The following is a 288,358-nucleotide window of genomic DNA, read 5'->3' as shown; positions in this document are numbered from 1 at the left end:
AAGTGGGAGTAATGGGCGTAAGGTACAGGTAGAAGAGTTGCACCACAACTCGTCCACAATGCCGGGGAATTTAGCTTTAGTGAACACAAGGGATGTTTGAGGGTCTGTGAGGAGGACTTGAGATTCCTCGTCGGAGGCTTGTAGGGTGGCCAGGTTCGATAAGTCAATGATGTGTGAAAGTATTGACCCACGAAAAAAATCTGTGGCGATGTTGTCAGTGCCTTTGATGTAGCGAACATCGGTTGTGAATTGAGAGACTAGACCAAAGTGATGGAAGCGTCAAGTGGGTGGGTCGTCAGAGAGGTTGTAGAAAGTGTCTGCGAGTGGTTTGTGATCCACGAGGATGAAGAACAAGCAATCCTCCATGTCGAGACGGAAGTGTCTGACAGTCTTGTAGACCGCTAGGAGTTCTCTATCGAAAGCAGAGTATTTCTTCTGAGTGGTTGATAGTTTTTTAGAGAAGAAATGAAGAGGGGAAGCCATATCTGTGTTGCGTTCCTGTAGTACCGCTCCCACTGCGATGTCACTGGGGTCCGTAGTGATGAACAACATGGCTGAGGGGTCAGGGTGGGCGAGTGTCAGGTCATGAGCTGAAGTCTTTAATGCATTGAAAGCCTCGAGCATAGGTGCAGTCCAGCGAATGGGTCTGAGTCCTGAAGTCTGTTTACCCAACAGTGAGTCTGTCAGGGGGGCCTGCACGGCAGCAGTAGCAGGTACGTGACAACGGTAGTAATTAATGTGCGCAGGAAACATCGGAGTTCTTTGTAAGTAGCTGGAGGCGACAGTGAAGTGGTGGTGTGTACGCAAGAATTGGGAGGCTATATTCTGTCAGTGGAGATGTTGTAACCCAAGAAAGTGATGGAAGGATGATGCAACTGAAATTTTTTTCTTTGTTGACATCAACGCCATTGGAATTCAAGGTCGGGAGGACCATGGATAAATGATTTTCATGTTCCTCAGCTGACTTTCCGAAAATGAGTATGTCGTCCAGATATGTGAAGCAAAACTCGAATTGTCGTAAGCTGGAGTCAATGAAATGCTGCCACGTCCGTGCAGCGTTTCTTATGCTAAATGTCATGAAGTTGTATTGGAACAAACTAAGCGGCATGATAAAAGCTGTTTTAGGGATGTCATCCGGTGCTACGGGAATCTGGTGGTAGGCACGTTTACAGTCAATAACACTGAAGACTGTAGCGCCCGATAACATATGAGTGAAATCATTTATGTTAGGCATCGGGTAATTGTCCATGACAGTATGAGCATTTAAATGGCTGTAGCCGCTGCACATTCCGAAAGAACCGTCGTGTTTGAGGAAGAGGTGGATCGGTGAAGACAAGTTGCTGTCTGACGCTTGCAGGATACCTGCCTCCAAAGGTTTGTTAATTTGCTGCCGGGCTGTGCACAAATTAATAGGGTTGAGGCGCCTAACCTTGTGCCTTGTAGGAGGGCCAGAAGTGGTAGCTATCTTGTGTGTTGTTCCATCAGTGATTTAAGAAACTGAGAACTGCACACGATACTGATCAATGTCCTGACGTGTAGTTCTTGGATGGGTAGGGCGCAACAAGATGTAGCCGTTAGTTCGAGTGGGAAAAGGTAGCACGAAAGTCACATGTCTAGTATGTGAGTACTGCATGTGCTTGTTAGAAGAGGGCAGCTGTGTACACAGTACCGAGCAGGTCGGTATGTGCGGTGACTGTCTGCTGTCAACATTGCACTTGGTATGCGTCGTGGGCGAGTGCGGCATTGGCATCACGCATGGAACAGCGATGGTTGCCGAGTCACGTGGATGGCATGCAAGAGAGGGGGAATGTTTATTAACACGCGGGGCAGCTGCCCACATGGTGGGCGTGGTAATATCGTGCACATGACTGTTATTAGAAGCACTTTCTGATGCATAGGGCAGTGAACGTGGCGAGCACATCGGGGATGCGGAGTCTACTGGACATGAATCATCACATGCAATTAATGTTTTTGAACTAAAATGATGAGTGTCCGAGCTGGTGTCTGCTGGAGAAATACGATTAGGTGGCGGGACTGTGGACTGCAATTTCAGCAGCAAGGTACGAGCTGTGATGAGTTCTTTGTAAGTGTGTGTTATTCGTAGTTTCAGCTCGTCATTTTCCCGTCGGAGTTGTGCCGCCGAGTCATATTCTGACAGTAGGTTAGTGATGCAGGTCACCCACGAGGGCAGAGCACTCATGTACTAACTCACATGTCATGAGAAAAACAGAACGTGGAACATACGTGCGGGAGCACAGTATCTGAGTGTTAGTGGAATGTTTGTAATGGGACAAAAAATCCGTAACGAGAATTGGTTCATCAATGTCAGCAATGTAGAAGGTCCACAGGAAACACAGAGAAGGAGATATGTGCACCGTAACTTTGACAGAGCCTGAGATTTGTAACACTGATGCATTGACAGCTCGAAGAAGTGACTTCGTCTGTGAAAAGACAGCGGGAGCCATCGATGTAGGTATGATAGACACGTCAGCACCAGTGTCGACTAGGAAAACGAGCTGTGACGAAATGTCAGTCACGTGCAAATAACTGCTTGACCAAGTGGATGAGTGGACGGAGTGCAACGTATGAGGGCGCCCGTGAGGTTCCCCGCACGACTCGTCGTCTTTTATGTCCTGAGGTCAGCATTTGGGTGCTGGCAAGGTAATCGACTTTTCTTGGCATTATCGCCGAAAATCTTGTGGTACCAGCAGTATGGATGAGCCAGATGTGATGGTGGTGGTGGTGACTGTGGCAGCAGAGGAGGCTTGTCCTCGTTGATTTGTTCCGACATGTATAGGCCTACCAGCATGTATGGTGCGTGGGCGATCCTTGAGTGCTCGGACGGTGGAGAGAGCGAGCGGGTAGTGTCAGGCGGTGTAGAAGGTGTAGAGGCAGAGCAAGCCCTGCCTCTCCCAGCAGATAGTCGGTAAGGAGGAGCAGTTGTGCCAACTATCGGTGAGTGGTGAGCTGGTTGGTTTTGTCTTAGCAATGAATACAGTTGGTATGCAATGTGGAGATGAGAGCTGATTGACTTGAAGGAGGGTGGTAGCAAGTGGATCTGTAGATCGGTAAGCAATTTGGCAGACCACACTGCCCACAGAGTGGCGTCTGGCATGGTATGCTCAGTCACAAGTAAGTGAAGGCGGCGCCCGAGTTGTGATGAAGTTCGGTCCCCCAGGTGTTCCTCGTACAAGATCTTGATGATTAATTCCTGTGGTGAGGAGGCGAATCGTTCCATGATAGTTTCCTTCGCGAACTCGTACTTTGGTGGAGGTGTTCCTCGTACAAGATCTTGATGATTAATTCCTGTGGTGAGGAGGCGAATCGTTCCATGATAGTTTCCTTCGCGAACTCGTACTTTGGTGGAGGCAGTGGTGAGAGGAGTAGATCGCAAATTAGACTCAAGTGATGATGGAGGTGCGAGATGAGACACAAGAATTTAGAGTTGTCGTCGGACACATGTTGCGAGCACAGTCTGGCGACATGAAACCCGAGTCCATTGTTTGAGTTAACGGAGTAACACTCAACCGTTGTAGAACAACAAAGTTTTAGGTTAACGTGGTTGGAGATCTAGAATCGCTATGGAGTAACGGAGAGCCGGCCGTTGGCAAAGGATTGAACGGGCCTCGAGGTCATAGTTGGACTTCCAAATCTTCGAACAAAGCGTTGGATGAGTTGGCCACGGTGGCGTGCACACAACCGGTTGATTTACAACAGCCGGCACAGAAGTCGCAGAAGACGTAGAAACTTCAGGGTCGCCAATATGGGAACAAGATACAAATAGCAGTATATGGAATAAACTGTCCTCACTAATATCTGCACATACATGTATTTCAACAGTTATCATACACGTGCACACAGTACAAGGTATAAGAACAGACTAAATTAACATGGCGTCTCTGATGAGTGACCTGAGTCCCAAAGACTAATGTTGTCTGATGTCGATATGACCTATCGATGCCCCACACTCAATGTCATAGTATAGAGTGAATATTTATTTTTATGACAACAGCCAAATAACTCAAGAAATGTATTTGTGTACTGACTTACCATAGAATGGGGTTCCTTTAGTATGTATGGCTGAAACTGATACAACCACACATTCAGAGATAATAGACTTGTTCACTTGTACTAGTTCAATAACTTGAAAAAAGAGTGAAGTGTCACTTGGTAGGATTGGTTTTCCGAGAGCTTGGCCAAGACAATGCTCCTGCCTGTACCATCTCTTCCACAGAGCATCGTTAGAACGAAGTATCAAATTGGAAAAACTGTGCATACTAACTGGGATGTGAATACAGAATAAAGAAAACTAAATTTATTTTCCATTTAACATAGATTTTTCTTTAATATGGTGATCAGCTTCCTCTCTAAGCATATAATTCAATAATGTATTTTACAGAATGTTTTTAGACTGTATGAACAACTTTACAACAAAACAGTCTCCTTTGAAGCTCCATGCGTTACTGCCATCTAGTACACACCTGCTGACTCGCAACAGGTATATTCCAAGTGAATCATGTAATGTAACAGGCCTACCAGAGCCAGTCTGCAGTCCCAAACTTGCACACTTGGTGCACTGCTGCATAGGTGTACCTTGGATGCACCTCGTAATGGGGTTTAACTGTCATAAAGTTGCTAGATGCCCCTAGATAAATACTACTACATTTGTACAGAAACAGAGATAGACAACTAAGTAGCTAAAATTTTAACAGCTTCGACAACTTTTTTTGAGGCCCCCACAGGCACGAGGCTGTCAGCGGTCACCACCACCTAATGCCGCCACTGTGTCCTACGAAATTGTGTATGTTTATTTTGTCAGAAACTGGCAGCAGACATTTGAACATTTAAGATTAGTTAGATACAAAAAATTCATTAGAAAATTATATCCAATCTTATTTAATTAAATTATACCTATAGCATATGCTTGTAGTAATTTTTCAGCAAATATGAACTAAATTTTGTAAATATTCATACCGTAATCGCTGCATCAATACATTATGCTATTGTAGCATTGATCCATGGATCGATAGGCCAGAACATGATATGTGTATTATGACTTTGAGTTGATCTATTTGTATACTTCCGGGACCTCAGTTCCCTCATAGTCTTCGACCTGTACGTTTGTCGTGTAATAAAAGTATTGATGATTAGAAGAGAGAACTGTGGTCATTACCTTACCACCTTGATAACTCCTTCAGTGGTGACCCCGAAGTTCAAATAATCCCTCGAACTGAGTACAAAGTGACTATCGCACTGGCTTCCACGTTCCACGTGCACCTTTGTCCGCTACACAATGGCCTTGAACAACACGCCACCGCGGCCCGGTTTTCACCAGCAGCAGCAACTAAATTAAAGCATGCCAGCTGTAGTCGGTGCCCGACGTGATTCTCCACAGTCCTATAGCCTCAAGAACCCAGGGACCTTCCTCAGGTGCAATTGTTTTGAACATAACGCCAGCGATCTCAGACTCTGGCTTTGTTAGCCCTGTAGTGCTTCAGTTTTCACCGCACAGCGGTACACGAAACCACTACACACTGATACCGAACTTTAATGCAAGTACTGTAAATAGTGGGGAGCATAGTTTTCATAATGTGCCACAACAGGACGCCTTTTTGAATGTGCAAGCTCCATGTGTATATCACTCTGCACCGGTTGCACGCTACGTGAATGACATTTGCCAGCCTGTTACTCCAAGTGTTCATCAGTGCAGTAATTTGAGTGCGTCAGGTTCCACCAACCTCATCAGTGACTCTGTGATGGACAATTTCGCTGCAGATGTGGAGGATCAATTGCATAATAACCTGTCAAGCAACCGCTGTGATCTCTTTGACCTTCTGCCGCAACAACCGATCCCGCTTTGCTCCACACTGGGCTTCCTGCTAACAGATTTCACTTCCTCTCCAGCTATTATGAACACAGCCGGCACGTCTGCCTCCTCTCTACTGCCATCATGACGCAGAGTTAACTTTGACTTGCCTACTCCTGCGTCTGCGAGCGGCTGCCCGCATTCTTTGACTGCCAGTTCGTCAAATCTACCAAAACTGAAAGTATTCAAACCTGCCCACCTGGAATTCTGTTTCTACCTGGTCTGAGAAAACTTTCAGTGTCTGTGCACTTGATGACAACGCCCGTTTCACATGCCTCATGAACCACCTCCGCAACTGTGTCGACGTAATTTATGACCTGGTTAAGTCATCTCCTCTGAACATGAAGTATGCTACAGCTTAACAAGCAATACTCGTACGTGTCTCCAAGACAAGAAGAGTAAACATTCGAAGCTCGTCTATGAAGAACGCCTCGGCGACAGATCTCCATCCCAGATGTGGCGATGCCTTCAACTTCTTGTCGGTGAATGCGACATGCCTGACACCATGCTCATTGAGGTTTGGATGGAAAAGCTGCTTCTGTCTGTCCAAACGGCCATCTCCGCCTACAAAGATAGACTAAATATTGAACGCTTTTGCGTCGCTGACCGAGTTTACTCCGCCCTACTACGTGAACGCCGTGCCCAACAGTCCGGCAGCTACGCCAGTTTCAACCATGAGCAGGACCACAACATGGATGCCCCACTAAACCTAAGTCTGTCAAGTCAAGCTCGCCGCACTAACGGTACCTTCATGTCCACAAAACAACAGGACATCTGACTCCATGGAAGATTCTGGGCCACCGCTGTCTGACCATTGGCAAAAGCAGACGACCGCCCATAAATACTAAATCTTCCATGCAGAATTCAGGGAACAAGCAAGCAATTGTAAACCGCCGTTCTCCTACCCAAACTTCAACCACAGGTAGGCAGCAGCGCCACATCCTGCGACGTAAACAACAGGCGCCGTCCCACGCTCCATTCTGTGTCCAACACTAATGCTTTGAATGGGCGAGTCTACGTCCCTGTCTTGAACTCTGGTACAAACTTTCTCATCGACATGGGCGCAGATGTTTCCCTCTTCCATCTCGTCTTGCTACCGAAAAGATTCGGCTACACAAAACTGTCCTACATGTTGTAAACTCATATAGTTTGTTGTGCTTATGTTCTACTTCATATGCGGAGTCCCTCTCGCCTGAGTGCAACCTGAAGTGGTCCTTCCTGGTGGCTGGCATTGACGATCCCATTTTGGGCATCAACTTTCTATGACACCACAAACTGTGGCCTGACCTCGTCAAGAATACAGTGTTCAACCACCCTACGCAGGAACACATACCGTGTGCTTCGTTGAGTGTCAATAGTACTGCTAAACAGGTCCACCTGGCTAGGAAGTGTAATAACCCCTCCTCTGAGCTCTTGTCACAGACGAATAAGTGGCTCATGGATTGTGTCGAGTCTACACGCTTGCGCTTGGAACAACTTGAGCTATGCTGTCGCCTCAATGACTTAAGTAATGAGTTATCTTCAGCACGGCAGCAGCTTGCAGCACACAACACCTCGGCAACACTCAAGGTTAGTCGGTGCCACTACAGTATTCTCACGCCAGAGTGCATTTGTGACTGTGTGCCACATAAACTGTACAGTGTCCATGCTCCCGCCAGCTCTAACTGTGTTAATTTGAGCGCACATTCATCCCCCTCCTCACTTGGGCAGCTAACTTCACAGGTGCAGGTTAATGTTTTAGATTTACTGCCATCAGCTGTTCATTCGCGCCCGCTACCACCACAAACCTTGACAGCAGCGCCTTCGGTTACAAACAAACAGTGTACCAAACTTGTTTCGCGTAGCTCACTTGTTTGTCACTCCCAGCCACCTAACAGTTGGCACTTATGCAAACTTTCGCCAGCCGTGCCACAACCCAGCCTAGCAGCCGCTGTGCACACTATACCGTAGACAGTTGCCTTGTGTACCGCGTCGCATGTTTCTGTGGCTACAGACTGCACCACCCAAAAACTTTGCTTGCAAGATGGACCACCAATCTCTTGCCAACCATGCCATCTCAAGCCAGAACTCATGAAAGTGGCTTGCGAACAAATAGACAATCTTTTAACAGCCGGCGTCATCGAACCATCTTCCGGTTGTTCGATGGCACCTGGCGTATGGTTGGCGACTATACTAAATTGAACTATTGTATTATCATAGGCAAGTACCCGGTTAAAAGTCACGGATTTTCACTATGCTCTTGCAGGCACCAATATTTCTCGGTAATGGACTGTAGGAGGGCCTGTCATCAAATTCTGATGCCACCAGAGGATATTAAAAAGACAGCTGTCACAACAACTTTCGGCCTTTTCCAGTACCAGTTAATGCCCTTTGGCCTCTGCAACGCTGCATAAACTTGGCAGAGATTCATAAACAAGGTGTTGTTTCATCTGGATTTTTGTTTCATTTACTTGGACGACATTTTTATTTTCAGGCCTACTTTGCAAAAGAACAAGGAACATTTGCAGATTGTTAAAGCCACTCTTACCACTGCCGGAGTTGAACTGAATAATAAGAAGCTCCAGCTGCACCAGACTTCGGTAAGATTCTTAGGCTACATTGTGTCAGCTAATGGGCTCACTCCTCCTGAGGATAAAATCAAACCTGTTTTGGATTTGCCACGCCCTCACTGCGTGGGTCCATTGGAACAGTTAACTATTATAGGAAGCACTTGTCTGCTGCAGCCGAGGTTCAGGCTCCCCTAACAGACGCCCCTGCTGGCAAAAATACCACCGGGATCCGCCTGGTCCCCTGGACTCCTGCTATGGAACAAGCTCTTGACAAACTGAAGCACCTACTAGCAAACACAGTGACTGTTGCCAACCAGCATCCGGATGCTACGTTTTTTATTACCGCAGATGCCAGTGATACCGCAGTAGGTGCTGTCCTCAGCCAAACCGTCGGAGATACTACCTCTCCTTTGCAGTTGTCTTTTAAGAAGCTCAACGGCGCTCAATAAAACTACTCAGCCTTTGATAGGGGGCTCTTGGCTGTTTATGAGGCTGTGAAACACTTTCGCACCGACGTTGAGGGTAGGGACTTCCGCCATTTGGACTTTATATTGCAATTTACCTCTGACATACGATACATCAAGGGTGCAGATAATGTGGTCACAGATTTTTTGTCTCGTGTCGGCACTCTCTCTACTCTGATAGACCTCTCTAACTTGCCTCAGCTGCAGTCTGCCGACACAGACACTATGGACCTTACTTCTGATCACAGCTCGTCACTCAAACCTGTGCGATCAACCTTTCCTGGTGTCATAGGCAAGGTTTGGTGTGACGCATCAACTGGTATGCTGCGTCCCTTCATACCCACACCTCTACAGAGACAAGTGTTCGACAGATTACACAACCTAGCTCATCCAGGTGTGAGAGCCTCTACCAGACTTATTTCGGAGCACTTCGTCTGGCATGACATGCATCGCGAGTGCCAAGCCTGGCTGTGTGCCTGCATTCCATGCCAACAAAATAAAGTTTCGCGGCACACATTGCTTCACCGCTCCTCCCCGTCACTTCCAGCATATTCACATAGACTTGTTGGGCCCCCTCACCTCCTCCGAGGATTACAGATACATGCTATCTATTGCAGACAGAACCTCCTATTGTTTCGAGGCTACCCCGCTACCTGTTGTAACTGCGACAAGGACGGTCGCGGGGTAGCACTGACGGGAGGCGTGGTGAGACCCGTGGAGCGGCCTGTGAACAACAACACAACGGAAAAGGACAGACACGACCAACGTAGGACAGAATGAATACGACAAGACTGAACAACAGAGTCCGAAGGAAACAAACTCGAAGATGAACCAGGAAGAAAGCAGTCTAGCGCAAGCGAGGTGTAAACCAATGTAAGCGAGATTAGACTGACTGCGCTTAAGTACTCTCTCAGGGGCGCCGCTATTGTCCGCTGGGACCATGTGTTCCATTGCGGCGCCCCCACACTAAAAGCAGGCCGGGAGGTGTGATCCGCCACAGCTTACAGTGCAACAACCTCTATGTGTCTTCGACATCCATGATGTCTGGCGCGGATTCAAATTCCGCGGCGCGTGGTAATAGACTACCCAATATTACATCCGAATCAGTGGCACAATCCTTCATAGACCCTTGGATTTCACGCTTTGGCTGCCCTGTTTACTTGACGACCGACCAAGGCCGTCAATTTGAGTCTGCCTTGTTTTCTAAACTATGTAGGCTGTCCGGCATCAAGAAAATTCATTCAACAGCATACCTCCCCCAAAGCAATGGCCTTGTGGAACGTTGGCATAGGACGCTTAAGATGGCCCTATGTTGCCATAGCCTCCTTTTGACGGAAGCCCTGCCATTCGTCTTACTCGGTTTGCGGACCACTTTCAAGGAAGACCTTAAAGGCTCAGTGGCCGAGTTCGTCTACGGCCAGTCCCTTACACTGCCAGGTGAACTTGTTGCTCCTACACTGGCCCCATCAACGGGCCCACACTTATTCCGATGTTTTCCGCCTCCTGGCTCCCATAGCAGAGGCCCCAGCTCCCAGGGCTCTAATATAACAGTTCCATCTTTGTGTGACAGCACACCGTGCCGCTCTTCTAACCGGTGCAGCCCGCAGGTTCCTGCCATACCCACTCAGACCTCGCCATCTGACACTCACCCCTCTACTCGCAGCACACCGCCCTCACTGTGCTACGGTTTCCCCAGCCCACCGGCTCAGCATACTGCTCCGTTAGCAGGCGTGACTTACGAGCTCTCTGCCCACGTTCATCCTAATGACATTTGTGGTTTATCTGTCGTCGTTAGTGGTGATACTGCATTAGTGCTGCTTGTGTGTGACGATTCTTGTGACTCACGTGGTGTGTCACAATGTGTAGTGAAGTGTTTCAAAATCTCTCGGAGTGCTACGTGTGACAACCTACATTGCTTACGTTAGGCCAAGTGGAAAGATGATCATTAGGTTCCCTGCCGTCGACACCCTTTCACACCAGCACTCCCGCACCGGCTTACGATTACGACCGCCGACATCGCTTCAAGACTTCAGTATCAGCATTCCAGGATTTGCTCCACGCTCTCCTCTCACACGGCCCGTGCCGTTAGACGTGGAGGAACTCACTGTAACCCACTTAAACTCTTGACAACCCCCACCCCCTCACCTTTGGGAATGTACTCCTTACTGCAAGGTGGGGGGGGGCTATGTGGCATTGATCCACTGATCGATAAGCCAGAACATCATATGTGTATTATGTCTTCGAGTTGATCTTTGTTTTGTATACTTCCGGGACCTGAGTTCCTGCCTAGTCTTCGACATGTACATTTGTCATGTAATAAAAGTATTGATGATTAGAAGAGAGAACCATAGTCATTACCTTACCAACTTGATATCTCCTTGACTATCATTATTTACTGTGTGGCTTGTAAGGGTTTTTCCGAGATTCTTTGGTGTGTGCTGGTAGGAACAGACATGATTTGCCGTGGCTGAAACTTGCCTCCACATTAGGTAGTGTGTAATTTTTGCCTTGTGAACTTAACTCTGTGAAATATTAGTGAAATATAAATGTTAATTTATGGAATTCAGCAATCTTGAGAAAGAATATAAATATGTCAAACTGAAAGACAGTGTTTATTTCTAAAGTGATGAACTACATTCAGATTGTTATATGATAATAATGAGCAACAGCAGCACACAGTTTCATCAATTAATCCTATTGGTTATTCTATTGTAGTAACTTCCTCCTCTCTTTTAACGGGATAAACATTGCTACATGCACCATCATGCAACATCTCACTAGAATTAGACTTTACACTTGTCTTACTACTATCATTTACATTACCCTTAGCACATTTATATACACATGGCTCTTCATCACTACCTGTGCTAGTGTGAGCCACAACTGAAGCATTATCTAGTTTAAATGGTTGATCCAGAATTAAAATCATCTCCTCCATTTCTGTTACTTGAATTTCTCCTACTATTTCCATGCCCATTCTGGCTATCCTCCACCCAACCATTCCTTGAAGCCGGCCGCTGCTGCCAAGCAGTTCTAGGTGCTTCAGTCCGGAACCGCGGTGCTGCTACGGTCGCAGGTTCAAATCCTGCCTCGGGCATGGACGTGTGTGATGTCCTTAGGTTAAGTTAGGTTTAAGTAGGTCTAAGTGTAGGGGACTGGTGACCTCAGCTGTTAAGTCCCATAGCGCTTAGAGCCGTTTGAACCATTCCTTGAATTTCTACTGTAATTAGTTCTGTTCATCCTATTTACCTGAAATTCTCTCCCTGATTGATTATTGTCATCAAAATTCCTCCTATGATCTTCCACTGAGGGCTTCACCCTCTCCACTTTATCAACATAATTAAAAAAATCACTAATATTACCCCTAGGGGCAGGTACAAGCAATTCACTAACTTTCTGAGGCAACATGGTTTATAAACACATAATTATTGATTCACTACCCAGCTCTTTGTCCAAATATTTCAGTTTTTTATCCAAAATTGTCAGAAATCTGTCACAGTACCCTTCCTAGAGTCAAATCTCTCCCCTCCTCAAAATTCTCTGCTGCTTCTCTTTGGACCAATCTAAAAACACTTTCTCAGAGCCTTGCCATGAGGTACAACTATCAGCTATCTCAGCTGCCCATCCACAAGTAACCCATTTCAAAAAAACCTCTCACAAATGACATTTTCTCTTTGTCATTCCTTGTTTCAGGCAAATCATTAAATTCCCTAATGAAATCCAGCGGATGCACTTCCCCATGTGGTTTAAAATTATTAAATTTCTTACAACTAACAAATGAAGGACTGTTTGCAACACTACATACTCTATGCTTTAGATTTTGTATCTCTGCCAATTTTTTTCTGTTTCAACCAATTTGGTGTCCAAATTTTTATTTACTTTTAGCAGTTTTTCCTCTACCACTACTGCACACTCGGTTTCTACCTACATTTCTAAATCATTTTTAATCTGATCAATTTGGTTCTCAAGTTTAACCTTATTTTCAGCACAATATTTCCTGGCTGCTTTGTTTTAATCTTTACACTTATGGGAACTGGATACAATTATCGGTTGAATACAATAACTATCCCCATTAAATTCCATATAGAGATATATTTCGTAGTCAGTCATAAAAGTGTACACAACTTGAGATACAGAACACAACTAAAAACTAACATGGAGGCTCGGCAGAGCAATAAGAGTTTAAAGATGGTGTTAATTGTGGTTGGTATGACCTATTGACACCACACAGTCATCCCCCCCCCCCCCTCCATGGTATGGAGTACCACCTGTGAGGCTTGAGTGGAGGTCATGTGGGCATCGGAGTCAGTAGTAGTCGAGCGAGGTGGCAGATGCATGACTGAGGTTTCCATCTCAGTCGAGGCAGGGTGCAGAGGTGGAGTAATTGGTGGCAAGTCCACCTTGTAGTCAGTAAACCAGTGGGGGCAGAAAATGCGTCGGCCAGCCCGAGAGCACGCGTGTGGAACGGCCTGCAGCATGGTGCAAGTGTGCCCACCCCGAATGCAAATTGAGCCGTCCAAGGAGGTGAACGGGCCAATTTCTGACAGATCACACTCACGGGAGAGGGGCAGGCTATGCACTACACTGAATAACTGCCTGTTGGAAGGCAAGGCTGTGGTGTCTGTTAGGAGCACAAGCACACGGTCATCGGAGGTGATGATCAACACGTCAACCACACCGTGTGGTGGCACATTGCAGCACAGGTTGAATGTGGGAAAGTGAGTCTCCGCAGTCGGTGAAGTGGTGGCGAAACCTGCACATGGCATGGATGGTGATGTGCCTGGAAAACCTGCAAATGGTGATGACAAATCACGGGTTGGAGAGAACAGTGCCGTGGGATGAGACAAAGTATTTTCAGGCTCCGCAGCGGTTAAAGTAGTCAGGAGGGTCCGACTGAGATGGCAGAGGGGCATCAAAATCCATGAAAGCAGGTTTGAGCCTGTGCAAAGAAACAGTTTGAGGATGATCTTTAACCATAATGTCGAATGTTGTTTCGCTCCACCAGAATACTTAAAGGGGCCGAGGTAGGGTGATTGCAGGGGTTGTCTAGCAGAATCATTCCTGAGCATAACGTGGGAGCAAGTGTTGAGTGCGGTAGCCTATAAGTGTCCGGCAGGAAATGGCTGAAAGGCGGGTGTAGCCATGCATATTTGAAGTGAGTGTGCATGCGACTAATGAAATCTGGACAGGGGGGAAAATCCTTGGGTGCTTGAGGCAGGATAAGTTCTCCTGGTAGGACTGGGTTCTCCCCAAAAACCAATTCAGAGATGGTTCCCTGTAAGTCTGGTTTAAAGGTGAAATGGAGACCGAGTAACAACCATGGAAGTACCTCAGACCAAAGGCAGGCATGGCACCTGAGGTCAGTTTTGAGGTGCAGTGCCACCGTTCAACTAACCTGTCGCTTTGTGGGTGGTAGACTGTTGTATGATTTTTTTTAATGGCCACAGATGTTACATAAAATGGTGAACAGGGCAGACTCAAACTGCTGACCTTTGTCGGTGGTGATAGCGGTCGGGCAACTGAACCTGGCAATCCACGAGGAGACGTAACCCTTGGCCACAGTTTCAGAGGTGATGTTGGGTAAAGGAACAGCTTCCACCCAGCGAGACATGTGGTCAGTTGTAAAGAGAATATATCTGTGGCCCTCTGATGGTGCTAGTGGACTGATAAGGTCAATATGTACATGACGAAATCTTCCTTTCAGAATGTCAAACTTGCCTAGTGAAGGTGAGGTGTGGCGGCCAATTTTGTTGGATTGACAGGACACGCAACTGTGTGCCCAGGTCTGACAGCCCTGTTTAATATTTTTCAAACAAAATGCTTGGATACGAGCCATGTGGTGGCGCAGATGCCAGGGTGCGCGAGGTTATGCAAGGTGTCGAGGGCTTGGTGGTGCTATGTGGGCGGGAGCAACGGCCACAGGGTGCCGGTAGAAGAATCACACCACACCTCGACCAAATTGCCGGGGAGCTTGGCTTTGGTAAACACAAGAGGTGTTTCAGGATCTTCAAGGAGAGCTTGAGATTCCTTGTCAGAGGCCTGGAGAGTGGCCAGGTTGGATAAGTTGATGATCCGTGAGACAGTATTGATCTGCGAGAAAAAATCAGCAGGGATGTTTTCTGTGCCTTTGATGTAGCGAACATCTGTTGTGAATTGAGAGACTAAATCAAAGCGGTGGAAACGCCGAGGGGGTGGGTCCTCGGGAGGGTTGCAGAAAGCGTCCACTACTGGTTTGTGATCAGTAAGGATGAAGAAAGAACGGCCCTTGACATTGGGGCGAAAGTGTTTGACGGCTTCAATGACTGCCAGAAGTTCCCTATCAAAAGTGGAATATTTCTTCTGAGCTGTAGACAGTTTCTTAGAGAAGAAATGAAGGGGAGAAACCATGTTGCCTTTGTGTTGCTGTAGTACTGCTCCCACCGCAATGTCGATAGCGTCCGTAGTGATGAACAACTCAGCCGACGGGTTGGGATGGGCGAGTGTCACAGCGTGAGCTAAGGAAGTTTTTAGAGCCTTGAAGGCCTCCAGCATAGGTTCAGACCAGCGAACTGGTTTAAGGCCTGAAGTCTGTTTGCCCGACAGCGAGTCTGTGAGCAGGGCCTGCACAGCAGCAGCAGAAGGCAGATGCCGACAGTAATAATTTATTGTTCCCCAGAAACATAGTTGTTCTTTGTAAATAGCTGGAGGTGACAGTGACATGATGGCCTGCATGGGAGGTTTGGGAGGCTGTATTCTATCTGTGGAGACGGTGTAATCCAAAAATGTGACAGCAGACTGGTGCAATTGGAATTTGTCCCTGTTGACCTCGACGCCTTGTTAATGTGTTTTTGAATGGAGGGAAATAAATACTTCTTAAAGTATGTGCTGTTCAGTCAAAGCTCAAAGGTGCTCTTCAAGTGGTCAATAATCAGAGGCACTTCTCACCATCTCCCAGTAATGTGGAACATGGGGGAGAAGCTGGAGTCTTAAATCCTACTGGTGGTTCTTCCAAATGTTTATAGTTACTACAGACTTTATATTTGTTTATAAGTCAACAATAGAATTTAAGTTATCAAACAATTACCAAGATCACCCTATAACAAAAGATATTAACTAGGAATAAGCAAAATAAATTGGGAAATTGATGACATACACAAAACTAAGCGCAAAATTAGATATAGTGCTATATTCTTTAAGACTAAGGGCCAGCCTTTCGCTTTTATGGAAATGCAGATTACACTCATGTACGTTAATGGTAATTAGTCAAAAATGAATTTAAGGAGGCCTCCCACTGGGTAGACCCTTTGCCGGGTGCAAGTCTTTCAAGTTGACCCCACTTCAGTGACTTGCGCATCAATGGAGATGAAATGATGATGATTAGGACAAAACAACACTCAGTCCCTGAGCAGAGAAAATCTCCAACCCATCCGGGAATCGAACCCGGGCCCCTAGAATTGACATTCTGTCATGCTGACCACTCAGCTACCGGGGATGGACCCCCTGCAGTTGATGAGGGGACAGTAGCACTAACACACATTAACTTATTGAACGCAGTTTTATTTGCAAATATTGAACACACAAGAATACAGTATATGAACCACCAGCAAGCAGTCATGAACATGAAGTTAAATCAAAGAGTCTGTTCGGTCAAAGCACGAAGGTGTCCTTTGAGTGATCGAGAGTCTGCCACAGAGGCCCCTCCCCCCATCTCCCAGTAGTGTGGAACATGGGGGAGAAGCTAGACAGCAGATGCTGAACATGACAAAGTCCTGTGGCCATGTAGGAGAACAAAGGTGACGTCTTGTGTGAGCATGAGGAGAGTCCCTGACAAAGGCATGACTAATGGATGGCGAGCACAGAGGGACAATAATTCACGATGGGGTGTGAGGCTTCAGTGAAGGAGTATGAATCTGAGAAATATGTGAGCATATTCATTTAGATAGAGTGGGGAGCTCATCTTGAGTCAGGGGTCAGACTGGCCTATGAATGAAGGATAAGTGGAATATCAGCGAGTGATGGTTGTAGGTCCTCCGTGTGTAGTATAGATGCCAAGAAGGCTCCACAGTAGTGCCTCTGACCAGCAATCACTGTGGTACATGGGAGCAACCTTAAGAGTGCACTGACAGAGTTTGACAAGTCCATTGCCTGTGACTGACAAGCAGTTGTGTGGAACTTGCTGACACCATACATCTTGCATGGTATGGCAAAAAGGCAAGACTCAAATTGGTGGCCTTTGTCAGTGTTAATCAAGGAAGGGTAACCAAAGTGGGAGACACAGCAGTTGATGAAAGTGTGAGCAACCATGCCAGCCATAATATCAGATAGTGGGACCACCTCCACCCACCTCATGACACGATCAATGACTGAATGTATCTAACACCTTCAGAAGGAGTGAGAGGGCTACTGACGTAAATGTCTATGTGTTGCAGACAAATCCTTAGGAACGTTGATTTGACTCAAAGGCAGTTGTGCACATCCTTCAACTTTGCTTTTTCTGACAAAAGATACATGCACACATTCAATTGCTGCAAACAGTCTTGATTAAAGTCCAAATTAAGTGTTTAGTAAAAATTCGTGTAGTGGCTTTGATACCTGGTTAGGTGAGGTCACGATGGGATGCAAACACTGCACATCAGAGTGAAGGAGGTACGACTGGATGTCAGTACCTGCTGAAGCATCACATTGCAGTGGTAGGGAGGAACCAGGCAGTAAGTGCTATTCAAAAGTCATTGTACATTTGGGGTCCTTTCATATGTTTGCAAGTTCAATGTCATCTCTTTGTAAGAGAACCAGCTCATTCATATTGATGGGAGAGGTAATCATGTTGTCACACAACAAATAATCAGTGATGACATTATCAGTTCCATGTATGTAGCAGATGTCTGTGGAATATTGACATTAAATGCATGTGCGTGACTCGTGGGTGGGGGACGGAGGGGGCCCATCTTTACCTGGGTTGCAAATGGCAACTGGGATCGGTTGACTACCAGTAAATATGGTAAACTCACACCTTTTGATATCATCAAGGAAGTGCTCGACTGGCACATAGACCATGTGTGCTAAGAAGACAATAGCTTTTTGGAGGCAAATCTGAGGGTTTCAATGGTATCACCGATGTGTTGCTGCGGGATCATGCCTATTGACGTATCACTTGCACTGGCAGTGACTGAAATGGGTGCATCTCATAGCAAGTGTGCTAGTATAACAGTGTGGGCTGCTCTTAAGAGCAACAAAAGAATGAATCTTTTCATCTGTCCAGGGTACTCTTCTGATGTGGGAGGTGTTTTTGCCAGCATCAGTAAGTGGGGCCTGGATGGAGGCAGCATGGGGCAGATGTCGGCAATAAAGTTTATAATGCTGAGAAATATCTGCAGTTCATTACGAATGAACTCGACATTGACAGATGTTTGTCAGATGCCTTCAGAAGAAATATTATAGCCTAGGAAAGTAAAACTGTTACAAGTAAGTTGTGACTTCTTGTGATTGAGTCTGATGCCATTGTCACAGAGTGTGACCTTGACTTGAGCCAGAAGCTATTCGTGTTCCTCAACAGAGGGAAAATGGTTAGGCTATTATCATTGTAGGCATAGAAAAATTGCAGGTTGAGCAATAAAGAATCAACAAATCATTGCCAAGTGCGATCCGCATTGTAAACCGCCATGCTCATACCCAAACTTCAACCACAGGTAGGCAGTGGCGCCACCTCCTGCGATGTAAACAACAGGCGCCGTCCCACGCTCCATTCTGTGTGCAACACTAATGCTTTGAATGGGCGAGTCTACAACCGCAACTTGAACTCTGGCACAAACTTTCTCATCAACACGGGTGCAGCTGTTTCCCTACTTCCATCTTGTCTTACTACCGAAAAGATCAGACTACATAAAACTGTCCTACATGCTGTAAACTCCTCTAGTTTGTCGTGCTTAGGTTCTACTTCATATGCAGTGTCTCTCTCGCCTGAGTGCAACCTGAAGTGGTCCTTCCTGGTGGCTGACATCAACGATCCCATTTTGGGCATCGACTTTCTACGACACCACAAACTGTGGCTTGACCTCGTCAAGAATACAGTGTTCAACCACCCTACGCAGGAACACATACTGTGCTCTTTGTCGAGTGTCAATAGTACTGCTAAACAGGTCCACCTGGCTAGGAATGTAATAACACCTCCTCTGCGCTCTTGTCATGGACCAATAAGTGGCTCACGGAGCATGTTTAGCCAACATGCCTGCGCTTGGAACAACTTGAGCTATGTTGTTGCCTCAATGACTTAGGTAACGAGTTATCTTCAGCACGGCAGCAGCTTGCAGCAGATGACACCTTGGCAACACAAGGTTAGTCGGAGCCACTACAGTGTTATCGCGCCCAAGTGCATTTGTGACCATGTGCCACATAAACTGTACAGTGTCCGCATACCTGCCAGCTCTAACGATGTTAATTCGAGCACACGTTCATCCCCCTCCTCACTTGGGCAGCAAACTTCCCAAGTGCAGGTTAATGTTTTTGATTTATTGCCATCAGCTGTTCATTTGTGCCCACTACCGCCACCAAGCTTGGCAGCGGCGCCTTCGGTTACTAACAAACAGTGTAGCAACCTTGTTTCGCGTAGTTCACTTGTTTGTCACTCCCACCCACAGTTGACACTTATGCAAACTTTCGCCATCCGCACCACAACCCAGCCTAGCAGCTGCTGTGCACACTATACCGCAGGCAGTCGCCTCGTGTACCGCATCACGCGTGTCTGTAGTTACAGACAGCACCGCCCACAAACTTTGCTTGCAAGACAAACCGCCTATATCTTGCTGACCACACCGTCTCAAGACAGAACTCATGAAAGAGGCTCACGAACAATAGATGATCTCTTAGCAGCCAGCATCATCGAACCATCTGCGGATGCTGGGCCTCGCCTATCCACTTTGTCACAAAAAGCGACGGCACCTGGTGTATGGTGGGCGACTATACTAAGTTGAACTCTCGTACTATCATAGATAAGTACCCGGTTAAAGGTCGCGGATTTTCACCATGTTCTTGCAGGCGCCAAATATTTCTTGGTAGTGGACTGTAGGAGGGCCTATCATCAAATTCCAATGGCACCCGAGGATATTGAAAAGACAGCTGTCACAACAACTTTCGGCCTTTTCCAGTACCGGTTCATGCCATTTGGCCTCCGCAATGCTGCACAAACTTGGCAGAGATTCATAAACAAGGTGTTGTTTCTTCTTGATTTTTGTTTCGTTTACTTGGGCGACATTCTTATTTTCAGTCCTACTTTGAAAAAGAACAAGGAACATTTGCAGATTGTTAAAGACACTCTTAGCACTCCCAGAGTTGAACTGAATAATAAGAAGCTCCAGCTGCACCAGACTTTGATAAGATTCTTAGGCTACATCATGTCAGCTAAGGGATTCACTCCTCCTGAGGATAAAATCAAACCTGTTTTGGATTTGCCACAGCCTCACTCGTTTAAGGAGCTGTGCAGGTTCATCGGAACAGTTAACTATTATACGAAGCACTTGCCTGCCACAGCCGAGGTTCAGGCTCCCCTAACAGACGCCCTTGCTGGCAAAAATAATACCGGTATCCGCCTGGTCCCCTGGACCCCTGCCATGGAACAAGCTTTTGACAAACTGAAGCACCTACTAGCAAACACAGTGGCTGTTGCCCACCCACATCTGGACGCTACATTTTTTTATTACCGTGGATGCCAGTGATAACGCAGTAGGTGCTGTCCTCAGCCAAACCGTCGGAGATACTACCTCTCCTTTGCGGTTCTCTTCTAAGAAGCTCTAAGTATTGGTTGTTGGGCCTACTCTTTTCCCTCCTGTTAAAATTAGTGTTCCCCCAACTATGATACCCACTTCTTTGTGTGTGATTGAAATAGTTTTTTGGTTTCCCCACTTTCTCTATAATCCTGTCAAGTTTGTCCACGTAGTTTAGAAATTGCTCAATGTTGTCATCTGGTCCATACACTAGGTCCCATTGCACATCTGTTGGCAAACAGTAGGGCGGGTTCGTGACAACTGGGGGCTCATCCAGGATTAAGACATTTATATGTACTGGATTGACGAAATCTGTTTTACAGAAGTCTAATGACCACGTGGTACGAAGAAGTGCAATACATGGAAGTCAAGGGAGACGAAACGAAGCAGTAAAGTGGACTGACCACACGAGTAAGAACCCAGACTGAAAAGATAAGTACATTTGTGTAGTGCTGTTTATTCCTTTTATTATTTTGTGTGTGAAATTTCACGAAAATGACCATTGTGAAAGAGGAAAGTGGTGCTGAATCCAAGCAGGATTGTGAAAATTTGTTAGTCTTTGGGGACGTAGACATGCTGATAAAAACGGAAGATGAGTCATAACAGAAAAGGAATTTTGGCTGATCCAGACAAAATTAAAGCTATTGCAGAGTTTCCTATACCCCGTAACAGAAAACAACTGAAATCATTTTATGGGCTATGTGGCTTCTACAGAAAATTTGTAAGTAAACAAAGCTTAAACACACCCTGTCTAAGTAACTTGTTAAAGAAGGACACTGTTTGGATATGGAGTAAAGATTATCAAGAGGCTTTCGACATAATAAAAAAGGAACTGAATAACCAGAACCTGTTACACAGACCAGATTTCAATTTACCTTTCTGTTTACATACTGACAGCAGAGATTATGGGCTAGGTGCTGAATTATTTCAAGTAAAAGAAGTCAATGGGGAGACAGTTCATGCTACAATTGCATTTGCAAGCAGACTGTTACTGTAGCATGAAAAGAACTATACAGTAACAGAAAAAGAGCTATTAGCTATACAGTGGTCATTTTCAAAATTCAGGACCTATTTACTTGGACATAAGGTAATAGTGTACTCTGATCATAAAGGAATGCAAGCTCTATCATGACAGGCTTACAATATGGGCATTGTATTTACAACAATTCAACTTTGAAATTAAGTGTATTAAAGGCACTGACAACATAGTTGTGGATGCTCTATCAAGGCTACCAGTAGGAGGGGAAACAGGAATTTTTGATCAGAATGAAGAAAAACAGTTTAAAATGAGGTATATTAAAGGGGTCACAGGTGAAAAAGTTGTTAGATCATTATGTTATAAAATCAGGAGGAGCCAGAACCGTGATGCAGATTGGAAATTAGTAAAGAGCTGTTTAGGGAAAAAGAACTATGAAAAATTAGACAAGTACTATAAAGTGTTTAAAGGTACTCTGTTTAGGGGAACTGACGAAGACTCGGACAATTGGAAACTATGCTGGCCTGAGGAGGAAGCTGACAGGTTAATTAGGTATACTCATGAGAGCTATGGTCAATGTGGCATACAGAAGTGTATGCAGAAATTACAAGAAAACATATACTTCTACAATATGGTCAAGAAAGTTAGAAAAGAATTGTCAACTTGTGATAAGTGCCAACGAGTTAAAGTAAGTAACAGAAAATGTCAAGGTGAAATGCAAAACATTATTCCTGCACAACCTCTAGACTTAGTCGCTGTTGATTTCTATGGGCCGCTTCCAAGGAGTAGGAGTGGCCACTGCTACATTTTTGTCATGGTGGATGTATTTTCTAAACTAATCAAGTTTTATCCTGTCAGAAAAGCCACAGGTAAAGAGATAGTCACAAAAGTTGAAAAAGACTATTTCTTAAATGTTGGGAAACCAAAAGCAATCTTGTCAGATAACGGTTCTCAGTTTTTGTCAAAAGTTTGGAAAGCCTTTGTTGATAAATTAGGAATCAAACATGTTCAAATATCTGTATATAATCCGTCGTCAAACTCAGCTGAGAGGTATATGCGTGAGATTGGTCATTTATGTCGTACATATTGCAGTCATAAATATCCTACATGGTATGACCATGTACGAGACTTTGAAGATTTTATGAATAGCTTGCAGCACACTTCCACAGGATTTTCACCTCATGAAATTATGTTTCATCTAAAACCAGACAACATTATCAATGAATTCATAGAATTTCCACCATGCAAAATGATGACTATGCGAGAACGTGAAGCCATAGTCAAAGAAACCATGATAAAACAGGGGGAAACAAGAAAAAGACGACATGACGGCAAGATCAAAGCAACCAAGTTTAAAGCTGGAGATTATGTTTTAGTAAAATCACATGAGAAATCAAAAATTCTAGCTTCTGAAATAAAGAAATTCTTTGATATATACATGGGTCCATTTGAGATTGTAGAGCATCCACACCCGAATGTATACCGGTTGGTGTATCCTAAATCCAGGAAAGTTCTCAGGCTAAGGAATATTGTCTCGTTGAAATTGTATAAACAAAAGGGATAAGACTAGTCTGAGAAAGTGAAAAGGTGACTCAACAAAAGCTTTTCACTGGAAATTTTGTATATAAAAAATTGTCTGATTTTGTTACAGTTTTGTGCCCTTTAAAATGTTTATTATTTGTTTAATATGTATTCATTGTATGAAGTGTTTTCAATGGATTTTCTGGGTAATACGCTTTCCATGTTCTTGATATTTCAGTATGTTTATGCAATTTGATTGATATTTGATAAATTGTGTAATAACTTTCTCACACCACACTTGTTGAGACATAATTTATAACACAAGCCTTTCATCAGCACTAAATCTGTCTTGCAACAATTAAGTTTAATTTTTTTTAATCTTAAAGGCAGAGTACTAATTACTACACACTTAAGTGCTTGAGATGTCCAACTCTACTAGGAGAAAATCATTTTTAGTAAACCACATGAATTACTGCACATTTCTTTCTCAACCACTGCAAAAGCATAGGCAATAATATTTTTTAATTTTGATAGATACATACCATTCCAAAACTTTCATCCATGATTTTACCTTTGCACTTTTACTGTGAATATGAACCCTTGTAACAAACTGCCTGTAACTTTACTTTTGAAAACAATCTAATTTTGTTATCCTTGAAGTAAGTGTTATAGTCTGTGATAAGATATTTTACACCCAATATGTTGATGCATTTGTATTACATGTTTATTGAATTTATTAGTAGTATTACTCAGACAGATTCTGTAAACTTCTCCCACTAGATAAACATTACCAGAAGGTTAACTATGTATCCTAACCATGTAATTACATACACTCCTGGAAATGGAAAAAAGAACACATTGACACCAGTGTGTCAGACCCACCATACTTGCTCCGGACACTGCGAGAGGGCTGTACAAGCAATGATCACACGCACGGCACAGCGGACACACCAGGAACCGCTGTGTTGCCGTCGAATGGCGCTAGCTGCGCAGCATTTGTGCACCGCCGCCGTCAGTGTCAGCCAGTTTGCCGTGGCATACGGAGCTCCATCGCAGTCTTTAACACTGGTAGCATGCCGCGACAGCCTGGATGTGAACCGTATGTGCAGTTGACGGACTTTGAGTGAGGGCGTATAGTGGGCATGCGGGAGGCCGGGTGGACGTACCGCCGAATTGCTCAACACATGGGGCATGAGGTCTCCACAGTACATCGATGTTGTCGCCAGTGGTCGGCGGAAGGTGCACATGCCCGTCGACCTGGGACCGGACCGCAGCGACGCACGGATGCACGCCAAGACCGTAGGATCCTACGCAGTGCCGTAGGGGACCGCACCGCCACTTCCCAGCAAATTAGGGACACTGTTGCTCCTGGGGTATTGGCGAGGACCATTCGCAACCGTCTCCATGAAGCTGGGCTACGGTCCCGCACACCGTTAGGCCGTCTTCCGGTCACGCCCCAACATCGTGCAGCCCGCCTCCAGTGGTGTCGCGACAGGCGTGAATGGAGGGACGAATGGAGACGTGTCGTCTTCAGCGATGAGAGTCGCTTCTGCCTTGGTGCCAATGATGGTCGTATGCGTGTTTGGCGAAGTGCAGGTGAGAGCCACAATCAGGACTGCATACGACCGAGGCACACAGGGCCAACACCCGGCATCATGGTGTGGGGAGCGATCTCCTACACTGGCCGTACACCTCTGGTGATCGTCGAGGGGACACTGAATAGTGCACGGTACATCCAAACCGTCATCGAACCCATCATTCTACCATTCCTAGACCGGCAAGGGAACTAGCTGTTCCAACAGGACAATGCACGTCCGCATGTATCCCGTGCCACCCAACGTGCTCTAGAAGGTTAAGTCAACTACCCTGGCCAGCAAGATCTCCGGATCTGTCCCCCATTGAGCATGTTTGGGACTGGATGAAGCGTCGTCTCATGCGGTCTGCACGTCCAGCACGAACGCTGGTCCAACTGAGGCGCCAGGTGGAAACGGCATGGCAACCCGTTCCACAGGACTACATCCAGCATCTCTACGATCGTCTCCATGGGAGAATAGCAGCCTGCATTGCTGCGAAAGGTGGATATACACTGTACTAGTGTCGACATTGTGCATGCTCTGTTGCCTGTGTCTATGTGCCTGTGGTTCTGTCAGTGTGATCATGTGATGTATCTGACCCCAGGAATGTGTCAATAAAGTTTCCCCTTCGTGGGACAATGAATTCACGGTGTTCTTATTTCAATTTCTAGGAGTGTATAAACATTATGTAATCAAAAGTTGATCTCTGTATGTGATTTTTTTTTAGATAACATGGCATTATAGTCAATGAAGTGATACAAACAGCTAAGCTTTGGAAAGACTCACTGCAGGACATGCAGAAATCAGATCTTTAACGGAAGTCACCTATGTGTAGATGGAAAATGTGGTACAGACTGTGAGTAGTGTAAAAAGTGGGCAACAAAAGAAAAGAAAACAAGCCTGCAGTTAAAAGTTAGTCTTTCAATGGTTTCATGTGAAGTGCTACAACATTATGGACTCTTCTAATTGAAAATTGTGAATCTTCTTTTGTATTTCATTTACTCTAAGGTTAAAAATTGTATGCTTTCCTTTACTTAGCATAACAATTTCAGTGTTAGCATAATTAAAAGGAAACAATCCCATTAAAATTTTTAATTTATTTAAAATCATATTCTTGGCAGTTCCATTATTCTGATTTCAGAATTTTGTTTGCATTTTCATACTTACCAAATTCTTGGGGGGCTATTGTAATGGAACTGACAAATAGTCTTCATTTTATTTTATTATACACTAAAGTCATGTTAAAAAAGCTTTTGCTTAAGATAATACTAAGTTAGGTGTTGCGATCAATAATCGATATTGGAATTGTATGTTCTTTGTGGCTTATGACCGTGATCTTTGGTCTACAACGGGTTTACGGGCACTTGAGTGTTGGCCACGGTTGAGTGTAGTTGTGTATACATGGTTCAAATGGCTCTGAGCACTATGGGACTCAACTGCTGTGGTCATCAGACCCCTAGAACTTAGAACTACTTAAACCTAACTAACCTAAGTACATCACACACATCCATGCCCGAGGCAGGATTTGAACCTGCGACCGTAGCAGTCGCACAGTTCCGGACTGCGTGCCTAGAACCGCGAGACCACCGCAGCCGGCTAGTTGTGTATATAGTTTTGGCAATAAATGTGTTTTTGATACAAAGAAACCGTGGAGTACTGCGTCATTTTTCGATAGTCCAGTAATAATTAAAAAACGCACACCTCTTCTTGGACCCAGAGCATCAAAGGAATCATCGCCTAGACAACAAGAAGCCACATGGACAATGCAGACTCAGCAGCATCAACAAAGAAGACATCATGGGCAGCTCTACTAAAGTATTATGCAGCCATTAGCCACACCGTAACTGTGTCCTTATGGAGATAACTTTTCCTGAACAGTAGGGCGGGTTCGTGACAGGGGCTCTTGGCAGTTTACGAGGCTGTGAAACACTTTCGCGCCGAGGTTGACGGTAGGGACTTCTACATTTTAACTGACCATAAAACTTTGGTTGCTGCTGTAAAGAACCTCCAGACTGACCCTCCACCTAGATGCTTCTGTCATTTGGACTTTATATTGCAATTTACCTCTGACATACGATACTTCAAGGGTGCAGATAATGTGGTCATAGATTTTTTTGTCTCGTGTTGGCACTCTCACAACTCTCATAGACCTCTCTAACTTGCCTCAGCTGCAGTCTGCCGACATGGACACTATGGACCTTATTTCCGATCACAGTTCGTCACTCAAACCTTTCCTGGTGTCATAGGCGAGGTTTGGGGCGACGAATCAACTGGTACGCTGCGTCCCTTTGTACCCAAACCTCTACAGAGACAAGTGTTCAACAAATTACACAACCTAGCTCATCCAGGTGTGAGAGCCTCTAACAGACTTATTTCAGAGCACTTCGTCTGGTGCCACATGCATCACGACTGCCAAAGCTTGGGCCTGTGCCTGCATTCCGACCATACTAGGTAGCTTCACCGCTCCTGCCAGTAGCTTACAGCACATTCACATCGACTTGGTGGGCCCCCTCACCCCCTCCGAGGGTTATAGATACGTGCTATCTATTATAGACAGAACCTCTCATTGGGAGGAAGCTGCCCCGCTACCCAATATTACATCCGAATCAGTGGCATGATCCTTCATACACACTTGGATTTCACGCTTTGGCTGCCCTGTTTACTGGACGACCGACCAAGGCCGTCAATGTCAATTCAAGTCTGCCTTGTTTTCTGAACTGTGTAGGCTGTGCAGCATCAAGAAAATTCATTCAACAGCATACCTCCCACAAAGCAACGGCCTCGTGGAACGTTGGCATTGGACGCTTAAGATGGCCCTATGTTGCCATGGCCTCCTCTGGACGGAAGCCCTGCCATTCGTCTTACTCGGTTTGCGGACCACTTTCAAGGAAGCCCTTAAAGGCTCAGTGGCCAAGTTCATCTACGGCCAGTCCTTTACAATGCCAGGCGAAATTGTTGCTCCTATTCCAGTTGCCAAACCGTCCGAACTGCCGTCCTTGGTAGAACGGGTGAGGTTAAACTGTAACAAGCTTCAACCCCCGCCCCCTTGAAGCCACACTCCACAGCACACATATGTTCCCAAGGTGCTCGACACTTGCGAATTTGTGATCCTTCATGACAACACTGTAAAAGCCCCATTACAGCCCCCTTACACAAGCCAATACAGAGTTGTCAAATGAACCAGAAACACAATGGACATCATAATTAAGGTCTCATTAACTACTGTCTCCCTCAACAGGGTTAAACGTGCTCATGTCAAGTTTTCTCCTACCTCACCCACCGTTGAAGAAACCACGTTTTCTGGCCACCCTCGGCCTTCTTCCTCTGCTCATGATTAGAGTAAACTCATGCCTGCACTGGCCCCGTCAATGAGCCCACACTCATTCCGGGGTTTTCCGCCTCCTGGCTCCCATAGCAGAGGCTCCACCTCCCATGACAATAATATAACAGTCCCATCTTTGTGCAACAGCACACCGCACTGCTCTTCTAACCGGTGCAGCCCGCAAGTCCTGCCACACCCACTCACACCTCACCGTCTGACACTCAACCCTCTACTCGCAGCACACCACCCTCACTGTGCTACGGCTTCCCCACCCCACCAGCTCAGCATACCACTCCGTTAGCAGGCGTGACTTACGAGCTCTCAACCCACGTTCATCCTAATGACATTTGTGGTTTATCTGTTGTCGTTAGTGGTGATACCGCATTAGTGCTGCTTGCATGTGACGATTCGTGTGACTCATTAGATCGTGTGTCACAACGTGTAGTGAAGTGTTTCAAAATCTCTCGAAGTGCTACGTGTGGCACCTACACGCTTACATTAGGCCAAGTGGAAAGGTGATCATTAGGTTACCTGTCGACGACACCCTTTCACACCAGCACTCCCACACCGGTCGACGACTACGACCGCCGATGTTGCTTCAAGACTTCAGCATCAGCATTCCAAGATTTGCTCCATGCTCTCCTTGCACGTGGCCCGTGCCATTAGATGCCGAGGAACTCACTGTAACCCACTTAAACCCTCGCCAACCCCCCACCCCCCCACCTTCGGGTTGCGCAATTGAGGCAACAGAGCATAATTGATGGTAATGCAGATCTCATTTAGATAATTTTAATAAAATGCAAACAGTGGTAAATGAATACAGTGGAGACATCTTACAATACTGGTATTATGTTGACACTTGTCAGTCAGCAAAGAAAAGTAATGTCATTGCCTAGGGTATGCATAGTAGCCCACACTAGTTTGAAAATGCTGTGCTAAATCAGAATTGAATCCATTGCGTAGATATAAGTAAATTTCTGTGTCATTTGATTCTATGTATGACTGGCACGCTTCTCAGCATAATGTAGTGTTGAAGAAACACTGCATTGCAGATTTATTTATTGCTCTGTTCTGTGTACTATGTAAGAGGGTTACGGCAATTTAATTTCCTGATTATATTTTCTTTTCTTGCTCGTGTGACATGCCGGCCGCTGTGGCCAAGTGGTTCTAGGCACTTCAGTCAGGAACCGCGCTGCTGCTACGGTTGCAGGTTTGAATCCTGCCTCGGGCATGGATGTGTGTGTGATGTCCTTAGGTTAGTTAGGTTCAAGTAATTATAAGTTTAGGGGACTGATGATCTCAGATGTTAAGTCCCAATGTGCTTAGAGCCATTTGAACCATTTTTTAATACGACACATTTTAGTTCAAGATATCAGATTATGATATCAGTGAAGTTGTGATGATCAGGGATGTAGATGTAGACTCAACTGGTGAAAATGATCTGATAAGGATGAAACAAGAAGCAGACAGTAGTGAGATGTTGAAAGATTCCAGTATAGGGGACTGTAGTTGCCGGCAGACATGGGAAGTCCAGGTGCTAAATCGTCAGCTATTCTGTATACACCTGGACAAGAGGAAGGTATGTCTGAATCTGACATGTTCACAACATTGATGAAAGTGCTGAAGATGGGATTTGAGGAAATAGAAGATACTAGTAACCAACTGGAACAGAATCTTACTGCAAAATTGATGAAACCAATGAGAAGAGAAGTTTGTGGCACAACTTGACTAGAAGAAGGGATCGGTTGGTAGGACATGTTCTGAGGCATCAAGGGATCACAAATTTAGCATTGGAGGGCAGTGTGGAGGGTAAAAATTGTAGAGGGAGACCAAGAGATGAATACACTAAGCAGATTCAAAAGGATGTAGGTTGCAGTAGGCACTGGGAGATGAAGAAGCTTGCACAGGATAGAGTAGCATGGAGAGCTGCATCAAACCAGTCTCAGGACTGAAGAAGACAACAACAACAACAACAACAACAACAACAACAACGATGTTATAACAAAATGGGTGGTGGGTGTACTCATGAGATAGATGTGCTCACACCTCATTTAGACCAAAATGTCAAAGATTATTCTAAACATTTCAAGAACGTTGAGTCTGAAGTCAGTGAAGTAAAACAGGAGCTTATCAGAAAGGTTGCAGCTTACAGTGAACATTTTGAGAGCCTGGATGTGGAAGTGCAGAAGTGTAAACACAGGGTGCAACATGTTATACTTCAGCAAGATGCTTTTGTACACCATGTGGAACAGGTTTGCGATGATGCACAATCACAGATTAGATATCAGGTTAAATATGAATTGAAGTCATTATTATGCAGTCGGGGGATAACAGGAAGCAGCATAGATGGTGTACAAAATGACGAGGTCACCTTAGTATATGCAATTTCAGAAATTTTGAACCGAACAGAAAATGGTATCTGAGAGACTATTTAGAATGATTTAAAGGGTTGCTGTCTGAACTATAGCATTAACAGCACAGGATACGCATCATTGCAATGAGAATGGAGGGGAAAGCTAGTACCTGGGGATTGAGGGCTGGACAGAAGTGCGAGACATATGTTGACTTCAAAAAGAAATATTTAAAACAGTACTTCGTTCATATGTACTGCTGGTGACAGTTCATGGAATGTTACTGGTGATTTCCAAAGAAGATGAAGAAGTGATAAGTCAGCCTGGGGACAACTAGGTATCTTGTATGAACAACAAGGAACAGAAGAAGGTAACACAATAGAAGAATATTAGGGAATGGTGAAAGGAACACTGGTACGCAACCGGACAATGGTGGAGTGTATAATGGCCAGTGTTGGAATGGAGAGGATAACAGAGGATTTCAGCACAGTTTTTGAGGTTTTGGAGGCTACTGAGAACAACATGGTGGTTACAACTAATATGACACAGAGCACGTAAGAATTCAGGAAATTGAATTGGATGGTAGGGGCTGGAGTGCAAATAACAATCATGAAATCGTGTGGCATGATGGAGGTGCAAAAAACTAGGTGAGGTTCCTGATGCAGCCCAGTCAGGAAGGATGACATAGAGCCAAAACCTAATGAAATTATACAGCCTGTAGTCAAAGCAGATATTTTTGGAGATTGGATGCTGCTTTAATTAGCTCAGTTAGCTAAGTCAAAGCTGTGTGACAGAAACTATAAACAAAGTGCTTAGTTCAGGGAAGAGAGATACCATATTTTCCATTGCATAGAGCATGCATTGCAGGTGTTGTGGGTGTGAAAAGCAAAATAACTGAGGAGAAAATCTTAGTCACACTAAGGCTTAATGGTGAAGACTATGATGTATTGGCACTTGCAGTGACCACATTAGAGTTCACATAATTTTGTGTGTTAACTGGTTAATGGAGCAGAAAGCTCACTTGAATTTTGAGAGAGGTCATGTACAAGTCCAAAAGAAAGGAAAGAAAGCAACTATTGACTTCAAAGGAAGATAAAATGTTAGGGCTCCAGTAGGAACAATTAAGTTATGTTGTTCAACTGTTTCACAATTCGCACCACAGAGCACTATGAAGGTAGATTTGGCAGCACTATATAAGAAGCAATGGAGATGGGAAAGCAAGTCAGACACAGCATATCTTGAACTTGTTGAGCAGAAACTCCAGTTCTTAGACCAACAGAACTGGGTGGATATGGAAGGTCTGAGAGAGATCCTGAAAGGTCATATACAGGATTTTTTGAGTGAGCTAGAGGTGAAAAGGACAGCACAGAGTAATCTGCAGGTGGGAGAACATGAACCGTTCATGATCCAGCAGTCTACATCTACATCTAGCAACCGAGTGGCATGCGGCTTAGGGCACTATTTGAGCCAAAGTCATATTTTCCCCCCCTCTGTTCCCCTCATGGATAGCACGAGGAAAAAACAACTGCCTGAATGCCTCAGTTCGAGCTCTAATTTCCCTTATCTTTGAATGGTGATCATTGTGCAATTTGAAAGTTGGGGGTAAGAATATATACTCTAAATCCTCAGCAAAGATCGGATTTCGGAATTTAGCGAGTAGCCCCTTCTGTTTAGTGCGTCATCTACCTGCAAGTGTTTCCAGATTTGTAACACTGTCATGATGGCTAAAAGTACCAGTCACGAATCTTGCCACTCTTCTTTGGACCTTCTCAATCTCCTGAATCCGACCCAACTGGTAAGGGTCCCATACAGACGAATGACTGGACGAACTAACGTATTGTAAGCAATTTCCAAGGTTGAAGGACTGCATCGCTTCAGGATTCTGTCAATAAACCACAATCTAGAATTCACCTTACCCTTTACTTATGTAATCTGATTGTTCCATTTGAGATCATTTCGAATAGTCACACCCAGATACTTGACGGATGTTACCACTTCCAAAGACTGGGCTTTTCTTTTGTACTCATACATTAATGGGGATTTTCACTTTGTTATATGCAGTAGGTTACACTTACTAATATTGAGAGATGACTGGCAATCATTACACCACGCATTTATTTTCTGAAAATCGTCATTGACTTGTTCACAACTTTCGTGTGATACTACTTTTCTGTAGACTACAGCATCATCGGCAAACAGTCTAAGGCCACAGATCGGTTATGTAAATTGTAAAAAGCAGTAGACCTATTACGCTGTTCTAGGGCACACCTGAAGTTATGCTTGTTTCTGGTGAAGTCACCACATTGAGGACAACATACTGCTCTCTGTCTGTTAGAAAACTTTCTATCCAGCCGCATACGTCATTGTATAGACCGTAAGCGCGCTCTTCTTGGCTCAAGCGACAGTGCAGAACTGAGTCGAATGCCTTTTGAAAGTCAAGAAATATGGCACCAACCTGGGAGCCAGTATCTAGAGCCTGTTGTATATCATGCATAAAGAGGACCAGCTGTGTCTCGTATGACCAATGTTTCCTAAAACTGTGCTGGTTTCTGCAGATGAGCATCTCACAGTGTAGGAAGGTCATTATGTCTGAAAACAAAATATATTTCATGATTCTACAACAAATTGATGTCAATGAAATTGGCCGATAATTATGTGCATCCGATTTTCTAACATTTTTATAGATTGCTATGACCTGGGCCTTCTTCCTCAGTTTTCTTCTATATTAGCAGGTCATTTGCCTCTCCATTTTCTGCTTCCTTCTTATGGCTGCTGTGTGTTGTATTGTCCATCACGTCATCCAGTATCTGAAATATCTTCCTTCCTTGCTTCCTTTTTCCCTTCTACATAACCTTCTAAAACTGTTTTTATCAGTCCATCATTCTTTCTTAAAATATGCCCAATCCAATTTCTTTTTCTTCTTTTTATTACATCTAGTAACTGTCTTTTCTCTCTCTTTTGTAGCATAGTCAACATAAAATCTTACAGGGATACCGTCTGGGCCACATGTCTTCCTGGCATCTAAGGATCTTAACTGTTTTACAATCCCAGATACACTAAACACTATGCAGCCATCCTTGCATTTGTTTGATAATTGAAAGGGGGAATGGTGCTGCAGTCCTCTACCATAAATGAGTTTTTGAAAGCTGGGTTTAGAATTTTGGCCTTCGGTTTATCATCATCCATTACATTACCCGTACTGACAGCAACAGAAGGTATTGAATTATTTGTAGCGTTCATAGATTTTACGTACAACCAAAATTTTTTGGGGTTATTTTTAGAATCTGCAGATAAAATATTGCTTTCAAATACGCTAAAAGAATCTCTCAGTGACCTTTTGACAGTTGCTTTCATTTTGCATAATTTCTGTTTGTCAGCAGGGCAGTGACTACGTTTAAAATGACTGTGGAAAATTCTCTGCTTTCCCAGCAACTTCATAATATGTTTGTTGAACCAAGGTGGGTCCTTTCCCTCCCCTATATTTTTGATAGGCGCTTACCGGTATTTCTCTGGCACGTGGTGGACAATACCTTTAAATTCTTACCAAAGGTGCTCAAAATCTTTATGTTATGTGGTGAGTGCTTGGAGCCAACTGTGAAGATATTCATTAATGACCCTTTTATTTGCTTTCCCAAACAAGAAAACTCTATTATGTTTCTTTGGTTTTTTTTGCAACTTTCACTGACATAGAAGCCACAATGACATTACTGTCACTTAAACCTTCTTCTAGATTAACTTCCTCAAAAAGATCAGGTCTCTTCATCGCCAAGATATCTAATATGTTCCCATCTTGAGTTGGTCTCCTAGCCAATTATTCAAGGTTGTATGCTGAAAGTGCTCCTAGATTAACTTCACGAGTCTTTGCTTCTGCCCCTGTGATAAATGTGTAATTTTTCCAGCCAATGGATGCCAGATTAAAGTCTCCACCTATAACTAATGGATAATATGGATATTTATTTCCCATGTACTCAAGACTTTCCCCGAAACATTCTTGACATTTGTTGCTGATGCTGGTGGTCTATAAAAACATTCTAACACAATGGTCACTCCTAGTCTGATTAACAGCTTTATTCAGACTATTTCACAGTCTGACCCAGTATCAATCTCAACTGTGTTAAAACATCTTTTAACTGCAATGAACACACCACCTCCCATAGCATCAGTCTTATCCTTCCTAAACATTGTCCAATCCGAGTTCAAAATTTCACTGCTATTTATGTCTGGTTTCAACCAGCTTCCAGTACCTAATACAATGTTGGCATTACTACTGTTTATTTCAGAAGTTACTTGGGGATCTTGCTGCACATACTTCAAGTTACTAACATGAGATTTAGCATATTTCAATTCTTTGGAATGACCTGTTTAGGTGATCTAACAACTTTTACAGTTCGGCACACCCACATCAGTGTCATGAACTCGTAATTTTTCAGGCCAACAGTTTGTTTCCTGTGGGGAGGACCCTAATAATAATAAAAAAAAAAAACATGTGCACACCACAAGTACTGTGGTACCCATGTAGATGCTTCCTGTGTGTAGTGCACCCCTGATCTATCGAGGGGTGTCCTACAACCCTCCACCCCACAGTGTAGGTCGAGGAATCTACAACCATTTTCATCACAGAGTCGACGTGGCCTCTAGTTAGATTCTCCACTTGACCGCAAACCAGAGGACCCTGGTCCACCCTGGGTATGGTGCTGCAAATTGTCAGCTTGGCTTCCACTCCTGGAGAGATGGAGGCCGCCTTCACCAATGTAGCCAGCTGTTGAAAGGACCCAAGGATTTCCTTGGAACCCCGACGAATGGCATCATTGGTGCTGACATGTGCAACAATCTGCAGGTGGCTACACCCCGCACACTTGCTAGCCACCAGAAGAGCCTCTTCCACATCCCAGACAAGGCCTCCGGCAAGCACACCGAGTGAACGTTGGACTTCTTCCCCTCCATACCTGCTATGTTCCATGACACGCCTAACATTCAAGCTCCCACTAACTAACAAACTCCTATTCCCCTCCATACCTGCTATGTTCCATGACACGCCTAACATTCGAGCTCCCACTAACTAACTAACTCCTATTCACATGTGCCTGTCCGGACCTTGCTGAAGGAGTTGCCACTATCCTGGCACAAGGTACATTCTGATCCAACTCAGCCTCTCCCCCCCCCCCCCCCCTCCCCCAGCAACAGACAGCACACTGAATATATTAGCAAAGTGCATGGAATTTGGCAGGAACCTGCATACCCTATGCAGCCTTCACCTTGAGGCTCAAGACTTTGACACATTCTGTCACCCACATTGCGGTGAGATTGGGCCGGCCGGCTCAGTCGCACATAAGGTTGGCTCAGTGACAGAGAGCTTTGGCATCCCCCCTGCACATCTAGTACAGCAGAGGCTGCCCCAGGCACCCTATCCCCACCGCACCTCAAGGTGGCACACTGGGGCCTGTTGACTGTGGCCAACAAAGCTTCCAGCCGTGTTTTGACTGTGGCCAACTCCTCCTGCATCCGCACACATCAGACACAGTCCCTATCCATCTAGCTAATATGTGATTTACTATAAGAAACTTAAGGAAACGTACTGCAACACAAGGTTAACAGCTACACTCTACTTGAGAGATGGAGGCTGCCTTCACCAATTTAGCTAGCTGTTGAAAGGACCCAAGGACTCAGGAAATCAAAATGTATGGTAGATGGAAACCCAGTTCTAAACAAAGAGGGGAAAGCAGAAAGGTGGAAGGAGTGTATAGAAGGTCTATACAAGGGCGATGTAGTTGACGGCAATATTATGGAAATGGAAGAGGATGTAGATGAATATGAAATGGGAGGTATGGTACTGTGTAAAGAGTTTGGCAGAGCACTGAAAGACCTAAGTCGAAACAAGGCCCCAGGAGTAGACAACATTCCATTAGAACTACTGACAGCCTTGCGAGACCCAGTCCTGAGAAAACTCTACCATCTGGAGAACAAGATGTATGAGACAGATGAAATACCCTCAGACTTCAAGAAGAGTATAATAATTCCAATCCCAAAGAATGCAGGCGTTGAGAGATGTGAAAATTACCGAACTATCAGTTTACTAAGTCACAGCTGCAAAATACTAACGCGAATTCTTTACAAATGAATGGAAAAACTGGTAAAAGCCGACCTCGGGGAAGATCAGTTTGGATTCTGTAGAAATATTGGAATACATGAGGCAATACTGACCCTATGAATTATCTTAGAAGAAAGATTATGGAAAGGCAAACCTATGTTTCCAGCATTTGTAGACTTAGAGAAAGCTTTTGACAATGTTGACTGGAATACTCTCTTTCAAATTCTAAAGGTGGCAGGGGTAAAATACAGGGACTGAAAGGCTATTTAAAATTTGTACAGAAACCAGAAGGCAGTTATAAGAGTAGAGGGACATGAAAGGGAAGCAGTGGTTGGGAAGGGAGTGAGACAGGGTTGTAGCCTGTCCCTGATGTTATTCAATCTGTTTATTGAGCAAGCAGTAAAGGAAACAAAAGAAAAATTCAGAGTAGGTATTAAAATCCACGGAAAAGAAATAAAAACTTTGACATTGTAATTCTGTCACCAAAGGACTTGGAAGAGCAGTTGAACGGAATGGATAGTGTCTTGAAAGGAGGATATAAGATGAACATCAACAAAAGCAAAACGAGGATAATGGAATGTAGCCGAATAAAGTCGGGTGATGCTGAGGGAATTAGATTAGAAAATGAGACACTTAAAGTAGTAAAGGAGTTTTGCTATTTGGGGAGCAAAATAACTGATGATGGTCGAAGTAGAGAGGATATAAAATGTAGACTGGCAATGGCAAGGAAAGCGTTTCTGAAGAAGAGAAATTTGTTAACATCGGGTATAGATTTAAGTGTCGGGAAGTTGTTTCTGAAAGGATTTGTATGGAGTGTAGCCATGTATGGAAGTGAAACATGGACGATAAATAGTTTGGACAAGAAGAGAATAGAATCTTTCGAAATGTGGTGCTACAGAAGAATGCTGAAGATTAGATGGGTAGATCACATAACTAATGAGGAGGTATTGAACAGAATTGGGGAGAAGAGGAGTTTGTGGCACAACTTGACTAGAAGAAGGGATCGGTTGGTAGGACATGTTCTGAAGCATCAAGGGATCACCAATTTAGTATTGGAGGGCTGCGTGGAGGGTAAAAATCATAGAGGGAGCCCAATAGATGAATACACTAAGCAGATTCAGAAGGATGTAGGTTGTAGTAAGTACTGGGAGATGCTTGCACAGGATGGAGTCACACGGATAGCTGCATCAAACTAGTCTCAGGACTGAAGACCACAACAACAAAAACATAGCCGAGGGATGGGGTATTCCACATCTCAATTACCTCATCTACTACCAGTGGAACTTCTTTTCTTGTTTTTTGTAATTCTCTTCTGTAATTCAAAAACATTTTTGTGTGAGAATGCAAGCATAATGTTACCTGTCCTTTTTTTCCCCTAAGGGACGAAGCAACTGCCAGTTGCGAAAGCTCGTAATTTTGTGTGTGTGTTTGTGTGTTTTGTTCATGTGCCTGTCTGCCGGCGCTTTCCCGCTTGGTAAGTCTTGGAATCTTTATTTTTAATATATTTTTCCCATGTGGAAGTTTCTTTCTGTTTTATTTATATATATATATACATATATATATATATATATACTTTTTCCCTGAGTGAATTACAACCTGTTGACTGGTGTTGCCCAGTATGTTGCCACAAAACTTGAAAATGCATCATTAAGTGAAGAAGCAGATGTCGACTTCTTTATTTGGGTCTTGAATGTATGCAGAAAGTGCTCCATTGCTGAGTTAAAAGCTGGATGAAACATTTCTGACCTTGCACTTAGGACTAACCAATCACATCTCGAATTAGTGACTCAGCATACAAGGCAGCACATTTGGGACACTCAAACTGACACTTGTGAGGGAGCCCTTGCAAATCAGCAATCCAGGCTGCATACGACTGCCCAGGGTGCTTGTGGTGCTGGTTAAACTGCAACCACACCACTACCACAAGGTTTTGATGATTGAGACACTGTGTCAGCAATCGGCAAAGCTCATCAAAGGGAACATTCTCGGGCTCTGTGGAGGGACTCAAATTCTGGACAACTTCATATAAACCTGCAGGACAAAGCGGTCTTATCAATCAGGCTGTTGATGTGCCATACCTGCCATGCTGATTGAAGTATGGGAGGCAGAGCATCTGAGCTCATGTAAATACGCACATGGCAATATTCTCAGAATGTGGGTGGCACAGGTGGCTAACAACTGAGGTCATGACGACTTTTGGCACAGAGCACCAAGCTTGTCTGTGGCGGTATAGCTCTGTGGAAACACTGGCCTGCTCCACTTCCAAGCAAACACTTTGGTCAGCAGGTCTGGACATATGACACGACATGAGCACCCTCCATGGCAGGTTTCTGAACTATGCCACTGCTCTACCCATGCCATCTCATCTGTAAACATTGCAAAATCCACTAGCTTAGATACTAAACATGCCAAGTTGTTGTTTCCATTTTATGCACAATATTTCTGCTGTACACCTAGACTACTGCCTGCGACACAGGCACCAACCATACAGTTATGCTCTGCAGGTTGCTGAAGCTACGGTGCACTAATGATACTACTCCCGTGATTGAACAAAAATCATCCAACATCAATAGAAGTATGCCAAATTATTTTCAACTGAACCATTAGCAGCCGCCAGGGTACTGCATGGTCGAAAATAGCACTGCCATTGTTGCACTACCTTGCTTCCTTGAGAAGGTATTCTTCGTCTGTACAACTCTCTGCAGTGAGTTCACATTTCAGGCTTACCGGCTGTGACTAGCAGTTCATAAATCAAAGTTCACATCGTCAAGTCAACAAGGAGTATCGTCTCACCGCAGTGTCGATGGACTGACACCGTCTCGCTGAACTACATCTCAACTGTCCTCACTGGACCTTGTCTCAGGCATTTTTGAGCTACCACCTCACTGGACCTCATTTCAATTCAGTCTCAAGCCACTGCCTGGCTGGACTATATTTTCAAACTATCCCCAAGCAGCCTACGGCTCACAGCCAACCATGGCCTAATGGACTTGACTTTGCCTGTGTAAGAACAATCCCATGCAACATCAGTGAACTAGTGAACCAAGTAGTGCAAACTCATGTCCCAAGGAATGGTGTTACTGTATTCCTCCCACTAGACTCAACAATGATTGTTGCTACCTGGGAACTTCAATTGCAGCATGCTGTCACCATCAGTCACGAACACCAGAAGGGTGATGAGGATAATTGGCTTACGGATTAGTTGGTTGGATTAAAAGAGGGGGAAAAGGACCAAACTACAAGGTCATCAGTCCTTTGTTCCGAATAAAACAATGCCAAAAGAGTGAAAATAAAACAAACGAGACTGACAACTCAAAACGCCATGAAAGAAAAATCACAAGAATGATAAAGGACAACAAACATGTAAACAGACAAAAGGGGACAATAAAACCACAGAAATGCAAGAAATGGGATGAAGAGATTGAAACAACAAAGCAGATTACCATGGCTGGCTGACCATGTGAATAAAAAGGATAAACCAGCCATTCTGCAACACATTAAAACCTCCATCCTAGAAGCACTAGGATGGAGGACACAAAGGGACAAAGGAGATGCGCTAAAACTTAGATCAAATGGTAGAACCCACCTTTACAAATTAAATGTAAAACTAAATAAGCCGATGAGGCGTTGTCAGAAAAAATTAGCGGCAACGAGTCTGGTAACCCAAGATTTCGTCGCTGCGCAGTCAAATTAGGACACTGCATCAGAATCCGGGGCACTGTCAACCGGGCGTCGCTCTGACACTCAGGTGGGTCTTCACGACGCAGGATGTAACTGTGGGACACCCAAGCGTGGCCAATGCGGAGCTGGCAGAGAACCACAGAGTCCCTGCGAGAGGCCCGCATGGAAGATTGCCACACATTCGTAGTCTCCTTAATGGCATGCAGTTTCTTGTGCATACTGAGACTATGCCATTCTGCCTCCCAAAGCCGAAAACACATGGTGATGTAAAAAAGAATGAAGGTCAGTTATTGGAATGCCTAACTCCATAAGCTGTTTCTGTGTAGCCTGTTTGGCCAGGCTGTCAGCAAGTTTGTTGCCTGGGATTCCAATGTGTCCTGGGGTCCACATAAACACCACTGAATGACCAGACCTTCCAGGGCATAGATGCACTCCTGGATGGTTGCTACCAAAGGATGATGAGGGTAGCACTGGTTGATAGCTTGTAGGGTGCTCAAGGAGTCAGTACACGACTCCCCAGGGCATGAACGGATGTGCTCAGGAGCATGAGATATAGCCACCAGCTCAGCGGTGAAAACACTGCAGCCATTGGGCAAGGAATGCACTGTTAAATATGTCCTCCACAGACATACATGAAGCCGATGTGACCATCAGCCATTGAGCTGTCGGTGTAAATCACTTCATGGCCTCGGTACAAGTCAACAATCGAGATGAAGTGACAGTGGAGAAACGCAGGGTGAACTGAGTCTTTTGGGCCATGTGAAAGGTCCAGGCGAAGCCACAGCCTAGGTGTACACCATGGAGGTGTATGCGACTGGACCTAGTATAGGTGGTAAAGGCAAGGACTCCAGATCAGATAGAAGGGATCAGACATGAACTGCAATTGTAAGCCCTGTCCTGGGCCACTGATGCGGGAGATGAACCGCCGTCGATGGGAATAGGAGGCTGTAATTTGGATGCGTAGGAGACCTATGAATGTGTGCAACATAACTGGCAAGCAGTTGTGCACACCTGACCTGCAATGGAGGAACTCCAGTCTCTGCAAGGACACTGGTCACTGGACTCGTCCTAAAAGCTCCCGTTGCTGTCAAACACCACAGTGGTGGACTGGGTCGAGTAAATGTAATGCTGAGGGCTCCACCGAACCATAAACCAGACTCCCATAGTCAAAGCGGGATTGAACAAGGGCTCTGTATAGCTGCAGCAGCGTAGAGCGATCTGCACCCCAGTTGGTGTTGCTCAGGCAGCAGAGGGCATTGAGGTGCTACCAGTACTTCTGCTTAAGCTGATGAAGGTGAGGAAGCCAAGTCAATTGGGTGTCGAAAAACAGTCCTAAAAATCAATAAGTCTCTGATACAGTAAGGGGATCGTCAGTAAGGTAAAGTTCTGGTTCTCGATGAACAGTACGATGCCGACAAAGTGCATGACAAACTACTTTGCAGCCAAATACTGAAAGCCGTGGGCTAGAGCCCATGACTGCTCCTTGTGGGTGGCTCCCTGTAGGCGTCGCTCAGCAACACCAGTACTGGTGGAGCAGTATGAAATGCAGAATTCGTATGCACAGAGAGAGGGTGAGATGGACGGCCCTACAGCCGTTGCTAGACCATTAATGGCCACTAAAAATAGAGATAAACTCAATACAGAGCCCTGCGGGACCCCATTCTCCTGGATATGTGTGGAACTATGGGAGATGCCAACATGGACATGGAAAGTACGAAGCATTAGGAGATTCTGGATAAAAATCAGGAGCGGTGCTCATATCATGTGCCAAGGATATGGTGTCGCCAAGTGGTGTCATACACTTTTCGTAAATCAACAAAGATGGCAACAAGATGTTGGCATCTAGGAAAGGCTGTTCGGATGGCAGACTTGAGGGAAACTAGATTATCAGTGGTAGAGTGACCCAGGCGGAAGCTACCCTGGCATGGAGCCAGTAGGCCACGTGACTCCACGACCCAACCAAACTGCCGACACACCACACATTCCAGCAGCTTACAAAGAACATTGGTGAGGCTGATGGGCCAATAGCTATCCACATCAAGCGGGTTTTTGCCGGGTCTGAGCACTGGTATGATGGTGCTCTCCCGCCATTGCAATGGAAAGACTCCATCACACCAAATATAGTTGAAGATCATGAGGAGATGTTGCTTGTAATCAGACGAGAGATGTTTAATCACCTGACTGTGGCTCTGATCGGGCACAGGAGTTGTGTTGGGGCAATGTGCAAGGGCACTAAGGAGCTCCCGCTCTGTAAATGGGGCGTTATAGGGTTCACTGTGGCACGTATTTAACGAGAGGACTTTCTCCTCCATCTGCCATTTGAGAGAGCGAAAGGCTGGGGGGTAATACTCCGACACAGAGGCGCAAGCATAGTGTTCAGCAAAGTGCTCGGCAATCATGTTTGCGTCGGTAGCTAACATGCCATTTATGTTAACACCAGAAACACCTGTCAGGGTCTGGTACCCAAAAACTTGTTTGATCTTAGCCCAGACTTGGGAAGGTGACATATGGCACCCAATGGTTGACACGTACCTCTCCCAGCACTCCTGTTTCCGTCTTTTGATAAGCTGGTGAATGTGGGCACAGAGCCGTTTAAAGGCTAAGAGGTGCTGTAGGGAAGGGTGCTGCTTATGACGCTGTAGAGGTCGCTGATGCTCCTTAATTGCCTCAGCGACTGCCGGCGATCACCGAGGGACTGTATTTCACAGTGGGCACTCACAAAGCGAGGGATTGCATTTTCTGCTGCAGAAACGATTGTGATAGTCCCCTGCTCAACCATCACATCGCTGTTACCATGTGGGGCAGAGTCAACAGTGACATGAAGATGGGGAAGGGGTCACTACCACACAGGTCGTCAGGTGCTTTTCAGTGGAGAGATGGAGGAAGTCCTGGGCTGCAAATTGATAAATCAATGGCCGAGTAACTACCATGAGCCATGCTGAAATGTGTGGCGGCTCCAGTATTTAAGAGGAGGAGGTTGAACTAAGACAGTAGTTTCAACATCTCTGCCTCGGCCAGTAAGCAAGGTGCCTCCCTACAGAGGGTTATGGGTGTTAAAATCTCCCAAAAGTAGGAAAGGTTTAGGGAGTTGATCAATCAGTGCAGCTAATACATTCAGGGGTACTGCATCACCTGGAGGAAGATATACATTGCAGACAGTTATTTCCTGTGTGGTCCTTATTCTGACAGCCACAGCTTTGCGAGAGGTTTGAAGGGGCACAGTTTCACTACAGACTGAGTTTAGGACATAAACGCAAACTCCACCTGACACTCGACTGTAGTATCCCTTATAGCCGTGGAGGGTAGGGGACCACATTACCGGGAACCACATTTCCTGGAGGACAATGCAGAAAGCAGGTGTAAAGCTTAACAGTTGCCATACCTCAGCCAGGTGGTGGAAAAAACCACCGCAATTCCACTGATGGACGATGTTATCGTGAGGCTAGGAAGGCAGGAAGTGCACAAGAAGACAGGTTATGACTCAGGGTCACCTGCTGCCTCCGACTAAGTAATTTTAGCTATTTCTATGGTAGATGAGGTATCAGTGAGATCCAGGGCCTCAGGGGACACTGAGATTTCCACCTCATGCGCAGGTGCTGAATTGGTAGGAAGTGGTGGTGTTTGGGCCACCGGAGGGTCCTTTTTCTTAGCAGACTTCTTTGTTTGCTTGCCCTCTCGCTTCTCTTAGGGGCTTGCTGGGAGGACTCCTCCAAAGGAGCTTCAGGCGCAGAGGAAGACGTGAGCTCTTTGTCCAGCAATGTTTTGCTCCTTGAGCCACTGGCGATGGTGCGCCATGGCACTAGTGGATACCATGTAAGGGAGGGCCCCAAGGGACCCGTTCCGCGCAAGAGGAGCCAGAGAAGGCTGTTGCTTCACAGGCAGGGGGAAGGGGCTGGTATACCCTGCATTTGGGGGGGGGGGGGGGGGGTGCTTGCTCCCGAAGTAGGTGCTTTAGAGCATTGGTGGAAGATTCGCCCCCTACCACCAAGGGTGTTGATGTATTCTGGTGGACCAGAGGGACCACTGTTCGTGGCACAGAGTAAGGAACCACTGGCACTTGGGACGACGATGCTGATGTGGCTGCAGCGTATGTTGACGACAACCGAATGGGGTGTAATCTTTCGAATTTACGTTTAGCCTATGTGTAAGTCAGACAGTCCAGGGTCTTGTACTCCATAATTTTCAACTCCTATTGGAGTACTGGGCAGACTGGTGAGCACGGGGAGTGCTGCTCTCCACAGTTCATGCAAGTGGAAGGTGGTGCACATGGAGTATATGGCTGCAGTGGACGTCCACAGTCTTGACATGTGGCGCTGGAAGTGCAGCGGGAAGACATGTGTCCAAACTTCCAGCACTTAAAGGACCGCATGGGGGGAGGGACATATGGTTTAACATCACAGCGGTAAACCATCACCTTCACCTTTTCAAGCAATGAATCACTCTCAAAGGCCAAGATGAAGGGACCAGTAGCAACCCTGTTGTTTTTGGGCCCCCTGTAATCGAGCAGCAAGACAAAATGAACATCCTGCCATTATAAACTGGTACAGAGCTCGTCATCAGACTGCAAGAGGAAGTCTCAATGGAAAATAATCCCATGGACCACATTGAGGCTTTTATGGGGATTGATGGAAACAGGAATATCAGCCAGCTTGTCACAGGTGAGTAACACTCGGGATTGGGCTGGGAGTGCTGAGTGAATCAAGACTGCGCCGTTTTGCATCTCAAGGTGTTCAATGAAAAATTGAGCTTCATCGGTGGAAAAGAGCCTCCATCGGTTCTGCTACAGACTATAGTCTGAGGCAAATATAGCTCTCTCTGTTCTGTAGCTCTACATTCCTCCCATGGTATAGCAAGGGAGGGAAACAATTTAGGGTCAAACCTGTCGGCATTGTATTCTATCTTTCCCTTCTTAGTGACTGCTGGTGTCGTACGGTCACCAGCGAGAGATGACTTAGTCCACTTCATTGTGCGTCATCCGCCCTGATGCCACCCACTCCCATCAGGGGCTCTTCCCACATGCGCCACCCAGCCACAGCAAGGCCAACTGGCATGATGGCCATTGCTGGGAGTCTGGATGCCCCATGAAGACAGGCATCTACTCCTTGGCATACGCAGGGAGTTTACAGCTCAGGTGTCAGCAATGCGATCCCTGTGTTATCAGGGGGCTACTACCAAATGGGTACATGATGGCCCCACCACAACGGACTGGATACTGTGCTGGATAATGGGTGCAGAGAAATCCAATATTGTCATGGGGGCGAAAGAGGACAGGAGACAACGGAAGAAGAGGACATACCCTGGAAAGCGTCATCACGCAAATAGTAGAATCACAGGTGGGGATGCAAAGCCATGACAAGAGATTCAGGAGATCGTATCCAAGGGCACTCATGCACCACGTAATGCATCCTTCCCCATATGGCCTGCACTTCTATATAATTTTGAAAATTGCAGGTCAAACCATAGAATGGGACCTGAACCCATAGGGCCGAAAAGTGTGACACTCCTTTTATTCGCCTCTTATGAGAGGCAGGGATACCTCGGGCCTATTCTATCCCCGGACCCGGAGGGGGCTGGCTTACGGATTACATCCCACAGGTGACTAGCACTTAGACTGAAACTTCCTGACAGATTAAAACTGTGTGCCAGGCCGAGACTTGAACTCGGGACCTTTGCCTTTCACGAGCAATTGCTCTACCAACTGAGCTACCCAAGCATGACTTATGCCCCATCCTCACAGCTTTACTTCTGCCAGTACCTTGTCTCCTACCTTCCAAACTTTACGGAAGCTCTCCTGTGAACCTTGCAGAACTAGCACTACTGAAGGAAAGGATATTGAGGAGACATGGCTTAGCCACAGCCTGGGGGATGTTTCCAGAATGAGATTTTCACTCTGCAGCGGAGTGTGCGCTAATATGAAACTTCCGGACAGATTAAAACTGTGTGCTAGGCCGAGGTTTGAACTTGGGACCTTTGCCTTTCGTGGGCAAGTGCTCTATCAACTGAGCTACCCAAGCACGACTCACGCCCCGTCCTCACAGCTTTACTTCTGCCAGTACCTCGTCTCCTACCTTCCAAACTTTACAGAAGCTCTCCTGCAGGAGGTCCCGAGTTCGAGTCTCGGCCTGGCACACAGTTTTAATCTGTCAGGAAGTTTCATATCACACTCCGCTGTAGAGTGAAAATCTCATTCTGGAAGCACTTAGACTGTCAAACTTTTTGTTTTTGCCCTTTTGTTTTTAGCCTTCCATACGACTTTGGATGTTTGCTGATTTCTCACTGTGTACATGTGCTCTCAATGCCCACTGACCCAGCCACTGCTGCCTCAGGAATTCATGGCCCACCTTTCTCATATGACTGTAACAGTGCTTCATGGCCTGCACGATTTACCTTGACACTGAACAAACAAAACTTTTTCTCCTCACCTACTCCTCTGCTCCCACCCATAATGCTCATTGGTTCCTCAACACTGATGCAGACCTTGCTACCCTGTTCTACATTCCTTTAAAGGACTAACTCAATGTCTATGATGACATTTTTTGTGCTTATACACGCACAAAACATCCTTTGAGTGGCTCTTCTACTCATCGCTAGTCTTCAGTGAATTAACATACACTACCGGCACCTATGCCACAAGCACCACGGGTGCAGGTCCTGCTACATCCAGCACCATCATCGCCAGCAATCTGCTGCTCCATTCCACACCACAGAGCCCACATACTTCCAGCCTGGCTCTCGCAGGCCTTCTACCTCTGATGTGCCTGCCTACTACCCATCTTTGTCAGGTCTCTTATGCACCACTATACAGGATCTTACAGGCTTCCCCTGTCATCCACCTCTCCTTCCTCCCAGAAAGACCACATGCCTCACACTCTCTGACTGTTTTCAGACAAGCAACATTACAATGCACAGCACGCCTTCTGATGATCCGTGCCCCAAACAGCCCCTACTGGGTTGCCTCCCCAGGAAACCTCACACTAATGGTACCACTTGCAGCCAACAGGACTTTTTGTGGTCAGAGGGCTACAGCCGTTCCTCATCTGCCCTACCTCTTGGCCTCATGTTGTGTATTCCTGGAAATTTCAACACAAACCTGGGCCATGCTGTGTCCTGCCTTCATTGTCACCCATCAACCTTCCACAACGATTGCTATATTCGCGAGAAGTATGTTCAAAAAACAGGAGAGTAACGGCGATGGCACAAGGCGGGAAGACCGTCTGTGGATAGGACTCAGACTCGTGCCACAGTCGAGCAGCAGGCCTTATCAAATGGCCAAATGGTGGACATGACACAACAAGAGCAAGTCAATAACAAACTAAGCAACAACAAAGTGCAATGAACTTTTGACACAACACTGTCAACAGGTTAAGTACAAGCCACAATCCAAATTGAGACCAAACAGGATAACCAGTACCAAAGCAAAGTCGTTGACGAGTAGTCAGTAGTAGGCGGAGTAGTAACAAATACTATCAGACGAAATACACAACTGACTGAGCAGTCAGGTATGGTGGTATTTATGCCAGCCACGAGGGACACTATTGACCGGTGTATCATGTGGCGAGATGGTGACGCACTCACTATGCAAGGCAGTGCTGCAGCAACACTGCCCTCTACAGTCCATCAAGATCCATTTGCTCTGGCGGGCATTCAACTTCCACACAGCCTGACAGCAGAACAACAACATCACATCCTTGTCGCCACCCCCAGTGACTACGTCAACCTTCCCAGATGACGACACTCCACATCTCACTTTTTCAGCGAAGATTGCTTATGGTACCTTGGTTCCAGGCAAGCCGTTTAATATCTCAACTAGAGGAAAGAAGTTGCTTGATTCTGACGAGTGTTTATTTGGGCCAAAGTAGGCAATGGCATTGTAAAATTAAGATTGAGTTGACTGTATGTTGTATTATAGACAGTAAATGTTTACTTTCTTACCTCTTGTTTTGCTCCTGCCACTTTCTGTCTCAGCCAGACCCATCGATCATACCACATCGGAGCTGCTTGTCTTTCGGCTAAGCTCCCTAGGTTCATGCCTCCAGCATTGCAAGCACCCATCCCAGGGACTGCTCCCCGAATCCCAGAATGCTTTTCAGATATCACATCTCCAAGATGGGTCTGCCATCTTTCCTCTGGGGCAGTTACTGTATCCCCAATCCCCAGGCTATGTTCTGCAACATAGCCATCAACCATACAATCATGTACTGTGGGTAACCAAAAGTCCAGCCCACTAATGATGCTACCTGTGGAGATCAAATGAAAATAGCCTGACATCAATAAAAATAAGCCAGGTTATTTTCAACTCAATCTTAAGTAATCGCCACGTACTGTTTGGCACCAGTTTTGCTGCCAGTGGTGTAAGCATTGCCACAAACAATGCTATCATCATCGCACTATCTCGCTTCTGCAATCCATGTGCCCCTGGAGTGCCAAGCCAGATTCTTTTGCTGGGCAGTTATTTACTTCGCCGCCGAACTGGTCTGTAGAGAGTTCGCAGTCTGGGCATATACCTGCAGCATATAGCAGCTCATCAATTAGAGTTCACATCACCTAGCAAACGAGGAGTATCTCATCAAAGCATCCACGGTATGCAACAATCTTCAAGCTACCACCTCTCTTGATCTCATCTCCAACGCCCTCAAGTCTACTACCTTGTTTCAACTTGTCCTCGAGCAACCGCATTGTTGGACTCATTATCTTCACCTATCCTTGAGCAGCTCACACATAACTACAGCCTACAGACTTCCCGTCTTAGCCGTCTTGACATGATCTATGGAACACAATGATGACTGTATTTCCAAATTTTTTGAGCATATTAAATCATATAAGTAATGAAACAGCTTATAGAAATGTTTCACTTTTGACTGATGAGGAGAAAGGAAAAACGAGTAAAAAGTTCAGTCTGAGATTTTTACAGCTGGAAACACACACTTATTTTGCTTTTGAGAATTCCTTAGTTAAGTTAGGAAGGCTACTACTTTTAATGAATGCATTCTGATTTAACCAGCAACTTAACATGTGTGTGTGTGTGTGTGTGTGAGAGAGAGAGAGAGAGAGAGAGAGAGAGAGAGAGAGTTGTCGCTGTTTCTCTAATATTACTTTTAACTTGAAGAACGATTCCAATGCTGGTCTCTTGTAAAGTTACCCAGTTGTCCCTACAGAGGTCAAACAGTTCCCAGAAATGAATTGTTTGATTTCCATGGGGGCAGCTGGGTAACTTTACAGATCAGCATTGAAAGTCTTGATCTAGATGTGAAATTAATGAATGCTGACAAAGCCAAATCTGAAGTACACAAGTGAAAGTTGTGTTGCGAGATGAGGCAACTCACGCTGGAAACCTGTATGCTACTGTGCTTACAAATATTGCACAGTAATAAAAATATTTATTTATGCTTGGATCATTTTGTTTCCTGGTGTGGACAAGCCACATCTACAGATGTGTAAATATAATGGACAAAATATCATGTGAAGAAAAATAGTCTGAAGACAGCATGCCGCTATGAACAAGGCAATATTATTTGTCTCTCTCCTGGACTTACTATTAACACAATAATACAGAAAAAAGTCAATGTTTTAACAATGTATGGATGACCTCAATACCTAGTGATGTTATTCTCTACAGATGCATCACATCAAGCAAGAAAGCCCTGATTTACAGTAGGCGGTACTGAGAAGATATGAGAAAAAACTCATCTCACATTAGTTATCATTTTAGAATCTGTGAACCACAGGTGCTGAGAGTGACATGGAAATAGACAACATGCATAAGTTGTGCTCTCTTGCTGCTTCTTTCCTCCTAGCTATTGGCTTGTACAGGAACACTCGAAAGCTCCCTTCACATTTTTCAATCTTACAAAATTCAGATGCACTATCATTTCTTGAGACAGGAAGAAGAGAAAAGCAAGTTAGCATTTGTAACTAAATGTGTGACACTATGCATGCATGTAGAGAAAGGAGGAGTCCTGGGTAGAATACAAAAAATGGATGTACAAAAGGTAACCATTCATCATACAGCTGAGCTGTTGAACAATTGACAAACACGCAGAAAAGATTGAAAACACTGATGAGCTTTCTAACAGTGTCTTCAGAGCCTTCATAGAAGTCATGTTGTGTACTACCTCTGCTATAACTTTTGCACTGCTTTTAATGTGAGCATGACCACCAACCGTACACCTGGCTGAGTGGTCACCATCAAATTGAGCCAAAACAAGTATGTTTTGACCTTCCAGCACAGGAATAAGCTGAGCAGCACAATAAGATGCACATAAAACGGCTGTTCACAGTATGTGCCATCTGGATCCTTCCCCGCAATTTAAACTTCTCTGAATTAGGTAGACTGGAATTGTCCTTGCAACACATTCTTTGATCCTGTAATCCTCCTGGCACCCAACTCTGCCAGCCCCTGTCCCTCATCCACCTCCACCGTCTCCATGCCCGCCACTTCACTAATTCAATTTTCATACCTTCCTCTTTCTATGACCTATCTCCCCCTTCCAACCCACTCTTCTACTTCATTGTGTACCACCATACACAACTATTCGTGCTTGAAGCAGGGCGATTCCAGCAGTGTCAGTTCTCAATCCACATCCTGTTCCCATGTAACCTAATTCCTGCTCTCCCCCCTTGTCTGTTGGGAAAACTCTTGTGGTAAATGAGTAGTCTTATTGGGTCTTTGATTACCGACCTTGTCTGGATTACTATCAGGACTATGCGATGTTTTATTTTTTAGTTTATCTTATTTTTAGCATTATCACTGTAATGCAATACTCTTTCATAATGTTTAGTCATTTCATTGTATTCCACTTATATCAAATGTATGCCTTTTAATTCTTCTAGGGTCAGCTGACACATGACGCTGAGGTTGGTAGGTAGACTGAAGGTGGGGGTTGCGTCTGGAGGGGTGGTTAGGGGGAGAAAGAAGCAGGAGGTGGGCGGACAGGTAATTAGCATCTTGGAGAGAGAGGTAGTGGGTGTACAGGTTAGGAATGTGGGAGGGAAGGGTGGCAGCTGCATGGACTAAGCATGTGACACAAGTGTACTGGATCCTGTGATGGGAGTGACGATGAAGGTGGTGATGTGTGGATTGAGTGGGAGAAACAGGACAGACGGAGGGGAAACTGTTGGGTAAAGAGAGTGTGGTCAGCAGAGGTTGACACCTTGAAGATTATTTGGAGCAAAGGATGTGTTGCAAACATAATTCCCATTTATGTAGTTCACAAACAATGGTGCTGAAGGGATGGCTCCATATGTGCTGCAATTACTGAGAGGCGTTGCAGCTAGGGCGTGATCACCAATTTGTCTATTAAAGCTTTCTTGTATGAATGTATGTGGGCTCCAGTGTAAGCAGTCAAAATCTTATATGATCTGCAATGGGTGAGCTGCGTCCTGCAGACGTGCGTCATGACCATATGGCGTGACTGCAGCACGTGAAAGTAGCGGAGAGGCACGTACAGAATAGTTACATTTTTCTGGAACTATAAAAATTAATAACTGATCTATAAATAGCCTGAGGAACTTCATATTAGGTACATAACGTTCTGCTGTGTAAAGGAAAAATCTGTCAAAATCTGAAGTCAGTAACTGTCATAATTTGGAAGTTTTTTGTGTTAATAGTTGACCAACTGTGACTATTTGAAAAGATATGATAACACCTTCGGTGTTTAGATACAAATTTGGAAAGTTCTCGTTTTAGAAAAACTTTCGTAATTTTGCTGTAGTAATAAAGAATTTCAAGTAGACAGTAGACATTTATGTGTTGCGTTAGGGTGAGTGTGAAAGAGAGTACTTGTGTGAGTGTACGTGGGACATTTGCCAATATTAAATTTTCAGTTTGTAATTCTTTACAGGAACTTGCAAGTGTTCCAGCTTTGTATCGTGGGAACAAATTCACCAGTGGTTCCCCTACTAGTGGATGATGGATGTCCAAGCATGTTTGAATATGTAAGAGACAGCCAGAACTTTCACGACTATATAGTTAAATTCTAGGCGCAAATGCAGCTTAAAGTTTATTTCAATTTATTTGTTTAACAAGAGAGTTTTGAGTTGCTTATTTTAATGACATCAACGAGCTGGGAGCAGTGGTTGGTTCTTGCTAGATTTTGGCGCAAGTTGTAGAGGCAGAGAGAGAAGAAGGAAGTGGTGGACTAGCTTTCGAAGGAGCCGGTCATGTTGAAAGTGTCCGAACACATTATGTGTAAAATGAAGTGATGTTGCGACTTCCGCTTTTCGGTACAGTGATAAAGGTAGCTGGTGTTTACCATTAACTATTTGTGAAATTTTTAGAGTCGAGAGATATTTTGTTCTGGAGAAAATCATGTGTGTAAACTTTGAACTAAAAGTATGGCAGTACTAAGTAAATGTTTTTTACTCAGTATTTATGGCGAGCAAAAACTTTATTTAAAGACAACCTCTGAATGCCAAGTGCAAAAGTAAATAGCAGTTTATTGACTGTGTTACTCTCGCAAATGATTTCGGAATTGGATAGGAAAAGTTTTGGCTGTTTGAGTGTGATGAGGGCTGTGAACAGGAACTTCAATGATTTGAACACATGAAGGCTGATGATCTTGCTTAATAGCTATTAAAAAAATCCTAATGCAAGTTTAAAAGGACCTTTGAACTTAGGAATTTGAAGAGCAACCCATTTCCGATTTATTCTTTAGAGTTCAAAAGACTATTTTCAGCTTTTTGTACTTATAGTGGCCTCTGATGTGTAGTTATGAAATCTCAGTTTCTTCAACACTGCTATTCTGAGATCTCTTAAGTAGCTGCAGTCAGTAGTTACGTGTGCAGATCTGCAGCAGTATCAGGTAGGTGGACAATTTAAGTCGCAGAACCACCAAACCGATGTGCGAAAGAGCGCGTTACACTGCAATTGCACAGCATTTTATGTGGGTTTGACCATCTCAACAAGCTATTAACGAGAATGAACGGCCATTGGAAAACTGTGGCCAAGAACAAAGTTGACTGTCCATTGGCACGATACGCCGCTGACCTCAGCATGCTCGAGTTCACTAGCTGCTTCACAACCCATGCCATCTGGATCCTTCAGTCAAATACCCAACACAGCTTGTCGTACTAAGCTCTACACAGTTTATGATGGCTTCATTATACTCATTTGACTTTATCTTACCTACTATTTTCTTCATTAGGAATGTCATAGCACAGCAAGAGTTATGAGTTTTTGTTCGTTCTTCTCACTCAAAAGCTTACCCTGGACCTTAGGTAGGTGGTAATCCACATTAGTTTCAAAGAAGGGACGGGGTGCAGGGACTCAATTTCTTGCAAACTAAAACTCTACATTATTGAGAAACCATGTTTAGTAACCACCACACATATTAATGCTATTGTTTTTATTGACACTGGCTACAAAGACAAACAAAACCATCACTAGATGTGTGCAGATACGACACTATTGGAAGCTTCTAAAAATTTTATTATTAGATCTGCATCATTCTACCACATGACTGGGCACACTGCATCGAAATTATATACATAAATATGAGTTGTTTACAATTTTTCATGTAAGATATAAAGAAAATTTTCACAGTAAATACATATGTAACAACATGAAAACATTATTATTTTGTCCATTGACTTTTTTGACTGTTGAAAAAATCTCCAAAGAGAATAACATGTGCTATTTCACATCCTGTTCAATTTTTCTTTTGAATAGTCCTGGTGGCAGACCACTGCACTGCTCAAAACAGTGTGCCAAACATTTTTAGAACAACCATTGGAAAACTATCTTCAGTTCCAGTCAGTCGACTGCTTGGAATTTTGATGTTCCTCTTGTTGTGGGTGTCATAATTATGTATTTCTTGCCTCATGCTGAAAGTCACTTCATTTTCTTTTACACTGCTAAGGCATAAAAAAACACACTAGCTGAAATGGTTGTTATTCCTAACTGGTTGAATGAAGGTTTGCAGTGCTCCATTCTATGGCTTGTTGTGATGATTCTGAAAGCTTTTAATTTGTAGCATTAACACATTTTTATAGCTTGAAGTGTGTCCCCATAACAGCAGGCTACAATTAACGTGGCTATGAAATAGAGCATAATAGACTGTTACAAGGCTCTGGTCAGTTACTACACCCTTTAGTCTTCTTGGAAGCCATAAGAGAGCTTGAAGTGTGCGTATGCAAACGAGCACGAGTGCACACACATGAGCCCCCCCCCCCCCCCCCCCCCCAACACAAACACACTCACTCACTCTCAGTCTCTCTCTCTCTGCATTCATTTATAGTTTGCTGTCAGTCATGAAGCCCGGCAGTTGTATGCATTTATAGTTTTCTGTCAGTCATGAAGCCCGGCAGTTTGACAGGCTCTGTATTAGCCTGGCACCCAACATAACTGAGGCTGCACAGTAGAAGGTGTGTTTTCCCTTTTCCCTTCATTCATTTTATTTTTGATGAACCACTTTTTCATGTTTTAAAAAAGGACATCTGTTGCTAGTACAGCTTGGCAGCAGTTTTCCATTTGGCAAAAGGGGTAGTGTCATCGGCAAACTGTAACATGTGGCTGTCACAATCTACAGTGGTGTCCAAAATTAAAGCAACAAACTGTTATTTCCTCATGTTGTGTCTAGTTCATGGTATAATCATACAAAATATCAACAAATGCTGTACAGTCATGTTCTGTCTAGAAGATAGCATTCCGGTCAATGGACAATCATGTCAATGACGATGTCAGAACACCTATCCAATAGGGTAGTGTTGGCCGGGTAGTCCCACATCCATTTCGGTGACATCTTGGGACCCCATTGAACTCAGTAGTCATTAGACATAGTGAGAGAGAGCAGAGTGGGGCATTTTGCAGAATTCACAAACTTCGAACATGGTCAGGTGATTGGGTGTCACTTGTGTCATACGTATGTACGCAAGATTTCCACACTCCTAAACATCCCTAGGTCCACTACTTCCAATGTGATAGTGAAGTGTAAATGTGAAGGGACACATACAGTACAAAAGCATACAGGCTGACCTCATCTGTTGACTGACACACACTGCCGACAACTGAAGTGGGTTGTAACGTGTAACACGCAGAGCTCTATTCGGCCCATCACACAGGAATTCCAAACTGCACCAGAATCCACTGCAAGCACGATAACAGTTAGGCGGGAGGATTTCATTGTCGAGTGGCTGCTCACAAGTCACACATCACGTCGCTAAATGCCAAATGATGCCTCGCTTGGTGGAAGGAGCATAACATTGGACGACTGAACAGTGGAAAAAACATTGTGTGGAGTGAAGAATCACGATACACAATGTGGCGATCCGATGGCAGGGTGTGGGTATAGCGAATGCCCGGTGAATGTCATCTGCCAGCATGCGTACTGCCAACTGGACTTGGACAGGATTTGTGATTGGTGTTAAGAATGGCTGCTAACTCTAAATATAGATAAATGCAAATTAATGCAGATGAATAGGAAAAAGAATCCGTAATGTTTGAATACTCCATTAGTAGTGTAGTGCTTGACACAGTCATGTTGATTAAATATTTGGGCGTAACATTGCAGAGCGATATGAAGTGGGGCAAGCATGTAATAGCAGTTGGGGGGGAAGGCGGATAGTCTTCTTCGGTTCATTGGTAAAATTTTGGGAAGACGCGGTTCATCTGTAAAGGAGACCGCTTATAAAACACTAATACGACCTATTCTTGAGTACTGCTCGAGCGTTTGGGATCCCTATCAGGTCGGATTGAGGGAGGACATAAAAGCAATTCAGAGGTGGGCTGCTAGATTTGTTACTGGTAGGTTTGATCATCACGTGAGTGTTACGGAAATGCTTCAGGAACTCGGGTGGGAGTCTCTAGAGGAAAGGAGGCATTCTTTTCGTGAATCGCTACTGATAAAATTTATAGAACCAGCTTTTGAGGCTGACTGCAGTACAATTTTACTGCCGCCAACTTACATTTCGCGGAAAGACCACAAAGATAAGAGAGATTAGGGCTCATACAGAGGCATATAGACAGTCATTTTTCCCTCGTTCTGTTTGGGATTGGAACAGGGAGAGAAGATGCTAGTTGTGGTACGAGGTACCCTCCGCCACGTACTGTATGGTGAATTGCGGAGTATGTATGTAGATGTTGTTTTTGTTGTGGTCTTCAGTCCTGAGACTGGTTTGATGCAGCTCTCCATGCTACTCTGTCCTGTGCAAGCTTCTTCATCTCCCAGTACCTACTGCAACCTACATCCTTCTGAATCTGCTTAGTGTATTCATCTCTTGGTCTCCCTCTACGATTTTTACCCTCCACGCTGCCCTCCAATGCTAAATTTGTGTTCCTTTGATGCCTCAAAACATGTCCTACCAACAGATCCCTTCTTCTAGTCAAGTTGTGCCACAAACTTCTTTCTCCCCAATCCTATTCAATACCTCCTCATTAGTTACGAGATCTATCCACCTTATCTTCAGCATTCTTCTGCAACACCACATTTCGAAAGCTTCTATTCTCTTCTTGTCCAAACTATTTATCGTCCATGTTTCACTTCCATACATGGCTACACTCCATACAAATACTTTCAGAAATGACTTCCTGACACCTAAATCTATGCTCGATGTTAACAAATTTCTCTTCTTCAGAAACACTTTCCTTGCCATTGCCAGTCTACATTTTATATCCTCTCTACTTCGACCATCATCAGTTATTTTACTTCCTAAATAGCAAAACTCCTTTACTACTCTAAGTGTCTCATTTCCTAATCTAATCCCTCAGCATCACCCAATTTAATTTGACTAGATTCCATTATCCTCGTTTTGCTTTTGTTGATGTTCATCTTATATCCTCCTCTCAAAACACTGTCCATTCCGTTCAGCTGCTCTTCCAGGTCCTTTGCTTTCTCTGACAGAATTACAATGTCCTCGGCGAACCTCAAAGTTTTTACTTCTTCTCCATGAATTTTAATACCTACTCCGAATTTTTCTTTTGTTTCCTTTACTGCTTGCTCTATATACAGATTGAATAACATCGGGGAGAGGCTACAACCCTGTCTCACTCCTTTCCCAACCACTGCTTCCCTTTCATGCCCCTCGACTTATAACTGCCATCTGGTTTCTGTACAAATTGTAAATAGCCTTTCGCTCCCTGTACTTTACCCTGCCACCTTCAGAATTTGAAAGAGTGTAGATGTAGAACTGTAAAATTCGGAGGTGGTGGTGTTATGGTGTGGTCATGTTTTTCATGGAGGGGGCTTGCACCACTTGTTGTTTTGTTTGGAACTGTCACAGCACAGGCCTACATTGATGTTGTAAGCATCTTCTTGCTTCCCACTGTTGAAGAGCAAGTTGGTGTTGGCGACTGCATCTTTCAACATGATTGAGCACCTGTTCATAATTCACAGCCCGAGGCAGAGTGGTTACACAATGATAACATCCCTGTAATGGACTAGGCTGCACAGAGTCCTGACCTGAATCCTACAGAACACCTTTGGGAGGTTTTGGAATGCCGACTTTGTGCCAGGCCTCACCGATCTACATTGATACTTCTCGTCAGTGCAGCACTCCATGAAAAATGGGCTGCCATTCCCCAAGAAATCTTCAAGCGCCTGATTGAACGTATGCCTGTGAGAGTGGAAGCTGGTATCAAGGTTAAGGGTGGGCCAACATTACCGATGGAGGGTGCCACGAACTTTTAAGTTATTTTCAGCCAGGTGTCTGGATACTGTTGATCACATAGTGTATGTGCAAATCCGTTAAGTTGGGCAAAACGGATAACATTTTTGTCTACCATTATGCATGTTGTAGTTGTTTATGCTCTGTGTTCTTTACATTATTTCTACTTTACTATCACCTGTGTACACTATTTTGCGGCAAAATAAACGTAAATTTCCAAAATCCACTTGTTGCCTTAATTTTGGACACCGGTGATTATCATTTACATAAATAAGGAACAGGAGAGGTCCTTTGGCAAATTCCTGGCGTACACCTTTCTTCAGCTTTTGTAATCGGAGATTGTTCCACAGACTGATACTACCTGATTGAAGATCTGCCAGAACAACAACCCCAGTACCATAACACTTTAGCTTATTAAGCAGTGTCTTGCACGAGATGTGATCAAATGCCTTACTGAGGGCACACTTGATCTGTTTTCAAATCCCTGCCTTCTTTGTAAATGGAATGATCAAGCAGACTCAATCATGGGTACCACAGGTGGTAGATTTTTGGTTTATTGGTAGAATACTGGGGAAATGCAATCAGTCGCAAAGGAGATTGCTTATAAACACACAAGGGCATTTAAACTCTCATTCTTCCCACACTCCATATGAGAATGGAATGGGAAGAAACCTTAGTAACTGGTTCAGTGGGATGTACTCTATGCCATGCGCTTCACAGTGGTTTCCGGAGTAGAGATATAGACAGACAGAAAAGAGTGCACCGGCCTCAAATATTTTACCTCATTGCCATGAGCAGTTTTAGATCATTATACTCATCTCCAGATGGCAACACATGTTTTAGTATTGTCACAGTTGTCAGCAGCATCGTACCTGCTTCTATATTGCACACAAATATTTATGGTAGTCCAACTACATGGGCTGTAAGAATCAGACACATATAACATATAGAAATATGCCATTTAACTGTATAAAGTAACTGCAAGCCTATTATCATATAAGTCATCCAAACAGCATGTAAAACAGCAGTAACTACATAAATATTTTGATGCAGAACAGGAGGAGATGATATGCTGCTAATGATTCTGACATAGTACCAGCACTAAAATAAGTGCAGCCTTCTGAAGATGGGCACAGTGGTCCAAAACCCCTTTGTGGTAAGAAAATTCATGTCTGGTGGTAGTCTTCCTCAACAATCCCTAACTGAAACACTGCCACAGAGTCAACAACATCCGTGCATCTTTTTATACTGACTACACTTTTCTGTATGTAGAGGCATGGTAAATGTAGAATATTTAGTCATTGCTTGGAGGGTGTTAGCCTCAAACTGTTTGTAATTATTCTAACAGCTCGATTTTGTTGTGTAAAGACTGTTTTTAGATTTGTCTTATCATGATCGCAGAAAGTGAGGTCATAGATAATAGCAGTGAGAATGTAAACAATTCCGCTACACTGCTTACTAGCCAAATTAATACTTACACAAAGTGCAAAGCAATCACAACCTAACTTGTTACTGAGATAGTACATGTGGGCTATCCAATCTAAATTTAGTGACTGCAACTCTCTTAACAGCTTTATTTTGTATTCTGATGTCCAGGTCAGTTTCTGACTGTTTTCCTGTAACTGGATAATTAGTTTAAGAAATATTTAAGGTTAACTTGTTCATTTTACATCAGTTTCATAAATATCCAAAACTATAGTTGCACATGTTTGCAATACCTTGTTTATATAAGTTACAACAACATTTGTATTATCAGAAAACATGGTTTTATGAGTACAACTGACTGGAATCTTGATGTCATTTATGTAAATTAGAAATACATGAATTGCTAGAACACTTCCCTGTGTCACTCCAAGTGATACAGTCTGAAACAGAGATCTGTATGCAATATACAGTACTGGTACTTTGGTTTTTAATGTTGCTTGAGGTAATTTCTACCACCTTCTTCTATTACAGAGATTAGACCGGAACCATTTTTTCACATCTCCTTGTACACCAATAGCGTAATTTGTCTAGCAAAATGTTATGTTGACCAATATCAAATACCTTCAGTAAGTTCAAATTTATTCCTGTTGTAGTAGCTGCTTCTGTAATCAGTCCTCTGTGAAAACCACATTGGTTTACAGACACAAGACTGAATTTTCCAAGGGACTTTGTAATTCTATGTTTCGTTACTATGTCTATTACTTTTGAAAACATAGATAACAAAGCTATTGATCTATAATTTCCCACTGCATATATATAGCCCTTTTTATACAAAGGTTTTGACTTTTGAAATTTTTAATCTTTCTGGAAACACTACTTCTGATAATGATATACTTATTATGTGTGAGAGTGGTTCTGATATGACACTAGCACATTTTATTGTGACTGAGAACATCTGATTTATTTATGGGGCTTAGCAATATCGAATTATCACATTGTTGTTTTCGAGCAGAGGTTCCACTATACTTAGAAAAAGCGGGGAGAGACTGCTGCTGGTTACACCCTTCCCCAACGGATGTGGGCTGGCTTCACAGATTTCATAACCTAAAAAAATGAAAACTTAACATCTGGTTTCTTTTGTTCATGCCTGGTGACTGCGAACATTCCTTGGCGGCTATATTATTCGAACCTTGAGGCAGCACTATATCTTATTTCACATGGACAAATATAATAATGAAAGTGGCAAACTGAACTGTTGTCAGTGTTAATCAACGTTTACCTTCATAAGATGCAATGTACCCCTTGTTTCTTCTCGGCGGTTGTGAACTGTGTCTTGACATGACAAATGTTAATGTTGAATGGAAAACAAACAAACCTAGATAATGACTAGACTATTGTGTAGAGAATAACTTTAAGAACCTGGTGTGCTTCTGCTCATACTTATTAGTTTGCGAACTGCTGCACTGGGACGTCATGTACTTTTATGACCTGTGCACACGTTACAACACAAGCTTATAATCATACACTATATTTTTTGGGAAAATATGCGGTTAACACACCTCCCTTTACAGAAAACTGCTTACAAATTACAGTTAGTTACAGCCGAATTAGATTTTGCGGCACATTTCACGTGTTCATATGAAATATACAAATTTATTACGGAAACTGAGAATAAATCACGTCTAGTTTTAACTCGGTCTTGCCACATTTAACCGACCTAAATAACAACATTTGGCTATGTGAAATAGAATTTTCAAAACTCTCTTGACGCTAAACATCTACAGCAGCCGACTCGCCACTCGCTATGCGCCGGATTTGAAAATTTGGCGATTTCTGCTTGTTCCCACTAGTGTATCAATGCGCAGCAGCTTGGCATTAATAACATTGGAGAGTTTGTCTCAAATAATCCATAATATTTTGGTTTATTGGCGAGTAGTTTACAGCTTTCACATTTTTCCATCTTTTTTAAATCGATCTTTGTTATAAGTTCGTACCTACCTTTCGGTTAACAACGCCCGAATTTACGTAGGAGTGGCAGCGATCTTGCATAACGGAGGTGGTCTACACCTGCTAGCGGAAAGCCGGAAATCCTAATGGTAGGAGAGGTGATTGATTCATCTAATCACAGGAGTCGGCATAACGAAAAGTGATGTGGTTGTGCGCTTCTGGACGACGTATTAAAAAATGCTACGGTGAATTGACAAGAAAGAGTTCTCAACAACATGATGCTGTTCAAAAAAATGTTAAGCTCGACTTAGTAGCGACACTACAGGTTTGATATAAAAGTTGGAACATCGGTATTTTTGTTTTAAATTTGTCATATTTTGCTTATGTCGCATCATAAAGCGTACTTATAATTTGCATGAATGTCCTCACATTCATTTACGTAATATTTGCAGTACAGGTTATAAGATAGTTTTAGGATTTGAATGTAAGTTGTGAAAATAGTAAATACTTTATGAAAACCATTAATAATTATTAGAGCAGCACTGTGCATGCTTATCTTGCAGAATATTAGTTTATTACTGACTGATTTTGTTAACATCTCTTTCAAATTTTTGTAACTAACAGTAGTTACCCCTTTGTTTCCTCCCTAGGTCGCCAGAAAGTATGATGTACATAGTGTATTTATTATTCATTAAATGTCAGAAGTAGTAGGAAGACTGTGCTGATCATTAATATCCAGAGTCACAATGGATGAATGGACTTTAAATGATTTGCTGGAATGCTCAGTGTGCTTAGAAAGATTGGATACAACAAGCAAAGTGTTACCATGTCAACACACTTTTTGCAAGAAATGTTTGGAAGAAATTCTAAATCGGCATAAAGAATTACGATGTCCAGAATGTCGTATATTAGTGGATGTTAAGATTGAAGATTTACCACCAAATGTGTTACTCATGAGAATTTTAGAAGGCATGCGAAATGCAGCACCAAAGAAAAGGAACACTGCTGCCATTAGGATGCAGGGAGGAAATTATCCTCAAACTCCAATACACCAGACACCCTCGGTGCAGTACCAGATGACATCACAGGCAACTACTATTACTACTACGGAAAATATTACTGTGTCTCATGCAATACCCAAACAGCAGTTGCTACCAAATTTGTCTTACGCAAAAGCTTTATATGATTATCGCTCACAGGAGAAAGGGTAAGCTGTAATGGATAATTTTGTGTCCCCATTTGTACAGAGTTTAATTATTTGTTGTTATCTTCAACTTTTTATTGCACAGGGATCTGAATTTTAAAAAGGGTGATATAATAATACTACGAAAAAGAATTGATAGCAATTGGTACTTTGGTGAGAATGGTGGGTGTACCGGTGTTTTCCCATTAAGTTATGTACAGGTAAGTGTATGTTGCAATTAAAAAAAAATTGTCATCTTATTAAGAAAATGTTTGAAGCTGAAACTTCATTTGTTTGACGATTTGTAACTGACTGAACTGACTTTTGTACATTTATTAACTAATCATATGTAAGAAAGTAAGCCTCTTCTGTCCTTTGAGTATATGGTGTTAGGGAGATATACAGCCAGTGAGTATAAAAGGTATGCATGCTGTTCTGTTCTGTCTACAGTTCACACATTCCTCATGATTTAGAGAAACAGTGTGGTTCTTGCTTAGGTAAGCTTTTGTGCAGAACTGTTGTCAGCCTTATAGTGAAATTTATTACTCTCATAGCCTTACCTGTATTTTTCATATGCACTATGTGGGCGTATGTGCGCACATGTTCTTGTTCTTAGGGTGTTCTGTGTGCGTTTATCTGCACTTTGTGTTTTAAAAGTTTTGCGGCCTTTGCTCATCTAAAAAAATGTAGTACGGATGCTAAAGATCCTGCTGTCATTGAGCGACACCATCATCATTATTTGTTTGTACTGAATGCACAATATAACGTGGCATTTCTTGTGGTGGATACTCGGAGTGTAAGCTACCAATTGCTGCCTAGTACAGTGGCTGCTGTAGTGGGAGGAAGGGTGTGTCTGTCTCAGTGGAATGTTACACAGAATTTTGAAAATTCATCCTAACTACATATGCAATGTCTTAAATGATATACAGAACGCATCATTGATACAGGGAATTTTTCCAGGTAGATTAAAATATGCAAATTTTAAACCTCTTTATCGAAAAGGTGACAAGAAAGACTTAATTAATGACTTTACTTTTGCATGGAGCCATGGTCATATAAAACTTTTTGGAAGATGTAACTGCCATTTGACTGTACAACTGGTTTTATTCCACAAGCTAGATTTTGGCCTTAGGCCATTATCAACTGTTACAATTATTAAAAATCATTAGACTTGAGTAGAGCACAAGTCACAGTCAAAACCTGACACTTTGTTTATGTAAACAAATTTTGACAAAGGTTAATGCAAGAAAATTTATGTAATAGGCTAATTTGCTGGCAGTTAGGATGGCTTCTGCACTTGATTTGGTTGTGAATAAAACAATGACAAAATCACAGGTTTTAAACTTTGCTACTCTGTGTCTAGGCAGCCACTCCTAGTTAAAACTTAAATAATTATTGTCACAATATTGTGACTGGTAGTGGAAATGTTTCTACACCCTATAAAGGAACAGTTGTGGAATTCAACAGCATCCACTATGGATAAAATTCACATTTTTCCAAAACATTCAAAAAAAGCTTTGTACTCGGGTAGTCTCACTTTTAAGTAGGCCTAGAAACAATTTAGGATATTGCAGTTTGGGTTCAGGAAGGATTGCAGACTGAGAATGCTAGTTATACGTTCTCTCACCAGACATTATGAGCCTTATGTAGTAAAATATTGCCAGTTGTTATTTTTTTGTGATCTTTCTAAAGCATTTGGCTTTTTAGATCGCAATACTCTCTTGGAATTTATGACTTTACATACAACTGGCTTGAGTGATACTGTAAAAAGTCGTGCTGAATAATAAAATAATGTTGGAAGGAGGAAAAAAAAAAAAGAAGAAATCACAAAGGGAGTGTACATGTGAATGACCTTCCACATAACATTCTTCAAGCAGAATTTGTACTTTTTGCAGGTGATACTAGTGTTAGAATAAAGCCATTAGAGAGGCAGCAACTTTGTCAAAGAATTATTAAGCGATTCTCTGAAAATGGACACTCACTAAATTTTGATAAAACACATTGTATTCAGTTCTGTAAAAAAACAGACATAACTACAATTGATGTAGCACATGAACAGGAGCCTGTAAGTATAGTAGATTGCTCCAAATTTTTGGGGTTACATATAGATGAAATTATGAACAGGAAGAACCATATTACCAAACTGCTCTGCAAGTTCAGCTACTTTTGCCTTTCATATAATTGCTAATCTAGGAGGGGGGGGGGGATATCAACCTCCTGACATATTTGGCATAGTAACATCTCTAGGAATTATTTTCATGTGGGTAACTCATCACTTAGACAGAAAGGATTGATTGCACAAAAGTGAGCAGTAAGAATAATATATAGTGTCGATGTGCACCAGTCATGTAGGTTCATTTTGAAGGCATTTTAATTGCACCTTCACAATATATATATATATTTGCTAAAGAGCTTCATCAAAAATAATGCTTCGTGATTTGAGAAGAATAGTGATGTTACCTGTTATGGAAGTTGTCAGTGGCCCAGAAAGGAATTGAATGTACAGCAACAAAAAATGGAGCATTTACACAACATAAAGTGACAGAAACAAAGCAAATTTTAAATGTAACGTAAAATCACTTCATGTGGACACCTGTTCCATTGATGATTTTCTATTTAAAAATTGATAGCCTGTAAAAAATAAAAAAAATAGGTTTGAAATGTAGTCACATGAGTGAATTATTAGGGCTAAAATATTGTTAATTAATGTTAACATTATCTTCATCTATAGATATCCTGCAAACTGAATTTTCCACATTTTGATAAAAGAATCATTCAAAAGATCTCTGTAACATGTAAGTAACAGACCAATTTCCTAGCAGAGCAAGCAGCACATAGGAGTAAATGTTGCATTGTTAATGCTGACTAAAATGGAACATTTCTATGATGTGTGCTGTATTGGTTCCTAGCTAAGGTTGGTAACAAGTGCAGAAATATGTACTACTATGAAGTCGTCAGACATTCATACATTCCTTTGCTTCCAGAAAAGTGCCAAGTTAAATTTTGCATGAGTGCCAAGTTAAATTGTGTGTGTAGTATTAAAGAGTTTACACCAATAGCAAGCTACGGTTTATGCACTACGTGTGATAATTATTTTATAGGTGAAATTTGAGGGTATCTCATGTTTTTCATGAACTGTTGACTCTGTAAGAAGCATTCTAAATTGGCGGTGTTAGTGATTTCTTAGGATATTTAATGCGAGAAGAGTAGTTTGTGGTTTTATAAAGAATAGTAAATGTTGTAATTCTATGTTAATTTTCTCATTTTCATTATGATTGTTTCTATATTACTTACTATTTTTCAGGTGATCACACCCCTGTGTTCAACGCAGCCACAGTGCAAAGCACTTTACGATTTTGATGAAGAGGGCTGTTTGTCTTTCATTAAGGTGTAGTAATTTGAGTTCTTGAAAAGCATTGTTTATATATGTGTGTACACGATGTGGAACATTTTATTTCAGTTACTTATTTCTCAACAGGGTGAAATTATTACTGTTATACGCCGTGTTGACGAGAATTGGGCAGAGGGAAAACTTGGTGAAAGGATTGGAATCTTCCCTTTGGCTTTTGTAGATCTGAATCCAGTTGCACGTTCTCTAATGAAGCTGTCTACAAAGTATGTAAGATTTTTCATAAATTTCAGATTGTCATCTTTGTGGTATGTTTAGCAATACAAGCTGTTTTGCTATAATTTAATTTTGAGATAAGTAGTTCACAAAACAGTGTTCATGGTATTTCAGGTTGGAATACCAACAATATGAGAAAAAGATAGATTGCTATTCACTGTAAAGATGACGTGTTGAGAAGCAGATAGAAAGACTTACACATTTTGCTTACGGCCAAAACCTTCTTCATAAAAGAACACACACACACACACACACACACACACACACACACACACACACACACACACACACACACACACAATAAGAGCAAGCACATCTCACACATGCGTGATCGCTATATCTGGTGCTCTGAGGTGTAGGAGTAGGGTGTCTGAAATGACTGAAGCTTCCTTTGAACTGTTCAGCAGCTGTATCACCTGAGTCATGGGATCGGTTAAATGAACCAGTTATTAATTTACTCTGATTGTAAAGTGTAGCCTCTATATGTACTAACTCACAGGAACTATATAGCCTATGTAGATTTCACTACAGGGTTAACTATTACGGACAGCAATAAACACTCCACCACAATTGTATTTAATCTATTCTTTTTAACACCATTAGGTCCTTCATAAAAATTTTGGCTGAACTTCTCTCTGGCTTTAGCCAGTTTTCAGAAGCTGTAATGATTTGAGCTGCAGTGTTTTCTTTAAATGCTGGGAGCTCTTGTACTTTCCTAACATAGCTACAACAATTTACAATTATAGCACTGATAATTGCTTACGTCTACCCTTGTCCTATTTGTACCTTGCACCGTTTTAGACTGAAACTCTTTCTGTAATTTTCTGAGACCCTGTCACCTACAAAAATTCCCAGTGCCCTCCATCCCCCACACAGCCCCTACTACCTGTGTAGCTGCTTCCTTTGTGTTACGAAGCCCTGACCTATTAAGTGGAACCCAAAAACACACCACCCTATGGCACAAGTTGAGGGATCTACAGTCTACTCAGTCACGAAACTGTGCGAGTCTCTTATTCAGACCCTCCACTCTGGTTTGTATCGAAGGCCTGCACTTGGTACTGTTGGTGATGCTACAGATGCAAACAAGACTGGCAGCACTCTACAAGACTTCAGATAGCTATCTAAAACCATATAGAATCTCTTCTGATCCAATGCTACACACATTGTTAGTACTGACCTGAACCACCACCTGCAGTTGGCTAAACTCCGTGCAGTTCATGGCATCTGGAAGTACCCTTTCCACATTTGGGATGACCCCGTCTGGTATACACATAGTGCATGCTGGACTTTACTTCCCTTCTTGGCAGCCATATCCCCAAGGGGTCTCATGCATCTCACGTTGGAGCTCCCAACTGCCCAATAATCCCTCCCTCTGTGACAGTCCAGATTTTACAGGCACAGAGGCTTCCTCCAAAATAGGGCAAGTGATTGTATTTGGATCAGGATCTTTATCAGACATCATTGATAGTGCCTGAAGTCTGTTTGTCAGATGAACTGGGGAGGCCCTTCGATTGCCCCCCCCCCCCCCCCCCCTTTCCTCTGAGCCCTTAGATTGTCCCCTCCCCTCCTCACCCTCCTTGTGAGAATTGATCTCTTGCCTGCCACATCTTGGAACTAGAGAGGGGCAAAACTGTTCTTTTCAGAGGTCGGATCAGAACTGTTCACTCCCTGAAATGAACTAGCTCTTTTTCATGACTCACCACACATTCACAACAGAAAAAAAATGGAAGGAACATTGCCCTTTAAACTTGGTTTATTCCAGTACTATACCTGTATTTTGATCTTATTTGATCCTATTTTGAAGTAACACAGATAATGAGTAAGAATTTTGTATTGTTTATTGAAATTACCATGTTATGACAAAGTTTTTAATTATTGATTTGTTTAGCACTGTTGTGGTTTTTTTTGGGTGATAGGAAAATGTTGTAAGTTGAGGTTTACATTAACAATATATTTGGTGATAATGTATTACAATTTCATTAACCTTGTACAAATACATCGCAAGTCATATATTTTTAAAGTGAACGTTTCCTTCAGAAGACGCCTAAAATCGCAAAATCCGTACCAGAATAAGGAAAAAAATATATAAATTTGACTGTAAGACTAAAGTGCTGCATGTAGCCTTACGCAGAGTAAAACAAGGAAAATATTGGTGTATCACATTTTGCGATACGTTTATCGGTTCGACGTAATTAAAGCATAAATTCGAGTGTCCATAATAAAAATCCTATAGTAAGAGGAGTCGTCAGGAACCTAGTCTGATCAGTTTAAACAAATAAAAATAAAATAAAAACAAATGATGTATACATAACATAATAATGTAATATACATAGCAGTATTACTACGAAGAACAATATCCAGTAGAGACGAACTCCGATGCAGAGGCACTGAGTCAAGTAGGTCGAGCCGTGAGCTGTATTGCTGCATGAGCTAAGACCGCAGAGACCAGAGTGACACCTGAGTCGAGAACGATGGGATGAGCGTTGAACGGGCGAGTTCCGATGGTGGGGGGAGCGGTGAACGGCCACCAGTCACCCGCTCCGAGACAAATCGTCCGTTCTCTTGCCAGCAGGTTGTTGCAAGTAGTTCTTGTGTTCTCTGCTAGGAGGCTCTCTGTCCTGTTGCTCGCATCAACTGCCCAGAGGGCAGGAAGTGCGACTTAAACAATCGCTGATGGAGTGGGATGCTAAGTTAAGGTGCGCCAGACACTGCATGGGACAGAGGAAGCACAGAGGCGGCACAGCATATGTGAAACACAAAATCCAATGGGGCACTGCACAATGCAGGCAGCCAAGGTGGAAGCAGGGCAGAGGCCGGCGCTGGCTGTGTTGTGTGGGGTGCAGTGTGCTCTGACCAGCAGAGGCCCGGCTGATACGCTTCGTCTCTCTCTCTCTCTCTCTCTCTCTCTCTGTTGTGGGAAACGTTTGGAGCTACCGTTATTTTTGTTCTGAATTACTGGTTGTTCACTCCTTTGAAAGATTCAACTCTATGAATCAGTTCAGGAGCGGATCCCCCATCTCTACTTGGAACAGCCTCCCACTTGACCCAGGGTGAGCGGTCAGTCTCGGTGCAGGCTGTATCTAGGGCGATCACAGTAGTCTACTGATTACAGGACGTCTGGGATGTGTTTGCTGTCCCTCAGATCCCCACTCCTACCACCCCCCCCCCCCCCCCCCCCTCTCTCGCCCCCACAGTGAAGCTGCTGTGAATGAGAGTCACCAACTGAGCCTGAATCTGAATACAGCAAATACAGCCCCTACCTATACTGTTGTTGTTGTTCTTGTTGTTGTTGTTGTTGTTGTTGTCTTCAGTCCTGAGACTGGTTTGATGCAGCTCTCCATGCTACTCTATCCTGTGCAAGCTTCTTCATCTCCCAGTACCTACTGCAACCTACATCCATCTGAATCTGCTTAGTGTATTCATCTCTTGGTCTCCCTCTACGATTTTTACCCTCCACGCTGCCCTCCAATACTAAATTGGCGATCCCTTGATGCCTCAGAACATGTCCTACCAACCGATCCCTTCTTCTGGTCAAGTTGTGCCAAAAACTTCTCTTCTCCCCAATCCTATTCAATACTTCCTCATTAGTTATGTGATCTACCCATCTAATCTTCAGCATTCTTCTGTAGCACCACATTTCGAAAGCTTCTAATCTCTTCGTGTCCAAACTATTTATCGTCCATGTTTCACTTCCATACATGGCTACACTCCATACAAATCCTTTCAGAAACAACTTCCCGACACTTAAATCTATACTCGATGTTAACAAATTTCTCTTCTTCAGAAACGCTTTCCTTGCCATTGCCAGTCTACATTTTATATCCTCTCTACTTCGACCATCATCAGTTATTTTGCTCCCCAAATAGCAAAACTCCTTTACTACTTTAAGTGTCTCATTTCCTAATCTAATACCCTCAGCATCGCTCAACTCGTTTTGACTACATCCCATCATCCCCGTTTTGCTTTTGTTGATGTTCATCTTATATCCTCCTTTCAAGACACTGTCCATTCCATTCAACTGCTCTTCCAAGTCCTTTGCTGTCTCTGACAGAATTACAATGTCATCGGTGAACCTCAGAGTTTTTATTTCTTCTCCATGGATTTTAATACCGACTCCGAATTTGTCTTTTGTTTCCTTTACTGCTTGCTCAATATACAGATTGAATGGCATCGGGGAGAGGCTACAACCCTGTCTCACTCCCTTCCCAACCACTGCTTCCCTTTCATGCCCCTTGACTCTTATAACTGCCATCTGGTTTCTGTACAAATTGTAAATAGCCTTTCGCTACCTATATTTTACCCCTGCCACCTTCAGAATTTGAAAGAGAGTATTCCAGTCAACATTGTCAAAAGCTTTCTCTAAGTCTACAAATGCTAGAAACGTAGGTTTGACTTTCCTTAATGTTTCTTCTAAGATAAGTCGTAAGGTCAGTATTGGCTCACGTGTTCCAGTATTTCTACGGAATCCAAACTGATCTTCGCCGAGGTCGGCTTCTACTAGTTTCTACTAGTTTCCATTCATCTGTAAAGAATTCGTGTTAGTATTTTGCAGCTGTGGCTTATTAAACTGATTGTTCGGTAATTTTCACATCTGTCAAAACCTGCTTTCTTTGGGATTGGAATTATTATATTCTTCTTGAAGTCTGAGGGTATTTCGCCTGTTTCATTCATCTTGCTCACCAGATGGTAGAGTTTTGTCAGGACTGGCTCTCCGAAGGCCATCAGTAGTTCTAATGGAATGTCGTCTACTCCTGGGGCCTTGTTTCGACTCAGGTCTTTCAGTGCTCTGTCAAACTCTTCACGCAATATTGTATCTCCCATTTCATCTTCATCTACATCCTCTTCAATTTCCATAATATTGTCCCCAAGTACATTGCCCTTGTATAGACCCTCTATATACTCCTTCCACCTTTCTGCCTTCCCTTCTTTGCTTAGAACTGGGTTTCCATCTGAGCTCTTAATATTCATACAAGTGGTTCTCTTTTCTCCAAATGTCTCTTTAATTTTCCTGTAGGCAGTATCTATCTCACCCCAAGTGAGATACACCTCTACATCCTTACATTTGTCCTCTATCCATCCCTGCTTAGCCATTTTGCACTTCCTGTCGATCTCATTTTTGAGACGTTTGTATTCCTTTTTGGCTGCCTCATTTACTGCATTTTTATATTTTCTCCTTTCATCAGTTAAATTCAATACTTCTTCTGTTACCCAAGGATTTCTACTAGCCCTCGTATTTTTGCCTATTTGATCCTCTGCTGCCTTCACTACTTCATCTCTCAAAGCTAGCCATTCTTCTTCTACTGTATTTCTTTCCCCCATTCCTGCCATTTGTTCCCTTATGCTTTCCCTGAAACTCTGTACAACCTCTGGTTTAGTCATTTTATACAGGTCCCATCCCCTTGAATTCCCACCTTTTTGCAGTTTCTTCAGTTTTAATCTACAGTTCATAACCAATAGATTGTGGTCAGAGTCCACATCTGCCCCTGGAAATGTCTTACAATTTAAAACCTGGTTCCTAAATCTCTGTCTTACCATTATATAATCTATCTGAAATCTGTCAGTATCTCCAGGCTTCTTCCATGTATACAACCTTCTTTTATGATTCTTAAACCAATTGTTAGCTATGATTAAGTTGTGCTCTGTGCAAAATTCTACCAGGCGGCTTCCTCTTTCATTTCTTAGGCCCAATCCATATTCACCTACTACGTTTCCTTCTCTCCCTTTTCCTACTACCGAATTCCAGTCACCCATGACTATTAAATTTTCGTCACTCTTCACTATCTGAATAATTTCTTTTATTTCATCATACATTTCCTCAATTTTTTCGTCATCTGCAGAGCTAGTTGGCATATAAACTTGTACTACTGTAGTAGGTGTGGGCTTCGTATCTATCTTGGCCTCAATAATGCGTTCACTATGCTGTTTGTAGTAGCTTACCCGCATTCCTATTTTCCTATTCCTTATTAAACCTACTCCTGCATTACCCCTATTTGATTTTATGTTTATAACCCTGTAGTCACCTGACCAGAAGCCAGAAGTCTTGGTCCTCCTGCCACTGAACTTCGCTAATTCCCACTATATCTTACTTTAACCTATCCATTTCCCTTTTTAAATTTTCTAACCTACCTGCCCGATTAAGGGATCTGACATTCCACGCTCCGATCCATAGAACGCCAGTTTTCTTTCTCCTGATAATGACGTCCTCTTGAGTAGTCCCCGCCCAGAGATCCGAATGGAGGACTATTTTAGCTCCGGAACATTTTACCCAAGAGGACGCCATCATCATTTAATCATACAGTATAGCTGCATGCCCTCGAGAAAAATTACGGCCGTAGTTTCCCCTTGCTTTCAGCCATTCGCCATACCAGCACAGCAAGGCCGTTTTGGTTAGTGTTGGAAGGCCAGATCAGTCAATCATCCAGACTGTTGCCCCTGCAGCTACTGAGAAGGCTGCTGCCCCTCTTCAGGAACCACACGTTTGTCTGGCCTCTCAACAGATACCCCTTCGTTGTGGTTGCACCTACGGTACGGCCATCTGTATCGCTGAGCCACGCAAGCCTCCCCACCAACAGCAAGGTCCATGGTTCATGGGGGATGCTACCTATACTAAGAGGGCAGAAATACAAGTATACACTAACATTTATTGAAATGGAAAAACTGTGCCTAGTAAACACACATACATTTAAGAATTTAAACTAAAAAGCAACTAGAAAATCAAAATAAGTCGCTCCTTTTTAGAATTTGTGTCAACTTGCAAACAAAATAGTGTGTTTTGACACACTGCTGCAGTGGTGGTAGCTACTATTCAACTGAGTGGTGTAACAACTGTATCTGGATGGAAAGAATATTTCTTAACTGCCACAAGAAAATAAAATTTGAAGATAAATGAAATAATTACAAGTACTTGAACGCAAGAACACTATACAGTGTATGATGAATGACTTTGACACAACAACAACAACAACAACCACCACCACCACAACCGCTTGCATACACAAAGGAAGTAGTTCAGCCTCAGATTAGTTCTGATGGTTGCTAATTGCCTGTAAATGATTTTGCTGATCAAATATTAAATGCTCTGAATAACCGGACATCACCCATTGGTATTTTTTATGATCTCTCAAAGGCCTTTGACTGTGTAAATCATGGAATTCTTTTAGATAAGCTAAATCATTATGGTTTGAGGGGGGCAGTGCACAAATGGTTAATTCATACTTAACTGCAAGAATGCAGAAAGTTGAAATAAGTGATTCATGTAATGTTAAAACAACAGCTGATTCCTCAAACTGGGGGGGCTATCAAGTACGGGGTCCAACAGGTTTCGGTCTTAGGTCCTTTACTGTTCTTGATATGTGTTAATGGCTTACCATTCCACATTGATGAAGATGCAAAGTTAGTTCTTTTTGCTGACGATACAAGTATAGAAATGACATCCAAAAACCAAGAACTAAGTGATGTAATTGTAAATGATGATTTTCACAAAATTATTAAGTGGTTCTCAGCAAACAGACTCTCTTTAAATTTGGATAAAACACTGTATATACAGTTCCGTACAGTAAATGGCACAACTCCAGTAATAAATATGGACTTTGAACAGAAGTTTGTAGCTAAGGTAGAATTTTCAAAATTTTTAGGTGTGGCCATTGATGAGAGGTTAAACTGGAAGCAACACATTGATGGTCTGCTGAAATGTCTGAGTTCAGCTACGTATGCTATTAGGGTTATTGCAAATCTTTGTGACAAGAATCTCAGTAAATTAGCTTACTATGCCTACTTTCATTCACTGCTTTCGTATGGCATCATATTCTGGGGTAATTCATCGTTGAGTGGAAAAGTATTCATTGCTCAAAAACGTGTAATCAGAATAATTGCTGGAGCCCACCCACGGTCATCCTGCAGACATCTATTTAAGGATCTAGGGATCCTCACGGTAACCTCACAGTATATATATTCACTTATGAAATTTGTTGTTAATAATCCTACCCAGTTCAAAAGTAATAGCAGTGTGCATAGCTATAACACCAGGAGAAAGGATGATCTTCACTATGCAGGGTTAAATCTGACTTTGGCACAGAAAGGGGTAAATTATGCTGCCACAAGAGTCTTTGGTCACCTACCAAACAGCATCAAAAGCCTGACAGATAGTCAACCAACATTTAAAAATAAATTAAAAGAATTTCTAGATGACAACTCCTTCTACTCGCTGGCAGAATTTTTAGATATAAATTAAGGGGAAAAAAACCTAGCTTAAACATTAGTGCCATGCAATATTTTTTGTAATGCAATATCTTGTACAGACATCTTTTATTAACCTGACACGTTCCACATCATTATGAAGTGTCGTATTCATTATCTATGGAACAGGTATTAATATAATCTAATCTAATCCAATCCAATCTAATGTAATCCACATATATGTTATTAGTTAATGGTTTCCCCTCAGTACCACATTAAAATAAATAGCAGTGAGAGAGCGTACAACCTTGGTGATCACTGTTTGGAGTGTTACTTATCCTCCTCCCCGTAGGTCGCTTGGCTGCCTTGAGATGGCTATCTTAAAGTGAGAATGCCCCCTCCCCCACCCGCCTTTCTCCAGCTTTGAGATGTCAGTGCACACCAACCCCTGTGGGGGAGTACCAAGGTGTGCAGTAGGGGCCATCTGATTGGCCAACTTATTTCTGATTATGTTCTGTCCCCCCTCAATGCTGGTCCTTTTGCTCACTTTAGTGGTGCCCATGGACATGTTCTGCTGCTGAATTTGCAATCTCTTTCCTCACTTGACTTCATTACAATAGTCGTTATACGATGATCCTTGTGACAGTGGCCACATTCCAGTGATCAGGTCATTTACTTGTCACCACCCGATGGACCAGTTGTCACATTGGCCTTGAACAGAAGAGCCCATTTGCAGTTGTATACTTCTGCTATTGCCTTTGTCCCATGTTTGTCATATTGCATCGACAGGGTTGTTGGATACATCTCCAGTCTGAACACCCACGCTGCTGAAACTGCTATCTTCCTTAATTATCTCTAATTCATAATTTTTAAAAAAAATTAAGATCCCATAGTAGTTGGTGCCATGGTGGACCAAAGAATTTGCAACAGTTATTAGAGATTGTTGAAGGCTCCTGCGACGTCTCAAGTGACATCCTTCTCAGATTGCCCTCATCACTTTTAAGTTGTTCCATGGAAAGGCTCACTACCTAACGAGACACAGTAAAAAAGAATACTAGGAACATTGTGTCCCCTTTTTGGGAATGTATGCCTCTTCATCCCATGGGTGAAGCTCTGTAGTATGCTGGGCCACCAAAGCTCAACTGTTCTGGCTCCCTCCTTTGTAGTGGTACTTAGGCCAGTGTGTCAGTTTTTGCTGAACAAATCGTGACCCACTTAGTAACAGTGCTGGCGTCCTCTTCTTAACTTGGATACCTTTTGAATAAAGATAACTGCTTTTGACTCTTGACCCATCTCGTGACACCCCTACCCCCCCCCCCCCCCCCCTCACCCTGCAGGTCCAGGAGTTAGAATAGGCCCGAGGTATCCCTGCCTGTTGTAAGAGGCAACTAAAAGGAGTCTCACACTTTTCGGCCCTATGAGATCAGGTCTCATTTTATGGTTTGACCTGCCACTTTCCAAATTCTACAGAAGTGTGGGTCATATGGGGAAGTATACCTTACGTGATGCATGAGTTATCCATAGTGCCCTGCATGAGTTATCCATAGTGCCCTTACACTCGATCTCCTGAACCTCTTATCATGGCTTTCCATCTCAACCTGCAATTCAACTATTTGTGTGAGGACACTTTCTAGGGAATGTCATCTTCTTTTGTTGTCTCCTATCCTCTTTCGCCCCCATGACGGTATATAGGTTTTCTCTGCGCCCAATATTCCAGCACGGTAGCCAGTCTGTTGTGGTGGGGCTGTCATGTACCCATTTGGTGGTAGCCTCCTGGCAACACAGGGATCGCATTGCTGATGCCTGAGCTGTAAACTCCCCGCGTATGCCAAGGAGTAGATGCCTGTCTTCCTGGGGCATCCGGACTCCCAGCAATGGCCATCATGCCAGTCGGCCTTTGCTGTGGCTTGGTGGCGTTCGTGGGGAGAGCCTCTTATGGGAGTGGGTGGCATCAGTGCAGATGATCCGCAGTGAATCGGACTAAGTCATTTCTCGCTGGTGACTGTATGGCACCAGCAGTCTCTAAGAAGGGCAAGATGGTGTACAATGCTGACAGATATGACCCTAAATTGTTTCCCTCGCTTGCTACACCATGGGAGGAATGTAGGGTTACAGAAAGAAGAGAGCCATATTTGCTTTGGTATTTAGTCTGTAGTAGAATGGACAGGGTCTTCTTTCTACCTATGAAGCCTCAATTTTTGTTGAACATCTTGAGGATAAGTTTGAAGAAGTGACAACACTGTCCAAGATGAGAAGCAGTGCAGTCTTGATTCAGACAACATCGCCAGCCCAAAGCAGAGCGTTACTCACTTGTGACCGGCTGGGTGATGTTCCTGTTTCTGTCACCCCCCAAAAAAGCCTAATCATGGTTCAGGTGATTAATTTCCATCGCGACTTCCTCTTACAGTGTGACGACAAGCTCTGTGCCAATCTACAACAGAGGGGGGGGTTCATTTCATCTGGCGTATTTATAGGGGACCCAAAGGCAATAGCTTTTGTATGTCCATCCTTTTAGCAGGACGACAACTGGGTTGCTACCGTCATATTGGCTGTTGAGGGTGATTCATTACCTGAAAAGGTCAAGGTGATGGTTTACCGCTGTGATGTTAAACCATACGTCTCTCCTCCTATGCGGTGATTTAAGTGTTGGAAATTCGAGCGCGTGTCTTCCTGCTGCACTTCCAGCGCCACATGTCGAGACTGTGGTCGTCCACTGCATCCAGATAATCCATTAGCGCCTCCTCCCACTTGTACCAATTCTGAAGAGCAGCTATCCCGTTGCTCGCCAGACTGCACAGTACTCCAAAACGAACGGAAAATTGTGGAGTACAAGACCCTGGATCTGTTGACTTACACAGATGCTAAATGTAAATTAGAATGATTACACCCCATTTGGTTGACATCCACATATGCTGCAGCTACATTACCCTTGCCGTCACAAATACCAGTCATACCACACTCAGTGCCACGAACAGTGGGCCCTTTGGGCCTCCAGAATACATCCGCTCCCTTGATGGTAGGGGAAGATCTCCTTCCATAGCTCCCAAAGTACCTACTTCGGGACCGAGGCCCCCTCCTCCCCTCCCCCGCTCCCCCCAAACGCAGGTGACATTGCTTCCCCCCCCCCCTCCCCACCTCCCCCCAGCCGGAGAGGCAACAGCCTCCTCCAGCTTCTGTCGTGTGGAAGGGGTCCCTGGGAACCCTCTCTCCCAAGGTTTGCACTAATGCTACAGCGGACACTTGCCAGTGGCTAAAGGAGCCGAAAGCTGCTGGACAAAGAGCTTTATGATCTTCCTTTGTGCCTGAAGCTACTTTGGAGAAGCCCTCCCAGCAAGCCCCTAAAGAGAAGCGAGAGCGCAAGCAAACAAAGTAGTCTGCTAAGAAAAATGACCCTCTGGTGGTCCGGACACCACCACTTCCTACCAATTCGGCACCTGTGGATGATCTCAGCGTCCCCTGAGGACCTGGCTCTGCCTGGTGCCTCATTCACAATAGAAGTGGATACAAATACTCAGTCGGTGGCAGCAGGTGACCCTGAGGTGTAACCTGCCTCTTTGCATGCTTCATGCCTTCCCAGCCTCACAATAACGTCATCCTCCAGTGGAATTGATGCGGTTTTTTCCACCAACAGGCTGAAATGTGGCAGCTGTTAAGCTTTACACCTGCTTTCTGCATTGTCCTCCAGGAAACCTACTTCCTGGCAGTGTGGACCCCTGTCCTCTGCAGCTATGGACAATATTACAAGAAACATAGTGACTATAATCAAGCAGCAGGTGGAGTTCGTTTCTATGTGCTGAACTCAGTATACAGTGAACCTGTGCTCCTTCAAACACCTCTTGAAGCTGTGGCTGTCAGGATAAGGACGGCACAGGAAATAACTATGTGCAACCTATTTCTTCCTCCAGATGGTGCAGTATCCCTGAAAGTGTTGTCTGCCCTGATTCATCAACTCCCTAAACCTTTCATACTTTTGGGAGATTTTAACGCCCATAACCCATTGTGGGGTGGCACCGTGCTTACTGGCCGAGGTAGATATGTCGAAACTTTACTGTCTTATCTCGACCTCTGCCTCTTAGATACTGGGGCCCCCACACATTTCAGTGTGGCCCATGGCATTTACGCGGTCATACATTTAGCCCTCTCCAGACCAGGACTTATCCAATCTGTTCACTGGAGAGCCCATGATGACTTATGTGGTAGTGATCACTTTCCCATCTTTCTGTCACTCCCCCAGCACCATTCCTCCCAGACATCTGCCAGGATGGACTTTAAAAAGGCAGACTGGGAAGCTTTCATCTCTGCTGTCACTGCCGAATCTCCCCTACATGGTACCGCTGATGTGGTAGTTGAGCGGGTCATTTCTGCAGTGGAAAACATGATCCCTTGTTCTTTATTGTGTCCCTGGCGAAAGTCAGTACCTTGGTGGTCGCTGGGGCCATTAGAGCGTCGGCCAGCTCTACAGCAGCATAGGCGGCACTCTTCCCTAGTGCACCTAATAGCTTTTAAATAGCTCCATGCCTGCGTTCGCCAGCTTACAAAAAGACGGAAACAGGAATATTGGGAGACGTACGTTTCGACCATTGGGTGCAATACGTCACCTTCCCAAGTCTGCATGAAGATCAGACGTGTTTGTGGGTACTCTGACAGGTGTAACTGGCATTAACATCAGTGGCGTGTTATATGCCGATTCAAACACAATTGCCAAGCTCTTTGCTGAGCACTATGCTAGTGTCTCCATGTGGGAGAGTTACCCCCCAGCATTTCGCACCCTCAAATCGCAGATGGAAAGGAAAGCCCTCTCGTTCGATGAATGTCACTGTGAACCCTATAATGCTCCATTTACAGAGTGGGAGCTCCTCAGTGTCCTTGCACATTGCCCCGACACAGATCCTGGGCCAGATTGGATCCACAGTCAGATGATAAAACATCTCTCGTCTGACTACAAGCGACATTTCCCAGTCATCTTCAGCTGGATCTGGTGCAATGGCATATTTCCATCGCAAATGCGAGAGCGCGCCATCATTCCAGTGCTCAAACCTGGAAAATACCCACTTGATATGGATAGCTATTGGCCCATCAGCCTCACCAACATTCTTTGTGAGCTGTTAGAACATATGGTAAGTTGGCAGTTGTGTTGGGTCCTGAAGTCACGTGACCTACTGGCTCCATGCCAGGTCGGTTTCGGCTAGGGTCACCCTACCACTGATAATCTCTTGAGCACATCCGTTCATGTCCTGAGGAGTCGTTTCTTCTGTGTGCCGACTTCTTGAGCAGCCTGCAAGCTATTGACCAGTGCTACCTTCATCAACATTGGGTAGTGACCATCCAGGAGTTCATCTATGCCCTGGAACAGTCCAGCAGTCATTCCATGTGTGTGTGTGTGTGTGTGTGTGTGTGTGTGTGTGTGTGTGTGTGTGTGTGTGTGGACCCCAGACCAAGTTGAAATTCCAGGAAATGAACTTGCCGACAGACTACATGGAAACAGCTTCTGGAGATTGGCATTCCCATAACTGACCTGCAATCATTATTACGCCACAAGGTTTTTCAGCTTTGGGAGACGGAATGGCATAATCTCAGTAACCAATCAAATTGCGTGCCACTAAGGTGACTACGAATGTGTGTGGAAGATCTCCATGCAGGCCTCTCGCAGGGACTCTGTGGTTCTCCGCCAGCTCCGCATTGTCCATACGTGGCTGACACATGGCTACCTGTTCCATTCTGAGGACCTACCTTGGTGTCACTATGGCTCACATATAACTGTCGTCCACATATTGCTGGACTGCCCACTTTTAGCCCGTTTGCAACAGACTTTTAACCTTCCCAGCACCCTACCTTCGGTGTTGGGCGACAATACCTCAACAGCAGATTTAGTTTTACATTTTATTCGTGAGGGTTGGTTTTATTATACTATCTAAGGGTGAGCATTTATCCTTCTCTCTGAGGCCACCATCCTCCCTCCATTTTAACTCTGTCGCACTTTTTTTGCATTTGTTTGTCTTGGTGGTTGTCTTTTTCTGAAATGTGTTCATCTCACCTTGTTTTTTTGGGGTATACCTTTTAATGTGTTGCAGAGTCATCCTCTTTTTATTATTGTGATCGGCCAGCCCAGACCATCTGCTCTATGGCTCTATGGTTTTAATACCTTCTTCTACTTTTCCTTGTGGTGTATTTCCCCCCCCCCCCCCCTTTTTTTGTTGTTCCATTCATTTTCTTTTTAGGTGTGGTTCCTTATTCCTTTCTTTCCCCTTTTATGCTCCCAGACATACTTTGGGTTTTTCTGTACCTTGAGTGTTGCTTGCTTCAGGAAAAATGGACTGATGACCGCATAGTTTGGTCCCTTTATACCCTAAAACCAACCAACCAATCATCTCGTGACATTGCCCCAGGCCTTGATATGATTTATAGTCAGATCATCCAACATCTAGTACAGCTCAGAGACTCCATCAACTCAGTCATCTGTTGTATTTGCCCAGAAGGTATTGTTTCCTTTGGAATGGACAGGTAGTGTCATCATTGCAGTCTTTAAACCAGCCAATGTCCATCAACAGCTGCTGACTGATTAGTCTCGCCAATGTGCTCTACGGACTGAAGAAATTGTAGGCGGATGTTTATGATGGGTTCTCAAATCACACTGCTTTTTGCCACTCCCTATCAGTGTGGTTTCCAGGAGGGACGATTGACAACATGCCTTGTCGTTTCAACATTGTGACAGGTCTTTTCCGAATACCAACTTCTCATTGAGGATTTTTTTTTCTACAACATAATTTGTATGACACTGCTTAGTGCCATCATATTTTACTTACTTCTGTGGCTGCCAGGGCTTTCGAGGCCACCTACCAGTTTTTATTCACCAGTTTTTATCCTACCAATCATTTCAGATTAAGGTTCAAGAGAACAGCATCCCTCAAGGCACTGATGAGTCACAGTCTTCCCCATTGTCATCAAGGGGCTAGTGACCTGCATCAGACAAGTAGTTCTTCTGTGCTGTGGGTTGGTTATTTTTGCATTTGGTATATCTCCCAATTTATGCCGTCTGAAGAGCCTCCACTTGAACACTTTCCCATGGCTCCCAGTTGTCTCCTGATAAAACTGGAGTTACGCTTTTCTATCATTCCACAGTTCATGCTGGTCAGTAACTCTAATTGGGTACTCCCAATACTTGGATGTTGAGCAGGCCACATTTTTGGGACTACTCTGATAATAATTTAATATGACTGTCTCATATTTGTCAACAAAGACTAAATGCATGTGAAAGCTTAACACACTTTGCTTCCTCACCCACATCTTTAGGGGAGCAAATCATGCTACTCTACTCTGTCTTTACTGGGCTGTTGTCTTTCCCCATCTGGACTGTAGTTGCCAGCTTTATGGGTCAATAGCATCTCTGGCTTTGGATTATTTGACCAAGTACATCATCATTGAGTAAGACTATCCACTGATGCCTTCCAGGTGAATTTCATAGACAGTCTCCTTGCTGAAGCTGGCATCATTATTGCTTTCAGTACATTGATTTTGCCATTGCTGTGTACTATCATTAAGTATGTCAAATTTCTGGATGACATAATTAACTCCATCTGGACTACCACTGAACAAGACACTGATGACCTCACTGTTTAGTCTCTTAAACCCCAACCAACCAACTAATCTGCTTCTATGAATCACATTTTCTTTATTTTTCCTTTTGAGAAGGTAATGGGAGGATCAAAGTGCCAAATCTCATAGGACTCTCAAAATCAGTGTGGCCATAGGAAACAATCCTCCTTGTACTAATCTCATCTCTCATCTCATCTCATCTGTTTGATGAGTGTGCAGAGTTTGTAGTTCTCTGATCTTTTGAGTTCATTATTTGCTTGATTAGACATTACAGGATTGTCCTCAAGACATGTTGTTCCCTTATTTCTGATTTCTCATCCAGAATTTTTTCTGTTCATAGCAAAGCATCATGTGGCGTTTACAGCCTCCTGTCATATTACAGTGCAGCAATGTTATATCTTGGCATTAATGGCTATGGATGTCTACGGTTGACGCTTTCAGTTAGTTTATATATCATATCCAGTTTCCTTATCAGTGATGCAAATTGCACTGTATTGCATTGCATTGAAAAATAATAACAATAACAGCGGCTGTGATGATGATGATGATGATGATGATGATGATGATGATAATAAATAATAATAATAATAATAATAATAATAATAATAATAATAATAATAATAATAATAATAATAGTCAGGGAATAAGAAATATGACAGGCATGACATCTTTTTAGGACTCATCATTGTTTGATATGAAATAATTTAGTAAAAGCAAAATTAAGCATTTTTGTCTCAGTTGTTACTGTAATTCTATATACCCCCACGAACCATGGACCTTGCCGTTGGTGGGGAGGCTTGCGTGCCTCAGCGATTCAGATAGCCGTACCGTAGGTCCAGCCACAACGGAGGGGTATCTGTTGAGAGGCCAGACAAACGTGTGGTTCCTGAAGAGGGGCAGCAGCCTTCTCAGTAGTTGCAAGGGCAACAGTCTGGATGATTGACTGATCTGGCCTTGTAACAATAACCAAAATGGCCTTGCTCTGCTGGTACTGCGAACGGCTGAAATCAAGGGGAAACTATGGCCGTAATTTTTCCCGAGGGCATGCAGCTTTACTGCATGATTAAATGATGATGGCATCCTCTTGGGTAAAATATTCCAGAGGTAAAATAGTCCCCCATTCGGCTCTCCGGGTGGGGACTACTCAAGAGGATGTCGTTATCAGCAGAAATAAAACTGGCGTTCTATGGATCGGAGCGTGGAATGTCAGATCCCTTAATCGGGCAGGTAGGTTAGAAAATTTAAAAAGGGAAATGGATAGGTTAAAGTAAGATATAGTGGGAATTAGCGAAGTTCAGTGGCAGGAGGACCAAGACTTCTGGCTTCTGGTCAGGTGACTACAGGGTTATAAACATAAAATCAAATAGGGGTAATGCAGGAGTAGGTTTAATAAGGAATAGGAAAATAGGAATGCGGGTAAGCTACTACAAACAGCATAGTGAACGCATTATTGAGGCCAAGATAGATACGAAGCCCACACCTACTACAGTAGTACAAGTTTATATGCCAACTAGCTCTGCAGATGACGAAGAAATTGAATAAATGTATGATGAAATAAAAGAAATTATTCAGATAGTGAAGAGTGACGAAAATTTAATAGTCATGGGTGACTGGAATTCGGTAGTAGGAAAAGGGAGAGAAGGAAACATAGTAGGTGAATATGAATTGGGCCTAAGAAATGAAAGAGGAAGCCGCCTGGTAGAATTTTGCACAGAGCACAACTTAATCATAGCTAACAATTGGTTTAAGAATCATAAAAGAAGGTTGTATACATGGAAGAAGCCTGGAGATACTGACAGATTTCAGATAGATTATATAATGGTAAGACAGAGATTTAGGAACCAGGTTTTAAATTGTAAGACATTTCCAAGGGCAGATGTGGACTCTGACCACAATCTATTGGTTATGACCTGTAGATTAAAACTGAAGAAACTGCAAAAAGGTTGAAATTTAAGGAGATGGCACCTGGATAAACTGAAAGCACCAGAGGTTGTACAGAGTTTCAGGGAGAGCATAAGGGAAAAATTGACAGGAATGGGGGAGAGAAATAAAGTAGAAGAAGAATGGATAGCTTTGAGGGATAAAGTAGTGAAGGCAGCAGAGGATAAAGTAGGTAAAAAGACGAGGACTAGTAGAAATCCTTGGGTAACAGAAGAAATATTGAATTTAATTGATGAAAGGAGAAAATATAAAAATGCAGTAAATGAAGCAGGCAAAAAGGAATACAAACGTCTCAAAAATGAGATCGACAGGAAGTGCAAAATGGCTAAGCAGGGATGGCTAGAGGACAAATATAAGAATGTAGAGGCTTATCTCACTTGGGGTAAGATAGTTACTGCCTATAGGAAAATTAAAGAGACCTTTGGAGATAAGAGAACCACTTGTATGAACACCAAGAGCTCAGATGGAAACCCAGTTCTAAGCAAAGAAGGGAAAGCAGAAAGGTGGAAGGAGTATATAGAGGGTCTGTACAAGGGCGATGTACTTGAGGACAATATTATGGAAATGGAAGAGGATGTGGATGAAGATGAAATGGGAGATACAATATTGCGTGAAGAGTTTGACAGAGCACTGAAATACCTGAGTCGAAACAAGGCCCCCAGAGTAGACAAAATTCCATTGGAACTACAGACGGCCTTGGGAGAGCCAGTCCTGACAATATTCTACCATCTGGTGAACAAGATGAATGAAACAGGCGAAATACCCGCAGACCTCAAGAAGAATATAATAATTCCAATCCCAAAGAAAGCAGGTGTTGACAGATGTGAAAATTACCGAACTATCAGTTTAATAAGTCATAGCTGCAAAATACTAACACGAATTCTTTACAGACGAATGGAAAAACTAGTAGAAGCTGACCTCAGGGAAGATCAGTTTGGATTCCATAGAAATGTTGGAACACATGAGGCAATACTGACCTTACGACTAATCTTAGAAGAAAGAATAAGGGAAGGCAAACCTACATTTCTAGCATTCGTAGACTTAGAGAAAGCTTTTGACAATGTTGACTGGAATAATCTCTTTCAAATTCTAAAGGTGGCAGGGGTAAAATACAGGGAGCGAAAGGCTATTTACAATTTGTACAGAAACCAGATGGCAGTTATAAGAGTCGAGGGACATGAAAGGGAAGCAGTTGTTGGGAAGGGAGTAAGACAGGGTTGTAGCCTCTCCCCGATGTTATTCAGTCTGTATATTGAGCAAGCAGTAAAGGGAACAAAAGAAAAATTCGGGGTAGGTATTAAAATCCACGGAGAAGAAATAAAAACTTTGAGGTTCGCCGATGACATCGTAATTCTGTCAGAGACAGCAAAGGACTTGGAGGAGCAGTTGAATGGAATGGATAGTGTCTTGAAAGGAGGATGTAAGATGAACATCAACAAAAGCAAAACGAGGATAATGGAATGTAGTCAAATTAAATCGGGGTGATGCTGAGGGAATTAGATTAGGAAATGAGTTACTTAAAGTAGTAAAGTAGTTTTGCTATTTGGAGAGCAAAGTAACTGATGATGGTCGAAGTAGGGTGGCAAGGAAAGCGTTTCTGAAGAAGAGAAATTTGTTAACATATAGTATAGATTTAGGTGTCGGGAAGTCTTTTCTGAAAGTATTTGTATGGAGTGTAGCCATGTATGGAAGAGAAACATGGACGATAAATAGTTTGGACAAGAACATATAGTATAGATTTAGGTATCGGGAAGTCTTTTCTGAAAGTATTTGTATGGAGTGTAGCCATGTATGGAAGAGAAACATGGACGATAAATAGTTTGGACAAGAAGAGAATAGAAGCTTTTGTAACGTGGTGCTATAGAAGAATGCTTAAGATTAGATGGGTAGATCACATAACTAATGAGGAAGTTTTGAATAGGATTGGGGAGAAGAGAAGTTTGTGGCACAACTTGACCAGAAGAAGGGATCGGTTGGTAGGACATGTTCTGAGGCATCAAGGGATCACCAATTTAGTATTGGAGGGCAGCGTGGAGGGTAAAAATCATAGAGGGAGACCAAGAGATGAATACACTAAGCAGATTCAGAAGGATGTAGGTTGCAGTAGGTACTGGGAGATGAAAAAGCTTGCACAGGATAGAGTAGCATGGATAGCTGCATCAAACCAGTCTCAGGACTGAAGACCACAACAACAACAACAACATAAATAGAGAAATAAAAGTCCTGGAGATAACAACTCATAATGTACGCAAGTCTTTAAATGTTGCTAAACTTTTGGCACAACACACACACACACACACACACACACACACACACACACACACTCACTCACTCACTCACTCACTGCAGGAGTACATTGTGCCAGCACTGCTGTGTAAACCCTGTTGTGGGTGGAGAGGACAAGAGGCGAAAAGAGGTAGTGTGAGAGAGGGTGGGTTGCAGTGAAAGGTAGCTGATAGCTGGGAGGGAGAGACAGCAAGTAGATGGCGTAGGAGTGTGTCGCCATTGATGCTTGTCCTGGTGCAGGCAGGCAGAGTTTGTGCAGCACACAATGACATGGAGAAGTTGAATTGAAGGGGGGGGGGGGGGGGGAGAACAACATAGAACAGAGGAAAATGGAGATTGTGGAGAGGAAGATGAGGGCATGAGGATGGGATTTGGAGGTGGCTGTGAGACAGGAGTTGGTGAATTCTCTCATGATGTGCTTAGCAGTGTGTTCTACTGTGGGATGGTTAATTCTGATCTTGAACACATGTGACAGTCATCCTTCAGTTAGATGGACAGTTGATTGGTTCACATAAGGATCTGTGCACCTGTTGGCAGCAGAACTGGTATGTACTATGTCTTTCACACTGTTCCTGCTTAGACTAATAGGATGAGATTTACCTGTGTAGCAAGACAGGAAGACTATGTGGTGAGTTGGTACATAGGACAGCACTAGAGCCTTTGAGAGAGGTATGGCCCATGTGGCAAGGGGTCGGAAGTAGATATGGAAAGAGGAGGGACTCCTGTTTCAGGATTTGGGTTGGTGGCAGAACATCACTATTGGGGAACTGGGAAGGATTGTGAGTAGGGTGTTCCTTAATTGTGCATGTGAAAATACGATAATATACAGTCATACCTCTTCCAAAGGGTGTGTTTATGTTGTTCTAGTCTGGGTAATGAAGAGGGTACCCCTTTGCAGATGGTTCAAGGAAGTGATTGAAGGTATGTGTGGTTATGGCATTGGAGAGATGTTTACATACTAGATTTATGGGGCTATGCTGGTGAAAGCTGAAGTATGACCCTGAGTGTATTGGACAAGGGATTTTTTTCCCCTGCAAATGCTCTGTCCACAGGTGCCCACATTGTATGGGAAAGACTTTTACTGTGGATGGGATGTTATGTACCAGAATATAGGCTCTGTTTGTGCTTACGCTCTGTTTGTGCTTAGTGCACTTGATAGGGATAGACGTTTTATGGAGCCATCAGAGAGGTGGAGGCCAACTTCTGAATGCCAACACATACTACTGGCTGTGCTTATACCAAGCACACAGTATTTGTGTTGTTTCGATATGTACCTTTTAACATTTTATCTTGCGACTAACCATTCTGTATCATGACGCCACATGTTTCTGCTATTTTGTCACCTGAAGATGTTTGTGTGGAATAAAACTGGCTGTGGCTTAAATGCACTTAAACTAACTGCTGTGATGGTTTTCTTAAGGTTCAGATTGTATATGTGCACCCAGAAAATGAGTGGTGATAATTATTTGAAGTTGTTATTTGATGGAACTTTATTTCTCTCATGCCACACTACTATTCTTGTACACTGATTCATTTCTGAAAGGTGTTTGACTTGCGTTAAAATTAAAAAGATTCATCCAATTTCACAAGACTGTATCTTCTACATAAATGAAGATAGGAACTTGAGGCAAATTTTAATTTGCACTTTGGACCTAAAAATTTCTCTTGCTCCCATTTGTAAGTTGCCAGTTCATGTGGCTACCAGTAGCAGTCTCCTTGGTGTAGCTTGCTCACTCACTCATTCATTGAACAGCGTGTGATGAATTGCGATGGCGATAATAGAGCAACAAATGCATTTTGCATTCTGTGTTCCCAGACATCCCGTTCAGGTATAACTGTGTGACATGACTTTTGTTGAGAGTACAGCACTCCACCCACTACTGTTAAAATGATATACATACCTTCATTGCACTATTTGCTTCCAAGGTTGCCTGGTCTCACAGTATGTGATTTATTTTTTTCCAATTTGTGAAAGTACCCCGTATGTGCCTTCCCTTCCAACAACTTTTGGTAAAAAACAATGCCACTTATCAAGATCAATGAATGTAGTAACTTGAAAATTGCTGACAAAACTAAGGAATGAGTTTGATTATTGTGAGGATATTCAACTTGTGTTTGGTGCAATGCGTGTGGAAGAATTCTGAAAGATAAATGAAAACTATGATCCTAAACTTAATCTAAAAATTTCCCCAAGGTTGTACGTCCATGTAGGTAAAAGGAATGAAACTGGTGGTCCTTTTGAAAATAAAAGGGTTGCAGTCCCAGTTTTATGTTGAGATTTGCATCAAATTTCTATCTTCATTCATGGAGAAAATATAGTCTTGTTAAATTGGCTGAATGTTTTTGAAACACCCTGCATATTAAGGTATTTTATTAATTAGTTCTATAAACCTGTACATATTTACACTCTGTAGCTATGTGTCAATAACTGGGATAACTCAATCTGTGTTACTGCTTTAGTGTGGTGATCCAAATTGACTGAAATCGTATGTGACCATTCCTGTAAACAAAAGGAAAAAATTGCTTTTCTTTTATAGTACTCTTTCATTATGGCCATTGAAGCTTTCATTCATGAAGCACACTTTCAATGCCAAAGACTCCAATATGCATAAATCAGTGGGCAAAGACAGTGGTGTGTGTGTGTGTGTGTGTGTGTGTGTGTGTGTGTGTGTGTGTGTGTGTGTGTTTTTGTGCCTATCTGCAACTCAGCATCTCTGCTATACAGTGAGTAGCAACTTCTGTTTTCATAAAAAGAGACATCCTTTTTTCAGTTAACTACTCAGATTCATTTACTCAGACAGTTGATACTCTTTATTGTATGTATTAATAGTCATCAAATGTAATAACTCAATTAAAACTGTCATTTGGAAATACAAAATACAATTTGTTAACCAAGTTAATGTTGTCTGTATCTTTCGTGGTTACCACAGTTTATAATCGGTTAGTGGTGACAACACCCTTTGTTGTGGCATTTGCTTCATACTTGTTACTGTGACTGAAGACCTTTCTGGCATGTGGTGTATGAATTTTTTCGGCCTGTGGACCCCTCTATTGATAAAATTCACTGTGCATGTCACAGTTTGGTCTTTGGCAAAGGGTACTTCTGGTACAGTTACCTTTTGTTCCCTTTCCTGTTTCAACTGTGATTGATGCATAGGGAGAATGACTTTTTCTTCACAGAGACTCATTTCTCTTGTTTTACACTGATGCTTATTTCACAAGACAGTTCAATTGTGCCATTTAAATGTGCACCAGTAATTCTAAGAAAGACGCAAGAATGTGAAGACGATAAATAATATATAAAAATATACAAAAAAGGTCCTTAGAATCTTACAAGGAAGGCACAGTTGATGACAGTATCGTGCCCAGTGCAGTTTTAGCTTACTATCTGGTGTCTTCTGCTAAATATATATTTCAGTTCAGACCAGTTACACTGATGGTAATGCATTAGTTAGCCAGTTTCTGTGTTTTCCACAAAACACCTCACGTAAGTGGCTTCATCGGTCTTCCTTTTCCTGCCTGCAACCAGAGTTTGTTTTTCTTCTGTAAAGAAGTATTGCTGGGATGTTAATCTCTACGATCATCCCATATTTCCATCCACACTTTCCAATTTTATTAGTTTACAAAGTGTAATGGACAGTGTACAAGGAAAGAGAAAAAAAGAAAGCATTGGGTTTTTGTGTACTATGCTATATGTTGTCATAAGATATCAAATATGATTTCCTGTATATAATTTTGCTACTTTAATTCTGGCTGTACAGACCGTGACTGTTGCATTGCCTTGTTCAGACTGCTGGAAATCTTAATTTCAAAGTGTGTAGAGAATATAAAATTTCATTGTTCTGACAAACTTTTTTCGTATTCACTGTTGTTAACATCTCTTTTAGCTTTTGCTTCATGAGAAAGCGTCTTCAGATTTTTCAAGCTTTGTTTGGTGTAGTCACATGACAGATTGTTTTGAACGATTACTGCACCACTTACTGCACTTCAGTTCACAGCCTGGGCCTTCACGGGTAGCACCACCAACACCGACTTCGGAGGACACTGCGCCACTCATTCCGACAGACCACACTCGCAGTGTCGGAGCTGTGCCTGTTCCCACTTGCCGTTCACCTGCTGCCGCTGCAACTGGGCCGCCGCCTCATGTTCACACCCGCAGTCGAGCTGCAGTAGCATCAGATTCGAGCTCCACACAGTCCTCGCCGTCATCTGCCACTACTCCTAATACTTCATCGGGAAACACGTCGTCGGGGTCAGGATCTGGAACAGAACCCTCATCACCAGCATCTCCACCTCTGGCACGACCTCCACCTGATCCAACGTTGCCTTCACCACCACAAGCATTGGGATCTGGTACAGCTGCACCACCACCTAGACCGACGCCGTCTGTGCAGCAGCGAGATAAAAGGCATAGCTTTAGCGCTGTTCATACAGGACACCATCATCAAACATCCCATAGGTGAGTGCAATACCTGCTGTAATTTTGAAAAGAGGGAGAGAGAGATTATTTTACTGTTGAAGATCATAATAATGGCTCCGCGCTGCAAAAAAGCTGAAATGGCAGAAATTAACATTAGTTTTTGCAGAATAGGAAGTAAACTACTTTGTTCAATAGAAGAAAATCAAATTGGAATTGATGTGACATCTGTATAATTCAGTACAGCTTATGTGAAAGAATTTTAGTGGCTCCACTTCTGGTAGCATTTTACTGTACAGCAGTGAAATTGTGAAGTGCACAAAGAGATGCGTAGGTCATTCGTTCATTCATACAATGAAGGCTTTCAGTGACCCTATGTTTCAACTGCCGAGAATTCTTCTGGGTTGTATGGCTGTGGTCCATGGAACTCTTCTATCCCTGTCGTTTTTATCTCTGCTATCATGTGAAATCCAGACCTCGCCCACTTTCCACAGTATTTAGGCCGTTCTTCGACGTCCGACTCGTCAGTCGGCAAGAGTCACCACAACCACGAGCACCTCCAAAGATGTCCAACGTAGCTTTGGACGAAACGTCAGGGATAGAAGAGTTCGGACCACAGCAGTACAACCCGGAAGAATTATCGGCAGCATTCCCTCATTGGCGAAACATCAGGAGACTAGCAAGCCACATTTAGCTTTTAACCATGAGTCCACTTCATGAAAATGTCATCACTGAATCTGATTCAGAAACGGGCTTTTAGGTTTTGACTGCATAGGAAATGTTGTGTCTAGAGATCCTGCATACTAAACAAACAATCAAACAACTTGTAGTAATTAGTTTTATTATAACAAGAGAAGCACAAATACTCAACTTTGATAGATGTGTTGCAAGCAAAGGGCGGCATACAAAATAATTAGTCTTCTTCAGAATAGACAAAAACAAGTCTGTGCTACATAGAGATTACTAATGATAGAGGGTACGATCTGTTGGCTAACGAACTAGCTAACATTGAAGCTGCCATCGAAATGGGCTGCCACCATTCAGAAACCACCACCAGTACAACACCTGAACTGTGCTATGTGACCTGCATCACATTATACTCCTACCCCCTCTTTTTTTTCTTTGTGTGTCCTTTCTTACGTGCACGCGCGCGCGCGCGTCTTTGTCTTTGTCTTTGTCTTTGTGTCTGTGTCTGTGTCTGTGTGTGTGTGTGTGTGTGTGTGTGTGTGTGTGTGTGTCTGTGTCTGTGTCTGTGTCTGTGTGTGTGTGTGTGTGTGTGTGTGTGTGTGTGTGTGTGTGTGTCGGGCTTGCGGTGCGTGCGTGCGTGCGGTGCATGTGTGTGTGTGTGTGCATGTGTGTGTGCGCGCGCGCACTAGTGTCTTGGCAGCGCCCGCGCTTGTACTTGGGAAAGAGCATGAGTTCGAAAGCTACTGTGAATACTGTTTTGTGTTAAGTGCGTTTCTGTCATGCCACATGTTTCATCTATGTTAGAACAAAAATATTCTGCAGCTTGGTTTCTAACTTTGGCATTTTACGGCAGCTTAAGAATAGTATATGACAGTCGTGTGTGTCCTTTTTGTACCTGTTTGAATTAAAATTTTATAATATATACATATTTAATGAAACAATGGAAAATCCAGAATGGAATTAACGGTATTACGAAAAGGGTAGTTGCTACTCACCATGTAGTGGAGATGCTGAGTCACAGATAGACACAACAAAGAGACTGTCAGAAAATTAGATTTCGGCCAACAAGGCCATCATCGAAAACACACACACACACACACACACACAGTTGCCTATCCCATCATGCGCTGCTGCTCGCAGTCTGGTATTAGTAGCCAGAGACTGGTCATGCGTATGAACTGTGTGTGTGTGTGTGTGTGTGTGTGTGTGTGTGTGTGTGTTTTTCGATGAACGCCCTGTTGGCCAAAAGCTCATTTGCTGACTTTTCTGTTCTTCTCTTGGGCCTCTGTAAGTAGTGACTATCCTTTTCATAATATTAAATATTTAATTAATTTTATTACAAAATGTAGTAAAAGTGGCAATTTTTTTCCATTATTACAATGCTAGAAGGAAAAATTTTCATTGTTATATACAGATATTAATTTTGGCTTTGAAAGAAATGGATTGGGATCTGTCAAACATTTGATTACTTACCTAGGGAGTAAAATATCCAACAGGTAGAAAAATTGATTTTGAGAAACACAGTAAAAATCTTCCTTTTTACAATGTTTATTATGGAAAATAAGTTTAAATTAAAAACCCGTTCATTATGGTCCATGTTAAGAAATCCTTTATGAAGGTGGATGTATTTTCCTCTTAAGTTTTTATTTAGAAAATTATGTGTATAACATACTGTAACTAAGTATTTCTCATTGTAGTGTTTGGTCAGCTGTAAATTGGCAGTTCATGATCTGAATCGAGCAAAGGTGCTTTCAGTCTGCATGTTATTTTGATTTCCACATTGCTTTACTTAGAGTGATCCTTGTTGGGGATGACATGCCAATGCCTTCCTCCAATATGAGAATTGACTAGCCCAACGAGTTACAGACAGACAGAGAGAGAGAGAGAGAGAGAGAGAGAGAGAGAGAGAGAGAGAGAGCTTAATATCAAATGTGAATCCAAGAAGACAGTAAGCTTAAGTACCAGAAGGAGAAAAATTGTAGGACCATATAAGGGCTGATATCTGAAACTTTAGAATTGTTGTTGTATACATGCTCGCTGAGGTTTTGACCCATGAGCATATAACATTAAATTCCTCTAAATTGTCTTATTCCACATCATTATAATATGTTCTACAAATCTTTGGTGCTTGTAAAGGGGATGACAGGGTCTTTAATTCAGTAGTCTTTGTGACTAGCCCATCTCAGTAAAACTTTGTTCTCTTCATTTACCGGTAATATTTGTGAGACTAGTGTCTTGGCAGCCCATCATACTAGTGTCATTTTATTACTGAAATGGATTGTGATAAAGTTCTTGGTATCAGATATTTGATTTACATTGGCACTTACCGTGATTTTCTGTGTTAAACTAAAAGGCCGCTAGTCATTGACTGATATCCACAGGACTGAGGAAAGCGAAGGCATACAACTTCTAGTGGAATCAGAAACAGTATATTACTGTTAATGTTGTCACCATGTTGTTGTTGTTGTTGTTGTTGTTGTTGTTGTTGTCTTTAGTCCTGAGACTGGTTTGATGCAGCTCTCCATGCTACTCTATCCTGTGCAAGCTTCTTCATCTCCCAGTACCTACTGCAACCTACATCCTTCTGAATCTGCTTAGTGTATTCATCTCTTGGTCTCCCTCTACGATTTTTACCCTCCATGCTGCCCTCCAATGCTAAATTTGTGATCCCTTGATGCCTCAAAACATGTCCTACCAACCGATCCCTTCACCATACCTGTCCCAATCCATTTGATTACAATTTACTGTGCACAGTTGTCATAACTGCTTTCCATAATAATATGTTTATGGGTTGACATGCATGCAATCTCATTGCTGAGGCAATATTAGCTGGAACCAAGTTCTAAACAGGAAAACAGAATTGTAATGTTGTTGTCCCAATAGAACACTGATTGCATTATTTTCTACCCAAGGCATCATGTGATATCAATATTTGGTGAGGATCAAACAATTCTCCTGGTTGTTAATTTTGAATCTAGAGACATTATTTCTCCTTAAAGTAACTTTGTAGTTGCTGTGAAGGTCCTGAGTACTATCATGATATGAATAAAATACCCAGGCTCAAATGGATGGTATATGTAGGATGCAGTAATTATGTAGATATAAAACTCTCAAAAGATAAACTAGCTTGGAGAGCTACATCAAACAAGTCTTTGGATGATGAGAACAATAAGATGGTGGTGTACAATGCACATTTTATTGTTTTGTATTTTTCGTTGCCTTATTGTGACTTGGTGTTTTTTTCTTGCAGGTTGTCTGCCGAAATTCTCAGCCCATCAGAAACATCCTGTCAGGAGCCCTCATCCTCAGACCAGACATTGCAGGTGTGTGTAGTGTCTAGTGCGTCAAAGAAAAAAAAAGACAGTGCAACACAATGCATAGCATTGTATTGCATTGTACTGTATTGCATTGCATATTGAATTCATTACCTTGTGCAGTAATTGTTTCTTTGTGGGCACTGGTTGGATGTTATAAGGTATATATGAAGATAGTGGTCCGTATCATTCACAAACATATGTCACAAATAATGTTTTGTGTTTTCAGCTTGTGTTTTTATGAAATTCCATTTGTATGCACCTTTTCTTACCTGTAATTTTTTTCTTGCTGCCTATAAGCATTGCTCTCAGCTCAAATGTTGGTGCTTAAAACTTGGAGAGCAGGCCATTTCAGATTAAATGAGTGAGTTGGAACATTTCCTCCATAAGGGTGGGGGTGGGGGGGGGGGGGGGGGGGGAACTTGGCATTGATGGATACTACTGAATTAAGAGGGTTCTTATTATGTACCCATCAAGAGTTCCACGATTTGTGGGCACATTCGTGATGAGCAAGGGGCTCTCAAGTATTGTTGTGTCTTTTTCTCCCTTTCCTTTGCAGCATTTCCCTTCTCCTTCCTCAGACAGTTTCTTCTCAGATTCTACTGACCCCAATGTTAAGGCTTGATAGTGACATGGCTACTATTGGAGTGCTCCCTTCGCTTCCTTATATCACCATTTTGGTAAATTAGTCATAGTTCCTGCTTTTTTTCCCCCCAAATTTTTAAAAAAAGTGTACATCAGTTGGGGTTGTGGTAGTACCATACTCATGCTGTGTGACAATCTCATGCAAGTTTTCAGTATGTGGACATCTACTCCTGCCAAAAAGCATGGTAGCCAATCTGATGTGGGGCACTCAAGGAAGGACAGGAGCCACCTGGCAAGTCTTTGCTCACACACTTGATGGCCAAGCTGTTACCTCCCCATGTAAACCAAAGAGCTAACCTGAAGAGTAGAAGCCTATCATTTTGCGGCACTGGGATCCTGAGCAGTGACTGTCAAACCAGATAAACATGGCTGTGGTGGTGTGATGCCTGTGGGGACAGCTCTTGGATGGAGTTGGCAGATCTCTTGCAAATGAAGATAATTAAACTTATGGCAGACATTGGCCACATAGAAACTGCTTTCTCTGTGACTGGAACAAGAAAACTTTATGCATAAACTTACAATCCATCAGCATTTCCTACTGTAGATATGCCTTAAGATAAGGCATATGCTAGGAAAGAAGGAATTACACAATTTACTCAATATTTGTCTTCACTAGGAGAGATTATGATTACTCCACAACAGCGAAATCTTGTGTGTGTGTGTGTGTGTGTGTGTGTGTGTGTGTGTGTGTGTGTGTGTGTGCGCGCGCGCACGCTCGCTTTGTGGAGAATATTGAAGATAAAGTTTTGTGATGTAGCTGTCCTGGATAAAAAAGCATCAAGGTAGGAAAGATCTGCATTTCTGTTACCACGACCAATAAACTTAATATTCTGCGGGGCATTATTTTTCACTGAGATCTAATACTTAAATCTGACACAGAATTCTGAGACAACCTGGAACACTGTGTTGTTCATTTTGTAAGCTGCAAACAGAGTTGACACAGGTGTCTTTATAATAGTCATTTGAAGGAAACATCTTTATAGAAAAAAATCATTGTATATATGTGTGATCTTACTTCATAATATCAATGAGGAGGTTACAGTGTTTCCATTTTGGTCACTCTTAATCTTGCTGTACTTTTTAACCTGTCTGGAACCTTAGCAGAACTCCACCCAGTAATCACCATTGTCAACAGCTTTCGCTGTGCACAAACAGCCCAGACCACCAACCTACAGTCTTAAATTTGTGGCATATATGAAAAGGGAAATAAGATACAGAAAATTAACCATTTGATTACCAGGAAGACTGAAAAAAAGAGGAATTCATTTAGTTGGTGTGATTGGAAATTTTGCAGAGGTACAGCTAATTCTGCATGTTGCGTTGTTTTGGTCTTTAGTCCGAAGACTGGTTTGATGTAGCTCTCCATGGTAGTGGTGCAGGCCTCTTCATCTCAGCATAACTACTGCAATCTTTATGTGAACTTGCTTACTTTATTCAAGCATTGGTCTCCCTCCATAGTTCTTACCCCAAACACTTCCTTCTTAGCAGAGTGACAATTTCTTGATGACTCAGGATGCATCCAAACAATACATCCCTACTTTTAGTCAAGTTGTCATAAATTCCTTTTTTTCAACAATTTAATTGTGTACCATCCCATTTGTTACTTGACCTATTTATATAATCTTCAGCATTCTTCTACAGGATCACTTTTCAGGAGCTTCTATTTTCAACTGATTATTGCCTGTGTTGCACTTCCATACAAGGCTACACACCAAATACCATCAGAAAAGGCTTCCTAATACTTAAGCTGGTAGACATTCATAAATTCCCCTCTTTCATAAATGTTCTTCTTGCTATTGCCAGTTCAAAATTTTATATTCTCTCTACCTTGGCCATCATCAGTTGTTTTACTGCCCAAATAACAACACTCATCTTCTGCTCTTAGTACCTTGTTTCATAATCTAATTCCCTCGGCATCACCTGATTTAATTGGATTACATTCCATTACTTGCATTATTCGTTTTATAACCTCTTTTCAAGGCACTACCCTTTCTGTTCAACTGATCCTCCAAGTCTTTCATTGTCTCTGACATAATGAGTGTCATTGGCAGACCTCAACTTCTAGTTTTCTCCATGAACCTTCATTCCCTTTCTGTATTTCTTCTGCTTGCTCAATGTTTCGATTGAATAACATCACTTCCTTCTCAACAGTGTCTTCCCTTTTATGTTCTTAGACTTTCCCACTGCAGCTTGGTTTCTGTACAAATTGTATATAACCATTTGCTCCCTGTATGTTATCCCTGCTACCATCAAAATTCTCATGAGCATGTTCCTGTGAACATTGTTAAAAGCTTTCCCTAAATATACAATTTCTATAAATGTAGATTTTTGACAACCTATTTTCTAGGATAACAATACCAGAGAACGAAAGTTGACACTCACCATATAGCGGAGATGCTGAGTCGCGATAGGCGCAACAAAAAAATTCACACAATTATGGCTTTCGGCCAGTAAGGCCTTTGTCAGCAGGGGAGAAGAGAGAGAGAGAGAGAGAGAGAGAGAGAGAGAGAGAGAGAGAGAGAGAGAGAGAGTTTTGTTGTGACTGTGCATAACTCAACATTTCCACTATATGGTGAGTAGTGATCTATCCTTTTCATAATATTATTCCATCCTGAATTTTCCATTGTTGAACTGATACTTCGGTAGTACATACTAACATGTTAGTGCACGCGTGCAAGCACACACAGAGATGTAGACGGTTCGTAAAAAACGTTGACTACTCCTGGTCTAGGTCAACAATTGACCACCGTCTATTACCAGAGTCCACGATAAGGGAGGCCTTTGCACTCTGTCGACACCTAGTAGCATTTCCCTTGACTTACAAATGGTATATAATTAAAGTTGTTATGCCACATAAGTGAGTGATGCTTCTCAGAAAATCTACATCTACGTACATACTCAGCTAGCCACCAAGTGGTGTGCAGCGGAGGGCACAATTCGCGCCAGTCATATTTCTATCCCCCCCCCCCTCCTGTTCCACTCGCAGACCGCGTGATGGAAAAACGACTGTCTGAATGCCTCAGTACAAGCCCTTACTTCCTTTAATTTTGAATGGTGATCATTGCGTGATTTGAAAGTTGGTGGTAATAGTATGTGCTCTACATCCTCAGTGAAGATTGGATTTTGGAATTTAGTGAGCAGCTCCTTCCGTTTAACGCAGCGTATATCTGCAAGTGTGTTCCACTTCGAACTTTTTATGAGATTTGTAACGCTCTCGTGATGGTTAAATGTACCAGTCATGAATCTTGCCACTCTTCTTTGGACCTTCTCAATCTCTTGAATCTACATCTACATTTATACTCCGCAAGCCACCCAACGGGTTGTGGCGGAGGGCACTTTATGTGCCACTGTTGTTACCTCCCTTTCCTATTCGTTGCGTATCGTTCGCAGGAAGAATGACTGCCGGAAAGCCTCCGTGTGCGCTCGAATCTCTCTAATTTTACATTCATCATCTCCTCGGGAGGTGTAAGTAGGGGGAAGCAATATATTTGATACCTCATCCAGAAATGCACCCTCTCGAACTTGGACAGCAAGCTACACCACGATGCAGAGCGCCTCTCCTGCAGAGTCTGCCACTTGAGTTTGCTAAACATCTCTGTAATGTTATCACACTTACCAAATAAACCTGTGATAAAATGCGCTGCTCTTCTTTGGGTCTTCTCTATCACCTCCGTCAACCTGATCTCACACTGATGAGCAATACTCAAGTATAGGTCGAACAAGTGTTTTATAAGCCACCTCCTTTGTTGATGGACTACATTTTCTAAGGACTCTCCCAATGAATCTCAACCTGGTACCCGCCTTACCAACACTTAATTTTATATGATCATTCCGTTTCAAATCGTTCCGCACACATACTCCCAGATATTTTACAGAAGTAATTGCTATCAGTGTTTGTTCCACTATCATATAATCATACAATAAAGGATCTTTCTTTCTATGTATTCGCAATACATTACATTTGTCTATGTTAAGGGTCAGTTGCCACTCCCTACACCAAGTGCCTATCCGCTGCAGATCTTCCTGCATTTCTCTACAATTTTCTTATGCTGTATCTTCTCTGTATACTACAGCATCATCCGCAAAAATCCGCATGGAACTTCTGACACTATCTACTAGGTCATTTATATATATTGTGAAAAGCAATGGTCCCATAACACTCCCCTGTGGCACGCCAGGGGCTCTGTAGACGTCTCTCCATTGAGAACAACATGCTGTGTTCTGTTTGCTAAAAACTCTTCAATCCAGCCACACAGCTGGTCTGATATTCCGTAGGCTCTTACTTTGAGGCGACAGTGCGGAACTGTATCGAACGCCTTCAGGAAGTCAAGGAAAAAGCATCTACCTGGGAGCCTGTATCTAATATTTTCTGGGTCCCATCAACAAATAAAGTGAGTTGGGTCTCACATGATCGCTGTTTCTGGAATCCATGTTGATTCCCACAGAGTAGATTCTGGGTTTCCAGAAACAACATGATACGTGAGCAGAAAACATGTTCTAAAATTCTACAACAGACCGACGTCAGAGATATAGGTCTATAGTTTTGTGCATCTGCTCGACGACCCTTCTTGAAGACTGGGACTACCTGTGCTCTTTTCCAATCATTTGGAACCTTCCGTCCCTCTAGAGACTTGCAGTACATGGCTGTTAGAAGGGGGGGCAAGTTCTTTCGCGTACTCTGTGTAGAATTGAACCATTTTTTCGTTTGTGCGAGGATTTAGAGAAGGAACTGCAGTGTGGTCTTCCTCTGTGAAACAGCTTTGGAAAAAAGTGTTTAGTATTTCAGCTTTACGCCTATCATCCTCTGTTTCAATGCCATCATCATCCCGGAGTGTCTGGATATGCTATTTCGAGCCACTTACTGATTCAACGTAAGACCGGAACTTCCTAGGATTTTCTGTCAAGTCGGTACATAAAATTTTACTTTCGAATTCACTGAACGCTTCACGCATAGCCCTCCTTATGCTAACTTTGACATCGTTAAGCTTCTGTTTGTCTGAGAGGTTTTGGCTGCATTCAAACTTGCAGTGAAGCTCTCTTTGCTTCCACAGTAGTTTCTGTTAATCATCGTACATCACATTACCTATACTGTCAGCAAGAGAAGGTATTGAATTATTTGTAGTGTTCATAGAATTTACGTACGACCAAAATTTTTTTGGGGTTATTTTTAGAATCTGCAGATAAAGTATTGCATTCAAATTTGCTAAAAGAATCTATCATTGACCTTTTGACAGCTGCTTTCATTTCGCATAATTTCTGTTTGTCAGCGGATCATTGAACACTTTTAAAACAACTTTGTAATATTCTCTGCTTTCTCAGCAACTTCCTAATGTTTGTTGTACCAAAGTGGATCCTTTCCCTCTATATTTTTGCTAAGCATGTACTTCTCTAGCACGTGGTTGACAATACCTTTAAATTCCGACCAAAGATGCTCAGTATCTTTGTGTCCCGTGGTGAATGCTTGGAGCTGACTATGAAGATATTCATTAATGACCCACTACGAAGATATTAATGATTTGCTTTCCCTAACAAGGGAACTCTATGCTGTTTTTTTTACAACTTCCCCTGACATAGAAGCCACAATGACATTATGGTCGCTAATACCTTCTTCTAGATTAACTTCCTCAAAAAGATCAGGTCTGTTTGTCGCCAAGATATCTAATAAGTCCCCATCTTGAGTTGGTTTTCTAACCAGTTATTCAAGGTTGTATGTTGAGACTGCTCCTAGAATAACTTCACACGAGTCTTTGCTTCTGCCCCCTGTGATAAACATGTAATTTTCCCAGTCAGTGGATGCCAGATTAAAGTCTCCACCTATAACTAATGGGTAATTTGGGTAGTTATTTCCTATGTACTCAAGACTTTCCCTGTAATGGTCTGCGACATTTGTTGGGGATGCTGGTGGTCTATAAAAACATCCGAATACAATAGTCAATCCTTGCCTTATTGACAGCTTTATTCAGACTATTCCACAGTCAGACCCAGTATCAATGTCAACAGCTTTTAACTGCACCTCCCATAGCATCAGCCGTATCCTTCCTAAACATTGTCCAATCTGAGTTTAAAATTTTGGTCTTGCTACAGACACTTCGGCAATTTACTAACACGAGATTTAGCATATTTCAATTCTTTGGAATGACCTGTTTAGGTGCTCTAACAATTTTTACAGTTGGCACACCCACATCAGTGTCATGAACTCGTAATTTTTCAAGCCAACAGTTTGTTTCCTGTGGGGAGGAACCTAATCTAAAAAAAAAAACCATCTACAAATGCTATTAAAAATTTCTCATCCTATCACATTTTCCAGTTAGTTGCTACAGCCCTTAGTAATAAACATGTACAAGAAAACAGGGTTCAGCAGTGTTCAGTCTTGTGTTCTACCGTTTTTGAAATTGCCATAGACGGAACTGCCACCATAGCATGACCAAATGTATTGGCAGCCTTGTTGGTTACTGCTGCCTGTACTGTACTTCTATGTCACTATGCTTAGCAGAACATCACCTTCACATGCCCATTCAGAAGACATGCTTAGGGCCCAAAATCATTGGTATAATTGTATATCTATGAAATCTAGGATCATGCACTTTCCCACCATGAATTTTATCTGAATAACCAATGACTGGAAGTGATAAACAACTTTTACTTTTTGGACTATTATTCAACCAAAAGTGGATGCAGTTACGGCATATAAAACAGCTCAAAAAAACTCGTATGTGGGTATTAAATTCCCCTTGCTTTCTCAGAAAGACGTCTTGAGTAGATTGTAGGTTCTTGTCAAATTTTACTAGTTATTGATTTTAACCCAATTTAACTATGGATATATTCCTTGAGAGTTAGCACCACCATCTGTGCTAAGCTTAAATATACTCTGTGTGCAACAATGGATTCTGCCGTGCTATTGGAGCATTCAGTGCAAGCCCTGATAATAGACTCAGGTATTACACCATGAGAGACATGTTGCCATCAACTTTTAATTAGACAGTTAACATTTGTTGCAGACCAAAACTTCCCTGAGACAACTTTCCTGCCTCTGCCTCACAGTTGTAACCCCCTGCCCCCCCACGCACACACAATGGTATATTCAACAACATGCAGCATGAGTGGCCCTCCACTGTACCATCAGGAATCGCACAGACCCTGATATTCATTACTGTAGGTTCTATTTGGTCCTAAAAGACTACACACTGTCTTTTTGTTTTACATATACTACTGACTCCAACAATGAGAAAATCAAAATCAGCTGTCCATTTGTTGACAGAAATCTGTATCAACAACTCTTCTTTTTCACTGTGTACAGTATCTACTGATGGAATTAGTAGCAGTATGCAAAACTCACAGGTGTAGAACCTCGGATTGCCAGAAATATGGTGTGTGGGATGGCTCCCTCATTACTTTTAAGATTATTGAAAATCAATGAACCCATTTTTTGGTGTCAGCCATTTACAAACTTTTATACAATCTCCACAACACAGGAATCTCTATGGTATTTTTTCGGATGCTGAACCATATAGTGATCTCAGGCAGTGAACGTACCGAGACATTAGCTAAGGAAGTCTCAATAAAAAATTGCAGAAGCTGGCCTGTAGGGGTGTGTCAGGTGCATTATCTTAGGAAAAGGTAAGAAAAGTGAATGACCAACATCCAGTCTTCAAACTTTGAACCATAGAAGTCTCCACTAAGAAGTGGAGAATATCATTTTGCCCTTCTCAAAGAGAAGTTAAGTCTCACGTCACATCAATATTGGCCGTACTTATCTCACACAGACTACATACCACAGCAAGTGAACCCTCCCTGTGCATCTGTGTAACAACCTTGTCAGTCTGCCACATCCTTGAAGCATGTCCACACTCAGTTGGCATGCAGTGCTGATGATGTCTTGACAAGTCATTACCACAGATCGTAGCGATGATGAAATAAAACCAGTCTTTGTTTTAATCTTCCTACAGTAAAGTAGGTACTACTACTTGTTTTAAAGTAGTCATTTTAGTAGTTGACTTATGGAGTGGAGTTGGGGAGCAGATGCTGTAGTATCTGAGGGTGGGTCAGGTTCCCTGCGTAGTTCGAGTATCAGTAGAGACAGGCATCACAGGTACTTGGGCTCCAGGCAACAACTGTGGCCCGCACGCTGCACCAGTTGCCATGGCAAGCACGTAAGTGGCGCTGCACTCTAGTAAGTGTTTACCAATATACAACCACACTCTTGACTTGGGCTGGTTATTAATTCACATAGTGACCTCCACTGTCAGTTACTAAAGAATTGTTGTTTCATTCTGCTGATCTCCTTGTTACCATTAGTGTGGGTGATCATAAACAGTGTTTCTACCTATACAGAGCCAGATAGAAAACAAACCAAGTGCTATTCCTTTTGTCCCCTACATCATCTTTTCTCCCTGCCTGCACAGATGTAACTCAATATCTTACCTCCCTGTTTGTTTGAAACCTGTCTACATGGTATGTGCCCTTATCACCCATACTGCTTTGAATGACTTTTGTTTTTTGTGGGAGTCTCTCCTGGTATCTTGTGGTGAGGGGAGTGAATTATGGGGTAAACCTTCTGCTCCAGCCCTTATTCTTGGGAACCTTCCCCCTATTGCTCTCCCTTTAACAGTGCACATTCTATATTACTCTTCTATTGGCCCATTGACATCAGGACTCATCGATTAAAACACTGCTGATTCCCTTGAAAACTCCATTAATCATCATTGCAGTAGGGAATAATTTGACTTTTGTTGTCCCTACTCTTGAGTTTAAAGATACACAGTGTGAATATGGTGTTTAATGGTACACTATGTGTCTATAGTTATTGTGAGTGTTACTGTAGATGCCTTGGATTGATTTGAATTTGGGAAATTATGTGCAGTTGTAGATTTAGTTCAATTAGATGGAAATGGTGTAGAAAGAAGTTTGTTCATTCATACAGCCAGCAATATTTGATTTGGCTTAAAAATAATATGTGAAATGGTAGTAAATTAATAGTAAATAAATGAGAACTGGAGGCGGAAGAGGAAAGAAATAAAAATGTATATATAGAGAATGGAATGTAGGAAAACTAATTATTCTCAGCCTATTAGAGTAAGAAGGAAAGGAAGAGACTAAATGTCAGATGTAGGAAAAACAAAGAAAAATAATGTTATTGGAAGGAGATATAAAAGAATTGTTTCCTTGCATTCCTCCTTCAAGATCCTTTGGTCCTTGCAGGGTGTTTTTTCATACTGTATGCCATCATTCATCATTGTCATGATGCATTATCTCTCTCTCTCTCTCTCTCTCTCTCTCTCTCTCTCTCTCTCTCTGTGTGTGTGTGTGTGTGTGTGTGTGTGTGTGTGTGTGTGTGTGTGTGTGTGTGGGGGGGGGGGGGGGTGGTATCTTTAACACTGAATGATATACCTTTTATTAGCCAGAGGTAAAAATCCCTTTGGATATTACTTGAATACCGACTTTTCCACAGGGTGCACTGCTATTGCACAGATGCCCAGCTCTTGTTTTTTATTTCTCTGTTTCTTTATGGGGTCATTCCATACTAAGTCATCCAGGACCCTATCCCCAACTGTCACAGATGTTTATGAAACTTTATATTTGAATTGTATGCATAAATACAAGAAAATATTCAAAGTTTTCTCCAATTCTAACCAGTAGTTTCTGAGTTATAACCATTTAAAGTTTTAGGCTAATTGTATTTCCAAGGGTGATTAAGACGTAACTAAAGCATGCATGCTTTTACAGAATTTGAAGCAAAATTGTTAGTTTTGAAGCTAGAGACTTGAAATTTTCACAGTTTTGTTGTAAATTAAACCCTGAAACCGATAGACGTACAAAATTCCAGTTTATAATGTTCATTCATATTGGAAAAACTGTACTGAAACTCAAAATATTGTTAATTTCAAAATTGTGACATAGGCGTAGAGAAATGAGAGCCAGCCATGATAAAACTATTCCAATTGCTCTCACACACACACATATCCATCCATACATAAACACAAGCAGACACATTTAAAGGCAAAGAGTATGGGCAGAGATGTAAGTCGAGGCGGAAGTGTGGAGGCAAAGATGATGTTGAATGACAGGTGAGGTATGAGTGGCGGCAACTTGAAATTAGCGGAGATTGAGGCCTGGTGGATAACGAGAAGAGAGGATATATTGAAGGGCAAGTTCCCATCTCCGGAGTTCGGATAGGTTGGTGTTGGTGGGAAGTATCCAGATAACCCGTACGGTGTAACACTGTGCCAAGATGTGCTGGCCGTGCACCAAGGCATGTTTAGCCACAGGGTGATTCTCATTACCAACAAACACTGTCTGCCTGTGTCCATTGATGCGAATGGACAGTTTGTTGCTGGTCATTCCCACATAGAAAGCGTCACAGTGTAGGCAGGTCAGTTGGTAAATCACATGGGTGCTTTCACACGTGGCTCTTCCTTTGATCATGTACACCTTCCAGGTTACAGGACTGGAGTAGGTGGTGGTGGGAGGGTGCATAGGACAGGTTTTACACCGGGGGCAGTTACAAAAAAACAAAGATTCCAAGACTTACCAAGCGGGAAAGTGCCAGTAGATAGGCACAATAAATAAAACACACACACAGAATTTCGAGCTTTCGCAACCGGCGGCTTGTGTGTGTGTGTGTGTGTGTGTGTGTGTGTGTGTGTGTGTGTGTGTGGCGCGAGCATATACCTATCCTTTTTTCCCCCTAAGGTAAGTCTTTCCGCTTCCAGGATTGGAATGACTCCTTACCCTCTCCCTTAAAACCCACATCCTTTCATCTTTCCTTTTCCTTCCCTCTTTCCTGACGAAGCAGCCACCGGTTGCGAAAGCTCGAAATTCTGTGTGTGTGTTTGTGTGTTTTATTTACTGTGCCTATCTACCGGCGCTTTCCGGCTTGGTAAGTCTTGGAATCTTTGTTTTTGATATATTTTTCCCATGTTTCAAACAAAGATTCCAAGACTTACCAAGCGGGAAAGCGCCTGTAGATAGGCGCAATGAATAAAACACACAAACACACACACAGAATTTCGAGCTTTCGCAACCGGCAGCTGCATCGTCAGGAAAGAGGGAAGGAAAAGGAAAGATGAAATGATGTGGGTTTTAAGGGAGAGGGTAAGGACTCATTGCAGTCCCGGGAGCGGAAAGACTTACCTTAGGGGGGAAAAAAGGATAGGTATATACTTGTGGTCGCGCGCGCGCACACACACACACACACACACACACACACACACACACACACACACCATCCATACATACACAGACACAAGCAGACACATATATACCGGTGAACTACACATACAGCTACCTAAATATTCTGTAAGATACCACAGCGTGCATGGCAGGGGTACCTTGTGCCACCTTTCCTGTTCAGGGGGAAATGTAGTGAGGGAAAAATGAATGTCTATGTGTCTCAGTATGAGCCTTTATTTCCCTTATCTTGTCTTTGTGATCCTTAGACAATATGTGTATTTGTGGCAATAGGATTGTTTTGTGGACTGTTGCAAATGCTGGTCCTCAAAAGTGTTTCACAAAAAGATTTTCGTCTTCTTTGCAGGCATTCCGATTTCACAGAGTATTTGCATAATACTTGCCTGTTGATCGAACCTACCAGTAACAAATTTAACTGCATGCCTCTGAATTGCTTCGATACCTTCTCTTAATCTGACTGGTTTGAGATCCTGAAGACTTGAGCAGTACTTAAGAAGGGGTCACACAAGTGTTCTGTTTCAGTATCTGTGTTCCACTATCATCCATATGCTTGTGAGTAAGATTTGGAGCTTGGTGTGCACCTGCAGCACAGGTATCATTGCCTGTCCTTGTCTTAATTGTATATGTGGTGTCTGCTCTTTCAAATGTGTAAGTCAGCCATTGATCCCTTCAGTGCAGATGCATACCAAGCTCAAACTCTTTCACAAATTGTCAAAATGCCGTGAGTAGTGAGTATAATAAGCGAGGGGCTCTGCATCAGTAGAGTGTAAATAAGTTGAGAATTTGGGTCTGATGGGAGGTGTGCTAGGGTAGTTGGTGTAGTTGTGCTGACCACTGTGTCTAGGCGGTGTAGTGGTCAGCGCACTCGCCTAATAAGTATCAGCCCCTAGTTCGAATCCCAGATATGCCTGTGAACGCGCACGCGGTGTGTGTGTGTGTGTGTGTGTGTGTGTGTGTGTGTGTGTGTGTGTGTGTATTTAACAGAGGACTTTCTGAGATAGCTGATAATTGATAGAACCTTTTCTCTCCCCCCCCCCCCCCCCCTCCCAATGTGCCTTCATGCCTCTCAGTGCAGTAAGTAGCAATCTATCCATTTGTTCTTTTTTTTCCCTCCTACCTTGGATTTTCCATTGCTTGACAATCGTATAGTTATTCTTATTGAGTTAATCACTGGTTAATGTATGATACATCTGTGTTTTGCCCGTGAGTAATGATGAGTCATTGTTCCTAGGTACCTCCACACAGCACCAGCACTAGTAGTAACAGCACTGTTGGCGATGGCATAGGTGTACAGAGGCAGGGCAGCCAGAGACACCGCCGCTCAGGCAGTAGTGACCTGACAAGTGTACCTCCGCTGCCTCCGCCACAGGGTCTGCACTCCATGCCAGGAACCTCTGCACATCTGCCTGCAGCGTAAGTTAAAAACTTTGAATGTGCTTGGGATGTGCTTTAGTTTCTCGAAAACTTTTATGTACATACAGAGGAGGTAATTTGAGAAGAACATAATGACAGTTAGTGATAGTAGAACAAGTAGGTTGGATGTAAATTTTTTATTCATTATGGCTACATCTGTGCATTTGTCTAAGGTGTCAAGAGTGTTGAGGTAACACTGGCTATTACATGTACTTACAGCCAAATTTTGTTTTGAATATCTCTCCCTCTTGTCTTTCTCCCCTTCGCCCTCCCTCCCACTACCACTCCCCCTCCTGCTCCTCCTCCATGTCCCCATCTCCTTCCCATTTCCTCTCCTCTCCCCTCCCCTCCACACATCACCCTCCCCTCCACACATCACCCTCCCCTCCACTCTCCCACTGCCCCACCCCTCCCATCCTCCACATTCCCCCTTACCCTCTACCCTTAAGTGTCCTAATCTGTCACACAGGACATTGTGAGGTCTTCAAAAGACTTCTGTATAAATTCTCTGTAAATCTGTGAGAGTTATATGTGGGATACATGAACATCTTACTTTGTTGCAATGCGTACAAATTCTTTTGATGTCCGCTGTTGCGCTTACTTGTTAAGGACTCCAAATTTTGGAACAGATCACAATAGCGTTTTGTATACAATTTCCTTATCATCTGCCTAGCACTACTCTCGATTTCTCACCAAATCAAAGTCATCCATTCATCGTGTGTACTACAGATTTCCCGTATTCCTTCTATTTCATATAATTCACTTTATCATTTCATGTAAGGACACAAACTGGTTTTCCTTCTTGTTCATGTAAATTACACATTTTGCACCATGCATATATGAAGAGAGCATCACCCAGCAATGATACCTTTCTGTGAATAACAGCACTATCAGCAAAGAATCTGAGTGTGATACTGATAAATCCTTTATGTTGTGTCCATAGGTGAAACGTGATGACCTGGATAACTATGAACACTCCAAACATTTAGTATATGAGTAAAATATCATTACTTTTATTTGCAAAATGTGCAGGCTATGAAATATACATAACTTTGAAGACGTGTGTCTTTCCCAGTAATATCCATTATTCATTGATCTCCGAATACTAGTTTTGAATATAGTTTGAAATTTAATAGCATCATGCACAGTTTGTTGTATCACACTGTGAGTCTTCAGAGATCTGAGGGCAGAACTCAGTGAACAGCTTCTTAAGATGATGTGCAGCTGGGTACATTGGGATGCAGTGAGTGCAATCAAAGGCATTCCCTGGTGGCATCCATAGGAATATAATGAGCCCTGCAGCTAGTATGACTTCGAGTGGTGCCAGCTGGCAGCCTGTCTGTGGGTTGTGACTTTTGCTGAGATGTGGGCAGCATGCCATGCGCAGATGACATAGGGATGCCATGTGCAGATGACCTAGGGACTGTTGATACCACAGTTCTCCACCCCACACTGCCCCCCAAAAACTGCATACCATTGTTGCATAGTGTGAGTGCAAGCAATGATATGGAGAAGGCCTGTGCCATGGTGCAACTAACGGAGTTGAATATGACATGATGGCACACACCAACTAGTGTCCCAACATTAGCTGTATGAAAATCAGTCGACAGATGTTGTGGCTGCAGCATAGCTGGGCAGGGGTCAAGAGCTGTCTGTTGAACTATATGCCTGAACATCAGGCACCAGTAAAGGCTGTTAAGGGGCAGCAGTTTGGGATACAGGCAACATGTCTGAAAATGAAAATAATTTGGCAGGGTCACAAAAATTCAAGAAACGTAATTGGTTTTGGTGCCGTCAATGTGTGTCTGTTTTGCCTGGAGTGGTATAGTGAGCTCAGTATAAGGTTTGGAAAATACACAATAAAAAACTTTGTCATTCATGTGGAACTTCATTGCTAAGGTTATGTCCAAAGCAGAGTGCTGAGCACATAATAAAGGTAGCAAACTGCAGTGACATCGACCATGTAGCACTTCTGCAGACAAAGCATCGCGAACAGGCATAGTGCAGAAGGTTCTGAGAAACAATAACAAAGCATTGTCCCTCAAATGTGAAGTATGAAGTTTGGGCATCTGAAACTTGGAATTGCAAATGAATTGCTTAGCTTCGCCTTTTTATTATGAAGAGGAGGAGCCATCCGGATATGATGAATCTCATTTTTTCAGCAGAAATGTTGAAATTCCAATGATGAAAACTATGTACCATTGTCTGAAATGATTTTTTGAGGCAAACCTTCTAAACAAGTCTGAAGTGAGCTTTTTGATAGTGTTAGCGCTGGTCATCAAATTCAGAGGGATTGAGCTGCTTCTCTCTACGGTCATGTACATCTTTCACCAGATGAAAAAGCACTGTTAGTGGCTTATGATCAGTCACAGAGATTGTAGTTGACTGGGCCTTGTTCAGTGTTTCAGAGGGAAATGCTGTGGAGCGTTCGGTGTTTCCAACCTTGGAGAAAAAAGTGCACTTTTTCAATGTGATGCTGTATTGACTGCAATCACTGCCGATCTGTTGGGTCATAATGCAAACGATACGGGCGAATAAACAATGCATTTTTCAACATTTGAAATGAACATTTGTTTTCTCCAGAGCATTGGAAAGGAACACTCTTACACCTGTGATGATGCAAAGGAGCAGTGACTTGCACTGTGTTCAGAATAAATTTAGTATATTAGGTAATTTTTCCAAGAACTACCTGTAGCTCCAGAACATTTTTATAAGAAGGTAATTTCCTGATGGCATTTCAGTATTTAGTCGAGGGACAAGCTGCACGGGCATCGATGACATGTTCCAAATATCCAATTTCTGTATTGAAAAATGAAAATTTCTGCAGATTGCACTGCATCCTCTGTTGTTTAAACTTGGAAAAAAATCTAAGCTTTGGATATTCTGTTCCTACATTTGTCCAGATGCTGTGAAGTCATTCAAATAATATGAACAGGTGGGGACTTTCAACATCACTTGTTCAAGAATATGGTAAAACACTGAAGGAGCAGATGTGCTACCAAAGAGAAAGCACATGCAAGCCAACCTGCGTATTTTTTATTTTATTTACAGGTCAAGTTCCTTAGGACCAAATTGAGGAGCAAATCTCCAAGGTCATGGAATGTGTCAGTACATGAAATTACAGTATAAAAGGAACAACATATAAAAATAAAATGTTTATGAACCCGCAAAACAGTAAATCCATAAGTTTAAGTACACTCCTGGAAATGGAAAAAAGAACACATTGACACCGGTGTGTCAGACCCACCATACTTGCTCCAGACACTGCGAGAGGGCTGTACAAGCAATGATCACACGCACGGCACAGCGGACACACCAGGAACCGCGGTGTTGGCCGTCGAATGGCGCTAGCTGCGCAGCATTTGTGCACCGCCGCCGTCAGTGTCAGCCAGTTTGCCGTGGCATACGGAGCTCCATCGCAGTCTTTAACACTGGTAGCATGCCGCGTCAGCGTGGACGTGAACCGTATGTGCAGTTGACGGACTTTGAGCGAGGGCGTATAGTGGGCATGCGGGAGGCCGGGTGGACGTACCGCCGAATTGCTCAACACGTGGGGCGTGAGGTCTCCACAGTACATCGATGTTGTCGCCAGTGGTGGGCGGAAGGTGCACGTGCCCGTCGACCTGGGACCGGACCGCAGCGACGCACGGATGCACGCCAAGACCGTAGGATCCTACGCAGTGCCGTAGGGGACCGCACCGCCACTTCCCAGCAAATTAGGGACACTGTTGCTCCTGGGGTATCGGCGAGGACCATTCGCAACCGTCTCCATGAAGCTGGGCTACGGTCCCGCACACCGTTAGGCCGTCTTCTGCTCACGCCCCAACATCGTGCAGCCCGCCTCCAGTGGTGTCGCGACAGGCGTGAATGGAGGGACGAATGGAGACGTGTCGTCTTCAGCGATGAGAGTCGCTTCTGCCTTGGTGCCAATGATGGTAGTATGCGTGTTTGGCGCCGTGCAGGTGAGCGCCACAATCAGGACTGCATACGACCGAGGCACACAGGGCCAACACCCGGCATCATGGTGTGGGGAGCGTTTCCTACACTGGCCGTACACCTCTGGTGATCGTCGAGGGGACACTGAATAGTGCATGGTACATCCAAACCGTCATCGAACCATCGTTCTACCATTCCTAGACCGGCAAGGGAACTTGCTGTTCCAACAGGACAATGCACGTCCGCATGTATCCCGTGCCACCCAACGTGCTCTAGAAGGTGTAAGTCAACTACCCTGGCCAGCAAGATCTCCGGATCTGTCCCCCATTGAGCATGTTTGGGACTGGATGAAGCGTCGTCTCACGCGGTCTGCACGTCCAGCACGAACGCTGGTCCAACTGAGGCGCCAGGTGGAAATGGTATGGCAAGCCGTTCCACAGGACAACATCCAGCATCTTTACGATCGTCTCCATGGGAGAATAGCAGCCTGCATTGCTGCAAAAGGTGGATATACACTGTACTAGTGGTGCCGACATTGTGCATGCTCTGTTGCCTGTGTCTATGTGCCTGTGGTTCTGTCAGTGTGATCATGTGATGTATCTGACCCCAGGAATGTGTCAATAAAGTTTCCCCTTCCTGGGACAATGAATTCACGGTGTTCTTATTTCAATTTCCAGGAGTGTATATGCAATCAACAATCAAACAATAATCAGCTTAATTTTTCAAGGAACTCTTCAACAGAATAGGAGTGACCTATGAGGAAACTCTTTAAGTTTTGATTTGAAGCGCATGGATTACTGCAAATAGTTTTGAATTCTAATGCTAGCTTATTGACAATGGATGTGGTAATATACTGCACACCTTTTTGCACAACCGTTAAGGAAGTCCAGTCCAAATGCAGATTTGATGAAAGCAGCTTATTCTTGCGAATAAGGTAATATTGTTACCAAGAAATGACAATAAGGAATATATATATTGAGAGACCAATGTCAAAATAATATACTTTTAGAATGGGAAGGGCTATCCCAAAATATAATACAGTACAATATAAATGAATGAAAATAAAGTAGACTAATTTTCGTGTTGAACGATCATGCACCTTGGATACTGTTCGAATAGTAAGAATGGTAGCGTTAAGTCTTTGAACAAGGTCCTGAACGTGGGCTTTCCATGAAAGTGTACTATATATCTGAACACCCTGAAATTTGAACTGTTCAGTTTCACTAATCATATGCCCATTCTGTGAAATTAAAATGTCAGGTTTTGTTGAATTGTGTGTTAGAAATTGTAATAACTGAGTCTTACTGTGATTTAGCATTAGTTTATTTTCTGCAAACCATGAACTTGGATCATGAACTGAACTATTTGAAACTGAGCCAATGTTGCACACAACATCCTTTACTACCAAGCTAGTGTCATCAACAAACAGAAATAATTTAGAGTTACCTGTAATACTAGAGGGCATATCATTTGTATAAATAAGGAACAGGAGTGGCCCCAACACTGATCCCTGGGGCATCACCCCACTTGACTGTACCCCACTCAGACGGCACATCACAGCCATTCTCAACAATGTGAATAATGACCTTTTGCTGTCTTCCATAATGATCCAACATCTTGAGCAATATTTTGTGATCAACACAATCAAATGCCTTAGTTAAATCAAAAAATATACCTAGCATTCGAAACCTTTTGTTTAACCCATCCAGTACCTCACAGAGAAAAGAGAATATAGCATTTTAGTTGTTAAATGACTTCTAAAGCCGAACTGTACATTTGATAGCAAATCATGTGACATAAAATGATCAAGTATCCTTACATACAAGCCTGTTCAATAACTGTAGCAAACACTGATGGCATAGAAGTAGGTCTAAAATTGTCTACATTATCCCATTCTCCCTTTTTATAAAGCGGCTTTGCTACTGAGTACTTTAATTGTTCAGGAAACTGACCATTCCTAAAGGAAAAATTACAAATACAGTTAAATACCGGGCTAACATGTGCAGCACAGTACCTTAATATTCTGCTAGACACTCCATCATATCCATGAGAGTAGTCAACCTTCAGTGATTCAATTATTGACTTAATCTCCCCCTTGTCTGTATCACAGAGGAGTATTTCAGACATCGGTGTCGGAAAGGCATTTGCCAAGAGAGTTAGGATTCCCTGCAGAAACTAAATTTTTATTTAATTCATCAGCAATGCTCAGAAAATGATTGTTAAATACTATACATATATCTGATTTATCAGTAACAGGAATATTTTTACTCCGAACTGACTTCATGTTGTCGACCTTGTGCTGCTGACTAGACATTTCCTTTGCAACTGACCATGTCGTTTTCATTTTATCCTGTGAGTTAGCTATTCTGTTTGCATACGACACACTCTGCCGTCCTAATAACAATTTAAGCATCTTACAGTACCGTTTGTAATGGGCTGCCGTTGCTTGATTGTGACTAGTACTGTTGTTGTTGTTGTTGTTGTTGTTGTTGTGGTCTTCAGTCCTGAGACTGGTTTGATGTAGCTTTCCATGCTACTCAATCCTGTGCAAGCTTCTTCATCTCCCAGTACTGCTGCAGCCTACATCCTTCTGAATCTGCTTAGTGTATTCATTTCTTGGTCTCCCTCTACAATTTTTTACCCTCCACACTGCCATCCAGTATGAAATTGGTGATCCCTTGATGCCTCAGAATATGTCCTACCAACCCACCCCTTCTTCTAGTCAAGTTGTGCCACAAACTTCTCTTCTCCCCAATCCTATTCAATACTTCCTCATTAGTTATGTGATCTACCCATTTAATCTTCAGCATTCTTCTATAGCACCACGTTACAAAAGCTTCTATTCTCTTCTTGTCCAAACTATTTATTGTCCATGTTTCTCTTCGATACACTCCATACAAATCCTTTCAGAAACAACTTCCCGACACTTAAATCTATACCCGATGTTAACAAATTTCTCTTCTTCAGAAACGCTTTCCTTGTTCTCTTCTTCAGAAACGCTTTCCTTGCCATTGCCAGTCTACATTTTATATGCTCTCTACTTCAACCATCATCAGATATTTTGCTCCCCAAATAGCAAAACTCATTTACTACTTCAAGTGTCTCATTTTCTAATCTAATTCGCTCAGCATCACCAGACTTAATTCAACAACATTCCATTATCCTCATCTCGCTTTTGTTGATGTTCATCTTATATCCTCCTTTCAAGACACTGTCCATTGCATTCAATTGCTCTTCCAAGTCCTTTGCTGTCTCTGACAGAATTACAATGTCATCGGCGAACCTCAGAGTTTTTATTTCTTTTCCATGGATTTTAATACCTACTCCGAATTTGTCTTTTGTTTCCGTTACTGCTTGCTCAATATACAGATTAAATGGCATCAGGGAGAGGCTACAACCCTGTCTCACTCCCTTCCCAACCACTGCTTCCATTTCATGCCCCTCAACTCTTATAACTGCCATCTGGTTTCTGTACAAATTGTAAATAGCCTTTCGTTCCCTGTATTTCACCCCTGTCATCTTCAGAATTTGAAAGCATATTCCAGTGAACATTGTCAAAAGCTTTCTCTAAGTCTACAAATGCCTTTCTTTAATATTTCTTCCAAGATAAGTCATAGGGTCAGTATTGAATCACGTGTTCCAACATTTCTACGGAATCCAAACTGATCTTACCTGAGGTCAGCATCTACCAGTTTTTCCATTCGTCTGTAAAGAATTTTGCATTAGTATTTTGCAGCTGTGACTTATTAAACTGATGACTACTACTAACATTTTGATATAATTCCCACTTTGTTCCACATGATATCCTTATCCCATTAGTCAGTCACCCGTGCTGCCCATTACTGCTAGTACCCCGTTTAGAACATTCTAATGGAAAGCAACTCTCAAAGACCATGAAAAGTGTGTTACGGAAAGCATTATGTTTGTTGGCACTGTAAACATTCTGTCACTGTTGGTACTTGATAAGGTTTAAAAAAACTCTGTTGCCGTTGGGTTAACTTTCCTACATAGTTTGTAATTATATGTGACTTTTGATCGAATACAAAAGTGTTTTAGTGTTAATATTTGTGCATCATGGTCTGAAAAACCATTCACCCTTTTACTAATAGAATACCCGTGTAGTAATGAAGAATGAATAAAAATATTGTCTATGGCTGTGCTACTGTTCCACTTGCACCCTGGTTGGAAAAAAACACAGTCTGCATCAGATCATATAAATTTAGGAGATCTACCAACACTCTTTTTCTTGTACCAAGATACACAAAATTTATATTTAATTCACCACATGTAACTAACTTCTTGTACTTTCTATAAAGTGAATCAAGAAACCTCTGTAGCTTGAGCAGAAATGCTCTGAAGTCAGAGTTAGGGGACCTATAAACAACAACAATTAGAAGTTAAGTTTTACTAAATTCAACTGCCCCTGCACAACATTCAAATATTTGATCAGTGCAGTGCCGTGATACGTCTATGGACTCGAATGGAATAATATTTTTTTACGTACATGGCCACCCCCCCACCCCGCAAGGAACTCTTTGAAAAACAGCCAGCTAATCTGTATCCTGTATTTACAGGGACCGTAAAATAAGAGATAATCAGTATGCTAACACCAACAGCACCGCCTTATCCTGTGCAGACTGCTACTGCCTTGAAACGGCAACCCTCAGTTGCTGCTGGAGTACCGATTATTCTGTATGATTTTCTATTCCTGTTAATACACACTGGTAAAACAAATATTGCATGAGCCTAATTTGTGCCCATTTTATCAATTGGGCACATAATATTCTGTTTTAAAAATAATTTGGTTTATAAAGGGGAAGCAAACTGATGCTTTCTCTTGACACAGGAAGCACATGAAAGGTATGATGTTCATTATTTGTTTGGACTGACTCCAGCTGCAAATTGCAAGTATGAAATTGTAAATATCAGCTTTCCTATTGAGTAGTTTAATCGTTCAGGAAACTGACAATTCCTAAAGGAAAAATTACAAATGCAACTAAATATAGGGCAGAGTAAATGCACCCCATGACTGTCAGGAAGTATTCTGTATTCATATTACTGAATTATTTGTAATGGATGGTTTCAGATACTCCGCAGCATATATTGAATCTGAAACCCATCATTTCAATAACAGTTATGAAATGCTTGTTAAAAAGTTTTACAACACTGCATATACCTGTTGCCAATTTATCAAACAGTGGAAAATGCAGAATGGAATAATGACAATATTATGAAAAGAATAGATTACTACTCACCATATAGTGGGGACATTGAGTTGGAGATAGGCACAACAAAAAGACTGTCAGACTTGCAAGGTTTTGTCCAGGAAGGCCTTCACTGAAATTAGACAAAAAACACACACACACACACACACACACACACACACACACACACACACACACACGCAATTGCGACTCATGCACACATGACCACAGGGGGCCGAGGGCACACTGCGAGCAGCAGTGCATGAATTTGAAGGTAAAGAGGAGGCTAGGGCAGAGAGGATGAGGGAACAGTAAAGTGCTGCTTGTGGGAACATTCTGGGGTGAAATAGATGGAGGATAGGGCAGCTAGGGGCAGTCAGGAGGTTATACGGATGGCGGGGGGGGGGGGGGGGGGGGGTAGTGGAAAAGTAGAGAAGTAAAAAGACAGACTGCATTGGTGGAGCAGAGGGTGTGTAATGCAGGAGTGGAACAAAGGGAAGGTGATAGTGTAGGATGATGACTAATGAAGGTTGAGGCCCGGAGGGTTATGGGGCTTATGGGAACGTAGGATACACTGCAGAGAGAATTCCCACTTGCACAATTCAGAAAAGCTGGTGTTGGTAGGAAGGATCCAGATGGTACATGCTATGAAGCGTTCATTAAAATGAAGAATGTTGTGTTGGACAGCATGCTCGGCAACTGGGTGTACCAGCTGTTCCTTGGGCACAGTTTGTTGGTGGCCATTCATGCGGAGAGACCACTTGCTAGTTGTCATACCCATGTATAATTCAGCACAGTGGTTGCAGCTTAACTTGTAGATCACATGACTGGTTTGACAGGTAGCCCCTTCCCTGATGGGATAGGTGATGATTGTTTTGGGATGGCATAGTTAGTGTGGTGGGAGTATGTGTGGGACAGGTCATGCATCAAGGTATATTACAGGGATATGAGCCATGAGGCAAGGGGTTAAGTGGGAGGTTGTGTAGGGATGGACAAGGATATTTTGTAGGTTCGGTGAGCAGTGGAATACCCCTGTGGGAGGGGTGGGAAGGATAGTGGGTAGGACATTCACAATTTCAGGGCATAACGAGAGCGCCTGCGTTACACACCCTCTTTTTCACCAATGCACTCTGTCTTTTTACTTCTCTACTTTTCCACTGCCCCCCCCCCCCCCCCCTCCGCCTTCCGTATCTCCACCCCTGTGCTCTGCTGTCCCTCCCCCTCTCTTCCCCAGCCTCCTCCTTACCCCCACCACCCAGATTCCTCCTCTCATCAAGCGCTGCTACTCACAGTCTGGCCTCGACAGCTAGAGACTGTTGTTGTTGTTGTGTGTGTGTGTGTGTGTGTGTGTGTGTGTGTGTGTGTGTGTGTGTGTGTGTGTGTGTTGCCTAATTCTGATGAAGGCCGATTTTGCTAAAAGATGACTTGCATGACAGTTCTTTTGTTGTGCCTGTCTGTGATTCAACACCTGTTTTATATGATGCGTTACCAATGTTTCCTGTACTCTGATATCTGCCCATCTTCATTTCTGGTTCTGCCGCTCTCCTCCTTGATTATCCCATACTGTCATTATTTTGTTGTCTGATGTAACTGTCTTCTTTTCATAATGCATTTGCTTTGGTCTCCGTATTACAGTTTTCTGTATTTTGGAGTACATCTTGTAATGAGGTATGGCATCACCACATCATCATCATTATCAGAGCTGTTTCTTTTTAGAAACTTCCTGGCAGATTAAAACTGTGTGCCCGACTGAGACTCGAACTCGGGACCTTTGCCTTTCGCGGGCAAGTGCTCTACCAACTGAGCTACCGAAGCACGACTCACGGCCGGTACTCACAGCTTTACTTCTGCCAGTATCTCGTCTCCTACCTTCCAAACTTTACAGAAGCTCTTCTGCGAACCTTGCAGAACTAGCACTCCTGAAAGAAAGGATATAGCGGAGACATGGCTTAGCCACAGCCTGTCTTACAAATAGCTATATTTTTTGAGTAAACCATAGGTTTTTTGTAGGCTTTGAACTAATCAGTGTTACTTTCAGGGGAAAACCACAGCTAAAGAACCTGAAGGCAGGGGTCCAGAACACAGTGAATATCTTAAAGTGCCTTAGCCACAGGTCTTGGAAAGCAGACAAGGCACTCATTTTCCGGCTGTATATAGCTTTTGTGAGGCAGTGGCATGACTGTTAGTACATGGTAAACAGATCAGTGGGGATCTTCCTACCTCGAGATCATTGATGCTATCCATAATGAATTTATTAGGCTGGTCATGGTTGCTTATGGTAGCAGCCCCATATACAGTATCTGATTTGGGTTTGAGCAGCTGCCACTCACCATCCAGCAGCAACTCCTCATGGTGCATCAAGCATTAAATATCCTCACTGCTCCAAATTCAACAGCATTCCATACTGTTGCTCCTCGTGCAGTTATGGAACACCTTTTCTCCAGCTGTCCACAAGGAACAAGTCCATTTAGAATCTGCCTGAAGTGTGAACTGGAGTCACTTGTGGGCCAAGTACAGGCCCAGATCCAGGGTTTTAAATATTGACACTGTGGTTTCGGCAGAGGCCTGGAGTGATTTTAGATTTAGTGCTGTACAGGAGAGGCTGCACTCGTGCATGTGTTTTTAATATGGTATTTTCTGACATCTTAAATGAGCTTCACAACTATGTTGCCGTGTACACAGGTGGATGTAAACAGGGGGATCAAGTTGACTGCTCTGTTGTTTTCCCTGAATCGTTCCTCAAGATTTGGTTGCCCCAAGACCTCACTGTCTTCAGTTCCAAATGATTTTATGACTTGAGGGTGGTGGAGCAGATGAGATGATAAGTGCTGCACTTGTTAAGTTTCTGGTCTCTACAGATTCCCTGAGTTCCCTTTGGTCTGTACAACACTCATATCCAGCAGATAAAGTAGTCCGACATAACCAGGACACCTTTTTTAATTTAAATTTTTTGCATCAGTCTTCTGACTGGTTTGATGCGGCCTACCACGAATTCCTCTCCTGTGCTAAACTCTTCATTTCAGAGTAGCGCTTGCAACCTATGTTCTCTATTATTTGCTGGATGTATTCCAATCTTTGTCTTCTAAGTTTTTGCCCACTAGTACCAAGGATGTCATTCCCTCATGTCTTAACAGATGTACCTCCATCCTGTCCCTTCCCCTTATCAGTGTTTTCCATATGTTTCCTTCCTCTCTGATTCTGCGCAGAACCTCCTCATTCCTTGCCTTATCAGTCCATCTAATTTTCAACCTACGTCTGTAGCACCACATCTCAAATGCTTCGATTGTCCTCTGTTCTGGTTTTTCCACAGTCCATGTTTTGCTACCATACAGTGCTGTATTCCAGATGTATGTTCTCAGAAATCTCTTCCTCAAATTAAGACTGATATTTGATATTAGTCTTCTCTTGGCCATGAATGTCCTTTTTGCCATTGCTAGTCTGCTTTTGATGCCCTCTTTGCTCCAATTGTCATTGGTTATTTTAGCGCCTAGGTAGCAGAATTCCTTAACTTCATCTGCTTCGTGACCATTAGTCCTGATGTTAAGTTTCTAGCTGTTCTCATTTCTACTACTTCTCATTACCTTCATCTTTCTTTGATTTACTCTCAATCCATACTCTGTTCTCATTAGACTGTTCATTCCATTCAGCAGAGCATGTAATTCTTCCTCACTTTCACTCAAGATAGCAGTGTCATCAGTGAATCGTATCATTGATATCCTTTAACCTTGAATTTTAATTCCAGTCCTGAACTTTCCTTTTAATTTCATCATTGTTTTCTCGACGTACAGATTGAACAGTAGGGGCGAAAGGCTACATCTTTATTTACACCCTTTTTAATATGAGCACTTCATTATTGGTCGTCCACTCTTATTATTCCCTCTTATCTGTTTACATATTGTATATGACCCATCTCTCCCTATAGCTTACCCATTCTTTTTTCAGAATTTCAAACATCTAGCACCATTTTACACTATCGATCACTTTTTCCGGGTCGACAAGTTGTATGAACATGTCTTGATTTTTCTTTAGTCTTGCTTCCATTATTAACTGCAACATCAAAATTGCCTCTCTCATGCCGTTACCTTTCCTAAAGCCAAACTGATTGTCATCTAGCGCATCCTCATTTTTCTTTTCCATTCTTCTGTATATTATTCTTGTAAGCAACGTGGATGCGTGAACTGTTAAGATGACTGTGTGATAATTTTCGCAGTTGTCAGCTCTTGCCGTCTTCGAAATTGTGTGGATGATGCTTTTCCGAAAGTCAGATGGTATGTCGCCAGACTTATACATTCTACACACCAATGTGAATAGTTATTTTGTTCTCACTTCCCCAAATGATTTTAGAAATTCTGATGTAATGTTATCTATCCCTTCTGCCTTATTCGATCTTAATTCGTCCAAAGCTCTTTTAACTTATGATTCTAGAACTGGATCACCCATCTCTTCTAAAACAACTCCTGTTTCGCCTTCTATCGCATCAGCCAAATCTTCTCCCTCATAGAGGCTTTCAGTGTATTCTTTCCCCCTGTCTGCTCTCTCCTCTGCATTTAACAGTGAAATTGCCATTACACTCTTAATGTTATCACCCTTACTTTTAATGTCACCGAAGTTTGTTTTGAATTTCCTGTATGCTGAGTTTGTTCTCCCAACAATCATTTGTTTTTCGATTTCGTCACATTTTCCCTGCAGCCATTTCGTCTTAGCTTCCCTGCACTTCCTATTTATTTCATTCCTCAGCGACTTGTAGTTCTCTATTCCTGAGTTCCCTTAACATTTTTGTACTTCCTCCTTTCATCAATCAATTGAAGTATTTCTTCTATTTCCCATGGTTTCTTCATAGTTACCTTCTTTGTACATATGTTTTCCTTCCCAACTTCTGTGATGGCCCTTTTTAGAGATGTCCATTCTTCATAGCAGATCTAACAGCCAAGAAGGCAGATTGCAACCCTCATTTCATTCAGTGTGGCATCCTCCTGCATGCTGTCACCTCGTTGTTCAGGTACGGAGTTGTGTTGATGGGGAGATGAGTGGCTGTAAGTTTTGAAGTGTAACTGCTTCCAGTGACACAGATTGGATTTATGTCCTTCTCAGTTGTCTTCACATAGGACATAGTCCCTCTGACACGTGGCTTCTTGTTCTAGTGCACACTGGACTCACATTTGGGAGGACGATGGTTCAAACCCATGTTGGACGATCCTAGTTTAGGTTTTCCATGATTTCCATAAATTGCTTAAGACAAATGCTGAGATGGTTCCTGTTGTAACCAAAACCAACTGCGGGGGTGCCTTGGGCTGCGGATCGGAGCCGCCAGGTGTGGAAGCCGCCAGCGGTGGAGCACGCACCACCGGGTAAACACAGGATGAGTTGGACGACAGACCAACTACAACTGACAACAACTGACCACAGCTGACTATGAGCGACACAACTAGGAAGAGATAAACAACGGGGGCTTGTGGAAACCCCAACGCCAAACACCAAACGTAAATCCACTCGGAACCATAGCCAGGCAAATGTCAACAACGAGCAACGACCAGAACACAGTACCGCCGAGATAGGAACGAAATCCAGAGCGAGTACCAGACTGACTGGACAAGGGCAGAGCGGGGCCCTATATACGAAACCGGAGGGAGCGGCTATTGGCCGCTGTCTGCACGTGGTGTAGCGGTGGCACCCTCGCTGTGCGGAATAGCCGCTGTGGAGGCGGAGTCCTCTATGGGCTGACCACGTCCATTTGTTCTGGCATGTGTTCGACTTCCGCTGCGTAAGGTACTAGAGTTCCTTCGAAAGGGCATGGCTGCTGTCCTTCTCCATCGGTACCTAATCTGAGCCTGTGCTTCATCTCAAGTGACCTCGTTGTCAATGGGCCATTAAACACTAATCTCCTCCTCCTCCTCCTCCTCCTCCTCCTCGCATCAGTGAGAGGACTCTCCTGTATGTGGTATAGATGGGGTGCTGATCACGGTGCGCTACATTATGGTATGCTGTATTTTGTATTCAGGCAAATGGCAGCAGCTGATTTGTTGTTAGATTTGCCCTTTATACAAATGTGATATTTTTTTTAAGGATCTGTGCATTGTCTGATTTGTTCCCTAAAATTTTTAATGTGTTATCACGGTGTCTGGCTCATCCGTGTTTTTTTTATAAGGGATCAGCCAGGCACAAATTCCTATGAATTTATGTTAGTTCCCCTTTTGTCTTACTTGTATTTTACATGAAGGTTAACATCTGACCATTTTTTAACTCTATCCTCCATGTGTGTGCACTAGTGTGGTTATGCAGGTGTTCATGGGTGAGCTTAGGAAAGAGGAAGTGCAATTTTATGACAGATCACTTTTTCTATGTTTTACCCACATTCACTTCTGCTAATTTTCAGATGGTTGTGTCACTGAGTGTCCCTAAACCCCCCCCCTCCCCCCCACACACACGCTTGGGGAAAACAGCTTTCAAATAACATAAGGACTTCATTAGTAAAGTGTTGTGTTTTTAATTCATGCATGAGCACTGTATATATCGCACAATTTCAGATGAGAAGTTTCCTAAAGTACTAAATTTTTGGCTTATTGACCATCTCCTTGAACTCAAATTTATTAGATTTTGAGTTCAGATCTACATTAACATGTAACAAATGAAACTGCATGTAACTGTTTGAGATACTATTGACTATTGGTTTTGTAATATAATTTTGTTCATTACACATTTATATAAAGATATTGTCAAATGGGTATTTTTGAGTAACTGGTTACCTTAGTAAGTTTACAGTAGAAATTAAGTTGACTGTGATGTTAATGACTGCCATAAATGTTTACTGAAAGAGTTTTTAAGAAACACAACATTAAAATCACCATCTACCACTGTTTCTGTGTGTTTTGATGTTAAATAGACCAGTGGAGCTTCAAAGAGATTTCTGAAGATTGAACTATGTGCAGGTGCTTTGTGTACACTTACTGTTATAAAGAATTTTTACGAAATTCTGCTTTTCTCTCCTACTTACATATGCTGCACTGAGCAAAATCTATGTTCTTAAACTTATGACAGTTCTTGATGAATGTTCCAACTCCTACCTTCTACAGTCTGTAACTATTGACACCAGCGATAACATGGTGTCGAGAGTCAGATTATGTCCACTGAGTTTGATGACTCATTAGTCACTGTAGTTGAAAGCAAAACAATGAAGATAGTAGGCATTTCACACTGATTAAGATATAATTGGCTGGAAATAAAATTTCTGATGATTACTGTAAATTTTCAACCAACAACTGTTTTTACTGAAGCAGTATGCCAGAATTATGTTGTTAAGATTCTTTCTGACTGAAGTTTTATATCAGTCCTAACGTGTCTCCTAGTTTTCTTTCTGTTTTCTCTATACTGGAAAAAAATGCTGTTCTGACACCCATTAGCACCAGTATTTTACTACTTATGACAGAGCCTCCCCCACTCCTCCTTATCTTAAGTTTTGTGTCCGTAAATGCAGCCAGTATATCCTTCCCTTTCCTGTTGAGGTGAAGGCCATGCACAGTATAATCCCATCTAATAACAGAATCAAAGGTGATAAGAGAGATGTCAATAACTATTGACCTGTTTCACTGTTGACATCATTCTCCAAAATGTTTGGGGTGATGATGTATTCTGGAATAGCGTCTTACCTTAGCAAAAAAAATACCGTTTGCAAATCTGAGTTTGGGTTTCAGAAGGGTTTCTCTACTGACAATGCTGTTTACATGTTCACTCGCCAGATATTACAAAATAGTGCCAGTTGGTATTTTGTGCGACCTCTCTAAGGCATTTGACAGTGTGAATCACAGTGTTCTCCTAGATAAATTCCCATTTAATGGGATTGATCGTAAAGCCAACCAGTGGATAATGTTATATCTAACCAAAAGAATGCAGAAAGTTGTACTTAGTAATTCAAGCAATATAGGCTAGGGACATAATTCTGATTGGAAAGAAATATTATATATATGAGGTTCCCCAAGGTTCAGTCTTAGGTCCACTACTGTTTCTCATAAAGGTAAACAATCCTCTGTGTAATTTAAAACAAGCAGAATTAGTTCTTTTTGCAGATGACGTATATTGTAATGAATTCAAGCATACATGCAGAAACAGAAGAAATGATAAACAAAGCTCTTAAAAGTATCATTGACTGCTTTTCTGCAAATGGTGTCGCCCACAATTTTAAAGAGACACAACACATTCAGTTCTGTTGAGGGTACTACACCGGTGATAAGTGTAACACATGGTGGGGAAATAATAAATAGGGTGGAAAATTCAAAATTCTTAGGGGTTCATGTTGATGAGAATTTAAATTGTAAAAAAAACATTTTGGAATTCCTATAACAACTTAGTTCAGCTGCATTTGCACTTAAAATCATTGCAAATCTTGGAGAGAGACAAACCAGTAAGTTAGTATAGTTTGCATGATTTCATTCAATGTCATGTGGAATAATGTTCTGAGCTAACTCATCTTTAAGAAAAAGTCTTCGTTGCTCAAAAAGTGCAACTCTGTTAGAGTTGGGCATTCTGAATACTGCTTCACATTATATTTATACCCTCATAAAGTTTGTTTTAAGTAATCCACTATAATTCAGAAGAAACTGTGATGTACAAAACTGCAATATCAGAAGGAAAATGACATTCATTACTCCACATTAAGGTTGTGTTTGGCACAAAAAGGAGTGCACAGTGCTGCAACAAAAAAATTTGGTTACTTACCTGTCAATATAAAATGTCTGTCAGACAATGAAGTAAAGTTTGAAAATAAACTGAGAAAGTTTCTCCTTGACAATGCCTTCTATTCTGTAAAAGAATATCCATTACTGTAATGTGTAAAAGGTGGTGGGTAAGATTTACTTACTGCTATCTGTATGTTTTTTTTCCTTTTTGTAACAAAAAAATAAAAAAAGAGCTTAGAAATATCCAGAATGTAACCTTATGTACAAATTAATTTTCAGTGTGAATGGAACATGCAACAATAACTAACTAATAACTAAATTGGCAGAAACATCAATATACATTGATCGGCCAGAACATTATTACCACCACCACAATTGATGTAGACCCGTCCAGGCAGTAGCAGCATCACTTGGACAAGGAATGACTGCTAATCAGACACAAGCACAGTTCATGTAGTGTCTGTCTATCTGCAGAATGGGGAAGGCTTGCAATCTATCCGAGTTTGACCGAGGGGAGATTGTGCTGGCCTGCAGGCTCAGCACAATCACTTTAGGAGCTGCATGACTTGTCATGTGTTCGAGGAGTGCTGTCGTGAGTGTCTTCAGCACGTGACAAAACCAAAGTGAAACCATGGCCATACATCGTAGGGTTGGGCAGCCACCCCTCATTACAGATGTCAGACAGTGTAGACTGGGCAGACTGGAAAACAGGAAATGTGATGAACTGTGGTAGAATTAACATCACATTTTAATGCATGACAAAGTGAATGTGGCATCAGAGCTTGTCACTCGCCTCCCCATAATTTATGGGAATTAGGTGGCTTGTGTTGGTAGATATGGTGCCATCTCCCTCCAGTGAACTACAAAGGCCTCATTGCTTCCATGCCATGACGTGTCCCCACTGTTATCTGTGCCAAAGGTGGACATACTGGCTATTAGGTAGGTGTTCATAAAGTTCTGGTTGATCAGTGTATGACCCTGCATCCAACATAAGAACTATTCCAATGCCAAATTAACTCTCCTGGCAGAAGAGCTCAAAGGAGTTCAGTCATGGTATCCCAAAACAGATGCAGCCAATGCTGATATGCCTCAATGCTGGTGCAGTCTTTGCCAGTCACACTCTCTATTATACTCAGGATCTCTGTCATTACTATTTCCTTGCCCACCCACTATACCCTGGTGTTTTCTTTGATAAAGTCTTTGCAAAGTGATCCTAAATACCCTGTCACTTGACCCAGACCAGAACTAGGTTAATAATAATAAAAAAAGGGATCTGGTTTTCTGATCCTAAATCGTCCTGCAAAAGTTGGCTACACCTCTAGCATGATAACTACATAACAAAAAAAAAAAAAACTTTCTTTACTGTTTTCCCTTCATTCTTACTTTCAGTTTACTGCTGAAAATTGCTTGTCCTGTCTATACCTACAGCTGCATGAAGCTCATCTATGTCTAATTGAAACAACAGATCACACTTATTTTACACTTTCACCACAAAGCTGTCAGATGAAGTTGTGTGCCCATTTCTTCTGTTACTTGTAGCCACCTCTCAGCTCTCTTTACCCTTCTCCCTCCTTAACCTGTTGAGATCTTTCCTAGCCTTATCTAATTCACTCTGAAGGACAGTACTTTGCCCCTCCTGTTCCACTATCTTTCTCTCCCTATTGCCTACTGCAGAGCATCATTTGCTTTCCCGGTCCCCACGCCACTGCAGTCATCCCTGTTGAAAAAGCTACAGCAACCATCACACTTATATACAGCTACATAAATACACTGCTAGCCATTGTATGGTGCATGACAGAGGGCACCTTGTACCACTGCCAGTCATTTCCTTTCCTGTTCCACTCGCAAATAGAGCAAGGAAAAATGACTGCATATATGCCTTTGAACAAACCCTAATTTACCTTATGTTATCTTTGTGTTCTTTATCTGAAATGTACGTTGACAGCAGGATAATTGTTCTGCAGTCAGCCTCAGATCCCAGTTATCTAAATTTCCTCAATAGTGGCTTGCGACGACAGTCTTTTTTCCAGGAATTCCCATTTGTGTGGAAACATCTCAATAATACTTGCATGCTGACTGAAATTATCAGTAACAAACGTAGTAGCACACCTCTGAATTGCTTCGATGCGTTCCTTTAATCGACATGGTGAGGATCCCAAACACTTGAGCAATACTCACAAATGGGTTCCACTAGTGTTCTACACGAGGTCTTCTTTGTAGATGAACTAAATATACCCCAGAACTAACAATTCAACAGCAAGTCAAGTACTTTACATTCATAGCAAAATAGTAATTTGGTAAGAATAAGTCAGTTAAATTACCGACAAACGAGAAAACATGTGAGCGTATGTGCAGAAGTTTGTAAACAAACTACATCCACTTATCTACGTCTCCTTCACTAGGTTTTTCACATCAAGGGATTGTCTGTATCATTTGTAGTAGATTTTCAACTAGGTTGTCCTGAAATTCAAGAGAGATCCAGTTTTCTCCACGATTTTGTCAGAGTATTTTCTGAAATATTCTGCCATGCTTCAGCCGCCCAATAAACATCATCTTTCACATTGGTCTTTTTTATTTTTTCCATTAAAGGAATGCTCTCATCTTGGATCAGCATTATTAAAAATTATTTTCTGTAAATCAGTTTTAATGTTTGCAGTATGCCCTGATCCATCGGCTGATTAGATTAGTTTAGTACTTGTTCCATAGATCATGAATATGACACTTCGTAATGATGTGGAATGTGTCATGTTAATAAAAGGTGTCTATACAAGATATTACATTACACAAAATATTACATGACACTTAATATTTTTAATTTTTATTTTTATAATTTTTATTTATTTATTTATTTATTTTTTAATTTTTATTTATTTATTTATTAATTTTTTTTGTTGGCGGGGTCGGGGAAATTACCCACTTCCTATATCCAAAAATTCATGTAATGAGTAGAAGGAGTTGTCATTAAGAAATTCTTTTAATTTCCTTTTAAATGCTATATGGCTATCTGTCAGACTTTTGATGCTATTAGGTAAGTGACCAAAGACTTCTGTGGCAGCATAATTTACCCCCTTCTGAGCCAAAGTTAGATTTAACTTTGAGTAGTAAAGGTCATCCTTTCTCTTAGTGTTGTAGCCATGTACATTGCTATTACTTTTGAATTTGTTCGGATTGTTAATAACAAATTTCATAAGTGAATATATATATATTGTGAGGCTACAGTGAAGATCTCTAGCTCTTTAAATAAGTGTCTGCAGTATGATCTTGAATGAGCTCCAGCAATTATTCTGATTACACACTTTTGTGCAATGAACACTCTTTTACTCAATGATGAGTTACCCCAGAATATGATGCCATACGAAAGCAGAGAATGAAAATAGGCATGGTAAGCTAATTTACAGAGATGTATATCGCCAAAATGTGCAATGACCCTAATAGCATAAGTAGCTGAACTCAAATGTTTTAGCAGATCTTCAGTGTGTTCTTTCCAGTTCAGCCCCTCATCTATGCATACACCTAGAAATTTTGAATGTTCTACTTTAGCTACCGATTTCTGATTGAAGTCTGTATTTATTAATGGTGTCATTCCGTTTACTGTGTGGAACTGTCTGTACTGTGTTTTGTCAAAGTTTAATGAGAGCCCATTTGCAGTGAACCACCTAATGATTTTCTGAAAAACATCGTTAACAATTTCACCAGTTAATTTGAGAAATCGCCAGTTTTTTTGCATATTATGTGAACCTCTTATTTCGACTTTCTGCACTTTTCCAGTTAAGTATGATTTAAACCATTTGAGTGCTGTCCCATTCATACCACAGTACTTGAGCTTATCTAGAAGTATTCCATGATTTATACAATCAAAAGCCTTTGAGAGATAACAAAAAAATCCCAATTGTGACTTCCGGTTGTTCAGAGCATTTAATATTTCATTAGTGAAAGTATATATAGCATTTTCCATCGAAAAACCTTTCTGGAAACCAAGCTGACATTTTGTTAAAACTTTATTTTTCTAAAGGTGTGAAGCTACTCTACAATATATTACTTTTTCAAGACTTTGGGTAATGCAGTCAGAAGAGAGATTGGGCAGTAGTTGTTGACATCAGACATATCCCCTTTTTATGCAGTAGTTTAACAATGACATACTTCAGAGTATCTGGGAAAATACCCTGCTTCAGAGGCTATTACATATGTGGCTAAGAACCCCACTTATCTCTTGGGAACAAGCTTTTATTATCCTGCTGGAAACGCCATCAATTCCATGTGAACTTTTATTCTTGAGAGAGTTTATCTTCCTAATTTCAGAAGATGAGGTGGGTGGAATTTCAGTTGTATCAATTGGTGTTGGTAAGACCTCTTCCATTAACTGTCTTGCTTCTTGTAATGATCATTGTGATCCTATTTTCTCTACAACATTTAAAAAATGATTATTCAAAATGTTTTTGACTTCTGGCTTGTTGTTTGTCAAGTTTCCATTCACTTTGATGGTAATGCCGTCATCCTGTAGAAGTGGTGTAACATTTGGCGGAAAAACTTTGCCACAATTTCTCCATCACATAATTCCTCAGTGCTGGGGTGAGATGATGCGTTAGCAATCAAAAGGATTGCATGGGGAGACAAATGATTGTCCTTACAAAACCGTCAAACAGAGGGAACAAACTGGCCGTGAAACCATTCTTTGAACAGCTTACCATCCATCAATTCTTTTTTTGTGTTTGCGATAATACACGGGCAGGGACTTCATGTTACAGTTTTTAAAAGCTCTGGGCCTAGCAGATTTGTCGATCAGCAATAAAGGCAGTTTGTGATTACCAGCAGCGTTGCTGCATGCTAATCAAGTCACATCATCTTTGAACATTTTAAAACCAGGAGCACGGTCTCCTGCTTTTGATGCCAGGCTTTTTGTTGCCAATGTCCTAAAATTAAGGCCAATCTTGTCAGCATTTAAATTTGTTAGGGAGAATACTTTCCCTCTCTTATCATTTATTTCAAACTTACCCAACTATTCCTTCACTGCTTCATGGTCAGAAGAAAGCTTCTCTCCAGTAATTGTTAGCTGATGGGTTCCATGATGTTTTTGAATCTGCCCAACCAACCAGTACTTCTATTAAAAGACTCGTCACCATTCATTAACTTGTTCAGGTAAACAGCCTTCTCCTGAACCAGTGCTCCTCTCAAAGGAGTTCCCTTTTCTCACTTTTTTCACTTTATCATACTGGGACTACTTCAAAGTCTGCCGAATTTAGAGTGTTTTTCCCGAAGATGTTGCACAGGACTGTTCATGCTCCACTCGGTTCTTCTTCCAATCATAAATGGTTGCTTTGCCAACACGCAGTTCAGTTGCCAGTTTAGATACATTCTCACCATTGTCTATCTACTTCAAAGCATTCAGTTTTTCTTTGAGAGTTAACGTTGTATGCTTCCGTTTACTCATGACAAAAATACATACACTACTACACCTGAATGAATACAATGCAACTGTTATGCATGCCAGCGATTGATAACTAACATAACCAAGCGCTTTGCGAGCCAACTGGCAGTACACTGACCTGAGTCACTACAAAGGTCTCAACAGTGCACAACAACAAGGGAGAGAGTGAGAGTGAGCCATTGTTCCCACACTTGTTCCCATTTGTTACTATGGTGTATCTACTTATCTGATTGATATACTTCATACTAGAAACTTGTCACTGTAATTCTGGCTAATCCGAACAAATTGGTAATCCGAACAAGGTCCGTCCCAATTAGTTCACATTAACAGGACTCTAATGTATTCATTATTTAGTACTTACAAGTATACAAACATCTTTTTGATGTGAAAAGTCTAATAGTGACAATTGTGCTTCCTATTCCAGGTATATTGCACTATACCCATATAAGCCACAAAAAGCGGACGAGTTGGAATTGCGTAAAGGTGCTATTTATATGGTAACAGAAAGGTGCCAGGATGGATGGTTCAAGGGAACATCAAATAGAACTCAGAAGTCAGGAGTTTTTCCAGGAAATTACGTTGCACCTGCTAATAAGTAAGTGCTATTATGTAATATGAAACTACTGTATTCCTTAGAGCTGTTGCTGCTAAAAGGCATACAGTTGCTGCTTTGGAAGGAAGTTTTGTATGTTAAGCTATTACTCATTTCTTGTAACAATAGTTTATAATGTTATGTAATTTTAGTGAGCATTGCAGCAGTGACCCTCTGAGCTACAAAACAATGAACTAAAGTTTTTTTTCTCTTTATAATCTTCTTGACTGTGCACATACATACTTCACAATACATTTTGTATCACCCCCATCCATTCATATAAAAAAAGACACCATATGGCACTAACCTAAACCAGATGATGGCACATGAAATAAATAATAGTAGACCAAGTAAGAGCTATCCGTTTCTTGAAGTTTTGCCAGTAATTCTAGTATTTTAGAATTTTTTTGGAGACACAAACAGGGCATTATTAGTATCTTTCGCGATATTTTGGCTGGAAAGTTTCCATACGAGTGTAAAATTATGCCTATTTATTCTTTGTGATCCCAAAATGTTGTGATTGGAAGCTGTACTGGTGAGTTCAATGCACAGAAAATATCAAGTGTATGTCCAGTACTTACATTCAGGAGGCACGATTCCAGATCTTCCCAAAGACACAAATAAAAGTATGAAAAAACCTCTAGCCTAACTTTTGGAACCATTAGTTCTTTTCTGAGGCAATAAAGATAGATAAGTTGTGAGGGTTTGAAACGGAAAGCAGTTCTTCAGGACCCCCAGGTAGTGAGGGACACACTTGTCATGAGGATGAGTGGAGGCAGTTATGGGTTATGAGTGACCGGCTTCTCCTTTCTGATCTGCTCCAACATATCCTACTTCCTAGTATCAGGAAGGATCTAACAGTACCAAAAAACTGGTGAGTAGCAATCTATCCTTCTCATAATATGAAAGAAAAATGAATGCAGGTACCAGAACTAGATATTAATGGTCATACACTGGATGAGGCTTAATCTGTGAATTTTGTAGGTGTCAAGTATATTGTAAACTAAGGTGACACAAGCATGTGGACAAGTTAACCAAATGCTCAGTTCTGCCTGCTTCACATGCAGAAGTCTTTCTGTGTGCTGACTTGTAAATGAGATTGCTAGCTTACTTGGTTTACGTTGAATTCTACTTCATTACATAATCTTCTGGGGCATTGCAGGCAAGGTGAGAAAAGAGTTCATTCTACAGAATATTGTGTGATGTTGATAGCCAAATGTGTTGCAGGAGCCTTTTGAGAGACGTAAGGGTTCTTATACTTACATAGCAATATACACACTCCCTAATGATAATTTTAGTTAATAAGAAGAATGAATTGTGGAGAACTCAGCAATTCATTACCACAATGCTAGTGCAGAAATAATTTCTGTTTAGCCTCAGCATCTGTCTCTGTGCTTCTGATACGTTTATAGTCAGGTGCAAAAGTCTGAAACAAGTTGCTATTGGACATCAGTCAAGAAATTAAAATCGCCAAATAATAGGTGCGGCAGTGAAACCAGTGATTTGGCAACTTTAAAAATAGCACATTATGTGAGGGATCAGAAAACGAGAGTGATGCCACCTGGACAACAAACCTTCTCCATTGACCCTGTTAATTGACGTACATTTGAAATGGCGTTGTGGACCAGTGAACAACATGCTGTTGCCTTGAGGGCATTTTACAAAAACAATAACAGCTATGTGGCTGTGCAGCATTTATTTCGTGCTCATTATAATCTCACACATCATGCTCCTGATCTAATAATGCATGCTGTCAAAGAGTGGTTACAGAACTTCAAGGAAACAGTTCATATGGTGCAAAAGAGGGGGAAGTGCAAAACATACAGGTATGTGCACACAGAGAATGTTGCAAGGATGGAAGAAGCTTTCACTCAAAGTCCCAGGTGCTCTGCAACACGTATTGGATCACAGTATACGGTAAATATTGCACAAAGAGCTACAATACAACCTATACAAAATTTAGAGAGCGCAAGAACTGAATGCGCACAACCTCCCAAAGACACTAAGTTATTGCCGGTAATTGTTTTAACTCGTGAACAGTAACCCAGGCTTGTGAATCATTCTGATCGTGAGTGATGGGACCAGTTTTATCAACTAGGCTTTTTTAACAAGCAAAACTTAAGATACTGCTTGCCTGAAAGTCATGCTATGATTCATGAAATGAAATGCCACCTCGGTCAGAAAGTGGTAGTGTGGTGTGGCATATCATCGTTTGGAATCGTGGAGCTTTATTTTTTTTAAAGATAGTTGTGACAGTGCTGTTACTGTGAATAAAGTAAGTCAGGTTCACATGTTGGACCATTCTTCGTGTATCAGTTTGCTGATCTTCCTGTAACTGCAAACATTTTCTTCTGACAAGATGGGCCACGTGATGTCCCATGACATTTCATTAACATTCTACAGGGTATCTTTCTTGATCATCTCATCTCCAGAAATAGGGACATTTCCTGGCCTCCAAGAAACCCTGACCTTTCAGCGTGTGGTTTCTTCCTTTGCAATCTTTTGGAAGTGTAAATCTTCTAGAGTACCTACCTCACACCATCCAGGAACTGAAGGATCAAGTTTGGGAGGAACTTAATTGAATTCCAGTCCCAGTCCTCCAAGATGTGATGTCTAACTTCTGTAAAAGACTTGAAATACATGTGAAGGAAAATGGCAGCCACCTACTTGATGTCATTTTCAAGTGATGAGCATTTTAAATTGCAAGCGTTGTAAATTCATATTACAATATCACTGTGAATAAATTTGTTTTGCTGGTGCAGGTTTCAAAATCACACATTTCTTTGATGCACCTGTTATTTAAAACAAAGTAAAAAATACCTAATTAACCACTCTTCTTACAATTTCTCACAATATCTGGACTCGAGAGGGTAAATTCAATTTTTAGGAACTTTCAAAAAAATGTTGTTGAGTATGAGAAAATTTGAAGGGTGGGAAAAAACTTATGCTGTAAAAGCCATACATAGAAGTGCTGCCCCCGTCTTGCATTTTTATAGTTTTTGTATGATATATGTACATAATATACACCAAAATACTCTTTGTAGTGTTGTTTATTATCTAATAAAGGTTTTCTCGATTTGGTACAATGTTTAGCCACCCATGTGCCAGTTTTCCTACAGATTAACTCAATAGTTCACATGAAAAACGACGCATTTTGCACGTAGCCATAGTAGCAGACTTAGCAGGTAGTAGCAAATCGAGAAGCTGCAGTGCTGAGCCAAGTGTTTTCAAAGCTAAGTTACGCTATTTGGTGGTTATCGTTTTTCTACTGACGTATTGCAAAAATGGGGACATTTCGTGGCTTTCGTGCACCGCATTAAAGACCTCTCCAAAATGCATAATTTTTAGTGCAATTTGTCCTCCTAAAGTGTTGGGAAAAGTGTCGTTGGTGGTTCAACGAAGTGCAAAGTACTGGGTGGCGTCTGTGGGGAGGGCCCCTGGTCGGAGTTCGTGGCATCAGGGCGGATGACATCTCATGAAGTGTGGTACATCATCTCTTGCTGGTGGTCAACCACCAGCAGTATTTAAACATTCAAGGGTACAATTTAGTGCACAGAAGTAAGTCCCCAAGTTGTTCCCCTCCGTGGTCACATCGTGGGAGGAATGCCAGGCTAAAGATGGCAGCAAATCTTATTCGCCCTGTTACCTAGTATGTACGAGAGCTGATGGGGAATCGTTTGTGTCACTGAAGCTTCAGTTTTTTGTAGAGCCTTTAGAGGACAAGTTTGGGGAGGTGGAGGGCTTGTCCAAAATGTGGTCTGGGTCCTTATTGATAAAAATGGCATCCTCTGCCCAGTCATGAAAGTTACATGCTTGTGACAAGTTGGGGTATGTTTCAGTTACCATCACACCCCATAAGAGTTTAATTATGATCCATGGTGGTATTTTCCACAGGGAACTACTTCTGCAGTCTGATGATGAGCTGCATGCCAATTTAGAGCGTCGAGGTGTTCATTTTGTCTGCCGCGTTCATCGGGGTCAGAAGGATAATCAGATTGCTACTGGTGCCTTCATCTTGGCCTTTGAGGGTAATAAATTACCGGAGAAGGTCAAGCTAATGGTCTACCGCTGTGATGTCAAGCCGTATATCCTTCCTCCCGATGCGGTGCTTTAAGTGCTGGAAGTTTGGCCATATGTCTTCCCACTGTACTTCCAGCCTCACATGTTGAGATTGTGGATGCCCAGCACATCCCAATACTCCATGTGCCCCGCCTCCCATCTGTGTCAACTGTAGAGAAAATCATTCACCTTGCTTGCCAGACTGCAGGATCTTACAGAAAGAGCAGAAAATCATGGAATATAAGACCCTGGGCTCACTGACTGACTGACGTATACTGAGGCTAAGAGGAAATATGAACAACTCCATCCTGTGCGAATGACTTCCTCATATGCAGCCTCTATGACAACCGTGATAGCCCCATCAGTTCAGCGAATTCCAGTCGGCTCCATGAGCCGTACGGCTCCACATGCTCCCTTGACTGTGGGGGGGGGGGGGGGGGGGGGGGGGCGGGGGGGCGGGCACTACCCACCCTGTTGCTCCTGCGCCACCTACCTCGGGAGCAACACCCACCCATCCGTCGAGGACGTCTGTACCTGCTTATAAGCTGGAGAAGCATCAAACTTCTTCGGCTCCTCTCACTCGCAAGGGGTCCCTCCCTTTCCAGGTTTCCACAAGTGGGAAGGATGACGCCCAGCAGTGGCATAAGTGCCCACAAGCAGCTGGTGGTAGGGCTTCGTGATCCTCCTTCGTCCGGGAGACTCGATCGGTGAAGCCCTTCCAGCCAGTGAAACCCAAGGACCAGCGAAAAGTCCAAGAAGACGACCTCTAAGACCAAGGAACTTACGGTGGCACCCACCCCACCGCAACCTACAAGCTCTGCATCTGAGGACAAGGTAGAGATTCTGGCGCCCGCTGAGGACCTAGATCTCACCGGACCCTCAGACACAATGGATGTCAATCACACACGTACTCAATTGGTGGCACCAGGTGACCCATCAGCGTAATCTATCTCCTCGGTCCCTTCACGCTTTTCTCGGCCATGAACAGTGTCATCCTTCAATGGAACTGCATAGGTTTTTACCACCATTTTAGTGAGCTCCGACAACTTTTCCTCTGCATTGCTCTTCATGAAACATTGTTTCTGGCAGTGCAAATCCCCTCCGTGGCTGTCGGGGTTATTATAAGAACCAGGCAGCTTATGATAGGGTATCTGGTGGTGTCTGCATCTATGTCCTTCACTCTCTTTACAGCGAATATGTCCCTCTACAAACACCTTTAGAGGCTGTCGCTGTTCGGGTGTGGATGCATCAGGCTGTTACTGTCTGCAGTCTCTATCTTCCACCAGATGGTGATGTCCCACAGCATGTCATGGCTGTACTGATAGCCCAGTTGCCACCACCTTTTCTGTTACTGGGCGACTTCAACACCCATAACCCTCTGTGGGGTGGACCAGTGGCAACATGCCGAGGCAGCATCATTGAGCAAGTGTTAGCAGAGTTCAACCTTTCTCTTTGAAATAATGGTGCTTTCACGCGTTTCAGTGGGGCGCATAGCGTGTATACAGCCATTGACCTTTCAGTCTGCAGCCCAAGACTATTACCGTATGTCCAAAGGAGTGTGCATGACGACTTGAGCGGTAGTGACTGCCACAGCATCACTCTTCTGGGTGCCCCTGCAAATGGGCTATGAATAAGGCTGACTGTGACTTGTTCCCCTCCATTGCCACTATTGTGCCTCTTTCCAACGACACCTTTAATGCGGTGATTCACTCAGTCACTACTGGCATCGTTACTGCCGCAGAATCTGCCATTCCCTGTTCTTGTGGGTCCCCTCGGCAGAGGACTGTGCCTTGGTTGTCGCCTGAGATTGCTGAGTTGATTAAAGTTTGCAGGTGGGCCCCCAGCGTTACAAGCGGCATCCCCATTGGAACACCTCATTTAAACGGCTCCATGCATGAGCCCACCACCTCATTCACCGACACAAACAGGAGTGCTGGGAAAGGTATGTCTCCACCATTGGCCTCTATACCTCTCCATCGCAGGTTTGGGCCAAGATTAGGCGACTCTATAGCTATAGGACCCCCATAAGTGTACCTGCACTTTCACTGAATGGAGCAGTCTGTACTGACTCTGACACAATTGCAAACCACTTAGTGGAGCATTTTGCTCAGAGTTCTGCTTCAGCGAATTACTCGTAGGCCTTCTGCTCTCTGAAAGAGCGGTTGGAATGTCTGAGCCTTTCATTTCACACACGCCACCTTGACTCGTACAATGCTCTGTTCAGTGAGTGGGGATTCCAAAGTGCACTAGCTGATTGCCCTGATATAGCTCCCGCGCCAGATCGCATCCACTGTCAGATGCTCAGACACCTCTCGGTGGACTGCCAGCGATGCCTCCTGGACCTTTTCAATCGTATCTGTGTTGAGGGTGGGTTACCATTGCAATGGCGGGAAAGCATTGTAATCCCTGTGTTGAAACCTGGAAAGAACCCACTGGAGGTGGGCAACTACCGCCCCATTAGCCTCACGAACATTCTTTGCAAGTTGCTTGAACACTTGGTTATCCACAGGTTGAGTTAGCTGCTTGAGTCTCGGGGCCTTCTGGCTCTGTTTCATGGTGGGTTCTGTAAGGGCCGCTCTGTCACCGTTAATCTGGTAAGCCTGGAGTCTGCCATCTGTACGGCCTTTGCCTGCCATCAGCATCTGGTTGCCGACTTTTTTGACATGCGGAAGGCGTATGATATGGCATGGCGACATCACATCCTCACCACACTTCGTGGGTGGGGTCTTCAGGGCCCGCTCCCGATTTTCATACAAAATTTTCTGTCGCTTTGTTGCTTCTGTGTGCAGGTTGTGGCCTCCCATAGTTCCTCCCGCACGGATCAGTCTTGAGTGTCTGTCTCTTTTTAGTTGCAATTAATGAGCTCTCCTCGGCGGTGGGAACGTCTGTCTTGGCTTCCTTGTACAGTGATGACTTCTGCCTATACTATAGCTGCACCAGCATTGTAACTACTGAATGGCAGCTGCAGAGCACTATCCACAAGGAGCAGTCTTGGGCTGTAGTGCATGGCTTCCAGTTTTCGGCTGCCAAGACCTGTGTTATGCATTTCTGCCGGCATCACACTGTTCACCCTGAACCAAGGCTTTATTTTGACAATGAACCTCTTGCAGTGGTGGGGACGCATTGGTTTTTTTGCATTGGTTTTTGATACCTGGTTGACTTGGTTCCCTCATATTCGACAGCGTAAACAAACGTGCTGGCAGCATCTTACGCTCTTCGTTGCTTGAACCACACCAACTGGGGTGCCGATCGGTCTACCCTTCTACGGCTGTACCAGGCTTTAATTCAGCCCTGTCTAGATTATGGGAGCCTGGCTTATGGTTTGGCATCCCCTTCCACGTTGCGGTTGCTGGATCCCATGCTTCACAGCAGGATCTGACTTGCCACTGGAGCTTTCCGCACAAGCCCTGTCAACAGCATATTTGTGGAGGCTGGTGTCCCTCCATTGCGTATCTGGCACCAACGATTACTGGCCGCTTATGCTGCCCACATACCTAGCTTGCCCGGGCATCCCAATTACCATATGCTGTTCCCCAACTCGGTCGTCCATCTACCAAAGTGGTGGCCCCGATCGGGGTGTATGATCTCAGTTCGTGTCTGGTCTCTTCTCTCAGGGTTTGAGTTTTACCTCTCCCACCTGTTTTCCGGGCCCATATACATTTACCCCCATGGTGTTTGCACTGCCCTACCTTCGGCTCGATTTGGCACAGGGCCCAAAGGACTCAGTCCCTCCTGAGGCCCTCTGCCACCACTTTCTTTCAATCCTTGCTGCGTTTCAAGGCTCTGACATCTATACTGATGGTTTGATGGTTGCTGGTCATGTTGGTTATGCTCTTACTCTTGGGGTTCGTTATGAACAACACTCATTGCCGGCTGGCTCCAGTATTTTCACTGCCAAGCTGGTCGCCATCTCTCACGCCCTAGAGTATATCTGCTCCTGCTCAGGTGAGTCCTTCGTTATCTGTAGTGACTCCCTGAGCGGTTTATGAGCTATCGACCAATGTTTCCCTTGCTCTCGTCTGGTGATGGCTATCCAGGAGTCCCTACATACTCTTGCCCATTGCGGCCGCTCTGTGGTCTTTGTGTGGACCCTGGGTCATGTTGGCATCACAGGTAATGTACATGTTGTCACGCTGGCCAAACAGGCTGTCGGTGCACCAGCCTTAGAGATTGGCCTTTCGGAGAGTGACCTCAGGTCAGTTTTGTGGCACAAGGTACTTCGCACCTAAGGTGAAGAATGGTGCACCTTGCCTTCACCTAACAAACTTTGGGCCATCAAGGAAACTACTGGTGTGTGGCGCTTCTCCTTGCGGTCTCTCGCAAAGACCCTGCTGTGCTCTGCTGGCTGCGCATTGGCCACACCTGGTTAATGCACGGTTGTCTCTTGCACCATGAGGACCCACCTCTCTGTCACTGTGGATCAGTGTTGACATTCGTCGACATCTTGCTGGCGTGTCCATTTTTAACCACACTCAGGCAGACGTATGCTCTGCCTGATATGCTCCCTGCACTTTTATTGGATGACGCTGCAATGGCAGACTTAATTTTGAGTTTTATTCATGCAGTGGATTTTTATCGCTCAATCTAATGGTTCGTGTCCTTTTTTATGTTGAGTCTGGCCTTTGGCCTCCGGTTTTAGATTGTGGTTTTTAGCGTGTTTCTAGGTAGTTGGCTTTTCCTCTTGTTTTTTCCATGGTTGGTCAACCACTGTCACCCTCCAGGTGATTTTAATTCCTTTTATTTGGTCTCTGTCTGTGTCTTTCTTGTCTTCTGTCGTCCCTTGTCATCTCTGGTGGTTGTTTTTATTCTTTTTGGGTGTTTAAAGTTCGTGGAAAAAGGGACTGATGGCCCTTGTAGTCTGGTCCCTTCCATCCCATAAACCAACCAACCAACCAACAAATAAGTGCAGTAGTTCTTACTTTTTAGCAAAGAGATCCAAAATTGTGGGTTGTTTCAATTTTTTGTAGTATTTTTGTTTTTCAGTGTTGTTTTCCAGTTCATTAATGGAGTAGAAAGCTTTGGCATCTGTAGCAAAAATATATTTTGTTGTTGTCTTCACCAGTTTACATCTGCTACAGAAAGAACCTCATTGTCATCACTATCACATTCTGCATTATTGTTTATTTGCTGAAAGTCAGTCATGTCTTCAACAGATATACTTTCAACAATGACAACGCTGTCATCAGTATGTAGAAAATTTGCACCAGATGCTCCAACTGCAGCTTTTCTCATGATAAAGCAATTAAGAGTTTTTATCATCATTATTTCCTAGATCTGGTGTGTAAGATCCATTTGAATGAATGCCTTTTGCACAACAGCTTTCCTGTGATAAGTTTTTAAGCCTACAGGAAAATTAAAGAGGCCTTTGGATATAAGAGCAGCAGCTGTATGAATATCTAGCTGAAGGGTGGAAGCAGTACATAGAGGGTCTATTCATGGGAGATGAAATTCATGCCAATGTTATATAAATGCAAGAGGTTGTAGATGAAGTTGAGATGGAAGATATGATACTGAGAGAATAATTCAACAATGGAAAATCCAGGATGGAATGTAACAATATTGAGAAGGAAAGTTACTACTCACCATATAGCGGAGATGCTGAGAGAATAATTTGAAAGGACACTGAAAGGCCGACGTGGAAACAAGATCCCGGTAGTAGATGATATTCCATCAGAACTACTGATGGCCTTAGGAGAGCCAACCATGACCGGCCTCTTCTACCTGGTGTATGACACAATTGAAATACCTTCAGACTCAAGATGAATGTGGTAATTCATATTCCAAAAAAATCAGTTGCTGAAGTGAAAATTACTCAACTACCAGTTTAATAAGTTATGGTTGCGAAACACTTGCACAAATTCTGTAAAGAAGGAGGTAAAAACTTGTAGAAGCCAACCTCGGGGAAGATCAGTTTTGAGTCCAGGGAAATGCAGGAACAAGTGAGGAAATAGTGACCTTACAAATTATTGTAGAAGATAGGTTAAGGAAATTTTGAAGGTATCAGGGGTAAAATACAGAGAATGAAAGGCTCCTTACATCTTGTACAGAAACCAGATGGCAGTTAAGAGTCGAGAGGCACATAAGAGAAGCAGTAATTGAGAAGGTAGGGAGATAGGGCTGTAGTTTATCCCTGACGTTGTTCAATCTGTACATTGAGCAAGCAGTAAAGGAAACGGAAGAAAAATTAGGAGTAGGAATTAAAGTTCAGGGAGAAGAAATAAAAAAAAATCAGGTTTGCCTTTCACATTGTAATTCTTTCAGAGACAGCTAAGGACTTGCAAGAACAGATGAAGGGAATGGATATGTCTTGAAAGGAGGATAGAAGATGAACACCAACAGAAGCAAAACAAAGATAATGGAATGCAGTCAAATTAAATCAGGCAGTGCTTGTGGGAATCAGGTTAAGAAATAAGACAACACAATAAATGACTTTTGTCATTTGCGCAGCATAATAACTAATGATGGCAGAAACAGAGATGATGTAAAATGTAGACTCTCAATGAGAAGAAGAGCATTCTTGAAGGAGACAAAATCTCATTAACATCAAGTATAGACTTAAGTATTTGGAAGTCTTTTCTGAAGGTATTTGTCTGGAACATGAACAATAAACAGTTTAGACAAGAAGAGAGGTATTTGTATGGAAGTGAAACATGAGCAATAAACAGTTTAGACAAGAAGAAAATAGGATCTTTCTAAACGTGGTGACACAGAAGAAAGCTGAGGATTGGGTGGCAGATCATGTAACTAATGAGGAGGTACTGCATAGAATTGAGGAGATTCGAAATTTGTGGGACAATTTGACTATAAGAAGAGGCTGGTTGATGGGACACTTTCTGAGCCATCGAGGGACCATTGTTTTAGTACTAGAGGGAAGAGAGTGTGTGTGTGTGTGTGTGTGTGTGTGTGTGTGTGTGTGTGTGTGTGTGTGTGTGTGCGCGCGCGCGTGTGTGTGTGTGTGTGTGTGTGTGTGTGTGTGTGTGTGTGTGTGAGAGAGAGAGAGAGAGAGGAGAGAGAGAGAGAGAGAGAGAGAGAGAGAGAGCAGATTCAGGACGACGTAGGTTGTTGTTGTTATTCAGAGATGAAGGCGCTTACACAGGCTAGAGTAGCATGGAAAGCTGCATCAAACCAATCTTTGTATTTTAGACAACAACAACAACAACAACAACAACAACAACTGGTTGCATCGTCAGGTACATCTCAGTAGGGGGGGAGCGGGACGACGACAACAACAACAACAACAACAACAACAACAGAGATTGCCGAGATTTATTTTTTTACAGTGGGTCCAGTGAAAAAGTTAATGCTGTGTGGGTACTAAATATACATAATTGACAGTATTCTCAAGAGAATCAAGTACAAGCTGGTTACTCAAATTCAATTCATTTACAGTGAAACATAGAGATAATTGTCCTCTGTCACTCTTAGTCAAGTTGTATTAAAACATTCTTAAAAGAAATGGTAATCAAAGTATTATTAGTGGACTGGAGGAGACAGCCATGATAAATGCATGAAGTTTTAGAAAGAAACCTGGAGAATAATACAATAAAAGTATATCAACCAGACTAATTAACCAGACCAAGAAATAGATAAAACATGTAAAAGTCTATTGTATAATGCTTACCTGGAGGAAAATAACTACAGTATCATGTAGGACCATGACATGGGCAGTACTACAAACATATTAAAACTGTATAAACTGTAGCGAAGTGCATGAACTCAGAATGAAAATCAAATGGGCCAGAAATAAAAAAGAATGGCAAGGAAAACAAAATAAATAGAAGAATAAAAATCCCTGCCATAGAGGATGTATCATCGTGTGAAGAAGTGTGGGCTGATACCAGCTGAATACTGAGGCCATGGTCAAGCGTTATTTGACAGGCAAGCGCAAATAAGGCCCAGAAATAGGTGGCGTAGTAGTAAATAATAAAACCTGAATAAGAGCACTGGGATGCACCCTTACATTCATAGTGTTATATTAAAAAAAGTAATAAAAACATTTGAAAGGAAAGAAGATTCATAATATTGTCATTATTCCAACCCGGATTTTCCATTATTTGTATTTGAATGTAACGGCATGTCTCGGCAAACTTATAAAGGTTTTATTATTTACTGTCTGTCTTACATTTCACCGTGCCACGCCACCTGTCCTTACATTTTGCCATACCACGCCACCTATTTCCAGATCTACTATGCATTTATCTGTCAACTGACACATGTCCGTGCACTCAATATTCAGCTATTTACAGCCCATGTTAGTTCTCGCCGTGACAAGTCAGTTGCTTGTGATAAGACCCATGTAGGTGGCCATTCATGTGGACAGACAGCCTGTTGGTTGTCATGTCTACATAGAATGCAGCACAATGGTTGCAGCTTAGCTTGTAGATGACATGACTGGTTTCACAGGTAGCCCAGCCCTGCCTTTCCTGGGATAGGTGATGTTAGTGGCCAGATTGTAGTAAATGGTGGTGGGAGGATGTATGGGACAGGTCCTGAATCTAGGTCCATTACAGGGGTATGGGCCATGAGATAAGGGATTGGGAGCAGGTGTTGTGTAAGGATGGACAAGTATGTTGTGTAGGTTCAGTGGACGGTAGAGTACCGCTGTAGGAGGGGTGGGAAGGATAGTGGGCAGGACATTTCTCATTTCAGGGCACAACAAGAGGTAATCAAAACCCTGGCGGAGATGGTAATTCAGTTGCGCCATATCAGACCTACTAACCACCAGCAATACACCCACTTAGCTCCCACACATTCCATACCACGAAGTCACTTCCTCACATCCTAGCCACCCATGGTCGTCGCATCTGCAGTGATGAGCAGTTTCTCTCAAAATATACCGAGGGCCTCACTGAAGCCTTCACTGACTGTAATTATCCTCCCATCCTTGTACAAAAACAAATCTCCGGCGCCTTATCTTTCCAGTCTCCCAATGCCCCACAGTCCGGCCACAGAGGAGCATTCCCCTCGTAACTCAGTACCACCCAGGACTGGAGCAACTGAATTAAATTCCCTGCCAGGATTTCGATTACCTCTTGTTGTGCCCTGAAATGAGAAATGTCCTGTCCACTATCCTTCCCACCTCTCCCACAGTGGTATTCCACTGTCCACTGAACCTACTGAATATACTCACCCATCCTTACACAACCCTTGCTCCCAATCCCTTACCTTATGGCTCATACCCCTGTAATAGACCTAGGTGCAAGATCTGTCCCATATATCCTCCCACTACCACCTACTCCAGTCTGGTCCCTAACATCCTGTGAAATGAGTCATGTCTTCTACAACCACTGTGCATTCATTCTATGTAGAAGTGACAACTAACAGGCTGTCTGTCCGCATGAATGGCCACTAACAAACTGTGGCCTAGAAGCAAGTAGACCACCCTGTTGCTGAACACGCTGCCAAATATGATATCCTTAATTTCAGTGACTGCTTCACAACCTGTGCCATATGGGTCCTTCCCATCAACTCCAGCTTATCTGAATTGCGCAGGTGGGAACTTTCCTTGCAACACATCCTATGTTCCCGGAACATTCCTTGCCTCAAACTTCGTTAGTCACTGTCCACCCATCCAACCCCTTCTCTGCTCCCATTCTGGCACTACACAGCCGTCATTCCACCACCACACTCAGTTCTTATTTATTTATATCTTATTTAATTTTTTGTTTATTTATTTAATTTATTACTCATTTATATCTCTCTATTTCGTTCCTTTTCTGCTACAATTGAAATGAAATGCTCGACTATCATATATTTGGTTGTAGAAGACAAGTGTGCCATCTGTGTTCTGTGTATCATTCCTGTACAGTGTATGTAGTTTGTCCTATGTACCTTTTACTGAATGCACACAATATTCTTATAGATTCAGGCAGAAGATCACTATTCACTTGGTATTTCTTCATAGTTCTGAAGAAATATTTCTGATGCATGGAAGAAAAGCTGTACACTTTACATCATCATCATTTCTTTCCTCTACGTTGGTTTGATATTTTGACTAGCAGAGCTTCCATAATATGCTGCAACTATCTAGTTTTCTTGAAAACAGCTGAACAGCAAGACAGTTTATCTACTTCCACTGCTTCAATCCCCTCTTCATCGGAGTTCTATTAATGGTCGCTTAAACAGTTTTAAGGGACAAAACAAATGGAAATTTGACAGGACGTGATAAGGACTGTATGTGAAATGCTCAAAAACCTCAAAATTCGTATTCTGAAGAGTCAGAACAATGAAGTCAGGGATATGTGGATGCACATTGTCATGAAAAAAATAAATAAAAAATACATTGTTTGTCAATAGAAGCGAGTGTTGTGTTTTGAATTGTAGGTTGTAACTCGCTGTGAAGCAAATAATTGTAGTATTGGCCATTTTCTGTTGACCCTTTTTCCAGCCAATGTTCCAGAATTTGCACTTGTGTGTCCCCAAAGAAAGCTGTGAACAACACTTTTTTCTGCAGAGGGTTGACTCTTTGAATTTCTTTTGGTTGGCGGTTTGGGATGTTTCCATTCCATGCTGCGGTGTTTGCTCTCTGGTGAAAATTGATTAACCAATCTTTCATCTCTTTTGATGATTTCTTTCAAAAACATTTTATTTAATTGGCATGACAGTGCAGTAGCTGCTGATAGATTCTCACACAACTCTCTATTGAATTGTTTTGGGACTCCTCCCACACAGACTGTATGAAAGCTGAGCCTGTTATGAATCAAGTCACACGGAATCATGACTAATGTGTATTTAGTTTTTCACTTTATCAAAAGTCACTTGTCACTTATGCAGAACCAGGCTAACAACTTGTTAAATGTTGACAACAGTAATATGACTGGACATCGGTTCCTGTTCTTTCCGTGGTCTTCTTGCTTGTTTGGCTACAATTGTATTGTTCAGTCCTCTGGAGAACATTTCTCCATGGGAAAACAATGTGCTGAAAGCTTTATGAACTTGAGCTCTTGGCACACTTTCAGATAACAAAAAATGATTTACAGAACTCTGTTCTTCGTCTGTGCAAATGAAAAGTGGCATAACTATGTTTACTCCACAAGAGTGCAAAGTGAACTGATGTGACCTGCTACAAGTAAATAAAATGGTGCCATCTACTGGCTGGCTAGAGCACTAAGCTGTTCTAGATAATTAGAACAGAAGTGTAGACACTTACTAACTTACCCTCAGGTCTAGCTAGCATGTGACATTATGTTAGAGTAGGAAGTTAGCTTACATTGTTTTCTAGGAACATGCCATGTTTTATATTTGTGTCTTATCTTCAGAGCACTACCTAATCTGCACAACCATCTGCGTTGTGCGGTCCGTGTTGCTTCTGGCACGGGCAGTAGCTCCCCACGAGCAAATGGAACTCCACCCTTGGAACCTCGCAGTTACACTCGTTCCAGGCAAGGACCTGCAACTCTGCCCTATAGTCCTAAGCAGCAGTCACATGGACCCGCACTAGACTTATTGAGTGAGTATTAGTGATTGATATCTCTGCCTTAATTTGTTTGGGTTTGTGGAGTCTCTGAATCTAGATTCTGCTTGGGTGTCATGAACATATGCTATAAAGAAGATGAAACGCTATCTCTTATTAGTTTCATCATTTTTATTTGCATTTAATTGATATTGAAAGTTTTTCTCCTTTGGTCTTTCTTAGGTGATGTAAATTTACAACATGCAAATAGAATAAATTTGAATGATGAAATAATAGAGTATGGTATAACACATAGCCAGACAAGTTTCATTAACAGTGGTAAAGCGACAAATACATTTTTCTCAGAAATTATAGTTTCATGAGTAGTTTCAAAAACTAATGCAGATGAAAATGTTTTTAGCTTTATTTTTGCTCATGGAATAGTGTGCAAAAAGAATTGAAAAACTTTTAGTCTTTTAAAAAAATTGAACAGCTTTGTTTGAAAATTTTGTGAGTGTGAAATGATCTTTTGATAAATTTCTGTGGGTGATGTCCTAAAGTACATGAATAATGCACATAATCAAAATAAATGTGGCAGTAAAAACAGTTGTTACAATTATGTCTGTGACATCACTTAAAGGAAACATTTTTCCCTCCCCCATAACTTGAAAACCAAGCAGAAAGGCAACTGTTGACTTTATTTTACCTTTAAACAATAACAAACATTCTTGGAAGCAGTACATTTGTATAGAGGCAGCATGGTGTGGAATAAATTTGGTTGAACTTGGGACACAAATTTTTTGCTTGTGTTAGATAATCTGGGAAGATAACTGTGTCAAAAGCAGCAGCTGATGACGATGATGATGGTGATGATGATGATGATCAGTCAATGCTTAAATTTTTAATTTTGTATGAAATATTAATTGAAAGACTTTATCATTCCTCCATCTTCTTCTTTTGTTTCTTCTCTTCGTTGAGACTCCTAATACAACAGTAAATAATTTAAAAGCATTCATTGATGATTAGTAATGGCCTGCTGTAGTGAATTCTACTATACAAAATACAGTTAGTGATTTTGATTTGCACAAAAATACAGCTGAAAATAAAATTCATCATTATGTTAAAATTAGTTTTTTCTTCTATTCTTGAGCCTGACTTTATCACCTCCACCTGGAACAATGTAGGTACAGGTAGATGTATTTTGGTGTGAGTTGTGTAACTGATGTCGAAGCTCCTGCATCTGCCCCTGCAGAGATTTTTTTCACAGACAGGATGTCAAACTATACAGATTATATAAAATCAGTAATACACCAATAATTAAAACAAAAAATTTCTTTTTTTATCTTTCCCACAAATCAATAAGCAGCTGTTTGCAATCAAAATGTTATGGATTATCATCCAAAACCTTGTCCTGTTGTATTTTGCAAACTTAGTTATTTTCTCCCCCTCACAGTATGCAGATGACATTAAATTTATAAATTGGATATTTCCGTAACACTCTTTGATTTAGCTAGAGGTTTTTGCTGTATTCAGCTGGAAGTGCCGATGATTGGTCAGACCTTTGTGACTGTCATGTAGACATTTGTTCACAAGATAATTGTTGTTAGTATTACGAAGATGTATGTACTAAGAGGTTGGTTCTGCCAACACAGTTGACTGAGCCAGTTGCTACAGACAGTGCTTAATGCGTATGTAGGTTAAGTCATTGTAACAGTCCCTTTAAATACTAGTGACACTGCTACATTACTCTTCCTATTTTCTCATCTCCCTTCCCTCTCCATTTCATTTCATAGTTATTCTTTCACAATCAACCACTTATAATGAATTAACTAATTGATGTAAAAATTTGTTAACATTGGCAAATTATAATTTAAGAGTTCTTTAAGAAATACATTTTGGTATGTACAATGAAACATATAATTGACAAGCAATTGTGTATCACAAAATGTATTGTTTTGTTGCAATTGTCCTTTCTCCAAAATTTTCAGACTACACATTGATTTAATAAAAATCCATAAAGGCACAACTTATAATAAATTGCTTCACAATACGAGGGGGCAGTACTTGAGAATGGGTCACAAAAGCATTCTGTACACTTTCCTTTATAGATGAGCTACACTTTCCCAAAATACTGACACTAAAACGAATACAAGTATTTGCCTTCCCACTACCAAGCAGATGTGTTCATTTCTTTTTGTATCCCTTCTGAATTGGCTTACTATATTCTTCGCTTGGTAACCCACCCTGAACTTTAATTCCTACTCCTAATGTTTCTTCAGTTTCCTTTACTGCTTGCTCATTGTACAGAATGAACATCAGGGATAAACTACAGCTCAGTCTCTCTACCTTCTCAATCCCTGCTTCTCTTACAGGCCCCTCGACTCTTAACTGCCATCTGGTTTCTGTACAAGATGTAAGGAGCCTTTTATTCTGTGTATTTTATCCCTGATACCTTCAAAATTTCAATGAGAGTACTGCAGTCAACATTTTCAAAACTTCCCTAAATCTACAAATGTTATAAACATTGGCTTGAATTTCCTTAACCTATCTTCTACGATAATTTTGTAAGGTCACTATTGCCTCACTTGTTCCTGCATTTCCCTGGACTCAAAACTGATTATCCCCGAGGTTGGCTTCTACTAGTTTTTCCCTTTTTCTTTACAGAGTATGTGCAAGTGTTTTGCAACAATGACTTATTAAACTGATAGTTCAGTAATTTTCACACACATCAGCAACTGCTTTGTTTGGAATTGGAATTATCACATTAATCTTGAGTCTGAAGGTGTTCCAACTGTGTCATACATCTTGCACACCAGTTAGAAGAGGCTATCAATAGTTCTGATGGAATGTCATCTACTCCCAGGGCCTTGTTTCCATGTAGATCTTTCAGTGCTCTGTCAAGTTCTTCTCTCAATATCGTATCTCCCATCTTGTCTTCATCTCCAATGTCTTCTATTTGTGTAATATTGCCATCAATTTCATCTAACATTAATAGACACTCTAGGCACTGCTTCCACCTTTCAGCTCTCCCTTGTTCACTTAGTACTGTTTTTCTGTCCGAGCTCCTGATATTCATAAAGTGCTTCTCTTATCTCCAAAGGCCTGTTTAATTTTCCTGTAGGTTATGTCTAGTTTTGCCATATTGAAATATGCTTCTAAATCCTTAAATTTCTCCTCTAACTATTCCTCCTTAGCCACTTTGCATTGCCCGTCACTCAAATTTTTTGATCTTTGTATTCACCTTCTCCTTTTTCATTTGCTGCGTTTTTATATTTTCTCCTTTCATCAAGTAAATTCAATGTCTCCTGTGTTATCCACAGATATCTACTAGGCCTTATCTTTTTTCGTATTTCATCCTCTTCTGCCTTCAGCATTTCATCTCTTAATGCTACTTATTCATCTTTTACTGTAATCCGTTTCCTTGTTCTAGTGAAGCACTGCCACATGCTCTCTCTGAAACTCCCAGTAACCTCTGAATTCTTTCAACTTACACCTAGTCCCATCTTTTTAATTTCCTACATTTTTGCAATTTCTTTGTGTGTTATCTGCATTTTGAAGCCAATAAATTGTGGGAAGAGTCCATATCTTCCTCTGGAAGAGTTTTACAGTTGGGTCTGAAAGCTCTGTCTTAACATTATATAATCAATCTCTTCAATTTCCTAACATTTTCAATTTCCTCAATTCACAACAAATAAATTGTGGTCTGAGTCAACATCTGCCCCTAAAATGTCAATGTGACTGTGTCAAGCAGCACACAAATAATGCTGTAGTTGAACATTACAGGATGTTTTTTCTACTCATCCGCATTACTTTACATGTTTATATACTTGAAGCACATTGCCGTTCATCACCCCAACTAAAAATTTTGTCATTTTCATTATCAATAAAATTCACCGACAGTCATATACTTTAAGATATATTATTTTATTCTGAAAGCAATCAGTTTTTTCATTTCATTTTGCCATCTTCAGGCCCCATACACTTCTATGAAATACATGAACTTGTTGTATAGCACCGTAAGTCACTGGATATCGTGAATTTAAATTGTTATACAGTTGCTTCATACAAAGACATGACAACCTATCACATCCTTGTGGGTAGAAACTTTTCTGTCTCAAGGAATTTTTTATGTTCAGACTCAGAATGCGTTCAAGAATTCTGCAGCAAACCAGTGTTAAGAATATTGGTCTGTAATTGAGCAGGTCTGTTCTTTACGTTTCTTATATACAGGAGCCACCTGCAACTTTTTTCCTGTGCAAGATATTTGAGATTAAGAAAGCAAAGGGGCCAGTGCCACAGAATACTCCCTGTATAACCTGGTAAACTGTTTTCAACTCTTTCAGTTGCCTCTCTACACCAGGGATGTCTATTGCTGTATCCTTCATGGTAGTCTGTGCAATAGTCAAACGATGATATGTTCATATGATCCTCTGCATGAATGATTTCTTAAGAATGAAGTTTCAAACTTCAGCTTTCCTTTTGCTGTCTTCTATTGCCACCCGACACTAGTTGGTAAGTGACTGGATAGAAGCCTTCGACCCACGTAGTTATAGATTTTATGTATGATCAGTATTTTCATGTTCTCATCCATCACACTAACACTGTGTGACACTGCCAGTAGTGTTTAAACTGGTATCAATATGGCCAAGGAATAGTGTCCACAAGTTTCTTCAGGTGTGCCATTTTCAGCTATAGGCAATCATTGATGATTAGAGCCTTTCGAGAGGCCGAATTGCGGGGATTTTAGTTGCACTATTTCACCTATTGTTCCAACTAGTCCCAGATGTTTTCCTCATGACTAATCTTATGCAATTAACAGGCCAGTAGAGGTGTGATAGGGTGCCAGCATGTTCGTCAAACAACGAATGTATGTGTGCAGCTATGTGAATGTGGCCTTTGTCATCTTGGAAAATGGGAGCATCAATTGCATACTCATTTTGAAGGTGCAGAAGAAAGGGTTATGCTTGTTTATAGAGAGTTTTGAATTAAATTTCTTGGTTCATGTTCATGGTAACCTGAATGAGTGGCCCCAAGGAATGGGACAAAAAACACCTGCAGAACACAACAGAACAAAATCCGACCTGAACTACGTCTCGCACACACTGTGTGTTTAAGTACCTCATTGAGCTGTTGGTGCACTTTAGACCTTGTGTCATTTGAAAAGTGGCAGGTACACTACACAACCAATTATATTAAAGTGTCACAGTGCCACAAAAAAACACACTCGAAGAAATCTGCCACAAAGCAAATCATAAATTCATGTTTTCAGAAATAGTGCATTACCTATTCAGTTACAGTACACAGCATAAACTGAAGTGAAACACTTCTCGAGGCAATAAACAGTAGTAGAGGTAAATCAAAATTTTAAACATCCAAGAAACATGAATAAAACCTTCTCAGTTTACTTATCACCTCAAATCTGGATAGAATTTTGAGCTTTCAACAAAATAACCTGTCACCTTCATTAGGAATAACTGACTGCTGTGATGGTAACTATTTATAGCCCATAGACTGCTTGTGATTGATCAATGTTTGTTGTGTTTCCAGAGATAGTGTCCATGTTTGCACCATTGGTGCCACCCGTTTTGTTAGAATGTAGGCAGTTCAGCCTATTTCTGTCTTCCAGCAGTCGCAACGTGCTTCTTTGCACTACTACAGTTTTAGCCTCTGTTGCAGTTAAATTTATTTTCACACATTCTAATTTCTTCTGTTTCCTTAAACGAAGGATAGAATTTCAGTTTCATAAAACATTATTCTGTGTTTATTCTCGAGACTTTAGAAATTGCTGATTTCTCAAATTCACGATTTTTAATGTGCCTTTAGTGTTCTGTACAGCAGTTGACAACAGTGCACATAGAGTGACCTGTGTAATTGCTTCCCCACGTACAAGGATTGTCATAAATCCCAGAGTCTCTGAGACTGCCCTTAACTGGTCATAGCATCTCATTTATATTCTTGGTTGGTCAGAAAATAAGTCTTATGGCTCTTCTTCCCAGGACCCTAACTATTATCTGGATGTTCCATTACAGAAGGGAAGAAGTAGCTCACCATGTGATAGTTCAAAATTTTTGCATTTTTATTTGTTGGTGAATGTTATATCTTGAAATTGTACCCAGATTAGATGTGACACGTAAAGGAAGAATGTTTCATACAAGGATCCCAGCACAAGAAACTTTGGTCTTGTGCAAAAAAGATTTTTTGAGAAGTATGTTGGAATAAATGTGAGCTGATGTTTTTTAAATCATGTTACATACATGAACACTATCTGTCTACAAATATATTATGTAACATTTAGTTCTTAAGAACTATACAGAATATTTACTGTATCTGCAATATAATATAGTGTTTAATATTATGTAATATTTCGTGGAATGAAAAACATACAATTAAATAAATCCCATCCCCAGTCCTCTCAGATATAGAATATGATATGCCTGTTGTGAGGATGCGGTATGAATTGCAGAGTGCCCGAAAATAAGTGGAATGGATTCCAGTCATGCAGCTGATGTCTGTTGCACTGTAAACATGACAAAGGCTAACAGTACACCTAATATGTCAGTATAGTATCATCGTCAGCTGACTGCTGCAATACATTTCATACTGCTGATGCTAATGCAACATTACTTAATGGAAAGCATATGTCAGTCTGAATATCCAGAAAAGTATCCTGTAGGTATAAGTACATTCTTGTTTCTTTTGTCAAAAGATAAAACTTACAGAAGAAAATTACATTCTAGATATTTATTGCATGATGAATGAGAGATAATTGCTAATAAATGAACTGCTCCTGTGTTCACATTAGGGCACTGCTGTGAATACAGTGTTTTTCTCTGCCCTTGCAGCTGGCACAAATAGTACTCTCCACCCGCCTGAGTTGCCACCACGATCAACAAGCCCAGGGCATCGTGCGAGCAGCTCGAGTGTGGTCGCTGCGTGGCTGACACCTGCGAGTGCTACCGACACAACGGCATCCAGTGCTGGAAGTGGCAACAGTGCTAACTCCATCATCTCATCAGTTACATCAGCTGCTCACGGTGCTCCCGACGTAACTGCAGTGACGGGCACACCTGTACGCTTTGCTCACGTTTCATCAGCAGTAGCCTCGAGAGATAAGGCAAGTATCTTTCATAGAAATTAATGATGTGGGTATCACTGCATTCGAATAACAGGGAAAATATTATTTATGGGAATGCAACATGATAGTTCTGGAAAGATCAGCAACTATTTGTGAATTCATGGTTTTTGTTTTCTACTATATTTGCATTCACACTCAAATTTACTGATGATTTGTTTCAAACACAATTTTCAATTTTAAAATTAAGTACTAATTATGTGAATCAACAAGAAGTAAATTTTTAAACAGTTCCTGCTGTTTTGCACTTCTCTACAGCCACAGCAACCCTGCAGTAAAGATGTAGGTTATAAATTAGCTTTAAAACTTCCTGGCAGATTAAAACTGTGTGCCGGACTGAGACTCTAAGTCGGGACCTTTGCCTTTCGCGGGCAAGTGCTCTACTATTGGAGCTACCCAAGCACGATTCGTGTCCCATCCTCACAGCTTCACTTCTGCCAGCATCTCGTCTCCTACCTTCCAAACTTTACAGAAGCTCTCCTGCGAACCTTGCAGAACTAGCACTCGTGAAAGAAAGGATATCGCGGAGACATGGCTTAGCCACAGCCTGGGAGATGTTTCCAGAATGAGAATTTCACTCTGCAGTGGAGTGTGCGCTGTTATGAAACTTCCTGGCTATAAATTAGCTACGATGACTTTGGCAACTTGGTTGAGGGGAAATAGATGCATCTCAGAAATGGAAATATAGCAACCTGAAGAGAGAAGTTGTGTGTCTTCAATAGAACTGAATGATATGGTGATCACAGGATTCAAAGAGCAAAAAACAAATATTATGATGTAAACCATATTTAAAAATTAATATGGCAGCTAAGTGCAGTTGGGAAGTAGTCATTAAAATGAAGAATGTTGTGTTGGGCAGTGTGCTCAGCAAGTGGATGGTCCAGTTGTTTCTTGGCCGCAGGTTTTCAGTGGCCATTCATGCGAACAGACATCTTGTTAGCTGTCATGCCCATGTAGAGTGCAGCACAGAAGTTGCAACTTAGCTTGTACATCCAATGACTGTTTTTACAGATAGTCCTGCCTCTGATTGGATTGATGATGTTTGTAACCGGACTGGAGTAGGTGGTGATGGAAGAATGTATGGGACAGATCTTGCATCTAGGTCTGTTACAGGGATATGAGCCATGAGAAAAGGGTTTGGGAGCAAGTGTTGTGTTGCAAAGGTCAAGGATATTGTGTAGTTTCAGTGTGCGGTGGAATACCACTGCAGGAAAGGGTGGAATGGTAGTGGGTAGGACATTTCTCATTTCAGGGCATGCTGAGATGTAGTTGAAACCCTGGCAGAGAATGTGATTCAGTTGCTCCATTCCTGTGTGGTACTAATTCATGAGGGGAATGCGCCTTTATGGCTGGGCAGTGGGACTTGGGAGGTGGGGATGACTGGAGAGATAAGGCACACGAGATACATTTCTGTACAAAGTTGGGAGGTAATTAAGATCTCCAAAGGCATGACAACCAACAAGCTATCTGTCCACATGAATTGCCACCAACAGACTGTGGCCAGGAAACAGCTGGACCATCCAGTTGCTGAGGATGCTGCCCAACACAACATTCTTCATTTTAATGACTGCTTCACAGATTGTGCCGTCTGTATCCTTACTATCAACACCAGCTTTTCTGAATATGGGAACTCTCTGTGCAGTATATCCTACCCTCCCATACTCCTCCGTGCTTCATCTTTCATTATTCATTGTCCTACACTCACTTATCCCTTTCCCTGTTCCCACTCTAGCACTACACAGCTCCCTTCATTCCACTGCGTCCCCCTACCCGCCCTCTGTCTTTACTTCCTGACTGTACTATGTTGCCCTATCCTCTTTTCACCTCATCCCTATCTTCCCTCTTCCCCTCTCCCCACACCAGCCACCTCTTTACCACCAACTTTCAGATTTCTTCTCCTGTCTTGCACTCCTGCTCGCACTCTGGCCTCGGGAGCCATAGAATGTGTGTGTGTGTGTGTGTGTGTGTGTGTGTGTGTGTGTGTGTGTGTGTTTTGCCAAATTCTGATGAAGGCCTTTTTGGCCAAAAACTTACTTGTTTGACAGTCTTTTTGTTGTGCCTGTCTGCAACTCGGCATCTCCGCTATATTATGAGTAGCAGTCTGTCCTTTTTATATTATTTCATATTTATAGTTTTTACATTTGCACTTACATATTCCAAAAATATACAGTTTAGGGGCTAAACCAGGTTAAAGTTCTCTTCAAAATGTGTCATTTTTTAGGACAGGACAGGTAGTTGAGAATTACGAGAAAGTGCTGAAAAGTAATACCTCCAAATTTTTTATGTGAATACCTAAATTTAAATGAAACGAACTTAAATTGTAATGGACCAAGATTTGAACCTGGGTCTTCTGCTTATGAGGCAGCTGCACAGATAATTCAGTTATCTGGATACAGTGGTTATCACACTTGTTTTGAATGCAGTCAGAGAGAGTCCCTTTAGTCAGCCACAGTGTCAGTAGTGCTAGTGTTTGTTTTGAATACAGTCCAGAGACAGGTACCGTATTTACTCGAATCTAAGCCGCACTTTCTTTCCTGTTTTCGTAGTCCAAAAATTCGCCTGCAGCTTAGAATCGAGTGCAAAGCAAGCGGAAGTTCTGAAAAATGTTGGTACGTGCCGCCACAACTAACTTCTGCCATTAAATATATGTAGCGCTACACAGGCGTGCTTTGTAGGCGCAAAGATAAATACTTGCGCCGAAACCTCTGCATCAGTAAATAAATTTTTTAAAAAAAGGTGGAAGACGAGCTTTTTTTCTCCGCCCCGAGTTTTGACCACTGCATTTTCATACATTATCCAACGAAGTAAATACAAATTCCGTATTGTTCATCTTCAAATGTAGCAGAATTTCAGTGTACTACGAAAATCCGACTGGCAAGACTGGGATGTTTGTCAATATGGCCAACTCTACGTTCTGAATTTTTTCCTACCTGTGAGAAGAGATGGTTGCTAATAGGAACCTGATGAAATTTGAATCACATACTGTATTCTCTTCACCATAAGAATAATACGAATATAAACATTTTGCCATGTATTCTTTCGTGTTTGTTGCTATCTCATTTAAATCCTGTCTGCCTAATAAACTATGAAACTAGAGTGAGACAACATCAAACGCGGAAGAATATACGTATCGTGTGATGTTTACATTCATATTATTCTTATGCGTAATAGTGATACAGTCAGAAATGAAGCACGGCAACTGACTTGATTTTTAAATCTAAGATGACTAATTTCTGTGCAGAATTTGATGTAATAAAGAAGCGGCCGCAAAGATTTTCAACGGAGAAAAATTTTCGCCTAAACCTCGTTCAGAACCTGTTCTATCATACGCAGTATATTATTTGGTTCTTGTTGATCATTATGAATGAAAGTAGCAGTGTAAGTAGCAACAAATAGCAGTCTCTTGCCATTGTTTCGCTAATGAGACGATTCCTCTCTCTCTTTGGGCACCTACCAAACAGCATCAAAAGCCTGACAGATAGCCAACTAACATTTAAAAATAAATTAAAAGAATTTCTAGATGACAACTCCTTCTACTCATTGGCTGAATTTTTAGATATAAAGTAAAAAAAAAAAAAAAAAAAAAAAAAAAAAAAAAAAAAAAAAAAAAAAAAAAAAAAACTTAATCATTAGTGTCATGCAATATTTTGTGTAATGTAATTTCTTGTACAGACATCTTTTATTAACCTGACACGTTCCACATCATTACGAAGTGTCGTATTCATGATCTATGGAACAAGTATTAATCTAATCTAATCTAATCTAATCTAATCTCTCTCTCTCTCTCTCTCCTTCTCTCTCTCTCTCTCTCTCTCTCTCTCTCTCTCTCTCTCTTTTTTTTAAATAGTTCGTGGCTGTAGCGCGCGCAAAAGCAAGCCATGCTGTGATCCACGACAGGCCGTAAACACGCACTAACAGAATGCAACAAACAATGCATGACACAGTGCAGTAATGCATTTTGAGCTTAAGAGTGACGCAAACATCTATAACAAAGAAAACGGCACTTATCAGATCAAAGCAAAATAAGCGACGACACAAACATATAAATATGGACGGAGTGCCTGACGCATAGCAATGGCTACGTGGTAAAGTTTAACTGCTAAGCTTACGGCTCGAACCAAACTGCTGTAGCTGTATCGTCATTATTCATTCCACCTAAATTGTGTCTCATATTACAATGGACCAACTTTGTTTCGATTTGGAGGTGCAGCCTAAAACTTTTCTCTCCCTTTGAATTTTGATTCTCATTTTTCAGGTGCGGCGTAGATTCGAGTGCGGCTTAGATTCGAGTAAACACGGTAGTGCTATTTTCATTGTTTTCTACAAGAAGTGTCTAGTAACCACAGTTTAGTCATCTATCAGCCACCTTTAGTGAATTAGCAGTCTAGTTAAAAGTTCATTAACTCTCTACAGTGAATTGATTTCTTAGGATGGATAGGATGTGTGACTGCTGTGTACGGATGCAGGAGGAGCTGGCCACTGTTCACGAACAGCTGAATGTGTTGATGGCCGTGGTCATCCGTCTTCAGGCTGCTGCCTCGGAGTGTAGCGGCAGTGGGGAGTTTGGTGCGTCGTATGGTACACCCCAGGTGTTACATGCTTCACCCACCATCACTGCTGTCGAGACATCTTCGCAGGTACCGGGCGCGGTTGGGCCACCCTCTCCCCAAGGGGAGTGGTGGGTTCAGCGGCGTTCGCGGCGCACGATGCGGAGGGTCAATATGGAGGCTGGCCGTGCGGCATTGCCTGCTGTGCCTGTGAGTGGACACGTGGGTGCTTCTTCAGCAAGGTCCGAGCAGGCACATGGAGGGAGGGGTTTATTAGTGATTGGGAGCTCCAACGTTAGGTGGGTGATGGGGCCCCTTAGGGAAATAGCGGAAAGGTCGGGAAAGAAGGCCAGTGTTCACTTTGTCTGCTTGCCGGGGGGTCTCATCAGAGATGTGGAGGAGGCCCTGCCGGCGGCGATAGAGAGCACTGGGTGCACTTGACTGCAAATTGTTGCTCATGTCGGCACCAGTGACTCCTGCCGTCTGGGTTCAGAGGTCATCCTCAGTTCATACAGGCAGTTGGCGGAACTGGTGAAGGCGGAAAGCCTCGGTCGCGGGGTGGAATCACAGCTAACTATTTGTAGTATCATTCCCAGAACCGATCATGGTCCTCTGGTTTGGAGCCGAGTAGAAGGCTTAAACCAGAGGCTCAGATGATTCTGTGGAGATCTGGGGTACAAATTTCTTGACCACCTCTATCAGGTGGAGAAATGTTGGGTCCCCCTGAATAGGTCAGGCGTGCACTAGGCTCAGGAAGCGGCTACAAGGGTAGCAGAGTACGTGTGGAATGCACATGTGGGTTTTTTAGGTTAGAGAATTCCCTCCCTAGGCCCGACAAAATGACCCCGGAGATGCGGCAAGGTAGGAGTAGGCAAAACGCAACAGGGAATAACAATATTAATATGCTAATAGTAAACTGTAAGAGCATCTATAGAAAGGTCCCAGAACTGCTCTCATTGATAAACTGCCACAATGCCCACATAGTAGCAGGGACAGAAAGTTGGCTGAAGCCTGATGTAAACAGTAATGAAATCCTAAACTCAGATTGGAATGTATACCGCAGAGACAGGCTGGACAGTGAAGGGGGAGGCGTGTTTATACCGATAAGAAGTGCAATAGTATCGAAGGAAATTGACGGAGCTTCGAATTGTGAAATGATTTGGGTGAAGGTCACGGTTAAAGCAGGCTCAGACATGGTAATTGGATATCTCTATAGGCCCCCTGGCTCAGCAGCTATTGTGGCTGAGCACCTGAAGGATAATTTGGAAAATATTTCGCGTAGATTTCCCCACCATGTTATTGTTCTGCATGGAGATTCTAATTTGCCGGATATAGACTGAGAGACTCAAACGTTCATAACGGGTGGCAGGGACAATGAAGTTCTTCATCTGGAAACTACCTTGAGCAGTTAAACAGAGAATCGACTAGTGGCGATATCATATTAGACTTTCTGGTGACAAACAGATCCGAACTATTTGAAACAGTTAACGCAAACAGGGAATCAGCGATCATAAAGCGGTTACTGCATTTCAGCCATAAATGGAATGATCATATAAAGTTGATGGTCGGTACAGCAGATGCCACACTGAGCTTCATTGGAAGAATCCTAAGGAAATGCAATCTGAAAACAAAGGAAGTAGGTTACAGTACGCTTGTTCACCCACTGCTTGAATACTGCTCAGCAGTATGGGAACCGTACCAGATAGGGTTGATAGAAGAGTTAGAGAAGATCCAACGGAGAGCAGCGCACTTCGTTACGGGATCATTTGGTAATCCCGAGAGCGTTACAGAGATGATAGATAAACTCCAGTGGAAGACTCTGCAGGAGAGACGCTCAGTAGCTCGGTAAGGGCTAATGTTAAAGTTTCGAGAACATATCTTCACAGAAGAGTCAAGCAGTATATTGCTCCCTCCTACATATATCTCGCGAAGAGACCATGAGGCTAAAATCAGAGACATTAGAGCCCACACAGAATCATACCGACAATCCTTCTTTCCACGAACAATACGAGACTGGAATAGAAGGGAGAACCGATAGAGGTACCCAGGGTACGCTCCGCCACACACCGTCAGGTGGCTTGCGGAGTATGGAGGAAAAAAAAAAAAAAAAAAAAAATTAAAAAAGGTATGAAGATTTTTCTGTTTAGCAAAAGTGACAAAAATCAGATTTCAGAGGACCTGACAGCTCAACACAAAAGTTTTTTCTCAAGTACAGATGGTGTTGAGGATCAGTGGACAAAGTTCAAAACCATTGTACAATATGCGTTAGATGAGTATGTGCCAAGCAAGATCGTAAGAGATGGAAAAGAGCCACTGTGGTACAACAACAGACTTGGAAAGCTGCTGCGGAAGCAAAGGGAGCTTCACAGCAAACATAAACATAGCCAAAGCCTTGCAGACAAACAAAAATTACGCGAAGCGAAATGTAGCGTGAGGAGGGCTATGCGAGAGGCGTTCAGTGTATTCGAAAGTAATGTTCTATGTACTGACTTGGCAGAAAATCCTAAGAAATTTTGGTCTTATATCAAAGCGGTAGGTGGATCAAAACGTAATGTCCAGACACTCTGTGACCAAAATGGTACTGAAACAGAGGATGACAGCCTAAAGGCCGAAATACTAAATGTCTTTTTCCAAAGCTGTTTCACAGAGGAAGACTGCACTGTAGTTCCTTCTCTAGATTGCCGCACAGATGACTCAGAGGGCCATAGACACAGGTTTCCAGGTAGATGCCATGTTTCTTGACTTCCGCAAGGAATTCGATACAGTTCCCCACAGTCGTTTAATGAACAAAGTAAGAGCATATGGACTATCAGACCAATTGTGTGATTGGATTGAAGAGTTCCTAGATGACGGAATGCAGCATGTCATTCTCAATGGAGAGAAGTCTTCCGAAGTAAATAATTTCAGGTGTGCCGCAGGGGAGTGTCGTAGGACCGTTTCTATTCACAGTATACATAAATGACCTTGTGTATGACATCAGAAGTTCACTGAGGCTTTTTGGGGATGATGCTGTGGTATATCGATAGGTTGTAACAATGGAAAATTGTATTGAAATGCAGGAGGATCTGCAGTGATTTGACACATGGTGCAGGGAATGGCATTTGAATCTCAATGTAGAAAAGTGTAATGTGCTGTGAATACATAGAAAGAAAGGTCCCTTATCATTTAGCTACAATATAGCAGGTCAGCAACTGAAAGCAGTGTATTCCATAAATTATCTGGGAGTACGCATTAGGAGTGATTTAAAATGGAATGATTATATAAAGTTGATCATCGGTAAAGCAGATACCAGACTGAGATTCATTGGAAGAATCCTAAGGAAATGCAATCCGACAACAAAGGAAGTAGGTTACAATACGCTTGTTTGCCCACTGCTTGAATACTGCTCAGCAGTGTGGGATCCGCACCAGATAGGGTTGATAGAAGAGATAGAGAAGATCCAACGGAGAGCAGCGCGCTTCGTTACAGGATCATTTAGTAATCGCGAAAGAGTTACGGAATTGATAGATAAACTCCAGTGGAAGACTGTGCAGGAGAGACGCTCAGTAGCTCGGTACGGGCTTTTGTTAAAGTTTCGAGAACATACCTTCACTGAAGAGTCAAGCAGTATATTGCTCCCTCCAACGTATATCTAGCGAAGAGACCATCAGGATAAAATCAGGGAGATTAGAGCCCACACAGAGACATACCGACAATCCTTCTTTCCACGAACAATACGAGACTGGAATAGAAGGGAGAACTGATAGAGGTACTCAGGGTACCCTCCACCACACGCCGTCAGGTGGCTTGCAGAGTAGGGATGTAGATGTAGATGCATGGACTACACTAGCACACATCCCATCAGACCAAAATTATCCACCCACTAGTGATGTAGTGCCCCTATCCCATTATCATCCTCATTACTCAGTGCATTTCGTCAATTCCCGTAAGAGTTTGAGCTCACTGTGCATATGCGCTGAAAGGATCATTGGCCATCCTTGCCTTAATAGTGTATGAGGTATCTTTTTTTTTGCTTTACACATCTAGTTCTGTTGGACCAAATTGAGGAGCAAATCATCATTGTCATGTAACATGTCAGTACAAGAAATTACAACAGAAAAGTAATAATACATAAAATAAAAGGTGTAAGAATCCTAATTAGATGACAAGCTATAAGTTTATATAAATGTAATAAAAAATGTAACACAGATATTAGTTTAATTTTTTAAGGAATTCCTTCACAGAATAGGAGTGACCCATGAGGAAACTCCTTAGTTTGGATCTGAAAGCATGTGGATTACTGCTAAGATGTGACTGTAGGCTTTCCCGGCGTAAACTATTGATGAAGGTTTTCTCAGGTCTCCAGCTGGGTGGTAGCATTGATATTTCGCGATGTCACTTCACCAGAAGACGGGTAGTATGACAATCCCGAAGCGTCGCGACATATCAATGCTACTACCCGGCTGGAGACCCAAAAAACCTTCATCAGTACTGCTAAGATTTTAGAATTCTTGTGGTAGCTTATTGATAATGAATGCTGCAGAATACTGCACACCTTTCTGCACAAGAGTCAATGCAGATTGGATTTCTGTATAGTATAACTGAGTGAAAAGAATATATGGAGAAGTCAGTCTCAGATAGTCAGTCTAATGAACTGGGGTTGACAAGAGGTTCACAAACTAACACCACATGTTGGCCGAACTGCCCATTTCTGAGCCATAAATACCCTTTGTGAATGGAAAGAGTTACCACAAAATTTAGTACTGTCAGTCATAAGTGGATAAATGGATAGGTTGAAGTTAGATATAGTGGGAATTAATGAAGTTCAGTGGCAGGAGGAACAATGGTCAGGTGAACACAGGGTTATAAATACAAAATCAAACAGGGGTAATGCTGGAGAAGGTTTAATAATGAATTAAAAAAAATAGGAGTGCGGGTAGCCTACTACTGGGTGACTGAAAATCAATAGCAGAAAAAGGAAGAGAAGGTAACGTAGTAGGTGAATATGGAATGGGGGTAAGATATGAAAGAGGAAACCACCTGGTAGAATTTTGCACATAGCATAACTTAATCATAGCTAACACTTGGTTCAAGAGTCATGAAAGAAGGTTTTGTATAGTGAAGAGGCCTGGAGGTTCTGGAAGGTTTCAGATAGATTATATAAGTGATATAGAGAGAATTTCTCTATGGTGCGGAAATTGGCAATTTGGCACTAAACAAAGAAAAGTGAGAGTTCACCCACATGGGTACTAAAAGAAATTTGATAAATTTTGGGTATACAATAAATCATACAAATCTAAGGGCTGTCAGTTTGACTAAATACCTAGGAATTAAAATTACAAGCAACTTAAATTGGAAATACCTCATAGATAATGTTGTGGGGAAGGCACTTTGTTGGCAGAACACTTAGAAGATGGAACAAACCCACTAAAGAGACAGCCTACATTACACTTGTCCGTCCTCTGCTGGAATATTGCTGCTCGGTGTGGGATCCTTACCAGGTAGGATTGACAGAGGACATCAAAAAGGTGCAAAGAAGGCAGCTCATTTCATGTTATTGCACTATAGGGTTGAGAGTGTCACTGATATGATACACGAGTTGGGGTGGCAGTCACTGAAACAAAGGCAATTATCTTTGCGGCGAGATCTATTTACAAAATTTCAGTCAGCAACTTTCTCTGCCTAATGCAAAAATATTTTGTTGACACCTACCTACATAGGGGGAAATGATCAACATAATGAAATAAGAGAAATCGGAGCTCGAACAGAGAGATTTAGGTGTTCCTTTTTCCCACTCGCCATTTGAGAGTGGAATGGTAGAGTAGTAGTATGAAAATGGTTTGATGAACCCTCTGCCACATTTAAGTGCGAATTGCAGAGTAACCATGTAGATGTAAACATTTAGATGTAGAGATTTAGGAACCAGATTTTAAATTGTAAGACATTACCAGGGGCAGATGTGGACTCTGACCGCAATCTATTGGTTATGAACTGTAGATTAAAACTGAAGAAACTGCAAAAAGGTGGGAATTTAAGGAGATGGGACCTGGATAAATTGACTATACCAGAGGTTGTACATAGTTTCAGGGAGAGCATAAGGGAACAATTGACAGAAATGGCGGAAAGAAATTCAGTAGTAGAAGAATGGTTAGCTCTGAGAGATGAAGTAGTGAAGGCAGCAGAGGATGAAGTAGGTAAAAAGACAAGAGCTAGTAGAAATCCTTGGGTAACAGAAGAAATATTGAAATTAATTGATGAAAGGAGAAAATATAAAAATGCAGTAAATGAAGCAGGCAAAAAGGAATACAAACGTCTCAAAAATGAGATCGACAGGAAGTGCAAAATGGCTAAGCAGGGAAGGCTAGAGGACAAATGTAAGGATGTAGAAGCTTATCTCACTAGGGGTAAGATAGATACTGCCTACAGGAAAATTGAAGAGACCTTTGGAGAACAGAGAACCACTTGTATGAATATCAAAAGCGCAGGTGGAAAACCAGTTCTAAGCAAAGATGGGAAAGCAGACAGGTGGAAGCAGTATATAGAGGGTCTATACAAGGGCTGAGGATGTAGATGAAGAAGAAATGGGAGATATGATACTACGTGAAGAGCACTGAAAGACCTGAGTCGAAACAAGGCCCCAGGAGTAGACGATGTTCCATTAGGACTACTGGCAGCCTTGGTAGAGCCAGCCCTGACAAAATTCTACCATCTGGTGAACAAGATGTATGAGACAAGCGGAATACCCTCAGACTTCAAGAAGAATATAATAAATCCAACCCCAAAGAAAGCAGGTGTTGACAGATGTGAAAATTACCGAACTATCAGTTTAATAAGTCACTGCTGCAAAATACTGACTCCAATTCTTTACAGATGAATGGAAAAACTGATAAACACTGACTCGGGGAAGATCAGTTTGGATTCCATAGAAATATTGGAACACATGAGGCAGTAGTGACCCTACAACTTATCTTAGAAGATAGATTAAGGAAAGGCAAACCTACGTTTCTAGCATTTGTAGACTTAGAGAAAGCTTTTTACAATGTTTACTGGAATACTCTTTCAAATACTGAAGGTGGCAGGGGTGAAATACAGGGAGCGAACAGCTATTTACAATTTGTACAGAAACCAGAAGGCAGTTATAAGAGTTGAGGGGCATGAAAGGGAAGCAGTGGTTGGGAAGGGAGTGAGACAGGGTTGTAGCCTCTCCCAGATGCCATTTAATCTGTATATTGAGCAAGCAGTAAAGGAAACAAAAGACAAATTCGGAGTATGTATTAAAATCCATAGAGAAGAAATAAAAACTCTGAGGTTCGCCGATGACATTGTAATTCTGTCAGAGACAGCAAAGTACTTGGAAGAGCAATTGAATGCAATGGACAGTGTCTTGAAAGGAGGATATAAGATGAACATCAACAAAAGCGAGATGAGGATAATGGAATGTTGTTGAATTAAGTCTGGTGATGCTGAGGGAATTAGATGAGGAAATGAAACACTTGAAGTAGTAAATGAGTTTTGCTATTTGGGGAGCAAAATATCTGATGATGGTTGAAGTAGAGAGCATATAATATGTAGACTGGAATGGGAAGGAAAGCGTTTCTGAAGAAGAGAAATTTAAGTGTCAGGAAGTCTTTTCTGAAAGTATTTCTAAGGAGTGTAGCCACGTATGGAAGTGAAACTTGGAGAATAAATAGTTTGGACAAGAAGAGAATAGTAGCTTTCAAAATGTGATGCTACAGAAGAATGCTGAAGATGAAATGGGTGGATCTCATAACTAATGAGGAGGTATTGAATGGAATTGGGGGAAGAAAAATTTGTGCCACGACTTGACTATAAGAAGGGATCGGTTGGTAGGACATGTTCTGAGGCATCAAGGGATCACCAATGTAGTATTGGAGGGTAGCGTAGACGGTAAAAATTGTAGAGAGAGACAATGAGATGAATACACTAAGTAGATTCAGAAGGATGTAGGCTGCAGTAGGTACTGTGGAGATGAAGCAGCTTGTACAGGCTAGAGTAGCATGGAGAGCTGCATCAAACCAGTCTCTGGACTGAAGAGAACAACAACAAAGTGTCATAAGTGAATGAAAATAAGCAAAGTAAATTACTTTTCATATCAAACTATCGCTTACTGTAGGTGCTGTTCTAATAGTAAAAATGGCAGCATTAAGTTGTTCTGACATGTCCAGGCTGCTGCTTCCGTTGTTGTTGTTGTTGTTTGTCTCTTCAGTCCCAAGACTTGTCTGCTGCATATCTCCAAGCTAGTCTATCTTGTATGAGCCTCTTCATGGCTGCATAACTGTTGCAACCTTCATTCATTTCAGTGTGCTCACAGTATTCTAACCACGGTCTCCTCTCCAATTTTTACCCTCCAACGCTTCCTTCCATTACGAAATTAACAATTCCTTAAAACTGCAGGAGTGTCCTATCAACCAGTCTTTTCTATTAGTAAAGTGATGCTGTATACTTATTTTTTTTTCCCAGTTCGTTTCAATGCCATTGCATTTTTCATTTGAACTACCCATATAATCTTCAGCATTCTTCTACAATAGATGTTTCAAAAGCTTTTATTCCCTTTTTGTCTGAACTACTTACTGTCCACATTTCATTTCCGTACAAGGCTACACTCCAGAAAAATACCTTCAGGTAAGGCTTCCTTAAATGTATATGCTGTTCAATCACAGTAATGTGACCACCTGTCAGAATCCTGAATAACTATCTTTTGTGGCACACGACTCAAAATGTCTATTGTTTGGTGAGTGATCTCCTTTATGCCTAAATTATTTACATTATGTAGGTCAAATTTAAATGAACAAAATCTCCAAGATTAGGGATCATTTACAGAAACTTGAATTTTAGCACAGATTTGAATGCAAGATGCTTTTATTAGTTTCCACAATGACACTTTGTCTCAAAACCTGGCAGAAAATCCAAAGAAATTCTGGTCATATGTGAAGTATTCTAAGTGGCATGACACAATTGATGCCTACTCTACGCGATAGCGATGGAAATACTGTCGACGATAGTCCTGCCAAAGCAGAATTACTAAACACAGCCCGAAATCCCTTCACCAAAGAAGAAGAAGAAGAAGAAGAAGTAAATATTCCGGAATTTGAAACAAGAGCAGCTGCCAACATGAGTAACTTAGAAGTAGGTATCCTCAGAGTTGTAAAGCAATTTAACTCGTGTAATAAAAGCAAGTCTTCTGGGCCAGACTGTATACCAATTAGATTCCTTTCAGAGTATGCTGATGCAATAGCTCCCTACTTGACAACCATATACAACTGTTTGCTTGATGAAAGATCCATACCCAAAGACTGGAAAGTTGCACAAGTCACACAAAAATTCAAGAGAGGTAGTAACATTGTTCTTGTGAAACACAAGTAACTCTGTACACACACGCAGTGCTGAGTGCTATTGTCAAAGGATTTTAAAATTGATTCCATATTTTTAGATTTCCTGAAAGCTTTTGACACTGTACCACACAAGCGACTTGTAGTGAAATTGCGTGCTTATGGAATATCTTATCAGTTACATGACTGGATTTGTGATTTTCTGTCAGAGAGATCACTGTTCATAGTAATTGACAGAAGGTCATGAAGTAAAACAGAAGTGATTTCTGGCATTCATCAAGGTAGTGTTATAGGCCCTCTGCTGTTCCTTGTCTGTATAAATGATTTTGGAGATAATCTGAGCAACTGTCTTGGGTTGTTAGCAGATGATGCTGTTGTTTATCATCTTGTGGAGTTGTCAGAAGATCAAAACAAATTTCAAAACAATTTAGAAAAGATATCTGAATGATGTGAAAATTGGCAATTGATGTTAAACAATGAAAAGTGTAAGGTCGTCCACATGACTGCTAAAAGGAATCAGTTAAACTTTGATTACATGATAAATCGGCCAAAACTAAAGGCTGTAAATTCCATTAAATACCTAGAAATTACAATTGTGAACAACTAAAATTGGAAAGAACACACACAAAGTATTTTGGGGAAGGGCAAACCAAAGATTGCGTTTTATTGGCAGAACACTTAGAAAATGTAGCTGGTCTGCTAAAGAGACTGCTTTCACTACATTTGTCCATCCTCTTTTGGAGTAATGTTGCATTGTTTGGGATTCTTACCAGATAAGATTAACAGGGTACATAGAGAAAGTTCAAAGAAGAGCAGCATGTTTGTATTATTTCAAATAGAAGAGTGTGTGCCAATGACATGATGCAGAATTTGGGGTAGACATCATTAAAATGAAGGTGTTTCTTGTTGTGACGGAATCTTCTCATTAAATTACAAGCGCCAACTTTCTCCTCATAATCCAAAAATATTTTGTTGCTGCTGACCTACATAGGAAGACACAATCATCACAATAAAATAAGGGAATCAGAGCTCACACCGAAAGATGTCAGGCACTTAAGTGTGATTTGTGGACTATCCATGTATATGTAGATGGACATTATACCAGCAATTTCCTAACCATATATATACTCTGACCATTGTCACTTTTTCATTTTGCCATTTCCTAATCTGTTATCCTCTGCATTGTCTGATTTACCTTTTGTTGATGTTCATCTTAGATGCTCCTTTCAAGAGACTGTCCATTCCATACAGCTGCTCCTCCAATTCCTTTCTTCCCTCTGATGGAACTGCAGTGTCACCAGCAAGCATCAAAGTTTTTATTTCTTCTCCCTGAACTTTAATTCATTCTCCATATTTTTCTTTGGTTCCCTTTAATGCTTGCTCAATGTACAAACTGAATAACATCGTAAACTCTTTCTCACTCTCTTCTCAACCACTGTTTCCATTTCATGCACTTTCACTCTTATAATCTCTGTTCCTTTTCTGTACAAGTTGTAAATAATATTTCACTCCTTGTGCTTTATCCCTGCTATTTCAAAATTTCAGAGCATAGTCCAGTCAGTGTTGTCAGAAGCTTTCTCTAAATCTACAAATGCTGTAAATGTGTTTGCTTTTGTTCAACATTCCGTGTAGGGTAAGTCGTTAGGTCAGTATTGACTCCCATGTTTACAGAACCTGAGATAATCTTCAACCAGTTTTTCTATTCTTCTGTAATTTGTGTCGGTATTTCTCATCCATGTCTTACTGTACTGATGGTCTGATAATACGATTGTCAGCCCCTGCCTTCTGTGGAAATAGAATTATTACAATTTTCCTGAAGTCTGGGGGTATTTTACATTTGATGTCCACCCCAAATCCTGTATCATGTCATCGTCTTGCATACAAGTGGAATCATTTTGTCATAACCAATAAACTATGGTTAGAGAGTGTACATCTGCCCCTTGGAAATGTATTAAAGGTTAAAATCTTGTTTTGAAATATGCTAAACTTCTGAAGGAATATTGTATGCCAGGGATCTTGTTTCTATCTATGTCTTTCAGTGCTTTAAAAATTCTTCTCACATTGTCATATCTAGCATCCCTCCTTCATTTACTTTCTCTTCTATTCCTATAATATTGTTTTAAAGTTCATTTCCTTCCACCTTTGAGCTTTCCCTTCTTTGCTCGGTAATGGCTTTCCATTTGAGGTTTTTGTATTCACAAGGCTGCTTCTCTTGTCTCCAAAGTTCTCTTTAATTTCTCAGTAGACAGCATTTATCTTCCCCCTAGCCACACATGCTTCTACAGTGTTGCATTTTTTCCTCTACCAATTCCTACTTAGCCATTTTGCACTGAGTCAGTCTCATCTTTTAGAAATCTGTATCCCTTTCACCTGCTTCATTTGTTGCATTTTTATATTGTCTCCTTTCTTCAGTTAAATTTAATATCACCTACATTATCCAAAGATTTCTGCTAGGCCTTGTTGTTTTACCCATGCTGCATTCCATATTTGATCTCACACAGCTGCCTCTTCGTCGTATATGTACCCCTTTCCCCCTGTTTCAGTGCAGTTTTTCCAGTGTTCCCTCTGAAAACCTCAACAACCTGTGGTTCCTTACATTTAGTCCAGTGTTTCCCGTGTTCCCTCTGAAAACGTCAACAACCTGTGGTTCCTTACATTTATCCAGGCCTCATCTCCCTAGTATCCTACCTTTCTGCAATTTCTTCATTTTTTATATACAGTTTATAAATAATATGTTATGATCGCTTTGCCTGTGCAACTGTCTTAACAGTTTGAAATCGCATTTTGAAATCTTGTCTTTCCACTATGCAATCAACATGAAACCTGCAACTGTCTTCAGGTCTCTTCCATGTCTACAGATATTTTTCATGATTCTTAAACTAAGTGTTAGTGATGATTAAATTATGCTGTGTGCAAAATTCTACCGGGTAGTCTTTCATTCCTCTCCCCCAAGCCATGTTCCCCTAAGATTTTTTCTTCATTTCCTTTTCCTACTGTTAAATTCCAGGCACCAATCACAGTTAAATTTTAATCTTCCTTGCCTATCTGAATAATTTTCTTTATCTCATCGTACTTTTATTCACTCTCTTCATCATGTGTGAAACTAGTAAGTGTATAAACTTTTACTACTGTGGTGATTGTCAGTTTGTGTCTATCTTGGCTGCAATAAAGCATTCACTGTGCTGTTCATAGTAGCTTGCCTACATTCTTGTTTTATTATTATTTATTTGGCCTACTCCTGCATTACCCCTATTTGATTTTGTGTTGATGAACCTGATACTAGGCTGTGTAAAACTCCTGTTCTTCCTGCCACAACACGCAATTAATTCCTGCCATATCTAACTTCGGTCTATCCATTTCTTTTTCCAGTTCTCTAACCTACTTACCTGATTATGAGATCCAACACTCCAAAATCTGATCTGTAAAGTGCCAGTTTTATTATACAATGCAGGCTTTCTTGTCTAGTAGTAGCATCCTTAGTATTTTTGTTTCATGGGCATTAGGCCATAGTCCCTAACGTTTCATCTTCCAGTGCTAGAAACATCATCAGAGGCTATAATGACACTGGGAGCAGTTACAGTCTCAAACAAACTCAGCAAGTGGAGCTGTTCCTAAGTATCCACACAACAGTCAGTTTGTCATGCCATCAGACTGCTGCCTTAAGTCATGGAGCCGTGTCGACACGTGTTATGGGACGTGTTGTAGTGGGGCATAGTTGCCGCCTTTTTCTGTATTTGGCACTATGCCCAACAACTTATTTAATTTCAGTCCTTGTTTCTTTTCTGTTAAATTTGTGTTTGTATTTTTCAGTTTCTGTTGTCTCTCTGTACATCCTAGCACAGTAATGACTGGAACTTGATAAAACCATAATATCAGTGAAATGAATGTCCCAGTGCATAATCTGCTACTGCTGATTTCTCCCTGTTGTCCAGATGACAATTACTCATGGTTCCTTAAGGTCAGTTTAATGTTTATTGTTGTAGTTCCTGTGTACATTTGGTCTTGTGTGCAGGGGATTTTGTACACTCCTGTGACAATTTGTGAGTGTAGGTCCTTTACACTGTTCAAATATTCATGCACATTTCTTGTCAATACTGTGTCTTCTAAGTACTCTGCTGATGTAGTGTATGACTATCTTTGTGAATGGGAGGAAAACTATCCCTTTATTTGGTTATTTTTCACTAGAACAGAGTGTATATGACCCAGGACAACCGGGATATCCGGGAAAAACCTGGGAATTTTTTCATCCGGGAGAAAACTGGGAAATACCCGGGATATTTTTAGAATTCCAGGAATTTTTCATTGTTTTAGTTTTCAGTTAAATTTTTGTAATTTTGACTGGTAAGAACAGATACTCTGACAAAGGCTATTACTGTGTCCCACTATTGAAGAATAATACTTCAACAATAAAACATAAACGAGAGAAACAAACGAAATAACTTAAATTGCAATGGAAATGTGCCATATGCATTGACACACAGTGCTCATGCAAGCGTCTGCCAACTGAAAATGTGTCAAAGGCTTTAGGAAGACTTTGCAGTGCTTCATGACAACAAATTATCTCCAATGAGCGTGAAGTCGCAACTGTTTACATTAGATTTGTTTTTGCAGTTACACGTGGGCTCATGCACGTGCGCAGTTGAGTCACATTTGAGTAATAGATTCTCCCGCTACAGGAATGTGGCTGTCGGCTGTTGTAAGCAGTCGCAGCAAGCAGCTAGATGTTACCGAGGAAGGGGGCGCCAAATTCATATTCTTGAGGAAAAAAACTTGTTTCATAAAGCACCTAGCATTCAGCGCACGTTTTTCTATAGATTATTCGTATGATTTTGAAATGCTTCACTGTTGATTTTTGAACACATTTTAAGTTTATTTCTGAATGAATCATAAGTTGCCTTTTGAATGAATGTATGCTTAGTGTATGTGATGTCTCTGTCAGGAGAATCCTCGTCGCATCTAGAAATAAAGTTTCTGCAGACAAAAGGGGACGGGGCTACACGAGCATGAGGGAGTAAAGGCGAACGGATGAATGTCAATCGCTGTCTGTTTATATGGTTGATTGGGTTTGTGAATGATCAGCATTGTTATAATTACAAAATCCATAGATTCAGACTACCAGAATTGAAATAAACGACTGACAGGAATAACAGATGAGAGAGATTATGTATTATCTTCTCACTGTATCCAAGACAATGAAATTTTGACAGAAAATTTTTGGCCAGATCGCTACACTAGTAAGGACCAGTAGTACAGTCCCTGGCTAAGTTATATTCTGGAAGTAACACGGAAAATGTGTTGTTCGAACACGTAATAACGCCTAACCGGAAAATAATCGTGGGATAACTAAACCTGTAATTCTGGCAAGGTTAGTGAAGTTACTGGAGAACAAATTTAGACAGTGGCAGCAATAGCTACAGAATTGGTTATGACAAGATTGTTTGTTAGAACGAGGAAGGAGAAGAAACGGGGACATCACACAAATTATGGAAGAATAAGACGATTCCAAATTTATGTAAAAATTTCGTAATACTACTTTTCGATCTCCGGGGACATCACACAAATTATGGAAGAATAAGACGATTTCAAATTTATATAAAAATTTCGTAATACTACTTTTCGATCTCATGCTTGAGAAGCTGGTGCATATGAATGAAATGTGAAACTGTTTCCTAATATAAAGCTCTTTGCTTGTAGTAGCTCTGATAGGCATTTGATATTGGTACTTCATGTTATAAAAATGGCCATTTGTGCCAAAACAGTCTCGTTTATTTGGTGTGTTACAAAATTGCTGCCATATTAGAAAGGCCTATTTTGTTTTATCCCACAGACAGTGATAAAATAGACGTTATCAGATCGATAAACCACACCAGTCTTGGGTATTAGTTGTATTAACAGCTTTTTATGTAGCAGATAATGACATTTCAATTTTTCATGTAGCAAAATGTTTGACAAACTTTGATGAGGTAATAAATTCTTTTGCAGAAAGGAAAGCACGCCATGTAAAGCTGTAGCAAGATTAGAGAGAAAAAAATGCTAGGAGCTAAGGTTTGAAGAAATGTATAATTTATTGCTTATCTCTTGTCAGTAATGGTTTTATATATCCTATATTGAATTTTATGTCACACAAAACAGCAAGTTATTAACTAATAGGCAATAAAGAGTTGAGATTTTCTCAAGAGTTCTTGTTCTCTCGATCACGTATAATCACATCTGCTATTAATTGCGAGATTTTTTTAAGAGGTGCAAGCTGTCAAACGGGCCGACAGGGAGCAGGAGAAGCACCATAGGGCATTTCAATTTCCACTCTCATGAATATAGTTTAGACGTGCGGTAGAAAAATGCTTTATGAAGAAGCATGGCACAGCAGTTTGGCATAATTGAGACCAAATAATATGTCGTACATTACCTCGAATACGTATGTTTTATATTTCAGACTATTCAGAAATATGTGCACTACAAGATGAACATATTTTGAAAATTCGATTTTTTTTTTTTGTATTGACCCGGTTTGCAAATGTCATAGATCCGGGGCTGATGCGCAGAGCAGTCTGAGCTATAGTGCGTAGTCTTTATGTGACCCGTGTTTGCATTAAGTGATTTTGCTGTTTCCCCTACGTTTACTCTCGCGTCAAATGAAAACAAAATGGATATCTGTGGCCGGGAGCTATCAAGTAAATTAAAACACATTCACATAATTATGGAAGGCTGGAATATGTAATTACTTTCAGATTTTATTGTATTTCCACCTTTCTGACAGTCGAGCATTAATCGCCTTGCGGAACAATTATTATATTTGTCTGTGACTTCGTAGGCTTTCCCGGCGTAATAAGTCTTGAAAATCTCTTCGGGTTTGTTGCCGGATCCTAAAATCAACTTGACTCGATATTTTGGCGATCCAACTGGTCGCCATCTTCAGGAGAATGCTGCTTGCTGATGAGTCCCGCTGAGAACTAACGCCTGGCTGCAAAACGATGTCCTATATAGCCCACCGTGCAGTACACGGCGCGTGCGCCGCCCGTCACAGTTGCTGCCCTCCAAGACAGGGAAGGGGCGCCGCCCCTGGTAGAACTTTGTGGCAACGATATATCGCACTCATGGTCGCACCGAAGAACGTTCAATTTTGATGCGGGATAGTACCGGATTCCACGTCCTGCTCTTGGCGACCAATTGGATCGCCGAAATATCGAGTCAAGTTGATTTTAGGATCCGGCAGCAAACCTGAAGAGATTTTCAAGATTATATTTGTCTGTTTGCCAAAGAAATTTTTGTTAACCTTCACCGCAGAGGTAGTCAATGTATTTGAAACGAAATGTTTAATTCCACAATACTGGTAAGTTTCAACTGTTCGCTGCATTTCAAGTGCACGTTTTCATTTTCTGGCACGTATGACTAAACCAGAGGTTGTACAGAGTTTAAGGGAGAGCATAAGGGAACAATTAGCAGGAATGGGAGAAAGAAATACAGTAGAAGATGAATGGGTAGCTCTGAGAGATGAAGTAGTGAAGGCAGCAGAGGATCAAGTAGGTAAAAAGACAAGGGCTAGTAGAAATCCTTGGGTAACAGAAGAAATATTGAATTTAATTGATGAAAGGAGAAAATATAAAAATGCAGTAAATGAAGCAGGCAAAAAGGAATACAAACGTCTCAAAAATGAGATCGACAGGAAGTGCAAAATGGCTAAGCAGGCATGGTTAGAGGACAAATGTAAGGATGTGGAAGCTTATCTCATTAGGGGTAAGATAGATACAGCCTACAGGAAAATTAAAGAGACATTTGGAGAAAAGAGAACTACGTGTATGAATATCAAGAGCTCAGATGAAAAAACAGTTCTAAGCAAAGAAGGGAAACCAGAAAGGTGGAAGGAGTATAGAGGGTCTATACAAGGGCAATGTACTTGGGGACAATATTATGGAAATGGAAGAGGATGTAGATGAAGATGAAGATGAAGATGAAATGGGAGATACGATACTGCGTGAAGAGTTTGACAGAGCAGTGAAAGACCTGAGTCGAAACAAGGCCCCGGGAGTAGACAACATTCCATTAGAACTACTGATGGCCTTGGGAGAGCCAGTCCTGACAAAACTCTACCATCTGGTGAGCAAGATGTATGAGATATGCGAAATACCCTCAGACTTCAAGAAGAATATAATAATTCCAATCCCAAAGAAAGCAGGTGTTGAGAGATGTGAAAATTACCGAACTATCAGTTTAATACGTCACAGCTGCAAAATACTAACATGAATTATTTACGGACGAATGGAAAAATTGTTAGAAGCCGACCTAGGGTAAGATCAGTTTGGATTCCATAGAAATGTTGGAACATGTGAGGCAATACTGACCTTACGACTTATCTTAGAAGAAAGATTAAGGAAAGGCAAACCTACGTTTCTAGCATTTGTAGACTTAGAGAAAGCTTTTGACAATGTTGACTGGAATACTCTCTTTCAAATTCTAAATGTGGCAGGGGTAAAATACAGGGAGCGAAAGGCTATTTACAATTTGTACAGAAACCAGATGGCAGTTATAAGAGTTGAGGGGCATGAAAGGGAAGCAATGGTTGGGAAGGGAGTGAGACAGGGTTGTAGCCTCTTCCCGATGTTATTCAATCTGTACAGTGAGCAAGCAGTGAAGGAAACAAGAAAAATTTGGAGTAGGTATTAAAATCCATGGAGAAGAAATAAAAACTTTGAGGTTCGCCAATGACATTGTAATTCTGTCAGAGACAGCAAAGGACTTGGAAGAGCAGTTGAATGGAATGGACAGTGTCTAGAAAGGAGGATAGAAGATGAACATCAACAAAAGCAAATTGAGGATAATGGAATGTAGTCAAATTAAATCGGGTGATGCTGAGGGAATTAGATTAGGAAATGAGTTACTTAAAGTAGTAAAGGAGTTTTGCTATTTGGAGAGCAAAGTAACTGATGATGGTCGAAGTAGGGTGGCAAGGAAAGCATTTCTGAAGAAGAGAAATTTGTTAACATCGAGTATAGATTTAAGTGTCAGGAAGTGTTTCTGAAAGTATTTGTATGGAGTGTAGCAATGTATGTAAGTGAAACTTGGACAATAAATAGTTTGGACAAGAAGAGAATAGAAGCTTTCGAAATGTGGTGCTACAGAAGAATGCTGAAGATTAGATGGGTAGATCATGTAACTAATGAGGAGTTATTGAATAGGATTGGGGACAAGAGAAGTTTGTGGCACAACTTGACTAGAAGGAGGGATCGGCTGGTAGGACATGTCCTGAGGCATCAAGGGATCACAAATTTAGTATTGGAGGGTAAAAATCATAAAGGGAGACCAAGAGATGAATACACTAAGCAGATTCAGAAGGATGTAGGTTGCAGGAGGTACTGGGAGATGAAGGTGTTTGCACAGGATAGAGTAGCATGAAGAGCTGCATCAAACCAGTCTCAGGACTGAAGACCACCACAACAACAACAACAATATGGCATTATGCCACAATAAAGAATCAAACATGATATAATACAGTACTGGTGCTCCAAGAAAATTTACATCCCGAAAACCACACTGAAAAGCTTAATATAAGGTCGCAGTCTACTTCATTGGAAATCTGTACTTACGAATGTGCCCTTTAAGTATGCACTTTAAATGTGCACATTTAATTATATGGTTCACGAAATTCCGATGCTCTTGCAGTATCCTCTGATGTCTTGTTTCTTTTATGACATAATGTATGATCATTCAATGCTTTACACGTACGTACATACGGGTTTCGTATGCCATGATAGCTACCAAAGTGCGGTGTCGCCTGTTATCTGCACTCTCTAGCAACTGCTGAAAGGAACCTATTTCTAACAGGTCGTGGGAAAAAATTGCGAACAGTGGTTTAAAAAGCGTTACTTTCAAAGTAAATATCCTTTTACGTAAGTTGAACTATGTGCAAGAATGTAGCATGAATTTATTAAATCACAGTGTGTTTCAATCTCATTTAAAAATCAACTCTTTGATGATGACGAGACATTTAGAATAATTTTGAACCCTGAAGATCAGACATTTGTCATTATTAAAAATGTTACTGGCACATTTGTGTGATATATCCTAAAGTGTAACATGCGCGAAAAAGATCAACAGTATATGTGAAAGCTTAGCTTCTCTTGCAGCTCGAGTCCAATATTATATATGAAAGCTTTGCTTTTCTTGTAGCAACACTATGTATATTAATTTAAACTATTAACTTTCCCTGTGTGAGTGTTCATGCTACTTAACAGTGATGTTGCTGTTGGCTTGACTACATCACATGTCCTATGCTCTGAATATCCACTGTCATCAGCTGGCAAGATCACGTGGCATGAGCTACGAACAACTTACAAAAGTGCATCGAAATCTCGATTTCAATTATTCGGAAAGTAACATGCGGTGTTTGGTGGAATTCCAATGTATACTTCCGTAATACGAAAATACGCAGCGTACATGTTGCTGCACATCAAAGATCTTTCCAAAACGTGTCTTTTTCCCTGAGTTACATTTTCTAAAGTACTGGGAAATTGTACATCCTTATATAAAACCATAACCATTCAAAGGATTGATAAGGGAAAATATACTGTCACCCGGGAGAAAGTGTATTTATAAGTGGGGAAATCCGGGAATTTTTTTTCCTTGTCCACGTATACACCCTGTAGAAGCTCCAACATGTAGTGGCCTAGTTATCTACTTGTCACAGTAGCCATTTCTTCTGGAGGCAATTCTTAAATGACTGAGCTTTCCCTCCAAGTGCTGTGGTTCACAGATTCTTTCAGCCCGTTCTACCAACATTTAATTAATCCTTTTCTTTGCTTGGGGTGGTGGTTGGAATGTCTGTGAAGGTATCTATCCCTGTGAGAGGGTTTTCTGTAGTCTTTGTACACTAAAGTTCCAGCAGTTTTCTGAAGACGTACAGGATGATTTTTTTCCCACCATGTACAAGCTCTATACCTGCACTGGTGAAACATTGCACTTGACAGTTCACATTATGTCAAGCTAAGTTGGCTACACTGCAATAGTGATGTTGCACCAGCAACCTCGCACAGATAGCAGATGACGCGGTTTTCTGTTCCATCTCGTAAATGTAAGCTATTGACCAAGAACAGAATATATAAGAATTAGTTTTTGGCTTGTTACCACAATAACAGCAAATAAACTGGTAGTAATGTATATATAATCATAAAGAAGCACACATTTTAAGCATTGATGATGACTGATATTTTGAAAACAATACAGCACACAGTTTACAAAGTAAGTAATAACCGAAATTGCAGCTTCTCACTCTGTCTTGATGATGATGACGATGATGATCATGATGATGATGACGATGATGATCATGATGATGATGACGATGATGATCATGATGATGATGACGATGATGATCATGATGATGATGACGATGATGATCATGCAATAAATAGCCATATTCGTACCTTTCACTCACCATTTTACAGTGACAATGGCGCATTTCCATCAAGGTCTCCATCGTTACTGTAGTCGGAATCAGTACCAAAACCAGCTTTATGTTCATCACCACAATCCACAACAAATGCACCTTTCCTAATAGGACTTTCCATTCATCTAGCACTTTCTAAGGGAAATCTGTACTTTTCAGCACAATTTTTAGTGACTTTTGCCACTGCTGAAAAGTTCACTTACTTTCAACAAAACTAGTAACTTTGTTGCCGTAGGATGCTCTTTCCTGCTATAGTACACATAAATATGCCTGCAAATTGCACCAATCTTGAAAGAATCAAAGTCAGTGACAGGGTGAGGCTGCTGTTTCTTCTTTCCAAGAGTCACTAAAACTACATTATCTGACCCAGACAGCTCCAAATGATTGGGGCTCACATTTTTATATTTCAATTTTTGCAGTAACATTCCCTCTCTTACTGCTACTGTTCTTGCACTAATTCCAAAACCTTTTGATGTTCATTCCACAACTTTGGCAGGAACTGATGGCTGTATGGCTGTCCATTAGTACTTGGGTATTCTTTATGCTTGTAAGACTCGCAAAGGTTCTTTGCCCCCCCCCCCCCCCCCCCCCCTCCTCCAAGTATAAGAATTTTCTAAACCACAGTGTAACGAAGCACAGCACAGTGCAAGCACATGATAAAAGTGATACACAATGCACATTGTTTTTGTTCACATGAAGCAAAGCGGGCCAGCTGTCATTGATTCACGCCCCACACCTTGTGCCTCACACTTCTCATTCTCCACATGTCAGCTGTTTTGCTGCCAACTTCAAATGCCTATATCAAGTGCAAAGTTTCAGCAGCCTGAGTATGGGGATTGATGGATGAGAGTATACGGAACAAAAAAAGTTTAATGGACTTGTCTGGAAATGCATGGTTTCCATCCTGGTGACCATTTAAAGAATCATATATTGTTACAGAGACTGTGTCTCTCCTGCCATAGTAATTGATAATGTGTCTGATTCACTTCTCTTGCTGATTCACCTTGTAGTGGATGTGATACAGCAGTGTACATAATGGTTTCATATTTGTATCGAAACTTGCCAACATGGTGTTTGCTTATGGAAAGGCAAATGGAAATGGGCGGTGAGCAGTGAGATTGTATCAGGAGACCTATCCCAAATGACAATAGCCACTACAATCAATGTTTGAAAAAGTGTTTTGTGATTTGTCTGACCCAGTCATTTCAGGAAGCAGGAATTTATGAAAGACATATCTGAAATGTTCAGGCACCAGATTTTGAGGAAAATGTGGTTAACACTGTGGAAGTTGACTGCAGTGTCAGTACCAGGCAGTTTGCCCATCAGTACATGGTAGCCAGATGACAATGTGGAACAATCTCCATGACAATTGTTGCTACCCTTATCACTTAAAGCATGTGCAGGGCTTACTAGCTACAGACTTTCCACATCAGGAGTAGTTTTGTCATTGGTTCCTTCACAAGGCAATCACGATTCTAGGATTTGTGTCATCCATTCTATTCTAAGACAAGGTTACCTTTTACGTGGATATCTTCAACTTCATAATAGTCATCTGTGGGATGGTATGCAGAACCCCCATGGTATGGTGACAGTGAATCACCAGTATCGGTGCAGCCAAAATGTATAGTCTGGGATAATTGACAACAATATTTTGGGATCAGTCTTCCTTCCATGTTGCCTAACAGGCCGGAACTATTGGCATTCCTTGGAGGTGACTTTGCCTCCCCGACTGGAAGAAGGGGAAGGATTATGTGGCTGCTACATGATGCTCCAGCCCACTTCGCTGTTAACATCCAGACGCATCTCAGTTGTCTCTTCCCTGCCCGATGGATTGGACAAGAGGTCCAGTTGCGTAGCCTGCTTGTTCATCTGATCTCAATCCTTGCAATTTCTGGTTATGTGGTATTCTAAAAAGTATCATGTATGCAGAACCCTTTCCAGATGTGGATCCACTGTAGCAGTGTATTCGTGCTGCTGTTGACACTGTTCGGGTGCAGCCTGGTTGATGCAAATATGTGCGAAAGAACATGCTATGGGGCGTACAATCGTGCATTGAGGCACATGGAAAACATTTTCAACACATATTGTAACTGTGGTTGCATGGTACAGCATGGATTTGACCAATGTATCTGTAACAATGTATGATTGCATAAATGGTCTCTAACATGAAAACCATGCATTTCTGGACGTAAGTTCATTATACCTTTCTTTTTTTCCATATTCTCTCATCGATAATCCCTAGACTTTTTACATGGTGGAAAAAATCAACCTGTTTACATTCAAAAATGAAACTGGAACTCCTCTTTCCATAGTGAACTATGTATTGGGATTAATATAATTCAGAAAATTTAGAAATTCCGAGAGTTCGCTTTCTCCACGAGGCCGTATAATGAAGGTACCATCCCTGTACTGAAACCGACATGAAGGTTTCTTATTGCCATCTGAGGACAGACTCTGTGCTCAGTGGGTTCCCCACAACCACACCATAGGTTTGCTCATCGAACTTGTTGTCTCATTGAAAGTAAGTTGATCTGAGACAATCTTTAAATAGATCTGACATGTCTTTCTGCAAAAATACTTTCCAACTTTTGTAATGTCATCCCATTAAGAGGGACCAAAAATTACCATAATATCACATGAACTGAACCTGAAGGATTTTAATTTTTTGATAAAATGATTAGATTTCTAATGTAAGTGTAAGTTTTTCCTTTAAATGGCCGTAGGTGAGTGGTGAAGTGTTTGGCAGTCCCGTAGATTAACCAGTAGAGCTAACAGTAGGTGCTAATGGAATATGAGGTTTGTAAATTTGTGGCAAATGATGCAGTTTTAGTGATAATGCTTCTGATTTGGTGAAATCCTTCTTGTCTAGGGAGAGATGAAAAAGGCTTTTATTAACTTATCCTTTATTGTAAGAAGAGAACTTCTGGGATCTCCCGTAAGCTCTTTCTATTTTGCTGGTTGTAATGTAATTTACTGTGGCAATCTTCCTTCCTCGTTATCACTGTAGCACTACTCTTATCTACTGGAAGTATTAGAATGTCTTTATCAGTATATAAACCTTGGCGAGCTTTCATCTTGCCTATTACTAAGTTATTGCTAGATGGCTGGCTCCTGATAATGTCTCCAGCATTGAGAGATGAAACGGTAGGCAGAGGAATAGCCTTGGAGCATGACCTAACACTCATAAAGCAAAAAGCCCCAAGAATGCCAGTCTTGTTTCTCTGCCATCCTACTAAGCAGTGCCCACCTGAAGATCCAAATGGAGGACTATTTTACCTTCCTGAATAATGGGAGAGGATGCCATCACCATTTAACCACACAGTAGAGCTGCATGCCCCACAGGGGACAAACAAAAAGCTGTAGTTTCCTGTTGCTTTCAGCCATTCACAGTATCAGCATGACAAGGTCATGTCAATGGAGCAAATAATTTTTAGGTGATGCTATTGTCTTCACTTGGAACATTGCTTCTTGAAGTTAACTAACGGACAGCCATTCTGTCTCCTTTTAATTTACAGTTTTCTCAACTGATCTTACTATGTATTAAAAGTAAAATTCAACAATATTATGAAAAAAAGAGACTGCTACTAGCCTTGAAGATGATATTGTTGACATTCCAACCCTGGACTTTCCAAAAGTAAAATTTTTGCAAGGTAAATGTGAATGAAAAGGAGAAAGAATGGCTGGCCAGTAGTTACCTACATTCAAGAAATAATGATGATAGACACACTTAAAAATTATTTACTTTGTTTGGGTGATTAGCAGCATTGAAAGTATGTAGTAGGCCCCATGTGTTGTGGCACTGGTGGGTACTTACGCTCAAGTCCCGTAGCTTCTACTTGTCTGCAGCAGCAAAATGCTGGTTCTTTATAAATCTTCCTTTTCCCAGTTACAACTACTTGCATTATGATGTAGAGTTTTGTAATCCAACAGGAGTAAGACTATGTAACTATAGTAATTTAACTAGTTAGCATGATACGGAACATAGCTGATGTTCACTCTGACTCCCACACTTTACAAATGGTTGTCAGACACAGTCTGGAAAGCTTGTAAGGGTGTTTCAGGGCAGGTTGTGCTGAGAAATAATTGTTAAGAAAAAATTAGATATATTGCACTGCTTCTGAGTTAATTAGCATTGAAATTAGACAATGAGTCCATTGCATTCACAGATTCAGGCACCATTGCATACACAAACTCAAGCGGTGTCGCCAGACGTGTTCTTCGATCAGTTTCCGAAAACCAAAGAGAGCAATGCAAAAACTGGACATGGAATGGTAGTAAGGATTGAACCAGAAGCCCAGACACTTGAGCCAGAAGCTGTGCAGTCTCATGTGTTATCATCATTGCTGTGAGAACTACTGACACATGGTGTATTTGGCGGGCTGCTTGAATTTACATGTGCAACAGCCGGATTGGCTAACTTTAGTGTTACTTAACTCTGAAATGATGCACTGTATCAAATTTTCTTAACTATTCTCACCAAAACTTACGCTGCAACACCCTTACAAGCTTTTCAGACTGTTTCTGATGACAACCCTTTATAATAGCTTGTAAAAGGATAATGGGAATCGACGCTTTTCATACTTAGCTAGTAAACAGATCCATTTTGTAGAAATATCTTTTATGTTGACATAAGTCACTTCAGTAGTACCAGTATAGTTTTTTCTTAATGAAGTAACACATATTTCATGTTAACTCTGTTAGTGTCATCACATTATTCATAACTATTACTTTTTAGCACCTGTGGTATATATTTTTTTTCAAAATAAAATTTGAACATCAGTTATACAATGCAAATATTCATTTCACTTAATTGGTTTTGACAGAATACTCCATCTTCGGAAGTCTACAAAATTTAGGAAAAAATAAATCCCTAGAACATAGGCATACATGTATGTAAAGTACAGTACCGTATTACAGAAACTCTCGTAATATTGATTCAGCAGATGTCATTTCCTAAGTTCAGTGAATCGTAATGCCATGACATATTGCAGTGTGTAGGTAGTGTATGTGATAATTACATCCTCAATAGACATCACAGTAAACTGCACTAATAGCTTGACAAGCTTGAACTGACATAAGGCATCAAGTTCATCACATTTTATTGTTTCTGTGCCAGTGTAAATAACAAATTTTTCCTTTTTGGATGGCTCCAAGAGAATTATCAAAATGATCAGCACCACTCATGATGCAATCTTCTGTGTGTGTGTAAACAGAAAGAAACTTCCACATGGGAAAAATATATTAAAAACAAAGATTCCAAGACTTACCAAGCGGGAAAGCGCCGGCAGACAGGCACATGAACAAAACACACAAACACACACACAGAATTACTAGCTTTCGCAACCGATGGTTGCTTCTTCAGGAAGGAGAGAGAAAGACGAAAGGATGTGGGTTTTAAGGGAGAGGGTAAGGAGTCATTCCAATCCCGGGAGCGGAAAGACTTCCCTTAGGGGAAAAAAAGGACAGGTGTACACTCGCGCGCGCACACACACACACACACACACACACACACATATCCATCCGCACATACATGGAGATATATATATATGTGTGTGTGTGTGTGTGTGTGTGTGTGTGTGTGTGTGTGTGTGTGTGTGTGTGTGTGTGCGCGCGAGTGTACACCTGTCCTTTTTTTCCCCTAAAGGAAGTCTTTCCGCTCCCGGGATTGGAATGACTCCTTACCCTCTCCCTTAAAACCCACATCCTTTCATTTTTCCCTCTCCTTCCTTCCTTCCTGACGAAGCAACTGCCAGTTGCGAAAGCTCGTAATTCTGTGTGTGTGTTTGTGTGTTTTGTTCATGTGCCTGTCTGCCGGCGCTTTCCCGCTTGGTAAGTCTTAGAATCTTTGTTTTTAATATATTTTTTCCATGTGGAAGTTTCTTTCTGTTATATATATATACACAAAACAGAAAGAAACTTCCACATGGGAAAAATATATTAAAAACAAAGATTCCAAGACTTACCAAGCGGGAAAGCGCCGGCAGACAGGCACATGAACAAAACACACAAACACACACACAGAATTACGAGCTTTCGCAACTGGCAGTTGCTTCGTCAGGAAGGAAGGAAGGAGAGGGAAAAATGAAAGGATGTGGGTTTTAAGGGAGAGGGTAAGGAGTCATTCCAATCCCGGGAGCGGAAAGACTTCCCTTAGGGGAAAAAAAGGACAGGTGTACACTCGCACACACACACACACACACACACACACACACACACACACACACACACACACACATATCCATCTGCACATACACAGACACAAGCAGACATATTTAAAGGCCTTTTTGGTGAAGGATTAGGCGGGTGAGGGCTATGGATTGTGCTGTTTGGAACTGGTATAAGGACTGATGGAAAGAAGGATTGCAGCCAGAGATGGGAACTTTAAGTGTGAGGCCTTTGGGAGTAATGCCAAATGTCAGACAAGCCTGAGTAAATAAAATATGGGAGCGTAATCTGGCTAGGCTGAAGGCATGTTTGCGGAGGGAATGTAAATAAAATTTAATGGGGTCGTTGTAGGGATGTTGTGAGGTTGACATGGTATTAGTAGGTGGAAAGGGTAATATGAGGTTAAAGTGAAAGTAAAGAGAGATTTGTATAGGGAGAGATAAAGGTGTGAAAAAAGTCGAAAAAGTGTTGGTTTGAGATGAGCTATGTTGATCATTTGCTGAACTTAGGTTGGTGAACAACAATGGGTGCAAAGGTTGGGTAGTTATGTTGTCTCCAAATCACGTTAAAGGGTGGGGAAATTCAAGAAAATTTCGAAATTTTTTTTTTTTTTCGAAAAAAGTTTCGAAAAAATAATTTGCGGAAAAATAAAAATAAAATTCAAAAAAGAAAAAATTTCGAATAAAATCTCGAAGAATATGTGTGTAAATGTATTCAAAGGACTGGTTATGTACTGGCAGGTTATGATAATGAGGCTAACAATTGTTTGATGAAGAAATAATAGCGTGTAAACCGGTGGGAAGCTGCTAAAAAATGATCGGTTTTGTGGGAAAAACGGGAATGGAAATAAAACGAAAGTTGTTGGAAAAAAACTGAGATGGTTGTGTAATGGGTGAAAGGAACTGAAGCTGTGAAATAGGCCTTTAAATATGTCCGCTTGTGTCTGTGTATGTGCAGATGGATATGTGTGTGTGTGTGTGTGTGTGTGTGTGTGTGTGTGTGTGTGTGTGTGTGTGTGTGTGTGTGTGTGCGCGCGAGTGTACACCTGTCCTTTTTTTCCCCTAAGGGAAGTCTTTCCGCTCCCGGGATTGGAATGACTCCTTACCCTCTCCCTTAAAACCCACATCCTTTCATTTTTCCCTCTCCTTCCCTCTTTCCTGACGAAGCAACTGCCAGTTGCGAAAGCTCGTAATTCTGTGTGTGTGTGTTTGTGTGTTTTGTTCATGTGCCTGTCTGCCGGCGCTTTCCCGCTTGGTAAGTCTTGGAATCTTTGTTTTTAATATATATATATAGCAATTGCCATAAACCACTTGTCATGTGAATCACATCTCCTCTTGGAGCTATGCAGATATTTAAAAGAGAGATTCCTTTCTTGGATTTTGTGTCAGCCTTTAGTAGAGTGACGGGAGAGTTACTGATTTTCCTTATACGTGACAGGTCAGATTGCACACTAAACATGATATCTATCATAATTTCTTCATATGTTCTTTGTTTTACAGGCAAAAGAGAAAAAAGAGAAAGGTGTTGGTTTAATGCGTCGTCTGACTAGCATGAAAAAGTCAAAATCACCACCTCCAACTACATATTCAATGGATAACCCTGTGTTTGAAGATGGTACGGTGGCAGCAAGTCCGTCACATCCGGTTCACGTCAGGTAAGGACATTAGTCTTGTGGCTTGCTTTTGCAACATTCCTTGCTGCTGAAATTATGAACTAGTTTTTTCTGCTAGAGTATTCTGTAAGGCTAGATTTAATTTCATTAAATAAATTTCAAAATTTTAACAAATATGTTTTCGATACCAAAGGATGCTGCTGCTGCTGCTGCCGCTCACTGTATGCAAGGACATCATGTGCTCTAGTAGACAGGTTTTTTGCATTTCTTTTTTCCTCACAACATTTGGATTTCCATGTCAAAATAAATACAGAGGAATGTAATCTGATGATTATTTATAAATTTAATGATGTACAATGTACACAATACTCCATATTCACTTAAGGCATAAAAACAAGACAGAACTTTACAAACTCTCCCACCCCTCTGGCTGTATTGGTTATTTATGCCCATTTATGAGCAGTATGGTAAGTTTGTTATTTTTGTGCATAGTAATGCTGCAGTGGTAACAAATTCCCATCAGGCATCCAGATTTAGCTTTCCTTTGACTTCGATTAATCACTTAACCCAAATTTTCTCTCTCTCTCTCTTTCTCTCTCTCTCTCGCTCTCTCTCTCTCTCGTGGCTGTTTGGTGTGTGTGTTGTGTGTTTCCTTGTTCACCTCATTAACAAAATCTTCTCATTTACTTTAAAATATCCAGTGCCCTGAAATTAATAACCTAGATCAGGGCCACTCACCAAGGCTGATTGTCTAGCATGTAGTCGTCTTTACGTAAACAGAACGATGAGTGAGAGAGCGGCAGTAAGAGCCACAGGACATCTTGCTTGCTGGCTTCAGTTGTCAGATGGCAAAACTTTAACAATAACTGTTTTTAGTGCTACCAGGTGGTTATAATTAAACTGATGATGTTTTGAGTGCTGCAGTGCGGGCTTGTATATCACAGGGTATGCTGGAAAAAATTAGTGTTCCACTTCCTGCAACAAGGTGAAAATAATATGGCCCTGTAAGCAGTTAATGTGTTGTTGTTTTAGGAAGAGGTGAAGAACAATGAAACACATGACAAAAAAAAAGTTCTGATGTGCTTATTAGGATTTGGTCACAAGTTACTACATGTGTTTAATATGGTCTCCCGACTCAGGAATGTCAACAGTTACTCACAAGCATATCCATTATAAGCAGAGTGATATGTTGTTGTTGCTTTCCTTCTGATCAGGAAGAGTCCATTTACAGTCCTGATACAGTCTTTCAGATACCCAAACAACCAGAAGTCATGGATTTAGGTCAGAGGATGTGGAAGGCCCACATCTTGAAATTGCGTAGAGATGATGGAGTCATTGCCACAGATTTCTTGAAGTAAATTTTCCACCTGGTGAGAGAGATGTAATGTCACCCCATCTTGCATAAAAAAATAGTAGTGTGGCCACAGTTGCATTCTTGCAAAACTGGAATCACCTATTGCAGAGCTAGGTACTCATAATATACAAATGTCGCTGTCACCGAACAGGCCCGCGAGGTGTCATCTCCTCAAAGAAAAACCATCAGTGGATGAAGGAGCTTGTGAAAGATTAGATTAGATTAGATTAGATTAATACTTGTTCCATAGATCATGAATACGATACTTCGTAATGATGTGGAACGTCTCAGGTTAATGAAAGATGTCTGTACAAGATGTTACATTACACAAAATATTGCATGGCACTAATGTTTAAGCTAGGTTTTTTTCCCCTTAATTTATATCTAAAAATTCTGCCAGTGAGTAGAAGGAGTTGTCATCTAGAAATTCTTTTAATTTATTTTTAAATGTTGGTTGACTATCTGTCAGGCTTTTGATGCTGTTTGGTAGGTGCCCAAAGACTTTTGTGGCAGCATAATTTACCCCTTTCTGTGCCAAAGTCAGATTTAACCCTGCATAGTGAAGATCATCCTTTATCCTGGTGTTATAGCTATGCACACTGCTATTACTTTTGAACTGGGTAGGATTATTAACAACAAATTTCATAAGTGAATATATATACTGTGAGGTTACCGTGAGGATCCCTAGATCCTTAAATAGATGTCTGCAAGATGACCGTGGGTGGAGTCCAGCAATTATTCTGATTACACGTTTTTGAGCAATGAATACTTTCTTACTCAAAGAAGAATTACCCCAGTATATGATACCATACGAAAGCAGTGAATGAAAGTAGGCATAGTAAGCTAATTTACTGAGATTCTTATCACAAAAATTTGCAATAACCCTAATAGCATACGTAGCCGAACTCAGACATTTCAATGTGTTGCTTCCAGTTTAACCTCTCATCAATGGACACACCTAAAAATTTTGAAAATTCTACCTTAGCTACAAACTTCTGTTCAAAGTCCATATTTATTACTGGAGTTGTGCCATTTACTGTACGGAACTGTATATACAGTGTTTTATCCAAATTTAAAGAGAGTCTGTTTACTGAGAACCACTTAATAATTTTGTGAAAACATCATTTACAATTACATCACTTAGTTCTTGGTTTTTGGATGTCATTTCTATACTTGTATCGTCAGCAAAAAGAACTAACTTTGCATCTTCATCAATATGGAATGGTAAGTCATTAATGTATATCAAGAAATTAAAGGACCTAAGACCGAACCCTGTGGGACCCCGTGCTTGATAGGCCCCCAGTTTGAGGAATCAGCTGTTGTATTAACATTACATGAACCACTTATTTCAACTTTCTGCATTCTTCCAGTTAAGTATGAATTAACCATTTGTGCTCTGCCGCCCTCAAACCATAATGATTTAGCTTATCTAAAAGAATTCCATGATTTACACAGTCAAAGGCCTTTGAGAGATCACAAAAAATACCAATGGGTGATGTCTGGTTATTCAGAGCATTTAATATTTGATCAGTAAAAGCGTATATAGCATTTTCTGTTGAAAAGCCTTTCTGAAAACCAAACTGACATTTTGTTAGTACTTTATTTTTACATATATGGGAGGCTACTCTTGAATACATTACTTTCTCAAAAAATTTTGATAGAGCTGTCAGAAGAGAGATTGGGCGATAGTTGTTGACATCCGACGTATCCCCCTTTTTATGCAATGGTTTTACAATGGCACATTTCAGTCTGTCGGGGAAAACACCCTGCTCCAAAGAGGTATTACATACGTGGCTGAGAATCCTACTTATCTGTGGGGAACAAGCTTTAAGTATCTTGCTGGAAATGCCATCAATTCCGTAAGAGCTTTTAATTTTCAGTGAGTTTATTATTTTACTGATTTCAGAGGGAGAGGTTCGTGAAAATACAGTTGCTTCAAACTGCACAGGTATGGCCTCTTCTTTTAGAAGCCTTGCCTCTTCTAGTGAAGATCTAGATCCTACTTTCTCCACAACATTTAAAAAGTGATTATTGAAAATATTTCCAATTTCAGATTGTTTGTTAGTACACTTGTCATTCAGTTTTATGGCACTAAAGTCTTCCTGTGCTCTTGATTGCCCTGTTTCCCTTTCAATAATATTCCAAATTGCTTTCATTTTATGATCAGAGTTACTGATCTCAGACATGATACACATGCTTCGAGACTTTTTAATAACTTTCCTTACTACCACACAATAGTTTTTATAATATTGAACAATTTCGGGGTCAGTACTCCCTCTTGCTGTTAGATACAGTTCTCTTTTACGGTTGCAAGATATTATTATTCCTTTAGTTAGCCAAGGTTTTTTATGTTGTCTTGGAATTATGTTTCACTGTTTTCTTGGGAAAACAATTTTCAAAAATACCCTTAAAAATGTATCGTGAAATAAGTTATATTTCAAGTTTGCATCGGGTTCCATATACACTGCATCCCAGTTTAGCTCCTTTAGTCTTTCCCTAAAGTTTGCAGTATTTATATTGTTAATTGAACGCACTGCTTTGAAATTCTGATTTGATATGCTGCTGGAGCTATGTCATGTACTGTAACTAACTGTGCACCATGATCTGAAAGACCATTCTCAACAGGATAACTATTTATGTCCTTAAATTTATCTTGGTATATAAAAAAAGTTATCTATCAATGTCCTGCTGTTCTTTAAGTGAGTAGGAAAATCAATGATGGAGCTTAAATTGAAAGAACTGAGTAATACTACAAGGTCATTCTTCCTATCACACTCTTTCAGGGAATCAACATTGAAATCCCCACAAATGATAATTTGCCCCCCCCCCCCCCCCCTGTCTGACAGATAGCACAACAAAGCATCCAAGTTTTCTAGAAATAGCTGGAAATTCCCTTAGGGGGACCTATACACTGTTACAATTATGAAAGTGCCACCATTTAGTTTTAGTTCAGTGGCACATGCTTCCATATGTTGCTCTACACAAATTTTTTTAGTTTCTAAATGTTTTGCGCTGTGGAAGCTTTTGACATATATGGCAACTCCTCCTCTCATCATATTATCTCTATTTACATGTGCAGCTAATTTGTACCCATTGATGCTAACCTTTTGCATATCAGTGACAATGTGATGCTCAGACAGGCATAGTACATCTATTACATTCTCAGTTTCTATATCTTCTAAACAGCGCAGAAGCTCATCAATTTTATTCTTCAATCCCCCAATATTTTGATGAAATATACTAACATTTTTCATTTTAATTTTGTGAGTATCTTGAACTTTTTTAACATCTTTAGTACTTGCCTGGTTGAGTTTCCCAATGGACACTGATCTTACACTAAAAAAGAGTTACCACTATGAGATGTAGTTCCTCCCCCCTTTAAATTTCCTGCTATCAGCCCAGCCAGTTTACCCTTCCCCTTCTTGTTGAGGTGTAGGCCATGTCTAGTATAGTCTCACCTACAGAGTGAATCAACAGGAACCACACCAATATGTGACCCCGCATCAGATCCAAGTAGCCGTTCCAACTCCAAATTAACTCTCCTGACAGAAGAGCTCAAATGAGGCCGATCATGGCGCTCCAGAACCGACACAAACCCAACACTGGTATGACTCGATGCCGATGCAATATTTGCCAGGTCACACTCTATGCTGTACCCCGGATCTCTGTCAATACTGTTGCCCAGCCCACCCATAATAACCATGGTATCTTCCTTAGTAAAGCCTCTACATAGTGAACCTAAATCCTCTGTAACCTGCCCTAGTCCAGCACTAGGTTTGAAAAAACTTGTGACCTGGTATTCTGACACTAATTCATCCTGCAGAAGTTGGCCCACACCCCTAGCATGCGAACTACCTAGCAACAAGACTTTCTTTCTCTTTGCACACTTCCCTACCTTCTTATTCAATTTGCTGCTGAAAGCTTATTGAGCCCTGTCTACATCTACTTCTGTGAGAGGCTCATCAGTTTGCGGCTGAGGCAACAGGTCAAACCTATTTTGTACATTAATAACAAGGCTGTCAGAAGAATTTCTTGACCTGTTCCTTATGCCTGTTGCCACTTCCCACCCCTGTTTACCCTTCTCCCCCCTTAACCTGCACAGTTCTCGTCTAGCCTCATCTACCTCAGCCTGAAGGGCAGCAATTTTCCCCTCCTGTTCCACAATCTTTCTATCTCTACTGCATAGCCTACAGAACCACTGATGAGTCTCGCTCATTTTCCCAATTCCCATGCCACTACATTCTCCCCAATGAAAAAAGTTACTACATCCATCACACCAGACCCCGGAGCTAACGATTCTCCGACACGTCAGGCACTTTACACTCATGGTACAAATCGATTTAGTGACATAAAGACAATTAAGTTCCCGGAAAACAATGAAAATACGTGTACAAAAAATTAGGCCTACTCGCAACAATGTAAACAATGGTTCAGAAGTTTCTTACTGGAAATTACTTAAGAGATGACGATACTCTACAGATATAAAGGGGCAGCAAACGTATTTGGCACACTAAACTATCAGTAAACGCACTTAAAATTGCGGTATGAAGTTTAATCTGAAAGCTCAAAAGTTCGGCCTGGCCCCAATATGTAAACAAAACGAACATTGCTCGATTACTGTGAAAATACGCGAGTAAGACAAAAACTTTTAATGGTACGCTTGAAGAGCACTATAATTAACGCAATAAAATAGTTTAAAGTGTTAGAAACAGTTTATTACTACTAAAATTACTTATCTTGTACGGGAGCTGTGACTCAAACATCCGTATAGCAGGCGCAGGGCTACCAACCACACCACAATCACATAAGATGAGTGCAGCAGATGTTCCTGCACAACATGTGGTGCAGTAGAACCCCAGATGTGGCATTTCTATGCATTCATGGCACTGTGCCGAGTAAATTGTCCCGTGCATCCAGAGAATATTCCCTGGCCACATGTCATCCATTCCCAGGTGTGGAAAAAAAAAGGGCAAAGTCATGCCTTTATAGCCTGTCTTGGGCTTCATTTGTTGCACGTTCTTAATCTTGCAGGGATACCAGCGTAAAATGCACTGCAAAATCTTCTGAACTGTTGACCAGGAAGAGATCATTCGCATGTCACAGCATGAGCACTGGTTGCAGAATTTAAGGCATGTGCTGCATGGTTGGCTATAGCTACAGAAACTTAATCAGCAACTGCCATGGAAATGGGTCACCTCCGTCTCCCTCCTTACACCATTTATTGGTATGGGGCCTCTTTGCAGCTTTATCTGTCAGCAATATTCCTGGGATGCAGCGCCACTATTGCTGCAACTTTGATAAAACGACTTTACCAGTTGTTGTGATCCTCAGTCCTGAGACCGGTTTGATGCAGCTCTCCATGCTGCTCTATCCTGCGCAAGCTTCATCATCTCCCAGTACCTACTGCAACCTACATCCTCCTGAATCTGCTTAGTGTATTCATCTCTTGGTCTCCCTCTACGATTTTACCCTCCACGCTGCCCTCCAATACTAAATTGGTGATCCCTTGATGCCTCAGAACATGTCCTACCAACCAATCCCTTCTTCTAGTCAAGTTGTGCCACAAACTACTCCTCTCCCCAATCCTATTCAACATCTCCTCATTTGTTATGTGATCTACCTATCTAATCTTCAGCATTCTTCTGTAGCACCACAGTTCGTAAGCTTCTATTCTCTTCTTGTCTAAACTATTTATCGTCCATGTTTCACTTCCATACATGGCTACACTCCATACAAATACTTTCAGAAAAGACTTCCTGACACCTAAATCTATACTATATGTTAACAAATTTCTCTTCTTCAGAAACGCTTTCCTTCCCATTGCCAGTCTACATTTTACATCCTCTCTACTTCGACCATCATCAGATATTTTGCTCCCCAAATAGCAAAACTCCTTTACTACTTTAAGTAACTCATTTCCTAATCTAATACCCTCAGCATCACTCGACTCGTTTTGACTACATTCCATTATCCTCGTTTTGCTGTTGTTGATGTTCATCTTATATCCTCCTTTCAAGACACTATCCATTCCGTTCACGTGCTATTCCAAGTCCTTTGCTGTCTATGACAGAATTACAATGGCATCGGCAAACCTCAAAGTTTTTATTACTTTTCCATGGCTTTTAATACCTACTCCAAATTTTTCTTTTGTTTCCTTCACTGCTTGCTCAATATACAGATTGAATAACATCTGGGAGAGGCTACAACCCTGTCTCACTCCCTTCCCAACCATTGCTTCCCTTTCATGCCCCTCAACTCTTATAACTGCCATCTGGTTTCTGTACAAATTTTAAATAGCCTTTCGCTCCCTGTATTTTACCCCTGCCACCTTCAGAATTTGAAAGAGAGTATTCCAGTCAACATTGTCAAAAGCTTTCTCTAAGTCTACAAATGCTGGAAATGTAGGTTTGCCTTTCCTTAAAATAGCTTCTAAGACAAGTCGTAGGGTCAGTATTGCCTTACGTGTTCCAATATTTCTACGGAATCCAAACTGATCTTCGCCGAGGTCGGCTTCTACTAGTTTTTCCATACATCTGTAAAGAATTCGCGTTAGTATTTTGCAGCCGTGACTTATTAAACTGATAGTTCGGTAATTTTCACATCTGTCAACACCTGCTTTCTTTGCGATTGGAATTATTATATTCTTCTTGAAGTCTGGGGTATTTCGCCTGTTTGGTACATCTTGCTCACCAGATGGTAGAGTTTTGTCAGGACTGGCTCTCGCAAAGCCGTCAGTAGTTCTAATGGAATGTTGTCTACTCCCGAGGCCTTGTTTCGACTCAGGTCTTTCAGTGCTCTGCCAAACTCTTCACGCAGTATCGTATCTCCCATTTTATCTTCATCTACATCCTCAACCATTTCCCTAATATTGTCCTCAAGTACATCGCCCTTGTATAGACCCTCTATATACTCCTTCCACCTTTCCCTTCTTTGCTTAGAACTGGGTTTCCATCTGAGCTCTTGATGTTCATACAAGTGGTTCTCTTATCTCCAAATGTCTCTTTAATTTTCCTGTAGGCATTATCTATCTTACCCCAAGTGAGATATACCTCTGCATCCTTACATTTGTCCTCCAGCCTTCCCTGCTTAGCCATTTTTTCTCCTTTCATCAATTAAATTTAATATTTCTTCTGTTACCCAAGGATTTCTACTAGCCCTCGTATTTTTGCATACTTGATCCTCTGCTGCCTTCACTACTTCATCCCTCAATGCTACCCATTCTTCTACTGTATTTCTTTCCCCCATTCTTGCCATTTGTTCCCTTATGCTCTCCGTGAAACTCTGTACAACCTCTGGTTTAGTCATTTTATCCAGGTCCCATCCCCTTGAATTCCCACCTTTTTGCAGTTTCTTCAGTTTTAATCTACAGTTCATAACCAATAGATTGTGGTCAGAGTCCACATCTGACCCGGGAAATGTCTTACAATTTAAAACCTGGTTCCTAAATCTCTGTCTTACCATTATATAATCTATCTGAAATCTGTCAGTATCTCCAGGCTTCTTCCATGTATACAACCTTCTTTTATGATTCTTAAACCAATTGTTAGCTATGATTAAGTTGTGCTCTGTGCAAAATTCTACTAGGCGGCTTCCTCTTTCATTTCTTAGGCCCAATCCATATTCACCTACTACGTTTCCTTCTCTCCCTTTTCCTACTACCGAATTCCAGTCACCCATGACTATTAAATTTTCGTCACTCTTCACTATCTGAATAATTTCTTTTATTTCATCATACATTTCTTCAATTTTATCGTCATCTGCAGAGCTAGTTGGCATATAAACTTGTACTACTGTAGTAGGTGTGGGCTTCGTATCAATCTTGGCCACAATAAAGCATTCACTATGCTGTTGGTAGTAGCTTACCCACACTCCAATTTTTTAATTCATTATTAAACCTACTCCTGCATTATTCCTATTTGACTTTGTATTTATAACCCTGTATTCGCCTGACCAAAAGTCTTGTTCCTCCTGTCACCGAACTTCACTAATTCCCACTATATCTAACTTTAACCTATCCATTTCCCTTTTTAAATTTTCTAATCTACCTGCCCAGTTAAGGGATCTGACATTCCACGCTTCGATCCGTAGAACGCCAGTTTTCTTTCTCCTGATACGACATCCTCTTGAGTAGTCCCTGCCCGGAGATCCGAATGGGGGACTATTTTACCTCCGGAATATTTTATGCAAGAGGACGCCATCATCATTAACCATACAGTAAAGCTCCATGCCCTCGGGAAAAATTAAGGCTGTAGTTTCACTTTACCAGTAGTGCACGGTATTTGTGCTCAGTAGGCCTAGTCATTGTGTATGCCACAGAGAACTTCAACCTTTTTAAGCCTTTACACCAACAGTCACTTCACAAGATATCAACATGTGGCACCAAGTGACAAACAGCATACTCATGTCAAAACAGGAAACATTTCACATTCTGACTGCCTACAGTGCCATATTTTCACCTGGTGGCAGAAAGTGGAACTACTTTTCCTTCAGCATACTCAATGTGCACACTAATTAATGAACATACCTGCAGTGTTTCAGCATCCTGCATGTATATACTCTGGACTGCAGCACTCAAAACATCATTAGTTTAATTATAATCATCCGGTCCATGGGAGTCAGTATCTTTTTACCAATTTTGATAAATATGCAAATTGTCATAAAGTGCTAAGTCCTATTGAGTAATTCAGTTTGCTGTGGCATTATGACATAAATCACATGACACTTACATGACAAGTGTGAGGCAGTAATCCATGACCTGAAAGCCAGTCTGTAGTATTCACCACTTAATTAAAAAATTGTATTTTTTTTCAGTGTAATGACAAAAGCATTAAATAGATCCATCTTCACTTAAGCAGCAATTGCGATGGTAGTTTTTAGCTCCAATAACAGACATGTTGTGGAGTAGTTGTCCCATTATTTGCAGCCAGGAGATCATATAGGAAGAGAATCTGCAGAGAGAATCAGCTGGAAACTTTCTTGTATGATATTTAATGATCTGAAACCATTTTCTACATAGCAGCAGGAGAATAGTATCTACAACTAGTGCCCAACATGGAGAGTCCAATGCCAGAAAAAACAAAGATATTGAGAAGGAAATAATAGAAAATTATTTTGTACTGATTTCGCGTGACTTCATTTTGTTTTGGTTTCTCACTGTTCTGTAGGTGTTAGCTGATTGCTAGATATTGTGATCAGTGATTAACTTACTCATTTATGTTTGCAAATCGGGAAGTCTTTGCACCCCCCCCCCCCCCTTTTTTAATCCAAATTACAGTTGTAAATGCAGAGTCAACATATCTGTTTGGCCCAGGCCTTATCTGGCAGTATCACGGCGGCATAGTGCTGCTGTCAATTGTTGAAGATGGTGATTGTGCTTGACATGTTGACAGTGTAGGAGCAGTGAAGTCTTGATTCATTTTCTCTCCCACAAAGAATGAGTACCCATTGAAATCCACAGGGAAATACAGTTCCTGTCTGAGGAACAGTGTTTTGCTGTGAGAAGTGTGAGATGGTGGTGTTGCAATGTCGAAAAAGGCTGTGAAAACTTGCATTACAATAAGTGTTCGGGGACACCACGCTTGTCACAGGATGACGTCATATCCAACATGAATGCAATGTTGAAATTGGATTTTCATGTACACCTCAAGACATTTCTCAGGAGCTTGGCATTTTTTATCTGGTAGTGTTTAAGACCTTGTTCATGGGTCCTTAGGGTGCTGGAAGGTTTCATGTCGGAGGATGCCTAAACAGTTGAATGATACGATAAATGGCAAGAGAATGAGTGCTTCTCTGAGTCACCTGCGAGGATGATGACAGTTTTCTGGACTGTTGTTACTGACAATGAAGTGTGGATACTGCATTTCATGCTGGAATTGAAGGGGGAGCACGGTGTGGAAACATCCAGATTCACTTGAGACAAAAAATTCTGTTCAGTGCCATCTGTTGGGAAAGTGATGTTAATGGTCTTCTGGGGTGGTTGTGGATCTCTCCTGCCAACCCGAGCAGGGAATATCAGCACCCAGGCAGGAAAGGGGAGGAAGAGTGTAGTTCATCTGTCACTAGGTGCAGCCATCAGTGCAGATGATTACTGTTTCACACTGTCATGGCTACAGGCTGTCATCAACAAGAACTGCTGAAGGATCCTCGGTGTGGGCAATGTGATTACCCCCGTGGCAGCGCAAGGCCAGTTGCGGTGACCAGAACTGCCAAGATCCGGTCGTTTCACTGGAAGAGTCTGAGCTACCCAGCGTACAGTCCACACCTTTCCCCTATTTATTTGTGCATTCTCAATCCACTGAAGAAGTTACTAGCAGGACAGCGATTCATGTGCAACTATGAAGCCAAGGCAACATCTGATGGTGGTTCCACAGTCAGCCGGACGAATTTTATCATAGGGTTGTCTCAGATTTAGTGCTGTGGTGGAACGAATGTCTGAAATGGTGCGAGGACTACAAGGAAAAATAGTCGGGCACATAGAATAGTACATATAATAATAAGTACCTGTAGTTGTATTTACCTTATTTTGGTTAGTAAAAAATAGGGGCAAAGACTTTCTGATTTGTCCTCGTAGTTTATAGTTACTTTTAGTCTGTGGCGTTTATTTGCTTGCAGGTCTTTCCCTTACATTATAAAGTGTATGTTATTAAGTTCACTGCAACATTTTTTTACTGATTAACAGTTACATGTGTTTAATCAATATTTCTGAGATTTTTCTTCAGGTTCCCCTATTTCGAATAGGTCTTCAGAACATTTGCTTGTTTATGACTAAGAAAAACGGCAACTGCTGTATTTTATTTGTGAGACTATTACTTCTGATAGATTGAGATTGGGGCCACTGTGCACCACATGACGCATTCTACGATGCACCTGTCACTCTATGGTACTACTTTTTTCGGTGGTCACTCTCACTCCTAGGGCCTGTGCTCCATGGAGCAAGTGCCAGTCTCATTGCTGCGTAGAACACTAGCATGAACAGTCTTGATTTAGACTAATTTATCATGGTTAAAGTACAGGTAGCTAAAGTTTATCTGTTACTTGTGCAGAAACATAGGTTTTCTGATGACATTGTAATTTTGTCAGAGACAGCATAGGTTTTGGAAGAATGGTGTCATGGAAAGAGGTTACAAGATGAACATCAACAAAAGTAAGACAAGGGTAATAGGATGCAGTCAAATTAATCAGACAGTACTTATATAATTAGAGGATTAGATTAGGAAATGAGACATGGAAAACAGTATCCAAATTTTGGTATTCAGACACCAAAATAATAGATGATGGCAGTGACAATATTTTACAAATGAATAAAGATATTCAGGAAGTAAAAACAGCAAATTAAATATAAAATTGAGGTGGCTGTCAGAGCTCTAATACTGCCAGTAGTTCCAGAGCTACATGAAACTAACAAAAATGCTCCATTACTGTACTTAGAAATTAATTAATGCTGTTAACAAAATTGATAAAACTCTCAGGAAGATGCCAACAGATGCTGATGAGAAGCGAATCAGGGTAGTGTCAGTTGGAGGGTGCTAATGGGAGATAAAGGGTGTAAATTCCGAGATCTGCATGTGGAGAGGGGACAACTGTACGAGACACATTTGCGAGACAGCTGTGACAGTTTGGGTTGCAAGTTAGCCACATTGATAAAGTATTTGTCATGAGAAGTGCTAAATTCAGGACTGTAAATTCTGGATGGGCTTTATGTTTGGCACATAATGAGCAGCACTGAGTACTTTAACTTTTGATGGAGCTTTGCATCCACAGTGATGCTAGGCTTTCGATGCTGAAAGTTGTTGGGGCTTAACGATAGTTAGTCGATGATTCAGTGTCTTCGGAGGGACATGTATAATTTAGCATTAGTAAGTCCGGTTTGCCATACTGGTTCTATGATTCACGACACTCTGCACATTTGTCTGAGGATAATAAACCATTTACGGAACTTTAGTTCTCACATGTGTTGATTAATTTTAAATCAGCGCTACATTTTAATTTTAAGGAATATGTATAGGCGATTTCAATGATAAATGTTCACAGGAACAAAATGTGAGGGTGCAAAACCCCTTTGATATGGATGAGCTACTAACATTAAATGGTTATCCATCCAGTGCCTTCCACTGCCAGGATAAAATCGTTGATATTACGAAAGAACTTTATATTATTTTAAAACCACAGTTAGGAGCAAAGGTCAAAGGTTCACCAGATGTGGGTCACAATAGTTAAGCAGAGACTTGCACAGGATAGACTAGCATGGAGAACTGCATCAAATCAGCCTTTGGGCTAAATACCACAACAACACTACCATTTGTAAATACAAAAAAGGCATTTGGACTCGGAAACATACTTCACAGGGATTGTTTAGAAAATACTGAGCCATGAGTACATCCTTGGACAATAACTTACAGTGATTCTGATCTTACCTAGGGCTTCAAAATAAAGTTTATATGAATGTTAATGGTTTTATCCCTGCATGGTGTATGTGATGCATAGATAACTGAAATATCATGGCTAATGTGAACAATGTAAAACATCAGTGTGCCATTCTTACAGTCTAAGAGCTGTCATTTCTTCGAGAGTGGACAGCTGACATCGTTCTCAATGGCTGGGTTTTTCTCTCCACCAGCCAAGAAATGTGTCTGTCAGCAAGACCCTTGATGTCCAGTGCATGCTGACTCACTCCTCTTAAATAAGCTAACCACCACATGGCTGCTATCTCTCATTGTGCTGTCATACTGTGCATGTATACCATCACATTGTCTGACAGGGATATCATCTCGTTTTGTCACTAACTACACTGTAGTTCATAGAAATTGTAAACAGTGAAGAACTGTGGGGTCAAGGAGATTTGAATTCTTGTCCGACTACATGGTCCACTGGAGCTGTGAAGGACACACTAAGTACCATATTTTCTTGGTCCAAAGAGTGTGGGAAACAACAGAAGTTGAATAAATGAGTATGTGATGATCTCACTGAACAGCTAGTACGTGATCATATCACTGAACAGCAAATGTCATATGTTCTGAAGTATATTTGTCAATTGTCTTTTGGAAAAATGCTTAATTTTTGTATAGAGCAGCACTGAGACAGAAAAAAATAGGTAAAATATGATAACTGGTATTGCTGTTCAATGGTAAGATGCTTCTATTCTTGTATTGGACTAAATCCATTTTGACTACTGCTGCTCTTGACAACGAGTGAAACAATTAGGAAAAACACAGTTATCACTTATCTGACACAGACTGGGCTGTATGAGAGCACAAGTGCTCTTCAACCTGTATTTACAGATTGTTTAATTGTTCTGCTAATTTATTATTTTTCTGTTGATAATTATGGTCAACAGTGCCATATTTGAGTGATTATTTTAAGGAAACACTATTGAAAGCTGAATAACATGGATAAATTTATTTACTTGTTTAAATTTGCTGTATACTATAAATTCATTGGATATTCCAAGAGTGACATTATCATCACAGTAGTTGTCACAGGGAAGAATTTCAGTGGTAAGAGTTTATTTTGGCTGAGGTCCGCATGCTGTTCTTCTATGATGTATAGAAAGGATGGTGGATAAAAAAGGGTGTTTTGAAAGAGGTGACAGTTTTCCAGGTGTTACAGAAGAAAATACTATGAAAAATATCACAAATCCTTTTAATTCAATATAATGTTGGAGAATTAATTCTCAAACAACTACTAATCACTCCCTAGCCACAGTTCCCATGCAATCCACACCACAATAAATAAATCTATCCTGATATGGATGGTATCAAAATTTTGTTCCTCAGGTAAGTGGCTCATTACGCTTTCTTTTGTTTTAAATTGAAATTTTTTTTCCAGCTTCACAGAAAAATTTTCTATAATGGAAAACACAGAAATTCAATTTCGTATGAAGATTTGGATCAAAGTAGTCACTGGCTCAAATATAGAATTCCTCTAAATATGTGAAAAATATGTCTGCTGTTGATTGCTTACACTTGTTCTCTTTAAGAGTGTACATTGTCTTGTATGAGCTAAGTTGCGTTTTGTAACTGCATGTGCATGTTATACAATTTATAGATTCATGCCTTTCAAAGCACAAGCGGTTTGTGTTTAAACCTTCTCACTGTAAGCTTTGTCATATTTGCATGCTGTGTTTATTTTTGTGTGACTTGATGCTTATGGACTCAGTTCTGCAGGTTGATCAGTAAATTGAACATGTTGTAGAAATACATGTAGAAAATATGTACTTAAAGGAATGCGAGCAACATTAGTGTGATTAAACTGAAGTAGAATTGTTGTGTGCTGTGGTCTTCATTCCAGAGACTGGTTTGATGCAGCTCTCTATGCTACTCTATCCTGTGAAGGCTTCATCATCTCAGACTAAATGCTGCTACCTACATCCTTCTGAATTTGCTTAGTGTATTCATCTCTTTGTCTCCCTCTACGATTTTTACACTGTCCTCCAATACTAAAGTAGTGATTCTTTTATGCCTCAGAACATGTCCTACCAACTAATCCCTTCTTCTAGTCAAGTTGTGCCACAAATTTCTCTTCTCCCCAATTCTATTCAGTACCTCCTCACTAGTTATGCGATCTACCCATCTAATCTTCAGCATTCTTCTGTAGCACCACATTTCGAAAGCTTCTATTCTCTTTTTGTCTAAACTATTTATCGTCCATGTTTCACTTCCATTTGTGTCTACACTCCATACAAATACTTTAGGAAAAGACTTCCTGGCCCTTAAATCTACACTCGATGTTAACAAATTTCTCTTCTTCAAAAACGCTTTCCTTGACATTGCCAGTCTACATTGGGTATCCTCTCTACTTCGACCATCGTCAGTTATTTTGCACCCCAAATAGCAAAACTTTTTGCCTGCTTCATTTACTGCATTTTTATAGTTTCTCCTTTCATCAATTAAATTAAATATTTCTTCTGTTACCCAAGGATTTCTACAAGCCCTTGTCTTTTTACCTACTTGATCCTCTGCGACCTTCACTATTTTCTCTCTCAAAGCTATCCATTCTTCTTCTACTGTATTTCTTTCCCCCGTATTTGTCAGTTGTTCCCTAATGTTCTTCCTGACACTCTCTTCAACCTCTGTTTCGTTTAGTTTATCCAGGTCCCATCTCCTTTTTGCAGTTTCTTCAGTTTTAATCTACAGCTCATAACCAGCAGATTGTGTTCAGAGTCCACATCTGCCCCTGGAAATATCTTACAATTTAATACCTGGTTCCTAAATCTCTGTCTTACCATTATATAATCTATCTGATACCTTCTAGTATCTCCAGGATTCTTCCATGTGTACAACCTTCTTTTATGATTCTTGAACCAAGTGTTAGCTATGATTAAGTTATGCTCTTTCCAAAATTCTGCAAGTTGGCTTCATCTTTCATTCCTTATCTCCATTGCATATTCACCCACTGCTTTTCCTTCTCTTCCTTTTCCTGCTGTCGAATTACAGTCCTCCGTGACTATTAAATTTTCGTCTCCCTTCAGTGTCTGAATAATTTCCTTTACCTCATTGTACATTTCTTCAGTCTCTTTTGTCATCTGCAGAGCTAGTTGGCGTATAAACTTGTACTATTGTGTTAGTTGTGGGCTTCGTGCCTATCTTGACTACAACAATGCACTCACTGTGCTTTTCATAGTAGTATACCTGCCTTTCTATTTCTTTATTCATCATTAAACCTACTCCTGCATTACCGCTTTTTGATCTTGTATTAATAACCCTGTATTTACCTGACCTGAAGTCTTGTTCCCCCTGCCACTGAACTTCACTAATTCCCACTATATCTAACTTTTAACTTATCCATTTCCCTTTTTTAATTTTCTAACCTACCTGCCTGATTAAGGGATCTGACATTCCACACTCAAATCTGTAGAACGCCAGATTTCTGTTTCCTGATAACAAGGTGGTCCTCAGTAGTCCCCGCCTGGACATCCGAATGGGGGACTGATTTTCCTCCAGAATATTTTACCCAAGAGGACGCCATCATCATTTAACCGTACAGTAAAGCTGCATGCCCTTGGGAAAAATTACAACTGTAGTTTCCCCTTGCTTTCAGCCATTCGCAGTACCATCACAGCAAGACCGTTTTGCTTAATGTTACAAGGCCAGATCAGCCAATCATCCAGACCGTTGCCCCTGCAACTACTGAAAGGCTGCTGTCCCTCTTCAGGAACCACATTTGTCTGGCCTTTCAACAGATACCTCTCCATTGTGGTTGCACCTGCGGTACGGCTATCTGTGTCGCTGTGATATACAAGCCTCCCCACCAGCGGCAAGGTCCATGCTTCAAGGAGGGGGGGGGGGGGGGGGGGAGATTAAAAATCGAATAAAAAAAAGTCTTGATCGCATTTTCAGATTTTTAATTTGTCAGCAACCGGTTTTGGACCTTTCCTCAAACTATCTTCAGTCTTTTCCTCACCATTATAGCTGGTGGTGGTGGTGGCGAATGAAGTGAGATCTGTAGAAGTAAAGTTGTCACTTTCATGGATTTCACTTCGTCTGTTGTCATCAGCAGCCATAATAGTGGGGAAAAGCTCAAAGATGGTCTGGGGAAAGGGGTGCAACCGGTTGCTAACAAATAAAAAATCTGAAAATGCAATCGAGACTGTTTTTATTTGATTTTTAGTATTTTACTCTGATCACTGTGCCCCAATTACAGAATGCCTTCTAAAATTTTGAACTAGTCTTGCCCCTTCTTTTTTATTTTTATTTATTTATTTATTTTAAATAATCCAGTAGTACTAATCTGATTGGGAGCTAGTCAGCATATTGCTTGGTCCTGGCTGGTATGTTTACTCCTTATACAGCATCAGGCCATTGCAGTAGAATTCTGTATCAGCAAACTGATTGATGTGATAATTTAGAAGGTTAACTGGACGAAATTTGTCCATGCCTTTATTTTTCAACGGGGCTATCTAGCCACTGGTTCATGTTTCTCTAGTCGTGCATCAGTTTTCTAGTTTTTTACTGTTCATACAGTGTGTATGGTAGTAAAAAGTTACAAAGACCTTCAAAACCGAACACATGCAAGTGGAAAGTTTCAGTCAGCAGCCTATTGAAAGGATTACCATGACATTGCTCATGTATAATAAATCAGCTCACATGTGCTCACATTAATTATATACTATACGCGAGATGGATATTAATATAGCAAGTTATAGGCAGATAAAGCATCAAAGCAGGCAGTTTGCCCAAATCCCAATAAATGTCCAACAGCACTTTCTTTCTTTCTTTCTTTCTTTCTTTCTTTCTTTCTTTCTAAGCACTACATTACTTATCATTGAATGTTTGACAGGAGTCACAGTGTTTTCACGCATTACTGAGTTTTCTGGTATGGACATTTTTATCTACTGTAACTCAGTCTTTTGATATCTCTGAGGGCGAGAACTTTAGAGTTGTTTTCAGTGTCTCAGTATCTACAAAACTGTTGTTTTTTTTTCCCCTCTCTTTCGCAGGAGGAAGGAAACTTGCCAAAAATTTAGCATTACCAGTATAGAAGTTTGTTAATAAAGGATCTATGTATTTCATTGACTCATTGACTGTAATCTGACCCTGTATCAATGCAGCTGATTAATTATTGTTAGCCTCTGGTAAGAACGGCCAATCTGGTTTTTTTGGTTTTTATCTTGTTTACGCTGCTGGCAGAATCAGGTCATAATAAAGTATACTGATTGGCAGGAAAGTGTCATCACTTGCTTATGCAGCATTTGAAATTGCGTTTTGAAGTTATAATTATAGGCTAAAGCTGATCCTTTGCAATAATGGAGGGTAAGGGGCACTGAAGATTTGGAGCACAAGTTAGGAAATAAAACTGATGTTTTGGCTTCTAGCATTTTTATCGGGTTCTTCTTTCACAGCATTGGAACTGTTTTTTTATCTTGAATGCAGCCAGTGTAAAGTTACTTGAAGCTTAAATTACTAACCCGTCAGTATTATCAGTTTATTATGATACATTTGTGTTGTATTTAATTTGAATGTGCAATCTAAATTGTGTAAGTTTCATATGTTGCACTGAACAGTGTAAATGTTAGTGAGAAACAGCAATAACAGTGTTTCTCTCTCTAAATTTGCAAAAGTGATTGTTGTCATAAACAGGTTATTTGAAACACACGGTATCATTATTTTGCTTAAATGATATGTTTGTGTACATACGCATGAAATGCTAGAGAATATTCCATATTGGATATGCAGCCGACTACTACTACCTTCTCTGTTTCTTAGTTGAATTAAGTTCATTGTGTAGGAAGTAAGGAAAAATACTTTGTGTGCAGTAGATGTTTTTTACATTTTTTATTAAAAACACAGTTTAAGTTAGTATACTGTTGACAGATATTGCTTTAGTGTTTTCCTGTTCAGCTACTTTGTTTCCAAAGCACCACACAGTAAACAGTGTTGTCAACTCAACTGTAACTGTGGAGCAGGTGAATGCCTTAATTCATTTCTGCCACCTGCCTGTCACTCATCATTTACATTTTTATGTCCAGCAGTGGCACATAAAGCAATGTGAAGCATGTGTGTTTCTCTGAAAATTTGGTAGCATGTTCTGTTCTTTTTTCATTGCAAATCTTTTGGTTTAGTAATTATACAGCAGCGAAACCAGTAAAGATTTCTGTATTAGGTAATTCCAGTGCTGTTGTCCAGATTTGAACCCATAATTTGTAATGCAGTGATTTGTCAGTGTATCTTGTCTAAATGAAGTACTGAATATTGATTTGGAACTGCCTAATTGAGCAATGATTTCCCTATAGCCCAAAATTCTGTTGAAATTATTAATAACTAGGTAACTGTGTAATATTTAAGTTATTCCAGTGATGTAAAATAATGCTTCTCTTCATTAGGTGGTGTTTGTTCCATCCATTTCATTGCTTTCATGGCATGGTAGTTCAAAGACAAAAAATATTGTAAGCAGTTAGCATTTCCTTTCTAAAAAAAAGTAGTCTCTTAATTCAAAAAGAAAGAATTTTTTTCTAGTAATTGCTGGCATTGTTGTATGGTATAGTAAAAAGTTGATATTACCAACTTTTGAAGTTTTAGCATACTTTTTTCTTTCTTCCATTTAATGAGATTTGTGGTCCCATTTGTGTATGTTTCTTTCTGTTGGTGGCCATCTGCAACAGGTCACGTAGTGTTTTTCTATTTATGTCAGCAATGTCCTTTTGAAGGCATTTTTATAACAACTCTCCAGTTAATACCCACCACTGAAAGAGGATTTAGATTGAGACCTTTGTCTTACGGATCTGAAAATGTATTTGATTTTTCTTCTTTGCACAATAATTTAAAATTCCATTATCAGTTCAGTTTTTGAATTCTGTATTGTTTAGATCTTTATTTTAGGAAAGAAATGGTGTTATAGATTCATCATATGGTTGTCTTCAATTATACTTACTGCTCCAGAGTTTTAAAAGTCTGATTCTTAACAGTGCATATCTTTAGTGTTGTCAAAAGCAGTTTAATAAAGAGAATTCATAGCAGTCTCTACTTGGTCGTCACATGAAAATTACTCTCCTAATTTAGACCGTTTCTGCCATGACAGGGCCATTAGTTCCGAACATTTTGTCATTTATTCTTTCTATCCAAAATGAGATAGGCATATATTTTGTCAGTTACTGTGGATGTGTTCCGTTTAAGTTGTTTTTATTTTTAATTTATTTACCCGTGTGTAGTATTACCACTTTTTTTCATATGGTTACAGTTTTAACATGAATTACTTCATGTACCTTGCTTTGTAATTGAAATAGTCGTGCACCTAGGACATATTGTCAGTTGAAATTCAGTATCATTTCTCTTTATTATATGGGTCTGGCACTCTGAGCTCTATGAAAATGTCCATGACTAAATATGTGTAGCTGTCTCTCTTCATTGACCGTCTTGTGGAGGCAATAGATAATGAATGATGGTCTTCCCCGAACATCATGAACCTGAAAATTGTAAAGAACGAGCAGCATAGAGCGATTAGCGTAGGTGACTGGTACTGACCCACGAGTGTGCTGATCCCAGGAGCTACGCTGCGAAGTGTTTGACCATCCATGTTTTATAGTACTGTTCTTGCTCCCACTGATTTCAATCTTTTCTTACAAAGAGAAGAAATTCTTGGCTAGTTAACTTTTTTGCAGTGATGGGAAAGCACTGTAGGCTGTTGTGCGCTTGTTTCACTTCCATGAAACATACTTCTGAGACAAAGGAACAGAAAAGCTGACCATATAAAATGACAGGTAATATCAGTACAGTAGTAAATATGTTAATTCAGTGCTTGTTTGTCTATTCCAATAAACATTTTTCAGCATCTATGTATCTTTTTCTTTTTTAGTGATAGGGAAAGTCACTTTCTGTATAACCTTATATGCAACTACCTTGGATGGCAATTATTTAATAGAAATCATGAGAGTTTCCTTCAGAAACCTTGTTGCGTGCAAACGAGGTGCTTTCTTAGCTATCAGCAGTCACATTGAAAGTGTAGCTGCTTCCTTTTCCAGTGATGCTGCTGTCTATGTAAACTATATGTTTCGTCCTGTGCTTTCAAAATAATTCAGTTTGTAGTATTTATGCAGTGTTTTTTTTTGCAGTTCCCAGATTCTTTGACATTTTAGTGCCATTTTGAAGTTTCATTATTTCAAATAAATTTAACACCGTGTGTCATCTTTGCGGTTAACAGATTCGCTCTGCACAGTAAGGCAGTAGCATTATGTATCGAGAAAGTTTTGGATTTTGTATCTGAATCTACTTGTATTTTTCAAAAACATTTGCGTTATCTGTGTGTCTGTGTGTGTGTACAGTGTGCTGTACATTGTGTTGTGTACCAGGTCGGGATCCTGCCCCAGCCAGCTTCTCCAAGTTCTGCCCTTAGATGCTAACAGTGCACACCACCGCCTGTTTGGTTCCGGCTCCCAGAGAATGAAACACAAAGACCGACCCAATGTAGTCGTGGCTAACCTATCGCATTATGGAAGGTTTGTTGTCCCCATTACCTGCTTACCTTCGGCCATACATTCATAAACATGTCATCCTATACTGTTTTAATGCACCACTATTAAAGTCCTGTCTGTATTTGTGTTATCCTTTCCCTTCCTGCAATTTTAAGTTTCTCATTGCCTCATTGTTGAAGTCTGAGAGCCTGTAGCCATTACTTAACAAAAACAAACTGAAGTCTCAGCCATAGTAGGATATGATCTTAAGACAAGGTGCAGCCACATTTTTTTTCGAACTAGTGTATACTATTATCTTGCAATGCACACAGGACACTATGCTTGAAAAATAATTCACGGGGAGGTAAGACACAGTGCAAGATATTATCCTCATTACATTTTTATTGATAAATGGATGAAGATGATGGGATATGCTTGTAAAGTGTTGGATTTGTCAAATCCAGTGATTTCACAGTTACAAAACGAAGGGCACAATGAGTGCATTGATAACTTAGCATTTATTCAGAAGAAGAAGAAGAAGAAGAAGAAGAAGAAGAAGAAGAAGATGATGATGATATACAGGGCTACTAGGCAGCAATTATAACAGTACTATGTAGAGTTTGAGGAGATGCTGAATTTGAAATCTCTTCACAGATTTTGCTACTGAGAACTGAAATTGAAGGTATCTCATTAGTACACTCTGTGTGTGTGTGTGTGTGTGTGTGTGTGTGTGTGTGTGTGTGTGTGTGTGTGTGTGTTTGTTTGTTTGTTTGTTTTGACACTGTGGTTGGGACTTCAGTTTCCAGTATATGGCTACACTTAATTTTAAACGTCTGTCATCAAGAACAGTTCTTAGGGATATTGATTTTTAAATAGGACATATCTCTAAACAGAGAAGTTTGTTACGGAATATTACGTGATGTTAAACATCTGTTTTGTGTATGTCTTAACAATTAAACATTAAAGACCATGTTTGTAGGGACTCTGTTGCTGCAAACTGTGCTTTGCTACACTATCTAAATGACTTCATCTACCTGTATCCCAACCTTTTTCTCCAATGAAACCATCTTTATTGCATGTTTATCCTTTTGATTTATCTATACTATTATTTACTGCTTGCAGAAGTGTTTCACTCCTTCCAGTGTATGCTGTGTACTATAAGTAAACTAATGTGTAATGTACTGTGTCTGAAAATGTGAATTGAGCTTTGCATTGTGATTGATTTCTTTCAGTGTGCTTTTTCTTGTGGCATTGTGGCACTTGAACATAACTGCTTGTGTTGTGTGACTTGCTTTGGAGCTATTATGTCTATTGTTGGGTGTGTAAGGATGTAAAGACTTTGGCTGTGTGCACTTGTATTTGTATTCCATTGGATGTTCATTGACACTGCACTTCATTGCTATAAATGTTCTTTGAATCATTCAGGGAACTCTCATTAAGGCTGTTTTTGTTTTGCAGATTAATGTATAGTAAGGTAAACCAATAGTGAACTTATGTGAAACAGATATCAACAGGAAATAAGCAAAATTGTGTTCTATAGGCATTACATGTTGTGAAGAATGACAGTGTAAGAAGCGAGCTGCAGGATGAAGGTTTGTTGATTACTCAAGTGTTTGCACGGCATTGGAACTAATTGTCAAATCGTAAATCTTTCACATAGTAGGCAACTTCAGGGTCACATCTTGTCAATCCACGTTTCATTGCTAAATACTGAATGGTGAATGTAAAGGAATAAGAGACTGTCATACAAGAATTTGATATTGGGATGCAGTATTGAGGAAGTACAGCACAGTACTGGTAATACTTGCATTATAGAAGAACCAAAGTGAAGTTCATAATGAATGTCAGTGACAAAATTCCTGAACAAACTCCCTGTGGTGAAAGAAAGTGAAAGAAGAAAAATACCGCACAAATTTTTTAAGACATCATAGGATTAATAGTTGCTTGCTCCTGAAGATGTTTCTCAAAAGGAAAATCCACTTCACAAAAATATAAAATTACAAGGCAGAATAGCAAGCCAAAAATTTCAGCACTGCTGATACACACACACACACACACACACACACACACACACACACACACACAAATGAAAACATTAACAAATGAAAACATTAATCCTCTCTAAGGAGGTAGCAAATAGTTCCGGAAACTAAGACATGTTCTTGTATGTGTCTATCGACAGAGCTGGAATTTTTCCTCCTGAATGTAAGTACCCATTCTCTCTCTTCATAATTTTATGGTTTTCCAGAATAAATTTACAAATACAGATACTAACTGTATTTGGAAGGTAGTTGATACCATCTTTCTGTCTTTCTCCAGTGTATCTGGTTCCTTTGTAATTGAAAAAAGGAAATAATGCTGAAAACTGTGTTGTCTTTCATTTGAGTTTTTGATTTGTTTGGAAGCATGTACAATAAAATTTTCTGAGTATGTGTGTGTTCTTATTTAGGTGCAACATTTTTATGGGGTATATTTTTTTTTAAAATATAAGTAATGTTAGCTTTGGGAATTGTGGTCTCTTTTACAGGAGAATGCATGAAAGTAAGATTGTAACTTCTCATACAGTGATTCCAATCTACCATGGGAAAAGTAAGCTATAAAATAAAGATGAACAAATGATAAATGCACAGAATATGTCATAAGTAACTGTGCCAATTACATTAGATTGGGATAAACTACCTTGCTTTTATGGTTCTCTTGGTGATGAGCACCACCAGTGGAATATTAAAACATTCTAGCAGAGGCTCTTCAGTTAGACATGGCGATATGATATTCTGTGCCATTCATTTCCATTGATGCTCAGTGCCACCTTTAGTATATATTCAGTGCTTTCACTAGAGATTACATGATGTGACATAGTGTCCAGTGTGAATCATCTTTTTAAATCTGCTTAGGACATATGCAGTTTGAAGTGTATATTTATGATCAACATTTAAATAATAGATAGGAATATGAACAGTGATATAATGGGCAGGTAGGATCGTTGAGACACGAGGAATTGGGAGATTAAAGTGAACTGGGAAATGAGCTATTTGAGAGAAGATGAAAATAATGATTAAAGTGTTGAGATTGAGAACAAGGAAGAAATTATGATAGTACATGTGGCACAGGGGTGGCAATGTAATGTCACCAAACAAAGTCCCTACTTAATAACGTATTGCACCATAATTTGGAATTAGCACTAAAAACTTTAGGTCCCCTCTGTGCATGCTTATGTAACAAAGCCTAGTAAAGCATTGTGGTGCTTTACCATAGCTTTCTGAGACACTCGGAATAGAATGTAGATGCAAATTATTCTGCAGGTAAGATGAAAAATCACTGAATTGGTTATTACATTAGACTGTTTGCTGTTCTGTAGTAGATTGTATGATTGTGAAGGTGGCTTTGAACTAGTATCCATACTAAACAGCAGGTACATGCAACTCTAAAATTGATCATGAGGGATGCCAAATTCTAGGAGTGGCCCTAATATACAATCCTTGACATCATGTGCTTAATTCATTTATGGTTTCCTAAGAGGAATGGTTTATATTAAGGGATTTGATGGAAATGATCATGTGAAGCAAATAAGTTCAGTAACATGAGCTCTAAAATGCATACCTTAAGAGGTATAGGACTACTTTATGTTTGGTACTGTGAAAGACATCTCTTCTACTGAACAAGTGTCTAATAGCTCTTAAGGTATCTCCATGTTTGCTAGACTTTCTTGCAGCAGATGATCATTCCTGTCGTATTCCTAAGTACTGACTGTTCCTCATGGGACACCTTGTGTTCTGTGGTAACTGAAACTTTGCGTCAAGTGTAACTCCCTGGTTATCAAAAGTTGTCTTAATAAATTGATTGGGGCAACTGCTTGAAATAAGCGGATGATTGAGGTTTGCGTACCAGCCTGGAACAAATTTTCTCTCATCACAGAAAATGAATAATACTGTGATAACTGCATCAGTGAGCTGATTTCATGAATTTTTTATTTCGCTGTTTCTGTAGGTCAAGCATTTAAATGTGATTAGTGGGATCAGGAAGTTAATGATTTCCCACAAGAGATTAAGAAGAAATGCATTTAATTTAGGTTTTCAGAGCATAGGGGTAACAATATTGATAAATAAAAAGATGCAGTTATCAGTTTTGTATGATGATGGGCATGAATACTCAAAAGATTGAAGGGTTTAATGTCTTGTACAAATCTAATGTTGTTGAAATTGGTAGCAGAGAAGAGGCACAAAGCTGTTGGAATTATGATGCACTGGATGCAAAGAACAACATTCAGCAGTATCTGTGCTTAAAAAAGCCTTAGGCATAGTAGTGTTTTAAAAATCTGTAGAGAGTTGTGTATCACAGTAAAAGTGAACCAACTCAAATATTTGTCTTCAAAATCAAAATTCCCTCAGAATACTTTTTTTATGTAACATGCTTGTAGTGAGAAAAATGTTTCATGCATTGGTTCCAGAACCATACTTTGAAATTGTGTGTCAGTGTCATTTTTTAAATCTATAAACACATTATTGCAACATTTGGCGTTCCTTAGAGGCTCAGGCTTTCATTGTGCGTATTATTAAGACAATTACTTCAAGTAGAGATGAAATCTCATTGTTTATCCATATGTCACAGCTACAGTAAGGTGCGCACAATAAATATTCATCCTGAGAAATCACAGTGGACTAATGGAGAGGAACTAACAGTTCTATTATACAATTTTTCACAAGTGTTGGTAATGGACTATGTTTGAGGAATGTCTCCTGTGCATGAAGAAGACTATACAATTCACACAAACATATTCTAAAGGTTCTGAGAAATTGAGAGGTAATTTCAATTTTGAGAATGCTGCTTTCAATCTTCACCTGCCAACGAAGAGAGTATGTTGATGTATTAAAGCAACTAGTGAAGTAAAAGTGAAGTTTGGCAGGATCATGAAGGAGAATCTCACTTCAGATATACCTTCAATTTTGCCCAGAACTGTAGTTACATTGGAAATTGGAAATGAAATTATAGAGTCGTCAGATGTGTCTAATATTCTATAATAATCCCAGAATAACATCAGCTTATGTGGACACTAACATTTATTCCACATATTCTGTGTAAAACCAGAACTGCCTGAAGTCACGTTTGGAATTGATATATGGAATAACTATGTTCATATGGCACAAAACCTCCACCTCCAGAAATAACTGGGATTTATAACCCACCAACCCCAAATGAGAATAATCTCTGTGCCACTTAAATCTGCTGATATTCCAGAAAGGGTCATTGTATATATGAGGAATGGTATGTGAACTGTAAACCGTTTACCGGAGGTAAAATAGTTCCCCATTCGGATCTCCGGGAAGGGACTACTCAGGAGGATGTCGTTATCAGGAGAAAGAAAACTGGCGTTCTACGGATCGGAGCGTGGAATGTCAGATCCCTTAATCGGGCAGGTAGGTTAGAAAATTTAAAAAGGGAAATGGATAGGTTGAAGTTATATATAGTGGGAATTAGTGAAGTTCGGTGGCAGGAGGAACAAGACTTCTGGTCAGGTGATTACAGGGTTATAAACACAAAATCAAATAGGGGTAATGCAGGAGTAGGTTTAATAATGAATAGGAAAATAGGAATGCGGGTAAGCTACTACAAACAGCATAGTGAACGCATTATTGTGGCCAAGATAGATACGAAGCCCACACCTACTACAGTAGTACAAGTTTATATGCCAACTAGCTCTGCAGATGACGAAGAAATTGAAGAAATGTACGATGAAATAAAAGAAATTATTCAGATAGTGAAGGGAGACGAAAATTTAATAGTAATGGGTGACTGGAATTCGAGTGTAGGAAAAGGGAGAGAAGGAAACATAGTAGGTGAATATGGATTGGGGCTAAGAAATGAAAGAGGAAGCCGCCTAGTAGAATTTTGTACAGAGCACAACTTAGTCATAGGTAACACTTGGTTTAAGAATCATGAAAGAAGGTTGTATACGTGGAAGAACCCTGGAGATACTAAAAGGTATCAGATAGATTATATAATGGTAAGACAGAGATTTAGGAACCAGGTTTTGAGTTGTAAGACATTTCCAGGGGCAGATGTGGACTCTGACCACAATCTATTGGTTATGACCTGTAGATTAAAACTGAAGAAACTGCAAAAATGTGGGAAATTAAGGAGATGGGACCTGGATAAACTGAAAGAACCAGAGGTTGTACAGAGTTTCAGGGAGAGCATAAGGGAACAATTGACAGGAATAGGGGAAAGACATACAGTAGAAGAAGAATGGGTAGCTCTGAGGGATGAAGTAGTGAAGGCAGCAGAGGATAAAGTATGTAAAAAGACGAGGGCTGCTAGAAATCCTTGGGTAACAGAAGAAATATTGAATTTAATTGATGAAAGGAGAAAATATAAAAATGCAGTAAATGAAGCAGGCAAAAAGGAATACAAACGTCTCAAAAATGAGATCGAGAGGAAGTGCAAAATGGCTAAACAGGGATGGCTAGAGGATAAATGTAAGGATGTAGAGGCTTATCTCACTAGGGGTAAGATAGATACTGCCTACAGGAAAATTAAAGAGACCTTTGGAGAGAAGAGAACCACGTGTATGAATATCAAGAGCTCAGATGGCAACCCAGTTCTAAGCAAAGAAGGGAAGGCAGAAAGGTGGAAGGAGTATATAGAAGGTTTATACAAGGGTGATGTACTTGAGGACAATATTATGGAAATGGAAGAGGATGTAGATGAAGACGAAATGGGTGATACGATATTGCGTGAAGAGTTTGACAGAGCACTGAAAGACCTGAGTCGGAACAAGGCCCCCGGAGTAGACAACATTCCATTAGAACTACTGACGGCCTTGGGAGAGCCAGTCATGACAAAACTCTACCAGCTGGTGAGCAAGATGTACGAGACAGGCCAAATACCCTCAGACTTCAAGAAGAATATAATAATTCCAATCCCAAAGAAAGCAGGTGCTGACAGATGTGAAAATTACCGAACTATCAGTTTAATAAGTCACAGCTGCAAAATACTAACGCGAATTCTTTACAGACGAATGGAAAAACTGGTAGATGCGGACCTCGGGGAGGATCAGTTTGGATTCCGTCGAAATGTTGGAACACGTGAGGCAATACTGACCTTACGACTTATCTTAGAAGAAAGATTAAGAAAAGGCAAACCTACGTTTCTAGCATTTGTAGACTTAGAGAAAGCTTTTGGCAATGTTGACTGGAATACTCTTTTTCAAATTCTAAAGGTGGCAGGGGTAAAATACAGGGAGCGAAAGGCTATTTACAATTTGTACAGAAACCAGATGGCAGTCATAAGAGTCGAGGGGCATGAAAGGGAAGCAGTGGTTGGGAAAGGAGTGAGACAGGGTTGTAGCCTCTCCCCAATGTTATTCAATCTGTATATTGAGCAAGCAGTAAAGGAAACAAAAGAAAAATTTGGAGTAGGTATTAAAATTCATGGAGACGAAGTAAAAACTTTGAGGTTCGCCGATGACATCGTAATTCTGTCAGAGACGGCAAAGGACTTGGAAGAGCAGTTGAACGGAATGGACAGTGTCTTGAAAGGAGGATATAAGATGAACATCAACAAAAGCAAAACGAGGATAATGGAATGTAGTCCAATTAAATCGGGTGAGGCTGAGGGAATTAGATTAGGAAATGAGACACTTAAAGTAGTAAAGGAGTTTTGCTATTTAGGAAGTAAAATAACTGATGGTGGTCGAAGTAGAGAGGATATAAAATGTAGACTGGCAATGGCAAGGAAAGCGTTTCTGAAGAAGAGAGATTTTTTAACATCGAATATAGATTTAAGTGTCAGGAAGTCATTTCTGAAAATATTTGTTTGGAGTGTAGCCATGTATGGAAGTGAAACATGGACGATAACTAGTTTGGACAAGAAGAGAATAGAAGCTTTCGAAATGTGGTGCTACAGAAGAATACTGAAGATAAGGTGGATAGATCACGTAACTAATGAGGAGGTATTGAATAAGATTGGGGAGAAGAGAAGTTTGTGGCACAACTTGACTAGAAGAAGGGATCGGTTGGTAGGACATGTTTTGAGGCATCAAGTGATCACAAATTTAGCATTGGAGGGCAGTGTGGAGGGTAAAAATCGTAGAGGGAGACCGAGAGATGGGTACACTAAGCAGATTCAGAAGGATGTAGGTTGCAGTAGGTACTGGGAGATGAAGAAGCTTGCACAGGATAGAGTAGCATGGAGAGCTGCATCAAACCAGTCTCAGGACTGAAGACCACAACAACAACAACATGTGAACTGTAATGAAAGCATATATGCCTACTAGCTGTGAAGATGATATTCAAAAAAATGTGATGATGAGATTTAAAAAACAATTATTCAGCTCATTAGCAAAGACAGATATTTAATTGTGATGTGGGAATTCAGCAGTTGGGAAAGGAACAGAAGGAAAAATAGTCAGGAACATGGATTGCAGTAAAAAACCGAAAGTGGAAGCAGCTCGATAAAATTTTGGGCAGAATAAAATAGAAGATTGCTAGTACTTGGCTTAAGAATCATGAAATACAGTTGCACATGTAGAAGAGACTTGGAGACACTGGAGAGTTTCAGGTGGATCATACAATGGTAAAAATATTGTAAAGAAAGCTTTAGCAGAATGTAAATAATTTAGAAGTAAAAGTGATTTCTCATTGAATAGCAGAAGCGCTGCGAACAACACACACACACACACACACACACACACACACACACACACACACAGAGAGAGAGAGAGAGAGAGAGAGAGAGAGAGAGAGAGAGAGAGAGAGAGAGAACTTTGCTAGCTTTTGCCAGAGTTTAAAGTGGACAATACGACGAGGCCCAGTACAAATCTTAAGATAATGTGCGAGATTTAGATAACAAGTTGATTAAAGTGACAAAGGAGAAAATAGAAAAAAAGGAGTGAAGGAAGCAGGCAATGGAAAATGCAGATGTCTAAAATGAGACTTGACAGGAAGTGCAAAATGGCAGTGGAGGAATGGCTAGAGGAGAGATGCATAGCTGAAAAAGCACACAAACTGCCAGGAGGGAGACTTAATATTCTTGGAAAGATGTAAGAAAAAAATCGATTTTGACGCCATAATGGCATATGCCACCCAGGGGATAGTAGATGTACTGCTAATGGTTTCATTATCATCCACCAACAGATGGCATAGTGGTTTAGCTACCAGAGCACCATCTGTGATTACTCATTACTAGGTAATGCTCACAGCCAGAAGGCTCATTGTGCTGTAAAGCTTTCGAAGAAAGCAGGCAACCATGCCGTGGAGATGCACCCGTGCTGCCTACAGCCAACTGAGCAAGTTTGAAAGGGATCAAATTGTGATCCCCCCCTCCCCCCACCGAGTAGTGGGATGGTTCTTGTGGAGAATTGCCACCCAAGTTGGAAGGGCTGTGTCAGTTGTGCAACAATGATGATATTAGTGGTCATGTGAATATTCTCACACCAATAGGTGAGGTTCTGGATGTGTCCATTCAGCAGCAGTGGCAGATTCTACAGCTACCATAAGCACAGATAAGGCGGCTTGTGAACCCAGATGTGTCAACATGAACTCTTGAAAACTGGTTATTAGCCGTGGGACTAAGGACACATACCCTTCTAGTGTGTCTGCCAAGCCGGCCACAGAATGGATGTGCACAGCTGTACTGGTGCCATCAGAGTGTCACTTCGAAGGTGGAGTGGCGCACTTTGGTATTCAGCAATGAAAGCAGATTCTACCTGGACATAAGCAATGATCATCTGTGCATACGATGTAGATCTGGTGAGCACACAGGCCCCATACCATAAGGCCTGGGGTGTGATAAACTACAGCTCTCTTCACCTTTGGTGTTTCTTGATGGGATGCTAACCGGTGCTTAGTATGTGCAGAATGTTAGACCCTTTCTTTCTTTTGCCATTCTTGCAAAGGGAAGCTGATGTGTTGTTCCAACAGGATAATGCTCACTCCACATGCTCTGCAAGATACCCAGACTTGTCTCCAATCGAACACATGTGGGATATGATGGGGCAAGAAGTGACATGGGCGGCTCGTCAACCAAAAACTGTTACAGAACTACATGAATAGGTTGAGCCGGCATGGCATAACCTATTCCAGGACAGTATTTGTCATCTGTGTGATCGACTGGATGCCAAAGTCAGTGCTTGCATTACCGTCCATGAAAGCTGCACCACATACTAATACAGATTTTTAAGCATCGGGTGATACCTGATGCCTCAGAACCACTTGTGCTATTGAGCTGTAAATGAAATTATTTCATATCCTACGTATCCACTATTGCAACAATAAATCCCGAATGAATTGGAAACCTCTAAAAAAGTGTACAATTATTTTTTCCAGCAGCATATGACTTAGGGGAAGAGAGGCACCATGTACAGGAAAGTTAAGAAAGGCTCATGCCACATCAACTGAACCACCTTTAAGAATTACCATGACCGTCTCCAATTTGAATTAAATTTTCAGCTCATTCCTACTGAATAAAAAATAAGCTGTGAAAAATTTGAGCTCAAGATTCAAAAAATTCTATATGTTTGGAAGTTTATGACTGAAGGCTGCAAAATGTTCTGCAATCTCTACAATAGTTTTGGCCAAATTTAAGACTGCTTAAAATCGATACCAGTCGTGATATAGGCCTGGTGTTTGGATTAGATGCACAATGTTTTGTGCTCTTCAGTTGTTCATTGTCTTTAAGGTACAGGAAGTCAATGTTCATAAAGAATGAATGATGGTGCACTGCCTATTGAATAAATGAAGCATCCAGAAGTGAGGCAGGAAACAAAATGAAATTTCACGAGTTGAGGTGGTAACCGATTTCAAAATCGAGCAAAATTTACAAAGAACTTGACAGTATGAGCCCACTCATCAGTATGAGGGTTTGTCTCCTCTAGTCTGGATGCATGAACTGATTTGGTTGGGAATGGTTTTGTGAAGCTGTTTTGTCCTGTCCAGAGACAAGATGAGAGAACCTTTCATAAATGGTCCTTGATATCATGGATACAGACACTTGGATGCAGTTTACATCCAAGGTCGTCCAATACATGTTCTATTGGGGACAGATCTGGGGATCTTGCTGACCACAGGAGTACCTCAGTATAACACACATGAATCATAGAGACAAGTATCACGTATGGACGAGCATTGTCCTGTTGAGAAATAACATGATACTGCCGCATGAGAGGAACACACGAAAATGCAGGATGTCCATGACTTACTGTTGTGCCATTAGAGTTCCCTCGATCACTGCCAGCTGTAATATGAAGCCATACCCAATGGTTTGCCTCACCGTGATGCCAGGAGTAACACTGTTGTACCTCTCCATAACAGTGAAGAATAGGACCTCTCCCTAGGTCTGCCGTCACCATACTTGCTGACGATAGTTGCACATGACAGTGCAGAACAATGTTTCATTGCTGAGCACAGTGTGCCATTCATCTTCAGTCCATGCTTTGCAGTCATGGCATCACTCCCAATGAAGTCACATGTGTTGTGGTGTTAACGGCAGCCTGGTCTTTCAGAGAAGTGGATAACATGGAAGGCTGTAAACAAACTACACTCCAGTACAACAAGATGCAAGGCTAACCTCAAGTGGCACCTTCCTGTGGCATCACTTTTTTTTTTTAAAATTGCGCTCTGCAGACTAACAACCATCTATTACAGTTCTCTTCATCTCCAGACATAAGAGATTTGATGAGGTCGACACCAAAGGCACTTGATGTGGTCAGTTTCTTGTCAACCAATGTAGAAATTGATGTCAACAATTGATCTCCTTTTTCTGATTATGTATTTCATACTTGACATGATAATAAACAAACGTCGACTGCTTACACATGGGATCGTAATTCTCTAGGACAGCTGCTGCTAGCATTTGACCAATGGTGCAGGGTCACACAGAATGTTACAGGTAGTCCTTTACTTGTAATCAGATGGTAGTCGCTGATTTGATGAGGCAAAAATGTGCTCAATGCACAATATTGCGATCATCCCTGGTGGAGGTTGGACATGTTCATTTGAAACACTGACGAGGAGTATGCCTTCTTTAGTATTCTCATGCATTTCAGCATTTGGCCACTGTTATGTCCAAAGGCTCTACAAATCTTGACATTGCACAGTTCAACCAGTCAGCCAAAGTGAAACGCAAAATGAGGGCCCTTTCAAACTCTGTCAGCTGCTGATAATGCTATCTCATACGAGTACTTGAGATCTCTGCATCATTCACAATGATCATTCAACATCTGATGTTGTTCATGCCCATTTTATGCCTAACCAGGCATGGTAACAACACTAAACATGAACAAAACTAATGTCCTCAGGTGGCTATAGTAATTTTCATACATAATTTCAGCTCTAAGTATTTATGTAGCTGTTGATGGTGTGTGTGTTTACACAGTTGCAGTGGACTTGTGCCCATGTCATCTGTTTCATTCACTTTTTTTTTTTTTTTTTTTTTTTTTGCCCCCCCCCCCCCCCCAGCCAGTGTAACTGTTTCTCCATTTTGTGACTGAAATAATTTTTGGTCAAGAAATTATACTAAATGTCCTTTAGTGGTTCCACAGAAAAGTTGTGTGCTGCCATTTCTACCAATTTTGAATGTTGTAGAAGTTATTAGTACATAAACAGGCCATTGTTTTTTTAATCGAATTTCTACCTAATACAATACTGTACTGCTAAATATTATAACCTCTATTTTGTGAATGTAGGTTCTCCCGGCATATATTGTCGTTGAAAAGCTCTCAGGTTCCCAGCCGAGTAGCAGTATTAAAATACCATGATGTTTTGATGAATGTCATACTCATCACCTCCTGCCAAAGTGTCAAGATATGCAGACACTGTAATATTTATACTATTGGAGTGTGGCCCTCCACTGGGCTACAGGTGGCCTTGATCTGTCCAGCTGGTGGGCTGCAGTGGTAGGGGTACGAGGTGCTCCGTTCGCATCTCTGTGTGGGCATTCCATCATGTCTTGTGAGTTGGACGGTGCTTGTCATGCTATTATCATCTTGCTACTAACACTAGCTACCATGCTGCAGTTAGTTGATATCCTTTGTCTGTTGACCAGATTTTTTTGTACTGCTGTCTCAATATCCGGCTGCTCAGCGTAGCATCTTGGTGTTCTGGAAGTCAAAGGTGTGGTCTTCTTTGATGCTATGCTGTGCTATTGCTGACTTTTCTGTCTGTCCTAGTCACAGGTCTGATGTACTCCTTGCAGTGTTTCGAAATATAGAACTGTATTTGACCAATGTACTATTGGCCATATTCATAGGTGATCCTGTATATTCCCAGTACTTCATTTGAAGTGGGTCTGTTGCTGAGCAGTGGCTGGAAGACAGTTTTTACATTGGGTTTTTCTAGTACGCTCACAATTTTGGCTTAGGGCAGTCCCAGGTACAGAAGGAAAGCAAGTCTCTTTTTCTTCCTGTTCCCAGTTTCCAGCATATTGTCTCCTCTTGAATGCCCTACGCAGGGCGCTGCACTGGTCGACATTATCCTGCCAAGTCAGGAAAAGTCCTTCAAAAACTAGTTCAGAGTCTAAGAAAGTCACAGTTAAACTTTTGGAATGATGATCTATGAGGTGGGGTATTTACTCTTGAGGATATGGATTTTCACTCGGAGGAATCTGAATGCTGGACACCAGCTGACATTCCCCCCCTGACCTCCTGATAAATCACCGCCTCCGAGTGAGAGAGACAAGACAAACCATCACTAATCAATGGCTCCCACAGAAATTTCTGTGTTGCAGTGGAATTGAAATGGATACCGATCACATTTGGAAGAATTACAGCTCCTGATCCAGATGAAACCATCCTGCATCTACTTAAGACTCATTTTAAAGTCACTGACACACCTGCATTAAGGGGTTACCACCCCTACAGGAAGGATGATATTACTGGAGACAGGCTAAAGGTGGAGTGACTGTTTTTATTGATGACAGATACCACTCCTCTCCGGTCCCTCTTACCATGGCCATACAAGTAGTGGCTGTGAAAGTTCTAGCACCATTCCCACACCCATTCCTCCTTGTGGGGAACTTCGTGCTGTGGGACTCGGCTACCACTTGCTCCGGGGGGTTGAATTACTTTGAGAATATCTGCCTTTTGAACTTGGGTCAGATGACACTTCTCCACAGCTACAGGGGCTTTTTCAGCCATTGACCTTTGTTTTTGCTCCCCAGCTAATGCAGACTCAGTTCAGTGGGAACTGGCTACAGATTTACATTCCAGTGACCACTTCTCAGTGTGTATCTGTCTGTCAACTCAACTCAGATGGTGGTCAACAGGAGACCATGAAGATGGATGATTTAAAGGACAAATTGGTTGCAGAGCAGTCGACGGACCATTTTTGAATGAAAGGATTGTGCATAGGAGACAGTGCCGTGTATCACTTATGAGATCCAACTGGCTTCCACAGATTCCATCTCTTGGTCTAGCAACTACGTCAAACGATGACCTGCACCCTGGTGGAATGACAACTGTTGTGTGGCAGAGCCAGACAAACAGCTCTGCTGAACTTCTAACACCATCCAACTGCAGAAAATCTTCATGCTTTCAGATCAGTGAGAGCACATTCAGGGCGAGTGATAAGAGAACGGAAGAGGTATTCCTGGAAGGAATTCACAACTTTTGTTAATTGGTCCACTTCCACTGTACAAATTTGGGAATCAATAAGACAGATCTCGGGCAAGGACAGTATGTCCCCCCTTACAGCCTTGTCAAGAAATGAGGTCTTGGTGGATGCGTCTAAAGATGTGGCTGAGGTTTTAGATGAACACTTTTTTACAGTCACTGCATCATCTAGACAAGCTCCTCCTCTTCAGATGTTCCATGGGACTGTGGAGACGATGAAGCTCAATTTCTTCTTGCATAATGAGGAAGTCTGCAACTTTCCATTCTCCATGTGTGAACTGGAATCCGCTCTATCCATGGCAGAGACACTGCTCCAGGACCTGGTAAGATTCATTATGCCATGCTTCATCATTTGTACTCTGAAGTGAAAGGACAGCTCCTGTCTTGTTTCTATCAGATCTGGTTTGATTGACAGTACCCTATGACTTGGATGGAGGAATTATTAGTACCAAAAGCCCTTACCAGTTGTGTGTGTAAGACTCTTGAATGCATGGTCAACTGCCACCTTGTCTGGTTACTCAAATCCTGAGGTCACTCGAGTCGCCCCCAGTGTGGTTTCAGGTGCTACTGTTCCCCCCTATGCAACTTAATTGTACTGGTTTGTGTGTTTCTTGACCTCGAGACAGCATATGACACTGCTTGGAGGTACAACATCCTTCGCCAACTTCATGAATGGGGACTACGTAGACATTTGCCGTTTCTTATAAAATCCTTCCTTGAGGACCCTTGCTTTCAATACTGCATCGGTGATGCATTGTTTGACACATTGTTTGCCATTGCTATCAATAGCATTTACTCCACTACTCTTCCTCCAATCTTAAAATGGCGACAAGGCAGCTACAGCTGACCATCAGGATTCCGGAAACGTGGACCAAGAGAACTGCTTTTTGATTCTCACCAGAGAAGAATACATGTGTCAATTTTAACCATGTTCATTGAAGTTTTAATGAACCAGTGTTTACAATGGTGTACAGTTTTTATGTCTTCTGGAAACTGTGCACTTTTTGGATTTTTTATATTCTTGAAATTAACTTGGTTCTCACATGTGAAAGACTATGAACAAAGGGCTTCCAGTCATTGAATATTTTGAAATGCCTTAGAAGACAAGTATGGGGAGCTGATACGTCCCACTTCCTGCAGTTTTATAGGACATTTGTTTGCTCACTTTTGGAGTATGGCAGTGTGGTCTATGGATCAGCCCGTATTTCATACCACAAGATCTTAGCTGCTGTGCACCATGAGGACATTCAGATATCAGATGGAGTCTTTAGGACCACTCCAGTTCAGTATCTGTGTGCAGAGGCTGGTGAACCACCCCACTGGATTCAGTGACATATCCTTTTGGCTCAACAGCCAATGAAAATATCAGTGTCACCTGAGTCATTGGCATTTAGTGCAGTGGTCTAACTCAATTTCAAAGGGCTGTTCAGGACTCAGACCCATGTGACCAAGCCATTCGGGATACTTGCTACTGGCTGTCTCCAGGATGTGGAGCCATCTTTAGAATTTTATTATGTACCACATTTTATCATTGTTTATACAGATGGATCCCAGCAAGAGAATTTCTTCTGTTGTCCGTTTTCCCTGAAAGGGTTTCCAAACTGCATCTTCTGGAACGATTTACAAATTATGTTGCGGTGTTATATGGCATTGTGATGGCATTGGGTACAGACATCACTATACAAGGTTTACTGTGTTTCAACTTGCCTAGTCCACTACAAGCCCTTTACCAAATGTATCAAGTAGACTAGTTAATTCAGCTATCCATGAATCCTTACACCGATTCAAACACTGTGGCAAGGAGGTGATCTTTTGCTGTGTACCTGTCCACATTGGGACACAGGGAAATGACATGGTCGATAAAGCAGTCATGGGAGTGTGTCAGGATGGTGCTGTCTATCAGTGTCCCATCACATTGACGCCATCACTCATTTTATGACAGATGCACCATGCGTCAATGGAAGACTGCATAGTTGACAGAAAACAAACTGTGGTTGCTCAAATTGGCCACACAGGCATAGCCGACTTCCGGTTAGCCTCACCGCTCAAAGGAGGTCCTGCTTACCAGGCTGCGCATCGGACGTAGCCATTTAACACATGGCTTCCTCCTCCGGTGAGAGAATCCCCCACTCTTTGAGGTTTGTGGCATGCCCCTTTCAGTTCAGCAAATTGTGGCAGCTTGTGTCTTATATAGTGATAGTAGGGCAGCCATCAGTTTTGATGGAGATCTGCCCACTATACTCACTGATACTGATTTCACTATTACAAGAGTGGTGGAATTTTGTGGACTATGAGGCCTCATCCCAAAATTGGTGTGGAAGGGAGGCAGACTTTCATGCATTATAAACAACTCTACATGTGGCTACAGCTTTTGGGGTCCCCACCTATGAGGTTGGCATGCTGACTTTGTCAGGGTACTGATGACCATGATTTTGAGTGCCCCTCACCTAATAATAATAATAATAATAATAATAATAATAATAATCTTTTTATTAACATGTCTTTAAGTATTTTCATGAAATCGGCAGAGTTCTTAACATGATGACTACGTATTGCACAAGGGGATTTAGAAGTGTCACCAGATATTAGGCTGTGCATAATTGTGTGAATTGATGGTCTGAGTATTGGCTGCAGAGGCACTCGTTCCTTATATATCGTTGGCAGTCATACTGGTGTGGTGTCACTGGCACCCTGGGATACAGCTGCTGCGTCTTTGCCTCTGATCAGAGTTCTGCAGCACAGGCACAGTTTTCCTGGTCATCATCACAGTTTGATCCTTCTTTAGCTTCCTGTAGAGATGGTCCAGCTGCAGCAAGCCAATTTTGTGATGGTAGTTGTCGATGCATATCAACACAGTTGCACTATTTTTGTCTGCTGGAATAGCCATATTGTCAGCTTCATCTCTCAGTGCTCGGGTGGCCTCCCATTCTGCTGCAGTGATGTTCACTTTCAGAAGTCACAACCCTGCAGGTTTCCCAGTGGATCTCCTCTGCTTTTTCCTTTCTCAGGCCTCGGTTTGCTACCTCCGTGCCCTTAACAGTGTCCTGTTCCATTAAGATTCTCGAGACTGGTGTGAAGTTCAGTCCTTTCGCTGGGACCGAAATTGTACCTGAATCCTGTACTTCATCTGTCAAATGCACTATAGCCTTGGTGTCGTTTGCTTCTTTGACAGTGTGTAAGACATAGTGTCAGTATCCAGATTGCGTCCACCGCATGCGCTCCAGCAGCACACTTGACACCTCGTAGTTTGTGGTGTTAGCTGCTACAGTTACTATTATGTTGGTGGCACACACATACACAAGTGTGTCGGGTTCCAGATCCAATATTTTCCTGGATAACAATTGTGAGAGGCATCGTCTGTTGCTTGACATAGGCCCACAGTAACATATTTTAATCTGTTAAGTGATGACAGTTTGTGATTTTAACACAGACTGCACATTCACCATTGATGATCAGTTTTGTCAGTTGAAGAAGGCTGAAAACTTTGCCTAGCCATGCCAACCATTACTCTGTAGCGATCTGTTATAACACTCTGTTGTATGACACAGCATTATATACACCAGAAGGTACAACTAAAAAGTTGTGTAACCAGTTTTGAGAGTCTCTAATCAACTCAAATAAATACACCTGAAGCAAACTATTGTACTTTTAATTCAGTTTTATATTTTAATAGTTTTAACACCTGTTGTACCGCGTGGCCAGAGATGTGAACTGAGCACCTGCAACCCTCACCACTGCAGCCTCACCCTCATTCCTGCTGGCAGCCAGACAGTACACAGCCATTCTTAGCCTGCTAGAGGGGCTGCCCCTCCACTAGTACAAATATTGCAGCATCCGTTTATCTCGACACTTCACCAGAAGACGAATGTGATGTGTGTTGAAATGTAACAGTATTTCAACACTACCACCCAGATGGGAACCTCATAGATTTTTACAAACCTCCTGTTTTCTTTATTTTTGTTTCATTAGCAAGAACAGGTGTTTCTGTTGTAGAAAGTTTCGTTTATTTTGAAGACCACCTAGGAACGGTTAAAAAAATGAAATTGAAAATACTACTGCCAAACATTTTAAAACTGTTATGTTTTGTGTTTGATAAGATCTTCATTATTTGTAAGCACTGTTATTTCATATATTTGCTACTAGATTTTCTATATCTAATCATAACTAAAAACTTGTTATGACAGTGGCACTCCAGGCTGCAAATAATTAAAAATGAAGTCTGCCACTCACTTCTAAATGATTTTACTTCATGTGCTAGACTCACCAAATACATTTGTTTCCAGACTCTCACTGCTTCATATGCAGTTTGAATTGATGATTATTGTTTCTGGCAGCCAATAACAACTAAAAACTTAGCACATAGTCAGTATATGTTTCAGGAAACGACTATATTTAGATGCATCTGGTACTTGAAAAAGCATGTATGTGGAAATCATCTGTATATGAGTGGTAGTCTGTTCTCCTTTCTTAATTAAGAGCAAGAAATTTGTCACTCTTGAGTCCATGGGCAAACTGAAAATTTGGTTGCAAACTTCATTTTCAAGAAGACTTATTTTGTTTACTTAGGAGTTTTGAAGTGTTGTTGCACAAGTGTTTATTTAAAATTATTTTGCATAGGGTAGATGGATACAAATGTTAGCTTTTACTTGCCACTGTGCACAATTGGTTGTTTGGACAATTTAAAGTGCCATTCGGCCTCTCTTTGTAACTAGAAAAATAACTTTTTACTATTTGAGTCCCAGTTACCATAGTAATTAGGACAGTGAAACAAATTCAGTGATCTGCTTCTGTTATGAACTTTGCTTCTCATTCATTTTGAGTTCTTCCAAAATCACTGCTGTGGTCTGTTTGCAGGAACTAGTCATGCTGCTGAAAAGGACTTGATAACATAAAAACATTAGCAGAAAATAAATGTGTGGTGTAATGACTGGCAGTTATCTCTCAATATTAGTAAGTGTAACCTACTGCGTATAACAAGACGAAAACCCCCATTAATGTAAGAGTACAAAATAAATGCTCAGTCTTTGGAGGCGGTGACATCCGCCAAGTACCCGGGCGTGACTATTCGAAATGATCTCAAATAGAATGATCAGATTACACAAGTAACGGGCAAGGCGAACTGTAGATTGAAGTTTATTGGTAGAATCCTAAAGTGATGCAGTCCTTCAGTAAAGGAAATTGCTTACAATATGTTAGTTCGTCCAGTCTTAGGGTATTGTTCATCTGTATGGGACCGTTACCAGTTGGGTCTGATTCAAGAGACTGAGAAGGTCTAAAGAAGAGTGGCAAGATCATGACTGGTACGTTAAGCCATCACGAGAGTGTTACAAATCTCATAGAAAGTTTGAAGTGGGACACACTTGCAGATACACAACATGCTGAACAGAAGGGGCTGTTCACTAAATTCCAAAATTCGTTCTTCGCCGAGGATGTAGAGCAGCATGTATTATTACCACCAACTTTCAAATCGCGCAATGATCACCATTGAAAGGTAAGGGAAATTAAAGGTCATACTGCGCCATTCAGTCAGTCGCTAGTCCCTTGCGCGATCTGCGAGTAGAACAGAGGGGGGGGGGGATATATGACTTTGGCACGAATTGTGCCCTCTGTCACACACTGCTTGGTGGCTAGCAAAGTATATATGTAGATATAGATGTAGGTGTACAGCTTTGCTTCTGCTGTTTGCCTACTGGTGGCAACAATGGTAAGTAGCTGTTGAAAGAAACAGATTGCAGACATCGGGCAGTTAGGTTTGACCTCGGTCAACATAACCTCATTCAAACATTAGTCGATTTGCGTTTGCATCATAAAGTTGTTCTCGATTGAATATTTCACTTTACGAGCCTAATTCATGTCATTTGCGGGATGTGTTACTGTGTTGTTTCAGTATGAAGAAAACAGCGTCTGAGTCTCATCGACTGCTGTCGAGTACGAATGGTAAGGATGCTGTTAGTGAAAGAACATGTCGTGAGTGGTTTCAACGCTTCCATAATGGTGATTTTAATGTCATAGACCGGCATAGTGGTGGAAGAGAGAATGTTTTTGAAGATGCAGAATTGGAGACATTACTGAGTGAAGACTCGCATCAAACTCAAGAAGAATTGGCATGATTATAGGGAGCGACACAGCAAGCCATTTAAAAACACATCAAGGCTATGGACATGATTCAGAAAGAAGGAACTTGGGTCTCGTGTGAGCTGAAACCAAGAGATGTTGAACAGTGTTTGTGAACAGTTGCTTCAGAGGCAAAAATGGAAGGGATTTTTGCATCGCATTGTGACCGGGGACAAAAATGGGTTCATTATAATAACCCCAAATGCAAAAAATCATGGGGATATCCCGACCATGCTTCCACGTCGAAGGCCAAACTGGATATTGACAGCTCCAAGACCATGCTCTGCATTTGGTGGGACCAACTCAGCGTCTTGTACCATGAAGTGCTAAAACCAAGTGAAACAATCACAGGTGCTCATTAGCAAATGCAATTAATGTGTTTGAGCAGAGCATTAAAAGACAAATAGCAGCAATACAGCAAGAGGCATGATAAAGTGATTTGGCAGCACAACAATGCTCAACCCTGTGTTGCAAAAGAGGTGAAAACATACTTGGAAACGTTAAAATGAGAAGTCCTACCCCACCCGCTGTATTCTCCAGACATTGCTCCCTCTGACTATCACCTCTTTAGATCAATGGCACATGGCCTGGCTGACCAACACTTCCGATCTCATAAAGAAGTCACAAATTGGATCAATTCGTAGATCGATTCAAAAGATGAGCAATTTTTTTCGACACGGGATTTGTACACTGCCCGAAAGATGGGAGAAAGTAGTGGCCAGCGATGGAAAATACATTGAATGATACATGTGTAACCAATTTGTTTCATTAAAGCCTCAAATTTTGGGGAAAAAACAGTGGAAGGAAAGTTGTCCACATCGTAGGAGCAGCTGACTTCCACGAAATCTCACAAAAATTGTGCCCAGTATAACTGAATGTGGTGAAGAAGAAACTTGTTGCTCTGTTATCTTCTTCAAAGCCTCAAAGTGCTGATCATTATGGAAGAAAAGGAACCTGAAGAAAGAATCAACACCAGTTCGTCAAATCTTGACCATTCTCCACTAAAATGTCAGTCTCAAAATGAGATTCACAAGGCTACATGAAGCAAACTGCTGCTTCTCTCTCCCTCCCCTCCTCCTCCTCCTCCTCCTCCTCCTCCTCCTCCTCCTCCTTCTTTTCGTCCTCCTCCTTCAAGGAAAACTAATTTAACTAGAATGAAAAAGTGTTACGTGGAAAGTTATAAAAACTATTTTTGCAATAATTTTACTTTACTGTCATATTGAAGTCTGTAAATAATATTCAGGTATATTCTGGCTCCAGCTGCCAGAGATGGTGTGTGTGTGTGTGTGTGTGTGTGTGTGTGTGTGTGTGTGTGTGTGTGTAGGTTCAAATGGATGTAGGGTGTAGTAGCAACAATATTATGAAAAGGAAAGTTGCTACTCACCATACAGCAGAGATGCTGAGTCGCAGTGAGTCGCAACAAAACTATTTGTTATGGTCTTTTTGTTGTGCCTGTAAGCATCTCCACTAGATGGTGACCAGCAACTTTCCTTTTAATCCTGAATTTTCCATTGCTTGGGTGTAGTAGTGATTCAGATATGAAAAGACATGCAAAAGATATATCAAGGAGAGCAGACTGATGACTACTCTGATAACAAAGTGGACTGATGATTACGACAAGAAGGAAAATTTACTCAAGAAAATTATGAAATAATGACTAAAACTCCCTGACATCACTTACATTCAGGAGGTGATTATTGGCATTTCAGCATTTTTAATGTTATTTCTTCCCACTAGTGAGAAAGATCAGAGGTGTTGAGACAGTGCATGGAAGTTCTGATAAAAGCAGCAGATAAAGGACAGCACGTCTTGTAGACTAGATTTCTTCAGTTACCTTCTGAAAGAACACTTAACATTTTGGTCTCTTATTGCGAACAAACAATTTTATGCTTGTGCAATACTTCAGTCGCACTGTTCCATATAACAGTGACAGTTCGAGGACCTTATCATGGAAGTGAAATATTGTGACTTTACGTCAAAAGGCACTTATACTACATAGTGATATTTTTGGACATTTTCATCTGTTGTTGCAGTTGTGGGATACCCCTTCATGTTTCATCTGCAAAACTTTGGAGATCTACATCTACACTCTGCAAACCACCGTGAGGTGCATGGCAAAGGATACATCCCATTGTATCGGTTATTCTGGTTTCTTCCTGTCCCATTCATGTATGCAGTGCGGGAAGAATGATTGTTTGAATGCCTCTGTACGTACAGTAATTATTCTAATTTATCCTTGTGATCCCTATGTGAGCGATACAAAGGGGTTGTAGTATATTCTGAGAGTAATCATTTAAAGCCAGTTCTTGAAACTTTATTGATAGACTTTGTCAGGATACTTTAAGTCTGTCTTCAACAGTCTTCCTGTTCAGTATCTCTGTGACACTTTCCCATGGATTAAACAAACCTGTAACCATTTGTGCTGCCCTTCTCTGTGTGTGTTCAATATCTCCTGTTAGTCATATTTGGTACAGGTCCACAAACTTGAGCAATATTCTAGAACCAGTCGCAAGAGTGATTTGCAAGCAATCTCCTTTGTAGACTGACTGCACTTCCCCAGTATCCTACCAATACACTGAAGTCTACCACCTGCTTTACCACGACTCAACCTATGTGATTATTCCATTTCACATTCCTACAAAGTGTTATACCCAGATATTTGTATGAGTCGGTCAATTCCAACAGTGACTCATTGATATTATAGTCATAAGATACTATGTTTTTTTTGTTTTGTGAAATGCAAAATTTTATATTTCTAAACATTTAGAGCAAGTGGTCAGTCTCTGCACCACATTGAAAACTTATCAGGATCTGATTCAACATTTATGCAGCTTCTTTCAAATATTACATTTCTTCATTATACATAACTGCATCGTCTGCAAAAACTCTGATTTTACTATTAATATTATCTACAAGGGCATTAATATACAATATGAACAGCAAGGATCCCAATACACTTCCCTGGGGCACACCCGAAGTTACTTCTACATCTGATGATGACTCTTCATCTGAGATAACAAGCTGTGTCCTCTCTACCAAAAAGTTCTCAGTCCAGTCACAAATTTCACCTGTAAGTCAAATGCTGTTTGGAAATCTAGAAATACTGCATTTACCTAGCCACCTCGATCCAAAGCTTTCAGTGTGTTCAGCGAGAAAAGTGCAAGTTGGGTTCCACATGATTGATGTTTTCGAAATCCGTGCTGGTTAGTGTTGAGAAGATCATTCTGTTAAAGATATATCATTATGTCAGAGCTCAGAATGTGTTCTAAGACTCTGCAACAAACCAATGTCAAGGATAATGAATGGTAGATTTGTGGATCACTTCTACAAGGAGTGCCCTTTTCCAAGAACTGGGCACGGTTTTTTGTTTGAGGGATCTAAGGTAGATTATAATTAGAAGAGGGGCTAACTTGGCCACAAATTCAGTATAGAATCTGAGGAGAATTCCATTGAGGCCTGGAGCTTTGTTCAATCTCAACAATTTCAGCTGCTTCTCAACACCACTGACACTAATACTTATTTCATTCATCTTTTCAATGGTATGGGGATTAAATTGGGGCAATTCTCCTTGGTTTTCGTTGGCAGAGGATGTCTGCCTGCAAAAACAACTCTGAGGCATGTAGGTAAAACGAAAGCAATTTTAGTTTCACAACTTAGACATCATACAGTTGTTGGAATATTGCCTAATGATACTGCTTGGCAAATTAAAACTATGTGTTGGACCAGGACTTGAACATGGGACCTTTGTCTTTAGTGGGCAAAGTGCTCTACTGATTGTGCTATTCAAGCACGACTCACAAACTGCCCTCACAGCTTTACTTGAGTCAGTACCTCAACTTCTACTTTAAAAAAATTCATAAAGTTCTCCTGCATTCAATGTGGACCTATGGCTTAGCATTAGCTTGTAGGATTGTTTCCAGGATGTAATTTGTGTAATATTTTATCTTTTTTGTTAATGGTGTTACTCCCTGGTAATAGTTTTGCACATAAATTGAAGATAAGTTGACAGAGCTTATTTTGCAGCAAGACCAGATGTCTTTGGACATCATTGTGTGAAAATTTGAGTTTAAAGAAATGATTCTCTTGGAAAATAATGCTGTGCTATGGAAAAAGCTAACAGTTTTAGTAGCCACTATCAAGGATCAGTTGACCAACTTTTCAGTAGGCACTTGAGGTTAGGTATGCTACCCTATGAATAGGTGTCTGGCTTCCATGAGTCTAAAATTTGAAAAGTACTGGTATAGTGAGATTTGTTGTTAGGTATGCAAAATAAATTTAAAAAAAAAATGTGTAGACTATTGCTGATAAATTTCATGTTGGTGGATGGTACTGCTGGAGTTTTAACATGAGGAGAAAGACCCTTCATGTTGAAGAATTCTCATCAGTAATGACAAACAATTGCTGCATTTGGCTGTCAGATTCATGTTAAACGTTTGATACGAGCTTGTAAATGACGTATGTGAACAGTTTCTGCATTTCTTGTGTACCATTGTTCTTCAAGCATTTGTAAATCACCCACAGTACAGAGAGCATTTTGCAAGGTGTATTCCTTATGTGTTCATGAAAAAAAATAGGCATATGTGGATGTGGTGTGGTGCTGTATTTTTTGGAGCATTTTGCTGATAGAGGAAGCACATTCCTGACACACTGTTACTAGTGGGAATAGTTGGGTTTCTTCTATCACACTCAGTCAAATGCTAGTCAAGAAAGTGGTGCACACACACACACACACACACACACACACACACACACACACACACGCACACCATGCAAATCAACACAGGAGGCCCAACTCAATATCTATTAATGGAATTTCCATTTTTATTCAGAAGATGTATTGTATGAAACTCTTAAGAAAATTGCAGCAGAGAATTTAGAGTCTGAAGCAACTATATTTTGTCCTGACATCTTACTACCCCTTGTGTAAAAGGAAAATGGAGAAATGTAAATCGTCGCAGAGAAAGAAAATAAGTGTGAAAGAAGAATGGAATGAGAGGAACTTTTCGAACTTTGTATATAAGTAAAAAATTAATAGGTCTATTGTTTCGTTTGTTTTGCTTAACAGTTCACATTATTTCTAGTATTAAAATGTATTTGTCATATTTTTATTTCCCTCTTATAAATAAATTTTTGTTTCTAACACAGATAATTCTCTTATCAAATGTATGGGCTACATTTAAAAAAGAAGACTGATTGGATAGGAAAGATCATAAGATTTCTTATATTGTCATAGTCCTGATGTTTCTGTGTGCCTATCAGTAATTTCCTAACGATTTTAGTTCAATGGAATTAATATTTGTAAACTTAGCTTGGAATGCACATATGTGAGTATGCATTTTTGTGATTTAAAACAGTTGCAGGGTCACTGCTTCTCACTGTGTGGTTCTGAATGTCGTGTCTGTTTTAAAAGTGTTTGATGGTGCACCTCAGATGTTGTCAATGTTCCCAACACCAGCATTTCTTTATTTACATGCTCAGTAAGATTTACTGACTGATCACTATTCCTGACACTCTTCTCTTCATCATGCACATTTGTATATCCTTTTATAAATGGACAACACTATTGTAGTACTTTTTCTTTGTTCGTTGTTGAAGGCCAATAAATACTGACTTTTGACGGATTTCAGTGGTGTTGTACCATTTTCCATTGAGAAAGTGAATTGCTGACAGTAAGGTACATGCAGTTTGTTTGTTTATTTTTAACTTTCTTCACAGCCTCACAGAGAGAATGAACAGTACTGTAAGAAACTTCAGGTCTTAGGACAGGGAGTTACTGTGTTAGTACAAATTGGCCGCTATAGTCAGTGACTTGATTTAGCCAATCAGACCTATAGTATGAGATGCACAGTATAAAATGTAAACACATTATTTTCTTAACAAAAATAGCCGGAGTGTCTGGTCTGGTCCTGCTGAGGAATGTGCAGTCAGCTCAGTTTTAAGAGTCCATCTCGTTACCACAAAGCAATCAACATTTAGTGTTAACTCAGAAATACAGAAGTTACATTTCCGTCTCTGCTAATGGATTAATTTTCAAATAGCATTTGAAATTATGACCAGCAAATTATACCTTTGTGTATCACATACTATGATTTGCCTCCAATCTCACAACATGAGATTTTCAGAGGAGTATGTTTCATAGGGCATACTGTTTCTATCCAGGATAATGGTGTGATGACATGTGTTAGTGACTTTTATTTTAAAAAAAGGAAAGAATAATGATTATTAGTATCCTTATTGTTGTTGTCTTGGCATTTCTTGCGGATTTGTGAGCGCTTTAAGTTTTAGAACAACACTGCAAAACATGGTTTACATTGTTATTTTCCTGTTATTAGGGTGAGTGATCCTGGAACATCTAGTGGAGGTGGCAGCAGTGCTGCCCAGCATCGCAAATCCAACTCGCTTGACGCTGACAGTTGCGATCTCAGCAGGAAAAATAAACAGTTAATGCCACCTGTTAGAGAAAGGTAATATTAAATATTGAATATCTCTTCCAAATTGAGCACCTGCATGTCTGTCATTGTTCTACAATCCTAAGGAATTTAACAGATGGAATCTGTTATTAATAAATTATGAATAGAATTTCTGACTGGCATTTACCTTCAGGATGTTTAATGTGTAGTACTTCTGAGACAAGCTTATAAAAGTGAAAAGGACATACTGCCTAGTTCACAGAACTGATACCGAGCGAGGTGGCGCAGTGGTTAGCACACTGGACTCGCAGTCGGGAGGACGACGGTTCAATCCCTTCTCCGGCCATCCTGATTTAGGTTTTCCGTGATTTCCCTAAATCGTTTCAGGTAACTGCTGGGATGGTTCCTTTGAAAGGGCACAGCCGATTTCCTTCCCAATCTTTCCATAACTCAAGCTTGCGCTCCGTCTCTAATGACCACGTTGTCGACGGGACGTTAAACACTAACAACCACCACCACCACCACCACAGTTCCTTCATTGGGGAGGAAAGAGGGATGTTGTGGAAAGTTATAAAGGAGGGGTAGGTCACTCAGACTCCAGGATGATAGAAATCCATCTGTAGTGAGGATGAGGGTACAAAAAGATGAAGGGGGATGTGTCACTGGAAGAATGTCAGAGATGGTACATTCATAAGCACTGTGCCATTGTAATTTCAGAGATGAGAAGAGTGAGATGTAAAGAAAGATTAAGGGGAAGAGAGTTGTATTGCATAATTATTTGCAACAGACAAATTGGCAGATTGTAAACAAAGGCATTGTGTAGAATTCCTGGAACTTCTTGAAAGGTGTTTAATTTAATTTTAATCATTTTAATGTAATAAATTTCTGGCAAAATGTGTAAATGTGTAGGTGTTTTATAAAATGCAAAATGAACACACAAAAAGTATTAAATTACAACAAAATAATTAAATTAGAAGAAATCAACAGTTTTACTACTATGCCGTTTGTGCAACCCTGCTGGCATGGTTCACAGATCTGTGTGAAAAGCTTTGTATCATGAAGAGTAGTATTATTATATCTAGCAGACAACTCCTTTTTCATCCTGTTTCCGCCACTTTCGCTATTAAAAGAATGGATCTCATACAGTACATCAGAAAAACTCACCATCTGGTACGATAAATTTGATTGCACCACACATTTCTTTCAGTGGTTGTAGCTATCTCTGTATTCCCTGGACATTAATTACATGGTACTTATTAACTAATGTTGATGAGGTTGCTTATTTCTCAGTCTTAGCCATATTCACATGTCTTATTATTTCCTTATAGCACCATATGTTAGAAAAACACTGTGTCTTGAAGAATAACTCCTCATTATCTGTGACTATATAAATCTTTGTTTCATTGCTTATGCCTGATCAACCACAAAATATTTACAGTCATCACGTGTAGCCTCCATTTTAGTGAAAGTGACACTCTGACACTACTTAACTCTAACTGAAATGAACAGGATCTGTTACAGAAATTATGTCTGTGAATCTTGTAACTATCAAAATATTTAAATTATCTTCTTTTCATATTTTGTCTCAGCGTGACCAGAATTCTACTAAATACTTGAACAAAGTATTAAATAAAATCCATCTCATATCCTGCCTAAAGATTGTTAGTATTCTACAGGGTGAACCATCTAAAACTCGCAGTGCAGATATTGCAGAAATGGAAAGTCCTGTTGATAGACATTCAAAAGATTGTTTAGAAAGTGTATTTTTTGTGCAAACATACACTTTTTTAAATGGAACAATGCCTGTTGACATTAACAAACCAAAAATAGGATAAATTAGAAGTTAGTGGTGTTTGTTACAGAATTCTATATGAGCGTTTTAGTATATATTGTATTTTGAAAAGTTACCACCCTGACACTTGTACTTATGGTTGCACACATTAAAGAAAAACAAATTGTATACACAAGTTACATGGATTCTGACCAGTAATGAGACAATTGACCATCATAGGTTGTGTTCAAAATTATCACCTGCAGTGGCACTACATACTTCCAGTTTGGTGTGGAACGACTACTATACACATGCTAGCATTTCAGTTCAGATGTTTGAGCAGGCTGCAGTAATACATCATTACCTACCATCAGGTACGGCTGTTATGTCCTTGCACACAGCACCTTTCAGCTCTTCCCACAGATAAAAGTCTGCAGGTGTCAAATCGGGGGAGCGGGCTGGCCAAGGTACAATTCCTCTGCATCCAATCCAATGATTTGGAAACAATTCATGAAGACATGCTATAGTACTTCGTGCACTGTGGGCTGGAGAGTCATCATGCTAGTACCACAGGTTCTTCCTAGTCCGCAGAGGAATGTCTCCTAGCATCCATGGAAGATTCTGTTAGGAGGTTGTGATACTTGGGCACGTTCAGTGTTCTGTCTGTGAAAAATGGGCCTATGTGCTGGTGGTTCAGTATTCTGCACCACATGTTTACACTCCATGGGGTATCATCAACAGATCAGTAGTTCATGTTTCGACATTGTGCCTGGCCATGATTGGTAAATGTGACTTCATAATTAAATAAGACATGTGATGCATCCTGTGTTAATGCCATGCAGTTCTTAATGGAGAGAGATGTGATATGGATGGAATCTATGTTGATAGAGAATGCATAGGACATTTGCCTGACGTATGCCACTTCCTCGTGGATGATGTATGAGCAAACCTGTGGATCAACTGCAACAGCAACAAGAACATTAATTTTTGCTCTGTCGTCAGTTGTTACCTTCTGTTGCGTTGTCTAGATGTTACACTACCACTTTCATGTAAATGGTTGAAAATGTTGATAAATAATTTCCAAGATTGATTACTTGACATTTATTGTGATATGTTTTTGCATGTGCAGTACAAGAATTAACTGCATTCTTCCTACACTGCTCATACAAGAGCAGCATTGGTAAATCCCATTGTCCACTTATGACCTGCTGCTTGGGGCTGTCACACACACACACACACACACACACACACACACACACACACACACACACTGACTAGCACATCACAGTGCAGTCAAGGAACACATGGGCACTCTGTAAGCAAACATATCATCATCATGCATAGCATCTACGCAGGTTGAATGGCATAAACAAGTATCAATGTGGCAACTTTTCAAAATATGATATCTCATAAATGACTTGCACTAGAATCCTGTAACGAACACCACTGACATTCTAAGTTGCCCTACTTTTACTTTATTAATGCCAATAGGTATTGTCCCATTCAAAAAAATTGTTTGCTCAAACAATACTCTTTATAAGTATTATTGCAGCCTGTTTCTAGGCTAACAATACAAACCCCTGACTACCAGTCCTTTCTGCCAAAACTGCACATCAATAGCACTTCCCATTTCCACAGTATTTGCAGAGCAAGTTTTAGGCGATTCACTTTGTATATACATGGTGTCTCGGCTAGGGTTACACAAAAACATAGGTTTATATTTCAATATATGTTAATAAAATAGAAAGAAACTTCCACATGGGAAAAATATATTAAAAACAAAGATTCCAAGACTTACCAAGCGGGAAAGCGCCGGCAGACAGGCACATGAACAAAACACACAAACACACACACAGAATTTCTAGCTTTCGCAACCGATGGTTGCTTCTTCAGGAAGGAGAGGGAAAGACGAAAGGATGTGGGTTTTAAGGGAGAGGGTAAGGAGTCATTCCAATCCCGGGAGCGGAAAGACTTCCCTTAGGGAAAAAAAAGGACAGGTGTACACTCGCGCGCACACACACACACACACACACACACACACACACACACACACACACACACACACACATATATATATATATCCATGTATGTGCGGATGGATGTGTGTGTGTGTGTGTGTGTGTGTGTGTGTGTGTGTGTGTGTGTGTGTGTGTGTACACACCTGTCCTTTTTTTCCCCTAAGGGAAGTCTTTCCGCTCCCGGGATTGGAATGACTCCTTACCCTCTCCCTTAAAACCCACATCCTTTCGTCTTTCCCTCTCCTTCCTGAAGAAGCAACCATCGGTTGCGAAAGCTAGTAATTCTGTGTGTGTGTTTGTGTGTTTTGTTCATGTGCCTGTCTGCCGGCGCTTTCCCGCTTGGTAAGTCTTGGAATCTTTGTTTTCAATAAATGCTAAGATTTATTCCGTATGTGTCCAACATTGTAAACAGAAGCTCAAATATTTTAATGCATGTTAGTACAGTTCAGTATGAGCATCATTTGTGGTTTCAGCTTTTGAAACGTTCTTAAGGTGGGTGGGTGTTATCTACAGGAATACTTTGCAAATCACATTTAAGTGCCTGGAAGAGGGTTCATTGAATCACCTTCACAATAATTCTCTATTATTCCAATCTCATACAACACACAGAAAAAATGAGCAGGTATATGTTTCTGTGTGAGTTCTGATTTCCCTTATTTTATTACGGTGCTCTTTTCTGCATATGTAGGTCAGCTTCAACAAAATATTTTCACATTCGAAGGAGAAAGTTGGTGATTGAAATTTCGTGAGAAGATTCCACTGCAGTGAAAAATGTCTTTGTTTTAATGATGTCAACTCCAAATCCTGTTCATTTCAGTGACACTCTCTCCTCTGTTTCACAGTAATGCAAAATGTGCTACCCTTCTTTGAACTTTCTCACTATACTCTGTTAATCCTATTTGGTTAAGATCCCACACTGTGTAGCAGTATTCTGAAAGAGGACAGACAAGCATAGTGTAGATAGTCTCTCTAGTAGATCTGTTACATTTCTAAGTGTTCCACCAATAAAACAGTCTTTGGTTAGCCTTCCTCACAACATTTTCTATGTGTTTCTTCTAATTTAAGTTGTTTGTAATAGTAATTCCTAGGCATTTAATTGAATTTACAGCCTTTATGTTTGACTGAGTTATTCTTAACCAAAGTTTAACAGATTCCTTTTAGCTTTCATGTGGATGACCTCACACTTCTCGTTGTTTAGGGTCAATTGCCAATTTTTGCACCATACAGATATCTTTTCTAAATCGTTTTGCGATTTGTTTTGATCTCCTGATGACTTTACTAGCTAATAAATGGCAGCATCATCTGCAAACAGCCTGAGATGGCTGCTTAGATGGCTGCTTAGATTGTCTGCTAAATCGTTTATATAGATAAGGAACAGCAAAGGGCCTGTAACACTACCTTGTTGAATGCCAGAAATCACGTCTGTTTTACTCGATAACTTTTTGTCTGTTTCTGCAAACAGTGATCTCTCTGACGGGGAATCGTGAATCAAGTGGTATAACTGAGACGATATTCCACAAGTAAGCAATTTCACTACAAGCCTCTTGTGTGGTATAGTGTCTGGACATTTAGAAATATGGAATCAGTTTGAAATCCCTTGTCAATAGCACTCAACACTTCGTGTGAGTAAAGAGCTAGTTATGTTTCACAAGAACAATGTTTTCGAAATCTGTGTTGACTGTGTGTCAGTAGATCATTTTCTTTGAGGTAATTCATAATGTTCTAACACAATGTAAATTGCAGACTCCTGCTGCGTATCATTGTTAATGATATGGGCCTGTAATTTAATGGATTACTTCTACTACCTTTCTTGAATATTGGTGTGACCTGTGCAACTTTCCAGTCTTTGGCTACGGATATTTCGTCAAGCGAACGTGTTACTTGTGTTTGCAGCTGTTCTCTATTCAAATTCTGGAATATTCAACTTTGTCTTCTTTTGTGAAGGCATTTCGGGAGGCTGTGTTTAGTAACTCTGCTTTGGCAAGCACTTTCTTCGATAGTATCTGCATTGCTATCGCTCAGAGAGGGCACGATTGTGTCTTGCCACAAGCATACTTCACATTCAACAACAATCCATTTGGATTTTCTGCCAGGTTTTGAGACAGTTTTATTGTGTAAACTATTATAAGCATCTCTCACTGAAGTTATGGCCTCTACTGTGGCATAGATCCATTGTCGCGAATGTATCAGATCATGAGCCCTTGTTACGATAAACCTCCATGCACTGAAATGCAGCAGAGTCAAGGCTGAGGGTGCCAGGCAGTGGGACCCCCATTCGATCAAACTCTCATGAAATGTCCCATGGAGAAATGTTGTAAGATCTCCATGATAGTTGGTTGAGTGATCATCCTGCCGGAATGTGCCTGTGGAATTGTGTATTTACCTAACAGTGTAAAATGTTGAACTCTTTCATTACAAGGACTTGTTTGTGTGTACCTCTAGCCCAGACACCATGTATCTCGTAGGCATTCCATAAAATGCCAGATTTCACCGTTTTCCAGTAACGTATATGAAATAAAAAGTATGATGAACAAGATGTGTGTGAGTGGAGCGGAGTGGGCAGTGTTCTCAGAGATGAAATTCAGGAGGTTTTTGGGGTGTAAACAAGTGTTGGATGCTAAGGTCCCATCTATGGAGTTCACAGAATCTAAAATCAGGTAGAAGGATGCAAGTAGTATAGGACCCTTCTATGCCCATTCATGTGCTCAGTCAGTTTATGGGTAGTAACACCTACATTGATCAGCCAAACCATAAGACCACTGCCCACCCCAACGTTCCCCCCGGGGGGCTCACCGCTCTTTGGTGAGTACATGCTTCGCGACTATGGATCCCCAGCCCTCACGGCACCTCTTCTCTTTCTGTGCTGCTTGTCTCCTCTTCTCCTGTCCTTCTCCCCTCTCTTGGGGAGATGTCTCTTGCCTTCATGGGCTCTTGAAGCTCATTTGCATTGGTTTTCTTGTAGGAATATTGTCTCTTGTACCGCTCCCTCCGTGCGCAGCTCCCTCCGTGCGCAGCCCTTTTCCGTGGTCTGCTCTGTTTTTCCTCTACTGCGGCATTTGAGACCATTCTTTCTTTTCCTCCTTCTTATCTTTTCGTCTCCACCCTGTGTGTGCACCTGATGGCCAACCACACATTTGATACGTAGCAGGAGACTGGGTAACAGGACGGGTAATTCCCAGCCCCAGGTTGGCATATAGGGCCCGCATGTACCCCCTGATACAGACCAGGCCCAGGGTCGGGTGATTGCCTGAGCTTTTACCTTCCTCCTCTGCCGATTGGTCCCTCCGTCTGTTGTTCGGGAAGTGTGACCTAAGGTGAGGACAATTACCTAAGGTGGGGGGGCTTCCCTTTGGAGGGCCCCTGGCTGGAAGGAGCATGCCATTGGAGTTGCTTGGCAATCATGGGGGACTTCTTCCCAATGACTGACTTTCTCTTTCTCAGAGTTTTTCCCATAAAAGGAAGTGGAATGAGGCTCCTGCCTCAATGTCTCTTCCTGTTGCACCTCAATATCTAGTAGTCTCACGTTTAGACGACAACCAGATTTTTGTTACTGTTAACCCCTTTGTTATACAGAAAGGCGTGGTTTGCATTGTTGGCCCTGTGAAGGCATGCTCTCATCTCCGCAATGGTACTCTGCTTTCAGAAATTGATAGTGCTCTCCAGGCCCAGAAACTTCTCAAGGCCCAAATCCTCCACGAATATCCTGTAAAAGTGGAGGCTCACAGGACACTTAAATCATCCCAAGGTGTTTACACACCCGGCTGTTGGATGGTTTGACGGAAGATGAAATAACTAATTATCTATCTGATCAGGGTGTTACTGCTGTTCATAGAGTTATGAAGAAGGAAGCTGATTGTTTGGTGCCCACTTGCTCATTGCTCCTGACTTTCGATCGGTTAACGCTTCCTACCAAGATAAAGGCGGGCTATAAAGTCATCTCTGTGTGCCCTTACATTCCCAATGCATTGCGGTGTTATAAATGCCACCAGTTTAATCATACCAGCACATCATGTAAAAACGCAGCCAAATGTGTCACTTGTTGCAGGGATACACACGAGACCACTTGTCAACCCCCCCCCCCCCCTCCCCACATTAATTGTCATGGAGACCATGCTGCTGCTTCTCGTTCTTGTCCCATCTATCAAGACGAGCAGGCTGTGCAGGAGATATTGGGTGAAGGAGAAGGTACCTTCTCCTGTTGCCCAGAAACTGTTGGCGATCTGTAAACCGAATGTTCCTTCATCTGGAAGCTACAGCACCGTGTTGCCTTTCTCCGTCCCACGAAAAATATGGCTACACAAACTTGGAACTTACGGTTCAGTTCGATGGTGGCAAAGTCGCCTCACTTTCAAGCTGACAATCCATCTCCCACTTCCTGGGCTGTAGATTTTGCTACCCGTTCTTCACCCTCACCGGCGAAGGCGGTTGAAAACGTATTATTCCCGGGAAGATGTCTTGCGCACCTTGAGTTTGCAGCCATCTGGCTCCTCTGCCAATCGCCAAAAGCCAAAACAATCATTCAAAGGCAAACAGTCTTCCCCCTCTCTGACTCGTCGGTCCTCTTCGACTCATCAGTGCTTTTCAACTGACTGATACTGGGGAAGCTCCATTGATCCCACTGAGTTGATGGACGAAGATCCTCCACCTGTGGATTCCAGTGGCCGTCCTTCCTCGACGATACACCCTAAGTGGCCATCGAAGTTAGTGTTTCTTCTTCATTCCTTGGTGTTCCTAAATTTTATGGCCCTTTTACAATGGAATATCTGTGGCCTTCGGTCTAGCAGGGAGGACATCCAGTTGCTCCTGCAATCGCACTGTCTGCTTGTAGTCTGTCTGCAAGAAACCAACCTACATCCTCAAGACTCTTTCCCATTTTACTTCGCTACGGACGGACCTTCCCCTTATGGCAGGTATTCCTGTTCATGGTGGGGACATGCTGCTTCTACGAGATGATGTTTGTTATCATCTTATCCTCTTGCACACCCACCTGCAAGCAGTTGCTGCCCATGTTTACCTTCCCGAATTTACCTTTTCCCTTTGCACCATTTATATCCCTTCATCTTCTGCTGTCACTAGGGTGGACCTGATGCTGCTTGTTGCTTAGCTTCATCCACGCATTCTGCTCCTCTGTGACACCAGTGCCCATCATCATCTTTGGGGCTCGCCTGTCGCCTGCCCGAGAGGTTCTCTTTTGGCGGATCTTCTTAATCGTCTTAATCTTGTGTGCCTTAATACCAGCGAAACCACGTTTCTTCTGATTCCATGCACAGTCCCTCAATGTCCTTCGTGTATGGAGTGGCACCTCTGGGGAGCTGACCTGACTGTCCTCCTCCGCCTCTATCGATCTCTTGTCTGCTCAACGTTGGATTATGGATGCATTGTCTACTCCTGTGCACAGCCATCTATCTTACGCTGTCTAAATACAATACACCATTTGAGGATCCGTCTCACCACTGGTGCCTTCTGTTAAGAGTCTCTACATAGAATCCGGTGAACTACCACTGTCATACCGCCGTGACATCCTACTTAGTAGGTATGCGTGTCAGCTTTCTTCCATGCCAGACCACCCAACCTTTGACCCTTTTTTTGATGACATTCTTGACTGCAAACACGAGATATATATTTCTTCTCTGTGGTCTCCTGGCATCCGCTTTCGTCAGCTGCTTCAGCAGCTGCAGTTCACACTTCCTGCCAGTTTCCAAATGGGGGAGAGCCCTTCACCACTTTGGCTTCAGACACAGGTTTGTGTTCGTTTTGACCTCAGCTAGTTCCCAAAGGATTTGACCCATGAGCTGACCTATCACTGTAAATTTCTCGAACTTCGCTCACAACTTGCCGATAGTACATTTTTGTACACTGATGGTTCCAAGTCCGCCCACAGTGTCGGCTGTTCTTTTATCGTCGGGGCTGATAAGTTTCAATACCGACTTCTTGACCAGTACACAGTTTTTACAGCAGAGCTTATTGCCCTCTATCAGGCTGTTCACTATGTCCAGAGGCATCAGCTTACTCGATGTGCGATATGCCCTGACTCCCTCAGTGCCCGTCAGTGTCTGGATGATCCCGATCCAATCCACCCCATCATTCGAGGTGTCCAGGACTGCCTCAATTTGTTCCCAGATGGGGGAGCCCAAGTGATGTTCATGTGGGTTCCTGGCCATGTTGGTGTGCCTGGGAATGACTCAACTGATGCTGCAGCCAAGGCCGCCGTCCATCTCGGTTGGCCCACCTTTTACTCTGTTCCCTCCAAAGATATTTATACTTTTCTCTATCGGCGTATCATATCACTTTGGCATGACCATTGGTGCCCCCTTCATGGGAACAAACTCAGATAAGTCAAACCTCTCCCAACAGCTTGGGCCGGCCGCAGTAGCCGAGAGGTTCTAGGCGCTTCAGTCTGGAACCGCGCGACCGCTACAGTCGTAGGTTCGAATCCTGCCTCGGGCATGGATTTGTGTGATATTCTTAGGTTAGTTGAGTTTAAGTAGTTCTAAGTTATAACTGGAATACTCTCTTTCAAATTCTGAAGGTGGCAGGGGTAAAATACAGGGAGCGAGAGGCTTTTTACAATTTGTGCAGAAACCAGATGGCAGTTATAAGAGTCGAGGGGCGTGAAATGGAAGCAGTGGTTGGGAAGGGAGTAAGACAGGGTTGTAGCCTCTCCCCCATGCTATTCAATCTGTATATTGAGCAAGCAGTAAAGGAAACAAAAGAAAAATTTGGAGTAGGTATTAAAATCCAGGGAGAATAAATAAAAACTTTGAGGTTCGCCGATGACATTGTAATTCTGTCGGAGACAGCAAAGGACTTGGAAGAGCAATTGAATGGAATGGACAGTGTCTTGAAAGGAGGTTATAAGATGAACATCGACAAGAGCAAAACGAGGATAATGGAATGTAATTGAATTAGGTCAGGTGTTGCTGAGGGAATTAGATTAGGAAATGAGACACTTAAAGTAGTGAATGCGTTTTGCTATATGGGAAGCAAAATAACTGATGATGGTCGAAGTAGAGATGATCTAAAATGTAGAGTGGCAATGGCAAGGAAAGAGTTTCTGAAGAAGAGAAATTTTTTAACACAGAGTATAGATTTAAGTGTCAGGAAGTCGTTTCTGAAAGCATTTGTATGGAGTGTAGCCATGTATGGAAGTGAAACATGGACTATAAATAGTTTAGATAAGAAGAGAATAGAAGCTTTCGAAATGTGGTGCTACAGAAGAATGCTGAAGATTAGATGGGTAGATCACATAACTAATGAGGAAGTATTGAATAGGATTGGGGAGAAGAGAAGTTTCTGGCACAACTTGACTAGAAGAAGGGATCGGTTGGTAGGACACGTTCTGAGGCATCAAGGGATCACAAATTTAACATTGGAGGGCAGTGTGGAGGGTAAAAATCGTAGAGGGAGACCAAGAGATGAATACACTAAGCAGATTCAGGAGGATGTAGGTTGCAGTAGTTACTGGGAGATGAAGGAGTTTGCACAGGATAGATTAGCATGGAGAGCTGCATCAAACCAGTCTCAGGACTGAAGACAACAACAACAACAACAACAAGTTCTAGGGACTGATGACCTCAGACGTTAAGTCCCAAAGTGCTCAGAGCCACTTGAGCCAACAGCCTGGTCGACTTCCTCCCAGCCGTCTTGCCGTGAGGAAGTAATGTTAACTCAGTTGCGAATAGGGCACTACTGCTTTAGTCACTGCCACTTGTTGAGTGGCAACACTGCACCCAGCTGTCCTTTCTGTAGCCAGCCATTAACAGTCAGACATTTCCTGATCGTCTGCCCCTATTTTAGCCACTTACATCTCAAGGTCGGGCTGCCGCCTGCTTTGCCGGACATTTTAGCGGATGACGTGCGAGCTGTGGCTCACATTTTAAGTTTTTTTTTAAAAAAGCAGTAATATGACAAAAGAGATTTGATTTCTACGTTGTGACTCCAGTGTCTTGTCGATGTCTTTTAGATACTCATCCGCAATGTCTTCACTTTTTAGATTTGTTTTTTCTTCTTTTCTGTATTGGACCTTGCCACGATTTTTTTTACCCTCACGGTTCCAGCGTTCTATGGTTCTATACTGGGCCCTTATTACCTTATGTTTTGCGCCGTAACCCCCCCCCCCCCCCCCCCCTCACACACACACACACACACACACACACACACACACACACACACACACACACACACACACACACACACCAAAACAAAACAAAACAAAAAACACTATGTTGGATGCTTCCTGGTGCATTGTGGGCACATGAAGAGGTAACAAAATTATTTAAGTAGAGTAGACACAGACAGGGGACCACCCTAGCAAAGATATGGGCTGCAAATGGAGAAATCCATTGAGATGAGCAAATCTGATGAAGGGCATATTATTATTACGCAGGGCTTGTGAACAAGTATCTCAAAAATGGCAAAGCTGGTTGCATGTTCACATGCTTCTGTCATGAGAATCTGTGGAAAGAGGTAGGAGGACAGTGAAACTACCATTAGGTGCTAAATGGTTGGACATCTATGACTCTTCACAGAATGTGGGGTTCGGAGGCTTGTCTGCTTTGTGAAGGAGGATAGATGGTGATCCGTGATCTCTCTGCCAAAAGAGCACAATGCTGATGAACAAGTGTTTCGGAGTACACTGTTTGTCGTACATTGTTGAACATTAAGATCCGCAGCACACAACCTCTGTGTGTTCACATTTTGACCCATCGACATCATCAGTTACAATTGCAATGGGCATAGGACCATCGAGATTTGACTATGGATCAATGGAAACGTGTCGCCCCTTCAGGTGAATCCAATTTTTGCTACACTTGGTCGATGGCTGCCTTCACAAATGCCGTCATCAATGTGAATGGCAGCTCGAAACGTGGAGCACACCACAGATGCAAGCTGATGGGAGCAGTATTATGTTATGGGAGACATTCTCCTGAGCTTGCATGGGACGTATGACATAATCAAAGACACACTGACAGCTGCGAACCACCAGCATCCCTTCATGCTTGATGTCTTTCCCAATGGCAATGTCTTCTTTTAATTGTCCATGTCTTAAGAGCCAGAACTGCGCTACAGTAGTTTGAGGAGTATTATACTGAACTCACATTGATGTCTCAGTGACCAAATTTGCCTTATGTAAATGCTATGGAACCCATCTTGGTCACTATCAGGTGCCGTCACTGCATACGCAAATCAGTGGCCCATTATTATCTGAATTACATGACCTGTGCTTATACGTCTAATGCCACATACCTCCACAAACCTACCAACAGACTGTCTGATCCCTGATACACAGAATCAATTATTTATTTTATTTCAAAGATGGACAAACAAGCTATTAAACGGATGGTCATAATGTTTTGGCTCATCAGTGTACATAATTTGCTGTGCAGTGAACATAAGTCAGTTTTTGCTTAACAATTTACTCTGCCCTTGATATTGAGTAAACTGATCAGGTTTTACAGCATGGACAGTTGCACAGGTAGGAACCTTGGTGGTAGGAATAATGGTTCGTGAATGTCATAAGATTTGACTAGAATTTTGCCTGGGTTGGAAGGGTGACAGAAGGTGACAATGGATAGTACAAGGAGGATATGTGTCCCCCCCCCCCCCTCCTCTCCTGCGGATCCGGAGTTAAAATAGGCCCGAGGTATTCCTGCCTGCCGTAAGAGGTGACTAAAAGGAGTCTCACACGTTTTGGCCTTTAAGTGATGGTCCCCTGTAGGGTTTGATCTCCATTTTTCCAAATTTTCACAAAGAGCAAGTCACTTGGGGAAGGGCACCTTACATGGTGCATTGTGCCCATCGTGCACTGAGACCTTTCACATCCTTTATCATTGTGGCTTCGCAGTTCCACTCATTCTCCATTTCTTAGATGAGGACAGCTTCCTAGATGCTTTTTTCTCCATCCACTATGCAGTGTCATTTTCTGCGCCGACGATTACCATGGCCTTCTTTGCGCCACATATCCAGCACGGTAGCCAGCCCATTGTGGTGGGGCTGACATGTACCCTGTTGGTTGTAGTCCCGTGACCACACAGGGATTGTTCTGCTGATGCCTGCACTGTTAATTCCCCACGTTTGCCTAGGAGTAGATGCCCGTCACCCTCGGGCATCAGGACTCCTAGCAATGGCCATCCTGCCAGGTGGCCTTTACTGTGGATGGGTGACACCTGTGGGGAGGGCCCCTGGTCGGAGTTCGTGGCATCAGGGCGGATGACATCTCATGAAGCGTAGTACATCATATCTTGCTGGTGGTCAACCACCAGCTGTCTCTAAACATTCAAGGGCTCAATTTAGTGCACAGAAGTACATCTCACAGTTGTTGCCCTCCCTGGTCACACCATGGGAGGAATGCCAGGCTAAAGATGGCAGCAAATCTTATTCGGCCCGATACCTAGTATGTACAAGAGCTGATGGGGAATCCTTTGTGTCAATGAACCCTCAGTTTTTTGTAGATCCTTTAGAGGACAAGTTTGGGGAGGTGGAGGGATTGTCTAAAATACGGTCAGGGTCAGTCTTGATGAAAACAGCATGCTCTGCCCAGTCATGGACATTACTTGCTGGTGACAAGTTGGCGGATGTTTCTGTTACTGTCACACCCCATAAGAGCTTAAATATGGTCCAGGGTATTATATTCCACAGGGACCTTCTTTTGCAGTCTTGACGACAAGCTGTGTGTCAATTTAGAACAGTGAAGTATTCATTTCGTCCGGCGCATCCATTGGGGTCTGAGGGATAGTCAGGTTGCCACTGATGCCTTCATCTTGACCTTAGAGGGTGACACATTACCCGAGAAGGTCAACGTGATAGTCCACCGCTGTGATGTCAAGCCATATATCTCTCTCCTGATGCAGTGCTTGTGGACATCCTTCACATCCCAATACTCCATGTGCCCTGCCTCCCATCTGTGTCAGCCGCGGAGAGCATCATTCACCTTGCTTGCCAGATTGTAGGGTTTTACAGAAAGAGAGGAAAATAAAGGATTACAAGACCCTGAACCGACTGACCTACATTGACACTAAGAGGAAATTTGAACGCCTACATCCTGTGTGTATGACAACCTCTTAAGCTGTCACTATAACAGTTCTGGCCCCATCAGTTCTGTCAACTCCAGTTACCTCTCACAGCTGGAAGGATATACCTGCCCCCTTGATGGTGGGGGGCACTTCCCTCCCTTATTGCTTCCGCACCAACTACCTCGGGAGCACTGACCCACCACCACCACCAACCATCGGGGACACCAGTCCTCACTTCTCAGCTGGAGAAGTGTCTGTCTTCTTCAGCTCCTCTCACTATCAGGTGTCCCTTGGGTCCCTGGGAAAGATGACACCTGCCATTGGATGAAGTGCCCAAAAGCAGCTGCTCATAGGGCTTCACGATCCTCCTCAGTCCCAGAGACTGAATCAGTGAAGGCCTCCCAGCCAGAGAAACCCAAGGAGCAGCAAGAGAAATCCAAAAAGTAGACCCCCCCAGACCAAGGGACTTGCGGTACCACCCACACCACTACTGCCTACAACCTGTGCATCTACATGTACATCTACAGCCATACTCCGCAAGCCACCTGTCGGTGTGTGGCGGAGGGTACCCTGAGTACCTCTATCGGTTCTCCCTTCTATTCCAGTCTCGTATTGTGCGTGGAAAGGAGGATTGTCAGTATGCTTCTGTGTGGGCTCTAATCTCTCTGATTTTATCCTCTTGGTCTCTTCACGAGATATACACAGGAGGGAGCAATATACTGCTTGACCCTTCGGTGAAGGTATGTTCTCGAAACTTTAACAAAAGCCCGAGCTACTGAGCGTCTCTCCTGCACAGTCTTCCACTGGAGTTTATCTATCAATTCCGTAACTCTTTCGCGATTACTAAATGATCCTGTAACGAAGCGCGCTGCTCTCCGTTGGATCTTCTCTATCTCTTCTATCAACCCTATCTGGTGCGGACCCCAAACTGCTGAGCAGTATTCAAGCAGTGGGCAAACAAGCGTACTGTAACCTACTTCCTTTGTTGTCGGATTGCATTTCCTTAGGATTCTTCCAATGAATCTCAGTCTGGCATCTGCTTTACCGACGATCAACTTTATATGATCATTCCATTTTAAATCACTCCTAATGAGTACTCCCAGATAATTTATGGAATTAACTGCTTCCAGTTGCTGACCTGCTATTTTGTAGCTAAATGATAAGGGACCTATCTTTCTGTGTATTTGCATCACATTACACTTGTCTACATTGAGATTCAATTGCCATTCCGTGCACCATGCGTCAATTCGCTGCAGATCCTCCTGCATTTCAGTACAATTTTCCATTGTTGCAACCTCTCGATACGCCACAGCATCATCTGCAAAAAGCCTCAGTGAACTCCCGATGTCATCCACCAGGTCATTTATGTATATTGTGAATAGCAACGGTCCTATGACACTCCCCTGCGGCACACCTGAAATCACTCTTACTTCGGAAGACTTCTCTCCATTGAGAATGACATGCTGCGTTCTGTTATCTAGGAACTCCTCAATCCAATCACACAATTGATCTGATAGTCTGTATGCTCTTACTTTGTTCATTAAACGACTGTGGGGAACTGTGTCAGACGCCTTGCGGAAGTCAAGAAACACGGCATCTACCTGTGAACCCGTGTCTAAGGCCCTCTGAGTCTCATGGACGAATAGTGCGAGCTGGGTTTCACACGACCGTCTTTTTCGAAACCCATGCTGCTTCCTACAGAGTAGATTTCTAGTCTCCAGAAAAGACATTATACTCGAACATGATACGTGTTCCAAAATTCTACAACTGATCGACGTTAGAGATAAAGGTCTATAGTTCTGCACATCTGTTCAACGTCCCTTCTTGAAAACGGGGATGACCTGTGCCCTTTTCCAATCCTTTGGAACGCTTCGCTCTTCTAGAGACCTACGGTACACCGTTGCAAGAAGGGGGGCAAGTTCCTTCGCGTACTCTGTGTAAAATTGAACTGGTATCCCATCAGGACCAGCGGTCTTTCCCCTTTTGAGCGATTTTAATTGTTTCTCTATCCCTCTGTCGTCTATTTCGTTATCAACCATTTTGTCAACTGTGCGACAATCTAGAGAAGGAACTACAGTGCAGTCTTCCTCTGTGAAACAGCTTTGGAAAAAGACATTTAGTATTTCGGCCTTTAGGCTGTCATCCTCTGTTTCAGTATCATTTTGGTCACAGAGTGTCTGGACATTACGTTTTGATCCACCTACCGCTTTGACATAGGACCAAAATTTCTTAGGATTTTCTGCCAAGTCAGTACATAGAACTTTACTTTCGAATTCATTGAAAGCCTCTCGCATAGCCCTCCTCACACTACATTTCGATTCGCGTAATTTTTGTTTGTCTGCAAGGCTTTGGCTATGTTTATGTTTGCTGTGAAGTTCCCTTTGCTTCCGCAGCAGTTTTCTAACTCGGTTGTTGTACCACGGTGGCTCTTTCCCATCTCTTACGATCTTGCTTGGCGCATACTCATCTAACGCATATTGTACGATGGTTTTGAACTTTGTCCACTGATCCTCAACACTATCTGTACTTGAGACAAAACTTTTGTGTTGAGCCGTCAGGTACTCTGTAATCTGCTTTTTGTCACTTTTGCTAAACAGAAAAATCTTCCTACCTTTTTTAATATTTCTATTTACGGCTGAAATCATCGATGCAGTAACCGCTTTATGATCGCTGATTCCCTGTTCTGCATTAACTGATTCAAATAGTTCGGGTCTGTTTGTCACCAGAAGATCTAATATGTTATCGCCACGAATCGGTTCTCTGTTTAACTGCTCAAGGTAGTTTTCGATAAAGCACTTAAAAATATTTCACTGGATTCTTTGTCCCTGCCACCCGTTATGAACATTTGAGTCTCCCAGTCTATATCCGGCAAATTAAAATCTCCACCCAGAACTATAACGTGGTGGGGAAATCTACTCGAAATATTTTCCAAATTATTCTTCAGGTGCTGAGCCACAACAGCTGTTGAGCCCGGTGGCCTATAGAGACATCCAATTACCATGTCTGAGCCTGCTTTAACCGTGACCTTCACCCAAATCATCTCCGTCAATTTCCTTCGATACTATTGCACTTCTTATCGCTATAAACACGCCTCCCCCTTCACTGTCCAGCCTGTCTCTGTGGTATACATTCCAATCTGAGTTTAGGATGTCATTACTGTTTACATGTGGTTTCAGCCAACTTTCTGTCCCTAGTACTATATGGGCGTTGTGACCGTTTAATAATGAGAGCAGTTCTGGGACCTTTCTATAGACGCTCCTGCAGTTTACTATTAGCACATTAATATTGTTATTCCCTGTTGCATTTTGCTTACTCCTGCCTTGCCGCGTCTCAGGAGGCGTCTTGTCGGGCCTAGGGAGGGAATTCTGTAACCTAAAAAAAACCTATGTGCACTCCACACATACTCCGCTACCCTCGTAGCCACTTCCGGCGTGTAGTGCACGCTTGACCTATTTAGGGGGACCCTACATTTCTCCGCCCGATAGCGGAGGTCGAGAAATTTGCACCCCAGCTCTCCGCAGAATCGTCTGAGCCTCTGGTTTAAGCCTTCCACTCGGCTCCAAACCAGAGGACCGCGATCGGTTCTGGGAACGATACTACAAATAGTTAGCTCTGATTCCACCCCGCGAGCAAGGCTTTCCGCCTTCACCAACTCCGCCAACCGCCTGTACGAACTGAGGATGACCTCTGAACCCAGACGGCAGGAGTCATTGGTGCCGACATGAGCAACAGTTTGCAGTCGGGTGCACCCAGTGCTCTCTATCGCCGCCGGTAGGGCCTCCTCCACATCTCAGATGAGACCCCCTGGCAAGCAGACAGAGTGAACACTGGCCTTCTTCCCCGACCTTTCTGCTATTTCCCCAAGGGGCTCCATCGCCCGCCTAACGTTGGAGCTCCCAATAACTAATAAACCCCTCCCCCCGTGTGCCTGCTCGGACCTTGCTGAAGGAGCAGCCACATGTCCACTCACAGGCAGAGCGGGCGATGCCACATGGCCAGCCTCCACATTGACCCTCCGCCTCGTGCGCCGCGAACACCACTGAACCCGCCACTTCCCTTTGGGAGAGGGTGACCCAACCGCGCCCGGTACCCGCGAAGATGTCTCGACAGCAGGGACAGTGGGTGAAGCATGTAACACCTGGGGTGTACCTTGCGACGCACCAGACTCCCCACTGCTGCTACACTCCGAGGCAGCAGCCTGAAGACGGCTGACCGCGGCCATCAATGCGCTCAGCTGTTCGCGAAGAGTGGCCAGCTCCTCCTGCGTCCGTACACAGCAGTCACACATCCTATCCATCCTAAGGAATCAATTTACTGAAGAGACTTAATCAACTTTTAACTAGAGTGGTAATTCACTAAAGGCGGCTGATTGTTGACTAAACTGTGGTTACTAGACACTTCTTGTAGAAAACAATGAAAATAGCACTACCTGTCTCTGGACTGTATTCAAAACAAACACTAGCACTACTGGCACTATGATTGACTAAAGGGATTCTCTCTGACTGTATTCAAAACACACGAAATCTATGGAACACTATTACTAGCACTCGACGATTAAAGCTTCCTAAAAGCAAAAACACACGGAAGAAGTAGTGACAAGTAAGAAAAATACTGTTAATACTTAAATTAAGGTAGCTCGCTGCACAGCAGACGTGAAGCAGACGGCGGTTAGGGCGACACTGCATCTGAGGATGAGGTGTATATTCTGGCATCTGCCGAGGACCTAGATCTTGCAGGACCCTCAGACACAATGGATACAGACTGCTCAGGAACTAAATCAGTGGCAGCAGGTGACCATGAGGCTTACATTGCCTCCGGGAGCATTCATGCCTTCCCAGCCTCACGATCACTTCATCCTCCAGTGGAATTGCTGCAGTTTTTTTCACCACCTGGCTGAGCTAAGGCAACTGTTAAGCTTTATACATGCTTTCTGCATTGCCCTTCAGGAAACTTGGTTCCCAGCAATGCGGACCCCTGCCCTTATTGGGGATATTACAAGAACCCTAGCGACTATAATAAAGTGTCAGGTGGAGTCTGTGTCTGTCCTGAACTTGGTATGTAGTGAACTTGTGCCCTTCAAACCCCTCTTGAAGCTGTTTCTGTCAGGATGTCGATGAAGCAAGAAATAACTGTCTGCATTGTATATCTTACTGTAGATGGTGTGATACCCCCTGAATGTCTCGGCTGCACTGATTCGTCAACTCTGTAAACCTTTCCTACTTTTGGGAGATTTTAATACACGTAACCCCTTGTGGGGTGGTAGCACACTTTCTGGTCAAGGTAGACAGGTTGAAAATTTACTGTTTCAGCTCAACCTCTGTCTCCTGAATACTGGGGCTCCCACACATTTCAGTGTGGTTCGCAGCACTTATTTGGCCATTGATTTATCACTTTGTAGCCCAGGAATTCTCCCACCTCTCCACTGGTGAGTCCACGATTACTTGTGCGGTAATGACCACTTCCCCATCTACTTGTCACTTCCCCGGTGTCATGCCCATGGATGCCTACCCAGATGGGCTTTAAACAAGGCATACTGGGAAGGTTTGACTTGTTCTGTCACCATTGAATCTGCCCCACTTGGTAACATCAATGTGGTGGTTGAGCGGGTCACTAGAATGATCATTTCTATGGCGGAAAATGTGATTTCTTGTTCCATAGGGTGCCCCGGCGAAAAACAGTACCTTGGTGGTCACTGGAAATTGCTGAGGCAGTTAAAGAGGGTAGGCAGGCTCTACAGTTACATAAGCAGCACCCATCTCTGGAACACCCAATAGCTTTTAAATGCTGCGTGCCCACATTTGCCAGCTTATAAAAAGATGGAAACAGGAATATTGGGAGAGGTATGTCTCAACCATTGGGTGGCATATATCACCATCCCAAGTCGGGATGATTATCAGACGCGTTTTTGGGTACCAGACCCCAACAGGAGACCCTGGTATTAACATTGATGGTGTGGTGTCTAACGATTCAAACACGATTGTGAGCACTTTGCTTAGCACTATGCTAGACCCTCTATGTCGGAGAATTACTCCCCAGCCTTTCTCACTCTCAAATGGTGGCTGGAAGGGAAAATCCTCTCGTTCACTACACGCCACAGTGAACCCTGTAATGCCCCAACACAGCTCCTGGGCCAGATTGGATCCACAGTCAGATGCTTAAACGTCTCTTGTCTGACTACAAGCGATATCTCCTTGTCATCTTCAACCAGATCTGGTGCAATGGTGTCTTTCCATTGCATTGGTGGGAGAGCACCATCATACCAGTGCTCAAACCAGATAAAAACCCAGTTGATGTGGATAGCTATTGGCCCATCAGACTTGCCAATGTTTTTTGTAAGCTGCTAGAATGTATGGTGTGTCGGCAGTTGGGTTGGGTGCTGCAGTCACATGGCCTACTGGCTCCATGCCAGGGTCGCTCTACCACTGATAATCTTGTGTCCCTCAAGCCTGCCATCCAGACAGCCTTTTCCAGATGCCAACATCTTGTTGCCATCTTTTTTGATTTACAAAAAGCTTACAGCACAACCTGGTCACATCGTATCATAGCCACATTGTATGAGTGGGGTCTCCAGGGCCCACTCCTGATTTTCATCCAAAAATTCTTGTCACTCCATACTTTCCATGTTAAGGTTGGTGCCTCCCATAGCTCACCCATATCCAGGAGAATGGAGTCCCGCAGGGCTCTGTATTGAACGTATTTCTACTTTTAGGGATCATTAATGATCTAGCAGCAGCTGTAGGGCCCTCCATCTCACCTGCTCTGTATGCAGACGCCTTCGGCATTTAATACTGCTACTTCAGTACTGGTGTTGCTGAGCAGCGACTACAGGGAGCCATCCACAAGGTGCAGTCATGGGCTCTAGCCCATGGTTTCCAGATTTCAGCCGCAAAGTCATCTGTTATGCACTTCTGTCGGTGTCGTAATGTTCATCTGGAACCAGAACTTTACCTTAACAACGATCCACTCACTGTAGTGGAGACATATTGATTCTTAGGACTGGTTTTTGATGCCCGATTGTCTTGGCTTCCTCACCTTCGTCAGCTTAAACTGAAGTGCTGGCAGCACCTCAATGCCCTCTGCTGCTTGAGCAACACCAACCAGGGTGCAGATCGCTCTGCACTACTGCAGCTCTATAGAACGCTTGCTCAGTCCTGCCTTGACTATGGGAGTCTGGTTTATTGTTCTGCTGCACCCTCAGCATTGTGTGTACTCAACCCAGTGCACCACTGTGGCATGCGACTAGCGACGGGAACTTTTAGGATGAGTCCGGTTACCAGCATCCTGCTGGAGGCCGGAGTCGCTCCATTGAAGGTTAGACATGCACAACTGCTTGCCAGTTACATTGCACACATTCATAGTTCTCCTGTGCATCCAAATTACAGTCTCCTTTTCCTACCCACGGTGGTTCATCTCCCTTATCGGCAGCCCAGGTCAGCTCTTACGTTGGTGGTTCATGTCCGATCGCTTCTGTCTGAACTGCAGTCCTTCCCTTTACCACCTCTACTCAAGATCCATTCATGTACACCTCCATGGTGTAAACCCTGGCCAAAGCTTTGCCTGGACCTTTCATATGGCCCTAAGGATTCATTTACTCCTGCGGCTCTCCACTGCCGCTTCTCCATTCTTGATGTGTTCAGGGGCCTGGAAGTGGTTTACACCGATGGCTTGATGGCTGATGGTCACATTGGCTTTGCATATGTTCATGGAGAACACCCTGAACAGCAATCATTGCGAGATAACTGCAGTGTTTTCACTGCAGAGCTGGCGGCCATATTTCGTGCTCTTGAGCACATCTGCTCATACCTTGGTGTCTTTTCTCCTGTGTACTGACTCCTTAAGCAGCGTACAAGCTATCGATCAGTACTACCCTCACCATCCTTTGCAGGAGTCCCATCAATGACCCGGAACAGTCCAGTTATTCAGTGGTGTTTGTCTCGGTCCCAGGTCACTTCGGAACCCCAAGAAATGAACTTGCCGACAGGCTGGTAACCGCTTCTGGAGGTTGCCATCCCCGTAACTGACCTGCATTCATTCTCACACTGTAAGGTTTTTCAGCTTTGGGAGATGGAATGGCATAATCTCAGTACCCCCAACAAACTGCGTGCCATTAAGGAATCTACGAATGTGTGGGAGTCCTCGATGAGGACCTCTCGCAGGGACTCTGTGGTTCTCTGCCGGCTCCACATTGGCCACACCTGGGTGACCCACAGCTACCGCCTGCACCTTGAAGACCCGCCTCAATGTCAGTGTGGCACCCAGTTGACAGTGGCCCATATTCTGGTGCACTGTCCTACTATGACTCCCCTGTGACAAAATCTTAGGTTACCGGACTTTTTGCCACTAATTTTGTCTGACAACGCCTCATTGGCTGATTTAGTTTTAAGTTGTATTTGTGAGGGTGGGTTTTATATTTTGATAATTGGAAAGAACACATAGAAAATGTTGTGGGGAAGGCTAACCAAAGGCTGCATTTTATGGGCAGGACACTTAGAAAATGTAACAGACCTACAAAGGAGACTGCCTACACTACACTTGTCCGTCCTCTTTAGAATACTGCTGTGCAGTGTGGGATCCTTACCAGGTAGGACTGGCAGAGTATATAAAAAAAGTTCAAAGAAAGGCAGAATGTTTTGTATTATCGCAAAATATGGGAGAGAGTGTCACAGAAATGATACAGGATTTGGGCTGGAAATCATTAAAAGAAAGCCGTTTTTTGTTGTGACAGAATTTTCTCACGAATTTCCAATCACCAACTTTCTCCTCCGAATGCGAAAATATTTTGTTGATGCCAACCTACATAGGGCGGAATGATCACCAAGATAAAATAAGGGAAATCAGAGCTAGTATGGAAAGATATAGGTGGTCATTCTTTCCACGCACTATAAGAAATTGGAATAATAGAGAATTGGCTAATGGTTCAAATGGCTCTGAGTACTATGTGAGTTAACTTCTGAGGTCATAAGTCACCTAGAACTTACAACTAATTAAACCTAACTAACCTAAGGACAGCACACACATCCATGCCCCAGGCAGGATTCGAACCTGTGATCGTAGCAGTCGCTCGCCTCCAGGCTGCAGCGCCTAGAACCGCACGGCCACTCCGGCCAGCAGTAGAGAATTGTGGAGGTGGTTTGATGAACCCTCTGCCAGGCAGTTAAATGTGATTTGCAGAGTATCTATGTAGATGTAGATGATCTAAATTTTAGGACATGTCCTCTGTTCCTGGGTGTTCTCCACCCTTGTGCTTTCAGGTGGAAGTTTTAATGTGTTGCAGAGTTTATTCTCATGGTCAGCCAGCCGTGGTAATCTGCTTTCATGTTCTAATCTCTTCTACCTGTTTCTTGCGTCTCGTGTGGTTTTTCTTGTCCTCTTTTGTTCCTTATAGTGTTTGTTGCCTTTGTGTCATTTTTCCTTCCTTGTGGTATTTTGCTCTATGTCTCGTTTGTTTTATTCTTTCCCTTGTATGATTGTTTTAACAGGAAAAAGGGACCAGTGACCAAGCAGTTCTGTCCCCTCCCCTCCCCTCTTTTTAAACCAACTAACCAACCAAGGAGGATGTCAGACCAAGAGGATATCATTTAGGGCTTGACACTGAGAAAGTAAAGGTAAAACAGAGCAAAGTATTCAGGTGTACAATGTCTGTGTGGTACTGGGTGACAGGGGGAAACCTTAAGAATTTTTGGAGGTGGAAACCGAAATAGGAGGAGAGTGGGAGGATGATGTTACCTGGGAGATGTGGTTTGGATTAAGAACTGTTGGTTAGTTGTTGGAGAGAAAACCCTAAGAGAGATTGTTAGTGTAGATGTTAACGGGTTTGTTTTGCAGCAAAAACATGTGTTGTGGGTGCATAGGCTGCAGGAAAGTGAGCGTTTTATGTGAAAGGGGAGGCAGCTGCCAAAGTGAATATATTGTTCTTATTTATTGCTTTTATATGAACTGAGGTTTGAATGTGCAGTTCAGTGTGGTGCAGGTCAACATAAAGAATGGTCAGATTGGATTGGATTTGGCAAAAGTTACTTGTTGCAGGAAGCAGAGTAATTGTTATTGACAATGAGCCTGGTCACAAAGATATCTTGTTACTTAGTCTCTTATCCCCAACCAAAGAACAAAGAGGATGTAGACAAATCTGCATGGGGCGAAAGGGCCCAGTTTCTGGGTCTTGAGGAAAGCCTTTTCCATTCTATCCATGAAAAGGTTAGTGTAAGATGAGGTTGTCCTGCTGCCATAGCAATCCCCCTGATATGTCTGTAGGTCTGGTCCTCAAAAATTAAATAATTATGGTTAAGGTAGAGTTGGCTAGAGTGGCAGTAAACAAGGTTTTAGAGAGATTATCAGGTGGCTGTTGGGAGAGGTAGTGTTCTGTGGCTGAGGGGCTGTGTGTGAGATGTTTGCGTAAATTGAGGTCACATTGAAAATGATTAGTGATAAAGAGGACCCAAGATTATCAGAGCCGATGGCCAAGATGACTGTATTTGTGTATTTTGGGAAATAGGTGTAAGTGGACATGCACGAATCAGGACTTCCTACAGCAATCAGGATGGACAGAACGGGTTCATCACCAACAATTTTGCATGTTGAGATGTCTAAGAGCCAGTCCCTTGCAGTGAAGTATTCCAGTTGTTGAGCCTTTACCCACAGGAAATATAATGAAAGAGTCATCTGCTGTCAGGTCACTAATATTTAAGAGACTCAGTTCGTAAGTTTTGAGGCGTTGCTTATGCTTTTCAAGGAGGGTTGACAGCCAGTATTGGAAGTGAGGAATTCCTGGAATGCTTGGCGAGCTTTGTTTTTGAAAAAAAGTTGAACATACATTTTGGATTGTGGTTGGAACTATTCTGGTCAGGATTCAGTGCTCGCTCTGGTGGGAGTTTGTGACTGAGTGGTGAAGTTGTATTTTCTGTTGAAATTACAGATGAATGAGAACAACAACTAGGGCATTGCGCTTTAATTTTGATGTGGAGCTGAAGGTTAGGGCTTTGGAAAGAACGGATGTCATAGTATGAGAGAGAGATCTGGATGAGAGTTTAAGGACAGAATGGCGGCCATTCTTGTGAGGTGTTGAAATTTGATTAACGCTTTCGCTGCTACAGATGTGCACTTTACGTTCCATGCTGAGACAGCTTTTGTTATGGCTGTAATGCTTGCGAAATACTAGCACCTGTGCGGAGAGGTGTCATTCTGGCTGATATGAATTGTTTGTCATCTGAGTTTTCAAAAACTGTTTGGTGAAAAGATTTGATTTTTTTCCAAGTCTTAGAATCTGATATTTTCGCTCAATAAGGAACTGAATTTCTTTTTATTATCCATCCTATTTAATGTGCTGCATCAAATTGAGTAAAAAACGGCACAAAGTTTTAAAGAATTTTGCAGATGTAAAAACGCTTTGTGTTAACTTTGCTCAGGGTTGATTTTAGCTTGTACACAGCAGCGAATGAAACATAGATAAGGTAACAAAATTTTATTTAAAATTGAGAAGAGAATGATATCCCATTTTGTTCTTGAGTTATTGGGTTTTATATCCAAAGGATGGTTGTGCACAACACACCCATTCACAGCCTTGTGCATCACGAATCATGTGTCGTAAAAACTGTCATATCTCATAAATCATTGAAGATATTGACATGTGTTTTTTTTGCAAATGATAGCATGCGATAAGATACATATGTTGTATGATAAATACTTGAAATTTTTTTATTCACCGAGATACAGGTGTAACGTGACCACAGCTGTAGGAAGTCGGCAGACTGTGATATATGCAGACATCCATAGCACCATAGAAAAATCCAGGCAGCATGTGTATACATGTCCACAACACTGGGGGAACTGCATAACAGGATGTGTATACACACCTAGAGCAGCAAAAGCTGGTAACAATACCTCAATTCAAATTACAAGTCTGGCATGGTAATTAAATGTTCAGACATTGCGTAAGATGGGATACCAGCACACTCACATTCTGGTGCAAAGAATTTTCTCACAATTTCTATGAAATTTTTTGAAAGTAAAATAAAACACCCAGGTCGTGGTTGTCACTTAGGGCTTCCACAACCTATAAAAATTAAAATACCATGTAATAAATCAAAGTACTAAACATTATCACTAAAGGTTTTGAAAACTGAATAAAATAGATAAAAGTGAGAAATTATAACAGTAAAAGTGAGAACATATGGTTATAAAAGTGAGACACAGTAGCCCAGAAGAATTACTTAAGCTAAGTGCAGTTGGTGTTGTATGTAGATACGAATTGGTATATACATAGAAGTTTCAATAAAACTGCAAAACATCCAGATAAATAACAGTGCATAGCAAAAATTACTGTGAACTGACATGTTTTCTCATGTTGTACCAGACATCATCTGTTTTATGTCTTTGACTTCTGTGAATAAACTTGTCTTGGATAAAAGAACCATTGAAATAGAAAAATACACATGAATATGTTCCATTGCCATTTGTTTCTTGTGGCATGTGTGACACATTGGCCACTGCACACTTACACCTAAGGCATATACATGCACTCTTCTGCAGATGGAGCATGGTCACTGTACCAATAGATCATTTGTGCGGCCTTGTCCCTCTATGGATTGTATTTGATTATCATGTATGTGGAAAGAAACAGAAAATGTGTACATTTACACCTGTGTTCCCTCAGTAGTATTATTCTATACTAAATGTGATAAGCCGGTGGCAGTAGTCTTACAGTATACTGAAATACTTAAAATAGAATCTAGTTATGAATTGGTAGAAAAAAACATTGTAAACATGGAAACTATAGCTGAGAGTTTCTCCTCTGCAGTTGGGATCCACCCTGCTAGGGAAACATGAGGGGAAGAGAGAAAATTCTTAAACGAGAACAGTATTATCACATAGTAATATGGAAACTTTAATACCTTTAAACTTGTCTTTATCTGGAAAAATACCTTTGTTTGGGCTATTCTTCATCTCAGATAATTGGTCTTCTGTTTCAACGTGGCATCATCTTGTGGAGTTTCCCACCTCCATTGCCTTTTATCGAGGTGGCTATTGATTGTTGTTTGCCAGCTCGTTAAAGCTGCTTCTGATTCTTCTGTAAAGTAAAGTGATGGTTCCTCATCTTCCATCCTTGTGGTTACAGTACCCTGGAATGGTACACTAAGAATATTAACTTTTGTTTTTATTGTTACGCTATTTGTTGTGTAATCAATGTGGACTGCATGCTTCTTCAATTATTACCCCTCAGGATTAACATACACTCAGGCAAGGCACCACTTAGGCAGAGATTTCAAATTTTTTCCCGACTATTACTGTATCTATAAGGATCTGCTCATTCATTGTTCATTTGGGAATTTGAACAACAACAGGTATTTATATGCCTGTCACTGCAAGGCTTTGTATATTCTCTCCCTTTTTTACCCATTTATGGCAGGTGCCTCATGTCCATGCTAGCAATAATGAATAACTCAGGTGCCAATGCTTCAAATCAAATTATGAGTGTCAACACACTACTTAAACGTTCAAAGAGTGTGTGAAGTGGGATGACTGTATGCTCACACCACTTGAATCTCAATGTGAGTGAGTAAACATAGAAGTTGAACTGTGTCTTGTTGATTAATATTATAGCTTTAGAATTGTAGTCTGCATTTTGTAATCTTTTTTGTGATTGTCTCCGTATGTTTGTATAGTTCTTCTGTAGGTTTCCTGATCCATACTCTCTTGCTGTTAGTTGCGCCAAATATTTTCCATTCTACTTTTTCTAGTTGTCTGATACGTGTATGCCCTAGGATGAGTGTGGTCTCTGCAGCATACAGTGCTTTGGGGAGCACCACCATGTCGTAGTGGTGTAATTTGGCTTTTGTGAGATGTACTTCTTGTTGTAATGATTCCACACAACTTTGTATGACATGTCCAGTATATTTTTTCTTTTTTCGTTTGAGTCTCTGTTATGTCCGCTCATTTGTGGTGTTTCACTGAGGTATTTGAAGTTTGCTATTTTGTAAATCATGCCGTACTTTGACTTAAGGGATGAGAGTTTATTTGTGCTCATAAACTGTCTCTTTTCATAAGTTTTCGAAGCAATTTCGTGTAGTTTTTCAATAGCTTCTTTTGTTTCGTTTTTATCTTTTGTGATAATCGCCAAATTGTGTGCAAAAGCCAGGCATTTAATCTGTAGGTTTCTTAAGGTTATCCCATGTTGTGATATTTGCCATTCGTTTATTTCCGTATCTAACACTAGATTGAAAATGAGAGGTGAGAGGCCATCGCCTTGTTGGACACCTGTGCGAATTTCAGAGGGCTCTGATAGTTCCCCATGTAACTTTACTTTGGAGGTCGTGCTGGTCAAAGTTTGCTCTATGACAGTCCGTGTTTTGTTGTCTACTTTGTATTCAGATGGAATTTTGAAGAGAGTTTTATGGTCGATAGTCATACGCATTTTTGAAGTCAACAAAGGTAATGATCAGGTTCTGTTTGTGTTGTAAAATCATTTTCAGGTTCCAAATTTGTTCCACACAAGACCGCCCTTTATGGAAGCATGCTTGGTATTCCCCAATCAAGTGGTAGGTTGGGCATTCTAATCTGTTTAGTGAAGCTTTAGAGAGGATCTTTACGTGACCAGTGGTAGGGAAATTTCTCTGTAGTTGTCACCTTTTTTGTGTAGTGGGTGTATCAGGGCAGTTTCCCAGTCATCAGGAATTTTCATGGTCTCCCAGATATCTTCCAAGATCCTGTGGATGTCTTTGGTGAGTTCTGGGTCTTGTAACTTCCAGATTTCTGTGAAGATGCCGTCTTCTCCTGGTGCTGTACTATTCTTGACTGACTGGATTGTTTCGTTAACTTCTTCTAGAGATGGAGGTTCACTCTCTGTATTGTACATACTCATTTCTGTCATTGGTTCTTCCATAGGGGGATCCGTGTTAAGGAGTTTTTCAAAGTACTTTGCCAGAATGACACAATTGTTTTTTGTATTGGTTTCTTCTGTTCCATCTGGTCTTCTGAAGCACAAGTTTGGTGGTTGTTATCCAGTCATATTTTCTCTGAACATTCTGTAGAAGTTTCTTGTATTGTTTTTCATGAAGTCAGATTCAATGTCCATAACTCACCATTTATCATACTGTTATTTTTCGCTGCTAATGATTTTGCTTGATTGTTTCTGTGTTTTCAGGAAGTTCATCCAGTTTATGACTACTAAATTTTTTTTCCATGTGCTGATTCGTTGGTCACTAGCTTGGTCATATGTGCGGTTCCACCAACGGTGTTTCCTTGTGCATTGTGCTTGTGCTAGTTTTATGGCCTCTCTGATTGTTCCTGAAAGTTGTGTCCAGTCTGTCATTTTCTCAATTTTAATTTTGTCTAATATTTGTGTCTGGTTTAAAGTAAGGTATTCTGGATCTGGTCTAACAATTTTGTTCTTCTGGAGCTTTTTCTTGGGCAAAAGGCAAATCCTGATCTGCAGTAGGTTGGTGGTCTGAGGTGAAATAGCCTTTACATGTGTCTATGTTCAAAATTTCTTTTTGTGAATCTTTCTAGACTATTACATGGTTGATTGTAGTTCTTGCTTTCTGGTGGGGAATTTCCATGTGGTAAGTTTCCGTGTTGGTTTCTTGAATTTTGTTGACATAATGGCAAGATCGTGGCTTTTGCAAAAGTCTATCAGGTGTTTTCCATTTTTGTTTGTGTCCTTCTGTGGAGTACAATTTCATGTGGTATGTGTGCATTCATTTTCTTTTCCAAGTTTAGTGTTGAAGCCTCCCAGTATTATTTTGACTCTATGTGCAGGAATTTTTGATAGTTTCTTCCATTGTTGGCCAGAAGTCATCAGTTTCGTCTGGGTTTGTCCTGTTGTAGTCATTAGTCGGTGCATTTGCGTTGATTGTTGTGTAGGATTTGTTGGCTGTTTTCACTGTGATGGTGCTGATTCTTTAGTTTGGTGATGAAAAGTCGATTATGCTGTCCTTGATGGACCTGTGTACTGCAAATCCTGTGCCAAAAAGCTGTAGGTTTTTCAGTTGTCTCGATGGTTTTAGTTTGTATATTCTAAAGTTCTCCGTGTTAAAATCGTCTTTGTCTGTGAATCGTGTTTCTTGCAGTGCACATTTTTTATTTGAAATTTTTCGTGAGTATCTGTGAATTGTTTCATCTTTCCTGTCTTCACCAGTGTGTTCGCATTGAGTGTGCCAATGTAATGTTTGCGTTTGGTCTTGAGGGAGTTTGAGAAGCTCCAATTCTTCTTATGATGTCAGTGAGCCCCACATACGTGTGTGTGTGTGTGTGTGTGTGTGTGTGTGTGTGTGTGTGTGTGTGTGTGTGTGTGTGTACCTGTCCTTGTCCTTTTTTGCCCTTAAGGTAAGTCTTTCCGTTCCCGGGATTAGAATGACCCCTTACCCTCTCCCTTAAAACCCACATCCTTTCGTCTTTCCCTCTCCTTCCCCCTTTCCTGATGAAACAACCTTGGGTTGCGAAAGCTTGAAATTTGTGTGTGTGTGTTTGTGTTTTTTATTGTCTCTCTCAACATACCAACACTTTCATTTCGTAAGTTAGAGCATCTTTGTTTTTAGATATATTTTTCCCACATGGAATGTTTCCCTCTATTATATTCATATTATTTATTTATTGCACTAGCCACTATGTTAGAAGCCCATGTTAACATTAAAAATAATTTTTAAGTGAGACAGTATTACACTCCCCTCCGTGCCTTTTCATATTCCCTTTCAAGCCAGTCTTTTGCTTAATAAATTGTTGTAAACTTTTACTACAAAGTTGGCATTTTTTTTAATGTTGTTCTTGGAAAATTTTGATACCTTTCATAAAATTACATATTCTCAATTCTACAAATTAATTGCAGTTTATTCTGATTTTCAGATTCCGCTGTATTGTGCCTTATCCTCCGAACAGTGAATTTGAACTGGAGTTACAAGTGGGTGACATAATTTATGTCCACAAGAAGAGAGATGATGGATGGTACAAAGGCACCCAGCAACGTACAGGGCGAACTGGCCTCTTTCCTGCAAGCTTTGTCGAGAGCTTCTGAGAACCCCCTTCGTGCGTGCTAGAGACGTGTGTGTAAAGCATATAAGGAAGTGTGTGTATTCAGACAGTGAAAGATCTGCTGAATTTTATCAAGGCAGAATGACAATTTGCTTTGCCTTTGATTGATTTTACTTACATGTGCCCATTCTTCCATAAGTGTTCTGTTTTTTCTAATTTTTTTTTCTTTCTACTTTTTTATTTATTCGTCGAAAGCACGCACAGGGGATGTTACGGTGTGTCATATTGTGAGATTTTCACAGACTCTTAGTTAAATAGAAGTAATGACGCACAATGTTATTTTTATAGATGTGTTCACATTTGTGTGGTGCAGAAAGTGACTACCTCTGAATAAGAGACTTGCCTTTTATGTTTGAATGTACTCATTCTAAGGAGACGGAATGGGTGGCCAGTACTTACCATCAGGAAGTGAGATTCCAGGCACTGCTGATAGAAACACTTTAAAGCAGAAGAAAACTATTCCTAGCTTTTGGAACTTGTATGTTTCTTGCTCAGGGAGAAGAGGATTGGGGGAGGTTGGAAAAAGGAAGAATTCACTCTAACCCCAAATTGAGAGGGACCCATCAGGCTACTTTCATGCTAAATGTTATTTAAACATTGTTCTAGCAATGAACATTTGATTTCTAGAGACATAGTGAAAGATTAAACTACACAGACCTCTCAAGAGACAGTAAAAGTTGTTCCACAACTTCAATATTATATAATATAGTTACTCAATCTTTCATGTTTGGTAACATGTGTTATCAATCATTTGTACCTTCTGTGATAAATTAGTTACGGATATCCATTTCTGCTAGTATTGTACAGATAACTGGGCATTATTTTCACATTTATTTTGGCATATTTTTCAGACACCCCTATAATTATATAAGAATGAAAGGAAAGAACTAATTTTCCCTTGGACTGAACACATAATATAAACTGTTCACTAATTACAGTCAGTTTATTTTATACTTATATCTTATAATCTGAACTCTCACATGGAAGGTGACTGACATGAAACCCATTTTGGCTATTTAAAAAATGAACTGAGTTTCTCTCATTGACTCGTCTAATTAAGTACATATTTCAACAGCTGTTAAGCTATATCTGGAATAAAGACTTTTACTCTGAGATTCCAGTATTGTCTGCCAAAAGAATTAGTATGAAGTAATGTGTTTTGGAAAAATTCATCACAACTACAACTTTGTCCAGTGTATGCTAATTATTAACTACTTACCATAAAAATCTCATTCTCTGTAAACAAAGTAATGTAACATGGTTTTCACATATGATGATCTTCTGTAAATATTTATTTCCAATAATTAACTCTAAAATTATAAACAGTATTATTTAAATGATCATGAAGACCTAATTGTTATAAGCTTTGCCAAAATATTACGATTGAAAATATATGTGTCCTCCTCCTATGGCTCCACAGTCTGTTGTGGACCTTTGTCTCTTCCACAATTTTCTGTTAGATGTCCCATTTTTGCACTAGTGCTTCTCAATTCCTGTGTACTATTCTCTGAATGTCCACTTCAACAATATCCACATGTTATTGGGTTGGCCATGCCATTGTCATCCTCCAAGATTTCCAATTTGTGCCACATACCCGGTCCATCTCAGTCTTGCTGATATTCTTGTTTGTATCCAAAGAACAATTCACATGACAGAACAGTAAAATTACAAGAAGACCTTTGCTTACCTTCAGAGGGAAAAATTCTGAGTGCTGCTGATAGACATGCATAAAAGTAGAAGAGTGTCTCCTGGTCTTCAGAATTGTTAACTCCTTTCTCGTGGAAGTATAGGTATGATATACTGAAGTCTGGGAAGGAGGGGCAGGTAAAAGTTGCGAGGTTGAGTGGGACACACCTCTGTGAGGACACACACTTTTGTCTCTCATCATCCTTTCAACCTGGGGTTTGAGTGACTTGCTCCTCCATTATAACCTTCCCTTACCTCTCTCTCATTCCCACCTGAGGAAGGAAATAAGAGTTCTAGAAGTTAGGACAGGTTTTTACTTTTATTTATGTTTATAGGCAATACTTGGAACAATGGAGCAGCCATTGTGACTTTTTGTGATTCATCATATATGGCAGAAAGTTAATTGTTGTATGGTCTTCTCCACCTTCTTCCCTCACAGCAAGGATGTTTTGTTCTGTGAAGTATCTTCCTCTCAGAGGTATGAAACATGCTAGTATCAGTTACTGTTAATGGCAGTTTCTGAAGTGTTTTATGTATGATTAACTTTGTGGTGTGAGACAGGAGCTTTGAAACAAGGAATTTTGTTACAGCAAAATAAGCTCTATTAGCTGCTGCCAGACAATTAATTTCCTATGTAAGTATCACTGTAGTGTGTTGTGGCCAATTGCTGTTATTCAAACTGCTCAGCCTTTTCAAATTTACAGTTAAATCTGGTCACTAATTTCTGCATCTTTCCAGTGTGTGCCCTTATACAAGCAATGCATTCAATCTTAGACTCATTGATAGTCAAACCCACAAGGACTAATTTTAATACAGTAAATTACTCCTTCCTTGCCCTCTGTTGAGGTCCTGTGGGTGTGTATATCACTGATGCCGGCCAATGTTTACATTATTTTGTCTTAGATGATTCCACTGCACAGCAGGTTAGCCTCTTCTATCAAGTTTTCCAGCAGTACATTAAAAAGAAGAAACATAAGTGCCATCACCCAGGTTTATGCTGTTGTGGATATCCACTGGCTGTAATGGCATTCTTTGTAGACATACTCTGCTTCTTAAAATGCTCTGTGAAGTCTACATCAGTCTCAGAAGCTTCTGAGTTTCCATTTCCTGCAATGTGGACCTTCTTTATATATATCTCTCTCTCTTTCTCGACAGTTGAGAGGAGGTGGTCAAACAGATCAGAAAGCACATTTTGTATTTCAAGTTTGGAAGCATTATTCATAAGTAATTTTCACACTCTATTTGGTCTACTCCTTTGTTGTGTGCATATGACTCCTTTGTTGCACTGTTATGGCTTTTAGGCTTCCTATACCAACAAACTAATTTTTTGGAAGTGACTCTGCATGTCAATCTTGAGATGAGTAGATTTTCTAAGTGACCATTCCTAAAGCCACTCTAGTTTCTTTCATTGGTAAATTCTTCATCAGTTCTTCTTTTCTTTTTGTAATACTGCTTTAATTTTCTGGTACAGTTCCTTTGTACCATCCTCTTGTATGGCTTGTTCTTTTCTTCGGTTGCTCTCCCACACTGTGTCAAATGGCCAGTTTTTCTGTTTGTTTTCCATTACTACCACTTAATTTACTGCCTTTTCGTTAACAGCTCAATGATTTCTGGTGCTTCTTCAATACCATTGTGTTTGACACTTCCCTGTAGAGTTTCTTGATTTTTATTTTTTATTTCAGTTATGTTCTGAGCAGTTGCATTGTATTTTGAGGATTTGTTCTAGTTCCTTTTTATAGTGATATGTAATTGCTGTGACTCTGATCAATACCAAATAGTGATCAGGGCTATTTTGGGGTTCCCGAAGGCTTGTCATGTAAAGGTTGTGTGATTTGTCCCTTGCTTTTTGTCAATACATGACCTGTGTTCATTATGTTGCCGTCAGGGAAGTTCCATGTTCCCTTGTGTTTTTGTATGAGAGGGCAGACCAAGCAGTCATGTTTCAGGGCATGATAAATATAAAACTTTTTTTAAAACTATGTACTACTTTTTTCCTAGTCAATTGACATGAAAACATGCCTTGCACTATGCAGCACAGTAACTACTTTGATGATTAATTTTCTCATTTGATAAGAGCGTGTCAGAAGAATGAATACATGTAAAGCACAGCTTTCATTACAACAAGCTTAATATTTAATCTGATCTGGGAAATATTTATATTTAATTGAAGCTGTTTTCCCTGGAGAGTAAGATATTGCCAAGTAATGTACCATTTAAGTAAGAGGAAAAATATTGAGTGTAAAATTAAAACAGTGCTTCAAAAGGAAAATGCAGTCGAGAAAACTGTTAACTGACAAGGAGAGACTGTCTGGCCCGTACTTACTTTCAAAAAGTGAAATTCCAAGTACCACTGAAAGAAACAGATAAAATTAGGGGGAAAAAATTTGTAGCTTTCAGAATTTGTATGTTCCTTTCTCAGTGAGAAAAGAGGGAGAGGTTGAGGAAGGTTAGAAAGGTAGGACAGGCCACTCAGACTCCAGGTTGAATGGAACCCACCTTGTGGGTATGGTTGTTTCAGATTATTTTCAGAAGTTACTTTCCTGGTGATGTTGTAGCTGGAATAGTCGCTCAAAGATATCCAAATTTCCTGTCAATTGCTAAATTCTAATGCAACAATAACTATTTAGTTTTGTGGTTGCAAGGGATGAAGATTTGGTTTTGGTGGAGTATTGCTGAGCAGCAGTTGAGATGTTAAAGCAAAAGGTTATATGCATCATAAAGATGTGCATGTTATGAGAAAGATCTGAAAAGTGACATAGAAGGCATACAGTATTCATATATCATGATTACTCTACTATTAAGAGAGAAATGAAAGCACTCTTTACATAGCTACTTGCTAGCAATTAAAAAATGTGTGACAAAATTAACTCTACAAGAGGATGATTAATTTGCTTTCTGCTCCCTTCAGAGCTATTATACAAGTGATTCTAATTTCTCATATTGTTATAGTATGGGGGTTGAAAATTTTTTAAAAGCTTTAAGCTAGGTTTAGGTTTCTGTGTTTTGCCAGCTGTTCCAACACAAGAAATTGTGAATCTTCTGAGTGTCTGCTATTAATTGAAATGTTGCTAGAACTTGTTTTTCAAAAATTTATTTATTTGAATTTGAGTTGTGTTCATAAATAACTCGATGATTAGAACTTTAAATGTTAAAACAGTGCCCGAGGACAGAGCGTGTGAAATTTTGCAAGAAGTCTCTTCTAGAAAATATTAATGTAGCCTACGTTTTCATTGGGTTTATGTAAATCATTTAAACTCTGTGTGCTTTGTGTGCTTATTGTTTGTCACCAGCTACAATAGCATGAATTTTTTAAATCCCATTATGAAAAATCTTCATACCTTTCAAAATGCCAATCGTGTGTGATAACTTGAAGACATCTATCATTATTAAATGGGCTTATGTCAGAAGTAAGTCAGCTTTGTGGGAGGGAGTATTTCTAAAAAAAAAATAATTTAGTTTCAAATAATGAAGTCTTTGAATATTGGCACCCTATTCTCAATTTATAAGTAATGAGATGATAAAGGAGAACACGTTGTATGAATGACACTGATACATTTTCACTTATGTGTTCATAAACAAAATTTATTCATATTGAATATGTCCTGTGAATGGTCCCTATCTGAAAGAAATGTGCAATGTAATATCTCTTTCTGTATTATGAATGAGTGTTAGTATGTATAAATTATGCTGTAGGTAGTAGAAAAACCAGAACAAGCTTGTGTGACTGACTAAGTTATTTGTCACTTAGCAAACAGCTTGTTGTGACCTGTGTAATAGATTGTTGCCAGAGATTAATTTATTGTTTTCTTTAGTCATGTTATACATGACTACTTGTACTTGAATATTTCACTTTTCTGCTGAGTACATTGTTGAGGAGTGTTACCGTTGTATGTTTTTGCATGCAGATATATCATTTATGAAACCAATTTCATTGTTCTATATGTTGAAAACCTTTCATTAAAATATTGTATAATCAGAATGTGCCATATTACAGATCTGCTGTTACTGATTTCCATCATAGATGTATGTTGCTATGTTAAATGGTGTAGCTCTGGTAATTTGCATTCTATGTGAAGTGTGCTAGTAATTGTATCATGAGTAACAGTGTAATTTCAGAAGTTAAGGACATTCACTATATATGTTCAGTGTCTCTTGTCTGTACAAAATGTTATATAAAGTTTCTTACTATGTGGATGCTATATCCAGCACAAATTTCAATTTAGCAAGGGTCTTGCCCAGTACTTCATCATTTGAATGTCTCATAAATGCCACAAGAAGTCATTAGATTATTCATGGAAATGTTAGAAATAAAGAAAGAGATAATTATCACTCCTACCAAACATAAGTGTGTGTGTGTGTGTGTGTGTGTGTGTGTGTGTGTGTGTGTGTGTGTGTGTGATGAATGAGCACATGTCTGCATGCACGAGTTGAAAATTATTTAAATATTTGTTTACATATCACAACTCATACCGAAGTTTTTTAGAATTGTTACTAAAAGCTCTCTGTGAATATCTTGTCACACATTTCAGTTGTATTTATTTCTGTTATTAAAGGATTTAGATTATGTGAAGTATTGACCAGCTGTTAAAAATTACATTTTTCTGTACATGTCTTGTTGTATCGATGTTATGTTCATCAAATAACAAGATCTGTCAAATAGATTTTGTCATTATTCTTTCTGTTATTTGATACGTCAGAGTATTGTATGAGTCATCTCACCCTATTTGTCCATTTTGTTCCGCTACAGTTATGTCCATTGTCCTCCTCCTCCTCTATCATCTCTTGCTCTTCCTTTTCCTCCTTACAAACAGTACCTCCTCCACTGTGAGCTATTTTATGTGTCAGATAGCTTTTTATAATTTCATCAGCCTTCTTAAAAACTTGATTTTTCTGGTAACCCCAAAGCTTAAGTGAATGTATATCATTCTTCAGTTAGTAATAATAGCCAGTAATTGGGAATTTTAAAGTAGTGTGGAAAAAGATAATATTTTCTTTAAATAAAACGCACACTGATGTTGCTTGGCTTCCTGATATGTTTTACACCAGTCGTAAGAGTGAGATGAAAGATCCTAACTTCGAACACAGATGGGTTTGATATAAATAATATTTTGTTATGTTAGCATATGTTACAAACTGATCTGAGGTATAGTTTGCTGTATACAGTTTATGATATATTGATTCCGGCTTCTATTCAATAACTATACAAATGCTAAGCTGCCAGAGATTGAGATGAGGGATCGTATATTTCCTATTGCACGACCATTTAACAATGGAAATGCACCTGTACTGGATGAGATATCTTTGGTACTTTACAGAGATTATTCAAACAAACTTGCTCCCTTTCTAGTAGTAGCTTTATGCCTGTTATTGGAGCCTTGAAGGTTACTAAGGGACTGGAAAAGAAACATAGGTCAAGGATCAATGGACAGATATAGGTGGCTATAAACCTATACTTTTTATGTTTATGTGTAGCAGAATTTTGGAACATCTTTTACTTTTGGGGCATTATGACAGTTTTGGAGAAGGAAACTATAAAGTACATAGATTCTGGGAAAAGAGATTTTTCAAAACACAGCTCTCTGTTCGTTCGTGAAATCCAGACTGTCATAGACTAGGGCATCCAGGTTGGCCCTGTGTTTTTTTCCTTCTGGAAGGCATTCATTGTAGCTCTACACTGTTGTTTGGAAGCAAATTAGGAGCTTATTGAGTGACAGACCAAATATATGACTGGATTCAGAACTTCGTAGCAGGCAGAGCTCGACGTATTGTTCTTGAGGCTGAACTGGCCATTGTAAGGTAACTTTTGCAGAACCATAAGGGAGTATTATAGTGTTGTTAATGTTTGCAGTATAAGATAATGACCTAGTGCAGGTTGTTCCAGTTCGACTGTGCTCCTACAGACAGCCATGCGCCTGAGGGCAAAGATGTGCAAACAGCTGACATCCAGGCTGTAGCTCGCATTACTAAAATGCCTTGACTCTTTGCATCTGCAGGGAACGGTAGCCTAATGGTTCACCATGTGCAGAATGCATGCAGTAAGGCTATGTGATGAATAGCCTATAGTAGCCGCACCTGCCCATGAGTGGGCTGCATGGGACAGCGTTAGAAAAGTCTAGTCTTCAGGATACTGTTGGAAGCTCTATGAGGATGTTTGTAGTCAATGATATTGTCTACATGGCAATGCCAGAAGACTTCAGGGGGAAAAAAAAGGTAGAAAGATCTTCGGAAGGTGCAGGGACAGGCAGATTGCATTGCACATAAAAATGTGAAGAGATTCATCATAGTTTGACCACATTAATGGCAATAAATCACTGGAAACAATAAGAACTTTAATATACCTAGCAGTAACCATCTGGAGCAACCTACGGTGGGAGTGACCACTCATAACTAATTGTAAGGAAAGCAGATGCCATCTGATATTCATTGGGATGATATGGGGGAAATGTAAGCCACTTCTTTTGTGGATGACTTGCAAAACATTGTAAAACGAGATTATACAATCTGGGATCTATACCAAGTTATATTCAAAGAAGAAGTAATATTCCCTGTTATGTTTGTCTTGCAAAGTGACCACAACAAGAAAATCGGTGAAATTACAGCTTATGCGGAATTTTGCCAGAAATCATTTTTGCTACACATCATCTGCAAATAGAACAAAAACGGGGGTGGTGGCATGTTGGTGGTACAGACCTACCTTCTGGCACACATTGTAAAAAGTAGCTTATGGGAAATGGGCGTAGGTATGCATGTGTGTATGTTTCATGCAAATGGATAAGCTGGTATACTGTGCCATAATAGAATTCGTGGCCAGTTCTACATCTACATCTACATCCGTACTCCGCAAGCCACCTGACGGTGTGTGGCGGAGGGTACCCTGAGTACCTCTATCGGTTCTCCCTTCTATTCCAGTCTCGTATTGTACGTGGAAAGAAGGATTGTCGGTATGCTTCTGTGTGGGCTCTAATCTCTCTGATTTTATCCTCGTGGTCTCTTCGCGAGATATACGTAGGAGGGAGCAATATACTGCTTGACTCTTCGGTGAAGGTATGTTCTCGAAACTTCAACAAAAGCCCGTACCGAGCTACTGAGCGTCTCTCCTGCAGAGTCTTCCACTGGAGTTTATCTATCATCTCCGTAACGCTTTCGCAATTACTAAATGATCCTGTAACGAAGCGCGCTGCTCTCCGTTGGATCTTCTCTATCTCTTCTATCAACCCTACCTGGTGCGGATCCCACACTGCTGAGCAGTATTCAAGCATTGGGCGAACAAGCGTACTGTAACCTACTTCCTTTGTTGTCGGATTGCATTTCCTTAGGATTCTTCCAATGAATCTCAGTCTGGCATCTGCTTTACCGACGATCAACTTTATATGATCATTCCATTTTAAATCACTCCTAATGCATACTCCCAGATAATTTATGGAATTAACTGCTTCCAGTTGCTGACCTGCTATTTTGTAGCTAAATGATAAGGGACCTATCTTTCTATGTATTCGCATCACATTACACTTCGCTACATTGAGATTCAATTGCCATTCCGTGCACCATGCGTCAATTCGCTGCAGATCCTCCTGCATTTCAGTACAATTTTCCATTGTTGCAACCTCTCGATACACCACAGCATCATCTGCAAAAAGCCTCAGTGAACTTCCGATGTCATCCACCAGGTCATTTATGTATATTGTGAATAGCAACGGTCCTATGACACTCCCCTGCAGCACACCTGAAATCACTCTTACTTCGGAAGACTTCTCTCCATTGAGAATGACGTGCTGCGTTCTGTTATCTAGGAACTCCTCAATCCAATCACACAATTGATCTGATAGTCCGTATGCTCTTACTTTGTTCATTAAACGACTATGGGGAACTGTGTCAAACGCCTTGCGGAAGTCAAGAAACACGGCATCTACCTGTGAACCCGTGTCTAAGGCCCTCTGAGTCTCGTGGACGAATAGCGCGAGCTGGGTTTCACACGATCGTCTTTTTCGAAACCCATGCTGATTCCTACAGAGTAGATTTCTAGTCTCCAGAAAAGACATTATACTCGAACATAATACGTGTTCCAAAATTCTACAACTGATCGACGTTAGAGATATAGGTCTATAGTTCTGCACATCTGTTCGACGTCCCTTCTTGAGAACGGGGATGACCTGTGCCCTTTTCCAATCCTTTGGAACGCTTCGCTCTTCTAGAGACCTACGGTACACCGCTGCAAGAAGGGGGGCAAGTTCCTTCGCGTACTCTGTGTAAAATCGAACTAGTATCCCATCAGGACCAGCGGCCTTTCCTCTTTTGAGCGATTTTAATTGTTTCTCTATCCCTCTGTCGTCTACTTCGATATCTACCATTTTGTCAACTGTGCGACAATCTAGAGAAGGAAGCACAGTGCAGTCTTCCTCTGTGAAACAGCTTTGGAAGAAGACATTTAGTAATTCGGCCTTTAGTCTGTCATCCTCTGTTTCAGTACCATTTTGGTCACAGAGTGTCTGGACATTTTGTTTTGATCCACCTACCGCTTTGACATAGGACCAAAATTTCTTAGGATTTTCTGCCAAGTCAGTACATAGAACGTTACTTTCGAATTCATTGAAAGCCTCTCGCATAGCCCTCCTCACACTACATTTCGCTTCGCGTAATTTTTGTTTGTCTGCAAGGCTTTGGCTATGTTTATGTTTGCTGTGAAGTTCCCTTTGCTTCCGCAGCAGTTTTCTAACTCTGTTGTTGTACCACGGTGGCTCTTTTCCATCTCTTACGATCTTGCTTGGCACATACTCATCTAACGCATATTGTACCATGGTTTTGAACTTTGTCCACTGATCCTCAACACTATCTGCACTTGAGACAAAACTTTTGTGTTGAGCCGTCAGGTACTCTGTAATCTGCTTTTTGTCACTTTTGCTAAACAGAAAAATCTTCCTACCTTTTTTAATATTTCTATTTACGGCTGAAATCATCGACGCAGTAACCGCTTTATGATCGCTGATTCCCTGTTCTGCATTAACTGATTCAAATAGTTCGGGTCTGTTTGTCACCAGAAGGTCTAATATATTATCGCCACGAGTCGGTTTTCTGTTTAACTGCTCAAGGTAGTTTTCAGATAAAGCACTTAAAAATATTTCACTGGATTCTTTGTCCCTGCCACCCGTTATGAACGTTTGAGTCTCCCAGTCTATATCCGGCAAATTAAAATCTCCACCCAGAACTATAACATGGTGGGGAAATCTACTCGAAATATTTTCCAAATTATTCTTCAGGTGCTGAGCCACAACAGCTGCTGAGCCCGGGGGCCTATAGAGACATCCAATTACCATGTCTGAGCCTGCTTTAACCGTGACCTTCACCCAAATCATTTCACAATTCGAATCTCCGTCAATTTCCTTCGATACTATTGCACTTCTTATCGCTATAAACACGCCTCCCCCTTCACTGTCCAGCCTATCTCTGCGGTATACATTCCAATCAGAGTTTAGGATTTCATTACTGTTTACGTCTGGTTTCAGCCAACTTTCTGTTCCTAGTACTATTTATTGGTAACAAATCCATTCAAAGTTGGGCAAGGCATCTAAGGAGTGTCTTCCTCAGTTTTCAACTGTTGAGAATTATTGGACTGAATTTAAATATAACAGCTGTAGTTATTGGACAACATTATGAAAAGGATAGGTTGCTATTCACCTTGTAGCAGAGATGTTGAGTCACAAATAGGTACATCAAAAAGCCTACTAAACGTGTAAGCTTTCAGCCAGAAGGCCTCCTTCCAAAATGGACCACACACACGGGAAAGAAATCATCTTTTAATAAGACAGTGAAATGTATTTTGTCAGTGGTTGAATAATGAATGATTGGAACACCTATTCTATTCTACAGATTTCGCCCTCTGACTCCCACCTATTTTCACATCTAATGAAATTTGGGGTTCTAGCAGCAGTAGATGGATATTTTTAGTCTTCCAAAAGAACACCTCAGGTATTGAATTAAAAAATAGGCCTTATACTACAAAATTTGGCACTATCCACTGTTTAAATGATAAATTTCATATTTTAACTAATTAATGGAAAATCTCATATAAAGATGTGAAACAATTACTAACAAAGAGATAGAGGGGCTGGCCAGTACTTACCTTGTCTGACAACCATGCCTCCATCCTTGCTACCTTCCCTGTTTTCCTTTCCCTGTTGCTTCATAACCTGGGTTGTGAGTAACTAAATCCACTTTCCCTTCTTCCCTTTCTTTCCCCTCTCTCCTCCCTGATGAAGGAACATTTATTCCGAAAGCTAGGAGCTTAAATTTTCGGTTGTTTTTTGTGTCTCTATCGGCTGTACTGAGCTGAGGTAAGTACTAAATTTCATATTTTTAATAACCATATAATATATTTAGTTTCAGTCTGGTCAATATCTACATATTTAAAGGGCATCCACAAACCCAAAGGATTAAAAAATATTTATAAGTATTGTGTTAAAAATAACGCAAATAAGCCTAAATATAAAACTGACTGAAAAACCAGATCCAAATAAGGAATGTGTGTTAAACTTTCAACTTGTACAAAATGATTGCGACAGAATAAGTAGTGTTATTACAGAGTGTAATTACTCGCACAACAATATTGCTATGAGCAATGGTGCCAGTGAGAACTGTAGGGAGTCAAAAAGCCATTATCACAAGGATGTAGCCAATGTAGCATGGATCTGATAAAAAGGACTGCAAGCAGCATCATAAGGAACAAGAAGTGAAATAGTCAGAAAAATTACTTGTTTGTTCTTGGTAAATGGTGTTGTGTGAACAAAGATGGTCGGTTTACTAGATGGAGGATGGGGAAGGGGGTGTGGCAATAATGGTCACTTTACGTGGTGACCAACACGACTTGGGGAAAGGGGTGGCAATAACAGTCAATTTACCAGGTGACCGTGATTGCCCCTGGCAGACAATGATGGTCAATTTACATGGTGATCTCCATTATCCATAATGGGCAGCAATGACGAAGTCAGCAACTTGATCTTAATTAGTATTCTAACACTAGTAACTGGTATTGTATATGTAATGGGGCCGTGTAGCTATTGGGGGTGTAAGCTACTGGAGGTATTAGTTGCTTGGAGTGTTTGCGGCTGGAGGTGTTAGCTGCAGGGAGGGGAGGGAGGTGTCCCCCAGTGGTAATGGTCATCACCTTGTAAATTGACCATTATTGCCACCCTCCCCCTCCTCCCCCCTGGGGGTAATGGTGATCACCTGGAATATTGAACTTCATTGGTGGTCACCCTATAAGTTGATCATTTCCTCCAGGGGTAATGGTGGTCACTTTGTAAATTGACAATCTCTTCCCCACTGGCCAATTTGTTACATTTTTGTTGTAACATTGGGATATGTGGTGCAGTCTGTTACAATTTTACTGACTGACAATGATGTATGTGGCAGTTTTAGGACAATTTGCTGTATAATGCCTATGTATGAGGGAAGTGTCGTGTTGTGTGCACTGTGCGATAGCAGAAAATGGCATACATTTTGTACTATGACATAAAGTTAATACCATAGCGTGGGGTCATTATAATGTTTGGTTGACTTTATCATTTTCCCCAAACTGAGACAAGTTTTTGTCAATAAAATTACTGTGTTTAGGAGCAATAATAGAGTTTCTTAGCAAGGCAGTTCAGCCTCAACCTATTGATGCTGTAATTGAACCCGAAGTCTTAGTTAGAGAAGTGAAGTGCTTTAATAAATGATGATGAACTTACTCATTTAAGCTGGATCTTTTACTAACAAGTTGCTGATTGAACAAGACCGTGTGAGATGATGCTGGGAAACATGAATTAACAGCTCCCCCTTCTGAGACACTTCTGGTATGAATAATTGCCATTTGCTGTATCAGCAAAAAGTATTTTCTGGTGGTAGGCATTTTGATCATATTTGTGATGCTAAGTGTATTCCAGGCGTGGGAAGATGTATGGATGAATGTGTAGCTAGCTGAGATTGCTTTCTGTGAACATTAGATGTTATCAGTGCCATAACATTTTTTACTTTGGTGGTTCTTATTGACAAGTGCACTTTCACTGAAAGTTCCATCAGCAGTAGTGCCCATGTGTGTTTTGTAACATTATAGAGCAACTATTCATATATTTTGACTTCTTCAGTGCTAGGTACGAAGATAATTATGCTCATTGTCTAACTTATAATTTATTTCTAACAAAGAGATAGAGGGGCTGGCCAGTACTTACCTCAGCTCAGTACAGCCGATAGATACACAAAACAGAACAGAAAATTTACGTTCCTAACTTTTGGAAGTTCGTTCCTTCGTCAGGGAGGAGAGAGGGAAAAGAAAGGGAAGAAGGGAAAGTGGATTCAGCAGTTACTCACAACCCAGGTTATGAAGCAAAAGGGAAAGGTAAACAGGGAGGGTAGCAAGGATGGAGGCATGGTTGTCAGAGGGAAGCCAAAGATATTCTACTGTAAGTACTGTGCCAGATTCAAAACAGAGAGGATGCATACAGAAGTAAAGAGGTATATAGTATAAAGATAAACACAACTATGTAGGATGAAAAGATGTGTGGATGGCTAAAGAGGAAAGGGAAAGAGGAGAAGACTGAAGAGTAAATGGGAGTGAGGTTGGTCAATGTAGGTTCAGTCCAGGGGGATGGCGGGATGAAAGGATGTGTTGGAGTGCAAGTTCCCATCTCCGCAATTCAGAGGGACTGGTGTTGGGTGGGGAGAAGCCAAATGGCACGTATGGTGTAGCAGGTTCCTAGGTCCCTAGAATTATGCTGGAGGGCATGCTCTGCTACACATACCAGTATAATTTATTTCTGCAGTGCCAGTAAGTGAGCTGTCTGTATTTTGATACATAATACAGGTGATTCAGATGTGTAAAAATTAAATTTGATGGTCCCTCTTGCCTGAAAAGTGTGCTGCCGATATCAAACTTTGGTCATCAGCAAGTGCTGCTTTTCCTGTAAGCTTTATCAATAGTACCAATATGCAGGTCACATTTTTCTAAATCGTATACAACAATTAAGTTAAGACAACAGTGCCATACGTGTTTTGTGCTTTAAGCCTTTAATTATTTTTGGTAATAATACTAACTTGGTTATAGGACTACAATCTTTGAATGTTTTAGAGAACTTTGTCATCATAGTTATGATCAGTAGATGTTGTAGCCTTACCTGAAAGATGTGTTTTTACTAATCTTGAGTAGGGTTAAATCTTTCGTAATAATAATCAATAATTGCGAATAAATTATATTTTTCTAATGTGGAAACTAAATTGGTGCTTGGTAGAGTGAAGCCTTACTGAAAAACTCATAAAAATATCAGGTGATGTCAGTTCATTCTACAAATCACCAATACCATATCCTCAAATTGAAATGCCAACACCGTTTACATATTTTGAAGCACATTTTAATGAGCACAGCCAAGATGGCTGCTGTAGTGAATGGCTGTTTCATTTTAATGGCCACTAAACTATTAGGCTGTCATTGCCTGTTTTGTTTTAAAGTTGGGGGTTGGGATAGGAGGGAAAGGGCTTACAAGGCACAACTGGGCTAATTCTGCCATCTTGGATTTTTTAAAATTTCCCACCATCTTGCACATTTGAATTTCCCACCAGGGTCATATTGCACTTTTAAGTTTCACATGAGCACCAACATGAATTTTTGAATTTCCCACCATGCATCCTTTTGGATTTTTGAATTTCTTGTCACCACCAGTGACTGCTAGTGTCAACTAGTGGCAGGAACTTGAACTGTGTGTGAAAGTCATCATAGCCACACTACATATAAATAATGGTGTCAAAGGGATGAAGGAAATGTCTGAATTCTATGACACAGAAAATCTTGTGATAGAATATTGTGTGCTTTATAGTGACACATTTACTGTGAAGATAAAGTCAAGTGTTCACCTTTGGGAAACTACATTTTTTCCTCATGTTGAAAGGATTCTTCTGAATTAGATGACAATTCCTCCAGCAACGTATGTTGCTGAAACCTCATGTAGCACATATACCTCAAGTTAAGACTTAGCTGAGGAGTGCAATTTGTCAGATGCATCTATCGCATTTCTGCTTATAAAATGCTCAGAGAGCAACAATAAAAAGAGATGAATTTGGAATATTTAATCATAGGTAAGTTTTCTAACAAGCAAAAACTTATGTCTACATTTTATGAAATTACTGGGTATCATAATGTAATCGTTGTTTCCTATCACAGTGATTTCTAAGACTTGATTATGTCTAAAATTTTAGTCTGGTTGTAGCTTCTAGATCAACAAAGGAAACTGACACAAGTTTTAGTTGATTCAGGTCAATTCATGGTACTGCCAGCGATTTTTCCGTAGAGGGAGACCTTTTACATGGCGCACTCAGTATCATGAGAACAACTGATTAGGTACTTGACCAATTACTAGTGGTTCCCAGTTCAATAAACCTGACAGTGACTGGGAGAGCAGTGTGCTGACCATACGCCCCTTCCAACTGCATCCAATGGTGCTGTTAGCAGAGTGTTACATGGCCATTGGTTGGATCCAATAGTCTCATGTAGGGCAAGAACACAGAACTTCAACATAACTTTGTTATTAACTACAGAATGTGTTTATACTTCTGTATTTTCTAGGAATAAACATGCCAAGCACAGCAAAAATTTAAATTTTTTATTTAATACATACATTATAACATGAGGTGGTACCCAAAAGTTACCAAAGTATATTAAGTAAAATTATTATGTTTTTCTTAGACCTTATTCTTCACCATAAACTTCAAAACAGTCCCCGTGCTAGTGAATACACATTACTACATCTCTTGAAATGCATCCTAAATGTCTTTCTTTGTTAGAATGTTTGGTACCCTCTGTAGTTCCACATGAATTTCCTCCACCATATCAAATCTTCATTCCTTCAACTTGAGTTTTGTCTCAGGGAATAGGAAGAAGTCACACGGAACTGTCTGGTGAGTACTGTGGGCAAGAAATAACTGTCATCTTATTTTTAATCAACAATTCCTGAATAATGTAGGCTGTATGCTGTTGAATATTGTCACAGATAAGTACTCAGTCATTTTTATGCTACTTCTGTGGATGTTTTCTCCTCAATTCCTCCCTCGGAAGCCTTAGATCATTGTGACAGGTCTCTCTCTATTGACTGTATGCTACTCCTGACTTATTGAGCTTCATTTGAGTGAGGTGAATGTTTAGCTTCGGGGTCATAGAAATAAGATTTATTCACTAGTGACAACCTTTGAAAAAAAGTTCAGATCTTCACGAAGCTGTTGTTTCAGTTCCCTTCAGTCTGCTATATGATGTTGCATCTGATCATCATGAAGAAGTCATTGCTCAAAGTAGTCACAATACTTCTCATATTCAGTTCTTCTGACAGAATACTTTCAGATGCACAATAGCTTATTTCCAAGCTGTTGTAGGGTTTTGGATGGTTTGCCTATGATCTTTCTGTCTCAGATACCACATGTACTGAGCATTTCTGGTATTATGCCAACTGACAGAATACTTTCAGATGCACAATAGCTTATTTCCAAGCTGTTGTAGGGTTTTGGATGGTTTGCCTATGACCTTGCAGTCTCAGATACCACATGTACTGAGCATTTCTGGTATTATGCCAATTGATGGTTAACTGGAATGGTAATCATCAGCTGATGTTTACCAAATTTTGAAATGCTTATACGTGTCCGAAGTCTACATATGGCTTACAATATAATCTCCTTAGGCTTTCTTCAACATTTGGCATATTTCTGTGCTGGTTTGCCCAAGTTTTAAACAAAACTTTACACAGACATGCTGCTCTTTCAGAGTCTGCAAAGCTGTAAACTTACGGAAATGGAAATAGTCTCGCCAACAACTGCCCAAACCACTCAGCTCGCATCCACTGACCACTTTGATTCAATAATGGGGAGACTCCTACTGGTATTTGTATTCAATACATTTTACAGAGAATTTGTAGAACTTTGGTTATTGGTTACTTAATTATCAAGTTTGTATACATTTTTGTAAATTTCAGCATTTTGTACATTACATCATTGAACACATTGAAGATTCGTCTTAGCCCCTTTCCCTAAATTAATCATATGAGTGCTCATGGTGGTATTCCCTTTCATTCCTTTCCCCCAGTCCATGTTCTCCTACTATTTTTCTTTCTCTTCCTTTTCCCACTGTAGAATTCCAGTCCTCCCCATCAGAAATGTATTTTCAACTCCTTAATATTCTGAATGATTTCTTTTTTCAAACACTTTATCATCTGTAGAGCTAGTATGCAGATATACTTGTAGTACTATGGTGGTTCATGATTTTTGAGATGATGTTGGCCGTTCTTAATAGATTATCCACATTGCTATTGTTTTGTTCAGTATTAGACCTACTGTTGCATTACTCCTATTTAATTTTGTGTCAATAATCCTGTATTCGCATGAACAGAAATCCTGCCATCGCAGTTCACTAATCCCCACTACATTTGTCTTCAACCTATCAATTTGTCTTTTCCTGCTCTCCACCTTATCTCCTTGATTAATACAGTCAACATTTGATGCTCTGGTGTAGGGAATGTCACATTTGTTTTTCCTGATGAGCGCATCCTCATGAGTACTTTCTGCTCAGAGAGCTGAATGGGGGCGTATTTTACCTCTAGAATACTTTATTTAGGAAACTGTCATCATCATTAAATCATACAGTAGAACTCAATGTCATCAGGAAATACATTTATAATGGCTGTAGTTTCCCCTTGCTTTCAGTACTGTTGCAGTACCAACATTATATGGTCATGTTGTGTAACATAAGAAGACTGCATCAGTCACTCACAGTCACTCATCCAGGCTGTAGGCTCTGTTAACTACTGAAAAGGCTCTACTCCTTTTCAGGAGTCATATGTTAATCTGGTGTCTGTGGAAACGTTCCATCGTGGGGTTGTATCTACAGTATTGTTACCTGTATTTTGAGGCATGCAAGCCAACACACTATGGCAAGGTCAACGGTACGTGGGACGGGATTGGGGGGGGGGGGGGGGGGGGGGCAGCATACGAACTAACTTATGTAAACATTAGTTTCAGAAGGAAAGTAATCATATGTTTAAGCTATTGACACTTGTGCATAACAATTTTCTTTAGTCATCGATAAAAGTGTAGATGAATGCATCTTGCATTTCATTATCCACTTCTTGCATATTTCTCTCAAATTGAGTTTTTTTCTTATTTTATTCAGATATTAAGTACAGAAGGAAATTAAAATTTCTCAGCATTGCATCGTGCTTCAGCTTTCTCCCCACACCAGTTTTAGTAACAAATCTCTCAAAGCCTCAGTGCTAAAACTCTCAGATTAAATGTGACTATATGTGTTCATGTGATTGTTTGCTTCAACTGCATTCCCTGTCAAGAAAATAGGTTACTGGTACTTACTTAGTGTGGAAATCCTTCGCAGTATTGCTGTTACGCAGTTCGTATCGTTGTCAGAGAGAACAAGGTCAATGTAATTAATGTTTCATAAATTTCTGCATGAACTCTTGTAGAGACAGTTACATGATGACATTCGTAAGTGAATTTATAGTGGTATACAGAAACAAAGATTCTAAAATTGAAGACCATTCACATTTGATTGGTAAGGGTATTATTCCTTAGCTTTGGCCTACAGCTGAATGATTTGATCTTGAAAAATGTATTAACAAGATTTTGGTAACTTTAAGCAACTTTACCTTGGCATTAGACCATGCGCTAAGGCATATTTCTCTGCCTAAAGCTTAGTCCTCCTATGCTGAATCCATCATCAAGGGCTGTGAGTCAGAAAGCAGTTACAGCATTACTCAAGCTCAGCAAGCCATATGTTCATATATATGCACGCACAGATCGGTGCATCATGTCATCAGACTGTTGCCTAAGATTGTGATGTTGTGCTGATGTAGTGGGGAAGACCTGGTTCTGTTTGCTATATCTAGCACTAAAGTGTACAACTTGTCAAATTTCATTCCTCCTCCTTTTCTGTTGTTTTTTTACTTTTGAATTTCTAAGGTCTCTCTGTATATACTAGCATAGTAATGACTGGATCTTGATGAAATTGGAGAAACAAATTTGGTGGTTTACTGGACCCAGTACATGATTTATCTGTGTTGAAGCAAGAACAACTCTGTGCAAGTATATGAACACTGGAAAGACATACACCCTCTGCTTACCATAGCAGGAGTGTGTAAAATCCCTGGCACATGTGGTCAGTGTACAAGAAGCTACAAAAAGAAGCATAACCTTGAGGAACAGAAGTGCAACTGTCATCTGGGCAGCATGGATAAATCTGCAGTAGTTGATCATGCTTTGGGACTGTCTTTTCTCTGATACTGTAATTTTATCGAGACCCAATCATTACTAGGCTAGGACCTGCAGAGAGAACATAGAAATTCAAAGGCTCAAAAACACTTTGACAGAAAAGGAGGAGGACTGGTGGGCCTTAGTGTTAAATAGAGGAAACAGTGC

General features: G+C 41.4%; 1 protein-coding gene across 2 annotated transcripts; it reads left to right on the top strand.

The window, feature by feature from the left end:
- Positions 1-54,329: 54,329 nt before the first annotated feature.
- LOC126282143 (E3 ubiquitin-protein ligase SH3RF1) lies at positions 54,330-274,590 on the top strand. Of its 2 annotated transcripts, XM_049981644.1 has the most exons (15): positions 54,330-61,422; positions 61,748-62,304; positions 62,387-62,501; positions 65,585-65,668; positions 65,759-65,895; positions 89,892-90,359; positions 94,255-94,327; positions 107,382-107,563; positions 131,222-131,392; positions 146,707-146,897; positions 153,683-153,954; positions 186,950-187,104; positions 209,196-209,342; positions 236,346-236,477; positions 268,058-274,590. In XM_049981644.1, the coding sequence occupies exons 2-15, from the start codon at positions 61,844-61,846 to the stop codon at positions 268,224-268,226; spliced, it is 2,757 nt and encodes a 918-aa protein (XP_049837601.1). In that variant the 5' UTR covers positions 54,330-61,422; positions 61,748-61,843; the 3' UTR covers positions 268,227-274,590. The 2 variants fall into 2 exon arrangements, with proteins under 2 accessions (XP_049837601.1, XP_049837602.1); XM_049981645.1 differs by lacking the exon at positions 209,196-209,342.
- Positions 274,591-288,358: the final 13,768 nt, after the last annotated feature.

The sequence above is a fragment of the Schistocerca gregaria genome, chromosome 7 (assembly GCF_023897955.1).
Source record: "Schistocerca gregaria isolate iqSchGreg1 chromosome 7, iqSchGreg1.2, whole genome shotgun sequence".
Classification (NCBI taxonomy): domain Eukaryota; kingdom Metazoa; phylum Arthropoda; class Insecta; order Orthoptera; family Acrididae; genus Schistocerca; species Schistocerca gregaria.
The sequence above is the reverse complement of the archived record's forward strand: the minus strand, read 5'-3'. Positions and strand labels throughout refer to the sequence as shown.

Coding starts and splice junctions, on each gene's coding strand:
- LOC126282143 (XM_049981644.1), top strand. CDS start 61,844: ATGGATGAATGGACTTTAAATGATTTGCTGGAATGCTCAGTGTGCTTA. Junction 146,898..153,682: donor ACCCGCACTAGACTTATTGA/GTGAGTATTAGT, acceptor CTGCCCTTGCAG/CTGGCACAAATAGTACTCTC. Junction 153,955..186,949: donor CAGTAGCCTCGAGAGATAAG/GCAAGTATCTTT, acceptor TTTGTTTTACAG/GCAAAAGAGAAAAAAGAGAA.